At 46.7% G+C, this 288,358-nt stretch overlaps 4 protein-coding genes and 1 long non-coding RNA gene across 8 annotated transcripts; 2 read left to right on the top strand and 3 right to left on the bottom strand.

The window, feature by feature from the left end:
- The first annotated feature begins 19,671 nt into the window (after window positions 1–19,671).
- Window positions 19,672–21,333, top strand: LOC142290678 (uncharacterized). The gene is made up of 2 exons (XR_012750362.1): window positions 19,672–20,095; window positions 20,256–21,333. It is a non-coding gene; the product is annotated as an uncharacterized LOC142290678 (long non-coding RNA).
- Window positions 21,334–125,039: 103,706 nt separating this feature from the next.
- MSANTD4 (Myb/SANT DNA binding domain containing 4 with coiled-coils) lies at window positions 125,040–169,902 on the bottom strand. 2 transcript variants are annotated; one of them, XM_075337443.1, is made up of 4 exons: window positions 169,772–169,902; window positions 149,153–149,760; window positions 141,477–141,578; window positions 125,040–133,574 (listed from the first exon to the last, which is right to left on the bottom strand). In XM_075337443.1, the coding sequence occupies exons 2-4, from the start codon at window positions 149,630–149,632 to the stop codon at window positions 133,002–133,004; spliced, it is 1,155 nt and encodes a 384-aa protein (XP_075193558.1). In that variant the 5' UTR covers window positions 149,633–149,760; window positions 169,772–169,902; the 3' UTR covers window positions 125,040–133,001. The 2 variants fall into 2 exon arrangements, with proteins under 2 accessions (XP_075193558.1, XP_075193559.1); XM_075337444.1 differs by lacking the exon at window positions 141,477–141,578.
- A 25,254-nt stretch (window positions 169,903–195,156) lies between these two features.
- On the bottom strand, window positions 195,157–204,661 carry KBTBD3 (kelch repeat and BTB domain containing 3). Of its 2 annotated transcripts, none has more exons than XM_075337440.1 (3): window positions 204,584–204,661; window positions 198,906–199,124; window positions 195,157–197,841 (listed from the first exon to the last, which is right to left on the bottom strand). In XM_075337440.1, the coding sequence occupies exons 2-3, from the start codon at window positions 199,115–199,117 to the stop codon at window positions 196,239–196,241; spliced, it is 1,815 nt and encodes a 604-aa protein (XP_075193555.1). In that variant the 5' UTR covers window positions 199,118–199,124; window positions 204,584–204,661; the 3' UTR covers window positions 195,157–196,238. The 2 variants fall into 2 exon arrangements, with proteins under 2 accessions (XP_075193555.1, XP_075193556.1); XM_075337441.1 differs by lacking the exon at window positions 204,584–204,661 and adding an exon at window positions 200,065–200,138.
- An 8,203-nt stretch (window positions 204,662–212,864) lies between these two features.
- LOC142290676 (L-aminoadipate-semialdehyde dehydrogenase-phosphopantetheinyl transferase-like) lies at window positions 212,865–234,003 on the top strand. Of its 2 annotated transcripts, XM_075334663.1 has the most exons (6): window positions 212,865–213,060; window positions 215,938–216,163; window positions 222,636–222,757; window positions 224,507–224,665; window positions 232,150–232,227; window positions 233,003–234,003. In XM_075334663.1, the coding sequence occupies exons 1-6, from the start codon at window positions 212,899–212,901 to the stop codon at window positions 233,156–233,158; spliced, it is 903 nt and encodes a 300-aa protein (XP_075190778.1). In that variant the 5' UTR covers window positions 212,865–212,898; the 3' UTR covers window positions 233,159–234,003. The 2 variants fall into 2 exon arrangements, with proteins under 2 accessions (XP_075190778.1, XP_075190779.1); XM_075334664.1 differs by lacking the exon at window positions 232,150–232,227.
- Window positions 234,004–278,481: 44,478 nt separating this feature from the next.
- LOC142290003 (uncharacterized) lies at window positions 278,482–288,120 on the bottom strand. The gene is made up of 10 exons (XM_075333954.1): window positions 287,987–288,120; window positions 284,092–284,308; window positions 282,878–282,939; window positions 282,391–282,519; window positions 281,958–282,089; window positions 281,502–281,633; window positions 281,046–281,177; window positions 280,603–280,725; window positions 279,958–280,081; window positions 278,482–278,821 (listed from the first exon to the last, which is right to left on the bottom strand). Exons 1-9 carry the CDS (start codon window positions 288,117–288,119, stop codon window positions 279,960–279,962), a joined length of 1,182 nt encoding a protein of 393 aa, XP_075190069.1. The 5' UTR covers window position 288,120; the 3' UTR covers window positions 278,482–278,821; window positions 279,958–279,959.
- Window positions 288,121–288,358: the final 238 nt, after the last annotated feature.

Raw genomic sequence — 288,358 nt, 5'->3', positions numbered from 1 at the left:
AAGTAGCAAAACAGCAGAATCCCCCCTCCAGTGACCCCATTTTGGAAATTTTGCCCCCTTGGGAATTTATCTACAGGTGTAGTGAAGATTTTGACTCCATGGGTTATTTCCAGAAACAAGCTGCAATGGATGTTACAGAGTGAAAATTGCAAATCTGTCATTGCAGTGGGCCCATACATAATAGTGCCCAGTACGTTGTAGTGCCCATAGATTGTGCCCAGCTCGAGTTTCTGGAGACATGTATCTCGTAAATTAAGTGGGTTCTCATCGCTACAGAAATGTCAAACATGTATACACTAAATGTGCTTTAAAGGCCTCTGCCACACACGTGAAATTCACGCACGTGCCGAGAGACACGTATTTCCCCTGCGTGTTGCATGCAGGTAAGTACGTGTCTTTGGTACGTGCGGGCCACGTGTATTCTACGTGTGCTATCCGCGCTAGCACACGTAGAACCGGTAATTAACATACTCATCTGGTCCTTCCTGCTGTCCGCGCTGCTGTCCGTGGTGCTGATCCTCGGTCTCCAGCCCTCCCGTCTCCCCGCTGCTGCTGCTGCCAGGCAGTGAAGTGAATATTAAATGAGAATAATGAGCGGCGGTCGGCAGCAAGAGGCAGCAGCGGCAGAGACAGGAGGGCTGGAGAAGGTGAGTTAATGTTTTGGGTTTTTTTCACTGACACGTGTGTTTTCTCCGGTGCATGTCACACGGGACCGCATCCACACTACACCCGTGTGGTACGGGTGCGGGCCGTGTGACACCCATGCTGCCGGAGAAAACACTGACATGTCAGCGCTTTGAAAAACGCACACACGTACAAACGCACACGGACACACGTTCCGTGTGGTTTTACGTGTGTGTGCCTGCTACAATAGGGTAGCATTGCTTAACGTGTCTCCGTGCCGCCGGTACGTGTAAAAAATGACAAACACGTACTGGCAGCACGGATGTGTGCCGCAGGCCTTAAGGAAACTGTGAGGCTCAGTAGGAGGAAACATTTGGATTAGGGAGAACAGAATTCACTGGATTTCTTTTTGGGGAGTTATTTTGCTTTTCCAAAGCCATTGTGTTACCAGTTTTGTGGAAACCCCATAATGACTGACCTGAGTGGAGACTTGTCTTTTTTTATGGATTGAGCTGAAGCTTTTATTGGGAATAGTTTATCATTTTGGATCCCATTTATCCTGTGTTTTATGCTGAGCACTTACATTGGATTTCTATCTAAATGTCCAGAATTCTTGCTGGTTGGTAGGTGAAGAAATACTTATTTCATGCAATAAAATGTAAATTAATTATTTAAAAATCATACAATGTGATTTTCTTGATTTTTTTGTATTCTGTCTGTCACAGTTGAAGTTACCTATGATAACAAATTATAGCCCTTTCATTTTTTGTAGGTTGGAAAACTTGCAAAATTGACAGTGTATCAAATACTATTTTCCCACTTGTACAACCAGATTTATATAGTTTTTTTATGTTTTGCTAAAGTTGTTTTTTTTTTACAAAAATTTTTTGGGGCCTATGTCAAGGGCTATAATTTTCTACATTGCTGCCGAGAGATATGAGGGCATGTTCTTTTGTGGGAAAAGTTGAAATTTTAGGGGGTACCATTTTGGGCACATAAAATTTTTTCTTTGTTTCTATTCCGTTTTATGCCACTTTTTTTCGGCAGTAAGATGAAAAAGCACAGTTTTCTGCAATTTTTTTTTTATTTATTTATTTATTTATGATGTTCACTGAAGGAGTTAACACATGTGACAGTTTTATAGATCAGGTCATTTTAGACTAGTTTTTTTTTTCATTTTTTTATTTAGTGAATTTTTAAAAAATATTTTTACAATTTTTTTTTTCCAAGAATAGGACATAAACTTTCCCTGGTCTAATTACTGGACAAATGCCCTGCAATGTTTTAGGCCCCCTTGACACGTCAGTGATTCCGGTTAGGCCTCTTTCACACATACGTGCCTCTGGTACGTGTTTGGCAGTTTTCTCACGTACACACGTAGACCAATGGATTCCTATGGATTTGGACACACGTAAGTATTTTGGCACGGAACGTGTGTGCGTTCCGTACTTATGTGTGTCCGTGTGATCCACACGCCGACATGTCTGTTTTCCCTCCGGCATCACGGGTGTCACACGGCCCGTGCCACACGGATGTAGTGTGGATGCGGTCCCATGTGACATGCGCCGGAGAAACACGTGTCATTATTTTAAAATAAAAAAAACACTTACTCACCTCCACCAGCCCTGCAGAATCTTCCGCTGCAAACAGTTGCTGCCGACCGCCGCACATTATGAGCGTGTTTAGGAGGTGGGCGTGATTTCATGGACGCTGATCTCCGCCCCTCCGCTCGGCCGGAAGCAGCAACAGCGGGGAGTGGGTGGGCTGGAGCCGAAGATCAGTACCCTGGACAGCAGCAAGGACCACGTGAGTATTCAAATTACCGGTTCTCCATGTGTTATCACAGATAGCATGCGTAGAACACATGTGGCCCACACGTACCAGAGACACGTACTTGCCAAATGCAACATGCAAGGAAAATACGTGTCTCGCGGCACGTGCGTGATTTTCACGTAAGTGTGAGAGAGGCCTAAGAAGGACATCCGTTTTATTACATACCGGAGACATAGACATATGCAGACCCATTAAAATCAATGGGTCTGCGCACATATCAGTGATTTCTTACTGACCGTGAGTCTGTATGAAGCACCTGTATGTTTGTGTGCTCCGCATGGAGACAAGTCCGCTTTTCTATGGCAGTACTGATGTCAGACGGACCAAACACCGATGTGATCCGTGTGACATGTACCGGATCATTATGCTCATGAATATTCACTGCACTGCGGACCCGGAAGCAGCAGCACCAGAGACATCAGCATTGGGGACAAGTGAGTAAAAAGTTCCTGCACTCACGGATAGTACACGGAGAACACTACTGTGCTAAAATTATGGCACAAGGATGGGCCACTTGTACCGTCAACACAGTTGTGCAAAACACAAATGTTTTTCATTAACGTGTGAAAGAGATCTTACATTGTAATGCATTAGATCTCTGAATCAGACACATGCAGGAGTTGTATCAGTTCCTGTTCAAGGCAGAACCTCACAAGCCATCGTAGCTGGGTGACCTTGCAGCCATTATTTGTCCTAGGGTTACCATGCAGATCATTGGCAAGACACGATTGCAATCGTGTTGTGTCAATCGAAGCAGAGAGGGATGCCATTGTCACTATCAACAGCGGCATCAAAGTGGTTAAACACCCATGAACAGTTATAGCCCTGTATGGCTTTCATTTCGTGGGGAGCAGATTCACTCACCCCACGGCAATTGTGTGAACTTCTCCTTCCCACCGGAGGACCTGAAGATACAACTGCTCCCTTGCTCTCCTGCTGGAGAACTCTTCTAGACTGCCTGCCGGAGTTGACTGGCTCACTAGTTTTGTTAAGTGCTTTGTAACTCCAAACTCCCCCTACTTGCTGCACCTCCCCGCTCCCAGGTCCTCCTCCCAGCTAGTGGGACTGAGGACCCTGTATGAGGGCATCCTGTAAATGCCACTCTGTCGACGACCCCTTTATTACCCTACCCTAGCCCTGTCCCCAGTGGGAACAGGGCAACGTGATGTGTATTTGAGTGTGTACTGTAGTGAAACCGGGACTGACCTCTTCAGGAACCGGGTTTAGCATTACACCCAAATTTTGGTGCAATACTCTGTGGTGACTAAAGCCTCAGGGACGCCACATATTTGTTGTCATTTCTTGCTGTGAATTTATTGAGTTAATATATATATATATATATATATATATATATTTGTATGTAGAATATAAGTTCACATAGTATAAGGTACCAGCATCTCTTTCATCTTCTCCTTACATTGCTTTAGCACATCAGTGAATGTGGTGTTGGTTACAATATAATTGACTTCCAAATGTTCTGCAGATTTTCATGCAAATCTATCTGTCACTTTATGGGCACATCATACTGTGTTTACTGCCGGAGAGAGTCTCTTATCATCCAATTCTTCTTGTTTGTCCATTCTCATTGCTCACATAACATCAAATACAAGGTTGAAGAACAACAAGGCCAGATTATTTCTCCAGGCAATCAGATCTGAAAAACATACAAGGTCCTGAACCCTAATGAATTGAATGTAATACAACCAATAGGATAACATGTTGGAAAATGTAGACTATATTGTTTTCCATCTTTTCCTCCCTGCAAACTTTTTTGAAGGAGTAATTACGGCAGTCTCTGACCTAGATTGTGTGTATGAAGAAAGCTCTATTGGCAAAATAACCAATAAGAATTCTTGTCAATGAATTGCAATTGTGTGCAAGTGATTGATGATGTCAGAGAATTAATAAAACCTTAATTTAGCTACTTAAAGGGGTGTCTACTTTTAGGAATCTAGACCCCAAACTCTGTAAATTCCTAAAATAACAAAATCAGCTGCTACTCACCCTCCTTGGGCCCAGCACCAGCTCTCTGCCACTGCTCTGATCTCAGCATTTTGGCTACAGATGTGATGTCACGTCAAAAGCATGAGCTACCATTTTAGCCAATCACTGAGCTCAGTGACTGGTGCACTAAGTTTAGCGTATTTTAGCAACTTTGGTTCAGCTGCTGAGCTCAGTGATTAACTAGAGCAAAGACTCCTTGTCACGGGGTCCTTCTCCCATATCACACAATCAACAGAGCAAGAGATGGCGGTACAATCCAAAGAGCATTTATTCAAAGCAAATCAAATGGTCCATAAAATAATCCAAAAAACAGAGGGTAAAATTAGTCCAGTAACACAATATAGTCTGGTAACCTATAAATATCAAGGTCTCTCTCAGAAGCCAGTTTGTCCCAAAGGTTCAATCTTCCTGCTTCACTCTTGAATTTCTCCAAACAGACTGCTTAATTCCTCAGATAGAGTCTGTGCCTAGATAGCCAGATATTCCTCCGGGAAGGACCTATCCAAGGAGTGGCTCTTTTTAGGAGACCACCATAACCACCATATTAAGTGGCCCTTTTAGTCAATATCCAACTCTTTGACAAGTTTAAAGATATGACAAGGGAAATATCAAGGCCAGGTATCCATCCACAGACAGCTGTTTCAGGATATTGCCCCTCACCAGTGTGGAGTAGGATTCTGGCCAGGTGGGAGCAATGCCTAGTAGACCAACAAGACAAAACAATCACTGATCTCGGGGAGACCAGCCAGAGAAAACACTGCCGGCAGCCAACGGGGGCGCTCAAGACAGTGAAATCCTAGGTGCATTGCCCCCTGGGAAATATGCAAATCAAAAGAGTCTGTGGAGCCTCCGTTAGGAGTCTCGACACAGAAACTAGCCAGATATCCCTCCGGGATATAATTGATTTGCATACTTCCCAGAGGGCAATGCACCTAGGATTTCACTGTCTTGAGCGCCCTTGTTGGCTGCCGGCAGTGTTTTCTCTGGCTGGTCTCCCCAAGATCAGTGATTGTTTTGTCTTGTTGGTCTACTAGGCATTGCTTCCACCTGGCCAGAATCCTACTCCACACTGATGAGGGGCAATACCCCGAAACAGCTGTCTGTGGATGGATACCTGGCCTTGGTATTTCCCTTGTCATATCTTTAAACTTGTCAAAGAGTTGGATATTGACTAAAAGGGCCACTTAATATGGTGGTTATGGTGGTCTCCTAAAAATAGCCACTCCTTGGCTAGGTCCTTCCCGGAGGGGAGGGATATCTGGCTAGTTTCTGTGTCGAGACTCCTAACGGAGGCTCCACAGACTCTTTTGATTTGCATATTTCCCAGGGGGCAATGCCCCTAGGGTTTCACTGTCTTGAGCGCCCTCGTTGGCTGCCGGCAGTGTTTTCTCTGGCTGGTCTCCCTGAGATCAGTGGTTGTTTTTTATTGTTGGTCTACTAAGAATTGCTCCCACCTGACCAGAATCCTACTACACACTGATGAGGGGCAATACCCCAAAACAGCTGTCTGTGGATGGATACCTGGCCTTGGTATTTCCCTTGTCATATCTTTAAACTAGTCAAAGAGTTGGATATTGACTAAAAGGGTCACTTAATTTGGTGGTTATTGTGGTCTCCTAAAAAGAGCCACTCCTTGGCTAGGTCCTTCCCGGAGGGATATCTGACTAGTTTCTGTGTCGAGACTCCTAACGGAGGCTCCACAGACTCTTTTGATTTGCATATTTCCCAGGGGGCAATGCACCTAGGATTTCACTGTCTTGAGCGCCCTCGTTGACTGCCAGCAGTGTTTTCTCTGGCTGGTCTCCTGGAGATCAGTGATTGTTTGGTCTTGTAATTCTTCAGGTAAGCAGAGAGTTTAGGTGGATCTCACGCCTCCTCCCCCGACTTAGGAACAAAAGCCTGGCAGGGGAGGAATTAAACCTGCAAATGGGACAATGTACACACAAGGAACACAGAATGGACAGTGAACCACTCCCAAACATTAACTCACACAAAATGGTACACAATCCACAATATTCCACCATCACAACCTCTCCCTCATTCTGAATAAGTGAGTATGCCATGAGGTCTACACAGACCTCTGGCCATCTCACTTAAGTCCATGTTGCTCAGCTGTGGATAGTCTATGGTTCTTCTTGTCGGGACAGTCCATCAGCGTTCTGGTGTTGGCTTCCACGCTTGTATTGGATGAAGAAGCTGTAGATAGTCCCTTGTACAGCAGTAGGGTTGAAAGGACAAGCTTCCCTTTGAGTCCTCCTTCACTCACACTGTGTTTCCTGCACCCACAAATCGACACTGTAGATCTCCCACATCATTTCCTAGGAGAATATCTGCAGGCAGGCCGCTCATCACCCCAACCACACATTGCTTGACTCCAAAGCCAAAGTCCAGATCTACAGTCACCTTTGGGATATTCCTCCTTTGTCCTCCAGCCAGTTCAATAACAATCCCTGGTCCATGATGTATTGCCTCTGGCCGAACCACTCGGGAATCAGCTATGAAATGCCCCAGAGTCACAAAATCCAATGACTCTCTGTCCATCCAGCACAACTTCCTGTAAGGGCTTACTTTGATGGTGAGAGGAACTCGGGGCTGTGGCTCGCACCCCATAAACCCCTAGTGGCTGACCACAAGTGTCTGAGTCATTAGGCAAGTCAACTTGAAGGGGTGAGAACTCTTCCCACCTTGTATTCAGTAGTAGAGAACCAACAGGTCGATTTGGTGCAAAGTCATTCCTCAATGACCAGCAGGGCAAGTGTTTTGCAAATGCCCAGGCTGCCCACATCGATAACATCTCCTCTGCGTCGGACTCCTTCTAATGTGCATTCTGGAGAAGGCAGTAGGAGAACCTGGTGACAAAGGCTGGAGGCCATACACTCCAACATGGGTATCTATGGTGCAAGGGTCAGCGGTACACTCCAGTAGAGGTAGTGGTAACTCTTCCTCTGGCGGGATGGAATGCACAAAATGCACCGGACGAGATGTAGGTGCGTGTCGGTCCCTCTGAGTCCTTGTGTGACAACTGGATTGCAGGTGCCCAGGTTGCCCGCACCCATAACATTTCCTCTCTTTGATTCCCCCAGGGCGTGGTCAGAACTGTTGGGGCCCAGGATTGTGAGCCGTGGTTGTCATCGGCCTGTGGCTGGTTGGAGGGGCAGATATAACTTTAGAGGGCCGGGGAGCAGGAGCAGGTTGTGTCTTATTGTCCAGAAGCCCCCTTCATTGCGGTCAGATAGTAAGGGCCTCATCAGCCAGGGCAGCAGCTCTATCCAAGGTGTGCGGCATGCGCTCTCTGAGCCACTCCCATATTTCTGAGGGACACTTGTAAAGAAATTGTTCTATAAGAAATACCTGCATAACGTCTTCCACAGTGAAGGCATCTTCCGCTTCCAGCCATCTCCGACATGCCTGGGACATCTGATGGGCATACATCCTAAATGATCGCCCCGTGGTGCATGGGAGGTCTCGGAACTCTGCCCTATGTAAGTCTGGGGTGATGGCATGGTAATCCAGGATAGTCCGTTTCACAAAGTTGTAATCCCGGTTCTGCTGTGAGTCAGTGGTGCGATAAGCCTCTGCCAGACTTCCATTCAGGACTTCCACTAATAAACGCATCCAGCCAGAGTGGGGAACCTCCATCATGACACACTACTGCTCAAAGTCCTTGAAGAACCCTTCCACATCTCCGGAAGCCTCATCAAATGGCTTGAAGTCCGCCCGGGTGATCCGCACAGGCTCCTGGATCGCTGGGTTTACACTCCAACTCACATTACTCCCTCTATCGGACTCCATTGCTTCTTGTCTTCTCTGTGCCTGGCGAGCAGCCTACTCCTTATATTCCTGAGATACACCAGGGCCAAGAGCTGCCATCTCTTCTTCGAACCACACCACCCACTGGCTTTTTGGGGCAGCGATCCCCGTCCCCAGTGTTTGCCCGTCAGACATCTGGAAGGAGGTGGACTGGCTCTCACCCACAAGTAGATCAATTAACTTTACTCAGTCCCTGGTAGCTCAGGCCCAGATCTTTGGCTCTCTCCTTTCCTTTAGACTGGAAGCAGTCCAGTGTCTGTATTCACTCTGTTTGTGGATCTCCATTAGGCTGCGCTCTGTTGATCCCACTGCTGCCACCAGTTGTCACGGGGTCTTTCTCCCATATCATACAATCAACAGAGCGAGAGATGGCGGTACAATCCAAAGAGCAGTTATTCCAAGCAAATCGAATGGTCCATAAAATAATCCACAAAGCAGAGGGTAAAATTAGTCCAGTAACACAAATATAGTCCGGTAACCGATAAATATCCAGGTCTCTCTCAGAAGCCAGTTTCTCCCAGAGGTTCAATCTTCCTGCTTCACTCTTGATGTTCTCCAAACAGACTGCCTAATTCTTCAGGTAAGCAGAGTGTTTAGGTGAATCTCACGCCCTCTCCCCCGACTTAGGAACAAAAGCCTGGCAGGGGAGGAATTAAACCTGCAAATGGGACAATGTACACACAAGGAACACAGAATGGACAGTGAACCACGTCAAACATTAACCCAAACAAAATGGTACACAATCCACAATATTCCACCATCACACTCCTCAACCCTGTAGCCAAAATACTGAGATAACTAAAGTAGCAGTGGGAAACTGCTGCTGAATCCAAGGATGGTGCAACCAAAACACTGTGACCTGAGCAGGAGTTAGGAGCTCGTGCTGGACTCAAGGAAGTCCAGCCACAATACAAAGACTGGAGCAGCAGTTGGTAATTGGTGCTGGACCCAAGGAAGTGCAGCAAAAACACTGAGACTGCAGCAAAGGTGGGGAGCCAGCATTGGATCTAAGGAAGAACAGCCAAAGTACTGAGACTGGAGCAGCGGTGGGAAACTGGTGCTGGACCCAAGGAAGTGCAGTGAAAACATTGAGACTGGAGCAGTGGTGTGGAGCCGGTGCTGGACCCAAGAAAGTGCAGCCAACGCACTGAAAACAGAGCAGAGGTGGGGAGCCGGTGCTGGACCCAAGATAGTGCAGCCAATGCACTGAAAACAGAGCAGAGGTGGGGAGCAGGTGCTGGACCCAAGGAAGTGCAAACAAAACACTGAGAATGGGGCAAAGGTGGGGAGCCAGCGATAGACCTAAAGGTCCAGTCACACTAAGCAACTTACCAGCGATCCCAACAACGATAGGGATCGCTGGTAAGTTGCTAGGAGGTTGCTGGTGAGATGTCACACTGCGACGCTCCAGCGATCCCACCAGCAACCTGACCTGGTAGGGATCGCTGGAGCGTCGCTACACGAGTTGCTGGTGAGCTCACCAGCAACCAGTGACCAGCCCCCAGCGCCGCGTGGAAGATGCTGCGCTTGGTAACTAAGGTAAATATCGGGTAACCAACCCGATATTTACCTTGGTTACCAGTGCACGGAGCTACACGTGCAGAGAGCAAGGAGCAGCGCACACTGAGCGCTGGCTCCCTGCTCTCCTAGTTACAGCACACATCGGGTTAATTACCCGATGTGTGCTGCAGCTAAATGTGCACAGAGCAGGGAGCAGCGCACACCGCTTAGCGCTGGCTCCCTGTCTCCTAGCTACAGCACACATCGGGTTAATTAACCCGATGTGTCCTGCAGCTACATGTGCACAGAGCAGGAGCCGGCACTGACAGTGAGAGCGGCGGAGGCTGGTAACAAAGGTAAATATCGGGTAACCAAGGACAGGGCTTCTTGGTTACCCGATGTTTACATTGGTTACCAGCCTCCGCAAAAGCCGGCTCCTGCTGCCTGCACATTTAGTTGTTGCTGTCTCGCTGTCACACACAGCGATTTGTGCTTCACAGCGGGACAGCAACAACTAAAAAATGGCCCAGGACATTCAGCAACAACCAACGACCTCACAGCAGGGGCCAGGTTGTTGCTGGATGTCACACACAGCAACATCGCTAGCAACGTCACAAAAGTTGTTCGTTAGCAGCGATGTTGCTAGCGATGTTGCTTAGTGTGACGGGGCCTTAAGGAAGAGCAACCAAAACACACACTGGAGCGGAGATGGGAAACCGTTGCTGGATCCAAGGAAGGGGAGTGAAAACACTAAGACCAGAGCAGGGGTGGGGAGACAGCGCTGGACCCAAGAAAGTGGAGCCAAAACACTGAACCCAGAGCAAATGTGGAGAGCCAGCATTGGATGAATGAAGAGCAACCAAAGCACAGACTGGAGCAGCGGTGGGAAACCAGTACTGGATCCAATGAAGGGCAGTGGAAACAATGAGACTAGAGCAGCGATGGGGAGCCAGTGCTGGACCCAAAGATGTGCAGTCAAAACACTGAACCCGGATCAGAGGTAGGGAGCAGGTGCTGGACCCAAGAAAGGGCAGCCAAAACATCGAGAGCAGAGTAACAGTGGAAAGCTGAAGCAGGGCTCAGGGAAGTGCAAACAAAACACTGAGAATGGAGTAGTGATGGGGATCCACTGCTGGACCCAAGAATGTGCAGTCAAAACACTGATCCGTAGCAGAGGTGGAGAGCAGGTGCTGGACCCAAGAAAGGGTAGCTAAAACACCGAGACCAGAGCAGTGGTGGAAAGCCAATGCTGGGCTCAAGGAAGTACAAACAAAACACTGAGAACAGAGTAGCAATGAGGAGCCAGTGCTGGGCTTAAGGAAGGTCAGTAGGTGCTGAAATATATGTAGTTCAGTCTTGAGAAAGAGTTCAGTACGACTTTGAAACATGCAAATAAAAGAACATCTATCTCCCGTGTCTCCTAGTCTACATGCAGAGGAAGATCTTCTTGTTTCTGCAGATGTGTCTGCAGCAGCGGAATAATCGATGGGCATTTATTGGAGTTGTGACATACTTCAACCCAATCATGTGAACTACCCCCTTACCCCATTTCACTTTTAAAATACAATATTACCAATATGTGTGTTTGTCTCCCTTTTTTCTTTTCTAGCTGCTGAGATTGTTATTTTAGATATTTTACAGTTTGAATCCCATTTTTCTGAGAGTGGACAACCCCTCTAAGGATGAAGCCATTTTTCATTTTTCTACTTCAATATTTTTCTTGCTTTGTTTTCCTTTAAGTCATAACTTATTTTATTTTCTATATGCTGTAGGGAATCAGCTCTGGTTGGCAATGGCAGGGACACAGTAAAGAGGTACACAAAGGTTTTCGAGGTGTGGGGGGGAGGTAACTTATAACAATAAACAATACTGGCTTAGTGTAGAAAAATTTGGTCAGAACGACTTGTTACATGACTAGCAGTCCAACATATGGAGCAAATTGTTACAGTTTTGGAGGGGGAGAGGCCAGGGTGAGGCTGACCAAATTGCCCAATGTTTTCGAATTTTTGAGGCCAGGGAAGCACTGCTCCTTAACCAGTACCTCAGGAGATTTCCACCTGACCGCTATACACTGTCTGGCTGAGATTAGGATATGAGAAATGCACTGAGCAATGAGGGCTGGAAAGGCATCCAAACCCATATGTAGAATTCCCATTTGAGGCGAGGGAGGAAGTCTAGTCTCGCAAACTTCTGCTATTAGGTCAAAGACTTGATTCCAGAAGCTGAGAAGCTCAGGGCAAGTCCACCAGAGATGCCCTAGGGTCCCCACTATGCCACAACCCTTCCAACAAAGGGGAGAGTAGTCTGGCGCAAATCTAGCTATCTGAGCTGGGCACCTGTACTAACCCATGTGGACTTTTTTAATCTGCTCTAAGTGGTTGAGGCATGCGGAGGACCCAAGCACCAACCGGGAAGCCGCGTGCCATTGATGGGGTGGCAATGAGAGGTATAATTCTCTTTCCCCCTTTATCATGTATGTTAGGGTCTGCCTTTCCGACTGGGAGGTGAAGTGATGATATAATAAAGACAGGCCCTTGGCCGATTTCGATCCCTTTAGAATGAAAGTCTGCCAAGAACTGATTCCTTGATGCTGACGAACCCCATGGTCATTTTTAATATATGAAAGCTTGATATTTCCATGTCAAATTTGATCTTTTATTGATACCATTTTGGGGTGCAGAAAACACTTTCATTGCTTTGTATTGCATTTTGTTTTTTGGGTGGGGTGGGAGTTGACTAAAAAAATGGTATATGAGGCACTTGAATTAAATGAATATATATATATATATATATTTTTTTAATATATATATATATATATATATATATATATATAAATAAAAAGGAATAAATGTTTAGATGATTGACCCTGAGATCGTGTGATTGTACTGGATACTGCAATACTTTTTCTTTTATATACCATATTTTTCGGATTATAAGACGCACTTTTCCTCCCAAAAATTTGGGAGCAAAATGAGGGTCTTATGAGCCGAATGTAGCTTACTGGGGGGTGCTGGAAAGTGGTCACAGGAGGCAGGGGTGATACTGCGGGCTGTGCTGTGCACTGGGCTGGGCTGCAGGCAGTGCGATGTGGGCTCTGCTGCGCTGTGGGCGGTGAGGCAGGGGCCACCATCCTGAAAGTTGGTGGTGCGAGCTTCAAATAATGGCACCCGGAGTCAGCGCATGCGCAGATGGAGCGTTCGGCTCAAGATGTCATCTGCACACATGACGCCTCCATCCCATTGATCTCCCAACAGCAAACGTAAGGAAAATGGCGCCTGGAGGTGGCGCGTGTGCAGATGAGATCTCGGCTTGTGATTGAGCCGATAGCTCAGTCTGCGCATTCGCCGACTCTGGGCATCATTTCTTTGAAGCCTGTACTGCCCACAGTTCCTGGATGTTCCTCTTGCGTTACAGCACCACGATCTGCAGCGAGCATCTGGGACACCTGCTTCACCGATGGCACATTGCCCTACTCCATCACCGCCCCTGACTCCTCCGACCCTGCTCTTCCACCACTGCATCCCTCCCTCCAGTAAAACACCACTGGATTATAAGACAGACCCCATTTTTTTATTATTTTTTTTCTCTAAATTTGGGGTGCGTCTTATAATCTGGTGTATCTTATAAAACAAAAATATGGTATATAGTAAAAATCACAGACTCCTTGTTGTGTCCCATGAATGGGAACAACGTGTTGTATATAATTCTTGCATTGCATATTTTTCCTCCTATCAGGAAATTTCTTTATTGTTACTAGGTAGATTAGACTGTATGAAGTTTGTCCCTATGTACCTCCCTTAGTTGGCTTCTGTATAGAAAGCTCCTCCCTTCTCCTTCAGTTTAGTCTAGAGGAACCATTGCTGAAGAGACATGTCTAAAACCCTGTACAGATTATTCCTTTTCACCTGCCTTTACTTTGTACTTAATACAAGATTCTAGAAGAAAACTACAGCGTTTCTCCTTGTCTTTCTACAAGTCATCGTTGGGCTGAGTTGAACTATCTGTGGAAGCTGGTAGAGTGAGTAAAACCATACAGTTATCTAAGGGACTGATAATTAAAGCGGTTGGATTCATTGCTACCAGGAAGAGACAAAACAGTGAAAAGGACTAGCTGTGACCGGGATTAGTATACATATATCAGTAAAGAACCTGTTTCCAGGAGTGCTATACAGCATACAATCCAGAGAAAGGATTACCCCAAGGGGCTGATAACAAGCCACAGCATAAAACTTTATAGCAGCTGCAGATAGAAAGTGCCCTGTAAAGTATTAACCTGTTATCAGAACTGCGTGCAGCTATAAACCAAGAATCACCCATAAGCTAATTGTAAATTGCAGCCAGAGACTCTGCAAATACATTCTGCAAAACACAGACTGCTGGCTGCAGAGATTGCAACATTGTATTGGTTTCCATGACAACCAGTGCAGAGCAGCATTCACCCTTCCTGATGGAGTCAAAGCGAGCTCTCTCACTACCTGCTTTAAAGCAACAAGAGGAAGACAGGGACTCACACTTACATTACAGTGAAAGATCTAAGCGGTTGATCAAACCAACATGGAAGGTTAAAGAGAACCTAGAAATAGCCAGAAGTGAACTGTTTACCCAGACAGCATTATTGTGGCAAAGAGTGCAAAAACAAGTGACTGTTTTATCTGCGCCTGGTGCTCATGAGCTACCACCAGAGGGAGCCCTGGAACAACTGTACTCAGCATACCGGTCTTACAAAGAGATTTGTAAAAAATATTCCTCTACCCTGCTGAGATCAAATACGTCTGAGTCTCAAAAAGAACTACAGGACTTTCAACAGCTTAATGCTGAACGAGACCGCACCGTGCGCGACATTGTGAGCGAGACTGAAGCAAAAATGGCGCAAATGTCAGGAGCGGCATCTTACAAATCCAGGTCCATTAAGAGCTCAAGGCACTCACTCAAATCAAGCTCATCAAGGTACTCAACCCTCAGCGACCAGCTCATAAAGGCGCGCGCCGAAGCAGAAACAACGAAAGTACAAGCCATCTTCGCCCAGAGAGAAGCAGAGATGAAAGCAGAATCTGCACGCAGAGAAGCAGAGATTAAAGCAGAATCTGCACGCAAGGAAGCAGAAATTGAAGCCCTACAGAAGGAATGTGAACACGTGGCGGCCATGGCAAGGCTAAAAGTCTTTGAGCAAGCTCTGGGTGGGAGCCAAATAGGCAGCGCCAGTTTGTGTGATCTCGACACAGAAGACTCACTTAAGCGTACAAGAGATTACGTGCTGAGCCAAGTCGACGAACTGCCAACTGTGGAGGTCACCTGAGCTGTAGTATGTTTATTTAAACGTAATAAGAATATCTGTGTATATAACTAAATCAAAATGTAGATGTAGATGCAAAATTATCTGTCTGTCTGTGTAGCAATTGCACAGACCTATAGTATAATTCAAAGTTGTATAATCATGAAGGAGTTAACTAAAGATGATGAAGCCAGATGTGAAGCTATAAACTCTTATCAGTAATGTTCACACAAAAGGAATGTACGGGAGGGCAGGAGTGATGTGAGAAATTGGGGAGTGAATGCACTCCTTCGTTAGTTTCAAGGTTATTTAGGCTTACTTACTGTATAATTGGATCTATCTCATTAAAACCAAGTCAGTTGGTGATGCTGGCTGAAAAGAGAGCATGTCTGTGTTCTTTGTCTTATATACATTGATATATATCGGCACTGGTATACAGCATTAATGGGGCACCGTCTCTGGATCCTAAACGAAGACTCCATTAGCAGTCTTGACCCAAAATTCCTCCCTTGACAGTTTGGCGCACTCAACGTGGAGCTCCTTCAAGGACGCAATACCGACCTGCAAATACCGATCGTTTGGATGTCACGGACTGAGACCTCCCTCCGCTCCAACCAGGCTGATCACCTCCGACCCCACGGGTAAGTGTTACATACTGTGTATTCACTACCGTTGTGGTTGGTTTTGGAGAGGAGGGAGTGACGGGCTGTGTGTCCATATCGGTGTTAAAAGGTACCTGATTGTGACTCAGGGGTAGTGCCCGCTGGAGCTCAGAGCACGATCCCAGCCCTGAGGTGTGGATCGAGTGTCACATGGGATCCAGAGGACGGTTGTTAGGGCAGGAAAGACGGTGGTGGCTGGATATAGCTAGTTAGACTGACCCGGTCTGTAATTAAAGACGCGGGGGGGTTCCCGTGGCTGAAGATAGGGATTAGGATATTAATTTTGATACAGTTGACCAAGTCCGGAGGGAATACCTTTTGTACCCCTCCTCCATATCACGAGATACCCTTATTAGGGGGTTCCCGTGGCTGAAGATAGGGATTAGGACATTAATTTTGGTGCAGCTGATCAAGTCCGGAGGGAATACATTTTGTACCCCTCCTCCATATCACGGGATACCCTTATTACTATATAGCTGAGGAGTTGCCAGCTAGTATAGAGGTGTAGCCTTAGGTGCCGGCCGGACTCTAACGTTCACCGCATAGTTATATTAGTGTAATCCAGACACCACCAAGATAGCAAAAATAGACAGAGGAGACAGAAAGTTGAGAGGCCTGAAGGTTCACAGACTGTGTTAGCGCTAGTTGCAGAGAGAAGGGAAGAAAGCTGTATGTCGTGCCTTGGAGATTTTTAAAATGTTAGAATTACCAAAAGGAGGTCGGTTACAACCGTCACTATGGGCAACAGCATTGAAAGCAAAAAAGGGCAAGTTACAAGACAGGAGATTGTTGAATGATGCAGAATTGTTTGGCAGAATATCGCAGGCATTGCTATCAGAAAGATATATTGAGATTGAAGATGAAGATGAGCAAGGGGATGTTGTGTTTTACTATATGTTACCCGAGTCTGAGGACAGATCTGAGGGTCCTCCGATAGGTTGTTTTGTTGCTGCCCCACAACCTGATCCCCATTCTATTCCCCCGTCCCGGAGATATTCACAGATGCTGCAGTCACTAGACAGCATCCCTTAACTCTTTCCACACCCATACCCCTTTTCCCTTCCATACCTGCAATGCCGTCTCTCCCCATACCGGCCAGTCTGCCGTCACACTCCCCAATTATCAATTCCCTCCCCTTGGATCCCCCTTTTTTTCCTTAGGACACATAGTGAGCCTTACCCCGAACCTGACGAGGAACAGCCCTCATTTAAATATGTCCCTTTCAACCCCACCCAGTCAGCGGCATTAATCCCCTGTCTGCCAGATCCCAGCATTAACCCTATGCGATTTTATAGGAAGATGCTACAGGTCCATCAGTTATACTCAGCTGCCCGGAAGGACCTTGTTAATCTCACCAAAGTAAAAGCAGGAGACAGTTTTTGGCTCTTAGTGGAGCCCCATCTCCCAATGCACCCAGGCACTGATGACACTATTTTTTTTAAAGTGGACAACAGTATTGTGCCGCTTTAAAAAGATGGGCTCAAGATCAATTTGTGTATACAAATGTGCCGGTGCAGCCCCCGCCACAGCCCATGCCCCAACAAAGTCCAAACCCCGTATACGTAGCTCCCAATCAACAAAACCAGCAGAGCCAGCAACAGAATTGTTGGCGTTGTGGTCAGTTTAGTCACTATCAAAGAAAGTGTCACACCTCCAAATCTCAGTGTTTGGCCAGGTACCCTCAAAACCGTAACCAAAACCTGCAACACATAAATTTACAATAAAGGTGTTCCCTGTAGATTCAGTAATGATCTACCTGAAGCCAGGTGTGCCTTTTCCCAGAGTATCATAGTATCCCTTTAAATCAGTTTTAGGAGATTTTCCAAGATACTGCCCACAGTCCGGCTGCACCCAGGAGTCTGCCCCAACCTTCCCTAATGACACAGGGGGGAGCCCCGGACTGCTTGTTTTTGTTGCAGTGATTTCCAATCACAAGCTACCCGCTTTAATGATGTTCTCCATTCCACTCCATCAATCTTAAGATCTTAAGGTTTCTATAATATATGTTTCTGTAGTACCTTTGTTTCTGCTGGCTGACACGGTACAGAAATATATTTTATATATTTCTATAGTGAAAGTTCTGCCCATGGTTTTTTTTCTTGTATCTGTTTTTCCCACCAGCTGTTCTAACATCGCGCATCCTGAAGGAGTCAGGGGGGGCATAAGTCAGTGCAGGGATGTGTGGGAGTATTATCAGTAAGCTGCTGCTAGTCACAAGTTGTAGAGAGCAGAAAAAAAAATAAAAAAAATAAGGAAGTAGAGAAAAGTAAAAAAAAAAAAAAAAAAAAAAAAAAAAAAGGAAAAAGGTAGCTTCAGCAGATTTACAAAGCTGTTTCTGTCTTATGTACTAACCAGTGCTTTTTCCGGCTGGTGGAGTGGATTTTGTTTAATCTTTAGAGTTCAAAATTTCATAGGAGATTATCAATAGTATTCTGCTGCTATTTAAATAATTAAATTAATTTTGCAGGGAAAAGTATATTTTTAAAATATACAAATTAGGTTTTCGTTTTTATGGTTACGTTTTTGTTTTTTATTATTTTTGCATACAAACTGCCAATATTGATTGTTTTCCTTTTTTTTTTTGTAGATATAGAATATCTATGAACCCTGTTGTAAGGTTTCAAAATTTCCCAGTAGAGTATAAGTTATATTTATTTGTTGGTTAATCTTATTGTTTACTGTTATAGATCTATATATTTTGCCAAAGTAGTATATAAAAAGGGAGGAAGTAGATATCTATTGTATTTTTCCAGCAGTAGACATATTGGATAGGCTTTAAAGCAGGCTTTAAAGCTGGCCTTTTTTTTGCAACAGTTATGTCATGTTTATTAGATTATTATGAATGTAGGAATATATGTCTGTTATAGGAATGATCTAATCTATATTTCTTTTAGTCTTTGTTTTTATAGATGGAACAAGATGGTGGTCGATTCTGCACTGGATATGCTACAGTTCACACAACATGAGGTAATCTAAATTTAGGCCACTCCCTCCCCTCCTATCGGTACAGAAGGAAGTGACGTAAGTGCCTCTCTAGATGGGTGGAGCAGAGGTAGGTAAGATAGTCAAAATGTATGTAGGATGTAGATCTTTCCTGTTGTCAAATAAGCTAGGTACGCCGAAAAGAAAGTCTAGATCTGAGCTGATGGAATCGGATGGAGATCCCCGTATAGGTGCAGCTGACCAAGAAGCAGTGAACGGGCCTAGAGTTGAGGAGTCCTTTACCATGCATAAAGACCATGCCTCGGTGACACCGGTCACGTCAGTGACTTCTGTCACTCCTTGTGTTCTTAAATCCCTACAGGATCAAGTGAACCAATAAGGAGTGGAGTGCGAGACGCAGGGAGCCGGCTGACTGAGGAAGGTCTGTGGATGAAGGGTGGTAAGCTTTCTCTGCCATGAGATCTCTTCTTAATGATGGCCCAAGTAACATGGACTAACATCTGTGAAAGTTAGATATCAGTGTGCGCTTTGGTGACGCCAGGGTTCAGTACCCAGGTAGATAAACTCACCCAGTCTTGTGAAGCACGTTTTTAAAACAATGAGGAAAAACTGTAAAGAGTCCGTAGAAACACCCTGCACCTGCTCTACCCATTCTTAGAGACTGCAAACTGATTATAGATGTTTATCATGAGCACGTTGTATGCAAGTCTGTGCGTGTTGTGTAGATTTCTTTCCAGGTCTGGTCAGAGGCTTTCCAGTGCAGAAAACGACGTCATTGCTGAAAATCCACATAATGCAAGTGGTATGTAAACAAACAAACTGATAAGTTGTAAATCAATGCGTGTTGTATTTCTCTTTAGTGTGTGTTGTGTTTCTCTTTAGTAATAAACAGGTTCCAATGTAAAATGTTTTTCTTTGGTCTAGCGCAAACCACGTATAACTGTCATATGATTGACTAATTAGAGAAATAAACAAGTGTATTTTCTAATTCCAGATCCTAAATCAGAGTTAGTAGTTTATGGTTTTCGGTCCGGAGACTGATTAATCCTAAAAGGACACAGAAATTTCGATAAAGCTCAACGGCAGGACAACATAGATTCACGCCCCGCATTGCAGAAGGGTCGATCCACAGAAGCTGCACTGACCGTCCTGCTTATATTTATCCTTTACAAAAAACCTGTACAGTCCCAAACCATCATTGCCGAAACAGAAGAGAGGACTTAGAGAAACTTGAGACATGGGAAAGTCCAACTACAAAGGGTGAGGACTCGCCTAGGGGTCCTTGGTCTCAAACCGGTGAAGAAATCCCATTCCCCTCTCCACCCATGCCTCAACGTTCAGTCAGGCAGGATTTCCCAACAGATCTTTCTTCCTCTTTTCCTAAGGGAACACGGTACCCTTAGTATTTGGAAATGGCAGAAATAAGTCAAGGGGAGGACTGTTGAAGGTACGAATTGAGTAGTCGAAAATACTTAATTCAGCCATTTCATAGACCCAAAAATGTGGTTTGGTTAATGTAATCTAACCATTACAAATGTTTTTGTTTCCTACTAATTTCAGTAATTTTCCTTAATACAAAATGCTAGATATGGAAAATCTAATTTCAGGAAAAGTTTTGGAAGAGCCTATCCCATCAGGCTGATGTCTCTCCGGCCTAGTCTGCGGAGCACTGGCAGTGACACGCGACTTGACGTCACATCTCAAAAACCAATGGACCCAACACAACCGAAGCAGAAAGCGGCTGCTATTCAACCCATTATTCCAGAAGGTTTTTCCAAGTCTGGGCCACAAACTGTTCACATGAAGCCTCATCATGTTTTGTTGTTTTTTTATCAAGAGCAGATTATCCAGGTTCACAAAGTGGCCCTAAGTGGACTAGCACTGACTAAGCATCCTCCTTTTTGTTTAATATCCAGAAAGAAGAACCATGGACAATTTCCAAATGTCCTTTTGTTTTTTGTTTTTTTAATTATGTGCTAATTTTTAAATAAGGTTTAGATTCAATTTTTCCTAATCAGGATAATGTGCCCTAATAAGAGTAATAACGCCAATTCTAATAGCCCCTATAAATCATAGAGTTATATTTAATAAATAAAAATAAGTACTTAAGGGGGGGAGCAAAAAAAAGCCTATAGTGTTAAATTAAACAACCGATTTCATGAAAAGCCCGCATATATAGATATAGATATAATTAAAGTCCCAAGGGCAATAGGTCACAAATAAGTCCCAAATAATAAAATATATCTAAATGGGGAAAATTTTTAAATTTAAGGTTAATAATATTCACAGATATTTTATTAAAGGGGGGACTGTGGAGGTCACCTGAGCTGTAGTATGTTTATTTAAACGTAATAAGAATATCTGTGTATATAACTAAATCAAAATGTAGATGTAGATGCAAAATTATCTGTCTGTCTGTGTAGCAATTGCACAGACCTATAGTATAATTCAAAGTTGTATAATCATGAAGGAGTTAACTAAAGATGATGAAGCCAGATGTGAAGCTATAAACTCTTATCAGTAATGTTCACACAAAAGGAATGTACGGGAGGGCAGGAGTGATGTGAGAAATTGGGGAGTGAATGCACTCCTTCGTTAGTTTCAAGGTTATTTAGGCTTACTTACTGTATAATTGGATCTATCTCATTAAAACCAAGTCAGTTGGTGATGCTGGCTGAAAAGAGAGCATGTCTGTGTTCTTTGTCTTATATACATTGATATATATCGGCACTGGTATACAGCATTAATGGGGCACCGTCTCTGGATCCTAAACGAAGACTCCATTAGCAGTCTTGACCCAAAATTCCTCCCTTGACACAACTACCACCAACATTCCCGTCAGTGCTAACACTTCTCCAGAGCCTCAAGACACTGATCCACCTACAGCTTCCAGCCTTCCAGGTCAGTCCAATGCACCTCAGACTTTCAAGCCTGAACCAGCTTCATATTCCAATAGACAGCCACACCCTGCGCATCAGCACCCTCCGTATGCCCATGTCTACATGCAACCTAACATGCCGGCAAGGCGCTACACTCCCAACAACTATGTAGTTCCAGCCCCGTATACAGCAGAGATTGTACACACCAAACCGATCACTGGTCTAAACGCCTACGCCACTCCATACTTTCCCATGTTCCCGAACCAAGAAGCTACGAATCACGCAACCAGCACCACGCAGTCAGCAAATGTGCCCCCAACATCGGAAAGATCAGACATGTCCGACTTTGCGAGGTACATGATCCGCCGAGAACTCACCAACACCGGTCTCACAAAGTTTGACGACCAGCCCGAAAACTACAGAGGGTGGAAGTGTGCCTTCAAAACCGCAACGCGTGACCTCGGCATTACAGCTGCTGAAGAGCTGGACTTGCTAATCAGGTGGCTAGGGCCACGGTCTACTGAGAGAATCAAGAGACTCAGATCCGTCTACATCAGCGACCCAACAACTGGTCTCGCAACCGCATGGGACAGACTAGAGAAAGGCTTCGGCAGTCCTGAAGCAATTGAAGATGCATTGCTGAAACAACTATACGACCTTCCCAAAATATCTGGCAAGGATGCTTCAAAGTACCAGGAACTCAGTGACCTGCTGTCCGAGCTCCAGCTGGCCAAAACAGACACACACCTACCTGGCCTCAGCTACCTGGACACCGCTCGTGGGGTGAAACCCATAGTCGCCAAGTTACCTTACAACGTGCAGGAAAGGTGGACCACGGTAGGAACAAACTATAAAAAAAAGCACCAAGTGTCCTTCCCTCCATTCTCCTACTTCTGCGAGTTCATCAACGGCATCGCGGAACGTAAGGCAGACCCAAGCTTCACCTGTGGAGAACCCACCGGCTCCACTTCACCAGCTCCCAGATATGAGAGCCCTCATCAAAATGACAGAAAATGTAGGGGCCCAGTATCAGTCAAAAAGACCGACGTTCTACCACCTACACCAACGTCAGCACCAGACAAGGGCAATGAAGGCGGGAAGGCAGAAAATCCAAACCGCCAATGTCCTATTCACAAACTGCCACACCCCCTGGAGAAGTGCATTGGCTTCAGGAAGAAACCCCTTCAAGAACGAAAGGAACTCTTGAAAAGGTTTGGGGTATGTTTCAGGTGTTGTGCCTCTACAGAACACCTTGCCAAGGACTGTAAGGTTACAATTAAGTGCATGGAGTGTGACAGCACAGATCACGTACAAGCGCTGCACCCATCTCAGCCTGATCCTGCACCTACACCTTCTCCTACCACAAGTCATGGCAGGGAGAGTACAGGCCAAGCTGCAAACCACCTCACAGTATCCTCCTCGTGCACCGCAGTCTGCGGAGAAGATCTCTGGGACAAGTCTTGTGCGAAAATATGCCTAGTAAGGGTATATCCCAAAGGTCACCCAGAAAGGGTCGTGAAGGTGTACAGCATCCTGGACGACCAGAGTAACAGGTCACTTGCCAGGTCTGAACTCTTTGACTTATTCGGCTTAAAAGGAAATGCCTACCCTTACACACTAGGTACTTGCAGCGGCATCTCAGAAGCTTGCGGAAGAAGAGCCAGTGGTCTCGTGGTAACATCTCTTGAAAATACCGTAGAGATACATCTACTGACACTCGTCGAGTGCAACCAGATACCAGCTAACCGGGAAGAGATTCCAACACCAGAGGCAGCTCTTCATCACCCTCACCTGAGAACTATCGCCAGCAAGATCCCACCTTTTGATCATAGTGCAAAAATCCTGATTCTGACTGGAAGGGACATCCTCCGGCTACACAAAGTACGCCAACACATCAATGGGCCACACGATGCGCCATTCGCTCAGCGCTACGACTTAGGCTGGGTGATCATAGGAAACGTCTGCGTAGGCAAAATGAAGAGTCCCGACGCGATCTCCTCCTACAAGACGCACATCCTCCCAAACGGTCGCGGCACTCACTTTCAACCATGTCCGCATCACTACGGGGTGAAAGAGAGGCTGAGTGACACCAGGTGGAGACAGCAGCCTCCCGACTGCGCGGACGCATATCATCTCTGGGATGATGACTTCGGGTCAACAGCGTTCGAGTCTACAAACGAAGACAACAAATTGGCTCCGATGAGAGAAGACAAAGAATTCATAAAGATTATGGATAAAGAGTTCTCTCAAAATGACTCTAACAGTTGGGTAGCCAGCCCCATTACCCTTTCGGTCTCTAAGGCCAAGGTTGCCAAACAACTCCCAGCAAGCAACCGCAAGGTCCTCCTCTCTAAAACGCACTTTGGAAAGACAACCAGAGATGGAGAAATGCTTTGTTGAGATTACACAAAATATCCTCAACAGAGATCATGCTGAACAGTGGCACCACATTCCCACCGAACAAAACCCAGCCGACCGAGGAACGAGACTCACTGCTGCATCCAAACTCGGCGACAACATGTGGCTGACACCTCCAAGTATCTTATACGAGGAGACCTGCGATAACTACGCCGACAACATGTACGAGCTGGTGGAACCAGAATCCGACAAGGAAATTAGACCGGTCGTCTCCGCTCGCTACACTTCAGTGACATCAAAACAGAAGTTGAGACCTCATCGCTTCGAGCGCTTCTCAAGTTGGTCATCTGAGGTACGAGCCGTAGCTTGTCTTATTCACATTGCTCACTGTTTCACCGACTACAAGATTTCAACGTGCCACGGCTGGCACATGTGTGTGATTCGTCCAGTCACCGAACTCATGCTACTTTTACCAAAGGAGGACGTTACATGAACTAACTTTGTCGTTGGACACTGCCACGGCGGGGAGCGTACCTTTCCTTTCCCCTGCTGTACGGAGACACAACTGTCCATGTCCAATTGAACCTTGAACTTTTCCATTGGATTATTGGGTTGGAGGAAGAGTTGGCATGTTTGCGGCTTCCCCAATCTGAAGATGGGTTTGTTGAACTTGGATTCTTTTTTTTACATTTTTCTACTTTTACATTTTTACGCAAGGACAATGCGTCATCAACAAAGAATGGACCTGAATTCAGTGCATTACTGTTGCGTTTTTTGTGTTTGTCTCTTTTCTCGTTACAGGTTTCATGACATCGAGGGACAGGATCGACTCCTTACGTCGTAGAAGGACTTGTGAAATCATATGATTTCAGACGGGGAGTGTTGTGTCCCATGAATGGGAACAACGTGTTGTATATAATTCTTGCATTGCATATTTTTCCTCCTATCAGGAAATAATTCCTTTATTGTTACTAGGTAGATTAGACTGTATGAAGTTTGTCCCTATGTACCTCCCTTAGTTGGCTTCTGTATAGAAAGCTCCTCCCTTCTCCTTCAGTTTAGTCTAGAGGAACCATTGCTGAAGAGACATGTCTAAAACCCTGTACAGATTATTCCTTTTCACCTGCCTTTACTTTGTACTTAATACAAGATTCTAGAAGAAAACTACAGCGTTTCTCCTTGTCTTTCTACAAGTCATCGTTGGGCTGAGTTGAACTATCTGTGGAAGCCGGTAGAGTGAGTAAAACCATACAGTTATCTAAGGGACTGATAATTAGAGCGGTTGGATTCATTGCTACCAGGAAGAGACAGAATACTCCTATTGATCACAGCCCAAGGGATGCATTGAACATGTATCCATGGGTCCTATGATTTTTGTCGCCACCACAGTCAACATTCAACTACTTAGCAAAACTGAGCGATATCTTTCAAATGTTCATGAATAACCTATATCAGGATAACACATGGCAGTGAGAATATGATCAGCCTAATATTAGTTCTGGGTATAAGGCAGATAGATCAGCTCGTGGGTATTAATATAATACAAATAACTAATGGAAAACAATATCTTTAGCGTAGAAAAGTCTGGACGGGCATAAAGCAATAATGGAAATCTGTAGTACACAATGACCTAAAAAAGAAACATTCTCCCCTTGATAGCAGATTTGATTTATGAATATATTTCCCAACGAATCTCCAAAGTACAAGTAACTTTTACATTGCACCTTGTGGCTATTTGACTTTCAATGAACCGTACAGCTTAATTAATAAGGACAGCTTGAATTGTAGCGGTATTGATTTGGTTTGCAAATAGAAACTCCCTCAGGATTTGGATTTCTGAAAGTTTGCAAGGTAGTACAACATTCAGACGATGCTCTCAGCACTTTGGAAGGAAGGAAGAATTTTCAATGAGGGAGAACAGTATAAGAGCAAATTCATCCATTTCCAGAAGAATATAAAATATGTGTCTATGTATATATCAATGTAACCTGCAGAAGGCTCTGTTCATCAGCGTTTTTTCAATACAGTTGCTCTTTTCTAACTATACCCTACATTCTGCCCAATAAAACACTATAATAGGGTCTGTCAGGTTTCTGCTGGGTTTGTCTTATTTAATATTTTGCAAGATTTGTCACAGCGACGCCATATCAGATGTGGACACAGCATTAAATGCAATCAACCTCTTTGGAGAGGACAAGTACAGAAAGTCTATGACCATAAATTGGAAGTAGCAATCCTAAAAGTCAATATTTATGTCATGTACAGACTCGAGGAAGGTCCAGGGCATGGTGAGACACACAACAAATAAAGAGTTCACCAGAATAAACAAGGGGTACACCGGGGAGACTTTAACAATGGTGGGCCCTGGCGCTAGGGAGGCGGATGATGGGACACCTCCTGCACTTACCTACAGCTGCACCCTGTACTCCTCTGCAGTCCCTAAACAGGTTCCGCACCTGTCGCCGAGCAGGATACCTGAAACCCTAGGAAGCCCTGTGATAAGCCTGGCTAGTGAGCTGGCAGGTGAGTATCGCTAGTTCCACCCCTGCACTAAAACAACATGAAGGGAAGGTACGACAGATAGGGGAAACTACACAGGATAAGGGCCAACTTCACAGCTGCAGTCAGACACCAGGACTGCAACCTACATTCAACAGCAAAGGGCTCAGTAGCTCCTTCCACCTCCAGGCCTAGCTTCTGAATGTATCAGAATAACCGGCCTCCTCTACTAAGACATGTGACCATATATAGAGGGAAAGGGAGTGGTCACCAACGGGAAGCACCTTAGGCCAGGAGTCAGAAGCTGCTGGAAAGTGAAACTGAGATTAACCCTTTCAGCACCAAAGAAAAGAAACACATTTAATATTAACAGTCTCCCATAGCAATGTGAGACTCTGGTCCAGATCCTGTCACAAGTCTCTAAATGCAGAGAAATGGCAGCGACAATTTATCCCTTAAATCGCCCTTACAGAGAATGAAAAGCCAAGCTAGACGGCACATGTATCAGAGTAGTGGCCCCTCATCAGTGCAAAGCAGGAAGAGAACTGATTAAGCTGGATGAGAGGCCTCTGACCAAGGGTCTATGAAAGGATTGATACTGACTTTTAGGATTGCTACCTTCAATAGAGGTCCTGTCCTCTTTCTCTCTAAAGGGACTACTTGCATATTTAAATTCCAAGGGTAGCATTGCATGGCCTGCAAGTCTCTCTGTGCCAGCTTGGAGCTCTCCTCAGCATAAAACATAGAAGACAAAGGGCCACATACCAAAGATTAAATTGGTCTCCACAGGGGTGTACTAACATGCTAATGGGGCTGACTAGCAAGGGAAGCAACAACCTTGAGACTAGTCCCTGTGCTCATTAGCATACGATAAAAGATCTTTAGAAATAATTTTTCTAAAGATCCCTTTATCTATGCTAGTGTATACAGGGACGGTTAGGCAGGGATTAGGAATATGCATCCAGAACTGCTCGTGGTCCTGGGTGCATATTACACCTGACAGGTTCCCTTTAAACTGTCTGCATTTCAAATCATAAGTCAAATGTCAGGCATGCATGCAATATATCTCCAGAGACCAGAGAGGACTATGGGTCTGAGTAGAAAGTATGACTGCTTTATTTTAAGGAAGTACAGAATAATATAGAAGACAATTGGCTAGGAGCCAAGAATACGTACACTTCTTCTATGGGGTAAAAGGCAAAAAGAGCTTATTCTGAGATATACAGTATTTGTAGGACCCACGGGGCAAGGGGTTAACTCTACTCGCCGCCGGGCCGGTGATATTGGGTCTGGGATGTCACGGGTGGCCCTTGCCTGGTTTCGTGGCCCCGAGGTGTACAATAAAAGGAAGAAGGATAGAGGATGGGATGATGATGAGGAAGATAGGAATTGTCTCGTGACACCACCTGCGGTATGCGATCAGGGATTAGCCGCCGCTGCGGTCACAGTCCTCTGGGGCGGATGGTGTTGCCGCCAAGGTGGTTCAGCTTCCTGCAGGCGAAGCTAGGCCCCAGGGAGAATGATGGTGGTAGTAGTGGCCGTTGGCTCCGAAGCACGGGGCGACGGCAAAGAAGGACGGACACGGCAGTTGCAGTTCCAGGTCTTTACTCACTGTCCTTTGGTTGCCTGGGGGTACTAATCTCCGCTGTGATGGGCTCCAGCCGATCCCGGATAAGTTAGAGGTAGCCACCAGTATTTGAAAGTGTCCTTTCCCAAGAGATGCCCCTTCAGAAGTGAGGAACCCGGGCTGAGCTTCCCGCTTGAGGCCTTAGGCTCCGTAAAGAAAAAGAAGGAAGAAAGTTGTGTCGTGCTGCCAGAACTGGAGTCCCGACTAGACTGAAGTTTGTATAAGAGTTGCTCCTACTTCTACCTCAAGTGGTGCCCGCCCGCCAGGTGGTTGTCCTAGTGACTGGGAAAGTCCCATGCATCATGATGGCCACCCCCCAGCCTACCCTAGTCCAGTTCCCGATGGAAGGGTACCTAAGCTGTATGTAAAGTGAAATGTGGAAACACCGGTGGTTAACCCCTTACTTATCCGAGATGAATACTGCACTTTAAGTGAGGTGCAGTACCCTGTGGCGACTGAAGCCCTAGAGGCGCCACATATATATATGTATTTAATAATTTTATATTAAGCTAAGTCAGCATGAATCACGAAAGTATTATGATCAGAAAGTAATATGTCTAAGTACAGTTCAAACGTCATTTTGAGGCTTGGTTTTGGATATCTTCATATAATACTGAATACTGTCTATAACACCAGGACTACAGAACCTAGTGTTTGTTTGCACATCTACAACCTTTTCTTGACCATTAAACCAATTATTAACCTTCTTGCACAACACTTCTATAGTGGATAAGATGACCCAGCATTGAGCCCCCACTCACCAAGTGTTTCATTACAATCGCAAGTTCAGTCTTGTATTACGTTCTGGTAGATCATCTTCCAGCGACACCAGACCCTGACAAACATAATCTCATTTTTCACATTTTCAAGTTTGTACTTCTAATGTATGCACAGGAAAAGTTCCTGTAGTGCACGTTAGATAAAGTCAGCAGACAGAGGCCATATATTATGTCATATGGGATAGAAATAATAACCTAATATATTTTATTGATGATCTGGCCTGTCAATTTAATGATAATATTGGAGTTTAAATGGGTTATCCTCTAAACTGATATTGATTACCAACCATTGGGATAAGTATCAGAAAGGTTGGCACCCTCCTGATCAGTTGTTATCAGTACTTATCTCATCCTTTGTTCTATACAGCTAATTCAGATCTCATACTTTGCACTGACGAGGGGCAGCACCCTGAAACACATTTCTGCAAATTGAGATTCGAGGTTGATTTTTGTCTTAATTCATATGGCAAAGCTCATGAAAGAGTTGACATTGACTTTTAGGATTGCTACTTCCAATTTGTGGCAGTAGAATTGAAGTCCTCTTCTTCTCTGAAAGCATATTGCATGCTTACTCTATCAGCATTTGTAGGGAGGTCCGTGGGATAGGACATTAACATCTCTTGTTACCCACTAAGATGTCTGTAAGTAAGAAATGCAATGCTTTTTTTGGGTGGGGAGGGAAAATTGAAATCATGAATTGTATAAAACAGGTCTTTCCAAAACTTTCAACTAGAACTTGCAAAAATTACATATAGTTTTGTCACGCACATGACTAGCAGGGCTTACCTCGTACCTGGTAAACCCCCAGAAGATGTTACAACACACAGGGAACACAGGGGTCACGATACAACAGAGATTCCTGCCACTAGGGAGAGGGGTGAGGGGGCACTTCCTAATCTCACCTCAAGCTGACTTCTGAGCCCCCTAGCATCCCTATACAGGTTCTTGCAATCTGTCGCTGAGTCAGATACCTTAGATCCTCAGCCAGCCCTAGACTTGCCCTGGCTAGTGAGCAGGTCGACAACATCACTAGACTCGGCACTACAACACAGAAACACAAAGGAAAAAATACAAACAGGGGAAATAGACATGCAAGGAAAAGACACTCCAGGCGGCTTCAATGCAGCAAACACCACAGCTACACACAACACGACAGATTTCTTCCAGAGCAGGCTCCTTCTAAGTGGACCACATAGAAATGAAGAACTCAGTTTGTATTATTATTATTATTATTATTATTATTATTATTATTATTATTATTATTATTTATAGAGTACCATTGATTCCATGCTGCTGTACATGAGGTATGACAGGTATCATGTGATCAGATCTCATAACTTAAGTAGGGAAGGGAAGTGATAGCAAAGAGCCACACCTGAGATTGGCAGCTACAGCCAGCAGCCAGGTAGGAAAGAGTGCTTAACCCTTTCAGTACCAAAAGCAAGGCAAAGTTACCAAATAGCCAACAGCAAGGCGCTGTGACTTTCTGACATCAGATTCACTCGAGGTCTCCCCCGCGCGAGATACACTCATGACAGGTTCAGTAACAATCTAAAATTAATTTCCATTTGTTGCGAGCCAGAAATGTATTTGATATATTTTTATAGTTTAGCATTATTCACTTGATTCCCCTCTAACAAAGCTAGATTTATGCAGCTTCATATATCTGACTACAAGAGAAGCCGCTTTATGTTCTTGCCTATAAACAATTCGTTTGTGAAATTACCCGTGTTAACATTAATTAATGGAGATCAGAAAATGACGCTGCTTGAAGAATGCATGAAATTATTATCTGAATGGTTCAGTGCTATAGGGCACATTCATCTAAATGGAAAATGCAGAAGATCACAGATTAAACTTTAGAAGCAGAAGTTCACATAAATAACAATTCTTAAAGGAATTCTTTGAGAAGAGAAGAAAATAATATAACCAAAACAAATTTCCTAATAAATAAATTCCTTAATTAAAAGTATCTTTTAATTAGTAAATAACACTCTTTTTTCATATGGAGGTAATCAATTTAGAAGATTAAAGAGGTTGTCCACTACTTTAATATTGATGTCCTATCTTTAGAGTAGGTCATCAATGTCTGATCACCCCCACCGATCATGTGTTCTTGGTGCCGGTGGCGGCATGAGGTGGCCGGAAATGCTTAGTTTCAGAGCTGCCCCGTCTTCTGCTAGCGGCCTTGTCCAGATACTGCACATCCACCTCCCATTCAATCAATAGCAGGTGGATGTGCAGGACCTGGCTACGGTCTCAATCGGAAGTTGGAGCTGCTATAAAACTGAGCAATTTTAGCAGCCTACTGCTGCTGACACAGAGAACAGCTGATTAGCAGAAGTCCCGGGTGTCAAACCCCAGCCTAAGGCTAGGCTATCAATGTTAAAGTAGTGAACAACCTCTTTAAAATGATCACTGGCTTGCTACACTAACAGAGACCTGTCCAAGAATATTGTTAGGACAGCTGCATGAGAGCACGTGCTGTGCAACACGCAGTGGACAGCAGTGTGAGCAGCCTCTTCCTACCTTAGCACTACTGGTGTCTCCAGTACTTGATCAAATAGGGTTGACAGCAGTGTGAGAAGCCTCTTCTTACCTCAGCACCATTGGGATCTTCACTGTTTAATCAGATAGACAGGTGGAGAGCAGAATAATATGCTTCTTCTTACCTCAGCAATCTTCCAACTCCAGTTTTAGATCAGAAACACAGGGTGCCCAGAAGTGTGAGCAGCTTATTCTTCCCCTAGCACTCCTGGTAACTACAGTATTATATCAGATAGACAGGGCGAAGAGCAGTGTAAGTAACCATTTCTTACTTCAGCACCCCTGGTATCTTCAGTATTAGATAAGATAGAAAAGGTGGACAGCAGTGTGAGCAGCCTCTTCTTACCTTAGAACTACTGGTGTCTCCAGTACTTGATCAAATAGGGTTGACAGCAGTGTGAGAAGCCTCTTCTTACGTCTGCAGCTTTGGTATCACTAGTATTCAATCAGATAGTGTGGAGGGCAGAGTGAGTAGCATCTTCTTACCTCAGCAATTCTGAAACCGCCATTGCAGGTTGCCAAGCGAAAGGGACAGTGAGACACCAAACAGTTAATAGCTGTGGGAAGTCCCACAGAAGAAGGCAAGTATTGTATCCACAGTAATGAAGTGAATGAAATACTGTGCATAACTATTAGTAAAAGACTGGTGAATGAGAGCAATGCATCTGTGTCCATTAAAGGGAACCTGTCACCAGATTTGGGGCCTATAAGCTGCGGCCACCACTAGTGGGCTCTTATATACAGCATTCTAACATGCTGTATATAAGAGCCCAGGCCGCTGTGTAGAACATAAAAATCACTTTATAATACTCACCTAAACAGTCAGTACGGTGCAGATGGGTCAGATGGGTGTCTCTGCTCTCCAGGTGTGGTGCCTCCCAGTGCCCGCCTGTGTTCATGACTTAGGACGCATCATGCACCCATGTTTCAGAAGAAGAAGGACAAAGATGGTCGAAAGAGGAAGCGCCGCATCCGGAGAACGGAGACACCCATGTGATCCAACTGCACCACACTGACCATTTAGGTGAGTATTATAAAGTGATTTTTACGTTCTACACAGTGGCCTGGTCTCTTATATACAGTTAGGTCCAGAAATATTTGGACAGTGACACAAGTTTTGTTATTTTAGCTGTTTACAAAAACATGTTCAGAAATACAATTATATATATAATATAGGCTGAAAGTGCACACTCCCAGCTGCAATATGAGAGTTTTCACATCCAAATCGGAGAAAGGGTTTAGGAATCATAGCTCTGTATGCATAGCCTCCTCTTTTTCAAGGGACCAAAAGTAATTGGACAAGGGACTCTAAGGGCTGCAATTAACTCTGAAGGCATCTCCCTCATTAACCTGTAATCAATGAAGTAGTTAAAAGGTCTGGGGTTGATTACAGGTGTGTGGTTTTGCATTTGGAAGCTGTTGCTTTGACCAGACAACATGCGGTCTAAGGAACTCTCAATTGAGGTGAAGCAGAACATCCTGAGGCTGAAAAAAAAGAAAATATCCATCAGAGAGATAGCAGACATGCTTGGAGTAGCAAAATCAACAGTCGCGTACATTCTGAGAAAAAATGAATTGACTGGTGAGCTTGGGAACTCAAAAAGGCCTGGGCGTCCACGGATGACAACAGTGGTGGATGATCGCCGCATACTTTCTTTGGTGAAGAAGATCCCGTTCACAACATCAACTGAAGTCCAGAACACTCTCAGTGAAGTAGGTGTATCTGTCTCTAAGTCAACTGTAAAGAGAAGACTCCATGAAAGTAAATACAAAGGGTTCACATCTAGATGCAAACCATTCATCAATTCCAAAAATAGACAGGCCAGAGTTAAATTTGCTGAAAAACACCTCATGAAGCCAGCTCAGTTCTGGAAAAGTATTCTATGGACAGAAGAGACAAAGATCAACCTGTACCAGAATGATGGGAAGAAAAAAGTTTGGAGAAGAAAGGGAACGGCACATGATCCAAGGCACACCACATCCTCTGTAAAACATGGTGGAGGCAACGTGATGGCATGGGCATGGGCATGCATGGCTTTCAATGGCACTGGGTCACTTGTGTTTATTGATGACATAACAGCAGACAAGAGTAGCCGGATGAATTCTGAAGTGTACCGGGATATACTTTCAGCCCAGATTCAGCCAAATGCCGCAAAGTTGATCGGACGGCGCTTCATACTACAGATGGACAATGACCCCAAGCATACAGCCAAAGCTACCCAGGAGTTCATGAGTGCTAAAAAGTGGAACATTCTGCAATGGCCAAGTCAATCACCAGATCTTAACCCAATTGAGCATGCATTTCACTTGCTCAAATCCAGACTTAAGACGGAAAGACCCACAAACAAGCAAGACCTGAAGGCTGCGGCTGTAAAGGCCTGGCAAAGCATTAAGAAGGAGGAAACCCAGCGTTTGGTGATGTCCATGGGTTCCAGACTTAAGGCAGTGATTGCCTCCAAAGGATTCGCAACAAAATATTGAAAATAAAAATATTTTGTTTGGGTTTGGTTTATTTGTCCAATTACTTTTGACCTCCTAAAATGTGGAGTGTTTGTAAAGAAATGTGTACAATTCCTACAATTTCTATCAGATATTTTTGTTCAAACCTTCAAATTAAACGTTACAATCTGCACTTGAATTCTGTTGTAGAGGTTTCATTTCAAATCCAATGTGGTGGCATGCAGAGCCCAACTCGCGAAAATTGTGTCACTGTCCAAATATTTCTGAACCTAACTGTACAGCATGTTAGAATACTGTATATAAGAGCCCACTGTTGGTGGCCGCAGCTTATAGTCACCAAATCTGGTGACAGGTTCCCTTTACTCCCCTACTGGTGACTCCTGGTTTGAACTAGGGCCTGAACAGACTATGGCTTGCATACACGAAGTCTGCACACCCCTCCAGAAACCCTGCCACCAACCATTCGTTTCCCCTTGCTCTGTGGAGTGGACCGAGGCATGAGCCAAGGAGACGTAGCGGTTGAGCCAAAGCAGAGGGAGACCCTCACACACGACCATGTCGAAGACCGGCCCATGTCCCTGGCCGCCCCTCTTCATTGGATTACATTGATGCATATGCCATGGGCATTTGATGCATTATAATTTATGAAACAAAAAATCTAGAGAACACTCCGGACTGTTGAGCAGGTAGAATCCTATATCAGACAAGAATGGGACAACATTCATCTCCAAAAACTCCAGCAATTGGTCTCCTCACTTCCCAGATGTTTACAGACTGTTGTAAATATAAAGGGTGATGTTACACAAGAATATACATTGCCCTGCCCCAACAATTTTGAGATGTGTTGTTCCTATAAATTTGTAAATAAGTAAATTTTGTCTTCAAATAAAATGGAAAAATGTCCAACGTTCAACTTCTTATCTGTTCTGTTTTGAATAAAACATGACTGAGATTTCCAAATCATTAGATTCTTATTTGTTTTTTTGTTTTGTTTTATAACACATCACGTTTTTTAGAATTGGGATTGAACCTAAATGCATTCAATTTAGGCTGAAACAATTTCTGCACTTGAGATTTTAACAAATTGCACCATTTCCCTTCTGTACCCTTTGTGTTGCATGTTTATCTTCTCTCTTTAGTGCTATAACTGACACCCAGTGATTACACTGCATTGACATATTAGAATGTCAGTGCAGAGTAAAGTGTGGACTGCCCAGAATAATAAAGTCTATGAGCAGTTCAGAAGTAGTTAACAGGGCTTCCACGGACACATTTGGCACAAGCCGTTCCAAAAATGCTCTGTATCCAGATCTGACCTTTGCTGAAGAGGTGTTGCATCTACTTTTGTTTGTTCTCTCTATGCTTGTATCTGTTGTAGGGTTGCCCTGCCCTTTTTTATGGCATTGTTGGGTGACAGTGCAGCAGTTTAGGTTGTTATTCTAAAACTATTGATACTAGCCAGACATGGAGTAAATCAACTGAGTTATGTAAATAACTCTCTTGTGTAAATTGTCTCTTGAAGGAGGAACTTGAACTCTAGTGCCACCTATTGGCAGTCGCAATCCTAAAAGTCAAAAGTGGCTCTTTAACAAGCCTTTTCATATGACCTAGGATTTATGCCAGATGAGAACCACAATTTGCAGACACGGTGTTTTGAGATGATTGTCCCTCATCAGTGCAAAGTATGAGATCTCATCGGCTTTATGAGAAGCTAAAGTGGGGTCTAAGGGAAAACGTTTCTCCTTGCAGAGACTGACAAACCAATCTGGCTGTCAGTGGTGAGGAGTCTTATAACTGCAATGTATATCCCAGAGGAACATTGAAGCTTTAAGACTACTCATTACTGACAGCCAGATTGGTTTGTCAGTCTCCGCAAGGAGAAAAGTTCTCCCCTCAGACCTCTCTTGTGTAAGACCTGGTTGGAGAATACACTACATAATGCCCTGATTTTTTTTACCTCTTGTTGCCAGTTATAAGTTTTACTTGGACTGGTTCACACCCTTGATCTCAACTTCTGTTTCGAAAGTGCCTTCTCCTGCTACAATCCTTGCCTTTGTATTCTGTTCTATTCCCTCCTGCCTGACATTTTTTCCCTGTTCTACATCTCTCATTTTAATGTGAATTCCTGTCCATTATCTGCCAGCCCACTACAATGGCCAGTAGCTCCTGTGAGGACCAAATACAGGGGCCCAAGCAAATGTACAAATCCCTGTTCAAGGATTAAAGGGTTTAGTCCAGAGTAACCCCTGGTAAAAGTCTGATTGAGTGGCTAGCCTACGTCTGTCCTTTGAAGCCCTATTAAGAGCTGCCAGGTCATCATGCACAGAGCCCCTATAACAAGAGGCTTCTGAGTTGTGTTCATGGAGTAGCTGCTAGCCAATAGAGTGAGTTGGCAGGGGAAAGGTTAAACTCGGTCAAAACCAAGTAACAAAATTTAGGATAAAACCCATTAATCATCTACAAACAGCATATAAATTAGTGAGTTGGGTTATGTGTGGTAGTGTCGCGGGCAGAGGGGCCGCGCTCGCTACGCTCGGGTCCACGGCTGCTGTTGCTACTCGGTGGCTCGAGCGGTGGGCCGGACCCGGGGACTCAGCGCAGCGCTTGTCTCTGAAAGGGGGTTAGTGGGAACACATAAAGTCCCCACGGGGACAACTTCCTTCTTTTACGGACGGCAATCAGGTGAGGTATTCGGATGATTAGTGTTCATTTCTATAAAAACTTGAAACAGGAACAAGGTGCTGATGGTCCCAACGAGGACAACTGTGTTGCAACGGAGGACCGCTGCCTTACTTGAGGTCGCCTTCCTCATCTTTAAACAGCAATCCCGTGGCACAGCTGTCGTCGCTGCCGCTCCCGGTGTGGAGCACCTTCTGCTTGCTCCGGTTCAGGCAGTGTGGGGGATGGGTCAAAAACCATGAAAAAAATTCCTATATTAAAAATATCAATCTTTATTAGTCAATATCTAAAAAACTGTCAGTGCAGTCACAAAAAGAAAAGAATAGCCAAGAAAGTGGTTGGGCGGGTAAAACGGGGGAGACAAGTGCGCCAGATGACGATATTGAGGATGTAGGCAGGGGAGGGGGGGGGCCTATCCTAGCCCTATGAATTTCCCCTACCTACCAGCGGAGTGAAAACACCCTACTTTACTCGGTGCCCCCGCTCCTCGGCGGCTGTCCCTTAATGTCCCTCCAACCATAAAACCACCATCACCAAAAGTGTACGTGAAAAAGTGCAAGTCAAAACACTAAAAAGTCTGGTATGCAGTTCAGTTAATACACATGCAATCAGGTAGTTCCCAATCAGGGTAAAACAATGATCACACTATTTCCCTTAGGGATGACCAACGGTGCTCTTGTTTCAGAGGACACAGGCCTAAATAGTCTGAGTAACCACCCTAATGTTCATACACATCAGGTCAACTGCACACCCATCTCAGTTGAAAAAATATATTTTTGACATTCTAGAATGAAGTACTCATCAGGTCATATCATAATATCAAAGATGATTAAAGCACTTAACATGTCAGGCTGTATACTCCCTCAGCATCTCTCTCAAGTCTGGTGTGCAGTTCCATTCATGCAATTGCAATAAGGTAGTTCCCCTATCAGGGTAAAAAAACGACAATATTTCCCCTAAGGGTGACCGACAGTGTTCTTATTCCAGAGGATACAGGCATAAATAGTCTGGGTAGCCACTCTGTTGTTAATACACGTCGGGTCAACTACATACCAATCCCAGATGAAAAATTTGATAATTTAAAATGAAGTACTTATTATCAGGTTATATATCATACTCTCACAATAATAAAAGTACTTATCCATGTCATGTTGCATATCATCTCAGCATATCTCTCAGCATATCTCTCTCAACGCGTTTCTCCCTCAGGATGTCTGGGGGTTCATCAGGAGATTTTCAATCAGTAAAGCCGATCTCACAATGGAGCGGTTGCTATGCCTAATAACGCCACTCAGGACCGCAAAAATATGGGTCCTGGCTCATTAGTGGTATCAGAGGTAATGCATTACCGCTCCATTGTGAGATCGGCTTTACTGATTGAAAATCTCCTGATGAACCCCCAGACATCCTGAGGGAGAAACGCGTTGAGAGAGATATGCTGAGAGATATGCTGAGATGATATGCAACATGACATGGATAAGTACTTTTATTATTGTGAGAGTATGATATATAACCTGATAATAAGTACTTCATTTTAAATTATCAAATTTTTCATCTGCGATTGGTATGTAGTTGACCCGACGTGTATTAACAACAGAGTGGCTACCCAGACTATTTATGCCTGTATCCTCTGGAATAAGAACACTGTCGGTCACCCTTAGGGGAAATATTGTCGTTTTTTTACCCTGATAGGGGAACTACCTTATTGCAATTGCATGAATGGAACTGCACACCAGACTTGAGAGAGATGCTGAGGGAGTATACAGCCTGACATGTTAAGTGCTTTAATCATCTTTGATATTATGATATGACCTGATGAGTACTTCATTCTAGAATGTCAAAAATATATTTTTTCAACTGAGATGGGTGTGCAGTTGACCTGATGTGTATGAACATTAGGGTGGTTACTCAGACTATTTAGGCCTGTGTCCTCTGAAACAAGAGCACCGTTGGTCATCCCTAAGGGAAATAGTGTGATCATTGTTTTACCCTGATTGGGAACTACCTGATTGCATGTGTATTAACTGAACTGCATACCAGACTTTTTAGTGTTTTGACTTGCACTTTTTCACGTACACTTTTGGTGATGGTGGTTTTATGGTTGGAGGGACATTAAGGGACAGCCGCCGAGGAGCGGGGGCACCGAGTAAAGTAGGGTGTTTTCACTCCGCTGGTAGGTAGGGGAAATTCATAGGGCTAGGATAGGCCCCCCCCCTCCCCTGCCTACATCCTCAATATCGTCATCTGGCGCACTTGTCTCCCCCGTTTTACCCGCCCAACCACTTTCTTGGCTATTCTTTTCTTTTTGTGACTGCACTGACAGTTTTTTAGATATTGACTAATAAAGATTGATATTTTTAATATAGGAATTTTTTTCATGGTTTTTGATAAATTGGGTTCCTCCCTATAATTTGATTTTGAGGTATTAAGTGTGGGGGATGGGCCCAGACAGAGTCCCTCCGTGCCGGCTACGACTGGTACCTTCGGTAATGAGGGACCCCGCTGTGACGTGGCCTGCTCTGCCTCCTGGCAGCTGCATCCCCGCCGTGCCTCAGCCGAGGCCCGGGGTCTGGGAGAGGTCGATGGGACTTGCGGTGCTGGCATCTGGTCGAGGATCGCCTCCGCTGTGGCCGGGCCGGGGCCGTTGTCATCTCCGTCGCAGCCGGGATGGAAGCCGAGACGGGTGCCAGGGCGGTGACAAAGGTAAGGCCCGGGGGTCGCAGGTCTGGGCCCTTTCCCTCAGACGCTGCGGGCTCCGCTACCGGTGACAGGGGTAACGGGTCAGTCGGGGCGGTGGCCGTGGGCATGGGCAGTGAGGGAGGTGGCGTGGTGGATGGCAGCAGGCCGGGCCCTTCAGCCGCAGCGGCCGTTCCCTCGGGGACATAGGGGACGTGGGTCGCTTACCTGCTCCTCTGAGAACACCTCCACTTCGGATGCCCGCACGATTACGACCAGGCCCTTCTTCTCCGACGTCCACTCCGCCATCATGGAGTGGACCTTGGCCTGGAGCTCCTGGCACATCTTGCTGCTGGATCCAGGAACGTGTTTTTCGGCAGAGTCCTGGCATCCCTGCACGCTGCAGCGCTAGTTACATGCCACCATCCTCACCCGCTTCCCCCTTGGTTCTTTCTAGCAATTCCTTCTTCTGGGGGCAGGGCCTCACTTTCGCGCCTTCCCTGCTCGGGGAAGACGCTCGAGCGGGAAATCTACGTGCCAAAGATGGCGGAACTTCAAATTTTTCGACCGGACGCCGCCGGTGGGGACTGCAAGGCGCACTTCTACCAGTAGGTAGATTGGTTCTATCCTGTTCGTAGACGCCAAGTTGTCGTGGGCGGAGGGGCCGCGCTCGCTATGCTCGGGTCCGCGGCTGCTGCTGCTACTCGGTGCCTCGAGCGGTGGGCCGGACCCGGGGACTCGAGCAGCGCTCCTCGCCCACAAGTGAAAAGGGGGTGGTTTGTTTTGGGAGATAGTTCGTGACGCCACCCACAGGTCGTGGTGATAAAGGGCACCACCGCTGCTGGTGACGGGGATCCCGGAAGCGATGGTAGGGAGCAGCTAGGATGTTGTCCCCTCCGTGGGTAGGGGTTGGTGATCCCGGGGCCCGGTGGTGGTATGGTGAGGCAGGTTAGCTGGGGTGCAAGATTGCAGGGGCAGCGCGGCGCGGTGCCGGATGGCACTGTGGTTCTCACTCAGGCACAAATTCACAGAGTCTCTGGTAAACCAAACGGCTGGATGGACGGGTCCCACGGGCTGCAGTGCCTTTGCTCTCCCTGGACAGGTTGATGGTGGCTGTCTTTCCCTGTACCTGTGTAGAATGTATTGACTCCGATGGTTTCCCAACAGTAGTCCGCTCCCCGGCGTGTATGTACCGAAGGAGCCCGTTTTGCCCGCAGGCGCTGGCCCTTGGATCTCTAGCCTATGGCAGTGACTGTTTATCCTCACGGTGTGGACTGTTGCCTTCTGTCGGATCTTGGGTGTTAGGAAACCCCTGGGGTTCCGGTCACTCTCGGATTTGACCGTTGTCGGCAGCTCCCAGCCTAGTCGGGGTCCGATGGCCCTGCCTTTGTGCTTGATGCAAATCTGCTCCCCGGCTCGGTACCGGCGGGTCATCGCCCGTCCCCGGTCCTACGGTGTTGCTGACTTGCACCACCTCCTGCAGACGGCCACCACTGTCTGCCGACCTTGCTGACAGTGCCTGGGCTCCTACCTAGACACTAGCAGTTTCTCCACTCCAAACTCAACTTCTCACTCCACTTCCACTGAACTCCAAACTCTAACTAAACTGACTGTTTTTTCCCGCCTCCAGGCCTGTGAACTCCTCGGTGGGTGGGGCCAACCGCCTGGCTCCACCCCACCTGGTGTGGACATCAGACCCTGGAGGGAGGCAACAAGGATTTTGTTTGACTGGTGTAGACTATCCAGGGGAGGGTGTGTGTGTGATGTTATGTCTGTGACTACCTGGCTAGTCCAGGGCATCACAGCAGCACGGAGGCTCAATGGTTAGCACTGCAGTCTTGCAGTGCTGGGTTCATGAGTTCAAACCCCACCAAGGACAACATCTACAAGTGTAGCGCCCCTGAGACCATCAGGGTGCTACAAGGTTCTGCATCCCCACAAGGATGCAGGGCCTACCCCCTTAGGGACCCAGAACCCCAGTGCCGGTAACACCAAAAACCCAGGTAATCCCAGTTTTTCCCAACAATCCCCCATACAATGGTACCCAGCTAGGGTGGGACCATGGATGGCCGCCTAGAGGTGGAGCCACTCCAGTCCACTAGTTGATCAGGTGAGAGGGGCAGACTGTGGAGAGTAGTCAGAAGTCAGTCTAAGTCAAGTGAAGGTGTGACTGAGCAACGTCCTGGCTTCCTACACTTAGCCGCAATACCGCAAGTGGCGTCACGAATAACTTTATTCATAAATCCCCTGTAAATATACCCTATTACAAAAAGGGCCAAGGGCACGGAACCGGGTAACGGCCACCACTGTGACATTGCCAATAGAGACACTGCCCGGAACCGAGTACCCCATATCCCTGGATGCTACACAAGGAGTTTGTATGTTCTCCCTGTGTTTGCATGGGTTTACTCCAGGTTCTCCAGTTTCCTCCCACACTCGGAAGACATAATTATAGAGGATTTAGATTGTGAGCCCCAATGGGGACAGTGATGATCACATCTGTAAAACGCTGTGGAATTAATAGTGCATGTAGTTATTGGTGTATATACAAAAAACTGAATACTTTATGGGATAGTTGTGAGCTCCTGTTACACCCTGTGCATTGGGCTTAGGAGCTTCAATCTGTGGTGACATTCCCCCATGCACTTCCAGCCCAATTAATCTTTACAGGCTTCATTTGTTTTTCAGAGTTGTCATAACGAATTATTACAAAACATTATCAATTTTTATTGTTGCACTATGACTTTAAAGCCGCACCATTAGTTTCAGCAGTAGAATTATCCTGACAGATTTCCTTTATGTGGTCACTGGCATTTCAACAAACTTTACATAAATCAATGCTACGTCTTAGCAACTTTGTAGTATGTATTGCCTGAAAAAAATCTGCTGTTTCTCCACTTATAAGCCATTTCACCTGCACTCTGCCTCCTGGACTTATCATCCACACTGATAAGAAGCTGTCATGCTAGGCATGCGGACGTACCAAGCGAAAAGAAAGGGAAATCCTGTGTCTAGGGAAAGGGGAAAAGTTGACCCCTGACCAAATCTACCGCTGAGCCCTGGGTTCCCTCTCCACCCTAGATAGGTTCTGCACCTATACGTCGAGCCGGATACCTGACCCCTTCTGACCCTGAAATAGGCCCTATGTAGGGAACAGATGGGATGAGCGCTTAGCCAACCCCACTAAGCTCTAAAGAAAACACAGGAAAATACACACGGGGAAAATAAACCTATAACTTATCTCCAGATGATTCTGGGAGAGGATCTGGAACAGCAACAGAGGTTCTCCAGATGAATACTAGCCGACTGATGGCAGTAAAGACTTGTATTAGACCTATCACCAGCACAGAGTAAACAGGAATGAGGGTATATAAAAACACCAAGGGAAGTGCTGATGAAAAACAGCTGAAAAGGAGAGGAAATCCGCAGGGTCCTAAAGGCAAAGGGATAAACCTCAAGCAGGAAAAAAGGCAAAGTCAGAGAATAGTTTGTGTAGTCAAATGCGGTGACCTTCTACAGCCGGAAACCACAGGACTGTCAGATATGCGTGACACACCCGTGACAGAAGCTGCTCAAATATGTCTTGGTCAAAGGAAGAGTTCCAGCATAGTGAAGTATCAGATTACAGCTTCTATAATACTTCATGGGGAGGAGAGGGTGGAATAGGAATCAGGAGAACTCAGCGCATTGACTGACGGGACACACACAAGCAGATAATGCTGCAGGCTCTAGTAGATGTACTTTACTTCAGTGCTGCATTTACAGCGATACTGCTCAGTGCTGCTGTATAATTTCCTCCATATTGATTCTGCCTCCAAATATTTGCTACATAGAAAGATCAGCAGGAATCGTCCATCTTTATGTGTGATTTTCTCTGTAAAAAAGACATCATAGCACCTATTCTCCACCCACTAGCTAAGAGACAACTGAAAAGTAGATATAGAGTCTGCAGATGGGAAAACTCTTGTAACAAAATGCAGGATATATGCCATATAATGACTAGCAATAGTGTTGTTCCTCATGAACACGACTAAATCCAAATAAATCAGTAACACAATGACAGGAAGAAAAGACATGTGCCAAAGTAATTTGCCAAGGAAGTGTCATCCATAAAATTTCTTGCTATTGAAGGGATGAAAAAGAATTGAAATAGGGGGTGTGAGGCAAATCCCGGGATATGAAGATGAATTATGACTTCCAGTCATAATCGCTCATCACTCCCTGGCAGTGCCCCCCTCCCTTCTTGTTCTCAATGTCCAGCATCTGTGAAGGTGTTACACCTCCATGGCCATCTCCTGTGATATGGAGATGAGATGATGTGGGAACAATGGACACAGGAGGACTCCCTGCCGTGACCCTGTGGTAGGAGCTGCTATCTAATTAGCAAGCTTGGAAGTATCCAGACAGAACGACTCCAGTAAAAAATGGTTCATATCTCGCAAGCCATATTTCCGATAAATATGGCAACCATAAAAATGGTGTCTCCGCATGCGGACGATGCTGGCACACCCTTTTTATGGGAGCGGGAGCTTGGGAAATACCCCAGGCGTGATATCAGCCAATGTGGAACTAGTAGACGAGTCATGAGTCCTCTCATTCTGTAGCTAAATTCATAACTGTCACAATGAGAGCATTGGCGTCCGCCTACGACGCTCCCAGGCAAAGTTATGGCCCATATTCCATGTTGTGGATTGTCCATAACTCCAGCCAGGGGTGGAGCAGTGCTCCCTCTGAGGTCACTAAGGTAGGAGGGGACCTGGATTTGCCCAGGTTGATAACCCTACTTCGGCCATTTTCCAGGGTTCTTTTGCTCGGGGGCCTGGTTGGGAAAGACCTGTGAGGGAGTTCCTGGAAACCTGGTCTACAGCGCCCCCCTGTGGCCAGACGCACAAGGTAACTGCTGGAACTGTGTATGCCTGTTTGTAACCCATGCTTTGATTGTAACTGTACTCTGACCTATGTATATTCTGTAGATCTCCTATTGTATATATTGTAGTTTCTAGTGTGCTTTAGGCTGATTAAATTATATAATTAATCTTGGCTCTTCTGTTATCTCGATCTTGAATCCCACGTCCGTGTGTTCGGCTAATAGTTACCGTGAAGCGGTTGGTGGCAGCGAGTTGTGCCAAGGATTATTGTGGGGAGGCCAGTGAGATTCGGGGAGGTTTTATATATTCCGCCCGCGGAGGTCGGGGGAATATATACCCTACTCTCACCGGGGACCCTTCAATAATCGGCATAAGTAGTATAGCGGCCTCCTTGCTTATTGTCGGGCAATTCCATAATTGGCCTGACTATAAGAGGGGCGCTAGAGAGCGCGTCACGTGCTCTGTCTGTCAGTCGGGAGGTATAAAGGAGGGGTGACCCCCACTTGTTACCCCCCGATTGTGACGTACTGGTAGCCAGCGCGGGGGATTTCTGAGTGATCCCCCCGGTGGTTCGTGACATATTGGTGGCATAGCGGTGGGATCGAGATAATAGTGTGTGTGAGTGTGAGACCCATACTCCCAGACACTAAAGACTGCCTGCAGCAGCTGTGGCTGCTGGGGTCTTCAGACTAGCTCAACACTAGAGTGTCAGAGTGCAGATACTGTAAGGTGTGTGGAGGCATCAGGTGTCAGTTCTGTGTCAGTGACCAAAAGTCTGCAAGAATGGCTGAGAGCACCAGGAGCAAAGCCAAAGGAATGGCCGATGCTAAGGCCAGAGACGATGAGGAGGTTGTCCACGAGTCCTCCAGGAGCCAGACGCCAGAGAACAGCTCTGCAGAGGACATCGCACAACCTGGCACTGCTGGACAAAATGAGGAGGAGCTCGCCCAAGGGTCCTCAACGAGCCAGATGCCAGCCCTCCGCTCTGAAATGGACAGTGAATCACCTGGCTCTGCAGCGTGCCGCAGATCACCACTTGCCAATCCCTCCGGCCTGAGAGGTGCAGAGGCCCTCCTTCAAGCTGCCTTGGCCAGGCTTATGGCTGGAGACCGGGATACCTACGAGATACTCATGGCCGAGCGTGGGCGACAGGCAGCGCGTGACGCTGAGGCTGCGGAGCGGCAAGCAGCGCGTGACGCTGAGGCTGCGGAACGGCAAGCAGCGCGTGAGGCTGCGGAGCGGCAGGCAGCGCGTGAAGAGCGAGAGCGAGAGCGACAGGCAGACCGTGACTACCAGCTGCAGCTAGCTCAGCTCCGGCCCTCATCAGCCACATGTGACCTTCAAAACACCAAACTTCCAAAGGTCCGTGTTGAGGACTTCCCAGTGCTGGAGAAGGATGGAGACTTGGACTCTTTCCTGACTGCTTTTGAACGGACTTGCTTGCAGCACCATCTGGACAAGGATCAGTGGGCCAAATACCTGACCCCCCGTCTAAGGGGTAAGGCCCTGGATATCCTTGGGGACTTGCCTGCTGAGGCAGATCAGGGCTACGACACCATCAAGCGGGCCCTGATCCAACAGTACAACCTCACTCCAGAGTCCTACCGCAAGAAGTTCCGGACCCTGCAAAAGGGACCAAAGGACTCCTGGGCTGACCACCGGCGGGCACTTGCCCGAGCTGCCGACCACTGGACCCAAGGCCTGCAGCTTTCCACCGGACCGGAGATCCTGGACTTGTTCATCACGGAGCAACTCTTGTGGAACTGCCCTGAGGATCTCCGCCAGTTCATCCGAGACCAGAAGCCAAAGGGGTCCACGGCTACAGCTGCCCTGGCCGATGACTACACCAACAATCGGGCTCCTGAGGCCAGGAGAGCAGCCACCAGCAGCACCTGGAGAGGGGGTAAGATGAACTCTGCGACTGCCCCACCTGCCCCTAGACTGCAGGGGGTGTCCCCCTCAACTCCCCTCTCCAGGCCCGTGGCAGAACCAAGACGGTGCCACCAGTGCAACTTACCTGGACACTTCAAGGCCATGTGCCCTCAGCGTCCCAAGGCACCGTCCCCGTCCCAAGGGCCGCCCAAGGTGTATTGTGTGGGTGGGGGTGGTGGTAGGTCCCTGGACAGCTTCCAACCTGTCACCGTCGGCCGGTCTGTGACCATAGGACTGCGAGACAGCGCCTCGGAGGTGACTCTGGTGCGGCCTGACATGGTGTCCCCCCAAGACTTGATCCCTGGAAAAACCCTCGCTGTCTCCGGGATTGGAGGCACTGACCCGGCGCTGCCTGTTGCTGACATTTATGTGGACTGGGGCGCAGGGCGAGGGGTGAGGGAGGTGGGGGTAACTGATCGGATCCCCGCAAACGTGCTACTTGGGACAGATTTGGGGCAGATAACCTCCCAGTTTGGGCCCCCACCAAGGGCTGAACCTTCAGCCAGTACGGACATGACTCCTGACAATGTTAATGTGTTATCTATGAATGATGTGAGAGAGGGGGGAGTGAACTCTGATATTTCTGCTTGCACAGACACCATAGACACACACACAGCTGCAGCTGTGACAGGGGAGGGGGTCAGAGAAAGGTGTGACAATGCCTCTACAAGTAATCAGCCTGTGAGCTGGGATCTGCTGCCCTCTGCAGGGATAAGCAGAGAGCAGGGTGCTGCAGGGGGAGGACCAGTGTGTGGGGTGGGGGCTACCACAGCAAATGTGGGGTCCCCAGAGATTTCACAGCGGGGTTCTGTTGCTGCAGGAGGGGAACAGGCAGGTGAGATTGGGGCCGGTCCAGGAGCGGAAGTGCTCCCAGGTAAGATCTCGGTGCATGGTTCCCCCACAACCGGGGTGTCAGGAAGCCAGGTCGGTCTGCCTGAACCGGCGACTTGGTCAGGAACGGAGGAGGAGCAGGCACGACCCACGGTCGCAGCGGCTGTGGCCGCTGTCACCCGCAGTGGGAGTGCTGGAAGCCAAGGGGCCTCCCGGAGGTCCGATAGCTCTTCCCCTTCTGACCAAGTGGCAGCCGAGTCAGGTGGAGGCCAGGACACAGGTCCCGGGGTACTGACCGAAGATGTGACAGTCTCGTCGATTCTGGCCACATCTAGTCAGGGGTTTCAGGCAGCGTTAGAAGCTGACGACAGCCTGAAAGCTCTTAAGGAGCAGGCGGCACAGCCTCCCTCGGACTCGGACCCGGAGCGAGTGGTCTGGGACCAAGGACGGCTGTACCGGGCCACGGTCCAGCAGGGTTCACCGGAGGCGTGGCCCAGGGACCGACAGTTGGTGGTACCCTATCCGTTCCGGACGGAGTTGTTGCGGATCGCACATGAGATTCCGATGGCCGGACACCTAGGGATCGCTAAGACCAAGGCCAGGTTAAACCAGCATTTCTACTGGCCAAAAATGGGGGCCGATGTGGCTGCCTACTGCCGTTCGTGTGAAACCTGTCAGAGAGTGGGGAAGGCGGGGCCACACCCCAAAGCCCCACTAGTATCTCTGCCAATCATCGATGAGCCTTTCAGGAGGGTGGCTGTGGATCTGGTCGGCCCGCTGGCCATCCCCAGCAGCTCCGGGAAACGCTTCATACTGACGGTAGTGGACTATGCCACCCGGTACCCAGAAGCAGTGGCCTTGTCGTCCATTCGGGCTGACAAGGTGGCCACCGCATTGCTGGAGATTTTCTCCCGAGTGGGTTTTCCCCAGGAAATGCTCACTGACCGGGGGACCCAATTCATGTCCCAGCTGATGGAGGCCCTCTGTAAGCAAGTCCAGGTGCGACATCTGGTGGCCAGCCCGTACCATCCACAGACTAATGGCCTGTGCGAGCGGTTTAATGGCACCTTAAAGCAGATGCTTAAGATGTTGGTCGACTCCCATGGGCGTGACTGGGAGCGGTATCTCCCACACCTGTTATTTGCTTACCGGGAGGTTCCACAGGCCTCAACAGGATTCTCACCGTTTGAGCTCCTGTACGGGCGACGTGTGCGGGGCCCCCTGGCTCTGGTGAAAGAGGCTTGGGAAGGGGATTTGGCCACCCCTGGAGTGTCGGTTATCGAGTATGTCATGCGCTTCCGGGACAAAATGCAGGCCTTGACGCAACTGGTACACGACAATATGGCTCAAGCCCAGGCCGATCAGAAGCGTTGGTACGACCAGAACGCTTGTGAGAGGACCTACCAAGTGGGTCAAAAGGTGTGGGTACTGGTCCCCGTACCACAGGACAAGCTTCAGGCAGCCTGGGAAGGCCCATACCTCGTGTACCAGCAGCTCAACCCTGTGACGTACCTGGTCACCCTGGACCCTGCCCGTGGAAGGCGGAAGCCCGTCCATGTGAACATGATGAAGGCACATCATGAGCGGGAGGCATGTGCGCTCCCCGTGTGCAACCTGCCCGAGGAGGGAGAAGCGGAAACCCTCTTGGATATGCTAGCCCAGGTTAGGGCAGGCGGATCCATTGAGGATGTGGAGGTTGGCCACCAGCTCTTGGAGGACCAACGGTCCCAGCTGTGGGCCACCCTACTCCCCTTCCGGGGGTTGTTTACCAACCAGCCCGGAAGGACTGACTTGGCTGTCCATCACGTGGACACTGGGGATCATCCCCCGATCCGGCGTTCAGCATATCGGGTCTCCCTGGAGGTGCAGCAACACATGCGCCAGGAGATTGACGAGATGCTGAAGCTGGGGGTGATCCAGGCATCCAACAGCGCTTGGGCCTCGCCTGTAGTCCTCGTCCCTAAGAAGGACCGAACCACTCGGTTCTGCGTGGACTACAGGGGGCTCAATGCTGTCACGGTCGCCGATGCGTACCCAATGCCCCGCATCGATGACCTGCTCGATCAGTTGGCCGGGGCTCAGTACCTGACCATCATGGACCTGAGCCGGGGATATTGGCAGATCCCCCTGACTCGCAAGGCCAGGGAACGCTCTGCCTTTATTACCCCATTTGGACTATACGAGTCCACGGTGATGCCATTCGGGATGAGGAATGCCCCTGCCACTTTCCAGCGGATGGTCAACACCCTGCTCAAGGGACTTGAAGGGTACGCGGCCGCGTACCTGGATGACATTGCCGTCTTCAGTCCCACCTGGGAGGACCACCTAGAGCATCTAGCACAGGTGCTCAGGCGGATCCACCAGGCAGGTTTGACCATCAAGCCGGGAAAGTGTCAGCTGGCCATGAGCGAGGTCCAGTACCTCGGTCACCGGGTAGGCGGGAGAACACTGAAGCCCGAGCCTGAGAAAGTGGAAGCCATCGCATCCTGGCCCACCCCCAGGACCAAGAAGCAGGTGATGTCCTTCTTGGGGACCGCTGGGTACTATAGGAGGTTTGTTCCATGCTATAGTAGCCTGGCAAAGCCCTTGACGGACCTCACCAAGAAGAAGCTGCCCTCTGCAGTCGATTGGACAATGGACTGCGAGACAGCCTTCCAGGCCCTAAAGGACGCCCTGTCCAGCCCGCCCGTGCTACAGGCAGCCGACTTCACGCGGCCGTTTGTAGTACAGACCGACGCCAGTGACTTCGGCCTCGGTGCGGTGCTCAGCCAGGTGGACTCTGCGAGCCAAGAGCACCTAGTCTTGTACCTGAGCAGGAAGCTGTTACCAAGGGAAGTGGCCTATTCCACGATGGAGAAGGAGTGCCTGGCCATAGTGTGGGCCCTGCAGCGTCTGCAACCCTATCTATACGGGCGCCACTTCATCGTGGAGACGGACCACAATCCCCTCAGCTGGTTGCACACCGTCTCTGGGACGAATGGGCGATTGTTGCGATGGAGCCTTGCGCTCCAGCAATACAACTTCACCATTCGCCACAAAAGGGGCCGTGACCACGGTAACGCAGACGGGCTGTCCCGACAAGGAGAGGTCGCGGACGGGCGCACGGGGGAACACCGGAGTGTGCTGCCCCCTAGCGCCCTCAAAAGGGGGGAGGTGTGAGGCAAATCCCGGGATATGAAGATGAATTATGACTTCCAGTCATAATCGCTCATCACTCCCTGGCAGTGCCCCCCTCCCTTCTTGTTCTCAATGTCCAGCATCTGTGAAGGTGTTACACCTCCATGGCCATCTCCTGTGATATGGAGATGAGATGATGTGGGAACAATGGACACAGGAGGACTCCCTGCCGTGACCCTGTGGTAGGAGCTGCTATCTAATTAGCAAGCTTGGAAGTATCCAGACAGAACGACTCCAGTAAAAAATGGTTCATATCTCGCAAGCCATATTTCCGATAAATATGGCAACCATAAAAATGGTGTCTCCGCATGCGGACGATGCTGGCACACCCTTTTTATGGGAGCGGGAGCTTGGGAAATACCCCAGGCGTGATATCAGCCAATGTGGAACTAGTAGACGAGTCATGAGTCCTCTCATTCTGTAGCTAAATTCATAACTGTCACAATGAGAGCATTGGCGTCCGCCTACGACGCTCCCAGGCAAAGTTATGGCCCATATTCCATGTTGTGGATTGTCCATAACTCCAGCCAGGGGTGGAGCAGTGCTCCCTCTGAGGTCACTAAGGTAGGAGGGGACCTGGATTTGCCCAGGTTGATAACCCTACTTCGGCCATTTTCCAGGGTTCTTTTGCTCGGGGGCCTGGTTGGGAAAGACCTGTGAGGGAGTTCCTGGAAACCTGGTCTACAGCGCCCCCCTGTGGCCAGACGCACAAGGTAACTGCTGGAACTGTGTATGCCTGTTTGTAACCCATGCTTTGATTGTAACTGTACTCTGACCTATGTATATTCTGTAGATCTCCTATTGTATATATTGTAGTTTCTAGTGTGCTTTAGGCTGATTAAATTATATAATTAATCTTGGCTCTTCTGTTATCTCGATCTTGAATCCCACGTCCGTGTGTTCGGCTAATAGTTACCGTGAAGCGGTTGGTGGCAGCGAGTTGTGCCAAGGATTATTGTGGGGAGGCCAGTGAGATTCGGGGAGGTTTTATATATTCCGCCCGCGGAGGTCGGGGGAATATATACCCTACTCTCACCGGGGACCCTTCAATAATCGGCATAAGTAGTATAGCGGCCTCCTTGCTTATTGTCGGGCAATTCCATAATTGGCCTGACTATAAGAGGGGCGCTAGAGAGCGCGTCACGTGCTCTGTCTGTCGGTCGGGAGGTATAAAGGAGGGGTGACCCCCACTTGTTACCCCCCGATTGTGACGTACTGGTAGCCAGCGCGGGGGATTTCTGAGTGATCCCCCCGGTGGTTCGTGACAGGGGGCATGATACATTTTCTAGATTATCACATTCACAATAGTGAGTAAATCTGGTAAGTGTGGGATTCCTGTTCTAGTTATAAAAGATGATGAGCCGTGGGGGCGAAACAAGAAAACGTGGGGCAATTACGTCTTGTGAGGACCAAAAATCAATAATAAAAATTCAGTGTCTAGGTGGTAGGTTTGTGTAGCGCCCCTGAGGCTTCAGTCGCCACAGAGGTACTGCACATCATCCAGAGGTGGTCACCACTGGTTCACTCAAAGCAAAACACCCTCACTCAGCAACACCTCATCAAACATGGCAAGGGCGTGATTATACCCGAAGCCAGGCCGGGGGTTGAATCTTTAGAGTGGGAACATTCAGACAGAGTGGAGTGTGGAGACAGAAGGAAAGGAGTGGAGGAGTGAAGACCCGTGGCCTTAAGCTGGTACCGCTCGACCCGGGCACAAACAGAAAGGTTCCTAGAGACCACGGGAGTGCCATAATCTCTCGTGGCCATGTTCCACATATAATCTACAGGTGGAAGGACTTGGCCGCAACTCGGGGACTGGTCCCTAGGCTAGAGGAGAAGAACCTACCTACTCCACTAGTAAAAAGAGTTGCAGGCACCAAAGCCACATCCGCACACAAATTTGCTGGAAGGTGCCCCTAAAGGACGAAGGGATAGAGCTTCACGCAACACAAGAGGGTCCATAGGCACTGGCACAGGTTCAGTGAGCAAGGGCACAAGGCAAGAGGGCATGGTTAGCGCAGGAAGACGACTAGGGAAGGTACACATAAGAAAGGTGCACCGGACTCAACCTCCAAACTACCCGGGATCGGCTGGAGCCCAGCACAGTAAAACCCCAGCACTTAAAAGGCAGTCACTGGCATGTCATGTTACCTTGGAACCTGCTACAGTGAGTAAAAACCTTGAGACTACATTCCTGTGTCGCTCTGTTGTTTGCCTGCACCCGCCATCATAGACTACTACGACCCCCATCTGCCCTGGGGCGCAGTTCTACCTGTGGTGGGCTGCACTATCTAAGCTGCATCACCATCTGCCCCAGAGGTTCCCATCCCGCAACAGCGGCACCTAACTTGCCGCATACCACAGGTGGCGTCACGAATAAACTGTCATCATCCCCTTCATATTTACTAAACGACACTGCAGGGGTCATGGAACAAAAAGGTCGACTTGCCGTTGGCTGTTGGGCTCACGTAAAACTGGCCATTTTTGTGTGCTAAGTATCTTAATTTTTGCATGTTTTTCATAGCAGTAATGCATGTCTATATTCCCATATCCATTGTTACACATATCTAAGCGCTAGAGAGTTCAACTGTCTCCTTTTTGTTACTATATTTCATCAGTCTTTTTCTTAGATTACAGGGTCATGCCTTCTGATTGAGTCCTCCTGCTCATCAACTATAGGCGATTTTAATTCTTCATCTGCAGATTCCTATCCGCTTATAAATTTTAGGGTTTTTTTAGCCCAAAAAGGCATTAGTTTGGTAGGGACCCAACAAAAGAGGTCACCTTGCCGTTGGCTGTTGGGCTCACATAAAACTGGACATTTTTGTGTGGTAAGTATCTCAACTTTTGCATGTTTTTCATAGCAGTAATGCATGTCCATATTCACATTCATTGTTCCGTATATCTTAGCACTACAGAGTGCAAGTTTCTCTTTTGTTACTAAGTTTCATGTTCAGTTTGCACCTGTTCACATTAGAAAAGTAGGAAGTGCCATCAGTCTTTTTCTTATTCTACAAATATCTTTTTTTTTTTTTCAAATAAATATACTTTTTATCTCTAAATATAGTAGATGGCTGAGGTGGACCTGTCCGTTACCATTTTTTGGCTCATCGGAAATCATCAGATTAAGTCTCTTTCTGCAGTGTCCGGTACTTTATAACGTTTTCAGGACACTAATCCAAGATAACGGTTTAAAGCGCGTCCTTCAGTTTTCACATCCTTATGATCTAAACTAAGACATGAAAGTACGGTATACAATGAATCCAGCGCATCATTAGGAAGCTCCAGTCCCCAACTCTATGACAGGCTGATGTGATCAATACTTTTTGATTCATGGTTCTCATTAAATATTTCCAGGACCTAATTTTAAGAAGATAATATTGAGGTTTATCACTATCATCTGTCGGGTTATTTGCCATCATTTGAAATGATCTCAAAATAACAAATCGATAATGTAAAATGAATGGACGATATGTCTTTACCTTCCAGCGAGCGTCTCTGTAGGGGATTATAGCTCAGCTTACCGCATAGAGCATCAAAGCAGAATATAAATAGGAAACAAGGCAGTATGGATGGCGGGAAGATATCAGTCTGCACAAGAGAAACCGGTAACAAACTCGTGTCTGCTATATCTCTCATATCTATCTCTATTATCTATCCATCTAGCTCATATCTATATATTGGTCTATATATTTGTCTATTGATCTCATTATATCTATGTCACATCCATCTACAACATCTATTTCTTCTATAAAATATATCTATGTAATATATAAAATATTTATCTCTCTCTCTCATATCTATTTAGTGCAAAATGTTAGATTTCCTTTATGAATTATCAATATATTAACAATGCAAAGGAGATGCAGGGTGTGAGGGGCTTTATTTAAAGGGTCAAATATATTTTTTTTGGGTCAAATTGGAAAAATAACTCTGCAATGAACTCTTATTAAAGAAGTTGTCCCCTTGTCCCCTACTGTTACTATGAAATTAGGCAATTGATTATTTTGATCTGGTCAGTACTCCAGTCTGCTGTCTGCCTGTTGTCTTAGTTGTTGAACCCATCTTGCCTCTCTGTATTCCCAAAGCTGTCCTACCTGTCTCCTGATCCAGAAGTTGTCCTGCCAGTCCATCTCCAGTACCTGTACCTGTCCTGCCTGTCTCCGTTTACCGATCCTGTCCTGCCTGTCTACAGTTCCTGATGCCATCCTCCCTGTCTCCAGTACCTGTACCCATCCTGCCTGTCTCCAGTTCCCGATCCTGTCCTGCATGTCTCCAGTTCCCAATCCCGTCCTGCCTGTTTCCAGTTCCCGATCCTGTCCTGCCTGTCTCCAGTTCCCAATCCCGTCCTGCCTGTCTCCAGTTCCCAATGCCATCCTGCCTGTCTCCAGTTCCCGATTCCATCCTGCCTGTCCGTGTACCCAAACCCGATCTTCCTGTACCTAGTACCTTCCTGTCCAGCTTGTCTCCTGAACATACTACATCAACCTCCACTGCCTACAATGTCCTGCCTGCCCTCTGTACCTGCATCCCTTTGGTCAGCTGCTGCAGTACCTTTGACTGCTCTGGAGTGGAACCTGGTGTCTTCCACCAGCTAAGTCCATCCTCACCATCAGAGGCTCTGATGAAAATCCGGTAGGTTAGTCACGCTACTCCAGGGTAAACCTGGACCTAGCAGCAGTGGGGCCCTCAGACTTGGGTGTTTTCTTTGTTTGCACAAGACACAGAATGGCTTTCTGTCGACACCTTCTTTGATGCAATAGGGTTAATTTATGATGAACCTAACAGGACCCAGATCCCTGAGGCAAGGATCAGGAACCTGACGCAGGGGAGGTGCACCACTAAGGACTATAGTACCAAGTTCCAGCAATGGTCCACTGAAGTTCAGTGGAATGATGCTTCTCTCACATGTCAATTACGTAGAGGCCTTTCCAAAGCTCTCAAAGGGAACCCGTCACCAGATTTGGGGCCTATAAGCTGCGGCCACCACCTGTGGGCTCTTATATACAGCATTCTAACATGCTGTATATAAGAGCCCAGGCCGCTGTGTAGAATGTAAAAATGACTTTATAATACATACCTAGGAGGTCGCTCCAGTACAGACTGGTCAAATTGTAGTGCGCCTGCGCAGGCCCTCAATACCAGCCTGTGTGCATGACGTAGAATGCATCATGCACGCCGACTTCAGAAGAAGGAAGACAAAGATGGCCAAAAGAGTAGGCGCCTCTCCCGGAGAACGGCGCCACCAATTTGACCAGTCTGCACCGGAGCAACATCCTAGGTGAGTTTTATAAAGTGTTTTTAATGTTCAACAGAGCAGCCTGGGCTCTTATATACAGAATGTTAGAATGCTGTATATAAGTGCCCACTGGTGGTGGCCACAGCTAATAGGCCCAAAATCTGGTGACAGGTTTTAAGGACGCTCTGGCTCTTAATTTTCTAACTTGTTCTTTCAAGGAGATCATGACCCAGGCTATACGGATAGATCGCAGAATTCATAAGAGGCAGGGTTCTTCTTATATTCTCCCTGAGCATGTCCATTTACCTGATGTGGAGTAGATCTGAGTTGGAGCTGCCAGTTCTTGTGATGTAGCGAAGAAGCGTCGACACAATCTCGCACCAACTCTACTGTGGTCTCCCTGAATATTATTGAAGCAACAAATTTGGGCCAATGTAAAATGCATATTTTTTCACCGGTATTGATCCCATTTATATGCTTTGTGATCAGGTGACGAATCTGACTCAAATGATTCAGAATCTGGCTAAAGAACACCAGAATCTCAGAGTCCCAGTTGCAGGGTCAGTTGTTTAGTTTGATGAATGCTCCCCATAGCCCTTCACTGCTTCACCCTTCAATGGGTGCAATGTTGCAATGTCATCAATTTCTGACGTGCCATTTGTCTCTTCCAAACGCATAGTGTCCCTTCCTGATAAATTTTCGGCAGAGAAAAAACAGCTTAGGGTGTTAAGGGACAGCTGTAAGCTATTTTTTATTTTGAGACCTTGGTCTTCAGGGGATGAGTTCCAGCAGGTGGGAATAATCATATCCCTACTGCGAGGGGGCCCCCAAACCTGGGTGTTTTCTTTGTCCTCACAAGCCCCAGAACGGCTTTCTTTTGATGCCTTCTTTGAACCAATAGGGTTAATTTATGATGAACCTGACAGGACCCAGATCGCTGAGTCAAGGATCATAAACCTGACAAAGGGGAGGTGCACCTCTAAGGACTATAGTACTGAGCTCCAGAAATGGTCCACTGAAGTTCAGTGGAATGATGTCGCTCTGAAGTGTCAATTCCGTAGAGGTCTTTCCAAAGCTCTTAAGGACGCTCTGGCTCTTCATATTCTACCTTGTACTTTCGAGGAGATCATGACCCAGGCCATGCAGATGAATTGCAGAATTCATGAGAGGCAAGGTTCTTGTTATATTCCCCCTGAGCATGTCCATTTACCTGAAGTGGAGTCGATGAAAGTTGGAGCTGCCAGTTCTCGTGATGTCGAGAGGAAACGTCGACACAATCTCAGACTTTGTCTTTACTGTGCTCTCACTGAACATTTCCTTAAAGACTATCCATCTCGCCCTCAAACAAGCAAGCCATTGGGAAAACACCTAAGTCTGAGTGATTGTCGTGGAGATCACTCCTACTTCCAGATATCCTTTTTCCTCTCTGACAGTATTGCTTAACGTTGATCTACTTTTCAAGAAGCAGGTGCTACCAGCATTGGCTTTCATTGATTATGGGTCTGCAGCTAACATGGGCTGGTTCTGAAATTAGGATTAAGGACAATTATTTGGAAAGACCCCTTCAAATTTCTGCCATTGACAAGACACATTTACTTCAGAATCTTGTCAAGCTGGAAATGATGGAATTGACACTCCAAGTGGGAGCACTTCATTCCATTTCCTGTTTTGTTGTAGAGAATTTCCTTGTATGGTTTCCTGGGCTTTCCATGACTGTGTATTCACGATCCTGTTATCAATTGGTGTCTAAAGAAGATTGTTAAGTGGAGCTGCAACTATCATAAGAGATGTCTGGGTTCTGTACAAACATTCTCTGTTAGTCTGCCAGGGTATCTGAAAGACTTTGGGGATAGGGTTTCGGAAAAAGAAGCAGAGAAGCTACCTCCACATTGTCCCTATAATTGTGCAGTTAATTTTGTCCCTAATACTAAAGTACCTATAGCTCGCATTTATAATTTGTATGGGCCTGAACGTGCATGAAAAAGTATGTGAACAAAAGTTTACGTAACAGTCATAGCCGTCCTTTCTCCTCCTCTGTAGCTGTTGGATTTCTTTTATAAATAAAAAGGATGGTGTCTTCATCTTTGAATTAATTTCCGAGAACTGAACAAAATCAGAGTTAAGAATATTAGGACTCTCCAAAAACGGATGGCCACCGCTGCAATGGAGAGTACCCGGTGGCAATGGTGCAGGCAGCCAGATGTTTAACCCCTCCACGGGTAGGGGGGAATGCCCCGGGACTCGGTTTGGTGATGGGAAGGTTCTGTAGGGACGGTCAGGGATCACTTTAGTACTCACTCAGTCCAATAACGCTGACACCGACAACCGTGGTAAACCGAAGTTCTTGATATCGCTGCAGCAGGGAGGGAGCACGCCTGAATCCCGTGCCCGTTGGTGTCACTTGTTAGCCTGTGACCTTTTCCGTGGCACCTTTCTTCTAACTGGTCACTCTAGCACAGAACTATCGGGTCCCGCTCACCAGTGTGGCTAACTGGATGAGCTTACTCTCAGGGTTCACGCTTGGGATTTTCTGGACTATGTACTGGGAAAGTCCTATCCCCCTCGTTGCGCTAGTACCCCGATTTTGGAGCAGGTGGAGAATGTATCTTGAAGGCTCCGTCCTTGTCGGGTAAATTGTCAAGACGCCTGAAGCTCCATCCTGACCTAGGGTCTACGTACCTCGTCGTGCCCTGGCCCCTGACCGGTGATGGCACAAGGCCGCCGGCTGTCCTCCTTGACAGTCCATGCCCCTTGTCACGATCCCCCTGCGACCGGTGTCCAGCTCCTACCAGGCCCAGAACAACGTCTGCAACCTAGTAACTCAAAGAGCCCAGCTCCTGACCTCCTCTCACTTTCACCTCCAACACTACACTCCCTGTGACCTCTCCTCTTGAGAGTCACTCTTCAACTGACTGTGTCCTGACACTCCTGACCTCCCCTTAACCAACCCCCCAAGTGGGCGACCCTATTGCCTTCAGGTCAGCCACTGGTGTGTCTGGTGGGTGTGGTGCAGACTGTTCCTAGGATTTTGATAGGCTTGTTCTTAGCAACACCAAAGTCCAGGGATTCGTAACCAAGGAGGAGGTGCACATTGTACAGGAGGGTAGATTGCACAATACCCTGTGACGACCTGATAGGCCAGGGCGTCATAGTCTTTGATTTAAGGTTTCCTAGGAAATCTGGGGGTCTGATGTCCCCTCTAGAAGAGGGAGTACTGTCACAAAGCCGCCGCTCACTGTGTCGTATGGATTTCAGTATGTGACAGCTCAGCCACCCAATAGATTGAAGGGAGGGACATACTGAGCGGTCAGTATTGTTTAGCCATCAAAATATATAGGCTGGACCTGCTGGGTTTTCTCACAGTGTCACCGTTCAGAGTGACTGCCTGAGTAGTTAGACAATGGCAATGGCCAGACCATTGTAAGTTGTAGCTTTTTTCTATGATATATATGCCCTGTATTTGCTGTTCTAATCTTTTGCTGCCTCATCTTGGACCTTGCCTTTTGAATATTCGTTTTCCTAGCCCCTTTGTCTCTATACGTACTGTTTGCATCTGACCACAGACTGTAACCTGTTTACTCTTTTGTCTTGCCCCTCTGCCTTTGACGTACAATCTTGGTATTTGAACCCATACTTCTTGACTTCCCTTTCTCATGGCTTGCCATGAGAAGTGGTGATAGCCAGTGTCACAATATTCTTGAGTTCGCTCCGACTTACTCATAAAATTAGTCCAGGCAAAGTTTCCTTAACTTCTAGACATCTTGGTTCAATTTCCGAACCAAGAGCATCTGGAAACGAGAAAATGCAGCTGCAGTTTTATTATCAACACCAAAAACTTGTAAATGTGATATTAAAGCTCATACAATTTAGGAACAACCTTTGTAATAACACCTGCACTCTCAAAGAACCTGATGACAAAGAATTAATCACCTGGATGACTGCCATATTATCTGTCTAAAAGCAAATCTGCTTAATGGCCATTTCCAAATCCCATAGGAACTATAACGGAACAATTCATTTTTTCATAAACAACTCACTCCTGGTCACTAGCCATGCTGCACTACACTAATGAAGACCCAAAGTGGCCCCAAAACCTGTACTGCTTTCTGTGCCTTCAAACACTTCTAAAAGCAAGCTACTCCACTATTAAAGAATCACTCTTCGAAACAAGTAAATCTAATTTCATACTCTTGGTAAGTCAAATAAAATGTTCAGTGTGCTAAATTCCCATCGTCACCAAAGGTAGGTGCCAAGAGAAGATCCACCTAATCAGAATTGCCCTATAAGCTAATACTAGTAACCTGTAGTTATAAGCAAGCATTAAAATGCTTGAATGCTCGGTATGTGACCGGGACAGGTGAGTAAACCGAGATCCTTGCTTGGGAGGGGAGCACGAGAGTGTGAGGATGCTGGCATGGGTATTACACTGGACACATCTCTGATTCCTAAGTCACTGCTGGGAACTAAATAAATGAATCATTTAAAAAAACAGTGTGGGTTCCCCCCTATTTTTGCTAATCAGCCAAGGTAAAGCTGGGGGCTGATATAATCAGGCTGGGAAGATCCATGGTTATTTAGCCCTTTCCATCCTAAAAATATCAATCATCCCACAGCCTCCCGAGAATTGGTACATCACTTTGGATATGCCAGTTCTAGTGCTTTGCCAGCTCTTCTTGATTGCCCTGTTGCAGTGGAACCTGGGTAATATTTTGGGCGGTTGATGTCAGCTATGTAATGTCCCTTGGCATCAAGCCTTGAGGTTAGTAATGGAGAGGCATCTATCAGACACCTCCATTACTAATCCTGTAATGAGAAAGAAAAAAAACCCACATTTAAAAAAATATTTTATTTGAATAACGAATCCCCCTTATTATCCCTCGTTCACCAACTAATAATAATAAATGTTACCACAAAGCTTTTCCATTCTAGTCCACATTCCCAGAATGCAGCTCCAGTGACTTTGAATAGTAGTAAAGCACAGCTATTCACAAGCTCCAGGTATTGACTACAAGTCTCATCAGAGCTGCTGGCTCAACGCTGCACTCATCGACACCAGGTAATGCTGGCGAGAGTTGTCATCATAAATTGATGAATGAGGAATAATGTGGGGGAGTCTCTATTCAAATAAACTATTTTTTTCCTGTTCGTGTCTGAGAGACACCACTCTATAACTAACATCAGGGCTTCATGCCAGCTAACATTACACAGCTGACATCAACCCCCCCAAAATATTACCCAGATTGCCATCGCACCAGGGCAATCAGGAAGAGCCGGGTGAAGCCCTAGAATTGGAGCACCTAATGTGATGAGACACTTTTGAGGTGGCTGCAGGCTGATATTTTTAGGCTGGGAAAAGCACAATAACCATGGACCTTCCCAGCCTGATAACATCAGCCCCTAGTGGTCTGCTTTACCTTAGCTGGTTAACAAAAATAGGGATGAAGAGACGTTTTTTTAAATTATTGATTTATTTGTTTAAACAAGGCTAAAAGCACTCTTTAGTGCCACGTCAAAGGCACTAATGGGTGCAAGTGTACAAAACCTTCTCTAATATAAGCTCTCCCTCCTAGATGAGCTCTTTCTGAACTGCTTCCAGAGGACAGTGTGCCAAGCATCTCACCCCAGGGTCTTATATAAGACCTGATGATGTGATACAGCCGGCCAATTACAGTAATGCCAGTAGCCAACATGGCTACGGCAGTACTGTGTGTGATATGCAACCCTTGAATGTTTATTGGCTAACAGCTGCAAGACATGCGGGGCGGGGACTCGAGCATGTTACTCAAACATCTGCAATACTCACCCAAGTAACAAGCGTGCCAGAGCTTCCCAATGTCTGATCGAGTATTATTACTAGTAAACTGATCAATCATTGTCAATGATTACTTTTTTAGATCCAATGATTTGATCTATATCACACATCAAACAGACAAACTTGTTTTCTGGTAAGTGGAAAAGCATTTAATCAATAGCAATCTATATTCTTAAAAATAATTGGTTACCAGGCTTTCAGTTGTATTTTCAGCGATTAGTACGCCAACACGCACCATCTAGAACCCAATCAAAGTAAGCAAATACACACATACCCCAGAATTTTTGAAGCCCACAAACAAAAAACTATACAAGACATTCCAGTTTCATACCTCATCATCCACACAAGAAAGGAACCAAACAGTCCAAAGTAGCTACATAAGATAGAACATCCTATAGGAGGCAAGAGTATACTAAAAAAGTCCAAACACCCTAACAACTAAAAAAACAACTGTCGTGCATTGACTGAAGGCAAAAAGCAGATTCAATGTCAGACTTGTGTAACCATGCCCCTTTTCCAGCCTTATGGCACATCCATAGATGTGTATACAGTATACCAGATTTTATTTATTTATTTTTTTATTTTAAATCACGATATTGATTAATTCCACTTTAGGAAAAATAGGATATGTATCAACCTAATTTTCCTATTTTCCTTTCCTGAGATCAATGCAAGGTGTAGAACTTTCAAAATCAGATATAGCAATTCAGAAAAGGGCCTGGACAGCCAAATTCATCGTCTTTTTGCAACCTCTCTTATGTCCCTTAAAAATTCTCCCTCACACACTGAAGATTATTTAAAAGTGAAAATACTGCCAACATCTCTTAAGGAATGTAAAAGTAGTCTCTAAAACCACTTCCTAGAAAAATCAGATGAATCATGGCTCCGTCACATGGACAATCATCGGCGTTCTACACTGCGATAGAAGTAATCAGTTTGACCAGAAACAATGAAATGTTGACTGAGCACTTCTGTAAAGTAGAGCACTTGTGCCAAAATTAACAATTTGTGAAAAATTGAAAATGCCATTGACTGTGGAGCCAACAGACTCCTGTAGGCCATTAAGCTGAAGGTCAAGATACTTTGTCTCAAGACTGTGGTTGCTGGAGGCGAGTGTTTTTCTGATGTTCTAAATTAGTGCCAAACTTACGTCAGTTAACTTTGATGACCAAAGATGACAAAGCCAAGAAAAGGACAAAATTCCTCAGTATAAATCCACCAATCCATACTGTCATATAGTATGTGTGCAAAGAATATCATGTCTAAGTAATTCTGCCCCTTTTTCTGGAAAATATTGGCAAATTACATGTGTCAGGGTACAAAAACCTTGTATCTATTGCCAAAAGTTTTTGCATTCTGTGAGACTGTGACCGGGGTTATCTATGACGGCCGGTATGTCTCGCCCCGGTTGTGCTCACTCCATGATAGAAAGTAACTCCACTCCAGGGTTAATGCTGTTTCCCTACAGGCTTAAGGAAGGGTTAAAAGGAAACAGGAACGAGGGCAGATGTGCCGGGTGTGGAGAAGTGAACAGAACTCCCTGAGCTCTCTGCTGGAGAGGCACATGTATATTGTTGTGGACTTTCGTTTGGATTAAAACCGTGTGCTGTGAACCTTAATGCCTGGATCCCGTGTCTTCTGCTGCGCAGCCGACCGTGCTACCTCACATATGGTGGAGAATGCGGGCATGACAGCCGGTGAGGTGTAGCATCCATCCCTGGTGACCCAGTAGCACATGTCCTGGATTCGAGCGGCTATACTACAGCCCAAACCCGGCGACGCCATGGAGGACATACTAAGGCAGCAGCAACAGACTAATGCACAGCTACAAGAGGCTAATGCACAGCAGCAACAGACCAATGCACACCTGCTCCGGGCGTTGGAACGTCAGCAGCAATCCTTGCAAATGCAGGAAAAAAGGCACCAAGAACAGATGGTTCTCCTGGCCAAGTCGATCCGTGCCGGACCGGCAGCAACAACCCCGGGACCGGGTGACGACGGCAGCATCCGGAAAGCGGTGAGACAAGCGTTGCAAAAGATGACCCCGGGGGATGATGTGGAAGCGTTCCTGGCGGTGTTTGAGCGGGTGGCCGAGCGGGAAAAGCTGCCGACCCCCCAGTGGGCTGAGGTATTGTCGCCCTATCTGACGGGGGAACCCCAAAAAGCATACCTGGACCCCTGTACCGAGGACGCCATTGACTATGTGACCCTGAAAGCCGAAATACTGGCTCGGTTGGGGGTGAATACCTATGTGCGGGCTCAGCGGGTAAATCAGTGGTTCTATGAGGAAGCCAAACCCATACGCTCCCAGGCCTATGACTTGTTGCATCTTGTAAAAAAGTGGTTGCAGCCTGACACTCTGAGCCCGGCGCAAATGGTGGAAAGGGTAGTAGTGGATCGTTTTGTGCGCACTTTACCCGTCACCGTTCAACGGTGGGTAGGACAGGGTGACCTGAGTACCCTGGACCAATTAGTGTCCCTGGTAGAGCGGCATGTGGCTACGCAGGACTTGATACGGGACACTGAGACTTTGCGTACCGCCCGTCGGTCCGGCCCCTCCAAGCCTAGGGCCAAGGACCCACCGCTGACAACGGTGCAGGAGTCCCCTACCATCCCGTCTGAGGCCGCGGCCGCCATTCCTGAGGTCCGGAAGGTTCTGTACCCTAAACGACAACCCGTCAAGGGGGTTTCCGTCCCCATTAGATGTTGGCGGTGCCAGCGGGTGGGACATATGGAAGCCCAGTGTCCACTCACCACGGAGCCCATGGATTGTGGGGTTACTCGGCGGGGTTCAATGTATGCTCAGGTGGTGTGTACCGCTGACCTGGTCTCCCCAGAGACGGAGCCCCACTTGTGCCAAATACAGGTGAATGGATGTCCGGTTACAGGATTGTTGGATTCCGGAAGCTTAGTGACCCTTGTGCGATCCACCTTGAGGGCTAAAGTAAAGGCCACAGGACGTACCGTGGGGGTGGTTTGCATACATGGGGACCGCCGAGACTATCCCACGGGGATTGTCACCATCACAGCACCTTGCGGTCAGGTACAACATGAGGTGGGACTTTTTAACACTCTTCCTTATGACGTGATCCCAGGAAGGGATCTGCCCTATTTTTGGACTTTATGGAGGGGACCCCCTAAGACCCCTCAGATATTGGTCAGTCCGGGACCTGAGCCCTACAATCCTGAATCCGGGACGCCTGCCGTAGGGGTTACCATGATAGGGACAGAGTGTGAACCCGATAGGTCACCCCTAGAGGTATTGGCAGGAGAGGCTGAGATGGTCGAGCCCATCCCGGAGTTGGAGGCGTCCCCGGATACGTTTGGGACAGCCCAACTCCAGGACCCTACATTAATACATGCCCGGAGTCGGGTGACAGTAGTTGACGGGGTGGCACAGCTGCCTGGTGCCCAGGTAAGGTACCCCCATTTCGCTCTTAAGCAAGATTTACTCTACCGGGTAGATGAAATACGGGGCGTGGGGGTAGAACAGTTGGTGGTGCCCCAGCCGCATCGCCGGCGGGTCCTCGACTTGGCTCATAAACACCTGATGAGTGGCCACCTAGGGGTCAAGAAAACGCAGGAGCGAATATTGCAAAGGTTCTATTGGCCCGGGGTCTTTGGGGAGGTAAAACGGTTCTGCAAAACCTGCCCGGAGTGTCAGCTTACCGCACCCCTGACCCGTTTTCGCAGTCCGTTGGTACCGTTACCCATTATAGAAGTCCCTTTTGAACGGATAGGGATGGATCTGGTGGGGCCCCTCGTAAAGTCCCCTCGAGGGCACCAACACATCCTAGTGATCGTTGACTATGCCACCCGGTATCCCGAGGCGATACCTCTCAGACATACTGCAGCAAAGCTTATAGCTCAGGAGTTGTTTGCTGTGTTCTGCCGGGTGGGGTTGCCCAAGGAGATCCTTACGGATCAGGGGACCCCGTTCATGTCTAAAGTGACCAAAGAGCTATGCCGGCTACTCCAGATCAAGCAGTTGCGTACGTCTGTGTATCATCCTCAAACGGACGGTTTAGTCGAGCTTTTCAATAAAACCCTGAAAACCATGCTCAAAAGGGTGATTTCAAAAGACGGGAAAGACTGGGATATGATGCTTCCCTATTTGATGTTTGCCATCCGTGAGGTGCCACAGGCATCCACGGGGTTTTCGCCTTTTGAATTGTTATACGGGCGACATCCCCGGGGATTGTTGGACCTGGCAAAGGAAACATGGGAGCAAGAGCCCACCCCCCATAAAAGTGTGATTGAACACATTTTGGGTATGCAGAACCGCATAAGCGCGGTCATGCCAATTGTGAAGGAGCATTTACAGGAGGCTCAAGCCGCGCAAAGCGGCCGCTACAATAGACAAGCCACCGTGCGGACCTTTAAACCCGGGGATCGGGTGTTGGTATTAATCCCCACGGCGGAGAGTAAATTCCTGGCTCAGTGGCAAGGCCCCTACGAGATAAAGGAAAGAGTCGGGGTGGTTAACTATAAAGTATTGCAGCCCGGTAGGCGGAAACCTGAACAAATATACCATGTCAACCTATTAAAACCTTGGCAGGAACGGGAAAGCCTGATGGCTGTTTTTTCCCCACCTCCCTCCTCTTCGGGTCGTTCACATCCGGCTCCAGCGACCTCCGGAGAGGACGAACCGGAAGTAAGGATTGAAGAAGCCCTCACCAAGACTCAGAGGCGAGAGGCCAGACGGTTGGTTCAGCAGAACCCCGATGTCTTCTCCGAGCTGCCCGGTAGGACCAGTCTGATACGACATGATATTGTCACCGAGCCCCACTTGAAGGTACGCCTGAAGTCATACCGGGTACCGGAGGCTCAACGACAAGCCATATCGGAGGAAGTAAAGATAATGTTACGCCTGGGGGTCATCGAAAAATCCCGGAGTGAATGGGCTAGTCCGATTGTCCTAATACCAAAACCCGATGGCTCCTTAAGGTTCTGCAATGACTTTAGGAGATTGAACGAAATATCCAAGTTCGATCTCTACCCCATGCCCCGGGTGGATGAGCTGATTGATAGGCTGGGACAGGCGCGATATTTTACCACGCTCGACCTGACCAAGGGGTACTGGCAGGTGCCACTGACGGAGTCCGCCAAGGAGAAAACCGCTTTTGTTACGCCGGAGGGTCTCTTCCACTATGTTGTCTTGCCTTTTGGGTTACATGGCGCTCCGGCCACGTTCCAGAGGTTGATGGACTTAGTGCTGGAACCCCACCAGGCGTATGCATCAGCGTACCTTGATGACATCATTATTTACAGCTCCGATTGGCAGACCCACTTGGAACAGGTACAAGCGGTGGTGGACGCGCTTCGAACAGCCGGATTGACAGCCAATCCCAAGAAATGTGCGTTGGGACTCACGGAAGCCCGCTACTTGGGCTACGTGATAGGCCAAGGAGTGATTAAGCCCCAAATTAACAAGGTTGAGGCGATCCAGAAGTGGCCTAGACCCCTGACCACGAAGCAGGTTAGGGCCTTCCTGGGTATCGTGGGGTACTACAGGAGGTTTGTAAAGGATTTTGCGGAACTATCAGCCCCCTTGACGGACCTTCTCAAAGGCAAGAAGTCCGTCATGGTGCGCTGGACTCCGCAGGCCGAGGAGTCCTTCCGGGCCCTGAAGGGGGTCCTGTGCGGACAGCCCGTTCTTGTACACCCTGATTTCCGGAAGGAGTTCATAGTACAGACTGACGCCTCAGAGGTCGGCCTGGGGGCAGTGTTGTCTCAGGTGGTTCAGGGGGTGGAACACCCCGTCACCTTCTTAAGTAGGAAGCTCACCCCTCCCGAGCGGAATTATAGCGTAGTGGAGAAGGAGTGCCTGGCGATCAAGTGGGCCTTGGAGTCCCTACGCTATTACCTGCTGGGACGGCAGTTTCGCTTGGTGACGGATCACTCTCCACTGGTCTGGATGAGGTCCGCCAAGGAACGGAATGCCCGGGTTACCCGGTGGTTCCTTTCTCTGCAGAACTTCCGGTTTACGGTTGAACACCGGGCCGGTAGGTTGCAGGGCAACGCCGATGCCTTCTCCCGCGGCCAGTGTTTGATGGCAGGAGTTCAACCCCGCTCGCTTGAACTGAGGGGGGGGTATGTGAGACTGTGACCGGGGTTATCTATGACGGCCGGTATGTCTCGCCCCGGTTGTGCTCACTCCATGATAGAAAGTAACTCCACTCCAGGGTTAATGCTGTTTCCCTACAGGCTTAAGGAAGGGTTAAAAGGAAACAGGAACGAGGGCAGGTGTGCCGGGTGTGGGGAAGTGAAGAGAACTCCCTGAGCTCTCTGCTGGAGAGGCACATGTATATTGTTGTGGACTTTCGTTTGGATTAAAACCGTGTGCTGTGAACCTTAATGCCTGGATCCCGTGTCTTCTGCTGCGCAACCGACCGTGCTACCTCACAATTCCTAATCATTCTCTTTGATTTGCATTCAAAACTCCACTCTTTATCTACACTCATGTGATTCACTGAAACGAAGGACCAGACATGAAAAGGCTCCTATTTCCATATTTTCTATTTATTTACCCTTATAAGTGGTTACTCCACAAATTAAGGAATCTCAAAACCCCAAACCAGTAGTACTAACCGACTTCTCAGGTGTAACTTGTCCCCCTAGACCTAGAGAAATATGTAGATTTTACCATTTTTACCATTAAGAGCACCAAAAGTCTTTCTGAACACTGCAAATATGTGCCCAAAACTTGAGACACCATTAACAATACAAGCATTTGTGCAAGGTAAGTCACTAGAGAGGGTATCCTCATGACTGCCCATGGTGCCTCCGGATTTGCAGCTTCTGCCATAGCCATGGACTGTTCTCAAGGTGGTGAAATTTCTGCAGGAACATCCTATATTGTCCGGTGAGGTGAAGATGATTGAACCCATCTTGACTGCATCTCAGCTATATTTTGCCTTAACAGGATTGTACTGCCCCTACGAGGAAGACAAAGAAGATGCTGAAAATGTCATCATTAATGAAGAAGGGGAACTCTTGTGCCTTGACTGAAGCGCCGGTGTCATTTCCTGGAGTGTCCGTGACTCGGCAATAGGAATCTCTACTAAATTTTTCTTTCCTCCACTGGTGGTGTATGATCTTTCTCTGAAAGTAGGAGGCTTGTGTTAAAGGCCAATTTGTTTTTCCTCAGATTTCTCCCATCTTATTCTGCTAGGATCTGTTTAAGCCAGGCTGTCATTTTCATTACCCCATGCTGTGCCCCCTGCCTCAGAATGTCTACAGCCATGTTCTTGATGTACCAGACACTTCACCTTTACAGATGCACCATATGGTGACTAACTCCTCCTCAAAGCCTCCAATTTGAAATTTCTACCCAAACTCTCTTCTTAAAGCCTTAAATCAATCCAGCTCATTTATTTTCCTCTTAAGTGTTTTCACCTTACTCTTATCTCTTCTTGTCCCCTTCCAGTCAGGAAGTCTCTGTTCAATATCTATGTCATGTCAAGTTATGTGGCCTGAGTGATAGTTAGTTTGAGTCTGTTCGTAGGACTTGATTCATGGGCCAAGTCGGTAAGCTGTGGCCACTGGACAGGAGCCAAGAGAAACGCCTCTTATGTGACAGCGTCTTCTTTTGATTAGCTGACCTAGCTGCAGAAGCCGGCTCTTGAGGGACAGTTTGAAGAGCTCCTCTCCAACAGCCACAGATCCTTAACATTGCTGATGGGCCGGATCCTCCAGATTAATTTGCACCAACTCTACTATGGGGCCAATAAATGACATCACTATGGAAAATAGAAAACAGCACATACAACAATAGTATTGCTGACATCACACAAACGAGACTAGGGAAGAGGGCAGCAACCTTTTATGCATACACCTGCACTTAGTTGTCTTCTAGTTCCATTTATATATATTACCATACTGTACTAAAGTTTTACAAAGTTCTACACAGGTGTTGGAAACATTCTGCAAAGTAAGTATGCTTTTATAAATAGAGGTGCTAATAGTTTATTTTTAGAAATTAGCAAAATGCAACGCAAATGAACAAAAGAGATAAATAAAAGCATAGTGCATATAAACATAGGGTACTTAGTAAACACTGTTTTTGATCAAAAAAAAGCATAAAGCTATCCCACCAACGCCAAGGTGTACCCTGGGTACACCTTGGTGTTGGTGGGATAGCTTTATGCTTTTTTTGATCAATTATTTAGTTACAGCAGGGTATGTTTTCACAATTTTTCCCTTGGTTTCTCTTTGTCTAATGGCCAGTGTGAACATGAGCTCACAAGCTCCATGTATACCATCTCATACTCCGGCTCACTATTTTGTTTTTATGTAGTTTTTTTGTATTCAGTACAAATGGGGTGTGGCCCTCCCTCTTGGTGAGCTGGACACTTCATTCTGTGAATCCCCCTGACTGTGTGTGTCCTGTTGGGACCCGGTCGCTCTCAGCCCTTAGCCACATTGAGGCCTATTTTAGACCCATGGTAAGGTTTTAATATTAGAGAGTGTAGGTACTATCCCAACTGGGTACACCTTGGCGTTGGTGGGATAGCTTTATGCTTTTTTTGATCAAAAACAGTGTTTACTAAGTACCCTATGTTTATATGCACTATGCTTTTATTTAGTTACAGCAGGGTATGTTTTCACAATTTTTCCCTTGGTTTCTCTTTGTCTAATGGCCAGTGTGAACATGAGCTCACAAGCTCCATGCATACCATCTCATACTCCGGCTCATTTTTTTGTTTTTATGTAGTTTTTTTGTATTCAGTACAAATGGGGTGTGGCCCTCCCTCTTGGTGAGCTGGACATTTCATTCTGTGAATCCCCCTGACTGTGTGTGTCCTGTTGGGACCCGGTCACTCTCAGCCCTTAGCCACATTGAGGCCTATTTTAGACCCATGGTAAGGTTTTAATATTAGAGAGTGTAGGTACTATCCCAACTGGGTACACCTTGGCGTTGGTGGGATAGCTTTATGCTTTTTTTGATCAAAAACAGTGTTTACTAAGTACCCTATGTTTATATGCACTATGCTTTTATTTAGTTACAGCAGGGTATGTTTTCACAATTTTTCCCTTGGTTTTTCTTTATGTTGACTGTGTAGTGTCACACTTGCGAGGGACTCACTGTAGTCTCGCATCGCATTACCCGGCACGGTCTGATGTTCTCTGGACACGAGCCTGCAGCTGCATAGAAATACATGCAGCCGACCTGTCAAGAGAGTGTGTGGCCGTGCCGGGTGATGTGATGCGAGACTCGTATGAGTCCCTCGCAAGTGTGATACTGGTCTTAGAGGAACCGCATGCTGCTTTATTTAAAATTATTTAAATAAATAATTTTAAAAAAACGTTGTGCGGTTCCCCCTAATTTTGATGCCCAGTCTAGATAAAACCTGACCGCTGGGGGCTGGTATTCTCAGGCTGGAGAGACCCAGCCTAAAAATATCAGCCTCTAGCTTCTGGAATTATCACATCCATTTGATGTGACAATCCCAGTGCTTTATCTGGCTCTTCTGTTGCCCTAGTGTGGTGGCAATTGGGGTAATAAGGGGTTAATAATAGCGCACAGCTGCTACTAAACCCTAGATTAGTGATGGCACAGGCGTCTATGAGACACCCGCATTACTAATCTGTAAGTGAAAGTAAATAAACAAAAACACCGAAAAAATCCTTTATTTGAAGTAAAATACAAAAAAGCACCCTCTTTCACCACTTTATTAACTCAAGCACACCCCTGCAGGTCTGACGTAATCCACACGAGGTCCCACGGCAATTCCAACTCTGTTACATCTTAGTCACAGCGAGCCGCCATAGAACATGACTGCTGGCTGTGAGCTCCAGAGAATGAATGAGCCACGATGAGTGATGACTGCAGGCAGACGTCATCACACAGACTGGGGGCGCATCTGACTACAACCAATCATAGAGGCCAGGCCAGCCAGTGGGCAGGGGAAGCAGTGCATATGAAATGAGTGATAATGAGAGGCCCAGGGAGGTGGCAGGAGAAGCGTACAGCAGGGCCGGAACCTCAGTAAGTATGAAGTGCTCGCTTCCTTCTAATTTTCTATATTTTTCCTTTATTTTTTTTCATTTCTCGAGTGCCAAATCCGGATCAAACACCCGGAATCCCGGGCCCAGGACAGGCACCCGGGCAACTTTGAAACCGTGCCGATCCGAACTTTTACAGTCTGGGTCCGCCCAGCCCAAGTAGTTAGCTCTCCAAGAGATTTGGAACAACTTCTGCCAAGCTCCTTCAAAAACTGTTTGCAGGAGACTTCCGGGAGGCGGAGCTACGAGGTAGCTGCTTTTATCATGAGCTCCTGCAGCAGCCTAGGCCAAAAACGTTATCCAGGCCCATCCTAACATCTCAAGGCTGCGGGGATAAGGCCAGGACATGGGGCGCACATCGGGCCCGGCTCTCCTGATACTCCGGAGGTGAAAGGTGTATGCTGCACCACAAAGAAAGGAGTGCTCTAACACCAAGCACCAGGCTGTGGGCTGTGCTGCACATAGGAACGCTGCCCATCCTCCCTGCTCCCCCTGCAGCTGTGCCACTGCAAACGGAAAGCACCCGGAACCTGGTAAGAGAGGGGAGAAAAACCGGGCACTAACGTCCAGAAGGAGAATCACAGAAGGAGAAAGGGAGGGGGACTGGGAGTGCTTCCAGCGGCAGCCATAGTTTTCAGTGAACTCTCACACACTCCCCGCCCCCCCCCTCCCTGCCACAGAAGGAACACTGAAAGTCTGTAGTTACAGGAAAGAGCAGAGGGGCTGGAGGTAGCTGACAGGGGGAGTGGTTGTGGGGGCAGAGCTGCCTGAGAGAACTGGGGGCAGATACCCTGAAGTCTTTCTAATATAAGGTGCATTCAAGCATATAAACCACCTCTGAACCAAAGCCCCAGCAAACAGCCTCTCTCCAGAGCAGCTGGGCTATAAAGGGTCATCTTCAGAGCCCACAGACTGTAGTGCCAAAAAACTTTTACTCCTATTAAAAATAAAAGAAGTATTAAGAATAAGGGAGGAGGGGAGTTACAGTGCAGGGAAGCTTGACTCTTGCTAGAATCCCCTGGGAGAAAGAACTTCTCATAGCTCTGCAGCCTGATCGACAACCAGGACCAGGGCTCAGCATACTAATTATCTTTCCTATACAAATGTAAAAACATTGTAAAGTGCAGTCACCAATTTCTGCAAAGAAGCTGCCTGGAGCTCCACACAGCATGGACAAATTTGTAGGTAAAAATATTCCCACATCTGCTAAAAAAGGAGGGAGGACTCGGAGTCAGGAGTCGCCCCCTCTGGCAAAGGCTGCAGCATAGGCCAACATGCCGACATCCGATTCCCAATCCACTGCCAAAGCCATAATGGACTTGCTGATGCCGGTCATTGATAGTAGGCTGGCAACATTCCAATCCTCTCTGGACATTATTGTTACCCAGGTTAACACACAAGGAACCAGGCTGACGGAGGTGGAACAGAGAGTTTCGGACCTAGAAGACTCTTTACAGGACCTCACTGGGAAGCTGGAAGCCAAGGAGAAAGATGTAGCCTCCCTGTTGGAAAAGATGGATGATCTGGAGAACAGGTCGAGGCGGAACAACCTCAGGCTGGTAGGTCTCCCTAAATCGGTTCACCCAAAGGACTTACAAAAATTTACAGCAGAATGGCTACCTAAGGCCCTAAAAGTAAAAACAACATCAGGATCGATAGCCATCGAAAGAGCACACAGAATTGGTCCCCCTCGCAGGGATGGAAGTTCCAGACCCCGTCCGGTCATCTTTAGAGTGCTGGACTTTCAAGACAAACAAAAAATCTTGGCAGCTTTCCGGAATGAGAAGGGTCTCTCATACAACAACAATAAACTCTTAATGTTTCAAGACTATTCAGCAATTGTGGCAGCAAAACGTAAAGCATTCAGCCCGGTATGCCGACTATTAGTGGAAAGAGACATTCGATTCAGCCTACAATATCCAGCGACCCTTCGCTTCACAGTGGAGGGGAAAAATTGGGAGTTCAGGGATCCGGAGAAGGCCCTGAACCACCTAAACTCAGGAGCATCACCTTCACCATCTAACAATGATACTTGACATGGTGACTTCAAGCACGATTTGTTTGACGTGATGTTTTAAATTTTACGGTTATTCATTGGTTTGTTGATATTGAAGGCAGGAAGCCTTGCTGTTGGGATGGGGGGTTTAATGGGGTGTTGATGGGGTAGGGTGGGAGGAACCTCTGTGTGTGTATCTCCAAAGGTGCCCTTTTGTGGGGGTCTCTACTCACTGGCTGGGATAGGTGGAGCACCTCAAATGAGACAAGATTAGGCTTTGAAAAAATTCCTAAGGCAGGTATTGGGTAATGGCTAATGAAACAAACTTAGGAGTGTCCATGCTGCAGGAGCTGATATGGTGTTCGTGGAATGTGAACGGGCTCAATTCACCAGTTAAAAGGAGAAAAGTTCTTAACTATCTGAATCGCTCAAATTTTCACATCATATTTTTGCAGGAGACACACTGGCTAAAAGGTAACCACCCTTCTCTTCTGAGTAGGAAGTACATCATGTGTGCTGAGGCATCCTTTACCAAGAAACAGAGAGGGGTCGCCATTCTCATCAATAAGAACCTCAATCATGAGGTATTAGATGTGATGGAGGACCCTTCTGGGAGAGTACTCTTGGTCAAAATTAACATTGAAGGTAAGGTTTATGGATTAGCTAACAAATATGCACCTAACACTCCTGACACAAGATTTGACTCCGTACTCCTGGAAAACATAACAGGGTGGAACACTTCTAATCTGATAGTGGGAGGTGATTTTAACGAGGCTTATGACCCAGTCCTGGATAGATCGAACCCTCAAAAACCACATCTGGCCACACATAAGGGAGGTATAAAATTATTAATGGACCATCTGGGCTTGGTTGACGTCTGGCAGTTACAGCATCCAATTGATAAAGACTATTCACACTACTCTCATGTTCATAATTCTCATGCGAGATTAGATTATTGGCTGGTGAGTTCATCAGTGTTACCCTAACTTATGTCATCAAACATCCTAGACATTTATCTATCAGACCATGCACCAGTCACATTCAAATCCAGTTTGGGCGGGGCGGTAATTAGAGAGCGGAAATGGAGATTCCCATCGTATCTTTATCAGTCAGAGGACTTTAAGAAGTCTTTACAAACCTTTTGGAACACATACAAAATAGACAACCAGGAACATAGCGAGGACGTTCATCTATTCTGGGCGGCCTCTAAAGCAGTGGTAAGGGGGAAAATACTTGCATATGTTAGCTACAGAAAGAAAAAGCTAATGAAGCGTACTCTGGAAGCCCAGAAACATTTAACCCAGACATACAAGGCGTTTAAACTTTCTAATACACCCGCGGCAAAACAAAAATTCCTAGAAGCCAAAGAGGCTGCAGACATGTTGGCTCACGAAGCAGCATTGAACAATATTGATTACTTGAAACACAAATACTTTAAATGGGGCAACAAACCGGGAAGACTTTTGGCTTCCATGACAAAACCATTCAAACAGGCCACTAGAATCCAAAAGATTAAAAAAATGACGGGACAATCACATCCAGAGACGATGAGATCACAGAGGAGTTTAGGGCCTTTTTTGGGTCACTTTACTCAGCTGAGACTGGAAATACTGCTGATGGGGCTGGTTTTCTTCGGCCTGAGGTAACTCCACCCCTGTCTGAGGAACAGAAAGCCATACTGGATGCACCCCTTGGTACGGCGGAAGTTATGCAAACTATTAACACCCTCAAGGTGGCTAAAGATTCGAAGAGATACATTATCTGTAATTTTGTAGTTTAACATAATCATAATGTATGTATTATATGATTATTGATTATATGTTTTTGTTATTAAAATCTAATAAAAAGGTTAAAAGAAACAAAAACTGTTTGCAGGTAGAGTGCCTTGTGAAAGTACAAACGTATTCACCCCCCCACACTCACCCCTTTAATTTCACTGGGGATTTTTTGAGGTTTGCATCAGTTCATGTAAAGAACATGCCTACGACTATGAATATTTGATTTTCATTTTATTGTTTTATTGTGAAGCAAACAACAAATAGGACAAAATAACTGAAAACTTCAGTGTGCATAACTATTCCCCCCCACAAATCAATATTTTGTAGAGTCTCCTTTTGCAGCAATTACAGCTACAATCAGTTTGGATAAGTCTCTATGAGTTTTCCGCATCTTGCCACAGGGTGTTTAGCCCATTCCTCAAGGCAAAACTGCTCCAGCTCCTTCAAGTTAGATGGTTTCCTCTGGTGAATCATCTTCAAGTTTGACCACAGATTCAAAATTGGATTAAGGTCTGGGCAGTAACTAGGCCACTCCCGTACATGTACATTTTCCCTTAAACCACTCGAGTGTTGGCTTAGCAGTAGTTTTGGGTCAATGTCTTGTTAGGAGGTGAACCTCCATCCTAGTCTCAAATCATTGACAGACTGGAACAGGTGTTGCTTAAGAAAACCCCAGTATTTTGCACCATCCATCATTTCCTCGACTCAGACCATTTTTCATGTCCCTACTGCCGAAAAACGTGGGGATGGTGTTCTTGTGGTGATGAGCTGTGCTGGTTTGGCGCCAGGTATAGTGTTTGCCTTGGTGCTCAAAAAGTTAAATGTTGGTCTCATTTGAACACAGCACTGTCCTCCATACATTTGGGGAGTCTTCCACATATGTTTTGGCAAAATCAATATGGGCCTGACAATTTTTGGCTGTAAGCAAAGGCTTTTTTCTGGCCACTCTTCCATAAAGGCAACTCTATGGAGTGTACGACTTTGCGGTCATATGGAAAGATACTTCAGTCTTTGCTTGGGAACTCTGCAGCTCCTTCAGGATTACCTTTAGTCTCTGTGCTGCCTCTCTGATTAATGCCATCCTTGCCCGGGCTGAGAGTTTTGGTATGCGGCCCTATCTTGGCAGGTTTGTTGTGGTTACATGTTCTTTCAATTTGATTATAATGGGTTTGATGGTGCTCCGGGGATCATCGGAGATGGGGATATTTTTTTTAGAACCCAACCCTGACTTGTACTTCTCACCACTTTGTCTCTGACTTGTTTGGAGATCTTCTTGGTCTTAATGGTGTTAGTTAGAGGTCTCTTTGGTCTTCATGGTGTTATTTGGAGATTTTCTTGGTATTCATGGTGTTGTTTGGTTAGTGGTGCCTCTTGCTTAATGGTGCTGCAGCCTTCGTGGACTTTCAGAAAATGTGTGTATATACTGACAGTCCCTGGGACACTTAGATTGCACACAGGTGGGCTTCCTTTAACTAAGCATGCAAGTTAAGTTAAAAAAAATAGCCCTTCACTCTCAGGGTATGTTCAGACAAGCATATAAAAATTGTTTAGAGTTTCATCCAGAAAAAAATAAGACAATTTTTTTTTCACTTCACATCCATATGCGTTGCATTTTTACACTAACCGCAATTAATAATTTACAAAATGTTATGGTCACCGAGGGGCAGCGAGCATCTGGAAGAGGACCCAGTGAGCCGTACACTGGACTTCCATGGAGGGGCTAATCTCGAGCTAACCCCTATACAGGGATTGTCAGGCGTAGCCCCAGAAGGCCTAAATGCACGTCAACCAGGACCAGTGGGGCCTGCTCAAACGGACTAAAGAGTCTCTAAAGTCTGGTAAGGATGTTCTTAGACGTAACAGCATAAAGGTGGCAACTCAGACATGGTAACACAGTAGTGGTGATTCAGATGTTGCTGCACGGAAATGGTGACTCAAACGTGGCAGCATGTAGGTGGTAATAGTAGCAGGCTCTGGAAAGAGACAAAGATTAGCAGGTACAAGTAACTGATACTAGGACATGAGTATGCGGGACAAGACACAGAAACGGGTCCGGAACCTGAGAACTAGCAATGCACTACGGATAGGCAACATTGCTCAGGCATCTCCCCTAAGAAGAGAATGCCTTAAATACTTGCAGGGAGATTGCTGACCTCAGAGGTCACTTCTGGGTAATAGGACGTCAGCCCTTTAAGAAAGGGGTCGTGGCCGCACTCACACCCTTTGGGCACTCTCAAAAGACCTGCATGTGGCTGAAAACAGGAAGGGGCCCCAGGACAGGAACGAGATGCTTGGGACCACCGGACTGGTGAAGAGAATGGTGCTCCCGCCAAGGCACGGTGCCGCGCTGGGATCTGGACCGCTACACAAAACCATCACAGTTTCCTATGTCACAGTATTACAATGTATCCGTAAAAGTCAGATGCTATACTATGGCTCTAGATGGCATTCGATTTTTTTTTTACTAAGCCATAGACTTGAATTTGTGAGTCCCATCCAATTTCCGGAGGAAAATCATGCATGCAGAGAATATATTCATGCACAAATTCAGTCACTGAAAAAAAATGGCTCACCTACCTCAATGGCCTTATTGAATAGCCTTGGGCAGAATGTTGTCTGTTTTTATTCATGGTCAGCACTCGAACCAAAAATACGGCCATGCGAATGAACCCTCACATTGATCTCTTCAGATCTTGTGCCCCCAAGTTGAACTTCCGCTCAGTCCGGCAGTCACAGACACTGCTTTCCGGTTGTTGGCTTTTAATGAATCAAACACATTTATTTCCACATGAGGCTTCTTGGTTATGATGATAAGATGTGGAATGAAGTATGGTAGTGACCTTCCCACCCCGGCTCAGTCACTCACAAATACTGGACTCAAACTCCAGTTAAGTAAACTAATTCAGTGACATATTATCACTTGCTATAACATTCTTCTAGAGTTTTCACCTTCTTCCAGGACTTACACCTTCTTCCAGGAATTACACCTTCTTCCGGGGCTTATATCTTCTTCTAAGACTTACATCTTCTTCCAGGATTACATCTTCATCCAAAACTTACACCTTCTTCTGGGACTTACACTTTCTTCCAGGACTTACACCTTCTTCCAAGACTTACACCTTCTTCCGGGGTTTATACCTTTTTCTGGGACTTACACCTTCTTCCAAGACTAAAGGCCCCATCACACTAAGCAGCATCGCTAGCAACATCGCTGCTAACGAACAACTTTTGTGACGTAACAGCGATGTTGCTAGTGATGGTGCTATGTGTGACATCCAGCAACAACCTGGCCCCTGCTGTGAGGTCGTTGGTTGTTGCTGAATGGCCTGGGCCATTTTTTAGTTGTTGCTGTCCTGCTGTGAAGCGCAGATCGCTGTGTGTGACAGCGAGACAGCAACAACTAAATGTGCAGGAAGCAGGAGCCGGCTTCTGCGGACACTGGTAACCACAGTAAACATCGGGTAACCAAGAAGCCCTGTCCTTGGTTACCCGATATTTACCTTCGTTACCAGCCTCCTCCGCTCTCACTGTCAGTGCCGGCTCCTGCTCCTTGCACGTGTAGCAGAGTACACATCGGGTAATTAACCCCATATGTACTGTAGCTAGGAGACCAGGGAGCCAGCACTAAGCAGTGTGAGTGGCTCCCTGCTCTCTGCACATGTAACTACAGCACACATCGGGTAATTAACCCGATGTGTGCTGTAACTAGGAGAGCAGGGAGCCAGCGCTAAGCATTGTGCGCTGCTCCCTGCTCTGTGCACATTTAGCTGCAGTACACATCGGGTAATTAACCCGATGTGTGCTGTAACTAGGAGAGCAGGGAGCCACCGCTAAGCGGTGTGCGCTGCTCCCTGCTCTCTGCACGTGTAGCTGCGTGCGCTGGTAACCAAGGTAAATATCGGGTTGGTTACCCGATATTTACCTTAGTTACCAAGCGCAGCATCTTCCATGCGGCGCTGCTGGATGGGGGCTGGTCACTGGTTGCTGGTGACCTCACCAGCAACTCGTGTAGCGACGCTCCAGCGATCCCTGACAGGTCAGGTTGCTGGTGGGATCGCTGGAGCGTCGCAGTGTGACATCTCACCAGCAACCTCCTAGCAACTTACCAGCGATCCCTATCAGGTTGGATCGTTGTTAGGATCGCTAGTAAGTTGTTTAGTGTGACTGGGCCTTTACTCGAAGCCTTACGGACACATATCTGACATCCATCATCTTATCTCCTGATTCTTTACATTATATCAAGATCATACACAGAAAGACGAAAGAGTGCCCTTGTACAAGAAGGATACATGGGCTCCTGCTTTGGAGGTGGGTTCCCTCACCTCTTGGCCCCTGTGCAGCTTCTTAGGTTGCACCAATGGAATGTCCACCTGTAACATAAACTCCAAGGCACGAGGGCCTGATGTCCTGTAGTGGGATCTGTTTTCACAGCAAAACACCATCCAGCTTGATTGACATTGACTAGAGAAGACCAAAATCACAGGTTTGCTTTTGGTGCCAAGTTCTCTATACAGTTAAAAGCATGTTCACACTGAACACATGTCCCTAGTATAGACACCATGATGCAAGTTATGCTGCCAGCAATTGTATCTAGCAAGTACTGGTCTTGCGGTATGGGGAATGTGTATCATTATTGGGCTGTAGAAACCTCCACATGGCTGCAGTTAGATCCCAGGTTGAAATCCTCCGGGCCATTGTTAGACCTTATTTTTGTGCATTTCCTGGGTTCCTCATGTGAACAGCAGCTCCTGGATTATTAATGTACTTAACTGGCACTCATGTTCCCAAGACCTGAATCTAATTGATGGCCATTGAGATATTATGGATCAATGACCTCTAACTCTGGCAAGTAGCCCCACAGTCACTTATGCACTCCCTCAGGTCTGGGAGAAGATGCTCCAGGACAATATCCACTGTCTGATCAGAAGCATGGCCAGAAGTTGTCAGGAGCGCACACAGGCATGTGGGAGCCTACATACTACTAATTGAGTGGTCATGAAATTTAAGTAAACTGGAACTACCTGTGATTTCAAATTTTTAGATTGATTTTCTTGGTGATTTGGAATCCAATCATCTATAGTTTGATGATTATTTTAGATTTCATTGAGCACCAATACTTAACTTTGTTCTTAACCATAGAACGCGCAACCATAGAAATCTACCATAAAAAACAAGTAACCTAGCAGGCCTGCGAGGCCCCAGGTATGCGTTCTAGGGTTAATGAATTACACAATTTATATCAATAATGATTCTTACCTTGAAACTTTTGTTTACTGAGCTCTGATATTAAAACGCTAGGTATGGGAGAATACAGGGTAAACAGCGTAAAGGGTGGTGAGGAAAGAGGGGAACCCTGTCTCCGGGGAGAAGGAAGACGGTGACCCCTGATAAAACCTTCCACTGGCTCCTGGCTCCACTGACATCCCTAGATAGGTTCCACACCTAGGTGCCAAGCAGGATATCTAGACCCTAGCTGACCCTGAAATGAACCCTAGAAAGTAACCGGACAGGATGAGCACTAGTCAAATCCACTGAGTGCTAAAGAACACACAGGGAAAACAAACAAATGGCAACTTATCTCCAAGATGACTTTGGGAGAAGTACATCAACATGCGACAACATGTCTCCACAGGTGATTCAAACCGATTGCTTGCAATCTGGACAACCTAAGAGTTAAGCCGGCGTAACACGGTACAATATATCAGGTGATATGTCGGTGGGATCACGTCGTAAGTGACGCACATCCGGCATCGTTTGATATATCGTAGAGTGTGACATCTACGAGCGACTGTTAACGAGCAAAAATACTCACCTTATCATTGCTCGTTGACACATCGCTCATTTTCAAAAAGTCCTTTCTTCTTCTCTGCGCCGGTTGTTCATCGTACCCGGGGCAGCACACGTCGCTCCGTGTAAAACCCCGGGAACGATGAAAACAGCTTACCTGTGTCCCGCCGGCAATGCAGAAGGAAGGAGGTAGGCGGGATGTTTACGACCCACTCATCTCTGGCCCTCCGCTTCTATTGGCCGGCCGCTGTGTGACGTCGCTGTGACGCCGAACGTCCCTCCCCTTTCAGGAAGAGGATGTTCGCCGCCCACAGCGAGGTCGTGCAGGAGGTAAGTGTGTGACAGGGGGTTAGCGACTTTGTGCGACACGGGCAACTAATTGCCCGTAGCGTACAAACGACGGGGGTGGGTACGATCGCTTGTGCAATCGATAGATCGTACCGTGTGATGCTGTAACTCTATCGCCAGCAACTAACCAAGGGAAAATGCAGGTATATATGGATATGTTGCGGGCAGGGGCCGCTGCCGCTCCAGGGGCTGCTCGGATCCGGGTTCGTTACTGCGGCTCGAGTGGTGACCGGACTCGGGCTTCGGGCGGCCGTCCGCCCTCACAACCATAGGAAGGGAGTATTTACAGAGGATTGTTGTGTCGGTGACACCACCCGTGGGTTGCAGTAAGGTTTGGTAGCACCCGGGGTGGATGGAGCAGGGCAGCAAGGTGGGATCCCCTCCATGGGTAGGGGCGATGTTCCCCCGGGGCCCAGGTACACGGGAGTAATGACTGCTGGAGGTAATGGGCCCGGTTGGACCAGAGATCGGTGGTGTACTCACAGTTCAAAGAATTGCACACAAAGTCCAGTAGTAAACCAACTTGCCAGTGACCGGTCGACTCCGGCGGGTGTATTCGGGTTCCCACACCAGGTGTAGCAAACAGGGGTCCCTTCCACCTGCACTCACTGTCTCTTTCTCTGGGACGACTCCGTATAGAATGGGGAAGTCCACTCCCGGTACTGTGTGTGTTTGGGAGCAGTGCCCACGAAATCTGACCCTTGGGATTTCTGTGGGGTCTGACGGACATCCTATCCCCCGCGTTGGGCTTCCGTTTCGCTCTCTGGGATTCTCTGGAACAAGGCCTGAAACCTTGTCCCCGGCTGGTCAATTAACAAGGGGGCTTGCAACCGTCCTCGTCCTAGGGTCTAGGTACCCTAACTGTGCACGGCCTCAGGACCGCATTCCCGCTGTCGGCACCGGTGGGCCACTACCATGCCCCGGTCCACTTTAGGTTTCCCGCGACTGGATTTCCATCGCCTTCGGTCCTGTTTGCCATCTTGCGGTCTAGTCCAGTAGTCCAGGGGCCCCAACCCCTGACTCACTTCACTTGACTACTGTCAGAACTAGCCTAGACTCCTCTCCTCGACTGTCAGAAGTTAACTACTGTGTTTCCGCCCCTGACACCTCAGGACCCCTAAGTGGGCGCTACCATCCGCCTGGTCCCGCCCACTGGTGTGTCCCTATTGTCATGAGTGGGTGGCTAGGCTTTAATGGCTGTGTGTTGTACCTACGTGTGGGTCTTGTGTGTTTTCTCAAGGAGGGAGGACTTTTGTGATTACCTGGTTTTTGCCATGGAGTCACAGATACAGGGAGTGGGGATAAGAATTAGCAGCTCAATTGTCAAGGTGTCCACAAGGTCCTAAAGGGGAAAGAGTTAACCCTAATGGAAGTCAATTCACACCAGAGAAGAAAGAATGAAATATCATGGAGCAATTTGTGCAGCCAAACGCAGTGACCTTCTGCAGCCGGACACCACTGGGTAGTCTGTCAGCCGTGACATACCCGTGACAGATGTGTGATTTAAGTTTCCCCGTAATCTTCTTTTTTGAGCAGTAATTACATAGTTAACTATATACCATTGGTTGTATAAAAATGTGCTTCATTTATGAAACCTCGTTATAACAGCCCATGTATTGGACACATAACGTGAGACTGCATTCCTGTAAACTTAAAGGACGTTTGAAGGTCATTGGAATTTATATTTGTCGAGAGACTGCAAGCTAAAGAAACATTTTACAACTAATATACAACAGTGATAAGGAGACACATAATCTATGTCTGTAAATATTAACATTGGCTTTTCTTTTCCTTGAGCAAGCGCAAGTTCATAGATATTTTTGATCTTCCATGTAAACAGATCTAATAATGTTTATTACTTCTGATATAATAATGCCGCTTGACTCGTTTTGGCAATAACATAATTCATGGGAACAATGGTGCAAAAGTTACGGTTTGGCCTCGAAAGACCGGTCAGCGCTATCAAACAATTAAATTATAACAGATATGTAAATTGTAGGTAGACGCCGCGCGCCTCCTCGGCACAGTGTGATGCTACTGCCACCAAGTGGCTTCATGTATAACTACAGTGGCAGTGCATGTTTCTGACGAGGCTAAACAAGTAAGCCATCATTGAGAATATATAGTATGAGAAAAAAATGAGCCATTTTTCATCAGTGTGTTGGATCCAGATTTCATCAGTTTTTACCATTCATTTTCGTCTTGTGAAAAAAAATAATAATTCCATGTTTCTTCCTCTACTTAAACTTGGATGGCACACAGGTGGCATCCATGTGATCTCCAAATTTTTCACAGATCCATTGATCCGCGACATGGATCACGTATGTGCCATTGCTAAGATAACAGGGACAGGACCATAAACTATAATGGGTATGTACTAAAAGCAAAAGTTTGCATCCCATTGTAGCTGCAACATGTGAGCATAGGCTACTAGTGGAGTAACAATAAGGAGTGAAGAGGGAGCATTTTTAACTGATTTATCAGGGGTTTCAAATGGCAATCTGCCACATAATAAGGCACCAGTAAAATAAAAGGTTAGGGCGGACATTTTGCATTGGGGCTTCAAATTACACCTCTATCCTTTAATATGCAGATAGCATCTCAAAGAGGAAGAGGACACAATATCTGGTGCCACTTATTGGATGTAGTCATTCTAATAATAAATATCAACCCTTTAACGAGCCTTGCTGCCACATAACTTAGGATAAGAAGCCAAACCAAAAACTCTATTTGCAGACACGTGTTTCAGAATGTTTACCCCTACTCAGAGCAAAGCAGGAGATCAGATTTGGTAAGGTAAGAGGTCACTGACAAGGAGTCTAAGTGGGAGAAACATGTTTTGGGGTGTTTAACCCTCATCAGTGCAAAGCAGGAGATCAGATATGATAAGGTAAAAGGCCACTAACAAGGAGTCTAAGGGGGAGAAAAGTCTATTAAGTGCAAAGCAGGAGATTGGATTTGGTAAGGTGAGAGGCCACTGACAAGGAGTCTAAGGAGGAGAAATGTGTTTTGAGGTGTTTACCCCTATTAAGTGCAAAGCAGGAGATCGAATTTGGTAAAGTGAGAGGCTACTGTCAAGGAGTCTAAGAGGGAGAAACATGTTTGGGGGTGTTTACCCCTCCTCAGTGCAAAGCAGGAAATCGGATTTAAAAAGGTCAGAGGCCACTGACAAGAAGTCTAAGGGGCAGAAACGTGTTTTTAGTGTGTTTACCCCTCCTTAGTGCAAAGCAGGAGATCGGATTTTGTAACGTAAGAGGACACTGACAAGGAGTCTAAGGGGGATAAATGTGCTTCATGGTGTTTACTCCTCCTCAGTGCAAAGCACGAGATCGGATTTGCTACGGTAAGAAGTCACTGACAAGGAGTCTAAGGGGTAGAAACGTGTTTTGAGGTGTTTACTCCTTCTCAGTGCAAAGCAGGAGATCAGATTTGGTAAGGTGAGAGGCCACTGTAATGGAAAAATAATGACATGATACGGAAGGATGGACCATATGGTATTACACCAGTTGAGTACACCCCGCTCAGGTCACTTTCTTATTTGTTGTGATGTACAACTGCAATTTATAAAATTGATGGGACCAATTATCGAATTGAATTGGCCAAAAGTTCAGGAATGTGCCAAGCACACACATATAAATTCCCAGTATCTGCAGCCTGGAGGAAGGAGGTGCTGGAAAAGTATATTTTAGATTATACTGCAATGTACAGAGTTGAACATTAATTCTAAAGTGTTTCTGATTTAAAAAGCTCCAGTTTTCCCCACTTCATCAGAAGAAACAGACTAAAATCTTCATGCATTAAAACCATGCCTCAAAAATGTTTTGGGGGTTTATAAGGTTTATAAAAGTTAATTATTTTGACAGAGAGAGTGCAGATAGTTAGAATAAGGATGAAGCTGTGCAGTACAGCAGAACGGCCTGTGTCTTAGCTAGGACTTGATATTAAGATGCAATAACCCCGGAGCTTTAGAGCAGACCTCGGAGGAACATGTAAAGAACTTCATCCTAAATCTATGAGTTTGTGTTGTGCTGCATAACAAGAAACATGGAGACTTTGTTAAAGAGTGAAGGAGTTGCAGCTGAAGAGATTGCCAGCAAAAGGATAAAGGTGCAACTAGAGTGTCACAATTGTCAGCAAATGTATGCCAATTGTCTAATTCATTGTCCAATGTGAGCTTTTGTAACCACCAAGCATATTGCCTTATGAAAAACTTTGTAACCGTTAGGCATGTTGCCTCCCTGTAAGTAACATTGTTGAAATTTCGCCTGGGTGCATCTAGATTCCTTCTGCCATCACAGAGTAGAGAAGCAATCTCATCTGTTATAAGAGGTTCACCCTGCGTTCCACCACACAACAGATTCCAAGCTTTTAATAAGATCTCACCTACTAGTATAGATGATTGTCAAGAACTTACTAGTCTATGTTCGAGAAAAGTCTGTCCTCGCCATCACTACTCCATACTCTGTCGCAGAGGCATTGTGATGCTGAGCAGCAAATATTCAGTACAGAGAGCCAAACATAGAAGAAAGCAGTGTATTTACGTCTGATTCCGGTCTGCTGCTGGTGCCAGGTATAGTGGCTTTATCCTGTAACTTGCTGATATCATGTTATTACCTGCTCATCATATAATGTGAGTGTTTATCTTCTCAATTTCCACACCTCCAATTTGACTGTTTATTAGTTTGGTTTGTTAACAACGGTACTGTCATTGATTACTAAAACTTTCCTTTTTCACCCTAATTAATTCTTTAGAGGGTTTATCCAACATCAGACAACCCCTTTCCAAGTTCTAGCACTAATATATTAGCCTCCACTGTACAACGCCGCTACAGAATGGTTTCAGCAGTTCTACATTGCGGTACAACTCTGCTACACCACATTAACATTCTGCTATAGAATGCTCCATTGTGGTGACAACTCTGGTACATCACTGCCTCAAGTCTGCTACATCATATTATAAACTGTGTTACATCACTATCCCAACTCTGCAACATCATGGTACGATCTCTGCTACAATGTTCCATCAACTCTGCTTCTTTGTGGTAATGTCTCTGCTTCACTTGTCATGGCAGATCCTTTTCACTTTACCAGTCCTCACTAATTCAGCGCTGCTTTACCAGGCACCACTGTTTGAGCCCTGCTATATCATTTATCACCAGTCCTGTTCTGCATCACCAGTCATTATTGTTCCAGCTCTTTTAGAATCAGCTCGGCATCTCCTGAAAAGTCCACTCATCTGTCCTGCTGCTCCAGTGCTGCTTAAACTGCTCTTCTTGAACTATGGCTTCCAGGATCCACCGCAACACTGCACCAACGGTCCAGTAATACAGTACAGAGGTCTTAAGTTCATCATACACATTAGATGAAAACTGTCAGAGACTGATGACCAATTTATAGGATTGGCAGTGAGAACCTTGACCGGGAAGCCTGACGCAGCTCATTAGTCACACGACAAGCAGCATAATTTGGCATATGCTGCAAAGAAAATATAACAGCAAACTATAAGTAAATTTGCACTATAACCCCCCAATTTGTGTGCATGCTGAAATATCCCTGTGGGCTACAAAACGTTGGGGTAATGGTACAAATGTTTGAATTGATAGTGAGACTCCCGAAGTTATCTCTAATTATAAGCATTTAACTCCATATATTCTTCGGTCAAGGTTGACTGTGGCACCTAAACAGTTTGACTTCGGTGTCCTGAAAATGTGATCACCCAATGCAGCTCTGTTGTACTTGCAGCCAGAGCATTAAGCAATGGCCTCTAGTCCTACAGTGACTGTCTGTAGGGATGCACTGGGGTGATACGGGCACACCAGTAACATTGACATTGAAGGCCCACTATTCCGGACCTTGGTGTCCTGCCAATCTGATCACCCAATGCAGCTCTGTTGTAATTGCAGCCAGAGCATTTGTAATGGCTTCTAGTCCTACAGTGGTTGTATGTAGGGTTGGACTGGAGTGATACAGGCCCACCAGTAACATTGACATTGAGAGTCTACTGTTCCGGACCTTGGTGTCCTGCAAATCTGATGATCCAATGCAGCTCTGTTGTAATCATAGCCAAAGCACTAGCAATGGTCTCTAGTCCTGTGGTGGCTATATGCAGGGTTGGGCTGGGGTGATACAGCCCACCAGTAACATTGACGTTGAGAGCCCACTGTTCAGCTACATGCAAATATTACATTATCCTCATCCATAAACTTACCTCTGCTTATATACACTAGGAAGTTTGTTAATTGACTGATGAGATGCCGTCTTTGTCTATACATAGCGAATCAAATATATGGTGCCAATTACCGCTCATCTAAGTTAGCGGACGGTCCACTCCTGCACAGGAGCCCACCGGGGAATTCTCCTGTTCATCTGTTGGCCAGTACAAGCCTGGCTACATACAGTAGCTATTTTTCCATTTAAAGTCCATGCCACTGAAATAGACAGTCAAGCACTGTTCTCAGCTACTTATAGTGACAGATTAAGCAATTAACTTCTACTAGCCACAGTCTAGTAGCTGATTGGAAATGAAGGACCCCCATCTATACCATCCCAGTGGTCCGGCACACACCAATCTGAGAATCATGACCAATCCAGTAGACAGATGATCATTTGTTGAAACCCAAACACCCCTTTAGGGCTCGTTTTTAAAAACAGATTTAACACAATTGTTTGACGCTCAGTTAAAATTTGCAATTAAACCCTTTAGGAAATTATAACAATCGATTGCCCAACAGATAAGCAGACGACAGGCTAAATGCAGCGGTTGCTCTCGGCTTCCTCGTGCATTTAAATGGAAGCAAATTATTAAAATCTTCAGTTCAGTAAAGCAAATAACATGAAAATTGCTGTTGCTCAGTAAACAGATTAATGATTTTTATGCTAATCCTGGTGTTAATTAGCCTTTAACAGCCACAACATTGTTTAGGAAAAACAACTTTATTTTTTCTTGTGTCATTTCACCACAATTAGTATTCTCCTAGCAGCAAATAATTAATGAAATGATTGCAGTCATCTATCAGGCTGATTCAAGCATTCTGTTATTCTGTCTATACGGGGGTTAAAATTGTAAAAAAAATCTACTAGTGCTATTGAGATCAGTGGGTGTGTTGTGCTACAAGCCTGCCCTGGTCCACTGAAGGTCTCACGCGACCAGATCGCCGTCGCCTGTGGCTCTATTTACTGTCTGCCACCTAGGCAAGTAGTCCAGGGGCCCCTACCCCTGACTCCACTGCTGTCAACGGTCTTCACTTGACTACTGTCCAAAACTCAACTCAACTCCACTGTCAACTGTCGGGTTCCCGCCCCTGACACCTCAGGACCCCTAGGTGGGCATTCTCATCCACCTGATCCTGCCCACTGGTGTGTCCTTATTGTCATGAGGGGGTGGCTAGGCTTTAATGGCTGTGTGTTGTACCTGGGTGTGGGTTTTTGGTGGTAACAAGGAGGGTGGACTTTTGTGACTACCTGGTTTTGCCAGGGCGTCACACTTACACTTAATTTTTCCGGCTGACTGCTTCTCTGGTACTCGGGTTCTAGGACAGCCCCTGAGCCCCTCATCTTCTCCCACAGTTTCATTTTACAAAGCATAATCAAAAAGTCCTTTACGGTCACCCCTTTTCCCACTCACAGGGAACATGAAATTATTGAAGGGGCCCTCTGTGACAGTGTGATGCCCTGACAAATTCAGGGTGTCACAGATGACTGCACCCCTCTTCCAGGTGCAGGAATCTCTCCTCCTTGACCCTCCAACACAAACCCTACATCTAGGTGTGGCGCCCCTGACCTGGTCAGGCACCACTGAGTACTGCACCCATGCTGGGAACAGTACAACACAGGTAATCCGGAAGGCTGACCGGGGTGTGGTACACAGGCGCATAGTGATCAGGTCTCACACATGTACCCATGAGAGGACCCCTGGGGATCCCAGGAGGGGGAAAAGCCTTCACCTCCACTGGAATAGTGGAGGGGGCCAAAAGCCTCCATCTCCTCTCAAGGGGTGTGGTAAGAGAGTCTGGTTGCTAGGTGGCGTAGGCAAGAACAGGAGAGGAGGGGCAGTGAGCCAGAGCAGTGTAGAGTCCAGGGAGCTCGAGTGAGGAGCAGATCCCTGGGGCTGTGCAGTCTGACAGCGCCCGCGCAGTGGCTACTGACGGGGGAGAACGGTCAACTAGGAGGGCTACCCGAAATCCATCTTCAGCTAAAGAGAGAGCACGGAGTGGGAAGTAAGGAGACTGCTAGAGAGTACCAGGCCCAAACGGGCGGCAGATCCCGAAGCGGAGATAGATCCAGCTTTCTTTTGCTAAACCTGCCGGTGTGGGGCTCTCAAAGCCCACGCCACAACACTACAAAAGCCGCAGCCACGTAGCCACAGTTAGGGCCCATAGGTCACAGGAGGCAAGCAGCTGGAGTGGCCTGGTCCAAGCGACAAGCAAACGGCAACCGAAGGGGAGAGAGGCTGCAGCATCTTCCCTGGGTGACCCCCATAGGGACTCAAAGTCGGGGTTACCCCAAACCACCAAGGGCTAAGGAAGGCGAGTTAGTAGTCACCCTCACAAGTCAGCCTGAAGGACACCTGGTTCCCACTTGGTTCATCCCAGCTACGCCCGGGTCACTCACCCTGCCATCAACTGTGAGTAAAAACCCTGAAAGACATCCTGCCTGTGTTGAGTCATTCTGCGCCTTGTAGTTCTACACATCTACACAGGGCCCTGGGGCTTGCCTCACTCTCAGGGGGCTATTCCAACTAACTGCACTCACCATCAGCCCCAGGCGTCCCTCAACCTGCAGTGGCGGTCCCCCTCACTGACCGCAATACTGAGAGTGGCGTCACGAAAAGAAGAAGATCTCCTACCTGTGACAGATCCAGCCGAGTGGAGTCCCTGAAGGTAATGCACCGACACAACACCTGTGGGGCTTCACATCTGGCGTCACGAACAGGATAAGGACTAGACCTGTTCAGACAGGTGACCATGTGCCTGGGCGGTCCGCTTGAAAAATTGGAAGCGCCGCCATATTGCCACCATGAAAAGCGCGCTGAAAAACAACAGCAGCCCGCGCTGGGAGAAGTTACCGCCCACGAAGAGGTGTGGCTACCCAGAGATCCCCTGCAGAGTTCTGACCTCGCTTGTGAAGAAAGCGGAAGCGTCCAGAGACGGCGGGAAGGAAAGAGAGCCACAAGCCTGCTGCTGCAGAGAGAAGAAATGGAGTCCGGACGTGGATACCCAGAACCAGGCTCTGCTGCCTGGTGGTGCCGGGAGCTTGCTATCTTCTGCGATCAGCTGGAGGCCAGGATTATGCGACAGCTCAGAGAGGAACGCATGGAGCTTCTGGAGATGGCTGCGGCGGTTCGGACCTACGAGGAGGGAGCCGCGCGACGCCTGCCAGATCGAGCGGCGACGACTCAGATCCCGATGGTGCCACCGATGGGTGAGTCCAGAGTTGCCCCGGCCAGCGCAAGTGCTCCGACCCCTGCTGCTACGACCGCGGTCCCAGAAGAGGCGCCTGGCGCGGCGACGCTGAGCGAGGCCGCAGCCACGCTAGGTGCGGCCCGCCAAATCCAGGCCGCCGCAGCGACACCCCGCCTGGCCCGCAAAGGTCCGACTGCCACGGCGATACTCATCCGTGCCGCAGGTGTGACGCTGACCCAGGCTGCCACCCTGCTGAGCCCAGTCCGCCAAGACCCCACCGCAGCAGCGACGCTCGTCCGAGCCGCAAGTGAGATGCTGAACCAGGCCGCAGCCCCGCCAGGTGCGGCCCGTCAAGCCCCGATCACTGCAGCGATGCCCAGCTCCACCTGCACGGACCCCATCGAGGATGCGATGCCAATTCAGACCGCGGCTGCAATGCCCAGTCCGGCCCGCCAAGAACTGGCCGCAACAGCGACGCAGATCCAGGCCGCCGCCACGCCAGGCTCGGCCCGCCAAGACCAGGCCGCCGCCATACAGGGCGCGGCCCGCCAAGACCAGGCCGCCGCCATGCCGGGCGCGGCCCGCCAAGACCAGGCCGCCGCCATACAGGGCGCGGCCCGCCAAGAGATTGCATCACCATTTACCCCGGCCTGCAAGGCCAGAGCAGACACCGCTCCCCAGCCTAAGGAAGTCCCTACTAGGAAATCCCTGATAGGTGAAGACTCCGCATACTGGCAGCTGAAGGCTGACCTGGAGGCCAAGTTCCCACAGGAGATGGTGGACCGATACATGCTCCCTCCGCACACCCCTAAGGCAACCCTTGCAGCAACCACGGTGAAGAGTCCACCGCCTGGGCCAGCTGAGGAACACTCATCCCCGGCGCTGCCACGACCAGAGTGCAGCGAAGAACTAAGGGGGAGAGGAGGGCAAGAAGCTGAGGAGTTGCCCCCGGAGCCAGCAGCAGTGCTAGTCCCAGAGCCGGAGATGCTGCCATATTCCCGCTGGGACGAGGAAGACCTGACACCTCCTGCTGACGAAGAAGACCTGCCCAACCGCCCTACCTGGGAGCTTGTAAGCTGCACTTCGCAGAATCCAGCCCGCAAGACACAGCGCCGCAGCAAAACTCAGTTTTCCCCTGCACCGCCATCCCCAGAGCAGAGAGATGACATCACGGCCAGAGACCTACAAGAAAAAAGGTTCCTGAGAAGAGCCAAAGCACAGGTCCGAGGACCCCTTTGCAGAGGAGTAGTGGAGGACTTCAGCCTCAAGTCAGGATACGGGTTCATCGTAGCACCTGGTATCAAAGAAGGCATTTTTGTCAATAGGAGAGACGTCAGAGCTAATCTGCCCAGAGGACACCCTGGCAGAAACTTAAAGATGGGAGACTCCGTACAGTTCACCATGCACCAAGGAGAAAGAGGGTGGTATGCGCTAGATGTAGTGCCATGTCCCAAAGAAGAAGAAAGAAAAGACAAAGGACCTACTGACGAGACAACTACAGATGAGGAAAAAGGTCAAGAAAGCAACAGGTGCCGCAGCCCTACAGGCCCAAGCCCTGGTGAAGAGGAGTCTGCATAAGTTCAAGTAAAGTACAGCAAGTTTTGACCAGTTTGGAAAGTTTGTTTTGCAACGTTTTAAAGTTCAAGAATGTGCCCACATAAACTATTGTGAGAAATAAACCTTAAGGCTATGAACTGGCTATAGCCACAAACTCTCGCAGTGTAAATAGTTACACCAAAAGGGCACCACCACCACCAGAGTCAGCCTGTTTAGGGGCTTGGCTCGTCTGCAACCAGGAGGAGCCCGTCCGTATATAGGGCCTTGGCTCGCCTGCGACCAGAGAGCATGCCTGTTTATGGGGCCTGGCTCTCCACCACAAAGAGGGTACCTGGTCAGCACCAACTGTGGAGGCCGCCTCTACATCCTGCCAGAAGTGGCTGAAGGCGCGGATCCACCAGGCCAGGTATACCCTGAAACCACCAGCCCATGAAAGCCGCCTCTACATCCTGCCAGAAGTGGCTGAAGGCGCGGCCGACGTGAGAGGGTTTTGGGTGGGTTAACGGACTTGTGGGTGGAGGGTGGTGATGTATGGGACCTGGTGCTTTTAAAAATGTTTTACATGTTTTAATGTTTTATGCATTTTAAAATGTTGTCTTGCAGCCCGAGGACGTGCTGGTGATAACTAGGGGGGAATGTGGCGCCCCTGACCTGGTCAGGCACCACTGAGTACTGCACCCATGCTGGGAACAGTACAACACAGGTAATCCGGAAGGCTGACCGGGGTGTGGTACACAGGCGCATAGTGATCAGGTCTCACACATGTACCCATGAGAGGACCCCTGGGGATCCCAGGAGGGGGAAAAGCCTTCACCTCCACTGGAATAGTGGAGGGGGCCAAAAGCCTCCATCTCCTCTCAAGGGGTGTGGTAAGAGAGTCTGGTTGCTAGGTGGCGTAGGCAAGAACAGGAGAGGAGGGGCAGTGAGCCAGAGCAGTGTAGAGTCCAGGGAGCTCGAGTGAGGAGCAGATCCCTGGGGCTGTGCAGTCTGACAGCGCCCGCGCAGTGGCTACTGACGGGGGAGAACGGTCAACTAGGAGGGCTACCCGAAATCCATCTTCAGCTAAAGAGAGAGCACGGAGTGGGAAGTAAGGAGACTGCTAGAGAGTACCAGGCCCAAACGGGCGGCAGATCCCGAAGCGGAGATAGATCCAGCTTTCTTTTGCTAAACCTGCCGGTGTGGGGCTCTCAAAGCCCACGCCACAACACTACAAAAGCCGCAGCCACGTAGCCACAGTTAGGGCCCATAGGTCACAGGAGGCAAGCAGCTGGAGTGGCCTGGTCCAGGCGACAAGCAAACGGCAACCGAAGGGGAGAGAGGCTGCAGCATCTTCCCTGGGTGACCCCCATAGGGACTCAAAGTCGGGGTTACCCCAAACCACCAAGGGCTAAGGAAGGCGAGTTAGTAGTCACCCTCACAAGTCAGCCTGAAGGACACCTGGTTCCCACTTGGTTCATCCCAGCTACGCCCGGGTCACTCACCCTGCCATCAACTGTGAGTAAAAACCCTGAAAGACATCCTGCCTGTGTTGAGTCATTCTGCGCCTTGTAGTTCTACACATCTACACAGGGCCCTGGGGCTTGCCTCACTCTCAGGGGGCTATTCCAACTAACTGCACTCACCATCAGCCCCAGGCGTCCCTCAACCTGCAGTGGCGGTCCCCCCCACTGACCGCAATACTGAGAGTGGCGTCACGACAAGAAGAAGATCTCCTACCTGTGACAGATCCAGCCGAGTGGAGTCCCTGAAGGTAATGCACCGACACAACACCTGTGGGGCTTCACATAGGTACACAACATTAGCCAGCAAAGCCTAGTCACCCCCCATAACCATAGAGATACACTGCACACTCAGTTATATATAAATGATGTGTAAATTTATATTTATTTTATAAATTTACACATCATTTATATATAACTGAGTGTGCAGTGTATCTCTATGGTTATATTTGTGGGGTTCCCCCATTCACTAGCACCTCACCCCTCAAAAAGTGTGCACGCCCCATTTTTCTATAGTCACCCCCAATGACAATAGGGACACACCAGTGGGCGAGGCCAAGCGGATGATGACGCCCACCTAGGGGTCCTGAGGTGTGATGGGAGGGGCTGAGACAGTTAGCCAGACGGAAAGAAAGTGAGAGGAGTGTGAAGTGACAGGGTAGTCAGGGGTTGGAGCCTCTGGACTACAGGACTACTGACTAGGTGGTAGTCGGCAGACAGGTCCACAGGCGATGGAGATCCGGTCGCGAAAGAACTTAAGTGGACCGGGGCAGGGTTGTAGCCCGCCGCTACCGACAGCGGGAATCCGGTCCGGAGGCCGTGCACGACAGGGGGGTACCTAGACCCTAGAGCCAGGACAGCTTCATGCACCTTACTAATTGACCAGCCGGGGACAAGATTCCAAGTCTTGTCCCACAGGAGGCCCAGATAGAGCGAGACAGAAGCCCAACGAGGGGGATAGGGCTCCGCAATTGCCTGTTAAGATCCCAAGGGTCAGCTCTCGTGGAAAAATCACCGGGAGTGGACTTCCCCGTTTCAAGCGGAGTAGTAAAAATTAAGGACACAAACACTAAGTGCAGGAGGAAGGGACCCCTGTTTACTGTATCAGGGTGTGGGACCCGAATACACCCACCGGAGGGCACCGGTCACTGGCAATTTGGTTTACCATTTGGACTCTGTGTGAATTCATTCAAGAACTGTGAGTACAAAAATACCACCCGGTCCAAATCCTGCAGATTGCGCTCCGCAGCACTGTCCCACCGGTAACGGGGCCCCCGGGACAACACCTCCCCTACCTGTGGAGGGGATACCACCCAGCTACCCCACTTCACCGGTCCCGGGCATTGCTTCAGCGGCAGTGGCGGTGTCACCAATCATCACCGCACACCACGGGTAGCGTCACTGACAAAACCCTTCCCATATAATAAACCCCCTTTTTCAGTTGTGGGCGGGTGCTCTGGCCTGGATCCAGCTTCCCCTCGAGCCACCGCCACGACCCCGGGACCAAACATCCCGAGCTGCCCCCTTGCTGTGGTCTGTCCCCTGCCCCCAACAACAGCACTCCTCTGCCCGGTTGATCGGTTCCTGCACTCGCTTTAGAGCCCACTGACCTTCAGCAGACTGAGGGGGTTCTTTGGGTATACGCCAGGGAATGGATACCATCCAGGCCACATGGACTCAACTTAGACCTTAGACACAGTTCAACCAGTCCTCTCCTCCCTAGGACCCTATGTGCCAGGACCCTATGTGCCAGGACCCAGATTCAACCCAAATGTACTACGATTATCACAGACGCAGCTTGTTATTCCTCACTTGGGACTCTCCTGCTCTTTCCTGGGTCCCTGACCTTTTATTGACTAAACTCTTCCCTGCAATTACTCTCCCTAACCCAAGAGTACCTGGAAACAGTTATTGCATTATGGCCATCTAGTGGCTGAATAAACACATTACACCTTCACATCAATTTCAAACATTAAAAAGTTACATCAGCAAATGGCGGATTGCAGGACAGGGACGGCCGAGTCTTACACCCCCTTACAGGTGTGAGAGTGGAATCAATTCTTTCAATTCTCCTTTTTATTTTTTATATTCTCATCCTGTTTTTTCTTCCTTTCTGACTTGTGTGAGTTTTGGATTATTTTTTTCATGTTCTCATAATTATTATTATTTTATTTTTTCTTAGCAATGATTATAAGTGTAATTATGGAATTTTATATGTAAATATTACTCAAAAGATAATATCTTAGAAGTATATTGAGAACAGTGAGGCTGTGTTCATATTGCCTCTTTATCTGACATTTTGTTTGCTCATATATGGTGGGGAAAAAAAATAAAAATAAAATAAAAAATATATGTTCAGGCTTTTACACTTCTTTTAAGTTCTTCAGGATTTCAAAAGATGTCAAGCATTTAAAAAAAAAAAGTAACATGCATTCTTCAGGCATGTTACGCTAGGAAAACGCTCAATTTTTAGCATGGAAGTCGATGGGAAAGTTAAGTAGTTGTTCAGAAGACATTTTTGCACATTTGTGTAGTGTCCCCGCTGCAAAAAAATTCCTCCTTGTTTACTAAAGTTTCCATAAGATACGAAAAACGCTCAAAAACGCTTCATATTTACAAAACACCAGAAAAAAATGAGTTTCTTCAAGAGTCTTATCCTTCAAAACCTTTTGGTTTTGAACAATAAAAATATGCAGTGTGAATGTGCTTTAGGGGTACTTTGCACACTACGACATTGCTGGTGCGATGTCGGTGGGGTCAAATCGAAAGTGACGCACATCCAGCGTCGCTGTCGACATCGCAGTGTGTGAATCCTTTCACATACGATTAACGAGCGCAAAAACATCGTTATCGTATGATCGGTGTAGGGTCCGATATTTCCATAATTTAGCAGCAGCGACGGTACGATGTAGTTCCTCGTTCCTGCGGCAGCACACATCGCTGTGTGTGAAGCCGCAGGAGCGAGGAACATCTCCTACCTGCGTCCCGGCTGCTATGCGGAAGGAAGGAGGTGGGCGGGATGTTTATGTCCCGTTCATCTCCGCCCCTCCGCTCCTATTGGCCGCCTGCCGTGTGACGTCGCTGTGACGCCGCACGACCCGCCCCCTTAGGAAGGAGGCGGTTCGCCGGCCAGAGCGACGTCGCAGGGCAGGTAAGTGCATGTGAAGCTGGCGTAGCGATAATGTTTGCTACGGCAGCAATCACAAGATATCGCTGCTGCGACGGGGGCGGGGACTATCGCGCTCGGCATCGCAGCATCGGCTTGAGATGTCGTAGTGTGCAAAGTACCCCTTAAGGCTTTGTTCACACAGATTTTATTTTTATTTTGAGGCATTCAAAAACAATGAGTGCTCTATACTTTCAAGTATACAGGAAGAATGATCATGTCAGGGTATGTGCACACAATGGCTTTTTCAGGAGGGTTCTACATCAAATCAGCAAAAAAAATGACACAAAAAATAAACAATGCCCAACAATGTAAAAATGACACACGTTTCCTGTCTTACCACCTCTTTTAACCACTTCTGAGTTTAGATCCTTGAAGCGATTAATAAAAATAGCGCTAATTCCTTGGGCGGCTTCATTCGGAAGTCGCCTGTTCTATACACTTGACAGTACAGAGCAAAGATGCCATAAAAAACAACTGAAAAAACACCAGAAAACATGCGTAAGGAAACTTTATGGTTCCACCAGCATCATAAAACAGGTCTCGGAAAATGGCGAATAAGGCGCTATTTTTTTGGGACAAATGTCTGAATTTTATTTCACCACTTATATAAAAGTAAAACTATACATGTCTGGTATCTACGAACTCGTACTGACCTGGTGAATCATAATGCCAGGTCCGTTTTACCACATAGTGATCATGGTAACTAAAAGACCCCAAAAACAATTGTGGAATTGCATTTTTTTGCAATATCACCGCACTTGGATCTTTTTTTTCCTGTTTTCCAGTACACTATGGACAGAAAGAATGGTGTCATTGAAAAGTACAACTCATCCTGCAAATAAAACAAGCCCTCATATGGCTATATTGACGGAAAAATAAAAAAGTTATGGCTCTTCGAGGAGAAAACGATAAAAGAAAAATCGCCCAGGGGTGAATGGGTTAAAATGTAAAAGATAAAAATATTTTTTTTTGTGCCTAAAATACAAAAGAAGTGTGTCATCTTTGCCTTTATGCCTTTTAGAGATAGTTTCATCTTCAATTTGTTTAACTGTTCACAATAACAGTAATTTTGACCAGGGGTGCACAAACATCTGCAAGCCACTGTATGTGCAATTACATGAGTTTTTGATGAGTTTCCAAAATGGAAATTCACTAAAAACGTAAGTGTGGATTTTGATGCCTGAGATAGTCAACTTTTTTTAGGTCAGTTTTTGTGCATATTCTGCCCTTATTTTTCCCCCATTAGCTCTAGTTAATGAGATGTGATATACCCTATGTATATTCATACGACTGATCGAACACTAGGACTGATGTCTACTAAACATTGTTATTTTTGCTTTCTTGGTTATTAAAACAAATTTACACATGTAGATTTATTTATTAATTTATTAAGAATTTATGTAGCACCCCTGAGGAACCAGGTGTCACAAATGGCACAAATGTAACCCGTTGAAACCCAAACCCCGGAATACCCGTGCCAGCAAACACACCTTCAGGCCATATACACAACCTCAACACCAAACTGGGAGGCTACCTAGTAACAGATAAAAGAGGAGGGCACTGATTGGACGGTAGCCACCCAACCTGAGGGAGAGACCCAGTGAGAGGTAGGGGCCAATGATCAGTTGGAAAAGGTTCTGTGCAGTCTGTTAGAAAGTCAGTCAGAGGAGAGAGAGAGAGAGGAGGAAGTGAAGGAGAGGAGGAGAGGAGTAGCAGTAGAAAGTGGAAAGTACTGAAGCTGACCTGAAGAACCACCGGAGTGTTGTAAAAGGAGTGAGGGACTGTGGAGTACGGAACCAGGACTCCAGGCACCATGGGTTACCTGTGGAAGCGTCAGACTCCAGGAACCACGGGAGGCCTGTGGAAGTCTGGAACCAAGGCTCACAGTACTCAGCACAAGGCGGGGTGCAGACCCTAGGACAGTGGGACACTTTATGGTCAGCTGTTAATTCTGCCGGGCGAGAAAAACTCCAGGGTCCATCGCCAACCGAAAAAGTCCAAAGCACAAGTAGCAAAGAGGGGACTGGGGACTGAACCCCTTATATAGTCCAGGCTGCCTGTGTGAAGCCCCGTTACCTTCAGGTTGCCAAAGGGTCTTCACGTGTTGGGAATCTTCTGGCCACAGGTAGGTCAGGTTAACTTCAATGGGATTCGTGACGCCACTCTCGGTTTTGCGGTCAGGGGGTGACCGCCACTGCAGTTTAGGGACCATCTGGGGCTGATGGTAAATGCAGTCTGGTGTTATGGCCTCCCGAGATTGAGGCTGGCCCCAGGGGCTCAGGTGTAAGTGTGTAGTACCACAGGTCGCAGAAAAACTCACTCACAAACAGCAATGTCTTTCAGGGTTTTTACTCACTTTTCTGGTGGTAACGTGAGATAACCCGGGCGATGCTATGGTGAACCAGGTGGAACCTGGTATCCTTCAGGCTGATCCAGGGGTGACTGCTGACTCGCCTTCCTAGCCCTTCTTGTTTGGAGTGACCCCTGACTTTGTAGTACTACGGGAATCACCCAGGGAAGTCGCAACTGCCGTTCTCCCCTTTCTGGCCCGTTTGCTGACAGCGTGGACCAAGTAATGCTGGCTGCTTGCCTTCTTTTACTTATGGGCCCCCTCATTGCTGTTGATGCTGCAGACTCTTTGTGGTTCGGTTCGGTGAGGTACATCCAGCACCCTCACCAGCAGGTTTAACAGGCCGAGTAGATGGGTTCCTGCTCTAGGGACCTGTTTCCCCGTGCTGGCCTGGCCTACCAGTAGTCCCCTTACTCAGCCACCTCTACACTAGGTGGTTTTCAGGCATCCCTACTAGGTAGCCGCTCTACCCCGTCAACAGCCACTACAGGTGCAGGGTCTGAGCATGTCCTGCTCCTCTGCTCTACACCTCAAACGCGGCTACTCCACTCCTCTCCTCTTACTGCCACTGCACACTCTGTAGCTTCTTGTCTCACTACCCAACACTAGCTGGGATGCGAGGGCTACGCCTCCTCCCTGGGTCTGCCCAGGGGTCCCCTATAAGCTGTGTGTGTGTCCTGGTTACTAAGTGTCTGTGTGTGTGTCCACACCCTAGTCAGCCTTTGGGATTACCTGCTTGTACTCACTCAGTCTGAGTGCAGTACTCAGTGGTGCCTGACCAGGTCAGGGGCACCACACCTGCAATAGGACCAAGACAGAAACAGAGGGGTTCCCAAGTAGCTTTAGGCCACGGGAGCCCATCAACAACAAGTGTGCATGGAGGACAGCCAACCCAGTTCACAGCTCGCACGGAGAACAAGGGGAGCGGATACACCTGGGACCGGCACCCGCGGGTTCAGGTACCACCACAGCAAAGTAAAGGCAAGTGGAAACTGCAATACTGGTGTGGACTGTGTTCTTGATCACCCCATGCACTCACACTTACTATTTCTCACTACAATCCCCATCATCCACTGCTGAGGTCCAGCCCTGCTTGTGGAGGGCCCAAAACACCTAAGCTGCACAACTCCATCAGTCCCAGCAGAACCCTGCAGCAGCGGCTTCAAATAACCTAGCCGCACACCACAAGTAACGTAGTCGACAAAAACTATTTTATTTTATTTTATTTAAACCCCTTTTTATTTCAGACCGACCCCCGGGGTCACGGAACTGGGCATCGGCCACGACCACGACTCCCCTGAGTGTCACACACGCCCGGGACCAAGTAACCCACAGCCCTGTTGCGTCACATTTGCATCATAGAATAAAAATGAAACATGCATAAAAAATTATCATTGATACACTGTTCATTTACTGAGATACCTTCCAAAAGGGGCAGTTTAAAGATTTCTTGCGGTGAGTTGCACCAGGGCAATCACTTTGAGGCCAGCAGTAATCCACCATCATGTGTGTATCCCAGTATCCTCAGTATCCTATGGTTCTTAAATCTTGGTGGAATCATTCACTCTTTTCTTCACTTAGGTCACCAAGGTTTTCTGGGAAATGATCCAAGTAGCTGTGGAGATAATGCACCCTGATACTCATACAGTCAAGGTCACAGAGAGAGGATAGCATTCTTTCAACAAGTTCAGTGTAATTAACTGCTTTATAGTTTCAAAGAAAACTCTGTACAACCATAGTGAAAGAAGACCATGCATCTGCCTCATGTACCACAATGGTGAAAGACCATGCATCTGCCTCCACATCATTCAATGAGTCTTTGAAGTGTGGATCTTTCATGAGTCCTCTCATTTGAGGACAGTCAAAAATACCTGCTTTAGCTTCTTCATAGTCAGCGATGGAAATTTTCTGCAGATGAAGTCGTATTACAGACATGATCTTTCTCTTTTCTACAGACGCTGCCATGGAGTGAGGAGGAAGTTGGTTTATCTGCATCATACCGATACACAACTACACAGCTTCATGTGTTTCGCTGTGCGTATAATGCCTCTGGCACTTCTATGCTACTTTTCATAAAGCTTACCCGGTATGAGTCCCCCTTTGGTCAGTCCACCTCTAGAGGGTTACATCTGTATCCCGAGCCTAGTCTACTGTTCCACCTTCTTAACTACATCTTCTCTCTCTTCCACTACACAACAACCACCCAACCAACAAACCAGAAACTACTTATTCCATATATCCCCTTACTCACCTTACTGTGGGGCAGTTCTGCAGTTAACCCTGACATAACTGGCTCTTTCCCTACTGTATGTTGTTTAACATACCTAAACCCTCACCACTCAGTACTATATAGGAGTAAACAGGAGCACTGTGACCTCTTGTGACCATTGGCAGTACTGCTGCTATAAAGAATCAATGCAGGTTACTAGATATGAGTGGACCCGTAGATGTTTGGCTTCACGTAGTTCAGCTGGATTTTAGTTAAAGTTTGAATCAGGACCCGGATTTGACACTGGACCCAAAACCTATAAGTCAATGGAGACCAGTACTTGTGTACTTTAAAATGGCTGTAAAATGGTCTTAGTAATGACTAGCGGGTTGCAAAAGGAAGTAAAATGGGAAAAATTGCCCTGCAAACACATATGGAATAAATAAAAAAAATGATGTGGGTGCCTAATTAGGTAAAACGGGAAACTGTAGATTACAACCCTCAAATGTCTGCTTTGCTTTGGGTAGTTATCGAAAATAGACAGAATCTCACACCAATTTTTAAATTATTTAGATAAATAATAATAAAAAAAATGATGTGGGCTCTGCCCTATGTTTGATAACTAGCCCAGGTAAGGCAGACAGCTGGGGGCTGGTATTATCAGGCTGGGAAGGCCCATGGTTATTTGGCCCTTCCCAGCCTAAAAATAGCAGCCCTCAGCTTCCCCAGAAGTGGAACATCCATTAGATGCGCCAATTCTGGTACTTTACCCAGCTCTTCATGATTGTCCTCGTGTGGTGGTAATCGGGGTAATAATTTGGGGTTGATGCCAGCTGTCAATTGACAGCTGGCATCAAGGTCAGGGGTTAGTAATGGAGAGTCGTTTCCCAGTGAAATCTGCACAGAAAACTCAGCGTATCCGCAGAAGAAATTGACATTGTTGCAAATTTTAAACACACACCGCATGTCCTTTTAAAGTAAAAAAGAAGCGCAGTGGGCAGGAAATTTCAATAAACCCTACCCACTTTGTTGGAGCTGTTAGGCTGTGTTCCCAAGAAGTGCTTAAAAAATCTCTGTGTGTATTTATCTTTACATAAAACAAAGGAAAAGTTTGCTCCAGAAAAACTATTACACAACATCACAAAAATAGCAATTCTTCAAAGTGTTTTTTAAATTTCAAATTTTAAAAAATTCTACATATTGTTTGACAATAGTATTTTCACTAGTTGTTAGTATTTTGTCAGTATTTTGTCAGTATTTTGGCTGGGTAATAACTTTTATGAAATAATTATAGTTTGTGTGACCTAACAGAAAAATGTAATAATAATTGTGGGACAACTTTTATTGATTTACATATATGAGGTTCGAGGTTGTGTAGTTTTGGGAGTCATTGGCATATTTTTCTAATACAGAAATATAAAATAGCATAAAATATCTTGTAAAGAAAATATAAAACAGTTAGTAAAAAAACCCTTTTATTTATGGTGGTTTTTTTTCGAACTTTCGAGAATGCTAAAAAAAAGTGTTTTTAATTTATGGGTGAAAATTGGAAAAAGCCTCTTCTTTCTTTCTTTCTTTCTTTCTTTCTTTCTTTCTTTCTCTTTCATTCTTTCTTTCTTCTTTCTTTCTTTCTTTCTTGTTTTCCTCTCTATTCCTTTCTTTCTATCTCCTTCTTTCTCTTTTTCTTTCTTTTTTTTCTTCCTTCCTTTCTTTCTTCCTTTCTTTCTTGCTTTTTCTCTCTTTCTTTTTTTCTCTTTTTCTTCCGTTCTCTATTTCACTTCCTTTCTTTTTTTTATTACCCTTTCTTTTTCTTTCTTTATTTCTTTCTTTCCTTCTCTCTCTTTCTTTTTTCTTCTTTTTTTTCTCTCTCTCTTTTTTCTTTCTTTCTTTTTTCTTTCTCTTTTTTTCTTTCTCTTTTTCTTTTCTTTCTATCTTTCTCTATTTTTTTCTTTTCTTTCTTTCTTTTTTCTTTCTCGCTTTTTCTTTCTTTTTCTTTCTTTCTTTGTTTCTCTCTCTTTCTCTATTTCTCTTTCTTTTTTTATGTCTCTCTTTCTTTATCTTTCCTTTTCTTTCTTTCTTTCTTTATTTCCCTCTTTCTTTCTCTCTTTTTCTGCCTTTCTCTTTCTCTTTCTTTTTCACTCTTTATTTTTTCTTCTTTCTTTCTCTTTCTTATTTCTTTATTTCTTTCTCTTTTTTTCTTTCTCTTTTTCTTTTCTTTCTTTCTCTTTTTTATTTTCTTTCTTTTTTTCTTTCTTTTTTTTCTTTCTCTCTTTTTCTTTCTTTCTTTCTCTATTTTTCTTTCTTTCTTTCTTTCTTTCTTTCTTTCTCTCTTTTTTTTCTTTCTTTCCTGCATTGATCTTTCACTTTCAATTCACTTATAAAATTGAATTCAATAAAAGATTTTCCCATTACAAAAATAGATGACAGTTTCTGCTTTTAAATTCTATGGAGGGGGAGGAGGTAGAGGTGGCAGGCATTCTACTGCAAGTTCTCCATAGATGTTTATGAGCACCAACTGTCATCTCGTATCTCAATAAAAAATCTGGTGTTACTGAATTCAGATTTTACCCATGAATTGAGAATTTTGAGAATAAATGATCCATTTAGGAGGAGAAAGAAGCAGATTTGTCTGATAAGATATAATACAAAACTTCTTATTTTCATGCATATTGATTAATGGAAAAAAATAAAATAAAATCAAACAGTCGCAACAATTAGAGTGAAAGATGCAGAAATCTTGACCCATCCAACATCCATACTGCAGCCATCAAGGACAGTGTGACCACAGCACTAAGCAGCGGCAGCCAACCGTCATTATCTCTCCTCTCTCTGTTCTTTACCCTCCTCTTTTTTTCTTTTTCCTGCTCCCTGACAATGGATAGTGGACAAACCAAGGGTGAAGTTAATCACTTAAAGGGGTATTTCCATCTCCAAGATCCTATCCCAATATTTTGTAGGTGTCATAATAATAAGAATAGTAAATACCGCCAATTAGAAATGTAGCATAGTTCTCCTGATTAGCTATTTCGCTTACCTCATGTGCAGAGCATTGCAGTAATTTAGGTATCCATGGTTATGACTAGGGATGATCAAATAATTCGATTATTCGGTGTCGCGAATATTTTCCGAATACCTCGCCGCTATTCGGCTTTTCGATGCGCAATGTAAGTCTATGGGAAGCCCGAATAGTTCTGAATAGTTGTTATTCGAGTTTTCCATAGACTTACATTGCGCATCGATTATTCGTGAATAGTCGAATAGCGGCGAGGTATTCGGAAAATATTCGCGAAGCCGAATAATCGAAGTATGCTATCATCCCTAGTTATGACCACAAACAAATGACTAAAGGGGGCTTTACACGCTACGATATCGCTAATGCGAAGTCGTTGGGGTCACGGAATTTGTGACGCACATCCGGCCGCATTAGCAATGCCGTTGCGTGTGACACCTATGAGTGATTTTGCATCATCGCAAAAACGTGCAAAATCATTGATCGGTGACATGGGGGTCCATTCTCAAATATCGTTGCTGCAGCAGTAACGAAGTTGTTCCTCGTTCCTGCGGCAGCACACATCGCTCCATGTGACGCCGCAGGAACGAGGAACCTCTCCTTACCTGCCTCCCGGCCGCAATGCGAAGGAAGGAGGTGGGCGGGATGTTACGTCCCGCTCATCTCCACCTCTCCGCTTCTATTGGGCGTCGGTTCAGTGACGCGGCTGTGACGTCGCTGTGACGCTAATCGAACCGCCCCCTTAGAAAGGAGGCGGTTCGCCGGTCACAGCGACGTTGCCGAGCGGGTAAGTATGTGTGACAGGTCTGGGCGATGTTGTGCGGCACGGGCAGCGATTTGCCCGTGTCGCACAACAGATGGGGGCAGGTACCCACGCTAGCGATATCGGTACCGATATCGCAGCGTGTAAAGCGGCCTTAACTGCTGCTATATGCGTGGTTGTAACCATGGACACTTAAGCTACTGCAATGCCCTGCACATGAGGTAAGTGACATAGCTAATCAGAACAACTATAATACTTTCTAATTGTAGGTATTTGCTGATATTGTGATTATTACATCTACTACATATTGAGATGGGATCTTAGAGATGGGAATACCCCTTTAAGTTCCTGTATCTAGGAAAAGCTTTACAAACTGCACAAACCCTGTGGCTATAGTTCACATGGAGGGAGAGTTATAGTGACGTCAATAGGCTTTAGGATCTCCAGAAGACTTTTTCGGGAATAGAACTGAGGGACGGGTAGCCTACTGCTGAGACCTGTAGTGCCACGATCGACAGCCACCTTCTAGCTCAATGTATGTGATGATGGCCACATTGAGCTGAACATCTGCAACATACAGGCTATTCCATTATTATATACAAGACAAAACCCCTTCTCCCTTTGCTGATCACCACCTGTAATATTTTATTCTCTCAGATTCTGCTTAATTTGCGGGGTCTGTCCGCTATATCCAGACATCGCAGCATGGCGTGACTCCCCCTTGCTACAGTGTCACCATCTAAATGGAGAACGTTGCTGCCATCCAGTGGACTCTACTTATAATTACATCTATCTATTTAAACCGGTCTAATACTCTTGGTTAATTAACTACCTGGTGCCATTCCTCCAACACTTCTTTATTCATACTCTTGTAATTCTGATGGACTTTTTATTGAAATTTACTACAAAGTACAGGGGTGTATATTAATTCCGCAGTTCTATTGTTGCAACAAAGTGCACCGCCGTCATTTATACTGGATTTGTAGTCTACCATGGAGCGCTAAGCTGTTTTGGGGGTTGGTTTTGCCATGTTGCTTTGGTCTGCCCCTACCCAGCTCCAGTCCTGACTGCTATAGTTCTGGTATACTGATGTCTGTCTTGGACCTGTCCTGTTCATGTGTTCCCTTGGTACCAGTATGTGTCCTGTTCCTGAATTCCTGCTGTTTTCTGTGCCTGAAACCCTGCTGTGTCCTGTTCCTGTAACACTTCTGTGAATAAAGTCCTGTTTGTGTTTTAAGCATGAAGCCCGGAGTTTCTGCTGTGTCTGCACCACCCTGTATCATTCTAAGCCCACTGTGCCTGCATCACCCTGTATCATTCTAAGCCCACCGTGCCTGCACCACCCTGTATCACCCTGCATCCCCCTGCACAACTCTTTAGGGGTCTAAGCCCGCTGTGCCTGCATCACCCTCTATCATTCTAAGCCCATTGTGGCTGCACCACCCTGTATCACCCTCCATCCCCCTGCACAACTCTTTAGGGGTCTAAGCCCGCTGTGCCTGCACCGTTTTGCTGCAGTCTGTGCTTATTGTGCCTGTGCACTCTGCTGTGGTCTATGCCTGCTGTGCCTGATGTCCGGTGTCTGATGACTTCTGCCCGATTTCTGCAACCTTACCCAATGTCCGGTGTCTGATCACCTCTGCCCAATGTGTGAAGACTTACCCAATGTCCGGTGTCGGATGACTTCTGCCCGATGTCTGGGGCCCTCCCCGATGTCCGGTGTCTGATCACCTCTGCCCGATGCCTGGAGCCTTACCCGATGTCCAGTGTCTGATGACTTCTGCCCGATGCCTGGAGACTTGCCTGATGACTTTCTATGTCTGTCCTTTTCCTGAGTCGGTTGTCTTGTGTTCCTATCCATCTTTGTGGCCGGGACTAGCCAGTATCCCCTATCCGTCCTGCATGTATTCCTGTGTCCTGAGACCAGCCTGAATTCCTGATCTGTCTTGCCTGAGTTACTAGTCCATTCCTGGGTTCTGGGACCATCCTGATCCTAACCGATTTCTGAACTGTACTGTGTTCCCGTGCCAGTCCTGTCTGACCCTGCCTGTCCCCTGTCCTGCGGTTGTGGCACCCCTGAGGCTTCAGTCACCACCGGGTACTGTACCTGACTTAAGGTGCAGTGCTCAACCCGGGTCCAGAGGAGGTCGGTGCCGGTTTCACTTACACAACTCATACACATTAACAGGTTGCTCTTCCTTTACCGTGGACCTGGCTAGGTTTGGGTCAAAACGGGTCACCAGTGTGGTTGGGTCTTTAGGACATCACCAAAGTTAGATAATAGTATAATGCTATAAGCATACCGAAAAACATTGAAGCATACAACATAGAGATATACCTTGACGAGGTTTTGAGGCTCAGTTACATTGATCAATGCCATTGCTAAATATCTCCTTTTTCCTAATATTCATGGCAGGTATGCATTTCATTATTCACAATTTCAAGTTAGCAAGTGGCATTTTTCATTGTATGCTTCACTGTTTTTCGGTATGCTTATAGCATTATACTATTATCTAACTTTGATGTGCAGCCTTATCCTTATGTAATATGTATTTTTTTGGCTTGCACTCAGAATATATATTAGTGCTCACTTCAGTTATCCTATTTAGTTTTAGGACATCACCACACTTGGGATCCCCAATCCACTAGTGGCGGGAACCTGGGACGGGAAGAGCAACCACCTGGGGAAGTTAGGAAGCGACACAACAGTTAGAGAGTTTACCAGCAGGAGAAGAAGAGAGCAGTCAGGTTTATATTTAAAATGTTCCATACGGCCTCACATATGAAAAAGTAGAACTGCTTAAAGCAGCACTTACCTGGTGCTTTTCAATCCCGTACCCATGACTGAATCATGGCAGTGGGTGGGACAGGCCCAAGCAAATGCTGAACGAATTAAATAGCCTGTGGACAGGGCTTGATGGCTGAATGTGAACAGCCACCAATTGCCAAAATCAAGACAGTGGCTCTGGTAGGACACAGGAGTTCATATGGTCGCCGAAGGGAGAGCTTGATTGCTCCCTCGGGACCGGCGCTGACAGGGTGCATAATCCTAGGGTGGATTATACTTCAGGTTGTCCACCAAAATCTGCAGGCTTGGGGGATTGCATGTCCCTCCGGTCCCCACAGTTCCTGGAGCACAGTACCAAATAGGATCCGGGGTCATTTTCCCAGGCAGGCCCCACACCGGACCTGCTGCACCTGCATACGGGCAGGGAGTAAACACACTTTTCAAGAACCAGGGATCCTCAAGAGCTTCAAGCCACGGGGATCCATACCAAGGGCAGGAGGAAGGTCCCACCATCCAATGCACCGGCATTGACCTCTAAAGGATTCGTGTTCGACGGAGCTCATCACAGCGGGTGACCGGTACTTCCCGGGTGAGCAGCATAAACTGTGAGTAAAACACCTGGAACCCGCAAAGACTGTGTCTGCCTGTCATTCCCGATGCCACTGCCCCACGCTTTGGCGCCCGCCATTACTACTCCCCTCATCATACTCCCCGGGGCCCGTTCCATCTGTGGGGAGCAGAAACACCTCGGCTGCTACTACTACCACCCCGGAGGACAGCGACAGCAGCAGCGGCTAATTTCCTAGCCACATACCGCAGGTGGTGTCATGAAAGCAACCTCCACCATCATCCTTATTCCCCCTCTCCCTCTGTGTACACCTTGGGGTCACGAAACCGGTCAGGGCCACCCGTGACATCCCCTGACCCTCACCGTCTCGGTGACGAGTATTTTCCCCCGACCCCCTGGGGTGCTACACGGTCACCTAGCCCCCGCTCAGCTGCCATAGTGCTTGGATGCTGCCCTTCTCTTCCCTTGCCTGGGTGGGTCTGGGTCCCCCCTGTGGTCTGGTGGGTCCACCTCACTCTTGGGATGCACCATCTCTCGCGCTTGCCGCCTCATCCCATCCCTGGCGGTCAGCGTGACAGAAATCAACCAATAGTCCTACCTGACCTCCCTAAAAGAGGTGCCCGGTCCACTGTTTGTTTTTTCACCTGTCTTGATTTTGGCAATAGGTTGCTGTTCACATTCAGCAATCAAGCCCTGTCCACAGGCTATTTAATTTGTGCAGCATTTGCTTGGGCCTGTCCCACCCACAGCCATGATTCAGCCATGGGTACGGGATTGAAAAGCACCAGGTACAGTAAGTGCTGCTTTAAGCAGTCCTACTTTTTTATATGTGAGGCCGCATGGCACATTGTAAATATAAAATATTTTAGAGTAGGACTGCCCCAAAGAGATTTGCCGTGACGTGGCGGGGTAGCTCAAAAAATTGGGGTTTTTTTGCCAAACATCTCAAATTTTAAAATAGTACAGTTTGGAATTTTAGTGCAGTGCACATCTTATAATACATGACATTTTTGAGTTGAGCTGGCTTTTTTGTTTTTTCTTCATTGGCCCAGTCCACTGTGCCTACAGTAACATCATCTAAGTCCACGAAAAGCGCACCTAATTCCGGGACTACTACAACCCCCTGAATAACTTGACTTGTCGTATCCATTCTGAACCTTATCTCCAATTTAGAAATCTTCAACAGTTGCAGTGGGATGCAAAAGATTTTGCATTCCCTGTCAAAATTACTGTTAGGCGGGCCTTACACGTTGCGACATCGCTAGCATCGGCTAGCGATGTCCAGCGCGATAGCACACGCCCCCATCGTACATGCGATATATGGTGTTTGCTGCCGTAGCAAACATTATTGCTATGGCAACTTGACACGCACATACCTGGTCGGCAACGACGCTGTGACTGCCGAACAATCCCTCCTTCAAGGGGGAGGTGCGTTCGGCGTCACAGCGACGTCACCGCGATGTCACCAAACGGTCGGCCAATAGCACTGGAGGTGCGGAGATGAGCGAGACATAACATCCCACTCACCTCCTTCCTTCCGCTTAGCTGGTGTAAGGAGATGTTTGTCGTTCCTGCGGCTTCACACACAGCGATGTGTGGTGCTGCAGGAATGACAAACAACATCGTATCTGCAGCAGGAGCGACATTATGAAAATGAACGACGTGACACAAATCAGCGAATTTTGTCACTTTTGCGCTCGTTCATCGTCGCGCCTAGGCTTTACACATTGCGATGTCGCTACCAGCGCCGGATGTGCATCACTAACGATGTGACCCTGACGATATATCAGTAGCAATGTCGCAACGTGTAAAGGCCCCCTTAGGCTTTTTGAGTACAGTTTTGTCACAAAACTGCATGCCTATCCTTTTGCTAGCAAAGTCAATGAGAATTCTGAAGTGTTATTGTGTCGCCCAGGGATAGGGGGTACTCAGATCCGGGCCAAGGGGTCGCTTCTGTAGGTATCACGGTGGCGTGACCCGGTCTGTGATCCCAGGCTCCACAACCAAAGAGGGAGATTATGTACAGAGGAATTTGTAAGTCTATAATCCGTGACGCCACCCGTGGTGTGCAGTGAGATAATGGAGCACCGCCGCTGCCTGTCAAAGGATCCCGGGGATGGTGATGGGCAGCAAGGTGATGATTTTCCCTCCACGGGTAGGGTGTTGATGTCCCGGGACCCCGGTGTAGTGGATTGGGGAGTGACGGGTGCAGTCCACGGCTTGGACCGGGTGGTGCAGGAGTACTCACAGTATAAAGCAATAACTGACACGAGTCCAGGAATTAACCAAGTTGCTGGTAACTGGTGCCCACGGATGCTGTGAGGACGGGTCCCACACCCGTGTGTGTAATTCAGGTGCTCTTCTCCTGCCTGAGGTCTGTGTCTGCTTCGTACACAGGTCCGGACTGGGTCCCGACAGTCGGCACCGGGTTGGCCACTACCCTCTCCTGGTCCACTTCGGGTCCCACAAGCGGCTGGCCTATTCCTGAGTCCCTTACTGCCACTTTTCCTATCTCCACACAGGAGCTGCTTTCAGACTTCTCCCCCCCCGCAGACTGACTACAGCTCAAACTCTGCTCTGCCCTTTCTAAGCTCCTCTCGCCCTCCTCCCTTTTTCCTGGGGAGAGGGTGAGCAGGGCCTGATTGGCTGGTGTGTATCTGTGTGGGAAACTTCCTAAGGGAGAGTAAGATCTGCACCAAAAAGATGGATGCAGACCTCTGTGACACCCTGGTTTTCCCAGGGCGGCACACACCCCATTTGGTTACATACAGACTGTCCGCGGGCTGTCCAGCTATCAGCATTTATTACTTACCGGAAAAAGAAAAGTTAAACATTACAAACATGCATCTTCCCACATCGGGAGGTATGTTTGCTCAAACTGTAAAGTGTTAACATTACGGCGCCCACAGCGCACCTCCCACCAGTCCACAGCAACAAGCAGGTCACCGGTCCTCATGGTGACTGGACCTCGGCCACCTTCATCACAGGCCTCTCCTCGGACAGTCCACTCCATGTTGTGCTACAGTCCTGGTGGGGCATAACAGGGCAAAAGGGGTAGCCGGGTTTCGCTACCAAAACAGTTAACTGCCCATCGTCCTCCACCTAGGGTTCCCAGTGACACCGACATGTCACACACCATTCACGACCCTGATGGCCCCATCTGGTTCCCACCAGAGGGGTTCAACAAGAACGACAGGCCTCTACCACCTTCCATCTGGGGCTCCGACCCCCGATGGCCTCTCCCGGGGAACGTGGGGAGGTTCAACAAAGGTAGTAGGCAGTCACTTTTAACTTAAAACGTTTAAACTGTCAACTTGCGGGTAGCCGTCCATGTTCCGCTACTGCTACTGCCGCCACTCCCAGTACGGGACACGGGTTCCGTGCGCTGCCTCCTGCTCAGGAGCCAGGCCCACTCAGATGCCCTCGGCGCCGGCTACAACCGGCCTCGCTAACTGCCGAGGGCCCCATCGCTCAGTGGCCTACTCTTCCTCTCTGCAGGTGCACTCCCGCTGTTCCACAGCCAGGATGGGGTACCTGGGAGCGGCTGGTGCCGCATCTGGGGTGTGTGTGTAATTCAGGTGCTCTTCTCCTGCCTGAGGTCTTTGTCTGCTTCGTACACAGGTCTGGACTGGGTCGCGACAGTCGGCACCGGGGGGGCCACTACCCTCTCCCGGTCCAGTTTGGGTCCCACAAACGGCTGGCCTATTCCTGAGGCCCTTACTGCCAGTTTTCCTAGCTCCACACAGGGGCTGCTTCCAGACTTCTTCCCCCTGCAGACTGACTACAGCTCAAACTCTGCTCTGCCCTTTCTAAGCTCCTCTCGCCCCCTCCCTTTTTCCTGGGTGAGTAGGGCCTGATTGGCTGGTGTGTATGTGTGTGGGAAACTCCCCAAGGGAGAGTGAGATCTGCACCAAAAAGATGGATGCAGATGTCTGTGACACCCTGGTTTTGTCAGGGCGGCACATTATGCACATGTTGCTTTTTTTCCCCTTGTAGATTTCCAGCAGAAAATAAACTGCAGTATGTCAATTCTTTCAGCGGTTTTAGACGCCAAGTGTGTAAAAAACGCATTGGAAAAAAAGCATGAAAAACGCACTGGAAACGAGGCAAATATAAATGTGACGCCCCTGGACTAGTCAGGTCGTCACAGGGTACTGCACGCCCTTTATCTTCAGTGCAGGACTCAAACCTCCATGGTTCTGGGTTCCCAACCTGCAGTACTGCCTCCACTCGCATACACAAATCCTAATCACACCTCGCACCACACCCTGTTAGCCACACCAGTGGGCTGCTAAGCTGGAATAATGCCGCCCACCTAGGGGTCAGGCAGGGAGGTGGGAGATGACAAGGGAGTCGGCTCCAGGGGAGCAAAGAGAGAGGAAGTGAGTGGAAACCCTCGAGCTGTGAAGAGCTCAAGGAAGCTGGGAGTTGGAGCTCCCAGGGTAGAAGTGGGTTAGGTTGCAGACAGTGGTCTGGACCAGGAGGAGTCGGAGAGATTGGGACTGGGTGCCTGGCTTAGTCGAGGAGGACGGTCAGCAACCGCAGTACAATAGCCGAGCTGGGGCCGAAGCACGTCGGGGTACATGGACCCTAGGCCGAGGAGAGGCTTCAAGCAACCCGGCAATTAACCTGTGGAGAACAGGGCCTTTACGGACTGTTCCCACGAAGCTCAGAGGTCGGGGACACTAGTGCAACGAGGGGGATAGGGCTTTCCAAGCAAAGCAGCCCACTGAAATCTCAAGCGTGAGCCCCTGAGAGCAAGCTCCTCTGCTACCCATAGCAGGGAGCAGGGCCTGGACAGCTCCAAACTTACGGGCCACAACGAACACTAAAATTCTGTGCACGGAGGTAGGATCCGGATTATCAGGCAGTGCTGCAGTGGACGGGACCTGGACGAGCTCCCCAAGAGGGCAGCGGCACCCAGAGACTTGGTTTACAAGGTTGTCAGCGTCTGCTTTCTTTCTGAGTGAGTACCTGATCAGCCCCTGCTACCAGCGAGCCTGCGCTCCCCCTGCAATTCATCCCACCATCCAGACTCCCAGGGCCTTCCCTACTCATGGGGGGGTAACGTCATTTGGCTGCCACACTCCATCACCCTGGGTACTCCCAACGGCAGCGGCGGAACTCCCTATTACTGCACACCACGGGTGGTATCACAAACTGTATCTCCCCTGTAAATAATCCCCCTTCTACAACTAAGAGTAACCCCGAGCCCCCCAGGCCTGGAGACCCTCGAGCCACAAGTAGTGAAACCCGGATCCGAGCGGTTCGACCACTGCTGGGGGCGGTACATATATATACAGTATATATATTTATTGGGTAATTCATGGATCAAACACCCGTTGTGAATTTTTGCCATTAATCTCCTTGTTAGAGAACAGCAAGTTGTGCAAAAAATCCTGAGACATTGAACAGTTGGACATGAGTGTACCACCCCGGTGTTGGTTGGGCTGCTCGGATCCGGGATCGTGGTGGCTCGAGAGGCCTGAACCTGTGTTGGCAGACACTTTGATCCGTGAAAGGGGGGTATTTACAGGGGATAAGTTCGTGACGCCACCTGTGGCTTGCGGTAATTGGAGTACCGCCGCTGCTGTGAGGAGTACCGGGACAGATGGAGTTAGGCAGCCAGATGTTAGTCCCTCCACAGGTAGGGAAAGCTCTGGGCTCAGGGTGTTTGGTGGTTGTTTGGGAGAGCGGAATGCAGGGGGATCAGAGTACTCACTGTGGGTAGTCATGGTGCATGATGAGGATTACAAAGAAGACACACATGCTGCAAGTAAACCAAATTCTCTGTGCATCACAGTTACTGCGGGGAGCCTGTCCAGGTGTCCGCTCCCACCGGTGTCACTTGGTAATTCGGAGCCCACCTCCGTGCATAATTTAGTTGTCTGTTTGTGGTCCCTTGGCTTGAAGCTGTTGGGGCCTCGCTCCTTATATGTAGTGTAGCTGTACTCTTGATGGCTGGCACTTGGGATTTCAGTGGGCTGCTTTACTGGAAAACCCTATCCCCCGCGGTGTGCTGATGCCTTCAATCTCTGAGCTCTTAGGGAAGTTTGTGAAGATATTCTCCCTTCCAGGTTAATTATCAGGACGTTGAATCGATTCCTGACCTAGGGTCCTGTACCCCGTCGTGCTCGGTACCGATCAGTTTCTTGTGGGCTTGCTGGTGCAGACATGTCCGTCGCACCCTCTTCCATTGTCACTAAGACCAGTGCCCGACTCCACTGGTCCCGGACTACCGTCTGCGACCCAACCTCGATCTAGCTCCTCAGGAGCTCACTCTCCCCAGCTCCTCACTCTCTGAGGGCTCTCACTCGACTCTTGTCTCCTACTAGACTGACTCACTTCCCTCCCACAAGTCTGCCTGACCCCTAGGTGGGTGGCCCTTTTCCAGCTAGACCAACCCACTGGTGTGTCTGACAGGTCATGATGTGAGGTGTTGATTGGGATTTGTGGTGCTGATGGAGGTGACACCAGTTTCTTAGGAACCATGGGGGTAGGCCCTGCAACCTGGGTGACAGGATGCAGTTCTCTGTGGCACGCTGATATATTCAGGGGCGCCACATGAGCATCCAAAAGGTTAGAGAAGGTCACATTAAAGGGAACCTGAAAATGTCAGAGGGGATTATAGGCGCATCCTGAAATTTCACCTAAAAGCCAAATATATGTCATGCGATGTTCAGTTCCAAACTCATTGGTGCCATGGCAGCGTCAGACTTTGTTCACACTGCAGAGCCTGACAGGCAACCTGATGTCTCCTACTTGTTCATCCAGATCTGGGTGTCAGCTGTTTAATGTGCACTGTTTCTCAGCCCTGCAGGAGTTACTCCTGCTGACCTGGGGAACTCTGCTAGGAGCTCAAGTTGCTAATTTCCAATCACAGCCGCCTCCTTCCTATATAACAGAGGTTGGAACCTTTTTGGCTGAGAGAACCATGAACGCCACATATTTTAAAATGTAATTCTGAGAGGCTCAGTGTGCAGCGGGTCGGCGATACTGTTGCGGGCTCGTGGGGTGTCACAGCGGCGAGCGCCATTGATCTGCCGGCGGGCTCGAAAGAGGGGGGTGTCGTGGCTCAGTGTGCGGCAGCAAAGGGTCAGCGATACTGTGGGCTTGTGGGGTGTCGAGGCGGCGAGGACCTTTGATCTGCCAGCTGGCTGCTTTAAATCTCCTGCAGTTGACAAAATCGTCTTCAAGAAAATGGCAGTGAAATCCTATCTGCGCACACGCCACCTCTATGACCATTTTCTTGAAGTTGGTCTCGTCAACTGTGGGAGATTCAAAGCAGCCCGCAGTACACCGGTAGATCAATGGTGCTCACCACGACACCCTGGGGTTTGTAAGACCCACCCCCATTTTTCAGTTTTGGGAGGATAAAAGTGCGTCTTAAAAAACGGAAAATAGGGTATTTTTTTATTAAACATTTGTCTGCGAGCCATATGCAACCATCAAAAGAGCCACATCTGGCTCGCGAGCCACAGGTTCCCGGACCCTGCTATATAAGGTACTGGATCCTGGTGTTTAGTGCCGATAATATCTCCAGCTTGTGCAGTGGTTCTGGTCTCATAGTGGTGATCTAATCTTTGTTGATCTCTGGTGTGATTATATTGCAGTGTGGTAGTTTCCCAGATGTCTGAGTTACTTCCTCCCTTTTATGTTATTTTTCCCTGTGCACGTATTGTCACTCCTTTGTGTTTGGTTGCTGTGTGTATGAGTACTGGTTTTTCCCCTGTCTGTGTTTAGTTCTGGGGTTTGTGACTATGTTCCCATCCTATGCCTGTATAACTGTAGTTGGACCAGGACTGTGGATATGTGTATATGTGTGTATATATAATATATAGTATATATGTGTGTGTGCGTGCGTGCGTGCGTGCGTGCGTGCGTGTGTGTGTGTATAAAGTACAGAGTATATAGGCAGGAAGGATAATTGTTTAAACTTGTAATTTTATCAGTAGTAAAATCAGTTCCCCCCCACATACTTCCTTAGACAGAGTAGAGAAATCCATACAAACAAGGAAATGGGGTGGGTCATACACAATCACCACACCACTTCAGAGCTACTCTTAGAGCACATCAAAACCAGGAGCACAGAGTAAATTAGCTTCAAAAATATCACATAGTTTATTGATATAAATATTAAACAAGCAGAGTCAAATTTAGATAAAACAGGCACAAGAGAGAAAGATGGTATAAAAGGCAATAACACCTGGGAGCTGCACGACCATCACTAAGGGGGAATCAGATCTCCATCCACCAGGCCACATGTATCCAAAAGGACAATAAAAAGCTCAAGTGGGCTAATTTATCAAAGGCAAGCCGAAGTTAAGATAGATACCCTGGCCAAAAGAGCGAAGGATATACAACAGGCAAGCAGTAGTCATGTCATGGGAACACATGCATCGGGCAGCCCCTATTATGTGGGTAGACCCGTGAGGGTTCAGTGTAGAAAAAAGGAAGGGGAAAGACCGGGACAAGCCAAATGCATTTGGACTCAAAACACAAGTACCCCAAACCTGTAAGAAGGGGTGGAAGTACCAATAGGACGTGCAGCCAACCAGAGGTGACAGGGAGGGTGAGCCCCCAGTACAGACTCCAACATACGTTTCACTTCGAAGTGCTTCCTTTCCTCTACCCAGAGACCCACAACCCTGCCACTGTACCCTCCTGCCCTTTGCACACTCAAACTCATTGTTACTAAGCCATTATACTAGCAAACACTGAGTGAACTTAGTGGCATCCTAAACGTGGCTGTTGGACTGCTGTATTGCCCCACTAGTGCAAAGATATTTGCAGCACGTCTGCCTGCATTGCACACTCAAACTCATTGTTACTAAGCCATTATATTAGCAAACACTGAGTGAATTTAGTGGCATCCTAAACGTGGCTGTTGGACTTCTGTATCGTCCCACAAGTGCAAAGATATTTGCAGCACCTCTGCCTGCATTGCACACTCAAACTCATTGTTATTAAGCCATTATACTAGCAAACACTGAGTGAACTTAGTGGCATTCTAAACGTGGCTGTTGGACTTCTGTATCGTCACACAAGTGCAAAGATATTTGCAGCACGTCTGCCTGCATTGCACACTCCAACTCATTGTTACTAAGCCATTATACTAGCAATTTATGCTGCCAGTTTAAGGGCCGTAGTTGCATTGTCAGGGATATTTATTCTTTATTATTCTGCTGTTAATAAAGCTAGACCACCGCTGCAATCTACACCACCTCTCAATTTTTACTACCAGATTTTCAGTGCACAATCTTGTCGCAATCAACATGAGTGGCAAAATGACAGATGCTGGTGGAAAGGGGAAGAGGCGTGTTGGAAAAGGAAAAAAAAGGGTTTGTCCTTGGGGAAGGTGGCAAAGCTCCATTAACATCTGCTGAAGATAGACCATCTACCAGCAAAAGTAAGATGTCTACTACTTACCGTGGACAATCCGATGTGCTCCCTTTTTTACGGACACGAACAACAGGAACAAAGATGATGGCCAAAAAAGGAAAATGCTTGAATGGATCTCAAGTGGTCCAACAAGTGCCCTCTCAGCCACCTCAACTACCGCATCCAAAAAACACCAGTCCTCTGAGTTGTCATCCCAATCAAACTTGCTTTCTCCCAGCTCTGAAGTCTCCATCAGCCCTGCACAGTATGGTGGAACTGAGATGGCTGAGTCTGTAGAGCTGTTCAGTCACACTATAGCCTGGGAATCAGAGGTCTTCTCCCAAGCTACAGTGAGTACAGACCAGGAAATGGTCTGCAGTGATGTCCAGAACCTTTGTGACTCTGATTCAGGCCGTGAGGACCAAGTTTCTGAGCATAATGTTGACCCTTTGTCACAAACTGTAACACCTGTGGTTATAGACAATGAGGAACATACGGATGACGATGAGACGCAGATACCAGATTGGGATGACAACTTAAATATTCGGTCAGGGCAAGAAGAGGCTCAGTCTGAGGGTGAGGGGAGTGCAAACACAACAATTGATGAGGAAGTTCTAGATCCCACCTACTGTCAACCCACAGTCAGGCACTCGAGGAGGTCAACAGAGGCGGTGGAGGAGGATGCAACCGACGACGAAGTTACCTTGCGCCTTCCTGGACAGAGTCGGAGCACTGGTAGCACGTCAACTGCATCATCAGCCACCACTCTGCCTCTGAGCACTAGTCGGGGGGGCTCAGCAGGTCGCATGCCCTCTAAGCCTTGCCTAGCCTGGTCCTTTTTTGACATAGAAAAAGATCGCCCAAATTATGTGATGTGTAAAATTTGTCGTGATTCTGTTAGCAGAGGTCAAAACCTCAGCAGTTTGACAACTTCTTCCATGAATCGTCACATGAATAAATATCATAGGTCCCAGTGGGAAGCTCACCGTGCTGCAATGCGGCCTAGCGGAGCGAACCATCCACGGCCTGCCCCTTCCAGTGCATCCGCGCGCTCTTCATCTTCTAGGACTGTGGGGACAGCTGTCACACCTGGTTTTCCACGCACAACTTCCACCACTGTAACCGCAACAGGCAGTTTGCTTGGTAGGTCGTCAGTTGGTTTGGAAGGGGAAACAAGTGCGTGTGTACAGCTCTCTCAGACATCGATAGCACCAACGTTGGATGAAGGCAACATCATGTCTCCGACTGCACTTTCCTCACAAACCTGCATTTTTCCAGGGACACCCTACTCAACACTGTCTACACACAGCAGCCAGATCTCTGTCCCTCAGATGTGGACAAATAAAAGGCCATTTCCTGCGACCCATGACAAAGCTAAGAGGTTGACTTTATCCCTCTGTAAGCTCTTGGCTACCGAAATGCTGCCTTTCCGCCTGGTGGACACACAGGATTTTAGAGACCTTATGTCTGTCACTGTGCCCCAGTACCAGATGCCCAGTCGCCACTACTTCTCTAAGAAAGGTGTGCCCGCGCTACACCAGCATGTCGCACACAACATCACCGCTTCCTTGAGAAACTCTGTGTGTGAACGGGTGCATTTTACCACCGATACTTGGACCAGTAAGCATGGACAGGGACGTTACATGTCGCTGACTGGGCACTGGGTAACTATGGTGATAGATGGTGAAGGGTCTGCTGCACAAGTCTTGCCGTCCCCACGACTTGTGTGTCAATCCTCTGTCTGTCCAAGTTCCGCCACTGCTTCTGCCTCCTCCACCTCATCTGTGTCCTCCACCTCCGCCCCAAGCCTGCCTGGTCAGGCCACCAGCGTTCTCACTGCGCAGAAGGAATCACGCACCCCTCATTACTATGCTGGCAGCAGAGCGCAACGTCATCAGGCGGTCTTTAGCTTGACATGTCTTGGGAATAGGAGTCACACAGCTGAGGAGTTGTGGTCAGCTCTGCGGTCCGAGTTTAATAAATGGTTGTCTCCACTCAACCTGCAGCCTGGCCGTGTGCGACAATGCTGCAAACCTGGGTGCGGCCCTTTGCCTGGGCAAGGTGACACACGTACCTTGTATGGCTCACGTGTTGAACCTTGTTGTCCAGCAATTTTTAACACACTATCCCGGCCTAGATGGCCTTCTGACCAGGGCACGAAAACTGTCTGCTCACTTCCGCCATTCAAGCGCCGCAGCTGAGCGACTTGCATCGCTCCAGAAGTCTTTCGGCCTGCCGGTTCATCGCCTGAAATGCGATGTGCCGACACGCTGGAATTCGACTCTCCACATGTTACAGCGAATGTGGCAGCACCGCCGAGCCCTGGTGCAATACGTCATGACGTATAGCCTGGGCCAACGAGATGCAGAGGTGGGGCAGATCACCCTGATGGAGTGGTCTCAGATCAAGGACCTATGCACCCTTCTGCACAGTTTCGACATGGCGACGAATATGTTTAGCGCTGACAATGCCATTATCAGCATGACAATTCCAGTCATTTACATGCTGGAGCACACGCTAAACACTATTCGGAGTCAGGGGGTGGGACAACAGGAAGGGGAGGAACTACAGGAGGATTCATATGCGCAAGACATAACAACATCTCCAAGGTCCAGACGTTCATCATCACCAACGCGGCAGGCATGGGACCATGGGGGACAGGGATCAACAAGGGCGCATGGTAGCAGGCGAAATGTTGAGGAAGGTGCAGGAGAACATGAAGAAATGGAGGACGAACTGTCCATGGACATGGAAGACTCAGCGGATGAGGGAGACCTTGGTCAAATTTCAGTTGAAAGAGGTTGGGGGGAGATGTCAGAGGAAGAAAGAACGGTTAGCACCTCTATGCCACAAACACAGCGTGGACTTGGTCCGCATGGCTGCGCAAGACACATGAGTGCTTTCTTGCTGCACAACCTCCAACATGACCCTCGTATTGTCAAAATTAGAAGTGATGATGATTACTGGCTTGCCACACTATTAGATCCCCGGTACAAATCCAAATTGTGTGACATAATTCCAGCCATAGAAAGGGATGCACGTATGCAGGAGTATCAGCAGAAGCTGTTACTCGATCTTAGCTCGGCTTTTCCACCAAACAACCGTGCAGGTGCAGGGAGTGAATCTCCCAGTTGTATCTTGACAAACATAGGACGGTCTCGTCATCTTCAACAGTCTACCCGTACCAGTAGGACTGTATCTGGTGCTGGTAACAGCAATTTTATGGAATCTTTTCATAATTTTTTTAGACCCTCCTTTGCAAGGCCACCAGAGACAACAAGTCTGACACATAGTCAACGGCTGGAGAGGATGATACAGGAGTATCTCCAAATGAACATCGATGCCATGACTTTGCAAATGGAGCCTTGCTCATTTTGGGCTTCAAATCTTGAAAAATGGCCAGAGCTCTCCACTTACGCCTTGGAGATTTTGTCGTGTCCAGCTGCCAGCGTTGTCTCTGAACGTGTCTTCAGTGCTGCTGGGTGTGTGCTGACAGATAAGCGCACGCGTCTGTCCAGTGACAATGTGGACAGACTGACGTTCATCAAAATGAACAAGTCATGGATCCAAAAGGAATTTACTACCCCTGTGTCATCCTGGGGAGAGTAAATGCTTGTGGATTTGGAATGTGCTTGATGCAAATCAAAACATCCTGTTTGCAACTAGGGCACAAGTGCTGCCACTGAAGGGGTGGGTGTGTGTGGGGCACAATTTTTGGAAAAAAAGGGAGACTCCGCTTGGAGTAACCCTTGCTTGCTGTGTTTTTTAAAAATGATCCAAGATGAACAGAGCTGGGATCAGGAAAGACTTTGCTACCTACCCCGGAGTCATCCTGGGGACGGTTAAGTATGGCGTATTTTTGAATGTACTTGATGCAAATCTAGCTGTGAAGTGTACAACTAGGGCACAAGTGCTGCCACTGAATGGGTGGGTGTGTGTGGGGCCCAATTTTTGGAAAAAAGGGAGACTCCGCTTGGAGTCACCTTGCGGTGTTTTACATGATTTTAGAAGGGCGTGCCATGCCTATATCTGTGTCTCGTCCTCTTTTTCCTCGTTACGCTCTTTTGTTTTCGCATGAGAATTTGTTCTTGCCACTTTTCCATGTGTTTGTGTTGTGTTGTGAGTTGTTTGTCACCTTTTGGACACCTTTGAGGGTGTTTTCTAGGTGTTTTTATGTGTTTGTGAATGCCTGCCATTGTTTCCTATGCGGTTCGAGTTCGGTTCGTCGAACGTTCGACGAACCGAACTCGAACGGGACCTCCGTTCGGCGAACCGACCTCGAGCCGAACCGCGACCGGTTCGCTCATCTCTACTCAGTACCCAGGTGGCCAGACACATCCAGTCTTGTAAGACCTGTGCTTAATACAAGGTAGAGAAACTAAAAAGACCTCATAGAAACACACCCCTCATCCGCGCTACTGCTCCGGTGATTGCAGATTAGTCATATAAACCTACATGTGGTTTGTATGAGTTTTGTGCATGTTGTGTGAATTTCTTTTCAGGCTTGCTCTGAAACATATCCAGAAAACGTTACAGCTGAAAAACAAATGATGGTAGTGGTATGTAAAACTTGAGTTCCTAAAAGCGGAAAAAGTACATATTCTATAGCAGAGATCATTACCGAGATCTAACAGTATCTGGGGACTAGCGGCTTTCCACACTCCTCACCGTCCACAGAGCCGAGAGAATGTGAAAAGGTTGAATGGAACATCAAAATGTAACAATGCACAAGATAATGGTGGACGCTGGAAAATCATGTAACAAATGCTTGTTTTCCTTTTTCTTAATAATTAGATCTTTACATAAGATATTTTTTGGTTTAGCACCTAGAATATGATATTTCCCACAGATACAGCATGATATCCTGACCAGTGGATGTGCGAGCCTTATACAACTGCCTATACAGTATGAGAGACATGTGTATTCTCCAATTCCAGATCCTAAATCAGTGTCAGGAGCACGTGATCTCAAGCCAGGAGAATGGTGATCCTAAAAAGACAAGTGAGAAACAGCCATGAATCGAAATCAGATGGGCCGAGTCAGCTTTTCCCGACCACAACAACTTCCATGAAGCTTGAGGGAAAACCCATGTGGAGACAACAACCGCTGTAAAGAGTCATCGAACCAGCAGAATGAGGGTCACAACACACATAGTGCTGGATTATCTCACAGAAGACCTTATGGAGCGTGATGGTGGGATATGGGGGGAGGTGTGTCTTGCTGTACAGATTCCTATTTTAAACTTAGTTCACTGTCCATTATTTGTACTGCCTTTGTGTACATTGTATTGTTTGTAAGTAATCACCCCCTACAGTGCAAGGTTATAGCCTCTTGAGGCGCTTCCGTCCCTTGGTGTGAGGGGAGGTGGGCCTAGAGTCCACCTACTGTAAACTCTCTGCTTACCTGGGAGATTCAGGCAGTCTGTTTGGAGAACTTGAAGTGAGAAGGATTGAACCTCTGGGAGAAGCTGGGACTTCTCAGAGAGACCTGGACATTTATCGCTTATTGGATAATAACCCTTATTGGATAATACAGTCATATGAAAAAGTTTGGGCACCCCTATTAATGTTAACCTTTTTTCTTTATAACAATTTGGGTTTTTGCAACAGTTATTTCTGTTTCTTATATCTAATAACTGATGGACTGAGTAATATTTCTGGATTGAAATGAGGTTTATTGTACTAACAGAAAATGTGCAATCCGCATTTAAACAAAATTTGACTGGTGCTAAAGTATGGGCATCCTTATCAATTTCTTGATTTGAAGACTCCTAACTACTTTTTACTGACTTACTAAAGCACTAAATTGGTTTTGTAACCTCATTGAGCTTTGAACTTCATAGGCAGGTGTATCCAATCATGAGAAAAGGTATTTAAGGTGGCCACTTGCAAGTTGTTCTCCTATTTGAATCTCCTATGAAGAGTGGCATCATGGGCTCCTCAAAACAACTCTCAAATGATCTGAAAACAAAGATTATTCAACATAGTTGTTCAGGGGAAGGATACAAAAAATTGTCTCAGAGATTTAAACTGTCAGTTTCCACTGTGAGGAATATAGTAAGGAAATGGAAGAACACAGGTACAGTTCTTGTTAAGCCCAGAAGTGGCAGGCCAAGAAAAATATAGGAGTGTCCAAATCAAGAAATTGATAAGGGTGCCCATACTTTTGCGCCGGTCAAATTTTGTTTAAATGCGGATTGCACATTTTCTGTTAGTACAATAAACCTCATTTCAATCCAGAAATATTACTCAGCCCATCAGTTATTAGATATATGAAACTGAAATAGCTGTTGCAAAAACCCAAATTGTTATAAAGAAAAAAGGTTAACATTAATAGGGGTGCCCAAACTTTTTCATATGACTGTAATTCTAATAATAATAATAATAATAATAAAAAATTATTATCTTATTGGATAATAATTATAAATATAAGACATATAAGACAAGAGCTGTGAGTTAGAGGCTGCATATCATTGATTGTACCATGAATTCACAGATGTACCACTCTATATAGAGAAGATGCGCACATCTCTCTGTGCGCTTGGTAGATGTGCACTTTTCCAACATCACAATGATCCAAACACAGTGGATGTTATCAGACAGCAATACACTGCTATCCACTCTTAAGCGGGCTTTACACGCTACGATATATCAAACGATATGTCGTCAGGGTCACGTCATAAGTGACGCACATCCGGCATCGTTTGACATATCGTAGCGTGTGACAGCTATGAGCGAGTGTGAATGAGCAAAAATACTCACCTTATCGTTGCTTGTTTACACGTCGCTCATTTTCTAAAAATCGAACGTCCAGTTGTTCATTGTTCCCGAGGCAGCACACATCGCTCCGTGTGACACCCCCGGAACGATGAACACAGCTTACCTGCGTCCCGCCAGCAATGCGGAAGGAAGGAGGTGGGCGGGATGTTACGTCCAGCTCATCTCCGCCCCTCCGCTTCTATTGGCCAGCTGCTATGTGATGTCGCTGTGACGCCGAACGTCCGTCCCCCTTCAGGAAGAGGATGTTCGCCGCCCACAGAGAGGTCGTTTGGAAGGTAAGTGCATGTGACGGGGGGTTACGACTTAGTGCGACACAGGCAAGAAATTGCCCGTGCCGCACAAACGATGGGGGCGGGTGCGATCGCAAATACGATCGCACGAGAAATTGCAGCATGTAAAGCAGGCTTTAGGGATAACACCCACTTGGACTTAACCAAATTTAACTCAATAGGTGCCAAATAGTTCGATTGCCATTATTTCTGCAATGGAGAAGCAAAATTAAGAGAAAACAAAAAAAGGCTTCATTCTTTTCTGCAGCCACAATTACATTGTAGGTACATTTTAAGACCTTTTGCCAAATTTTTCGATATTGAACTAGACAAGAAATCTGTACACATAGACTCACATAATGAACACGTAAGAGGATGACAACTTTATTGGTCTTCATAGAGATTCACAGACAGTACTGTTCGGACATGTGCGTTTTTTTCATGTTTCATTTCTAAGTAGGAAAGGTACACACGGATACGGGACACCCCATGTTACCACGAGTGGATATGCTTCTCTGCATGTGATTCTACAGATAAGGATACATTCACAGCTTGGAAAGGTAGAAGAATACCTACAAAATCACAATTTGAAAGGTGTATTGTCTCTCGTGACTTATATATACTGCATATATATATAAATTTAATTGACCACATGGAATACCGCACCCTAAACAGCTGATTATTACTGAATGCAAAACACTTAACATGACTTCATATTTCGGCTAAAATGCTGATCTATTGAGCAACAGACAAAGCACATGGTATCATATTGTGTTAGCCGGTTAAGTTATTCACTAATGTAAAAGCTAATCTATCTAGCTTCCCAATTAGTCTTATGTTATTAACAAAAATACTCTAATAAAAACTAAAAATTAAATTAAAATTCAGGCCATCTGTTTGGTGAGGTCGCACACCAATATCTTATGTACAGGTACCTGTAACTTTACAACATTTCTATAAGAAACCATAATACTAGAACAAGTCCCTACACAAAGGACGTAATGAAGCGATCCCAAGTTTTCCATTTGTCTACATGTCGTGTAGACAGATCAAGAAATATCTGGTGCACCTATCGAAGCGTTCCCCATCGCCTCCAAGGCCCCATTCACACATCAGTGATTCTGGTACGTATGTTACTGTTTTTATACGTACCAGAATCACAGACCCATTATAATCAATGAGTCTGCGCACACATAAGTGATTTCTCACTGACATGTTTCCGTGCGGCGCACAAGGAGACAAGTCCGTTTTTTTCTGGCATCACTGAAGTCCCTTGGACCACACAGTGGTGTGATCCGTGTAACATGTACCAGAAAGATCACGTACATTTAAAATAAAAACCTTTTTAAACACACCAGTCTCCAGCGATGCTGTCTTCAGCCGCTGCTGTCTCCTGCTTCCAGGCCAGCTAATTATGCTCATACATATCCACTGCACAGCCAACCCGGAAGTAACAGCAGCGATGAGACAGCAGTGGCCGGAGACAGCATCATGGGAGACTTCAGCACCATGGACAGCAGGAGCGTGGACAGGTGAGTATACAGTAAGTGCCTGATCTCCGTGTATTGTCACTGATAGCACATGGAGATCACATGTGTGCCAAAATGATGGCACACGTAGGGACATACGCACCTTTATCACATCAGTGAAAAATGTGTGTGTTTTTCACTGACATGTGAAAGAGGCCTTACACGGATGAAAAGTATGAAAATCCAGTGTTATCCTTAAAGGTGATTGTACAGGTTTGCTAAAAAAAAAAAATGTTTGCTTTCTTGTTAGAATCAGTGCCCCATCTGCCCTTGGGTTGTGTCCATTATTGCAACCCATTGAAGAAGAATAAGACTATGTGCGCACGTTGCGTTTTTTCATGCGTTTATGCAGCCTTTTAAACTGCAGCGTAAATGCATGCGATCTGCGTCCCCAGCAAAGTCTATGAGAATTTATCAAATTCCATGCGCACGTTGCGTTTTAAAACGCTGCGTTTTAGATGCCAGATTTTTTTACAAAATCGATGCGTTCCAAAAAGCAACACGTCACTTCTTTTGTGCGTTTTGAATGCTTTTCCCTCACTGTCTATGGTAGAGCAAGTATCCAGAACGCATGAATTCTGCATCTATTCTGCATTTACAATGCATCCAAATGCATCTTTGTCCTCCTTCTTCTGAAGCCTGGGTGCATGACATGTCCTACATCATCCACACTAGCCGGCATTGAGGTCCTGCGTAGGCGCACTTTGATCAAAAGTAGATCAAAGTATTGTAGTGCGTCTGTGCAGGACCTCAATACCGGCTAGTGTAGATGATGTAGGACACGTCATGCACCCAGGCTTCAGAAGAAGGAGGACAAAGATGGCCGAAAGAGGAGGCGTTGCACCCGGAGAACGGAGACACCCATCCGACCAGTCTGAACCACACCGACCGTTTAGGTGAGTATTATAAAATCATTTTTATGTTCTACACAACGGCCTGGGCTCTTATATACAGCATGTTAAAATGGTCGTGGCAGCAGCTTATAGTTACCAAATCTGGTAACAGGTTCCCTTTAAGACAAATGGAGGAAATACGTCCTTTCTTTACACATAGATTTAAGGTAATGATGTTATACAGAGCTGGCTAGGAAAGGAAATTTGACGTGTGACTGTCAATGCTGTTGGCATAAGAGACCTGACAGGTTCCTTTTAAGATTTAAGTTCACACAATGAGTTTTTGGCAAGTTTTTGATGCTGCTTATTATTCGACTGCCAAATCTTAAAGTCCAGCAAAGTGGATGGGATGTATAGAAATCTCCTGTCCACTGGACGCTGCATAAACTAGGTAACCTAATAAGTGCAGAAATGTGGCAAAAATCTGCAAAATCAAAAACTTACCAAACACATAGCCGAAAAGATTCACAATGCACAAAATATTAAAGGGAACCTGTCACCAGATTTGGGGACTATAAGCTTCGGCCACCACCAGTGAGATCTTACATACATTGTTCTAGAATACAGTATATAAGAGCCCAGATTGCTCTACAGAATGTAAAAAACAGTTATATTATACTCATTTAGAGGGCAGTCCGGTCCGATGGGTGTCGCTGCTCTCCGGTCCGGCGCCTTTTCTCTTCAGTCCGGTGCCTCCTATCTGCGGCAATCACCGTCCTCTTTCTACCCAGCCCAGTGTGGGTGACGTGTCTACGTCATCCACGCAGGCATTGTGGTCCTGCGCAGGAGCACTTTGGTCTACCCTGCTTGGGGCAGATCAAAGTACTGTAATGCGCAGGCATGAGAAAAAGTTAAAGATCGCCCGCGCATGCGCACTACAATACTTTGATCTGCCCTCAGCAGGACAGATCAAAGTGCATCTGCAAAGGATCTCAATGCTTGCTAGTGTGGATGACGTAGGACACATCATGCACATGGGCCTCAGAAGGAGGACGGTGATCGCTGCAGAGAGGAGGCGCCAGACCAGAGAGCAGTGACACCCATCCGACTGGACCGTCCCACAAGTGAGTATAATAAAAGTGATTTTTTTTTTCCGTTTTCGCACTCCTGGGCTCTTATATACAGTATTCTGGAATGGCGTATATAAGGGTTCACTGGTGGTGGCCGCAGCTTATAGTCGCCAAATTTGGTGACAGGTTCCTTTAAGGAACTGAAAGGCAATTATGTAGAACACATGGGATATTTGGCTAAATTATACGTTATACTGAATTTTTCTACGTCTAAACAATATAAAACCAGCTATGGAAGCCCAGTCATCTCACGGGACTTGGCATCCTCAATAATAAAATCCTGTTATGAACTACTTGAACATTTACAACCATCTGGAGAACCTTCCTTGGTCTTCGAGGAAATAGATAATTTCTCTGATATTGGGATTGCTTGTTAATGGGAAGCACATTCATTTAATTTTTTTTTTCATTAAAAGCACCAAAGAACAAAAGATATTTTTTTTACGGACATAAAAAATATGTGATACTGATATAAAAATACTGTACAGAAGAACACAAATCTAGTAAATCAATGCCATTCGATGATAAACATGTAAACCTGGCAGTTTTGAGGTCGAAGTCGTGCGCGGTGTGATAGATTTGGTGCATTTTGCAAAGAGTTAAGACACTTGAAGGCTATGTACATCTTCGCACCGAATTTTAGAATTTGTTAACTTGCTTCCTAAATGCAAAGTTAAGCAGTGTTTTAAATAGTTTTCAATAAAAAATATTGTAGGATTTTCCTTATGTAGCTTGGTGCATTTGCAAAAAACGTACAAATCCTTCAGAGCTTCAGCTCCTTGTTCTGAAAGATCTCTGCTTCCCTTCCCTTCTCTCATGGTTAGAAATAGCAGGAGAGATGTCCACACAGATATTCACAATGTGGATTGGGGAGAAAGGATATACAGCTTCAGGGAGGGCAGAGAAAACACACTGATCTAAAAGTAGGAAAACACACGTAGGGGAAAAAAGTGAAATATAGGAGCTGATCCATGAGCAAGTAAAGACAGCACACTGTATAGGGATGAGCGGACCTGTAGATATTCGCGGTTCCATCAAACCTTAGTTAAAATTTTGGTTCGGTACCCTAGACCCCATAGAAGTCAATGGGGCCCCTAACTTTTGTGCTCTAAATGGTCATAGTAATGGCTAGGGAGCTGCAAATAGAAGCAATATGGGGGTAATAGCAGGTCAATTGCCCTGCAAAAAAAATGTGGATAAAATCACGACGTGAGGACCCCCTATTTTTGATAACCAGCCAAGGTAAAGCAGACAGCTGCAAGTTGACTTTTATGAGGTTGGGAAGGTCCATGGTTATTTAGTCCTTCCCAGCCTACAAATATCAGCCCACAGCCACCCCAGAAGTGGCGCTTCCATTAGATGTTCCAATTCTGGCGCTTTGCCCGGCTCCTCCGATTGCCCTGGTGCAGTAGCAATCGGGATAATATTTTTGGGGTTGATGTCAACTGTGAATTGACAACTGGCATCAAGCAGAGAGGTTAGTAATGGAGAGGCATATATGAGACACTACCATTACTAACCTCCCCCACACTCCTTCGTTCGTCAATTTATTGATTTAAAAAAATCCTCAATGTTCCAACATAATCCATCGAATCCTATGGAGCCTCCATAGGTCACTCGCGGTCACAAAATTTCTCACCATTGGATTACATCAAGGATATTTTTAAATTGATAAAGAACGAGGAAGTGTGGGTGAGTCTTTATTTAAATAAACTGTTTTTTTTTCTTTTATGTGTGTTTTTTTACTTTATACTTACCATGTTAGTAATGAGGATGTCTGATAGATGCCTCTCCATTAATGAAAGTTGTCAATTCACAGCTGACATCAAGCCCAAAAAATATTACCCCAATTGCCATTGTATCAGGGCAATCCAAAAGAGTCGGGATGCATCTTATGGATGCACCATTTCTAGGGTGGCTGTGGGCTGCTATTTTTAGGCTAGGAAGTGCCAAATAATCATGGGCGTTCACAGCCTGATAATACCCGTTGCTAAAGCATTCAAGTGTACAATATGTAGGAGGGGACTTACTTTGCTTTTGTCGACTTCCAGAGGACAGTGTGTACCGAGCATCGAGTCAATGGGTCCTATATAGACCCCATGATGCAATGCGGTTTGTCAATCACAGCTGTGCCAGTATTCAGTATGATTGTGATGGCTGGGGAAGTGCCCATAGCCAAAAGGCATGTTGATTTGCTGCACTGCAGCCTTTCAAGAAACCTTGTTCACCATACAAACAGCATCCAAACTCCGAACTTCACCACGGACGTCCATGAGAAGTCCGTGTTCGAGTTCGAGCACTGGGCAGGTATGGGCTCCCAACATTACAATTCGAGTTAGCTCATCCTTAACCCTGGATACACAGAGCACACATCCAGCCTATATTACTGGGAGAGACACTCCCACAATGAAATTTGGATCAGGCTGCAAACTGCATATCAAGGTGTCTGAAAATGTCTGAACGAATGAAGATTGCAGACTGAAACTTAGTGCAATTTTATTAATTTTAAGGGAAACTGTCATGTCCCCAAATACTATTAACTTTCAGATATGGGATTAATCGCAGCTTAACAGTGCTCCAAAGCTGTGCAGTCATGGCACAGGAAGCACAGCTACTGGGAGGAAATTAGCTTTATTCCTCCTGGCAGCCACCGCCTTTGAGTCATAAAAACGTGTCCGGTGTGGCTTCAGTCACTGCTCAGAACACAGTGAGTGGTGGCTGTGACCACACATGGGCACTAACTGACTGTTGTCTCTGCATTGATTCACTGCATAGATCGCCGTCAGTCAGTGCCAGGCTGTGCGTACACAAGCTGCTCACTGTATACTGAGCGGTGACTGAAGCTGCGCTGGGCGCCGGAGGTTGCTGGAGGAATAAAGTTCATATCCTCCTGGTACCCAGGCTTTAAAACGCTATTAATGTCCAGATTAACCCCATATCTAAAAGTTCCCTTTAAGATAATCACTAACATGTAAAAAATATTTTCCATGTCAAAGGTGTCAAAATCCTTATAGTCAACTCTAAATTGGACACTAAATTTGTGCCTAAAAATGAATGAGTCGAAATTTTAAAATCTGGAGCATTTGTTCACTCAAAAAGCACGTCTAGTGGGTGCTGTTCTTTTTGCTGAATACTAGTGATGAGCAAGCACTACCATACTCGGGGGCTAAATACTCGTAACTAGAGATGAGGGGGCACTACCATGCTCGGGTGCTCAGTACTTGTAACGAGCAGTCGGATATTCGGATGGCTCAATCAATGGGGAATTTGAGCATTTTTCCGGAAAATCTTCCAGAAGAATCGTTGAGTTCCCATTGACTTCCATTACAATCGGTAAACAAATTGAGCCCTTCCAAACGTCCGACTGCTCGTTACAAGTATCGAACACCTGAGCATGATAGTGCTCACTCATCACTAATTACGAGTACCGAGCCCCTCAGCATGGTAGTGCCTGCTCATCACTAGTTATGAATACTGAGCACCCGAGCATGGTAGTGCCCACTCATCACTAGTTACGAGTACTGAGCAACAGAGCATGGTAGTGCCCGCTCATCACTAGTTATGAGTACTGAGCACCTGAGCATGGTAGTGCTCGCTCATCACTAGTTACGAGTACTGAGCAACAGAGCATGGTAGTGCTCGCTCATCACTAGTTACGAGTACTGAGCACCCGAGCATGGTAGTGCTCGCTCATCACTAGTTACGAGTACTGAGCACTTGAGCATAGTAGTGCCTGCTCATCACTAGTTACGAGTACTGAGCAACAGAGCATGGTAGTGCCCGCTCATCACTAGTTACGAGTACTGAGCAACAGAGCATGGTAGTGCCCGCTCATCACTAGTTACGAGTACTGAGCAGCCGAGCATGGTAGTGCCTGCTCATCACTAGTTACGAGTACTGAGCAGCCGAGCATGGTAGTGCCTGCTCATCACTAGTTACGAGTACTGAGCAACAGAGCATGGTAGTGCCCGCTCATCACTAGTTACGAGTACTGAGCACACGAGCATGGTAGTGCTCGCTCATCACTAGTTACAAGTACTGAGCACTTGAGCATGGTAGTGCTCGCTCATCACTAGTTATGAGCACTGAGCACCCGAGCATGGTTGAGCTTGCTTATAAATAGTTACGAGTACAAATCACCCGAGCATGCTAGTGCCCGCTCATCACTAGTTACGAGCACCCAAGCACCCTTGCTCCCGCTCATCACTAGTTACGAGTATCGAGCACCCGAGCATGGTAGTACTCTCTCATCACTAGTGCATACCAATAATATATTTGACTAAATTGATTTCCTCCAAAAAGAAGGAGCACCTTATGACAAATTTTTAGTGCAAGCACATTAATACATGTCGTCCAAGGCTCTTCCATGCCCAGACTATAAATTGGATAAATCATCTTCCCTTCAGTGAAATCCATGAAAATCTTCTTATTAGTACCTGTGACTTTTAGCCATTTATTTTTCTTCCATGATGATGGACAGGAAAGCTATACCGTTCAAGTAAAAATAATGGATACAGTTAGACGCAAAGCTCTAATTTTTTGAAAACTAGATCATATTTAGGATTCTAAGTCATGGATTTTACTAGCACTAAAATACTAGCGTGGTTTTACTTGTTCACAATCTGACATATTTCCATCCATGGAGGCACATCAAAATGTAGGGGCTCACTATTTGGCTGCACGCTGACCTCTCTGCCAAAAACAGCAGAGGAACATACCTGCATAAGGCCCTGTTGGTAGACAGAACACAGATCAAAGTCTACGGACAAAGCAACAAAGACAATGGCGGACCAAAGTCACTGTAAAACTAATGTAATGTACTATTGCGGTGCACACTTTCATTGTAAGTGCCCTTCTCGTTGAATTCGTAGACGTTCTTTCTCAACCTGCAGACGTTCCTTCTCTATGTGAAGCTTCTCAGACTCAAACTTTAGGAGCTGTAACCTCTCCTTTTCTAGCTGAAGATGTTCCCTTTCCAGTTTTAATTTTTCAGCTTCTATGTCCAAGGGTTGCAATACTGTCTTTTCCGATGGCACAAAATCATTCTCCAGGTTGGCTTTCTCGGCGTGCATGACTTGTAGCCTGAGCTTCTCTCGTTCAATTTGCAAACGCTCTTTCTCAAGCTGAAGTCTCTCGTGCTCCATGTCTAAATGCCGCAATCGCTCTCTTTCAATTTGCAGCCTCTCTTTTTCCACTTGCAGTCTCTCGGCTTCAATGCTTAAACGTTGTCTTTCCATCTCCAACTTCTGCTTCTCTAGACTTATAAGTAGGTGGGAATCTTTATACGGGATTCTGGCTATAGAGCTCAGGGTGCCAAACTCCTCGATTCTGGGAAACTCTTCGGGGAGGTCACTTTCTTCTCTAGAGTCAGGCAATACAGTTGATAACATTTCATCTTCTTCCATTTCGAACTAGGAAAAAAGGAAATAAGAAAAGTTTTTGAAATTTGAAATTTAAAAGACAAATACCATCTAAAGGCCGCTTTACACGTGACCGATATCGCTAGCGTGGGTACCCGCCCCCATCGGTTGTGCGACACGGGCAAATCTCTGCCCGTGTCGCACAACATCGCCCGGACCCGTCACACTACTTACCTTCCCTGCGACGTCGCTGTGACCGGCGAACCGCCTCCTTTCTAAGGGGGCGGTTCGTTCAGCGTCACAGCAGCGTCACTGAACTGCCGCCCAATAGAAGCGGAGGGGCGGAGATGAGCAGGATGAACATCCCGCCCACCTCCTTCCTTCCGCATTGTGGCCGGGAGGCAGGTAAGGAGAGGTTCCTCGTTCCTGCGGTGTCACACGGAGCGATGTGTGCTGCCGCAGGAACGAGGAACAACTTTGTTACTGCTGCAGTAACGATATTTGAGAATGGACCCCCTTGTCACCGATGAGCGATTTTGCACGTTTTTGCGACGATGCAAAATCGCTCATAGGTGTCACACGCAACGGCATCGCTACAGCGGCCGGATGTGCGTCACAAAATCCGTGACCCCAACGAGATCGCTGTAGCGATCTCGTAGTGTGTAAAGCCCGCCTTAGGCACAACTTCCTTGAAGAGATCTGCTTACTGCAGTGTTTCTCAACTCCAGTCCTCCAGACCCACCAACAGATCATGTTTTCAGGTTTTCCTCAATATTAGAAAGGGAATAATTCCATCACCTTAACATTAAGGAAAACCTGATGAGGAAAACCTGAAAACATGATCTGTTGGTGGGTCTTGAGGACTGGAGTTGAGAAACACTGCCTTATTGCCTCTTCAATGCTCTTCTAGTGGTCTCATGCTTGCCATGATTTACACCTTCTGGATAGGAAATCATAAGCCATATATGCAAATTTACGTATAAGTGGTCACTTTGAGTCTTTGATATTTTTAAAGGGTAATCCAGGAGCTAAAAATGTATTCTACCAGCAGGGAATGTGCAAAAATATGCAATTCTCATTTCTTAATCCCCCTGCTGCTCTTCTGCAGCCATTCAGGAGGTCCCCACCAGTCTCTGTTTACTTTGCTGCAGTGATCGTGTGCATATACATTTATATGACCACTGCAGCCAATCACTAGACTCTCAGTTTTTGCCTGCATGTATGGCCCTTACAAGAATGATGAGGGCAGTCATTTGAATATACAGCACAAGTGCTGCAGCCTAAGGCCTCCTTCACACATCCGTGATTCTGGTACATATGACATCTGTTCCCAAACGTACCGGAGACACGGCCATATGCAGACCCATTAAAATCAATGGTCTGTGTACACATCCATGTTTTTTCACGGACGTGTGTCCGTGTGGCGTTTCCACACATGTGTCCATGTGTTCCGCACAGAGACAAGTCCGTTTTTCTCCAGCAGCACTGATGTCACAAGGACCATACACTGATGTGACCTGTGTGACATTAGTGTGACACGTGCCAGAGAAATCACATGTCTTTGAAATAAAATGACTTTCTATACTTACCTGTCTCCAGTGCTGCTGTCTTCAGCGCTGCTGTCACTTGCTTCCAGGCCTGCTCATTATGATCATAAATATTCACTGCACACTGGACCTGGAAGCAGCAGCAGGACCAGAGACATCAGCACCGGGGACAGGTGAGTAAAAAGTTCCTGCTCTCCGTGTGCTATTACGGGTAGCATACGGTGAACACTACTGTGCCAAAATCACAGCACACAGATGGGCCACTCACACCTTCAACACGGTTGTGCAAAACACAAACGTTTTTCATTGACATGTGAAGGGGCCTAAGGAAGAGAGCGGTAGGGACTGCCAGATCGAGAGTACTTAAGCAGCAAGAGGTGAGTATTGGTTGTTTATTCTATATTCTTACATCCATTACTGTAGATTTTTTTATACCCCTTAAAGAATACAAACCATTATCATAAAAGGTAGGGCTGCTGAGTGATGCCTCATTCTATTAGGCAAGAGAGAAGACTGTTTCATTGGTGCAAAAAAGAGCCGTATGGTCAACCCAGATTTCAGATGTGACATTGCCGTGTGCCTCAGGCTTTACGGTAAGGTTAGTTTCACAAGTCCGTGAACTACGGACCGTGCTCAGATCACAATACCAAGCTCGACCGCTGGCCCCCCTGACCTGAGCTAACTGCCTAGCAAAAGTACAAGTGGTTAATAAATTATCAATAATTTCTCATTAGGGTTACTACATATTTTTGGAGCTTAAATGGGGATGAAAAAAATACTGTAGCTGCATTCATAGAATATAATAACAGATTTTGAGACCGTATGTTCCGATCCATCCCGTGATTCCTTCTGTAGTACCAAGTTGCATTTCCCTTTTTTAGATAAGTTATACATCTCTGTACATCCATTATTACATTTACCACAATAGAATGATATTTGCTTGTTTTTTTTGGACAAATGGAAAAATGATAAATGAAGAATCACTGCTGTTTCTTACTGACTTGATGGAGTCTATTTCATTCACTTTTCTAAAATTCTCCCCTGGTGTCTTCCAATTTCCTTCCACTGAGAAACAATACCCGCCAAGGAGATCGGGATTCTTATACATTAAGGCCCCTGATTCATGAAGACTGCTGTTTTGTTGGGACGTGGTACACTGTACAAAAGCACAGCGGACAAGGGGACCTGACAACTAGCTGGCTAGGGCAAAACACTGACTAACTAAACACATTGATCAGGCACCTCCCCTAGTGGGAGAGTGCCTTATGTACCCAATACCTTTCAGCAATAGGCTGAGAGGCACTTCCTAGGAGCGACAAGGTGACCCTTTAAGAAAAAGGCAGCGGCGCGCACCAAGAACCCTCTTGGGAGACCTGCGACGTGTACACAGGCCCCAGAAGAAGGAAGCAGGGAGCGCACACGTGGAGAACTGAGAAGATGCTGGAACACATGGTGAGAGATGACCGCGGCAGTGAGTAAGCGTGCATCCCTGTGGAGGGGAGAGCAGGGAGTGCAGGGACGCAAGCACTACATTGTCTTGATACATCCCAGAATTTTGTTGGCCTTTTTAGCTGTAGCTCCGCACTGTTGGCTCATGTTGAATCCGGGATCTACTATTATGCCCAAGTCCTTTTCCCCACTGCTATCACCTAGGTCTATTCCTCAGATACTATATCTGCTTTCTACATTTCTTCATTGTTCGAGTGTGTCTAGATCCTTTTGAATACGCTCTCATTCCTCTCTAGTGTTGGCTGCTCCTCCTATCTTAGTATCATCTGCGAATTTTATGAGTTCCCCAATAAATCCATTGTCCAGATAATTTATAAATATATTAAACAACACTGGCCTCAGGACAGAGCCTTGCGGTACCCCGCTTTTAACTTTCCTCCAGTTTGATGTGCAGCCATTTAGTATTACTCGTTGTGCCCGATCAGTAAGCCAGTTGTGAATCTAAATGATTTTTTTATCAATTACGTACTTGATCATTTTTTCAGTGAGGATGTCATGTGATACTTTATCAAATGCCTTACTGAAGTCTAGATATACTATATCCACAGCATTCCCCTGGTCCAACCATTCAGTGACTTTGTTGTAGAAGAAAATCAGGTTGGTCTCACATAAAGCCGAGCTGGCTCTGGTTAATTAATGCCTTCCCATCCAGGTATCTAAGTAAATGTTCCCTGACAATATGCTTGAATATTTTTCCTGCTATGAAGGTCCGACTTACTGGCCTGTAATTCCCTAGATCCTCCTTTTTCCTCTTTTTCTAGATAGGAACCACATTTGCCCTTTTCCAATCTAGAGGGACCTCTCCTGTTTCCCAAGACTTATTGAAGATTATGGCACGCTTTTCTATTATTTCCTCAGCTACCTCTTCAAGACTCTAGGGTGTAAACCGCCTGGACCTGGGAACTTGGCTTGGTTTAACTTGGCTAAGTGTTCTAATATCAATCTTTTGGTTATTGTCAACGTGGACTCCTCCTGACCATCATTTCTATCATAATTATTGTTGATGCTTCCGTTAGTTTTTTGAGAGAAGACAGATACAAAATATGAATTTAGTATCTCCACCTGCTGTTCCCCCTTGTTGACTGTTTCACCTTTTTCATTCTGCAGGACTCCAATGGTCTCCATCACTTTTCTTTTACTGTTAACATACCCCTAAAATCCTTTTGCCTTAAGGCTACTTTACACACTGCGATATCGGTCCCGATATCGTTAGTGTGGGTACCCGCCCCCATCTGTTGCGCGACACGGGCATATCACTGCCCGTGCCGCACAACATCGCCCAGAGCCGTCACACATACTTACCTGTCCGGCGTCGTCGCTGTGACCGGCGAACTGCCTCCTTTCTAAGGGGGCGGTCCGTGCGGCGTCACAGCGACGTCACTGAAACGTCACTGAACCGCCGCCCAATAGCAGCGGAGGGGCGGAGATGAGCGGGACGTAACATCCCGCCCACCTCCTTCCTTCCACATAGCGGCCGGGAGGCAGGTAAGGAGAGCTTCCTCGTTCCTGCGGCGTCACACGCAGCGATGTGTGCTGCCGCAGGAACGAGGAACAACTTCGTTACTGCTGCAGTAACGATTTTTAAGAATGGACCCCCATGTCGCCGATTAGCGATTTTGCACGTTTTTGCAACGATGCAAAATCGCTTATCGGTGTCACACGCAACGGCATCGCTAATGCGGCCGGATGTGCGTCACAAATTCCGTGACCCCAACGACTCCGCATTAGCGATGTCGCAGCGTGTAAAGCCCGCTTTACTCTTGGCCTATTTTGCATGCCTCAATTTGTATTTTGCATTAGCTCCTTTGACGCTTGTCTTGCAGAGTCTTCAAACTATTATTCTATGTATTCTTCCTTAGGTATAATCCCCATCTTCCACTTGTTGTATGCTTTCTTTTTAAGCAGGTGATGTAATTTTTTGGTCATCTAACCTGGTTTATTTAGGTCTTTCTTATTTTTTCTTCCTTTTAGATTTTGTTATTTTTGGTGCATTAAGGATTTCCTTACGGAAGAACTCCCATCCTTCTTGTACAACCCTTACCTTTAGGCCCTTGAAGTCTGCTCTGCTACATTTAAACCTTGAAGTCTGTGTCTTCTCAGATCTTCCCCCTTTTGAAACCCCAAATTCAATATATATTTCCTCTAATATCTAGTTGTAAACGAGGTTCTGAGAGACAATTTGACTTATCATTTGGGCATTGGGGTAGTATCTAAGACCTCTACACTTTAGGTTTGTTGGACAATTATGGTTCTAAGTGCTCCTCAGGTACATTTTATTAACCCAAGTGATGGTTATTGGAGTAATAGTGGACAGTTGGGGTTCATCAACAAAAATGAAACTATTGTTTTAGCCTCTTGTTGTCTATAATCAGATTTGTTCAAATTGTTACACAATTTTCATACAAGAAATACAAGTGTTTCTCAATAAATTAGAATATCAACAAAAAGTTACTTTATTTCAGTAATTCATTACAAAAATGGAAACGCATATATTATATAGAGTCATTACACACAGAGTGATCTATTTCTATATATTATATAGAGTCATTACACACAGAGGGATCTATTCCTATATATTATATAGTCAGGACACACAGAGGGATCTATTCCTATATATTATATAGAGTCATTACACACAGAGTAATCTATTCCTATATATTATATAGAGTCATTACACACAGAGGGATCTATTTCATGTGTTTATTTCTGTTAATGTTGATGATTATGGCTTACAGCCAATGAAAACCCAAAACTCATTATCTCAGACAATTAGAATAATTACCACAAAACACCTACAAAGGCTTCCTAAGTGTTTAAAATGGTCCTGTAGGCTTGTTCAGTAGGCTACACAATCATGGGGAAGACTGCTGACTTGACAGAAGTCCAGAAGGCAGTCATTGACACACTCCATAAGGAGGGTAAGCCACAAAAGGTCAGTGCTAAAGAAGCTGGCTGTTCACAGAGTGCTGTATCCAAGCATATTAATGGAAAGTTGAGTGGAAGGAAAAAGTGTGGTAGAAAAAGGTGCACAAGCAACCGGGATAACCACAGCCTTGATAGGATTGTTAAGAAAAGGCCATTCAAAAATTTGGAGGAGATTCACAAGGAGTGGACTGTTGCTGGAGTCAGTGCTTCAAGAGCCACCACACAAGAGGTATCCAGGACATGAGCCACAACTGTCACATTCCTTGTGTCAAGCCACTCATGACCAATACACAACGCCAGAAGCGTCTTACTTGGGCCAAGGATAAAAAGAACTGGACTGTTGCTCAGTGGTCCAAGGTGTTGTTTTCAAATTAAAGTAATTTTGCATTTCATTTGGAAATCGCGGTCCCAGAGTCTGGAGGAAGAGTGGAGAGGCCACAATCCAAGCTGCTTGAGGTCTAGTGTGAAGTCTCCACAATCAGTGATGGTTTGGGGAGCCATGTCATCTGCTGGTGTAGGTCCACTGTGTTTTATCAAGACCAATGTCAGCGCAGCCGTCTACCAGGAAATATTAGAGCACTTCATGCTTCCCTCTGCCGACAAGCTTTTTGGTGATGGAAATTTTATTTTCCAGCAGGACTTGGCACCTGTCCACACTGCCAAAAGTACCAATACCTGGTTTACTAACCACAGTATCACTGTGCTTGATTGGCCAGGAAACTTGCCTGACCTAAACCCCATAAAGAATCTATGGGATATTGTCAAGAGGAAGATGAGAGACACCAGACCCAACAATCCAGGCGAGCTGAAGGCTGCTATCAAACCAACCTGGGCTTCCATAACACCTCAGTAGTGCTATAGGCTGATCGTCTCCATGCCACGCCGCATTGATGCAGTAATTCAAGCAAAAGTAGCCCGACCAAGTATTCAGGCATTTACTGTACAGACTTTTCAGTAGGCGTCAACATTTCTGAGCGCAAAAAAATTTTGTTTAGTTGGTCTTATATAATATTCTAATTTTCTGAGATAATGACTTTTGGGTTTTCATTGGCTGTAAGCCATAATCATCAACATTAACAGAAATAAACACTTGAAATAGATCCCTCTGTGTGTAATGACTCTATATAATATATAGAAATAGATCCCTGTGTGTAATAACTCTATAGGAATAGATCCCTCTGTGTGTAATGACTATATAAAATATATAGAAATAGATCCCTCTGTGTGTAATGACTCTATATAATATATAAAATTAGATCCCTCTGTGTGTAATAAATGTATAATATAGAGAAATAGATCCCTCTGTGTGTAATAACTGTATAATATATAGAAATAGATCCCTTTGTGTGTAATGACTCTATATAATATATAGAAATAGATCCTTCTGTGTGTAATGACTATATAATATATAGGAATAGATCCCTCTGTGTGTAATGACTTTATATAATATATAGAAATAGATCTCTCTGTGTGTAATAACTCTATAGGAATAGATCCCTCTGTGTGTAATGACTATATAATATATAGAAATAGATCCCTCTGTGTGTAATGACTCTATATAATATACAGAAATAGATCTTTCTGTGTGTAATGACTATATAATATATAGGAATAGATCCCTCTGTGTGTAATGAGTCTATTTAATATATAGGAATATAGGAATAGATCCCTCTGTGTTTAATGACTCTATATAATATATAGGAATAGATCCTTCTGTGTGTAATGACTCTATATAATATATAGGAATAGATCACTCTGTGTGTAATGACTCTATATAATTTATATATATATATATATATATACAGTATATATATGTGTGTGTGTGTGTGTTTCCCTTTGTGTATTGAATCACTGAAATAAATTAACTTGTTGATGATATTCTAATTTATTGAGATGCACTTGTAGGTCCAAGGTTAATGTCTTATTATGATGGTAGATGGCATTGATCTTTCTAACATTACGGGTCACATACCTTCTCTTCACTAGGCGTCTGATTATACACAATTCTATTTTGACGGGAGTTGAACTGGATTCCAAAGCAAGGATGTGATATTCTTTTTTTCCAGCTAGGACCCTGTAATGTCAGAAGAGGTCAATAGTATTTGCCTGTCTCTCAGGAGATCTACATATGGAAGGGTAACAGAGTTGTTGTGGATTTATGTATTTTCTCTAGTCTGGGTTTTTCTTAAGGTGGCTTTACACGCTACGACATCGCTAAAGCGATCTCGTTGGGGGTCACGGAATTTGTGACGCACATCCGGCCGCGTTAGCGATGTCATTGCATGTGACACCTATTAGCGATTTTGAATTGTCGCAAAAACGTTCAAAATCGCTAATCAGTGACATGCCCCCCTCTTCCCAAATATCGTTGCTGCTGCAGTAGCGATTTTGTTCCTCGTTCCTGCGGCAGCACATATCGCTACGTGTGACGCCGCAGGAACGAGGAACCTCTCCTTACCTGCGTCCCGCCAGCAATGAGGAAGGAAGGAGGTGGGCGGGATGTTACGTCCCGCTCATCTCCGCCCCTCCGCTTTGATTGGGCGTCCGCTTAGTGACGTCGCTGTGACGCTGAACGAACCGCCCCCTTAGAAAGGAGGCGGTACGCCGGTCACAGCGACGTCGCAGAGCAGGTAAGTACGTGTGACGCTGCCGTAGCGATAATGTTCTCTACGGCAGCGATCACCACATATCGGCCGTACCATGGGGGCGGGTACAATCACGCTCGACATCGCTAGCATCGGCTAGCGATGTCGCAGCGTGTAAAGCCCACTTTAGTTGTATCCTACAAAACTTACAAATTTGGTTGGTTCAGAATGACCACCATTCCATCGGTATTTTAGGATTGTTATATTATATATGGAGAGTTTCAATAAACTGATTTTTGCCGATTTTGTGTTACTGAGATGTTAAAAAATCTCTAAGAATAATTAAAAATTGATGACAAACTTCCATCTTCTTTACTCTTTCCCTATAAGCCCAAGTAGCAAAAGAGGTCAGTTGTGAGCAGTGGAAGTTTGATGTAATGGAAGACTCAACCCGTCCAGGATTTATTTTACAAGTACGGTGGAATGGATGCATGGTGTCATGGTAGGAAGTTGGAAGGGAATGAAGAAATGTACAAATTCTCTATAAAATACAATAAAGACCCAATATAATTAAAACATTTTTACACTGAGTGTCAACCCTTGCAAAATCATTATTAGGGTGATGGTGGAGTACGAATTACATAATGGTCTACAATCTAAAGAACAAAACAGCAAGTTTAAAGGAATTTGTCAGCAGGTTTTTGCTACCTCATCTGAGAGCAGCATGATGTAGGCAGAGATCCTGAATCCAACAATGTATCACTTAGATTACTGGCTGCAGCCATACTGACACAATTAAGGATTTTAGTTTTAGTATGTAGCAGAGTTGAGAGAGATGCCTCCACCAACACCAGGCTCTTCAGTGTACATTTCTATAGAAATAAAATGCTGATCACAGAGGGAGTCCGAGATGGACTTGAGCTCACAGGCTCCTCGGTCCAAATAATGATAAAGCTGTGGAAGCTTAAACCAACATTGCAGGTAACCAAAATCACACTTTGTGATAAGATACACACAGCTGAAATCTCTGAGTTAACCCTTACAGCATCTTGTCTTCAGATTATATAGCAAAATCCTGCTGACAGATTCCCTTTAACACTGATAGGTTGCAACTGATTTAAAGGGGTTTTTCACTTATAGAGATGTAAACCTTAAACAATTCCTGTAATGTAAAATAACACAGTGCTGTAATATCGTACTTATCCTCCACAGCTCTGGTGCCAGCTTCCTGATGTTGCTGTAGTCTCTGTGTTTTGGCTGCAGCGGTGCTATGATGATGACAGCCATTCATCACCACTGCAGCCAATCACTGAGCTCAGCATCTTGTGTCGTGTACATGTGCAGAGTCAATGGGCTCAGTGATTGGCTGAAGCACAGATGCGCAATGTCGATGTAACATCGACACTGCAGCCGGCGCTGGAGTGGACCAGGGTGAGTACTATCTGGCTTTATTAATTTACATTAATAAAAAGGGGAAAACAACTTAAATGGGGACTTGACAATTGGGCTACTGCTGGCTACACATGTCAGATAACTGCTGGCCACGCACTTATTCACCTGACCACCCCATACTCATCTAATCTTAGTTCATCAGAATGCACATGTCTTCTCAATGAGTAGAGTGAGTGCGCCTAAGCCGGACACCACAGGCGAGGTTTTATCTCAGCTGAGAATTAAAGGATCAGGCATGTTGAAATTTAACATGCCTAATCCCTTTCCCTAACATCTGCCATTTGTGAAGAGTCAGGAGACCCCCCAAATACATGAAATTGTTAACCTCTCAGTAAGTTCTGCGTTTTTTGCTAAAATTTCCCCATGTCTATAGAAACCAATAGCTACTTTTCAATGGTTTGACCTCTGTGAAGCCCACCGATCCTGAGAATAAAGAGGACATGGTGCTGGTGGAGGTATACACATCTTTCACTGATTTTTTTACTGTGCTGTAGACCCCAGCTGTCTGGTTGTTCAGGGAGTTTGGCAACTGAGTATCATTACCTGTAGGCTCTCACACATTCGGGTGTCCAGGAACACCGCAAAACTACAAGGGGACATAACACTGCACTAGTGCTGCATGTCCTTCTTTCTCTGAAGCATGGGGGTTTCAGAAGTTTTACATCCGCATTCATAAAGGCATGGTATATCCTATCTTATAAGATGGCAAAATGCCTTAAGAAGGACCTTTCACCATTTGTTTCCACAGGACTCACAATGCAATAGTAAAGAAAAAGAAAAAATGTGTTCAGCTCACTTTACCCCCATGAAGATCTATTGCTCGGATGCTACATTGCCAGACAGAGGTATCCTTTATTTATTAAGTTAAAAAATCACAGGAATGGTAGTACAAAAAATTTTTTCAGACAGCCATAATGTCACAAAACAGATGAGTTTCGGAAGAGTTTTAGTCCTTAATCATTGTTTGAAACAATGATTAAGGACTAAAACTCTTCCGAAACGCGTCTATTTTGTGACATTATGGCTGTCTGAAAAAATTTTTTGTACTACCATTCCTGTGATTTTTTAACTTCATAAATAAAGGATAAAAATTTTTAGAAGATCAGTTGCTGGAAATCCTTCTATTCCATCACAATGCAATAGGTGCTGCAAAGCATAATAAAACGTTTTGGTTTATTTGTTATTTTGCCTCACATTTGCTGAGATATTAGTTACCATAGTATTTGGCACGTAAACAGTACTTTTCTTTTGAAGTCCAAGTGGGCGTTACCAGAGATTTCACTGGGGGCGTGTACTTCTTCCTCTTTCTGACATTGACCAATCATAAGCAAGCAGCAACACACTGGGGAAAAGAAGAATGCGCCCCCACAATATCATCGACGAACAGTGTGCACACCTCACTGCTGACTGATGACATGTGCTGGAGAACAGCAGACATGAGTGTTAATACCTGACAGCTTTCCGCTATCACCTCCAGCAGTTAGTGTGGGGGGTGAATGATACTTTAGAAGTTGAGTCTCATTACAGACACTTCTCGTAACTCTCAACTCAAATGAGCTTGATTGGCAGGGTCAAATACACATTAGCACTGGCAAAGTAAGTTTAGTGTTGCCAACTCAGCCATACTGCCCCTCCCCCCACACTGACTTCAGGAGATGAAGGCTGTTATTCACACTCAGGTCTGCTGTTCTCATGCACATGTCATAACTCTGCATAAGGGGAACAGACTGGGTCGCTATGTCTCACACAGAACCTATTCGAAGCTACAGGAGCGTGTTCATTTTCCCCTTGTATGTGCATGCCTGAATATGTTTGGCAACGCTAGCCGCATTATCAGAGGAGAGCTACTAAAAGTGTTTATAATGAGACGCAACTCTGCAGCACTGCCCCTCCCCCCACGGTGACTGCTGGAGATGTAAGTTGAAAGCTGTTCGTTAATCACACTCATGTCTGCCGTGTACCAGCACATCTCACGCTGCAGTGAGGAGAGCAGGCTGATTGTCAATACATGTGTGTCGCCAGGGGTTAAGGGGATACGTGACACCAAAGTTGTGTCGCCAGGGGTTAAAGGGATACTCAGAATCGGGCCAAGGGGTCGCTTCTGTGGAGGGGATCACGGTGTCGTGACCCGGTCTGTGATCCCTGGTTCTACAATAAAAGGAGGGTTATGTACGTGACGCCACCCGTGGGATGTGATCAGAGATGACCACCGCTGCTGCAGAACCTCCGGGGGTGATGGATGGCAGCTTGAGATGGGACGACTCCCCACGGGTAGAGCCTTCTTCCCGGGGCAGTGTGATAGTCTATGGGGGAGTGCAAGACTCGAGCACAATAAACAAGCAGACTCACGATATTACAGTTTCTTTGGCCTATACTGATGATAGCATTCAGCAGAGTACTGTCCATGGAGTCTGTGCAGGGTTCAGGTTTTCTCCCACCCAGCCGGGCCGTTTTGGCTCCCTTATCTGCACTGTGTGTGTGGCCCTGCTGCTGTATAAACCAGGCAGCCGGCCCTGATCTCTTCCTGGGTACCGACCTGACAGGCAACTCGAGTGCTTACTTGTATGTCCCTGAACTCTGCTGTGTTGCTGTGTCTGTGGTACAGATGAAGAATGTGGAATCTTCACTTCTCCGGTGTTAGCTGTGCGGTGTGTGCGGTGCAGAGCCTCGGATCCAGCATCCGTTCTGTGCACTCCACTGGGGTGAGTTCAGCAATACTCTGTCTCCCAGGTATGTTACTCTGTTAAATCTGTCTCCTTTCCTCAGACCCTCGGCTTAGGCCTGGAATTGGTCAGCGGACCCTGTGGTGAGCTTGTCCCAGCTCCAACCTACAGATCCTTCTTCCTCAGTCCTCCCAGGAATTCAACTGCACTGACTGAACTGACCACTTCCTCTCCACACCAGAATATATAGGGAAGCAGCTTGGTCTCCCCCTTCTGGCCTGGAGGTGTTGGTGTTGTGTGGGGCGTTAACCCTTTGTGTGGTTACATGTGGCATATGAACCCTGGGGTGCTACACATGTCTCACAATGAGCTTGCTCTAAGCTATTTTGGCAGTGTGTTCTTCTTTCCCAAGTGTGTTGCTGTCTGCTTATGTTTGGTCAGTATTAGTGATGCACGAGCATTGCCATGCTCGGTACTCGTAATGAGCATTTTGGCACTCGGACTGGTGCGACTCATTTACCAAATATAATGGAACTCTGTGGGTAACTAATGAAGTTTTCTAAAAGATTTTTTGGAAAAATGCTCTAGTTTTCATAGACTTCCATTATACGTGAGTTGAGCCCATCTGTCACGGGACAGAATGGAGGTAATGGACATAAGAGCTCCTGGACTGACCCTCAGGCTAGGGGGGCCCTAGCTATCCCTAATCCCAGAATTACCTCTGAAGGTTAGGACGTCTGGGCCGCCACTTTGGCCCTGCTCCTAACCAGCCCTGATCTAGTGCCCCCTCTCCCACCACCCAAGGGGAGAACAGGGATCAGAGTGGTAGTCCCACAGAAAATAGACAAACAGGGGGGAAAACCAAAACTCAGTCACACAGCACCCAAACACAGAGGTATGAGACAACAAATGTTAAAGGGGAAAAAAACAAAGCAGGAAAGAAAATACAAGACAAGGGGTATCTCCACAACAACAGAAAGCATACAGGAAGACTTGCACCAGCAACTGCAAAACGACTCCCTCTCCCCATGGCAGAACTTAGTAGAATGGGATTCTATCAACTGCAAGGAAGAGGCCTTTTAAAGAGGAGGGGAGCGGCTACAAAAGGCTGAACGTGAGCTTCAAGTAAGCAACTTGCAGCAAGGGAAAACTCACATTAACCCTTGCTGCACAAACAGAAAGCAAAGTACATTTAATATTAACCTCCAGAGTAGGGAGAAAGCTCAAATAGTAAAACCGTCACAAATCACGCTATGCCGAGAGATAATCGTGACACTGACCGAGCGTCAAAATGCTCATTACAAGTACCAAGCACCCGAGCATGGTAGTGCTCACTCATCACTAGTCATCATTAGAGGAAGAAGTACCCTCCCATTATTGAGGAGAGCCATTGAATTAAATACTTAATTAACCTAGTGACATAGAGGATTGTGGGAAATGTGTTCAATGAAATCAATTCTCTATACATAAACTATGCACATATATAAAGATGGCTGCCATTTCCTGTTGCCCACACCTTGCCTGGAGTGCAAGGAATGTCCAGATGTAAGAAGACCACCATATAAGGAAAAGACCGGATAGCCAACCTAGAGGACAAACCCACAAATGATGACCCATTCAATCGGGATGCACCCGATGACACCCACCAATCAGCTTATGGACTAACACATTGTTCAATCCACTGACCAATGGACACATCCAAGTGTGCCCACTGTAGGGCTGACCATGCCCCTTTTCCTAGTTTTTATAAAGGCATTTTCTTGAATAAATCCAGCAGTCTGGGCCGACTTTGGTCGAGGAAAGATGAATATCCGACTGTGTGTCTGATCTCATTTTTCAAGCATGCACTCGATCCACACCAATTAGAATCAGGCAGTAGGCAACTTGTGGAACTTTGTAAGAGTTCACCCTAACACCATCAGTGAAATCTCTCTGGTAATGCCCACTTTGGCTTAAAGGGAACCTGTCAGGTGAAATATGCACCCAGAACTACGAGCAGTTCTGGGGGCATATTGCTAATCCCTGCCTAACAGTCCCAGCCTATAGTAGCATAAATAAGGACCTTTAGGAAAAGTATTTCTAAAGATCCTATGTGATATGCTAATGAGTCCAGTGACTAGTCGCAAGGGCATTAGTTCCCTTGGCTAGTCAGCCCTCTTAGCATGTAAGCACGCCCCTGAGTGTGTGCTAACACGCTAATTACTGTGCGGCGTCAGTGAGGATGGTCGTTCTCACCTCTCTGCTGATATCGCATCCAATTCCTGCATTTCCGCTCATTGCGCATGATCCTGGACTTTCAGTCATGCGCACTATGAAGCCGGGTCCTAGCTTCAAACTCGTATAGTTTACATGACCAAAAGTCCGGGATCATGAGCACTGAGCCAAAGTCCAGCGTCGGACACGATGGTCAGAGAGGTGAGTGCGACCATCCTCTGACGCTGTGTATTCATTAGCATGTTAGCATGCCCACAGGGGCGTGCTTACATGCTAAGGGGGCCGACTAGCCAAGGGAAGTAATGCCTTTGTGACTAGTCTCAGGCCTCATTAGCATATCATATGGATCTTTAGAAATACTTTTTCTAAAGATCTATTTATTTATGCTACTAGAAGCTGAGACAGGTATTCAGGGAATAGTAATATGCACCCAGAACTGCTCGTGATTCTGGGTGCAGGTTCACTTAAAAAAAAAACTGTTTAAATGCCAGATAAATTGATTTTTAATATATGTAGTCACTTTCTATTGAACTGCTCAAGATAGTTAAGTACAGTGCTTGGCTTTTTCCTTAAGTCTCATACACAGGACAGGTCGGGTACCAATAGCCTGTGGATAGGTGATAACTTTTAATATTGAGAATAACCCTTTATGTTTTCAACTTAAAAATTGAGAGGTCTCATATTATGACTGCTTACTCTTCAATCTTATGATATAAGTTAAAAAAATGTCTTACTTCAAAACTCTGATGTTCTTCTTCTTCTTCAACTTTGACCTCCGCCATAGACTCAGTTGCTTCTCGGACATCTGGCACATTTTTCCACTCCAAGCTAGAGTCATTCGTTAACCCACTTGGCTTGTCGTCCGAGTCATCAATAATGGAGTCTAGATCCGACAGCGGTAGGTGCATTCCAGAATTTCCCAGCTTAAGGTCTGAATTCAGACTCTTCCTTTTTATAAGGGACCTCCAATCAAGATATCTTCGTTTGACTTCAGTCCCCGTCCTCTGTTCTCCTTCTCCGAGTGCATTCACGCATTCCGCTATTTCTTCCCAGGCTTTGCGCTTCATTTCATTAATTGTGGTGTTGAGCTGCTTCGAAAAAATTACATCTCTTCTCTTTTTTATTTCCGTTAGTAACGTTTGCGTTTCTTGGACGCTGAAATTGCTTTTTCTCTTTCTTTTTAACTGTTTCATCATAGACGGCTGCAAGGTCATTTTTTTCACATCAGTAGAAACACCAATATGAGTCCGAGATGGAAAGATCTGCGGTAACTGCTTCTTTCTGCTGAATTTGGCCAGTTTTAATGATTAAGTAATCCCTTCTTTTAGAGAATTTTGAAATACTGAAAAAGAAATGTAAAAACAAAATGTAAATATTGGACTTTACTTATATATTATTGTGTGTGTATATATATATATATATATATATATATATATATACACAGCGGGTGAAATAAATATTGAACAAATCACCAATTTTTTAAGCAAATACATTTGAAGAGATGTTATTGACATGAATTTCTCACCAGGTGTTGGTAACAACCCATCCAATCCACACAGGCAGAGAAATCAAACCATAGGTGTCCATAAATTAGGTTATAGGTAATAATAAGAAATATTGAGAAATGACACAGTTAAAAAGTATTGAACACACTTACTGAAATTTATTTAATAGTTTGTACAAAAGCCTTTGTTGGTGATGACAGCTTCAAGATGCTTTCTGTATGGAGAAACTACTTGCATGCATTGCTCAGGTGTGATTTTTCCCATTCTTCCACACATACACAATTCAAATCTTAAAGGTCTCGTGGGCTCCTTGTATGAACTCTGAGCTTTCGCTCCTTCCATAAATTTTCTATTGGTTTCAGGTCAGGTGATTGGCTGGACATTCTAGCAGCTTTATTTTCTTTCTCTGAAACCAGTTGAGAGTTTCCTGGGCTATTTGTTTGGGATCATTGTCTTGCTGAAATGTCCATCCTTGTTTCATCTTCATCTTTCTGGTAGATGTTAGCAGATTTGTATCAAGAATGCATTGTCACATTTGTTCATTCATCCTTCCTTCAATGACATGAAGTTTGCCAGTGCCGTATGCTGAAAAACAGCTCCACACCATGATGTTCCCACCTCCAATCTTCACTGTTGGTTTGGTGTTTTGGGGGTGATTTGCCTTTTGGCCTCCAAACATGGTGCATATTATGGAATCCAAAGATTTCAATTTTGGTCTCATCTGACCAGACTATATTCTCCCAGTATTTCACAGGCTGGTCTAAATGTTGTTGAGCAAACTTTAAATGCGCTTGATCATGCTTTTGTTTAGCAATGGAGTCTTGCGTGCTGAGTATGCATGCAGGCCATGGAGGGTGAGTGCATTAATTATTGTTTTCTTTGAAACAATTGTACCTGCTGAGTACAGATCCTCTATTGGTTTCCATAGGTGGTCCTTGGCTCTTGGACAACTCTTCTGATAATTATTTTCACTCCTGTGTCTGAAATCTTCCTGGGAGCACTTGGTAAAGGCCGATTTATGGTGAAATGATGTTTGTTCCGCTTCCAGATTATGGCCACACCAGTGCTAACTGAAACCTTCAGTAGTTTAGAAATTCTTCTGTAACCAATGCCATCAGGATGTCTTGCACCAAAAAGGTTCTGAAGGTATTGAGACAGCTCACTGGTTTCACCCATCAAGAGATGTTTCTTGTGTGACACCTTTTTCTAGGATAACAGTTGAACCAACTGATATTATTTTTCACTAAGTGGCAGGATTGCTTTCTAAATACTGAGAGATTTCAGCTGGTGCCATAACTTTTCATGGCCTTTTGCATCTCTGTGTTCAATATTTTTTCCCTGTGTCATTACTCATTATGACACATAACTTAATTTATGGACACCTACGGTTTGACTTCCTTGCCTGTGTGGATTGGATGGAATGTCACCAACATCAGGTGAGAAATTCATGTAATAGCATCTGTAGAAAGATATTTACTGAGAAAATTGATGACGTGTTCAATACTTATTTAACCTGCTGCGTACACATATATATATATATATATATATATATATATATATTATATATATATATAAATATTTATATATGTTCATGCATTATCTAGAATGATAACAACAGTTTTGCTGCTTGAGAAAGGGCATTGATAATACAACCTACTACAATAAAACATTAAAGGTCTTACAAATTCATCTTTCTTATCTTTTCTCTTGGCTCATTATAAGTGGTGAGCGTTTACCATCTTTAAAAAAAAAAATTGCTATAGTCTGTGGTAAGATATTTATGCTATATGTGTCTATGTGTGGCCACCCACTGGTTATGATGTGGATTGCAGCCTGCCAAGTGTTTTGCTAGCTGGTCATGTATCTGTATTGAATTTTGTATTGAAGCCCTTAACCCCTTCATGACATAAGGTGCAATAGTTCACCCACAAATTGCCATACATGGTCAGTTTTGAGCAACCCACCAATCAGATTTCTTTGGAGGGAGTGATATGTGTTGGTCAACGCTCTGCACGCCTCCATTCCAGTCAGTAGCAGCATGCAGAGCGGTCACAGTGCTGTCTATGCGATCTGGCCTTGCTGGAACTTCTACTACCACTATCTTCAGTCCTGCTAATGCTATAGTGCAAAATGGGCAGTTATGAGACTGATGAGATGCTGAATTTGTCTGTATATAGTGAATCAAGTATATTATAAAATCTAATGCTCATATTGGGGTGTAGGGCCCACTGGGAGATTTACCAGTTCACCTGTAGACCAGTCCAAGAGATATATATATATATATATATAATATATATATATATATATATATATATATATATAAAGGAAGTGCTGGATCACTCTTCCTTTTCTACATTGTTCAGGACTCACTCCCGGTCTGGATCCCTGCAATATTCAGGATGACAGGAGGAACCATTAATTCGGAGCTGTCACAAGTGAGCTGGTCTTCATCTTCATTGCCTGTATATGTATATATATATATATATATATATATTATATATATAAAAAAAAGGAATATTTAATAGGTCAATAATAAACCTGGAAAGCTGTACGATGATACAAATCAGTTCTGAATAATTGCCAATTTCCCTTGGAGGATCTGGCACCCAAAGAGGCTGTGCCACTAATATTTGGGATTCTTTGTGGATATATGGTATTTCAACCAATAGTAATGACAAGGTTGTTTTATGCCTGATGGAGACTCCCGTTGCATGGACTTTACGCCTCTAACTTTGTACCTGTTTGTTGTTTCTTTATGGTTTTGTGTAACATTTTAACAATAAAATACCCACTGAATCTATATTCCGCTGCATCCACTTTGTATTCCATCTACACTTCCCCAACCAAAAGAACCCAAGGCACAGTATTTGTCTGGAATTCATGTGAAGTATTTTCGTGGAAGTTCACACTTTTGTTGTTTTGCATCAGTCACAATCCGTTGTGTGACTGATGCAATGGATGCGTTGCAGATAGTGGCACAACTGATGTGACTGATGCTGAAAAAAAACGATCCGTTGTGGTTTGTTTTTACTGTTTTACCGGCGGCCGGCTATTGTGAACGATCAGCTGAACGCCCGGCTATTGTGAACTTCAACTGATTGCCTGTCGGCCGGGTTTTGTGAACGATCAGCTGATAGCCCGGCGGCCGTCTTTTGTGAACGATCAGCTGATAGCTTGGCGGCCGGGTTTTGTGAACGATCAGCTGATAGCCCGGCGGCCGGCTTTTGTGAACGATCAGCTGATAGCTTGGCGGCCGGGTTTTGTGAACGATCAGCTGAACGCCCGGCTATTGTGAACATTCAGCTGATTGCCTGTCGGCCGGGTTTTGTGAACGATCAGCTGATAGCCCGGCGGCCGGCTTTTGTGAACGATCAGCTGATCGTTCACAAAACCCGGCCGCCAAGCTATCAGCTGATCATTCACAAAACCCGGCCGCCGGCTATCAGCTGATCGTTGACAAAACCCAGCCGCCGGGCTATCAGCTGATCATTCACAAAACCAGGCCCACAGGCAATCAGCTGATTGTTCACAATAGCCGGCCGATCAGCTGATCGTTCAGGCCGCTGGAACTGGAACTGAATTTACAGTCATCATGGTTTTTTACTGTGCGCATGCTCACAGTAAAAAAACGATCCGCCGCACACAAAAAACATTACATTCAACGTTGCTCCTGCTTGATGGTCCGTCAGTAAACGACTGATCCATCACGCGGCAGGTGCAACTCAGGGCCATCAGTCACAATCCGTCGCTAATAGAAGTTTATGGAGAAAAACGGATTCCTGCAAAATATTTTGCAGGATACCATAATTTTTCAAGGTGACGGATTGTGACTGATGCAAAACAACGGAAATGTGAACTTAGCCTATCACAGGGCTGCAGATGGCTCCTAGTGTACCTGGACCACACTTATACCATACACTGACCCCTAGTGTTGCATTTGCTCACTGCACAACTCTGTAAGGTGAGAGGCTGTGAAATGGGCTGGTTATAGTCTGGCGTTATAAACAAATTTTGCACTTATTACCCAAGGAGGTGACTTGTTCTTCTTTTTTCTCTTTCCATAAATCATTTGATATATAGTTATATAAATGTCATGCTAGGGATGAGGGAAGTTCCGGCGTGTAGAGCAACACAGAGGGAAAACCAGGGAAATGTAAAGGAGGGCCCTGGCAATAGGGAAAGGGAAGAGGAGTCACCACCTCACACTCACCTGTGCCTGATCCCTAGATGGATTCATCCCCCCATGTGCCATCACATGCCTAGGCCCTTGCTGAACTGAACTTACCCTGACTAGTGAGTAGGGCAGCGGGACATTATTCCCACTACTACAATAAGACAACACAAGGATGCAAAGGCAAACAGTTGGAGAAAGACACAACAAATAGAAATCCTAAGTTTCTCTAACAGGAAACTTCTCAGCTGCAACTAAAACAACATTTCAGCTTCTCCAGAGACTGGCTCCTTCAAAGTGGTCAATATAGATTTTATCACCAGCATGGAGTAAAGCCAGGAGTAGCTAAATATAGCAGAAGGGTGTGATGACAATATACAGCTGTGATAAGGCTAGATGTAATCTCAGCTAGAAGGGAAATAGTCTATAACCCTTTCAGCATCAACTGAAACTAAATCCACTCCAATATAAAGGCCCCGTCACACTAAGCAACATCGCTAGCAACATCGCTGCTAATGAACAACTTTTGTGACGTAGCAGCGATGTTGCTAGTGATGTCGCTGTGTGTGACATCCAGCAACAACCTGGCCCATGCTGTGAGGTCGTTGGTTGTTGCTGAATGTCCTGGGCCATTTTTTAGTTGTTGCTGTCCCGCTGGGAAGCACAGATCGCTGTGTGTGACAGCGAGACAGCAACATATAAAAGTGCAGGCAGCAGGAGCCGGCTTCTGCGGACACTGGTAACCACGGTAAACATCGGGTAACCAAGAAGCCCTGTCCTTGGTTACCCGATATTTACCTTGGTTACCAGCCTCCGCCGCTCTCACTGTCAGTGCCGGCTCCTGCTCTGTGCACATGTAGCTGCAGGATACATCGGGTTAATTAACCCGATGTGTGCTGTAGCTAGGAGAGCAGGGAGCCAGCGCTAAACATTGTGCGCTGCTCCCTGCTCTGTGCACATTTAGCTGCAGCACACATCGGGTAATTAACCCAATGTGTGCTGTAACTAGGAGAGCAGGGAGCCAGCGCTCAGTGTGCGCTGCTCCCTGCTCTCTGCACGTGTAGCTGCGTGCGCTGGTAACCAAGGTAAATATCGGGTTGGTTACCCGATATTTACCTTAGTTACCAAGCGCAGCATTTTCCACGCGGCGCTGGGGGCTGGTCACTGGTTGCTGGTGAGCTCACCAGCAACTCGTGTAGCGACGCTCCAGCGATCTCTGCCAGGTCAGGTTGCTGGTGGTGTAAGGGGTGGGCAGACCCCTTACAAGGAAGCACAGGTTTTCTCTGAAGTGGTTAATGCTGTCCCCATAGAAACTGTACAGGAGGGAGGAGGAGCCGGCAGCTTAGGGGGAAAGGAAGTGTGTGCTGAAGGCAGTTGTGTCCGGGACGGAAGAGAAGAAACAGCCAGGGGCAGAGTGTGGAGCTGAGTGGGCAGAAAGAAAGAAAGAAAGAAGGGAGCTGGAAGAACAGGGAAGCCGGAGAGAAAAGGAGCGGGCGGAACCTCATAGTGCGAAGCAGTCCCGGTGTGGGTCCGGGCTGTGGGTAGCCATAAGTGGGAGCCAGGTGAAGTAGAGTAGCCGGGCACATCCCCACTGGAGGAGACGTCAGGGCAGGCTTTCCCCAGCTAAGAAAAGAACCTGAAGTCATCTGTAACTGCCGGTTTTTGGAAAGAGTTGTGAAATAAAGAATGTCTTTTATTTGCATCGAACCATGCCTGGAGAGTGTTTATACGTCGGACGACATCTGCACCACCACACTCTGCCCCACCAAGACATCTCCCGTCCCGATAGTGACGGCGGAGCCAGGGGTAAGCCTGACAGAAGGGGTCACGGCTACAAGCCCAGAGGCGCCCCTGGCACCCCGTTACATGTGGCGTAGTCGGCAGGATCCGGATCATATGCAAGGGGTCCCGCTCCAAGAAGAAGGAGATCAAGTGATGCCGAGGACACCGGATCCAGAGTATTGGAAAAGAGTCCCGATCCCATGGTGGGAAGAGGAAGAAGTGCCTAAGGCGTTGGACCAGGCACAAGATGGCGGCAAGATGGCCGTTGTCTGTGAAGACACAGAAAGCGCGCGCAGAATTGGCGCCAAAAGAAGAGCCTGGGGCTGGCCGGTGCCGAAAAAGAAGTTCGGAGTACTCCGCCCAAAGAGGGGAGGTGCCGGTCCCAGGGCACGAAGGAAGATATGTGAAGTGGGCGGTGTTCCAGAGAAAAAGAAGAACCGCCGCGTAGGGGTCGACCTGATGTGTGAGACTGGGGGTGGAGTATACCCAAGAGCGGGAAAAGTAAGCCCGCCTCCACTTCCTCCAGCATCTCCACTGACCCCGACGCCATTACCAGAAACGCTGACTCCGAGCAAGATGGAGACTCCAGGAAGACAGCAAGCTGCGGTAGCCGCACTAGTAGCGACTAGCCTGGGCAGAGGACGCCCGAAGCAGACTGCGGCTGCGGAAGGACCCACCCTTAACCTACCGGCTGTGCCAGGAGGACCGGAGCGGCCCACTACACAAGAGGCCGCACAGTGGCAACAGGAAATCGAGTGGGAGGAATGCCAATACCGGCGGCGGTCGCAGCAAAGACCGGTGCTAGCTGAACTCTCCCACCCGAGACGTTGGAGCAACCCGCCAACTACGAGCCCTTCCGGAGGCTGCGCCGGTTGCCCGGACAGTCCCTGTCGGAGTACGTTCAGGCCCAACGAGCCGAATGGCAACGTGCATATCATCCGGAGTGACTTTTCAAGACCGGAAGATGGCGGGCCTGTTTTTGTTCAACACCGGCGTTGTTTTGAGCCGGAAGAAGGTGTGTTGTTTGTAACCCTTCAAGTTGCTGAGCCCGGAAGAGAGCCTGATGCTGGACTGAGCCAGGGGCTCCCTCCGCGTCGTTAAGAAGATTTTTGCCGAGTTGTGTTCCTGCCAGCTAACGTCTAAGACCGGGAGTGCTGCAAAAGCCTCCGGGCAGAAACTCGACTAAGACCGGGAGTGCCTGCCGACGGCCTCCGGGCACGACTAAGACCGGGAGCTTCCAGGAGGAACTCCGGGCGCTGGACTGGTGTGCCCTTGCGGGTGCCCTCAGGTGAACATGTTCGCAGTTTCATTAAAATGACTTTGTTTAGTTTTAAAATGTGATTTTAGATTTGTGCCTTGCCGGGAGGCTTAGGCTTAAAGAGGGGAGGTATGTAAGGGGTGGGCAGACCCCTTACAAGGAAGCACAGGTTTTCTCTGAAGTGGTTAATGCTGTCCCCATAGAAACTGTACAGGAGGGAGGAGGAGCCGGCAGCTTAGGGGGAAAGGAAGTGTGTGCTGAAGGCAGTTGTGTCCGGGACGGAAGAGAAGAAACAGCCAGGGGCAGAGTGTGGAGCTGAGTGGGCAGAAAGAAAGAAAGAAAGAAGGGAGCTGGAAGAACAGGGAAGCCGGAGAGAAAAGGAGCGGGCGGAACCTCATAGTGCGAAGCAGTCCCGGTGTGGGTCCGGGCTGTGGGTAGCCATAAGTGGGAGCCAGGTGAAGTAGAGTAGCCGGGCACATCCCCACTGGAGGAGACGTCAGGGCAGGCTTTCCCCAGCTAAGAAAAGAACCTGAAGTCATCTGTAACTGCCGGTTTTTGGAAAGAGTTGTGAAATAAAGAATGTCTTTTATTTGCATCGAACCATGCCTGGAGAGTGTTTATACGTCGGACGACATCTGCACCACCACACTCTGCCCCACCAAGACATCTCCCGTCCCGATAGTGACGGCGGAGCCAGGGGTAAGCCTGACAGAAGGGGTCACGACTACAAGCCCAGAGGCGCCCCTGGCACCCCGTTACAGTGGTATCGCTGGAGCGTCGCAGTGTGACATCTCACCAGCAACCTCCTAGCAACTTACCAGCGATCCCTATCGTTGTTGGGATCGCTGGTAAGTTGTTTAGTGTGACTGGACCTTAAGATGTAACCTGGTGACGTGACATACTTGTGACAATAAATCAACTATCAATGAAATTCACTTCCTAGTGTGGCCAATTGATAAAGCTTGTCATTGATGACCCCTCTAAAGGAAAATATCCTCAGTGAAAATATCTTATAATTACAGAATATATTTTTGCACATCCAGTTAATTAAAGAAAAATGTTCAGTCGAACACCATACATTGAATATGTGTACGGCCCTTTACTACAGGGCGGCATAACCTGAGTGTACAGTATTATACACATCCATCATCTATTATTAGCCAACAGGCCGATAAATATGTACAGCTCACATACCAGGGATCTGTTTCTCTCAGCCGTGCCTAAATTGGAAATCTGCTTTGCGCTAAATAAAGTGTTTAATAATTTTAATAATATAAAAATCAGTGACTAAAATCCTGCTTTGTGTATTCTCAGCAAATGTCCCTAAAGCGGGCTTTACACGCTACGACATCGCTAATGCGGAGTCGTTGGGGTCACGGAATTCGTGACGCACATCCGGCCGCATTAGCGATGCCGTTGCGTGTGACATCGATTAGCGATTTTGCATCGTTGCAAAACAGTGAAAAATCGCTAATCGGCGACACGGGGGTCCATTCCCAATTATCGTTACTTCAGCAGTAACGAGGTTGTTCCTCGTTCCTGCGGCATCACACATCGCTGCGTGTGACGCCGCAGGAGCGAGGAACGTCTCCCTACCTGCCTCCCGGCCGCTATGCGGAAGGAAGGAGGTGGGCGGGATGTTACGTCCCGCTCATCTCCGCCCCTCCGCTGCGATTGGGCGGCGGTTCAGTGACGTCGCTGTGACGCCGCACGGACCGCCCCCTTAGAAAGGAGGCGGTTCGCCGGTCACAGCGACGTCGCCGGACAGGTAAGTATGTGTGACGGCTCTGGGCGATGTTGTGCGCCACGGGCAGCGATATGCCCGTGTCGCGCAAAAGATGGGGGCGGGTACGCACACTAGCGATATCGGGACCGATATCGCAGTGTGTAAAGTAGCCTTAAGATTCTTGAATTCAGGGTCCAAAATATAAAGCAAAGTCCGAGCTCTTCAGGTATTTATTTCATTAAGGAATTTATGTTGTGTTTTCATTCAGGAGCGCACCACTCCTCTGCCTCCCGGCTTTCTTTTTGCGGAAGGACAGTGCGCACCTGATGACTGACAGTTCACACCAGCGGGAAGGTCGTGCTGATCCGATCCGATCTGTGCTCTCTGAATTCTGCAAACAAAGGCAATTTTGCCTCTGAAGCATTTGAGAGTGTTCACAGGGAACAAAAGCTATCCGGTCAACTTCAAAGCAACATCTACAAGCTCTTTTGCCTACAAGACCAGATATCTTTGACTGCAATATACAATAGCATAAAAGGTCCCTATGTTTTTGAGAAGGGACATACAGTGTGTCCACCCATATCCTGTCCAGCGCCATTAATTTGAGAACGGTGGCAGCTATGGGAATAGAAGTGGTGTCTAGGTATAGTAAAGTATCCATGTGCTACGCAATGAAACCACCTATAACGCCACCTGGTGGAAAACAACGGAGTTAGCATTTTTATCTTGAAAACGCAACGAGATAGAGAAAATAGTGAATTACAAAGTTGTAGGGCATCATCAATTCAATACGAATCGACACCTTGCATACAGAAATGCTATGATAAGACCATGTAAAACTCACAAGGCTGCGGACGTGAAGCGATACCTCATGGAGACCTTAAAACAAGTCATTGGGTATGGTGGCTGCATGGAGTGGCCTCCACGCTCATCTGACCTGACCCCATTGGACTTCTTTCTGTGAGGTCACATCAAACAGCAGGTGTATGCGACCCCTCCACCAACACTGCAGGACCTACGACGACGTATCACAGATGCTTGTGCAGACGTGTCCCCTACCATATTGCACAATGTGCAGCAAGATACAGTATGCTGTCCAGAGTCCAGATGTGCATTGCAGCTGACGGGGGCCACTTTGAGCATCAAAGTTAAATGAGCGCCATATGCGTGACCAGCATTCAATGTTTGGGGGGGTCATTGGTTTCATACCATAGCATTTCTGTATGCAAGGTGTCAATTCGTATTGAATTGATGTGGGACTGTGGAAAACAGATCACAGCATGCTTGGCATGGCAGCACATATAGGGTATATCCATAAACTTAAATCTTAATTCTCATGCTCTGCGACGAGCGGTGATGACGTCAGTAACGTTACCGCTCATCACTGCTCTCACCTGGTCACACAGAGGGCAATGCGAGACTAAAGGGGGCTTTACACGGTAGCGATATCGCTAGCAATTTGTAGCGATAGCGAGCGTGTAAGTACCCGCCCCCGTCGTGCATGCGATTGTTTGTGATCGCTGCCGTAGCGAACATTATCGCTACGGCAGCGTCACACATACTTACCTGGTCGGTGGCGTCGCTGTGACTGCCGAACAATCCCCTCCTTCAAGGGGGAGGGACGTTCGGCATCACAGCGACGTCACCGCAACGTCACTAAGCGGCCGGCCAAACAAAGCGGAGGGGCGGAGATGAGCAGGACGTAACATCCCGCCCACCTCCTTCCTTCCGCATTGTGGCCGGCGGCAGGTAAGGAGACGTTCCTCGCTCCTGCGGTGTCACACATAGCGATGTGTGCTGCCGCATGAGCGATGAACCACCTGGATAAACAACTCTTACCGATTTTTGAGTTTGGGACGACCTCTCCATGGTGAACGATTTTCACCATTTTTGAGGTCGCTTAAGGTCGCTGGTCAGTGTCACACGCTGCGGTATCGTTAATGACGCCGGATGTGCGTCACTAACAACTTGACCCCGACGACCAAACATTAACGATATCGTAGCGTGTAAAGCCCCCTTTAGAATGTCAGATGAAAGGTAATATCAGTAACGTCACAGCCGCCGGGTCTCACACAGCCCTCTCTGTGACCAGGCGAGAGCAGTGATGAGCGGTAACGTTACTGACGTCATCACCGCTCGCTCACGGAAGGCTGCTGGATTGGGAGGGGCTGCTGTGAAAACTTATGAAGCTTTCTTCTCAGATCGAGGCTCCATAGGTTTTGGCTTACAGTTTGGACGTTGTGAGAATGCCATGGATTTCACCGGGGCTGAGCTGTTTTATGTTTTCAAATGAATCGCTGAATGAGTGACAGTCTCTTCTCTCTTTTTGTGTCTTTCAAGTTTCCATTGGTGGACTATGTCAGATTGTCAACACTACTTTGGATCTGCATGAATTTTTTTGTTTTTGTTATAAATGAACTGGGGAAAGAGTTGGGGAGTGTTTTTTCAAATAAAGTATTTGTGCATGTTTTTTATTTTTACTTACTGGGTTAGTAAATGGGGTGTCTGATAGACACCACTCCATTACTACCCCCAGAGCTTAATGCGGGAATATGTGGGGTTTTGCGATCTATTTTGGGGTTGGTGTTGTGATGGGTCGGGTTTTAATATCTATTCCCTCCCCTGTTTGCCTTTTTGGCCTTGGTAGATGCTAGACTGTATGGGCTCCTTCCAGGTATGAGTAAGTTCTGTCACGTGATGGAGGCGTGTTCGAAATGCAACCCATACAGTCTAACATCTACCAAGGTCAGACAGCAGACGGGGTGGGAATAGATAGCAAAACCAGACCCACATATTCACTTCCTGTTGCACCTGTCAATCAAATAGCAGCGCATTGCTGGAACTTTACTTGCATATATTTCTGAAATAAAACATCCAATCTCAGAACTGAAGCTTACATTCAGCATCCTAGCACCAGTATAGCACTGATTTTACTTTATATATGAAAATCCCTTTAATGCCAGCTGACACTACACAGCTGACTTCAATCACAAAAACTATTAACCTTATTGCCATCACAATCAGGAAGAGCCGGGCAAAGCAGCAAAATTGATGCATCTAATGTGATGCGACATATCTAGGGCAGCTGCGGGCTGCTATTTTTAGGCTAAGAAGGGCCCAATGAACTTTATCAGCCTTATAACATCAGCCTCCAGTTGTCTCCTTTATTTTTGCTGGTTATCAAAAATAGAGGGGATGCCACATAGTTTTTTTGTATTATTTATTTCATTAAGCATAAAAAGCTGTCCAATAAGCTCTACACAGCTAATTCTACATCTATCTATCAAGCTCTTTTTTGGGTGGTACTTGCCTGCTTAAATTTTCGGCTTACTTGTAGATGTGTACGTTAAAGGGAACCTGTCAGCAGAAATTTTGCACTAAACCTAAAAGATTCCCCTTCTGCAGCTCCTGGGCTGCATTCTAGCAAGGTTCCTATTTTTATTGTGCCCCCTTTTAGACCAAAATAAATACTTTATAAAGTGGTATCTTTTCCTATGCAAATCTTGTTAATCGTACACGGGGGAGGGCTGTCTGGTGTCCGTTATTCTGCCTCCTGCTGCTTTACGCCATCCCCCATCGCTCAATTTCATACCTCAGGACGCCGCCCAGTGTGCCCGAGGTCTCGCGCATGCGCCGTGCCACTCTAGCGGGACTGTGCACTGTGCACAGTGTGGCCACTGGTGATGTGTTGCGCAGGCGTGAGATTATGGGTGGCGCTGTGATTTTAATCAGCAAGTACCCGCCCATAATCTTGTGCCCGCGCTTTCCCCTCTGCCTCCATCGTTCTGCGCAAGCGCTGGCCAGATGAATCCACGTCACCTCTTACCAAGATGGGAAAGAGGTGACGTGGGGTCATCTGGCCAGCGCTTGCGCAGAACGGTGGAGGCAGAGGGGAAAGCGCGAGCATGAGATTATGGGCGGGTATTTGCTGATGACAATCACAGCGCCACCCATAATCTCACGCTTGCGCAACACGTCACCAGCGGTCACACTGTGCTCAGTGCACAGTCCGCTAGAGTGGCACTGCGCATGCGCAAGACCTCAGGCGCACTGGGCGATGTCCTGAAGTATGAAATTGAGCGATGGGGGATGGCGTAAAGCAGCAGGAGGCAGAATAACGGACACCAGACAGCCCGCCCCCGTGTACGATTAACAAGATTTGCAGTGGAAAAGGTACCACTTTATGGCTATGTGTCCACGGTAGAATGTACCTGCGGATTTTTCTGCATGAAAATCCGCGACTTTCGCGGCAAATCCGCACCCGCGGATTTGCGGCGGATTTTGATGCGGATTTTTTTTTTTTCCCCATTCTATACCCAAACTCCGCACCAAAATCCGCAACAAATAATTGACATGCTGCAGATTTTTCCGCATCAAAATCCGCGGCAAATCCGCCGCGGAAAAATCCGCAGCATGGACACAGCATTTCCAAAATGCCATTAAAATGGCTTGGAAGTGCCGCTGCTGCAGATTTTCGGGAAATCCGCGGTAAATCCGCGGCAAATCCACGGCAAAATCCGCGGTAAATCCGCAGCGTGGGCACATAGCCTATAAAGTATTTATTTTGGTCTAAAAGGGGGCACAATAAAAATAGGAACCTTTCCAGAATGCAGCCCACGAGCTGCAGAAGGGGAATCTTTTAGGTTTAGTGCAAAATTTCTGCTGACAGGTTCCTTTTAATAAAACGGATGCAAGCCGAGAAATAAAATTGCACGCTCACATTAGAAAACACATGACAAAAGGTTACCCATATGGATTTCAGTAGTCTAAAATTTTAAAGGGAACCTGTCACCACTTTTTTGGCATATAAGCTGCGGCCGCCATCACCGGGCTCTTATATACAGCATTCTAACATGCTGTATATAAGAGCCCAGGCCACTGGGAGAACATAAAAAAACACTTTATAATACTTACCTAACGGTCGCGTGGTTGGCCATATGGGCGTCTTCGTTCTCCGGTCCCGGCGCCTCCTCTTTTGGCCATCTTCGTCCTCTTTCTGAAGCCTGTGTGCATGACGCGTCTACGTCATACACATTTGCCGGTCCTGAGCAGGCGCACTACAATACTTTGACCTGCCCTGTTCAGAGCAGATCAAAGTGCGCCTGCTCAGGACCTGAATGCCGGTGAGTGTGTATGACGTCGGACGCGTCATGCACCGCGGCTAGAGAAGAAGGAGAACAAAGATGGCCAAAAGACAACAGAGACGCCCATATGGCCAACCGTGCCACCGTTAGGTAAGTATTATAAAGTGTTTTTTATGTTCTACACAGCGGCCTGGGCTCTTATATACAGCATGTTAGAACGCTGTACATAAGAGCCCGGTGGTGGTGGCCGCAGCTTATACGCCAAAAAAGTGGTGACAGGTTCCCTTTAAGGAGAGGAATGGAACCACATTTTTTCATACCACTGAGAGTGTACCATAATATAATAATAAGCACCCCAACAAGTTCCAATATGCATGTTGTAGCGAGGTGTTGGGTTTCACATATTCACTATGCAACCAATAAAATCAGTAGTAAATTTAAGTACCTGTGGACAAATTAAAGGTGATGTCTGTGGGATGTTTATTGATCGGCGAGGTCCGACCACTGCGACTTGGAACAATCAGAAAAAACGTTGCACCATTATCCCTGTAAGGGCTCATTCAGACATCATATTTTTGACGTACAAGAAAAACGGACCAGGTTTCATCACAGATTTCGGTAAGAGGTTTTGGTACCAAAGTTTGGTCCAAGTTTCTTCAGTTTTTCTTGTACATGAAAATTGAAAAATAAGTTTCTTTATTCTTTTACTATCTTACATCTTAGTGACGTCAGAGTTTTTCAATGACCCATAAGCGGCCTTTACACGCTGCGACATCGCTCAAGCGATCTCGTTGGGGTCACGGAATTTGTGACGAACATCCGGCCGCTTTAGCGATGTCGATGCGTGTGACTCCTATGAGCGATTTTGAATCATCGCAAAAACGTTCAAAATCGCTCATCCGTGACATGCCACCCTATTCTCGAGTATCGCTGCTGCTCGGTGTATGAAGTAGTTTGTCGCTCCTGCGGAAGCACACATCGCTATGTGTGACACCGCAGGAACGAGGAACCTCACCTTACCTGCGGCCGACCGCAATGAGGAAGGAAGGAGGTGGGCGGGATGTTACGTCCCGCTTATCTCCGCTTCTATTGGGCGGCAGTTCGGTGACGCTGCTGTGACGTCGCTGTGACACTGAACGAACCGCCCCCTTAGAAAGGAGGCGGTTCGCCGGTCACAGCGACGTCGCTAGGCAGGTAAGTAGTGTGATGGGTCCGCGCGATGTTGGCAGGTACACACGCTAGCGATATCGGTCACGATATTGCAGCATGTAAAGCGGCCTATAGACTTGAATTACAGATTTTGATCTGACACTCGGATCAATACCGGACATGTCTCTCCAATTTTGCACGGAATGTTCAGTTCACAAAAATCCCGAACATGTGACTGACCCCGATCACTATTGTAGGGACGAGTGCTATCTGTGAAAACCACGGAGGGCAATTGTTCACAACAAATGGAGGTCTGAATGAGGCCTTTGCATATAGCAGCAGTGCCCGTTCTCGGCCACAGCACCATTCCTTCATAGGAGGCTGCTAAGCTCCTTCCTCAGCTTTTTCCAGCAGCCACATAGGGAATGAATGGAATGCTGGTTGGGCATCCAACCCACTGCACCATCTTGAAACTGGGATCAAAGTTCCCCAATGTGCCGATTGGATGGGTCCTAGCGATGGGACAGTATAACTTATATTTCCCGGTTTTTACAGAACAACCCCTCTAATGTGGGCGTCACACGGTACGATATATCGGGCGATATGTCGGCGGGGTCACGTCGTAAGTGATGCACATCCGGCATCGTTTGATATATCGTAGCGTGTGACAGCTACGAGCGTCGGTGAACGAGCAAAAATACTCACCTTATCGTTGCTCGTTGACACGTCGTTCATTTTCAAAAAGTCATTTCTTCTTCTCTGCGCCAGTTGTTCATCGTACCCGGGTTAGCACACGTCGCTTCGTGTGACACCCCGGGAACGATGAACACAGCTTACCTGAGTCCCACAGCTCCCGCCAGCAATGCGGAAGGAAGGAAGTGGGCGGGATGTTTACGTCCTGCTCATCTCCGCCCCTCCGCTTCTATTGGCCGGCCGCTGTGTGACGTCCCTCCCCCTTCAGGAAGTGGATGTTCGCCGCCCACAGCGACTTCGCTCAGCAGGTAAGTGCGTGTGACAGGGGGTTTAACGACTTTGTGCGCCACGAGCAACTAATTGCCCGTGACGCACAAACGACGGGGGCGGGTGCGATCGCACAATAGATCGTCTCGTGTGACGCCCGCATAAGTGTTTGATATTCAACAATTTTCACTGTGACATGATGTATGATAATGTATACAAAAAATGAGAACCCTCGTTAAATGGGAATATGTCAACCAACCTCAAGTCTATATAAGAATCTGTAGTCCTCTACTCATCCGCCACAACAAGGTAAAACAGCTTTTAGTGCAAATCGTAAACAAATATGTTGAGAAACTATCCTAATTCTCATGCTCTGCAACTTGCCATCCACTTTTTTTAGAGGTTCCTCTTCATCAGCATTCTGTCGGCACTATAGATGCTGGAGCTTCCTTTTACTCACTTCCTAGCGTGCTATTGCCTGGCATGACCTGAAAGCCACCTCTCTGTTATGCCTGTATGCAGTGTGACAGGAGATCGGGAGCAGAGAGACATAAACCAATCCCGGCTTCATGTAATCCATCACTATCTCTGCCGCCACAGATGGATTACACTTGACATTGGGCAGTCGACAGCAAGACAGACAGAAGGGAGACACCCAGTTGTTGGCATTTTGGGGTGATTTTTAACGGGGTAAAACAACATAATTTATAAAATAAAGTGATTTACAGATCATCTATCATGTTATCTATGTAATGAGATCAGGTTGTCAGAAAATTACATCACGAATTCTATACTGTGAGAAGGGCAAGAATCACTGTATGACAGCGAGCCGAGGAGAAAGTCATTACAGAGATTCTACACCTTGGGATTGATTTTTTAAAATGTATTTAAATCTATAAACTTGGGGCTAAAGATTATTTTTGTTATTTGGAATTTATAAAAAAAAAGTTGCTGTTTTGCTTTTGTTTCCATAAACAATGAACTTTGATGCGGTCATTGGTGATAAATCAGCTAAAAAGAGCTCAGAACAATACGTAAGAGTTTCAGACTCTCCTCTCAGACCCTCATTTTATCTATTTGGACTTTATTAAAAAAAAAAAAAAAGTTACTTTGTTTTGCTATTACAGATTCCTTGTTTGCATAAACATTCAACTTTGATGTGGTCATTGGTGATAAATCAGCTGAGAAGCGCTCTGAAAAAGACAGATAAGAGTTTCAGACTCTCCTATCAGCCTCTCCTATCAGACCCTCATTTTTGCTATTTGAACTTTATTAAAAAATGTTGCTTTTTTTGTTTTTATAGGCTCCTTGTTCCCATAAATATTCAACTTTGATGTGGTCAGTGGTGATATATCAGCTGAGAAGAGCTGAGAAAAAGACAGATAAGCCCGGTTTCACACATCCGGCTTTTCGCCGGTTTGGCGGATACGGCGCACGCCAGTACAGTGTATACAGTACAGTGGCAGCGCAACATGCTGTCATGTGACTGGAGCATGTGACCCGGAAGTTACAGCGCTGTCATTGTACTGTATACACTGTACGAGAGTTCGCCGCATTCGCCAAACTGCCGAAAAGAAGGATGTGTGAAACCTGGATAAGAGTTTGACTTTCCTGTCAGACCCTAATTTTTGCTTTTTGGACTTTATTAAAAAAAAATTGCTTTGTTTTGCTTTTAAAGGTACTTTGTTTACATAAGCATTCAACTTTGATGTGGTTGGTTGTGATAAGTCAGCTCAGAGGAGCTCATAAAAAGACAGATAGGTGTTTGAGTCTCCTGTCAGACCCTAACTTTTGCTATTTGGACTCTATTAAAAAAAACAACAAATCAAATGTTGTTTTGCTTTGCTTTTACAGATTCTTTGTTTATGGAAACATTCAACTTTGATGTGGTCATTGGTGATAAATCAGCTCAGAAGCGCTCAGAAAAAGACAGATAAAAGAGTTTCAGACTCTCCTGTCAGACAATCATTTTTGCTATTTGGATTTTATTTAAAAAATGTTGCTTTGTTTTGCTATTAAAGGTTCTTTGTTTACACAAAATTCAACTTTAATGTGGTCATTGGTGATAAATCAAGTGAGAAGAGTGGAGAAAAAGACAGATAAAAGAGTTTCAGACTCTCCTGTCAGACAATCATTTTTGCTATTTGGATTTTATTTAAAAAATGTTGCTTTGTTTTGCTATTAAAGGTTCTTTGTTTACATAAACATTCAACTTTGATGTGGTCATTGGTGATAAATCAAGTGAGAAGAGTGGAGAAAAAGACAGATAAAAGAGTTTCAGACTCACCTGTTAGACCGCAATTTTTGCTATTTGGATTTTATTTCAAAAACATTGGTTTGTTTTGCTTTTAAAGGTTCTTTGTTTACATAATCATTCAACTTTGATGTGTTCATCGGTGATAAATCAGCTAAGAAGAGCTGGGAACAATACAGATAAGAATTCCACTATGCTGTCAGAGTTTCATTTTTGCTATTTGGATTTTATTAAAAAAGCCATTGCTTTGTTTTGCTTTTACAGGTTCCTTGATTCTATAAACATTTAACTTTGATGTGGTCGGTGGTGATAAGTCAGCTAAGAAAAGCTGAGGATAAGACAGATAACAGTTTCACTCTCCTGTCAGACCCTAACTTTTGCTATTTGGACTTTATTTAAAGAAAAAAAAGTTCCTTAGCTTTTACAGGTTCCTTATTTACATAAACATTTAACTTTGATGCGGTCCGAGGTCGTAAATCAGCTCAGAAGCGCTCAGAAAAAGACAGATAAAACTAAAGCTCACTGATAGATTCTCAGTTGACTCATTCTACAGCCAGCAATAGGCAGTGCAGCACAGAGGCTATAAAAGGCAAACGGTGCTAACATGTTTAATGAAACCCAATTGCAAAAATGATTTTTAGTCCAAAATAGAAACATTTTTTTAAAAAATGAAAATTGTCCCCAAAAGTGGAAATAAAAAAAATAAAATAAAATAAAGTAAAAAAAATAAATAAATAAAATTTAAAAAATTGCACTTGTTAAATTTGTGATTGCTTTAAATTCTAGACTAAAGTGTTGTGTAGCACCGCAACATCGTGCACACGTAGTAGGATGTACGACAAGTGCAATAAAATAAAGTAAAAAAAAAATAAATAAAATTTAAAAAATTGCACTTGTTAAAGTCGTAATTGCTTTAAATTCTAAAGTGTTGTGTAGCACCGCAACATCGTGCACACGTAGTAGGATGTACGACAAGTGCAATGTAACTATCCGAAAAGCTCTCCCATCCCCTACATGCACAGCCTAGTATCAGAGATGTAGCACAGCTGGTTACTATAGGGCGGTGCAGTGTATGACTGACAGGTGTGAACAGACACTGAGCAGATTTAATGTCCCAAGTAGTAAATATGCCATTGTCCCCAAATCTAGTTCCCGTCCCCTTGATGTATGAATGTAGCAGAGTCGGGCTTGTCATTTACTACAGGTCAGTGTGATATTACTGCATGTAAACCTGCTACATCATCCACAAACCAGGCAGGTGCAAATGACAAATTGAGCTCTGCTACATCAGTATATAGATCACAGCCATGGTCCACTTTACACAGCTGTGCTCTGCATAGCAGACAAGATGGCGATGTGGAGCACAAGGAAAGAGCAAGAGGAGGCCAAGCTGTGAGCAGAGCACTGCAGAGCCCCACAGGGACACACAGCTCTGCAGGTTGCAGACATGCAAGTTGCTCTTACCTGCAGACCCAGTGCGCTGAGTAGTGTGAATCCCCCCTGGGCACAGACACAGCAAGGGATGCCCAGCCCCAGATAATAATAGCAGAGGGGGGTTACTGCCAGGCACAGGAGCTGGCGGACACAGGGAGAAGGAGGGGGGATCCACACAGCCACTGGGAAGAGGGGAGGAGGACAGGCTGCGGAGGAGGAGGAGGAGGAAGGGCAAGCTACTACAAGGAGGATGAGAAGGGCGAGGGGGATCAACCAGGCTGTGGGCACCGCAGACACAAAGAGGCGGCTGAGAAACCCTAATGATACTGTGATATTACACCGATGGCAGCTACGTACAGGATACTACGCCGCCGTCTGCGCCAAGTGCAGCTGTGCGAGTCCTGAGGAAGAGCATGGCTGCTGGACATGACCGGACATCTCCGCGCTGCCTTACGCCGGCTTCACACTTCCGACATTCACGGCTCAAGTACGGACCGGTTCCCGTATGAGGCTGGAGGCTTCGAAGTGTGAAGCCGGGCTTGTCTATAGATATAGGAGTATATCACCTCAGTATTTGTAGCCAAAACCAGGAGTGGAACAATCAGAGGAAAAGTATAATAGAAACTCGGGCTCCACTGCTGTATTTTATATCCCCTATAATAGAAACACTTTGTTTTTGATCCCGTTTTTCATGAGCTGAAATCAAAGATCTACGACTTTTTCTCTCAAATATTGTTCACAATTTGTCTACATCTGTGTTCTTGATCTCCTTGATTGGTTCTACTTTGTCGAGATAATCCATCCACCTCACAGGTGCGGCATATCAGGATGCTGATTACACAGCATGATTATTGCACAGGTGCGCCTTAGGCTGGCCACAATAAAAGGCCACTCTAAAATGTGCAGTTTTATCACAGCACAATGCCACAGATGTCACTGGTTTTGAGGGAGCGTGTAGGTGGCATGCTGACTGTAGGAATGTCCACCTGAGATGTTGCCCATGAATTGCATGTTCATTTCTCTACCATAAGCCGTCTCAGAGAATTTGGCAGTTTATTCAATCGGCCTCACACCCGTAGACCACGTGTAACCGCACCAACCCAAGACCTCCACATCCAGCATCTTCACCTCCAAGATCATCTGAGACCGGCCACACGGACAGCGGCTGCAACAGTCAGTGCATAACCAAGGAATTTCTGCACAAACCGTCAGAAACATGTCAGGAGTCCTCATCTGCTGCTCGTCGTCCTCATCGGGGTCTCCACCTGACTGCAGGTCATCATTGTACCTGACTGGAGTGTGTAAATGCTCACATTTGATGGCGTCTGCCACATCGGAGACATGTTCTCTTCATGGTTGAATCCCGGTTTTCACTGTACAGGGCAGATAGACTGTGTTAATGGTGTCGTATGGGTGAGCGGTTTGCTGATGTCATCGTGGTGAATGCAGTGGGCCATGATGGCGGTGGGGTTATGGTGGGATAGGGATATGGTTATCCCTATGGTTATGGTATATTGTGACAAGATCCTGAGGCCATTGTTGTGCCTCATCAACGACCATCACACCTCATGTTACAGCTGATAATGCACGGCCCCACGTTACAAGGATCAGTACACAGGTCCTGGAAGCTGAAAACATCCCAGGTCTTGCATAGCAGCATACTCACCATACATGTCACCCATTGAGTATGTGTGTCGCCCAGGGATAAGGGGGTACTCAGATCCGGGCCAAGGGGTCACTTCTGAAGGTATCACGGTGACGTGACCCGGTCTGTGATCCCAGGCACCACAACAAAAGGGGCATTATATACAGGGGAGATTTGGTAGTCTATGTTCCGTGACGCCACCTGTGGTGTGCGGTGAGGTAATGGAGCACCGCCGCTGCCGGTCACAGGATCCCGGGGATGGTAATGGGCAGCAAGGTGGTGATTTTCCCTCCATGGGTAGGGTGTTGATGTCCTGGGACCCTGGTGTGATGGATTGGGGAGTAACGGGTGCTGTCCACGGCTTGGACTGGGTGGTGCAGGAGTACTCACAGTATAAGGCAATAACTGACACGAGTCCAAGAATTAACTAAATTGCTGGTAACTGATGCCCACGGCTGCTGTGAGGACGGGTCCCACACCCGTGTGTGTAATTCGGGTGTTTTTCTCCTGCCTGGTGTCTGTGTCTGCTCCGTACACAGGAAGCGGCTGGCCTATTCCTGAGGCCCTCACTGCCACTTCTCCTAGCCCCACGCACGGGCTGCTTCCAGACCCCTCTCCTCCTGCAGACTCAGACTGACTGAAACTACACTCCGCTCTCCCCAAGCTCCTCTCTCCCCCTCCCATTTTCCTGAGGAGGGGTCGAGTGGGGCCTGATTGGCTGGTGTGTATTGGTGTGGGAAACTCCCCAAGGGAGAGTGAGCTCTGCACCATAAAGATGTATGCAGACCTCGGTGATACCCTGGTTTTGCCAGGACGGCACATATGCTTTGAATGCTCTAGATCTGCGTATATGACAGCGTGTTCAAGTTCCTGCTATTTAGCAACTTCACAGCCACTGAAGAGGAGCGCACCAACATCCCACAGGCCACAATTAACATCCTGATCAACTCTATAAAGGAGTTGTGCTACACTGTGTGAGGCAAATGGTGGTCACACCAGATACTGACTGGTTTTCTGACCCCCCCAGACCTTCTCAATTCTGTGAAACTGCACATTTTAGAGTGGCCTTTATTACGGACAGCCTAAGGCACACCTGTGCAATAATCATGGTGTCTAATCAGCATCTTGAAATGCTGCACCTGTGAGATGGACGGATTATCTCGGCAAAGGAGAAGCGCTCACTGACACAAATTTAAACAAATTTGAGAACAATTTTTGAGAAAGAAAGGCCTTTTATGTCCATAGAAAAAGTCAGCGAATGAAAAATGGTAGCAAAAACAAAGGTGTTGCATTTATATGTTTTTTTCAGTGTGTATATATATATATATATATATATATATATATATAAAATTATGTTGAAGATGTATATATGTACAAGCTCTTCTTGGTTCATATGAGTGTATAAAAAATCATCAGTGTTTTCATGCAGAAAACTGCAATTATTGGGTCAATTTGCAGGTTAATAGTATCAGAAAGGTGCCAAGCTGCTGTACTGAAAGTGCGGAACCCAGGAGAAAATTAACTCTATTTCTCCCAGAAGCTGCCGGCTTTTAGTCAAACCATTGTGCTGGTGTAGATACAGTACTGTGAGCGGCAGCTATAATCACACCCCAGCACTGACTGACAGCCGACTATGCAGTGCATCAGAGCAGAGCTGGCTGTCAATCCAAGTTCAGTGACAATCTTCACTTTGCTGCACTGTGTTACTTCTGACCTCACTGCATGTGTGTAGTGTAATTTTGAGAGCTGACTGTCAGTCATATCATGTCTCACACTGGTAACGCCTGCTTTCATATAAAATATTCTATGGAGGCATTTACATGCAGCAGGTGAAATAAGTATTGAACAAGTCACCAATTTCCTATGTAAATATATTTCTAAAGGGGCAATTGACAAGAATTAGTCACCAGATAACAGTAACAACCCATCCAATAAATGCAGGCAAAGAAATCAAATCATAGATGTCTATAAATAATGTTATATGTAATAATGAGTAATGACATTTGTTGATGATGATAGCCTCAAGATGCCTTCTGTGTGGAAAAACTAGTATGCATTGCTCAAGTGTGATTTTGGCCCATTCTTTCACACATACACTCTTCAAATCCTGAAGGTCCCGTGAGCTCCTTCTTTGAATTCTGAGCTTTAGTTGCTTCAATAAATTTTCCATTGGATTTAGCTCCGGTGATCGGCTCGGCCATTCTAGAAGTTTTATTGTCTTTCTCAGAAACCAGTTGACATTTTCCTTGACTGTGTGTTTGGGATCATTGTCTTGCTGAAATGTCCAAACTCATTTCATCTTCATCTTGGTAGATGGCAGAAAATTATTATCAAGTGAATCTCTCACCGGCACTAGAGGTTCCACATATTGAGGCCTCTGTCACACATCCGTGCCTCCGGTCCGAGTTTGCCATTTTTTGCACGTACCGGAGACACGTGCTTACGTTGAATCATTTATTTTCATGTTAAAAGCCGCACGTCAGTATTTTTGCACGGAGCGTGTGTACGTTCCGTGCATACGTGTGTCTGTTTAGAAAAAGCGTTGACATGTCCGTGTTGCTCCGGGATCACGTACTCACGGACCCATTACATCCTATGGGTCCGTGTTGACACGTACGTGATATGGATGATGTCCGTGTGCTATCCGTGCGGTCCGTGTCCGTGTGGCTCAAATCAAGTTTGTTACAATTTTAAATATTTGCAGGTGGCCAAGGTACCCTACAAAATCCAACATAAAAAAACTAAGGCCTCCGTGGATAATGGCATGGTTGTCGTATATATCCAAACACATTGGACATCCAAGTAAAAAGACCAACAGGTTAATTTATTGAGGATAATTATAAGAATGTGCTAATCAAATCCACCTGTGTGTCATTATTCCCAACAAATAATCATTAACTTAATTTGATGAAGATGTGAAAAACGGACAAGATACGGAAAGCATACGGAACACACACGCACAGAAAAACGCACACACGTACACACGTAACACACACGTAATGCACATGGACACTACACGGAGAGGAAAAACGAACTCCAAAAACGGAACACGGACTACAAAAACGGACATCGTCACACATACGTTTTTTTCACGTGAGTGTGGCAGAGGCCTGAGACAGTGTTGACCGACTGGGATAGCGTGTCTATCACAGCTTATGTATTGGTTTCAATAAAGGATAAGCACTCTACGTTGGTACCGAATGCCGCTAGTTTCTATTTTTGGACTATAGATTTTTAATAAAAATCTCTCTGTAGATTTGTCCATTCATCCTTCCTTCAATTACATGAAGTTTGCCAGTGCTGTATGTAGAACAGCCCCACACCTTGATGTTCCCACCTCCAAATCTCCCTGTTGTTGGAGTTTAAGGCCATGTGCCCACGGGAGCTGGTTTGTGTGGATTTTGCCATGGAAAACCTGCGGATTTTTCTGGATTTTCCAGATAAATCCGCAGGTTTTAGCATGTACAGTCACTCCCCATGTTATCCTATGGGGCATGGGGAGTGCTGTGTCCACGCTGCGGAAAGTGCGGCTGCCGAACATGCTGCGGATGTCTGCATCCGCAGGTATAATTGCATGTCAATTATTCATGCGGAATTGCCTGCGGATGTCCCGGCCCTCCGCTATGGAGATAGAGGCCGGGACGTCCGCAGGTAAGCCGCATGAATGTCCGCATGTTTCACGCAGCTATTCCGCTGTAATCTCGCAGCTAAAAATAGCTGCGGACGCCGGCGGGCAGCTGCGGGAAACATGCGCTCGTACCTGCGAATACATCCGCAGGTACGAGCGCCCGTGGGCACATAGCCTTAGGGGTGATTTGCATTTTTGGCCTCCAAACATGATGTGTATTATGGTATTCAAAGAGTTAAATTTTGGTCTCATCTGACCAGACTATATTCTCCCAGTATTTCACAGGCTTGTCTAAATGTTGTTGAGCAGACTTTAAATGCTCTTGAACCTGCTTTTTGTTCAGCAATGGAGTCTCGTGTGATGAGCATGCATACATGCCATGGAAGGGGAGTGCATTACGTATTATTTTCCTTGAAACAATTGTGGCTGCTGATTCCAGGTCTTTCTGTGGGACAACTCTTCTGATAATTCTTTTCAATCCACTATCTGAAATCTTTCTGGGAGCATCGGGTCGTGAACGATATATGTTGAAATTATGTTCTTTCCACTTTAAAATTATGGCCCCCAACAGTGCTCACTGGAACCTTCAGTTTAGAAATTCCTCTGTAACCAATGCCATCAGTATGTATTGCAAATGAGGTTGTGACGATCTTGAGACAGCTCACTGATTTTACCCATCATGAGATGTTTCTTGTGTGGCATCTTGGTAATGAGACACCTTTTTATAGGTCATCAGTTGAGCTAGCTGGTATAATGTTTCACTAAGTGGTAGGATTACTTTCTAATTACTAAAAGTAGGATTACTTTCTAATTACTAATAGATTTCATCTGGTGTCATGGCTTTCCACATCTTTGTGCGCCTCTCTTTCTTCAGGTATTTAATACTTTTTCCCTGTGTCATTTCTCATTACTACACATCACTAGATTTGTGGACATGTATGGTTAGATTGTTTTTGTCTGCATGGATTGGATGGTTTGTTATGGGAAACTATATGCGACTGGGTAAGGAATTGGCTAAAAGATAGGAAACAAAGAGTAGTTTTAAATGGTACATTCTCTAAATGGGCTGCAGTTAGCAGTGGGGGCCGCAGGGATCTGTGCTTGGACCGATTCTTTTTAATCTCTTTATTAATGACCTTGTGGATGGGATTGATAGTAAAGTGTCAGTCTTTGCTGATGACACCAAACTATGTAGGATATTAAAAACTGACCTGGATAGTACAATATTACAAAAAGATCTGGATAAGATGTCAGAATGGGCAGATACTTGGCAAATGAGATTTAATGTTGATAAATGTAAAGTAATGCACCTAGGACAGAGTAAATCCTATAGCTGCATATACATTAAATGGAAGTAAACTCGGGACTACAGAACAGGAGAAGGACTTGGGTATTCTCATTACAAATAAGCTGAGCAGCAGCACTCAATGTTTTTATAAAGATTTTAGTTACCCGGTGGCCGCGGGTAACCTCAGTGACAGCTCAGCTGATCGCGCTACTCACCTCAGTTGCTGCGTGGAGGTGATAGGAGCGGCGGTGAGTAGCGCGATCAGCTGAGCTGTCACTGAGGTTACCCGCGGCCACCGCTGGATCCAGTGACAGCGGGTAACCTCAGTGACAGCAGCTGATCGCGCGGCTGTCTTCATTACCTGCGTGGAGGTGACCGGAGCGGCGGTGTATTCTGCAGCTCCGGTCACCTCCATGCAGCAGCGCTGGAAGCGACGCTGGATCATCCTGGATTACGCCGGACAAGGAGGGCTTTTTGGGGCTGATTAAAGTGGTGAACCAGGGTATATGTTTGTGTTTTTATTTCTAATAAAGGATTTTTTCGGGTGTGTGTGTTTATTTACTGTAATTTACAGATTAATCATGGAGGGTGTCTCATAGACGCCTGACATGATTAATCTAGGACTTATTGGCAGCTATGGGCTGCCAATAACTCCTTATTACCCCGATTTGCCAACGCAACAGGGTAAATCGGGAAGAGCCGGGTACAGTCCCAGAACTGTCGCATATAATGTATGCGGCAATTCTGGGCGGCTGTTGGCTGATATTGTTAGGCTGGGGGGCTCCCCATAACGTGGAGCTCCCCATCCTGAGAATACCAGCCTTCAGCCGTATGGCTTTATCTGGCTGGTATTAAAATTGGGGGGAACCGCACGCCGTTTTTTTTAATTATTTAATTATTTATTTCACTACACAGTATAGACACACCCACCGGCTGCTGTGATTGGGTGCAGTGTGACACCTGTCACTCAGCGTGGGGGCGTGTCTCACTGTAACCAATCACAGGCGCCGGTGGGCGTGGAAAGCAGGGAATACGAGATTGTTTAATGGGCGGCCGGCTTTTTCAAAACAGTAAAAGCCGCCGGAGCAGTGTGAACGCCGTGCAGCGCCGGGGATCGGGGATCGGTGAGTATGAGAGAGGGCTGCTAACTTCAGTAACTTAGGAGATTAGCGGTCACCGGTGAGTCCTTCACTGTTGACCGCTAATCAGGGCGCGACACAGACAGAGCCGCAGCATGACCATGAAGTCGGGTGAAGTTCACCCGAGTTCATTCTGACAGTGCGGCTCTGTCTGTGTCTGCTGTCATCTGCCATTCAGCTCTGCTACATGGCTGTCTGTGTCTGCTGTTAGCGGCCATGTAGCAGAGCTGAACGGCAGATGACATAGTAAAAATGCATCCCTACACATTACACACGCTTGGCAAGTCAATGAATAAAAAAAAAAAAAAAAAGGTGTCCAATGCATACGTCACAGAACACATGATCTAAAGGATCGCACACAAAATTGACCAATTTAACATAGACTACTAACGCATGTGTGACAGCAAATGAATGACCTACGTGAAATCTCATAAGATCCCATATGCAACCTGGGCGTGTCACATCGCAAATGCGATTGTACAACTAATTGCAACGTGTAAAGTGGGCTTAAGGGACCAAATGTAGACCTGGTGGAGGAAGGTTGAACTAGATGGACCTAGGTCTTTTTTCAACCTAAGTAACTATGTAACTATGTTATCGAGATCTGGTGAGAAATTAATGTCAATAGCACCTTTAGAAATATTTTGGTTAGAAAATTGTGACAAGTTCAATATTTATTTCGCCTGTTGTATTAAGGAAAATTTCTCTGGCATAAGACATCGAATCGCAGATATCACGGTATAATTTTATTCAGCTTTCTATGACCTACATGCCCAAATAGATGGCTTAGGAAAGTTTATTCTACTGACAGATATCTTTTAAAGAAACATTCCCTACAAAACTTTTATTCCCTAAACCTTTCTAAATATATTGTAGATCCAAAGAGGACTGGAACAGCACTGGAAATCGAGGAAGATGGCGATGCATAATTATTTTAACACAAATATACTACACATATTTAAAAACCTAAATTTTAAACCAGAGATATGGTCAGCACCAGAGACCATGGTCCTACAGTAAATTGGGGAGCTCCCAATGGAGTATGTAAATAATTAATTAGAGACACACCTGTGGATGTATTTTAATGCACACCTGAAACACATTGCATCTTTGTGTAGTATCATGAGAAAGTTAGGAGAAATCAGCCAAGATCTCAGGAAGAGAATTGTGGACTTGCACAAGTCTGGTTCATCCTCGGGTGCAATTTCCAGATACCTGCAGGTGCTTCATTCATCTGTACAAATATTTATTCGCAAGTACAAACAAGATGGGACTGTCCAGCCATCATACTGCTCAGGAAGGAGACGGGTTTTGTGTATCAGAAATGAACGTGGTTTGGTCAGACATGTGCATATCAAGCAAAAGACCTTGTGAAGATGCTGGCGGAAGCTGGTAAGATTGGGTCATTAGCCACAGTGAAACAACTACTGTATCAACATGGGCTGAAAGGCCACTCTGCCAGGAAGAAACCATTACTCCAAAAGAAACATAAAAAATGTGTCCCGATGTGTATCAGTAGACCCGACGCACATTTCAAGTGGGCTTCTTTGGGGGGCTAAACACAAAATGCACATGGGGTCTACTGACATATTGGGTCACACTGAGGCACTATACCCTATGGATAAGCACTTGTCACTTTATCATGATGATGCCTTCTTTCACTTTTACTATCTTTAAACTATATGTCATATTGATAACATTACTATACTCATGCTTTGGATCCTGTTATTATCATCATTGTTATTATTATCGGCCCTTTTTTCTAGATGCGAATATTACAGTCTTACCTATTGGCGTCACCTAGTGGCCATATTCTAGTACTACCTTTGATCATTTGAACTGAATAGTACTGTGTATATTTTGATATGCAATCATCTATTGATTGAGAGAGAGAGAGAGATAGAGAGAGAGAGGCTCAGTGGTTAGCACTGCAGTGTTGGAGGGCTGGGGTTCTGGGTTCAAATCCCATCGAGGACAACATCTGCAAAGAGTTTGTATATTCTCCCCGTGTTTGCGTGGGTTTCCTCCGGGTTGTCTGGTTTCCACCCACACTCCATAGACATACAGATAGGGAATTTAGATTGTGAGCCCCAATGGGGACGGTGTTGCTGATGTATAAAAAGCGCTGTGGAATTAATAGCGCTATGTATGTGAATAAATATTATTATAGATAGACTTTTTCTGGGTTTATCCACTTCATTTTTTTTCTTATATACATATTTCAAAAGATTTATGGAATACAAATGTTGTTGTGAATGTAGAAGTTACACTAAATAGCAACACACCTCGCTATATTCTCACATGTGATCAATTTTTTTTTTTAGTGAGGTTGTTTTAGTAGAAAGTTTGTAAACTTTCAATCTGCACTTTGTGAAAGCCATTTTCCACTTTATGAAAAGTTGGCTGCATGCCCATGATCAGGGTTCACAGCGTTTTGGACTATGGCAATGTATTTTTGCCGCTTCGAAAACACTGCATTGTACAGTGCAAGCACAGTGGATGGGGTTTATAGAAATCTCATGCACACTCTGCTTCTTTTCTCCGCAGTATAAACTGACATTTGTCCTGGCTTCCCGAGCATGTCAATTTATGCTTGCGGACACCCGAGTGTTCTCAGCGGGAGAACACAGTGTAAATCCACTGTGCACAGAATACTGATAGTGGGCACGGACGCTGCGTTCTACCTCAGAGAAGACTAGAACGTAATGTAGTGCCCCTGAGCCACTCAGGGCACTACAAGGAACTGCATCCTCTTGGGGATGCAGGACCTACCCCCTGGGACCTGGAGTACCAGTGTCAATCCCACCAAAGCATAACCAAAATCCTAGTTCTCCTCTCCACACCAGGCATAGAGGGTTAGCTATGAAAGGGGATAGTCGCCTAGAGGTAGGAACGAGTCCCGGGATTAGCCAGCCTGGTGGGAGGGGACAGAGAGTCGGTGGCACACAGTGAGGTGTGCGGACGTGCCTGATCTGGGTCTGTGCAACAGTGACCCGGGGGCACGGGAGAGAGGTCGCCAGGGCAGGTACGGATAGATACCACTGGGAGCGGAGCACGCATGGGGCACAGGGCCCTACATCAGGTGCCAGTTTCACACGACTTGATAATCACCTGCACGGTGAGGACACCTTCATGGACTTCACCGAACCAAATAATCCGGGGGCATCAGCAGTAAATTAGGATTGGGGTTCGGACACTCAGCTCCCCACAGGGTCCGCACTGCCCGCCGTACGGAGAAGGAGACTGTAACTCCCAAAAGGGACTGTCGGGCCCCAAACTCTCCACGCTACGGGGACCCAACCAACAGAGAGTGCCGGGGACAGAGCAACCTGGGTCACTACATTGGCACTGATACTCCACGGGACCTGAACCAGTAATCCAAGGGCCTGAGTGAGTAGAGACTGTTCAAGACAACCTGGCATGGTCTCCGTTATTATTCCTCATCATCTCCCAGGCACGGCCCTACATTGCTGCTACCACCACCAGCTCTGGGAGTACCCACATTCAGCAGTGGTGGTTCTACACCTTTAACCGCAACTAGCAGGTGGCGTCACGTACACTAACTTTCACCCCTACTGTAAATACCCCCTTTTTACAAAAGAAGCCCCAGGGCACCGGACCGGGCAACGGCCACCGGAGTGACATTCCCATTTGCAACCGCCCGGGACCGAGTACCCCCTTCCCTGGGTGCGAGATTAGCATCTCCTGATCATTGGGAACGTACCCTTAAGGGGGATTTACACGCTACGATATCGTTAATGTTTTATCGTCGGGGTCACGTTGTTAGTGACGCACATCCGGCGTCATTAACGATATCGCAGCGTGTGACACTTTTGTGCGACCTAAAACGATTGCAAAAGCGGCCAAAATCGTTTGCCGCGGAGAGGTTGTCCTAAAACAAAAAATCGTTTACCTCTCATTAGCGATGTTGTTTGTCGTTCCTACGGCAGCACACATGGCTGTGTGTCACACCACAGGAGCAAGGAACATATCCTTACCTGCCTCCACCGGCTATGCGGAAGGAAGGAGGTGGGTGGGATGTTACGTCCCGCTCATCTCCGCCCCTCCACTTCTATTGGACGCCTGCCATGTGACGTCGCTGTGACGCCGCACGACCTGCCCCCTTAGAAAGGAGGCGGATCGCTGGCCAGAGTGACGTCGCAGATCAGGTAAGTCCGTGTGACGGAGGTGCGCGATTTTGTGCTCGACGAGCAGCGATATGCCCATGTCGCACAAACGATTGGGGCGGGTACGCACGCTAGTGATATCGGCACTGATACCGTAGCGTGTAAAGCCCCCTTTATACTTGCAAAATAACTAAAAGATGAGCACTGACCTCTCTCTTGACCAGCGGGTGCAGGTCTGGGTGCATATTTACGCTTATAACTGAGGTGGGATTATATAAATTACACATAGTACTAACTCATTAGTAATATTATGGGAAAATATGCTTTATTAAAGGGATCCTGTCAGATGTAATATGTACCCAGAACCATAAGCAGTTCTGGGTGCATATTGCTAATCCCTGCCTAACTGTCCCTGTATATGTACCGCCCCGGTGTTGGTCGGGCTGCTCGGATCTGGGATCGTGGTGGCTCGAGAGGGCCTGGACCCGGGTTGGCGGACACTTTGATATTTAAAAAGGGGGTATTTACAGGGGAGAAGTTTGTGACGCCACCTGTGGGTTGCAGTAATGGGAGTACCGCCGCTGCTGTAAGGAGTACCGGGGCAAATGGAGTTAAGCAGCCTGATGTTAGTCCCTCCACAGGTAGGGATGACCCTGGGCTCAGGGGTGTTGGTGTTTATTCGGGAGCGCAGGGTGCAGGGAAGCAGGGTACTCACCGTTGGTAGTGGTGGTACAGGATGAGGATTATAAAGTAGACTCACACGCTGCAATTAAACCAAGTCCTCTGTGTGCCACAGTCACTGCGGGGAACCCGTCTAGGTTTCTGCTCCCACTGGTGTCACTTGATAGTCCGGAACCCACCTCCGTGCATAATTTAGTTGTCTGTTTGTGGCCCCTAAGCTTGAAGCTGTTAGGGCCCCGCTACCCTGGTGAGGTGTAGCTGTGCTCTTAGAAGCTGGCACTTGGGACTTTAGTGGGCTGCTTTTGGCTGGAAAACCCTTTCCTCCACGTTGTGCTGATGCCCCCAATCTCTGAGCTCTGTGGAATGGTCGCTGAAGGTCTCCTTTCTCTGCAGGTTAATTGCCAAGACGTTGAATCGGCTCCTAACTTAGGGTCCTGTACCCCGTCGTGCTCGGTACCGGTCAGTTTCTTTTGGGTTTACTGGTGCTGACAGTCCTCCTAGACTATGTCCGTCGCACCTTTTCCAATGTCACTGTCACTGATCCCCGACTCCTCTGGTCCCGGACCACCGCCTGCGACCCAACCATGGTCTAGATCCCCGGGAGCACACACTCCCCAACTCCTCACTGTTTGAGGGCTCTCACTCCTCAACTGAACTGAACTCAAACTCTCTCCACTTCCCTCCCACCAGTCTGCCTGACCCCTAGGTGGGTGGCAATATTCTAGCTAGACCAACTCACTGGTGTGTCTGACAGGTCGTGATGTGAGGTGTTGATTGGGATTTGTGGTGCTGTTAGCAGTGACACCGGTTTCTTAGGAACCTGGAACCATGAGGGGTAGGCCCTGCACCCTGGGTAAGGATGCAGTACTCTGTGGCACCCTGATGTACTCTGGGGCGCCACATATATACTAGCATAGATAAAGAGATCTTTAGAAAAAGTATTTCTAAAGATCCTTTATGATATGCTAATGAGTGCAGGGACTAGTCGCAAGGGCATTAGTTCTTGTGCTCATTCCGCCCTCAGCATGGCAGCACACCCACAGGGGTGTACTAACATGCTATTCAATGCAGCATGACCAGCGGTGACACACGTACCTGTGTATGCTGTCACCGCTGATCCAAAGTCTTGACACTTCCGGTCATGTACACCACACCTCTCTGAAACCGAGACGCGTACACCCGGCTTCAAACTGTGCATGACCGCAAGTGCCGGGACTTCACATCAGCGACACAGCGACACCGGTATGCACGTCACCGCTTGTGATGCTTCCTTGAATAGCATGTTAACACTCCTCTGTGGGTGTGCTAACATGCTAAGAGGGTGGAATCAGCGCAGTAACTAACGCCGTTGCGACTAGTCTCTGAGCTCATTAGCATATCATAAAGGATCTTTGGAAATACTTTTTCTAAAGATCTCTTTATCTATGTTACTAGATACAGGGACGGTTAGGCAGGGATTAGCAATATACACCCAGAACTGCTCGTGGTACTGGGTGCACATTGCACCTGACAGGTTCCCTTTAATAAAACATATTTTCCCACAATATTGCTGATGAGTTAGTACTATGTGTAATATATATAATCCCACCTCAGCTATAAGTGTAAAAGAGCAAAATGATATCCCTCTTAAATGAAAACTTTTTTTTCCCCAATAAATCAATAGTACAAAGATAAGAAACTTTGTAAAATGTCTTATTAAAGTGCCTCTTTCCCCACCTCTGTATTTTGTGCCTACCTGCACTGATCATTCACTCACTGACAAAGCCATACACATTTACACCATGTTGCCCATTATAGTTGTTCAACCTGGCCGTACATGATGAGACACTGGGAAACAAAAGAATAATCTTTCCAGGAATTTTCTTTTAACTTCAGTTTCTTCATGGACAACACATCTTTGAAAAACAGCTCTGTAGTTCCACTTTCAGTCAATGAAACCAAATACTGTGTACTTAATTTCAAACAATGGAAGTCTGTGATCTAAAACAATGGTTCTGTAGGCTGGAGCCAATTTGCCTGTGGAATGCTGAGCATTGGGGGCCTTGAGGTCTAAGCACTAATGTGCAAGGACAAGGAGGTCTGTTGTGACAATGGCATGGCTTGGGTACCTTCAGTCCGAATGGAGTCAGGTGCGTGCCTGCTATGCTGAGCTGTCAGAGCGGCAGAACAGTGGACACGCTGAGGAGACTGTAGCAGCCTGGGAACGAGGAGAAGTGAATATGTATTTATCACGATGGCCAGAGGACTATGGGGGTTGCATAAAAGTATATGGGGGCTGCATATTACTATATGTTGGTGCACAATACTATATGGGGGCACACAATATGGGGTTGCACTATATGGGGCTGCATACTTCTATATGGTGGTTGCATAAAAGTATATGGGGGCTGCATCTTACTATATGTTGGCCCACAATACTATATGGGAGCGCACAATATGGGGGTGCACTATATGAGGGCTGCATATTTGTATATGGAGGAATATAAGGGGTACATACTACTACATGAAGGAATATAAGGGGTGTATACTACTATATAGAGAAATATCAGGGGTGTATAATAATATATGGAGGAATGTCAGGGGTGAATGCTACTATATGGAGAAATATAAGGGGTGCATAATAGTATATGGAGGAATATAAGGGGTGTATACTACTATATGGAGAAATATAAGGGGTGCACAATACTATATGGTGGAAAATAAGGGGTGTGTACTACTATATGGAGAAATATAAGGGGTGCATAATACTATACGGAGGAATATAAGTGGTGCATAATACTATAGGAATATAAGTGGTGCATAATACTATTTTGAGGAATATAAGAGCTGCATAACACTATATGGGGGCTGCATACTACTATATTGGGGTTGCATACTACTATATGGGGGCTGCATATTACTATAAGGGGGCTGCATAATGCTATATGGTGGCTGCATAATACTATATGGTGGAATATGGGGCTGCATACTGCCATATGGAGGAATTTAAGGGGTGCATAATAATATATAGAGGAATATAAGGGGTGCATAATACTATATGGAGGAAAATAAGGGGTGCATGATATCGGGAATATGGAGGAATATGGGGACTGCATAACACTATATGGGGGCTGCATACTACTATATTGGGGTTGCATACTACTATATGGGGGCTGCATAATGCTATATGGTGGCTGCATAATACTATATGGGGAAATATGGGGCTGCATACTATATGGAGGAATATAGGATCTGCATAATACTATATGGAGGAATATTAGGCCTGCATAATACTATATGAAGGAATATGTGGGCTGAATTATATTATATGGTGGAATATGGGGTGCATTATAATACATGAAGGACTATGAGGATTGCATTAATATGAAGGACTATGGGGTACATTATAATAAATGTATAATATGGGGAGTGCATTATAATATATGGAGGACTATGAGGTGTGCATTATAATATATGGATAACTATGGGGAGTGCATTATAATATATGAACGACTATGGGGTGTGCATTATAATATATGAATAACTATGAGCAGTGCATTATAATGTATGAAGTACTAGGGGGTGCATTAAACTATATGAAGGACTATAGAGGAGCATTATAATACATGGAGAACTATGAGATGCATTGGACGATATGGAGGACTATGTGGGACCCATTATACTTTATGGAGGACTATGGGCGAGCACGTTATACTATATGGAGGACTATGTGGGGCCCATTATACTATATGGATGGCTTTGTGGGGCCCATTATATTATTTGTAGGGCTATGAGGGAGCCTTAATAACTTTATCTACAGTTATTTGAGGGCCATTATACTGTATGCAAGCACAGATACAGTGTGAATGTTTGTGTGGGGTCCGTCATACTGCGTGGAGGGCTGTGTGTGGGCCATTATACTATTTGGAGGGATAGTAGGGGCCATAATACTATATGTAAGCCCATTACAATGCATGGAGAGCTGTGTGGGGGTCACAGTTGGGGATCTTACTGTGTCAGGGTCACCATTTATTGCCAGGGTAGTTGAAGTGGGTACAGTAGGGTCATCATACCCTGCTTGTGGAGGGTACTGTGGGGGTATCATACAGTGTTTGTGGGGAAGTTTTGTTGCCATCATAGTTTATGGGTGCAATGAAAGGGGAATCTAGGGGCTTCAATAGGAGAAAAATTACTTTGTAATAAGGGCTGTAAAGTTGTGAAGTATGCTTCTGTGACTCAGGCGAATATCATTATCTTTTTTTTCGGGGGGAGGGGTACATTTAGAAATTTTGCTATAGGGCCCAATGATTACTTTGTACGCCCCTGTATATTAGACAGCCTTAGGGCTCGTGCAGACGACCGTATTTTTAGTCCAAGTGCAGCAATCCAACAAAACGTCAAATCGCACTCAAACCAAGGTTATTCAATGAGGTGGTGAAGGTGTGTGATTTTTTTTCCTTGGACCAGGTGGTCTGAGAAAAGAGATTGCGAAATGTAAAATTTGTCTCCGTAGGTCGGATCGCATTCATCCATTCAAGACTATGGGTCCATTAAAAAAAATCGGATCACCCTCAAATAACATCCAAGTGCGGTCTGATTTTCACAGACTGACAATGTAGAATATGGAGGGTTTTTTATTTTATCTTCTCCATCTTCGAGAAAAACTGATCCCGTTCTGATCAAATGCTGAGTCTGATTAGCATAATCTCGGATGGAATAAATACGATTGTGTGACTCAAGCCTAACGCCGCCCCTTGTATGTCCTAGGGCGAACACTATAAACTATTATCCTCTTCTAGAATCGTCAGGTACAAAGCGTAGGCTTCAATCAGATGTCTGTATTTTTTCTTTTCTTTGTGTTGGATCCAATTTCATTCCATTTTTGGTCCGTGCGTGCATTGTTATAATCAATATCATACTCGTTCTTCTCATATACAAAAGTAAAAAACAAACATTTTCCATTATTCTTCTACTGATTAAACACTGAACAATGCATCTGACTGCTCTCCATTTTTTTGGTGACTTATTAAAAAAAACACAGAACACATATATGAAACGCAGGTGAAAGTATTCGGCTTTAAAGGGAATTTGTCACCAGATTTTTGATACACTCTCTGAGAGCAGAATAATGTAGGGACAGAGACCCTGATTCCAGCGATGTGTCACTTATTGGACTACTTGCTGTAGTTTTTATAAAATCACTGTTTTAACTGATGTAGATCTACCAGTTCTTTGAATGCTATAACCACATCCACACCAATGATTTGCAGCTTTGCGTGTACACTGTGTATAGGTAGAAAGCTGCCAATCAGAGAAGGGGGCAAGATTACACAGAGCTCATGAATATTGAGGACTCCCTGGCAGCAGATTTACTAGTCCTGTAGTGATAATCTCCTGCTGAAAAAACTGTGATTTTATCAAAACTACAGCAGTCAGCTCAGTAAGTGACACATCAGTGGAGTGAGGGTCTCTGTATCTACATTATGCTGCTCTCAGATTAGGTGATAGATTATCTTTAAGCAGCCAGGATCAGAGTTTTCATGCCTCCTGAACATTAGTGGTGGCGGGTATCTGTCAATCACAGCTATTATCCAGCATCATATGGACAAAGCATCAGGTGTGTATGTGTGTGTGTGTGTGTGTCTGTGTGTTTCTGTGTGTGTGTGTGTGTGTGTCTGTGTGTTTCTGTGTGTGTGTGTGTGTATGTGTGCGTGTGTATGTATGTACATGTGTGTGTGTCTGTGTGTTTCTGTGTGTGTATGTGTGCGTGTGTATGTATATGTGTGTGTGTGTGTGTGTGTGTGTCTGTGTGTTTCTGTGTGTGTGTCTGTGCGCATGTGTGTGTGTCTTTATGTCTGTGTGTGTGTGTGTGTGTGTGTGTGTCTGTGTGTGTGTGTCTGTGTGCCTGTGTGTGTGTGTGTGTGTCTGTGTGTGTGTCTGTGTGTGTGTGTGTGCAGGAAAGGGGTTAAAATGCAAATTGTGTTTCTTATTTTCGATCTATACAGAACTTTAGAAAATGGGAAAGTTTTCCAGCTATTTCCTTTACATACTTAATAAGGATAATCAAATATTAGTGGAGAGGGAATAAAATATGAACATCAATATAATACAACAACCACAGAACAATTAGACATTAGACCTTAGCGGCCCAGTTCTTATTTTTTTATTGTACATTTTATATATAAAGCATACAGTAAAGCATAATATACTTAAAGCATAATAATAGAAAAGCATACCATAATAGTATATAAATTCAATACATTTCTCAAAATATACAGCTTATTTTACTAAATATAGTTAATGGCTGGTAAAAGGAAAAGATGCATGGAGGTGAAGGGTACAAACGCATATTTTTTAAATTCACCATAGAGTTCCAGGGATGTGGGCTTCTTCTTTAATGCTAATTTTCATGTTTTTTACGAAGGGAGGGGTGCTTGCAGAGTAATTATGCAGAGCTGCCTAAAGACACGCCCCAGAGGAGCCTGTGAGCCATTCCCCTTTGTAAAGATCATAAAAATTAGCAATAAGAAAAACATATCTCTGGAACCATAGGGTAGGTTTAGAAAAAATGAATACTCAGGAGAGCAGTGGGAATAAAATTAGAGTAAAAACCGGTCTACAGAGTAAGATGCAAAGCAGCCTAAAGACACGCCCCAGAGGAGCCTGTGAGCCACTCCCCTTTAGTAAAGATCATAACAATTAGCACTAAAAAAATCCATATCTCTGGAACCGTATGATAGGATTAGAAAAAAATTAAAACTCAGGAGCAGCAGGAATACAATTAGAGTAAAAATCTGTCACTTTTGACCTGGTGACATGTCCTCCTTAACTGTAATTCAAGGAAATGGTGAAAACAGGGTTAAAGGTTGTTCTCTCTTTGCAAAAAAAATATATTCTTGCTCCAGTGCATAAGTCCATAGCATAAAAACTTTTCAAATAGCCTTAAACATGTCCTACCATTATGTATTTACACTTCCTATGTCTTTTTATGTGTCTCCATGGATACAGACTACAAACAAACTCTGTGCAGCCTGATACTGCAGGCAGGTAAAATTTTCTTACATTAGGCCCCACTTTGGAAGGTCAGCAAGACATGACTGCAGGATCAGACTGTTCAGACTGGGTACATTTTGAGAAGAAATAAGTTTATTGGAAAGAATAAATAAATATATAAATATATATATACATATATATATATATATATATATATATATATATATATATATATAGCAGCATTTTTTGCTGCTCATTGAAATCGGGTGAGACTGATTGGAAGGACTTTGCACCACAACAGGTTAAGTGCTGCTCCTATTTTTTGCATTATATATATATATATATATATATATATATATATATATACCAGCTGTAGTATACGGGCGTTGCCCGGGATAGTAACTGCCTTTCTGTCTCTCTACCAGTCTCTGTCTGTGTGTTGCTGTCTAGTAATAAAGATGACAGCGCTCCTCCGGGTGAAAAAACATACAATTTCTTTATTCCATCAGTTGTGTAACAGCAAACGTTGCTGTTACACAACTGATGGAATAAAGAAATTGTATGTTTTTTCACCCGGAGGAGCGCTGTCATCTTTATTATTGGTATGTTATTTAAAGTGATCCCTTGATCATGGACGTGCACTCCTGAGGTGCTGATTGTGCTGTTGCACAGGCACTTAAGTTTTTAACCAAGGTGCTGTGGACTTTTCTTTTTTGGATATGTGTGTCGCTGTCTGTCTGTGCCTTTTTTTGTGTCTGTGTCTCGGTCTGTCTGTTTCTATGTCTCTGTCTGTATTTGTATCAGTCTATCTGTCGCCATCTCTGTGTCTGTCTGTCTCTCTCTATCTCTCTGTCTGTCTCTATGTGTATGTCTGTTTGTCTCTCTCTTTCCCCACCTGTCTTTGTCTGTCTCTTTCCCCGTCTGTCTCTTTCCAGGTCTGTCTCTTTCCAGATCTTTCTCTTTCCAGATCTTTCTCTTTCCAGGGCTGTCTCTTTCCAGATCTGTCTCTTTGCTCGTCTGTCTCTTTGCCCATCTGTCTCTTTCCAGGGCTGTCTCTTTCCAGGGTTGTCTCTGTCAAGGGCTGTCTTTTTGCCCATCTGTCTCTTTGCTCATCTGTCTCTTTACCCGTCTGTCTCTTTGTCTGGCTGTCTTTTTACCCGGCTGTCTCTTTCCAGGGCTGTCTCTTTCCCCGTCTGTCTCTTTCCCCGTCTGTCTCTTTCCCCGTCTGTCTCTTTCCCTGTCTGTCTCTTTCCCCGTCTGCCTCTTTCCCCGGTCTGTCTCTTTCCCCAGTCTGTCTCTTTGCCCAGCTGTCTCTTTGTCTTTCCAGGGCTGTCTCTTTGCCCGGCTGTCTCTTTCCAGGTCTGTGTATTTCCAAGTCGGTCTCTTTGCCCGTCTGTCTCTATCCAGAGCTGTCTCTTTCCAGGTCTGTCTCTTTCCAGGTCTGTCTGTTTGCCCGTCTGTCTCTTTGCCCGTCTGTCTCTTTGCCCGTCTGTCCCTTTGCCCGTCTGTCTCTTTCCAGGTCTGTCTCTTTCCAGGTCTGTCTCTTTCCAGGTCTGTCTGTCTCTCTTTATCTGTCTCACCACCAACATCTTATTACCTCACACATAAGCTTCTTATATATATATTCCCTGCTCCAACCTATTTGTAGGTGTTTAGCTGTGGGATGGGAGAAAGAGCAACAGGGATAGAAATCTGAGTTGTCATTATTCATAGCACAGTTCTGTGCAGAAGGAAGAGCCCACCTGCTAAGAGAAAATAAAAGAGCCCACCTACCATAAGAGAATATAGAAGACCTCACCTACTATGAGAGAAAATAAAAGAGCCCACCTACCATGAGAGAAAATAGAAGAGCCCACCTACTATGAGAGAAAATAAAATACCTCACCTACCATGAGAGAAAATAGAAGAGCCGACCTATTATGAGAGAAAATAGAAGAGCCCACCTACTATGAGAGAAAATAGAAGACCTCACCTACTATGAAAGAAAATAGAAGAGCCCACCTACTATGAAAGAAAATAGAAGACCTCACCTACCATGAGAGAAAATAGAAGAGCCCACCTACTATGAAAGAAAATAGAAGACCTCACCTACCATGAGAGAAAATAGAAGAGCCCACCTACTATGAGAGAAAATAGAACAGCCGACCTACTATGAGAGAAAATAGAAGAGCCCACCTACTATGAAAGAAAATTGAAGATCTCACCTACTGTTAAAAAACAATAGAAGAGCCCACCTACTATGAGAGAAAATAGAAGACCTCACCTACTATGAGAGAAAATAGAAGACCCCCACCTACTATGAAAGAAAATAGACGACCTCACCTACCATGAGAGAAAATAGAACAGCCGACCTATTATGAGAGAAAATAGAAGAGCCCACCTACTATGAGAGAAAATAGAAGAACCCACCTACTGTGAAAGAAAAATAGAAGAGCCCACCTACTATGAGAGAAAATAGAAGAACCCACCTACTGTGAAAGAAAAATAGAAGAGCCCACCTACTATGAGAGAAAATAGAAGAGCCCACCTACTTTGAGAGAAAGATCTCATCTGCACACGCACCGCCTCCGGCCCACTGATCTCCCTGCAGCGGACTTAAGGAAAATGGCGCCTGGAGGTGGCGCATGCGTAAATGAGATCTTGGCTTGTCAGTGAGCCAAGAGCTCCATCTGTGCACGCGCCGATTCTGGGTGTCAATTCTTTGAAGCCCACACCGCCGACAGTTTCTGGATGCTCATCCTGCTTCACAGCGCATGCAGGCACCTGGGACACCTGCTGCACCGCCCGCAGTATCACCCTACTCCACCACCGCCCTTGTATCGTGTGACCCCGCTCCACCACCACTACCGCCCCCCTCTGGTATGACAGCACAGGATTATAAGGCGGACCCCATATTATTTTTTTTTGCTTTCTTGGTCTCTAAATTTGGGGTGCGTCTTATAATCCGGTGTGTCTTATAGGACGAAAAGTACGGTACTTAGAAAATTGATGACATGTTCAATACATATTTCACCCACTGTATAGGGACTCACTACCATCATAGGCATAGAAAAATATATTGTTACTGTTATGCACCTATGGTAGATAATATTGGCTAGAGATCAGCAAATGTATTCAAGTGGAATTGAATTCTACTAGAATTTTACACTACTCAGCATTTACCAAAATGCAGAATTCAGTTTCGCAGAAATTCAGAACCATAAAGGGCTATAAAAAGGTAAAATTCTTATACTCACTGTACCGCTCACCTTACTGGCTACTCTGCTCATTACCTTCATCCAACTGGTCATTGCATCTTATGATTGCTGCCATGAGTGCTAAAATTAATGAGCTGTTCATGCAGAGAACTTTTGGCTGTGATGAGACCTGGGATGGTTCTGTTCATGAATTTGCAAAGTTCACCGCTCAAAACTTGCCGAGTGTCATGGCGGCGTCAAACGCTGTTAATATTAAAAATTCTGACACTCCATACTATTTTTTCTCCGGTGTTTCTGAGTTTCACAGGTAGGCTCGGGCGTCAACCAGCTGGGTGCTTATGAATGGTCAGGCTATCAAGAGTTAAACTCTGCTAGCCTGCTGGTTACCTCTGGGATCACATGCTGTTGGTAACCTATCACAGTTACTTCTCACCTTTTTAAGATAGTGGAGTCTGCCTTCCCACGCCAACTATAGTCTTATGCAATGTTGGTCTGTGTGCTGTTGTGTCCCACTCGTGCTGGTGATTGTGTTGCTCTGCGCTTGGTGTTGTTGTGGAGAAACCCGTTTTCTTGTGTCCTCCCTGCTCTTATTTGTCTTCTTATCTTCTTGTTGTCTAATACTTCTGTGTGAGCGTGCTGTGTAATCGAGTTTTAGTTTCCCCTGGTTTTTCTTATCTGTTATTTCTGTCCCGGCCCTCCCCTGGGGTTGAGGAGAGGGGGTATTAGATCAGGGCTGTAAAAGATCAGGGCAAGAAAGGTGCCCCAGACATCGTCACCATCAAAAGTATCTCTGGGATCAGGAACAGCTAGGGTCTCCTTAATCTGAGGGCCAGATTAGGAGCACCAGTCCACGGTTATGCCATCACACTCTGTGATAGCCAGTGACCCAGTCTACTGCTGTGTATGTGCATGTGGCTATGTGCCGCCCAGGGCTATCGGGTACTCGGTCCCGGGCAGTGTACTACTGGGATGTGTCACTGGGTGGCCGTTGCCTGGTTCCGTGATCCTGGGGGTCACTTTAAAAGGAGTTATATACAGAGGAGTGTTAATAAAGTTTAGGTCGTGATGCCACTTGCGGGTTGCGGTTATGGTAATAGAACCGCCGCTGCACAGCTTTTCCGCTGGGGCTGATGTGATGGCAGCCTGGATGTTGGGCCCTCAACAAGTAGAGCCAGGACCCCAGGGTGTTAGGTGATGGAGTTAAGCGCGGAAAGAAAGGTAGGCCTACGAGTATAACTGGTTCTCTTTACTCACAGTAGATGGTAACTGGTACCCGGAGAAAGGCTGGTATTCACCTCTGGTTCCCTTAGTCCCAGTGCTGGTTGGTGACCTGGTGGCTTCTTTCCCCTGCACCTTTCTCTAGTTGGTGAGTCCCCATGGCTTGGAGCATCTTGGGGTCCCCTCCTGTTTGTCTCTCAGTCTTCGGTCCGTACGGCGGGCAGTGTGAACACGTTACTGCTGGTGTCCCTGGATTTCTAAGGTCAGTGAGGTCCTGGATGGTCCCCTCACTGTGCAGATTTTTATCAGGTCTGCCTGGAGCATTTGCCTGACCTAGGGCTAGGTGACCCGTCGGTGCTATGGTTCCGGGAGTACTTCGCCGTACTCCTCCGGCAACCACACGCCTGGGCCCTCAGGTCTCCGATACAACTCCCATGTCAGAGCAGTTACGTCCGTCTCCTCTCACTTCCACTTACTAACTCTAACTGTCTGCCCCCTCCCACCTGGTCGTTGTCTAGTGGACTGGATCGGCTCCACCCCTGGGTGGCCATCCATTGGGTCCATTTCTAGCTTGCCACCAGTCTGTGGGGATGGGGGAAAACTGGGATTATAATGTGTTTTGCTGTTACCGGCACTGGTCTTCCACGTCCCTGGGGGTAAGTCCTGCATCTTTGGCGGGATGCAGTACCTTGTAGTGCCCTGATGGGTTCAGGGGCACTACAGCTAATGAAAAGAAGAGGAAATATGAGTTTAGTATTAGTCTTAGTGGTCAGTATACAAACTGGAAGATTTCTATTTTTGAATATAGACAATGAGGTGGAAAACTTGAAAATAAAAAAAAAAAAATAGCAAAAAATTAAAAATATACAGTACACAATATAATAACCTGAATTAAACAATAGGTAATTTTCTGATCACACATTCCCTTTAAAAATCTCCCAGTTGTTTCAACAAATGTCGCATAAAACATGAACTGAGCATTCACTTAAGCACAGCTAAAATCCCTCTCGCTCAAGACAAAATGGACTGTAAGCTCACTGAGGGTCAGATTACAGCTGCCAATGGAAGTCTATAGAGATTGAGAGGGGAGGAGGACAGAAATAAGCATAGACTATGTAGTAAGTGTTTATCTCATCCCAGAGCTGGATTTCTAGAAACACTGCTCAGTGTTGTTATATGATGTTGTCCATGCTGCTGCTTCTTCTGAAAATGTACTATATATTGAAAAAATTGATAATAAATCATATATTGAAAGAACAGCAGGAAACACCCGTTCACATCAATTTTTATGGTTGCTTGGAGGCAAGCTCATTATGACTGATTGTTTTACATTTTTTAGACATGATCCACAGAATATTCCTAAAGGGGTTGTCCACTACTTTTACATTGATGGCCTGTCCTTACGATAGGCCATCAATGGTTGATCGGCCGGGGTCCAACACCCTGCACCCCCGACGATCAGCTGTTCTTGGTCCTGGCAGCAGCAGCAGGTAGATGGAAATGCTCAGTTCTGGAGCTGCTCCGTCTTCTGATAGCAGCTGTGGCTAGGTACTGCACATCTGCCTCCCATTCTATTCAATAGGAGGCGGATGTGCAGTACAGCAGTACCCGACCTTTTTCCGCTATCATAAGATGGAGCAGCGCCGGAATTGGGCATTTCCGGCTGCCTGCTGCCACCACCAGGACGGGAAATAGCTGATCTGCAGCGGTGCCGTGTGTCGGACACTAGCCGATCAGACATTGATAGCCTATCCTAAGGATAGGCCATTAATGTAAAAGTAGTAGACAACCCCTTTCACACTAGAAGTCACAGAAATTTCGAGCTCCCCCCTGAAGACCCGAAAGAGGGTCAAATGACCCTTAGTCCAAACTGAATAGAACTAACTAGAAACTAAATGGCTAAACTCAATGGAAAACAACAGCCTCCTGTGGTGCGACAGTAATGGCCATAATTACAGAACAAAAGACGGTGATTATAGGATGTTAGCTAAAATCCTTCAGGTCATTCGACCCGTCTCTGGGTTCCAAAGGTAGAAATGTTAAATGACCCCTCTCTGGGACTTCTAGTGTTAAATCAATCAGCTCATCATTATCCTATCTGTTTATTGGAAGGCCAAATACAAATGTAGAAGGAACGTCAATGATATACCAGAATCAAGCTGCATCTTCCTAAATACATCTCAACGCCCATCTAAATTAATGTTCTCTAATCGCATCTACATATGTAGGGGATATAGTGCAAATGCATAAAAATGCTTACTAACTGCTGACTTTTCCGGTTTGTAGCCCTTCTTTGGTCAAATTCTGGCACAAAAGCTTTCAATTATCACAAAATTTTGCGACATGGAGCTTTTACACCAGTTTCGGAAAAGGGGTGGAGCTGTGGTGCGATGGGATGCCAAAACTCAACTAACTGATGACGAGCTGTGGTGTTCGGGTACACCAGAAAGCTCACTTGACTACCTGAGTAGAGTGAGATTTTGGCGCACCACACGGAGGCGCACACCATTCATCAAGCGCTCCAGATGTGTGAAGAGACGTGCCCCAATGCCAGTCCTGGTGAATCGGGACCTTTCTCTTTACTGTTCACAAATGACACAGCTTACAAATGGCTACCACCCCAAGGATCCCTGCACTTATTAAACTGAATGACTTCACAGTAAAATTCTGTTAAAGCCCTGGGCATAGGAGACACTTCCTCCCATTCTGATCGGTTGCTGTGGTAGACTTGAACTTCATCAGTGATTTCATCAGGGGCATAATCGCCACCCAAGATATATATTTTGTCTTCGATACCCACTGCCCCTGCATTAAAACCAGCACACTCAAAGGATCCTTCACCCTTCCACACGCAAGTCTCGGGGCAGAAACTGTAAACTTTGTATGTTGAAAGGTCACAGATGTACAAGGTGCTGTTAACGGGAACGGCTTTGATTAAAGTGGCATGAAAAAATTGTCCAAACTCTGCCACAAGTTCACACCATTGATCCGTGTCTGCGTTATACTTGAAAAAACAGTCAAGCGAAGGGTTAAAAGCATCTGTGATCTCAACTTCGGAACCCAGTACGTAAATGAAGGACTTGCATGCGCTTGCCTCGGGATAGTAGATCCCTCTTGGCAATGGACCAACCGACTTCCATTCCTTAGTTAAAGGATTATAAGCTTCAACATCTAGAAGACTACGTATGTCTTGTGCTCCTTTGGTTTTCCCACCAATCACAAATAACTGATTGAGGGCCATGACTGACGTATGCATGGTTCTTGGCTTTTTCATGGCTGGTACTAAAAAAGAGTTATTGCTTGAAGGACAATAGCACCAGGTTCGGTCAGTAGCTTCATGGTGGAGCTCCGCAATATGAAGCCGAATGGCACGACAGCAGCTACCGGTACACCCTCCTGTGATAAAGAGGTTTTCTCCAAAACTAGACAAGCTGGAACCAGGGAGGTCAACGATTTGGACCTGAGGAAGCTCCAACCATTTGTCGGTTTTGATATTATAGCAGAATGTGTACTGGGTTTCTCCATCTTCTGCTGTTTTATGGACAAAGATATATTTTTCCGTAGTGGAAATTCTTGCATCTGGGTATAACCCTCCATAACTTTCAATGCAGCGTATGGCATTACTGACCTGTGATAAACAGTCCGTGCTTGCTAATAATTGCTCCTCAGAATCCAGTACATTTTGAAGAAAAGATTGTGACAATTGATGTAATCTAACCTTACTTATCAATTGAGGGAAAAAACATTCTCTCTTTTCCAAACTATGCTTCGTCCAAGCAAGAATGGCCATGAGCACAAATTCTTCATCTGGAACATTCAGGTTATCGTCCTTCAGGCATTTCTCTAACACTCCGACATTCAACTCCAAGAAGTCTGCAGATTGTGTAAGCAAAGAAAAATGGCGAAGAGCAAAGTGTAAGGCACATTCGAAGAGACGGGTGGAGCCATAGCTATCTGACAACGACAGCAGCTGTAGACAGTTACTTATGTCAATGGTCTTAATTAAAAAATCACTGCACGCCTTTGATAGTAGTGGCACCTGGAGAAAGGAGGACATCTGAAACAGCATATCCACATTTCCTTCCGTGATCTCGGCTTTGCCTGTGTAGGCGTAATCCAGAAATGCTTTTATAGCTTTTGGAGACAGATTGCTGATGATGACACTTCCTCCATCTCTTTCTTTCATATTTACTTCAAACATAGCCCTGTAAGGCAATAGAACTCAATTAGTCAAGTCAATGATCATATCATGAACCCTACAAAGGTGATCAGATTACCAAAAAAACCGAACTTGTCCACATCCCACACATTGCGTCTTGAAGGAACAAATTTAACACCCATCACCAGGATAGATAATAAATGTGTGATCAGTGAGGATCCAGCTACTGAGGCCTCCTCTAATCCTGTTAACAGGGGACCCAAAGATTACTGTGGGAATGAAATGATAGTGAGCATGTATGACCACCAGTGAAAGCTGTGAATGAAAATGCTCACTGCTGCTCCATTTACACTGTAGTCATGATTGGTGATGGTTATCAATTCTCAAGATTGAAAGTTATCCCCTATGTCATGCTAGTTATGGGAAAGTACTACATGTATAGCGACAGGGAAGGGAAACCCTGTATCTAGGGAAGAGGGAAATGGTGACCCCTGACCAAAACACCCTAGATAGGTTCCACACCTATGCGCCGAGCAGGATACCTGGCCCTGCCTGACCCTGAATTGGTCCCTACTAAGGAACAGATGGGATGAGAGCTTAGTCAACCCCACCAGGCTCTAAAGAAGACAAAGAGAGCACAAACGAATAACTTATCTCCAAGAAGATTCAGGGAGAGGAACAGCAACAAATAATGTATCTTCACATGAATACAAGCTAACTGCTTACATTTAAGGCCTATATAGGGTTATAATTCTATCACCAGCAAACAATTTATTTTTTTGGGGTGAACACTACATCTGATCACGCTGTTGTTACCCCCAGTGGGAGCCAATCAAACACTGCAAGCGGCTCGCACTGGGCCGAGCACCGAGTGTAACCGAGCACAGCGATACTCGCACCAGTGGTGTTCAAATGTACAGAACCAAACTCCGAATCCAAACTCTGGTTTTTTTTGTTTATGATTTGTACAAACACTGAACCTCGGGTTCGCTCATCTTTAGTTACCAACAGATCAGAGCACCAGGGCTAATACTAATTAAATTATATTTAGCTATATATTTTTTCCCTGTAAAAACTTAATAACGGAAAAATAGACCAACAAGATCCTACCTGAAGAAGTCGCTGCTGGCTGCCAGTACACAACGATGGCATGGAATGGATTCATCTTTCATCGTTATGTTGAAGTCAAAGAATATGTTTTGTTCTCTGAAGTTCTGCAGCACGGTTAATATCTGCTGTCCGTGACTTTCCACCACCAAGGAGACTGATTTCTTTTCAGTAGATAAGAATCCATTGCACACTGCTCTCCCAAATGGGTCCATACTGAGCCTGGAAATATAGAAAAGCTTAGGGTAGGAATGGAAACGTAAGTCAAATATTCATGTATAGATTCGGAGTAAAATTGATCAAATGGTTGTAAACTAAATTAAGTATAATGTTTAACAAGATAAGGATCAATAACACAATTGGATGTAGGATAATTCTTACCTACAACCTGTACATTTTTAACTTAGCATTGCAAGAAAAGTCTATGTGAAAATTCCACGAGAATTGTAGTGTGGGATCCAATTCTATTCAGAGAGACTGTGTAGTCTCTCACCCCTCCACCACTTTGGATATCCATATTGTCTGACAGATTTCATAATTATGAGCTATTCAGCATATAGCAGTGTCATTGTGGCACCCTAGTGTCCGGGAGCCACAGTAGTGTTGCCCTCTTCACCGGGGTGATGCTATGCCTGGAAGCAAGGAGGGGGTCTCCCATGTTAGGTATACCAACATTCAACATTTCGTAACTCTAGGCCAGTAGGGAGAGCTCAAGGACCCATTTGGAGGGAAGCTTCCCTAAGCATACTGGCCTGGAGGAGGGGTTACTTATACTCACACAGGAACAGAAAGTGAAACACTTCAGACCATCAGAGGAGAGCAGTACAGACGGTCGCTGAAAGAGAGCTGCCTCACTTAGCTCTCACAGGACCAGGCGCAGCAAGCAAGACGTCGGGGTCCTAGACTGTTGGGTGCTAATGCCCCATCAGTGAAGCCCAGAGGGCAGGAGATTTCAAGTCCACTGGCCCACTAGAACACCCAAAGGTGAAGCAGCAAGATAGAGCCTGGGGCTGCAGCTACACAGGCGGTACACATGACTGGCTTGCGCTGCCAGCCATAAGGGAAAAGACAAAAAAAACATCAACTAGGAAGAGTGTCACTGTACGGCACCAAGATACAGAGACCCACACACTCAGTGCAATAAGGAAGGCCTCCAACCCACCTGGCAAGGTTAATCCCCTCATTGATTCCAGGCTGACCGGACCCTCATTATCTTCTGGACCAGACTCCCGGGCCTGTAATAACAACTGCCAAGTAAAGGTAAAGGAAACTACAGCCCCTGTGTTGTCCAGTTATTACCGGCGTCCTCAGTCCTGCACCCCAACGTTAAATCACCAAGACTACCACTCCCATTATCCCTGGGGCCTAAGCTCTGCTTGTGGAGAGCTGTACCAACCGAGCTGCACCACCATCTGCCCCAGCGGACACCCCACGCAGCGGTGGCCCCTAATTGGCCGCATACCACAGGTGGTGTCACGAATACAAACTCTCTCCCCTGTAAATATTCCCTTCCCTCCATCTTTTATTAGCACTGCCGGGGTCACGGAACCGGGCCTGGCCGCTGTGACATCCATCTCCTACACCGGTGAGGTAAAGAGTAACCCCCCAGACCCTGTGGGCGCCTCATCATTCCAAGATGTTTGGAGTTGTTCCGCTGTCCCGGCAGGTCTGTGGCATATTCTGATTTCAAATATCCCTGCATCCTCAAAATGCAGACGCAGTTGTATAAAGTGATGTAGCAGTCAGATCTATTCTGCCGTGAAGCATGAGTTGGTCACACAAGGCGTAATAATGACTAGAAACAAATGGATCATTTAATCCTTGTCTTCACCCCACAGCCTATTCTTCCTTCCTGACCAGTTCAATTTTTTAAATTCTGACTAGTGTTGAGCGAGTAGTTAACTATTCGTACTCACTATGCTGTTAGTAAGTACTGTCCGCTATTCGCATATTCATTATGTGTAGCGGGCATAATGTAAGTCAATGGGAAGTACTCGCTAAGTAGCGAGTAACCCGAAAGTCGTACTATTTGCTACTAGCACGAAAAGCTCAGCTTTCGAGTTACTCGCTACTTAGTAAGTATTTCCCTATGACTTACATTACGCCCAATACTCGAACGAATATGCGAGTAGCCGACAGTAGTCACTAACAGCATAGCGAGTACGAATAGGTAACTACCCGCTCAACACTAGTTCTGACCAGCATCACTTTTTGCAGTAATAACCCTGAAATGCTTCAACGGATCCCAATGATTTTGCAAATGTTTTTTCATGACATATTGTACGTCAGGTTTATGGTAAACATAAACACCAAATTTGTGAAAAGATCGGAACGTTGGCGAAAACGTTCAAAATTTCGCAATTTTTAAAATTTTAATTTTATGTCCTTAAACCAAGAAGTTATGTTACACAAAATAATTAATAAATAACATTTCCCACATGTCTACTTTACATCAGCAGCATTATTTATTTATTTATTTACTTATTTATTTTTTTTAGGAAGTTAGAAGGGTTAAATGTTTATAAGCAATTTCTATTTTTTTTTCCAACAAAATCAATTTTTTTAGGGATCACATCACAACTGAAGTGACTTTGAAAGGCCTATGTGACAGACAATACCCAAAAGTGACATTATTCTAAAAACTGCACCCCTCTAAGTGATCAAAACCACATTCAATAAGTTAAAGGGATAGTTCACTGCTCAGCATAGTGGCCACACATCGATGTAAAGCTCATAAAGAAAGCTTTTCTCAAATACCTTGTGTTGGCAATTGTGCCTCTGAGCGGCGCTATTGCAGTCTGCTCATCCCCATTACATGACCCCAGGCTCCTTGACATCTGAGATCCAGTGTTGTCACGTCAACTTCCAGTTGACCTGGCATCATCGAGTCAGGCCCCAGACTCTCTGAGTGATTGGGCTGTGGGCAGAATTTCATAGCACATCACAGCCCAACATGTCATGTGCTCTCTCCTTTGCTGAAGAGCGCTGCAAGCAGGAGCGATGCTGGGCTGTGATGTGCGGGAAACTCTACCCACAGCCCAGTCACTCAAGGACACTGGGGTCGGCCTCGGTAATGTCAAGACAACTGGAAGTTGACAACCAAATTAAACTTTTACCCTTTCCTGACTTTTTCCATACATGAACAGTGGAAACACTACGTAAGGCTTAAAATAATTTTATTGAGATAGATAAAAAACAAGAAAAAGTATTTTTAAAGATCTTTTATGATATGCTAATGATGCCAGGGACGAATCGCAAGGGCGTCACTTCCTGCTTCCTGAAGTTTTCCTATGAAACGTACGTTGGAGCTATAGGAGTGGATGCAGGTGATTGCATATCTATCTTGTAAGTAATGTAATTCTTAAAGCACCAGACTGCATAATATATGCTTTCATTACATTAAATTAAGATCTCCAGGGATTTGTTGTTACATCTTGCTTTTTGCACTAATATATGAAGGGAATGGTTTTGCACTTTGCACTTTGATCTTGGATAAATCCCTAGTGCAATGAATAATATTTATTTAGCCTTTTAAAAAATAATTATATAACAACATATGCAATAGTTTTTCATCTTGTGTACTTTAGCACCTGACACTTTACTCCACTGTGACAATTTAGTTTGTTTAAATAATATTTCCTCGTGTAAGAAATATATTTATGCACTAGCACATTGTAATATTTTGAGTGTATATTTTACTTGATATATATTTTTACGTAAATAAATTATATCTTTTTTACATTATAAGTTATTTTTCTATTGCATTTGAAGATCTCTAAAATTGTATTTATATATATATATATATATATATATATATACAGTATATATATATATATATACAGTATATATATATATATATATTTACAGTATATACACACACACATATTATAGAACCACATACTGTCTATATATATGTATATATACACACACATACTGTAAAAACATACTGTATAAATATCTATATATATATATATATATATATCTATATCTAATATATAAAGCTGAATGTGTGTATGTGTGTGTGTATGTATGTCCGGGATTGGCATCTGCACCGTCGCAGCTACAGCCCCAAAATTTTGCACACTCACACTTCTGGACCCCGAGAGCGTCATAGGCTATGTTTTGAGGGGAAATTGTAACCCCGCGCTTTACAGTTATTCACCAAAAAACCTGCCTCCATTAAAGCGAATGGAGCTGGGAGCCACAGTGCAGCCAGAACTTCAGAAGAATGCGCAGCCATGCCCTTATATGGAATGTTGGCGTATCACAATGCAGCCAGGGAAAGAGACAGACACAGACAGGGAAAGAGGCAGACACAGACAGGGTAAGAAACAGACATAGACAGAGTAAGAGACAGACACAAGAGACAGACACAGACAAAGTGACAGACTGACAGGGAAAGAGAGGAAAAGAGAGAGACAGGTTAAGAGACAGACACAGACAGGTAAAGAGACAGACACAGACAAAGAGACAGACAGACAGGGAAAGAGAGAAAGCGACAGACAGGGTAAGAGACAGACAAAGACAGGTAAAGAGACAGAGAAAGAGACAGACACAGGGAAAGAGAGGGAAAGAGGGAAAGAGACAGACAGGGAAAGAGAGGGAAAGAGACAGACAGGGAAAGAGACAGACAGAGAAAGAGATAGATAGACAGACAGGGAAAGATTGAGGCAGATGGAGAAAGAGATAGATAGACAGACAGGGAAAGAGATTGAGACAGACTGGGAAAGAGACAGACACAGTCAGAGATAGACAGGGAAAGAGACAGACAGACAAAGAGTTAGAGAGAGAGACAGAGAGATATATACAGAGGGGGAGACAGACAGAGAATCGGAGAGAAACAGAGAGACAGTTACTGTCCCGGGCAGCGCCGGGTGCTATGTTGTGAGGCAAAATTTTAACCCCGCGCCTTCAAATTTACCAATCAATTTTGCCCCTATCTACATAATGGGGAAAAAGTTAAACGAAAAGTGTTGGGGGCAAATTGACAGCTGCCAGATGTGAACAAGGGGGACTTAAAGAAAGAGAGCGATGGCGCCAAAGAGTATATACCGTACAGTTGCTAAGGTGGGGCCCAGACATGGGATACTCACCACACTCGGGGATATGAACACACACACAAAATGCACCACACACTACCACATACATGAACACATATACCACCCTCAGCACACATCTCACCAAGTGAAACTATTTAATAATTACATTTCTATCTATTTGTTTTGTGGTTTTTGTGTGCAGAATACATTTTTGTTAATACATTCTATTTTGTTAACAGCAGTTATTAACCCGGGCGAAGCCGGGTAGTACAGCTAGTATATATATATATAAACACCGTATAGGCACACATACTGTAAATAAACTAACACACATACTGTACACAGACCCACATGCATATACTGTATACTTGCAGCACACATATTATAAACAGTGATACACTTATATGCAAACCGTAAATACAAGTATACACTGTAAATACACATTCTGTACATACACACATACACTACATGCACATATATAGTGTACAGAGTCTTATTTACATATGTACATATCATATCGCATATATTACACACGTACAGTATAAAAACATGTACATTTCTACACATGTAGTCACATATGTACAGACATATGCACATCCCTACATCATTTATAGATGCATAACAGAGGGGTTAGTGCTGTACCTGTGTGGATGGTGGGCAGGCAGGCAGTGTCAGGCAGGCAGTGTCAGGCAGGCAGATCCTCAGCACAGAGCTGCATCTGTTACATTTAAGTGGCCACACAAATAGCTGACATTGTTACATTGTATCATCAGCAGCATCACAGGAGCCGCAGCCTACCAGGGGGCCTGTTACATGTCTCCCATCGTTATCCTGCCCCTCACTGGCGTCTATTCCAGCTTTTCCCATTGGAGGATGATGTATTGGAAAGTAGTGGAAGGAGGGGGCAGCGTACACAGCCTGCAGCCCTGCCTGGTGCTGGTGTGAGAGCTGAGGACAGGGATAACAGGCGGCTGTTACTATGGAGGTGATGATGAATAATGGATTATTGCCTGGTATTGTGCTGGAGGAGAAATGTGACTGACAGAGGGAATATGACACAAAATAATCTCACCAAGTTGCTAGTAAGGTTGAGTTGCCAGCATAGTAGAGCTGAGCTTTATTTCAGCAGGACTCGTTCTGATCTACCGAGCTATTGACGCGCCCATGGGGTCTGGGGAGGTTATTCGTTAGCAGGCCGGTGTAGGGGGTGGGATGTCACAGCGGTTCCGTGACCCCAGCGGTGTCCATAAAGATAGAGGGGTTATTTACAGAGGAGTAGAGAGTTTGTATTTGTGACGCCACCTGTGGTTTGTGGCTAACATAGGAGCCGCCGCTGCGGGAGGTATCCTCTGGGGCAGATGGTAGCGCAGCTCGGTTGATGTAGATCTCCACAGACAGAACTCAAGCCCCAGGGATGTTGGGAGTAGTAGTCTCTTGCTGCTGTGTAGCTATGGCGCGGGAAGGATTGGACTACACAGAGGTTGCAGTCAAAGTTCTTTACTCACTGAAGTATCACCACCTCTGGATTGCCGGGTCCCGCCATCATGGGCTTCAACCGATCCCGGATAGTTCGGAGGTCAGAGCCGGTGCTTCTCTCTGTGAGTCCTTCCTACTTACGCTGTGATGTATGGGTCCTTGCAACTTGAAGCTATGCTGGGACCCTCTGCCTTGTATTGGCTCCGGTCCTGTCCCGTATGGCAGGCAGCGTGAGTCCTTTACTGGTTCCACTCTTGTATCACGACTCCTGGCTCTAGAATGCTGCTGTACCCCAGGCACTTTGTGTGGGCCAGGAGACTTGAAATCTTCTACCCTGTGGATTCTGCTGGTGGGACTTGCTGTACCCACCCAGCCTAGGGTTCTGCACCCTGTTCTATGCGCTTGGTCCTGAGGGAGCTAGGGCGCAGCTCTCTCCTCAGCGACCATATTCTCCCCACACCTCACTTGTTCCCTTTTTCTGTCTAACTGTCTGTATATGTCTGTGTCGCCTTGCTCCCCAGTGTCTGGCCCCACCCCCCGGGTTGCTGAACTAGTGGGCAGGAGGTCCTATACCTAATGAGGGCCACTCCCAGTACCCTACGCTAACCCAGTCCCAGTGGGAGGGCAACTAACTGTGTGTTGTGTGGATTGTGGTGATGACCTCCTCCGTACCCAGGATGAATACTGAACCTCTGGTGAGGTGCAGTACCCTGTCGCGACTGAAGCCTCAGGGGCGCCACACTATCATCCAGGTGTACACACACAGCAGATCTACAGATGGGGGGTGCAAAACCTTTTTTTGCCTGAGGGCCACACTGTCAAACTGAAGCAATCCTAAGAGCGACAATAGAAGGTATTAAAGGTATATTCCCAATTCACCAGTAGATAGAGGAAAACTTGCTGATCACTGAGGATCTGACCACTAGGATCCAGGGTTGTAATTATACCGTAGTAGGTGGTGGGGTTGAAATCACACCTGAGCCCTGGAGCTTAAGGGGCACAAAAGATCCCTTTGGCCCATATAAAAAAAAACTTTATTTTTTAAGAACCTAAGATAGTTGGGACCCTGTTGGAGATTTTGCATTTAGATTCACAAGCTTGAAAGGGGTTGTCCACTACTTTTACATTGATAACCTATCCTTAGGATAGGTCATCAATGTCTGATCGGCCACAGTCTGACACCCTGCACCCCCGCCGATCAGCTGTTTTCATTACCGGCAGCAGCAGGACTCTGGAAATGCTAAGTTCTGGAGCTGCCCCATCTTCTGATTGTGGCTGCAGTTGGGTACTCTACATCTGCTTCCTATTGATCTCAATGGGAGGAGGATGTGCAGTACCCAGCTGTGACCACTATCAGAAGATGGAGCAGCTTCAGAACTGAGCATTTCTTCCGCCAGGACCAAGAACAGCTGATCGTGCGGGGTGTCGGACCCCGGACAATCAGAAATTGATGACCTATACTAAGGATAGGCCATTAATGTAAAAGTAGGGGGCAACCTCTTTAAGTTATACCACTGTTGGGACCCCTCTTTCTTTAGATCAGTGCTCTGGATCCCCAAGGGTGGGTTTCACAGCCCCATCTTGAATAAAGGTTTCATATCCTTGGCCTCTGCATCATTCAATGACAATGGGGTTACTAGAAATAGTGGAGTAGATAGAGCGCTTCGCTTTTTCTGCCGGTCCCACAAACAATAAATGGAGTGAAGGTTAAGCATGGCCACATTAGCTTCATCCAAGATGGGGCCCCGATTTTAGGGTTCTATGCAGTGAGACCCCCAGCAATCAGGTCACATTTTTAATTTTATTGAAGCTTTAGCTGAAAATGAAATTTATTTATTGTGCAAAAACTTCTCTGTAAACTCCATTTTGGGAGGAAACTCTGTGATCTTTCTTTAAGTTGCCTTGTTGGTGTGGGACTTTGTGGGTCGAGCCTTTTTTCTCTTTTCCTCCCCTGGCTGCTTTCCTCCTCTTTATTTAAATTTTGTGCCGCGGTCACCGCCATTATCCCTATGGCCGGCGCATATGGAGCGCTATGTTCATTTTGTAGTGAATCATTCACTGAAACGGCGGCAGAATAATCGCGTGCACATATCGCGATCTCCAGCGCCATTTTATTGAAGACACTGTATGCGAATATCATCTGAAACAAACTGCTGACTTATGATATTTGCAGAGACAGTGTCTTCAATAAAATGGTGCCGAATATCGCGGCATGCGCTGACTCCGATGTTATTTTATTGAAGAATTCAACTATAACATGAACTTAGCATGGCACAAATATCGGCCATCCCGGCTTCGGACAGAAGGACGTGTTCAGCATTATATTATTATAGAAGATTATAGATTATTGGTTACGCTTGATAAGAGTCTACTTATCCATAGCAACCAATCAGAGGTCAGCTTTCACTTTACCTCAGCAGCTTCAGTGCTGAAAGCTGCACTCTGGTTGTCATAGGCAACCAGAACGATGTTCGATGTTACTGGGAGGCAATACTCATAAATGAGACCCCAGTTACGTCTGCAGTAGCTATAGGCAACCAGAACAATCTTACTGGGAAGCAATACTCATAAATGAGACCCCAGTTACTTCTGCGGTGGCTATAGGCAACCAGAACAATCTTCCTGGGAGGCAATACTCATAAATGGGGCCCCAGTTACTTCTGCAGTGGCTATAGGCAACCAGAACAATCTTCCTTGGAGGCAATACTCTTAAATGGGGCCCCAGTTACTTCTGCGGTGGCTATAGGCAACCAGAACAATCTTACTGGTAAGCAATACTCATCAATGGGGCCCCAGTTACTTCTGCAGTGGCTATAGGCAACCAGAACAATCTTACTGGGAGGTAATACTCATAACTGAGGCCACAGTTACTTCTGCAGTGGCTATATGCAACCAGAACAATCTTACTGGGAGGTAATACTCATAACTGAGGCCACAGTTACTTCTGCAGTGGCTATATGCAACCAGAACAATCTTACTGGGAGGTAATATACATAAATGAGACCCCAGTTACTTCTCCAGTGGCTATATGCAACCAGAACAATCTTACTGGGAAGCAATACTCATAAATGGGGCCCCAGTTACTTCTGCAGTGGCTATAGGCAACCAGAACAACCTTACTGGGAGGCAATACTCATAACTGAGGCCATAGTTACTTCTGCAGTGGCTATATGCAACCAGAACAATCTTACTGGGAAGCAATACTCATAAATGGGGCCCCAGTTACTTCTGCGGTGGCTATAGGCAAAAGCCAGTGGCCGGGAGATCAGCTGATCGCTCTCATTAGCTGGCCGCCGGGAGTTCAGCTGATCGCTCTCATTAGCTGGCCGCCGGGTGATCAGCTGATCGCTCTCATTAGCTGGCCGCCGGGTGACCAGCTGATCGCTCTCATTAGCTGGCCACCGGGAGTTCAGCTGATCGCTCACAGAAGCTGGCCGCCGAGTGATCAGCTGATCGCTCTCATTAGCTGGCTGCCGGGAGATCAGCTGATCGCTCACAGAAGCTGGCCGCCGAGTGATCAGCTGATCGCTCTCATTAGCTGGCCGCCGGGTGATCAGCTGATCGCTCTCATTAGCTGGCCGCCGGGAGTTCAGCTGATCGCTCACAGAAGCCGGCCGCCGGGTGATAAGCTGATCACTCACAGAAGGCGACCGCCGGGCGAACAGCTGATCGTTCGTCCGCCGAGAGAGCGCATGCGCAGCGAAATCAAAAGTTTTTTACTGCTTTTCTTTCAAGAGCCATAACTTTTCTATTTTTCTGTCCACAGAGCCGTATCAGGGATTGTTTTTCTAGAGACAAGTTGTAGTTTAATAACACCATTAATTTTACAAACTAATCATGGTGAAATTGTGAAAAAAATCTGTCATTATTTTTAGAATGTTATATGTAACATGACTCTTCGGCTCAGTCCAATTACAGCAATACCATACTTGTATAGTTGTTTTATATTGAAAATTTGAAAAAATTCTGAAATTTGTAAGAATTTTTTGTTTTAGTTGCCAATTTCTACAACCCGTAATTTTTGTACGTTTCTGTTGCTGGTGCTGTGTGAAGACTAGCGGGGTCAAGGGGGTCACTGGTGAGAGTGTACACTGGACGTTTGTGCTATTTAAATGCTACGGTCAGTGATTCAAAGTGGTATTTAGATAGTTAAACAGTTAAAGAGGTTGTGCACTACTTCGGATAAGTCATCAATTTCTGATTGGCCGGAGTCCAACACCCAGCATCCCAACCGATCACCTATTCTCGGTGCCAGCAGTGGCAGAAGGCGGCCGAAAATGCTCAGGTCCAGAGCTGCCCCGTCTTCTGATAGCGGCCAGGAACTGCACATCCATCGCCTATTGATTTGAATGGGAGGCGGATGTGCAATACCCGGCCACTTTCAGTTGATGGGGCAGCTCCGGAACTGAGCATTTACGGCTGCCTGCTTCCACCGCCGGCACCAACGACAGCTGCTCGGTGGGGGTGAGGGGTGTCGGACCCAGGCCGATTGACATTGATTACCTATCCAAAGCAAAGGCCATCAATGTATAAGTAGTGCACAACCTCTTTAAGGCCAGATACGGGGTTTGTATTACAGTCGGCATCTGGCTTGTGTGAAGCAGGCGCAGCTTCTGAGCCCGCTCTATGACGCATACACAGGCTGCAATGTACATGTATAGTGTGGAAGGGTGAACAAAGGGGTTAAACAATTTGTTTTATCAGAAAAACTAGAATTTTGCGGAACGCGTTTTTACTTTTTTTTTTGCAATATTTATTAGTGCACATGTGAAACTAGTGTGACGCCCTGGACCCCAGGGGTCACAGAATAACACCACATACACACAACCCCCCTCCCCTGGTCAGGAACACCAGTCAAACAAAACCCTTGTTGCCTCCCTCCAGGGTCTGATGTCCACACCAGGTGGGGCGGAGCCAGGCAGTTGGCCCCACCCACCGAGGAGTTCACAGGCCTGGAGGCGGGAAAAGTAGTTAGTGAAGTTCAGGAGTTGAAGTGGAGAGGTGGAAGTGAGAGGAGAAAAGACTGTGTGTGTCTGGGTCGGAGCCCAGGCACAATCAGCAAGGTCGGCAGACGGTGGTGGCCGTCTGCAGGAGTTGGTGGAGGTCAGCGGAACCGTAGGACCGGGGTCGGACGGTGGCCCGCTGGTACCGAACCGGAGAGCGGATTGAAGCCAAGCACCAAGGCAGGGTACTCAGACCCCGACTAGGCTCGGAAGCCGCCGTAAAGGTCAAATTCTCTGATTGCGGTCTGGACCTCAGGGGTTCATTCCCAACCAAGTCCCGTCAGAAGGCAACAGCCCAACCCGTCCGGATAAGAGCCACCGCCAAGGGCCAGAGATCCAAGGGCCAGCGCCTGCGGGCAAAACGGGCTCTCCCGACACGTACACGCCGGGGAGCGGACTACCCGTGGGAAGCCATAGGAGTCAAACACTTACACATAGGTGCAGGGAACGACAGCCACCATCAACCCGTCCGGGGAGAGTGAAGACACCGTAGCCGACTGCAGGCCCCGTCCATCCAGCCGTTTGGTTTACCAGAGACTCTGTCCTTGTCTACCTGAGTGAGTACACTAGTGCCATCCGGCACCGCGCTGTACCGCAACGTTGCACCCGCGTCCACGCTGCCTCCCCGCATTGGCACCTGCACCTATCCCTCCTCCCCTCTCCCCAACCGGGGCCCCGGGACCCACCGCCCCTACCCATGGAGGGGTCAACACCTTAGCTGCTCTCCGCCATCGCTCCCGGGATCCCCCATCACCAGCAGCGGTGGTGTCCACCATCACCACAACCCGTGGGTGGCGTCACAACCGACATCCCACCACCAAACCTCCCCTTTTCACTCGTGGGCAAGGAGGCGCTGCTCGAGCCCCCGGGTCCGGCCCCGTGCTCGAGCCACCGAGGAGCAGAAGCACCGGACCCGAGCGCCAGCGATTCCCAGGCGAGCGGCGTTCCCAACCCCTCCGCCCGCGACACTATGATTCCAGGTAATACACAGCACTACTTATGTCTTAAAGATGAGACGACAATACAATTGTATGCTAAAAGCAGAGAACTGGGTTGGTGTGGGCATCCTGCGTCCTCCTGAGGTGCCGAACAGGCCGTCATTATAACAACTGATTCAGGTGAATTGCTGAGAACCGGCTGAATCTTCATTCCTGCTGCTCTGGAATATGTTGGTGCTATATCTACAAATGTTCATTATTAAATATTCAAGAGGCACCAAAAAAATTTGCGCTTCAAAAACAAGGCATCAAAAAAAGTTGGCCAGCAAATTCTGCAGCGCCGAGACGAGTCTTAGGCTATGTGCCCACGACACTATGTACCAGCGGATATATCCGCAGGTTTCCTGCAGCAGCTTCCCGGAATCCGCAGATATCCATTGCTGCGGGATTCCAGTGAAATATCTGCGGTAAACCTGCAGACATTCGTGTGACATACCTGCAGAAGTCCCGGCCTCTATCTCCATAGTGGAGGGCCGGGATTTCTGCAGGTAATTCCGCAGGAATAATTGACATGCAGTTACATGCGGCTGCGGGACATCCGCACCATGTTCCGCAGCTGCACATACTGCAGCATGGACATAGTACTCCACATGTCCCATAGGATAATATGGGGAGTGTCTGTAATATTCTACAACCTGCGGAATTATCTAGAAAAATCCAGATGAATCCGCAGGTTTTCCATGGCAAAATCCGCGGGTACATAGTCCCTTGTGCACATAGCCTAAAGTAGTTGGGAGAAATGGTTACAATGGTCTGGACCAGAAAGAGAAGATAGAGGAACCATAACAACCAGAGATGTTTCCAGTGCTGTACGCTGACATTCAGTGCTTTTCTCTGGTGTGGTATATAGGTATTTATGGAGTAGTAAACCAAAAATTCTAGGGAACAAATGTCTATGTTATGTTTAGGAAATGACGGTGCTGGAGCTGCCCACTACGGCAACAGCAGGACATTAGCCGAGTCCCCCCGAAACCTCGCGCCGTGGCGTTGCTATGGAAATATTTGCACCAGTGTGCGCTATTCTCCGCTGTCTCTGCCTCTCATTGAGTTTCAGTAGAGCAGATACACAAATACACAGCCATATGTGAGCTGAGGGCAGAAGTGACTGCAGGCCCGGGATGTAGGGATTGTTGGTCAAACACTTCTCATCTATTATATGTTTGGTGAAAAAATCCGTTTAAATTACATTTTTCATTACAAATCTGTGACACCAATGCAGATAAATGGCCATATTTTCACTACATAAACCATTGTGTTCATTGTTCTTGTTAATAAAGTTGATTGAAATATAAAAACACAAACTGCAATTCTGTGGCGTCGCTGCAGGTGGCCATCTTGTCGAAGACCAAGCCGGCTTCTGTATTATTATGATCTCCGACAACATGGCTGCCACATGATGCGGACACATCCTGGGAGGAGATTCGTTTCTTTCACTTTCGGTTTCGCACGGAGAGTGCAGCCGGTGCCCGGGGTGAGATCTATGCGGCGGGCCGTGCTCATGGAGGCGGTGAGGTGGGCCTTCCCGTGTGCTCGCTGGGCCCCGGGCCGGGAAGACTGGTCTCTGTGTGCCCGCTGTGTGCAGCCCGAGGAGGCGCAGCGCATCGCCCACTTCATGTTCACCCGCGATGCCAAAGCCGCCATGGTACAGTCAGTGTGCACAGGGGCCGAGGGGCGGGTTAACCCTTCCGACACGGGACGTTTTGTCCTCCCCTCCCGTCCCCTGATAGTGTCTTATCTCCCCTAATAACAAGAGAATCAGACATGTTGAAACCCATCTGTCCGATCCCTCACTCCACCAACATCTGCCACCTGTGCACTATCTGTAATAAAAGCTGGAGAAGCGCAAATGGGGTCTTACCTGGGTGATGAATGAGGATCAACTCAGAGAGGCTCTCAAATTGTTGAGTTGTGACAGTCGCAACCGCTGCACTGGCGTATAACACAGCTGCTGCACTGGCGTATAACACAGCTGCTGCACTGACGTATAACACAGCTGCTGCACTGGCGTATAACACAGCTGCTGCACTGACGTATAACACAGCTGCTGCACTGGCGTATAACACAGCTGCTGCACTGGCGTATAACACAGCTGCTGCACTGTCGTATAACACAGCTGCTGCACTGTCGTATAACACAGCTGCTGCACTGTCGTATAACACAGCTACTGCACTGTCGTATAACAGCTGCTGCACTGGCGTATAACACAGCTGCTGCACTGGCGTATAACACAGCTGCTGCACTGGCGTATAACACAGCTGCTGCACTGGCGTATAACACAGCTGCTGCACTGGCGTATAACACAGCTGCTGCACTGGCGTATAACACAGCTGCTGCACTGGCGTATAACACAGCTGCTGCACTGGCGTATAACACAGCTGCTGCACTGGCGTATAACACAGCTGCTGCACTGTCGTATAACACAGCTGCTGCACTGACGTATAACACAGCTGCTGCACTGGCGTATAACACAGCTGCTGCACTGGCGTATAACACAGCTGCTGCACTGGCGTATAACACAGCTGCTGCACTGGCGTATAACACAGCTGCTGCACTGGCGTATAACACAGCTGCTGCACTGACGTATAACACAGCTGCTGCACTGGCGTATAACACAGCTGCTGCACTGGCGTATAACACAGCTGCTGCACTGTCGTATAACACAGCTGCTGCACTGTCGTATAACACAGCTGCTGCACTGTCGTATAACACAGCTGCTGCACTGACGTATAACACAGCTGCTGCACTGGCGTATAACACAGCTGCTGCACTGACGTATAACACAGCTGCTGCACTGGCGTATAACACAGCTGCTGCACTGGCGTATAACACAGCTGCTGCACTGGCGTATAACACAGCTGCTGCACTGGCGTATAACACAGCTGCTGCACTGGCGTATAACACAGCTGCTGCACTGGCGTATAACACAGCTGCTGCACTGACGTATAACACAGCTGCTGCACTGGCGTATAACACAGCTGCTGCACTGGCGTATAACACAGCTGCTGCACTGGCGTATAACACAGCTGCTGCACTGGCGTATAACACAGCTGCTGCACTGGCGTATAACACAGCTGCTGCACTGACGTATAACACAGCTGCTGCACTGGCGTATAACAGCTGCTGTACTGGCGTATAACACAGCTGCTGCACTGGCGTATAACACAGCTGCTGTACTGGCGTATAACACAGCTGCTGCACTGGCGTATAACACAGCTGCTGCAGCCCCTCGTGTAAGAAGGTTTGGAATGGTGCAGGAAGGGTTAATTCTGAGCTGCCATGAATCACGTGATTTTGACCTGATGGAGAAAGAACTCTCCGAAACGCGTTGTTAAAGAAAATCATCATTAATTTGTCTTGGAGTTTTCTTCTATTCATGGCAGTGCGGCATTAACCCTTTCTGCACTATTCAAAATCTACCTGGGCAGTATCGGGAGGCCTAAAATCAACTTTAGATAATTGGGAGCGCTGGTGACCTTTAATGGGATCCTGTCGGGGGATTGGTGCTGGCTGTATGAATCTGATCCTGGATGCACGATGCCAGTCGGGTATATATATATTTTCTCTGAATACTCCGGTATTTCTGAGAACATATAGGTAGAAGATCTGACCCACAAGAAGACACGTGACTAGTCCAACACCGCCCCATACGGCTATTTCCAGAAGATTGACAGGTCCATCACTATGTGAACACTTGTCCCGTCAGTCACCTACAGGAGTATTGGGACAAGCCGGCCGGTGTGTGGAGTCGGGGGAAGATTTCAGAGAATATATACCTGTGTGTAGTCGTGCGTCTCTGATTCATAACCTAAAGGTTCCCGCTCTAAAGGCCGCTTTACACGCTGCGATATCGGTCCCGATATCGCTAGCGTGGGTGTCCGCCCCCATCTGTTGTGCGACACTGGCAAATCGCTGCCCGTGCCGCACAACATCGCCCAGACCTGTCACACTACTTACCTGCCCTGCGATGTCGCTGTGACCGGCGAACCGCCTCCTTTCTAAGGGGGTGGTTCGTTCAGCGTCACAGCGACGTCACAGCTGCGTCACTGAACCGCCACCCAATAGAAGCGGAGGGGCGGAGATGAGCGGGACGAACATTCCGCCCACCTCCTCCCTTCGCATTGCGGCCGGGAGGCAGGTAAGGAGAGGTTCCTCGTTCCTGCGGTGTCACGCGGAGCGATGTGTGCTGCCGCAGGAACGAGGAACAACTTCGTTACTGCTGCAGTAACGATATTTGAGAATGGACCCCCATGTCACCGATGAGCGATTTGATATGAAATCGCTCATAGGTGTCACACGCAACGGCATCCCTAATGCGGCGTCACAAATTCCGTGACCCCAACAACTTTGCATTAGCGATGTCGTAGCGTGTAAAGCCCCCTTTAGTGCTGATGTCTCCTGTTCCGTACCCTCGGGCCGGAGCTGATGATTTCTTCCCATCTTAGGAGGCTTCACGCTATCTTCTGCTCACTAACATTACAAGTTCTCGGTACAGAACGCGGTCTTCTTTTCTGTTTTTCAGGCCGGACGTCTTCTGATCAGAAAGTTGATTGCAGAGAAGCTTCAGATACCCTGGGATAAGATAGTGCTGGACAGGACGGCGAAAGGAAAGCCATTCCTGGTCAGCGGGGCTCCTCCGCACCTCACAAACTTTAGCTTCAATGTCTCCCATCAGGGCGATTATGCCGTTCTGGCCGCTGAGTCCGAGCTCCAGGTTGGAGTTGACATCATGAAAACTGACCGACCAGGTACGGATGTTGTCTTCATAACGCAGCGCCGGGAAACACTTTGGGATATGTGATGACTTATAGATTGTGGAGTCCGAGTGATCGGCACAACAGGGCACCGCTATCCCCATTAGGATGGAGGGCAGACGCACGCCCCATTCAGTCTCTGGAGCTGTGTACAGCCAAAGAGAAGAACTGGAGCCGCTGTTCAGCTTGTGCCCTGCACTTTATCTTAGGCCGGAGTTTCACTTGCGTATGACTCACGCGAGTTTCTTATCGCATCGCCCGGTCCGGCCGCGCACTCTCCTGACAGGAGCAGATCGGCTGCATGTATTTCCAAGCAGCTGAGGTGCTCGTGTCCAGAGTTTGTCAGGCCGTGCAGGGTGATGCGATGCCAGACTCACACGAGTCATACCCAAGTGAAACCGTACCCTGAGGAAGAAAAAGGCCCAATTCTGAATACTGAAAACCAGTGTAGATATGAGATTACATATACAGTGATATAATACAATTGTGCGCCTCTGCCGCCATCACAATGTGCACAGCTTTGACGTTGACATTTCACGATTCCGAAAACATTTTTGCACAAGTATCTGCGTATTCATTTCTTGTAATGAATCTGATGTAACTTTGCAAATCATTATTATTATTATTATTATTATAATTATTATTATTATTCGCTGTTCTCATTGTCCGAAATATTCCTGATTCTATCGGCAGAAATGACTGTAGGTAAATACTGGGGTCTGAATCATGGATTGTGCCAGTGGATATTCCTGCATTAAAGTGTCTTTTGAATTATGATGTTGGAATTTATGTGCTGTTGCCTTACCTCAGATGACCACTGGGTGGCGCTGTTGCCTTACCTCAGATGACCACTGGGTGGCGCTGTTGCCTTACCTCAGAGGACCACTGGGTGGCGCTGTTGCCTTACCTCAGAGGACCACTGGGTGGCGCTGTTGCCTTACCTCAGATGACCACTGGGTGGCGCTGTTGCCTTACCTCAGATGACCACTGGGTGGCGCTGTTGCCTTACCTCAGATGACCACTGGGTGGCGCTGTTGCCTTACCTCAGATGACCACTGGGTGGCGCTGTTGCCTTACCTCAAATGACCACTGGGTGGCGCTGTTGCCTTACCTCAGAGGACCACTGGGTGGCGCTGTTGCCTTACCTCAGATGACCACTGGGTGGCGCTGTTGCCTTACCTCAGATGACCACTGGGTGGCGCTGTTGCCTTACCTCAGATGACCACTGGGTGGCGCGGTTGCTTTACCTCAGATGACCACTGGGTGGCGCGGTTGCCTTACCTCAGATGACCACTGGGTGGCGCTGTTGCCTTACCTCAGATGACCACTGGGTGGCGCTGTTGCCTTACCTCAGATGACCACTGGGTGGCGCTGTTGCCTTACCTCAGATGACCACTGGGTGGCGCGGTTGCTTTACCTCAAATGACCACTGGGTGGCGCAGTTGCCTTACCTCAGATGACCACTGGGTGGTGCTGTTGCCTTACCTCAGAGGACCACCGGGTGGCGCTGTTGCCTTACCTCAGATGACCACTGGGTGGCGCTGTTGCCTTACCTCAGATGACCACTGGGTGGCGCTGTTGCCTTACCTCAGATGACCACTGGGTGGCGCGGTTGCTTTACCTCAAATGACCACTGGGTGGCGCAGTTGCCTTACCTCAGATGACCACTGGGTGGCGCTGTTGCCTTACCTCAGATGACCACTGGGTGGCGCGGTTGCCTTACCTCAGATGACCACTGGGTGGCGCTGTTGCCTTACCTCAGAGGACCACTGGGTGGCGCTGTTGCCTTACCTCAGATGACCACTGGGTGGCGCTGTTGCCTTACCTCAGATGACCACTGGGTGGTGCGGTTGCTTTACCTCAAATGACCACTGGGTGGCGCAGTTGCCTTACCTCAGATGACCACTGGGTGGCGCTGTTGCCTTACCTCAGAGGACCACTGGGTGGCGCGGCTGCCTTACCTCAGATGACCACTGGGTGGCGCTGTTGCCTTACCTCAGATGACCACTGGGTGGCGCGGTTGCTTTACCTCAGATGACCACTGGGTGGCGCGGTTGCTTTACCTCAGATGACCACTGGGTGGCGCGGTTGCTTTACCTCAGATGACCACTGGGTGGCGCGGTTGCCTTACCTCAGATGACCACTGGGTGGCGCTGTTGCCTTACCTCAGATGACCACTGGGTGGCGCGGTTGCTTTACCTCAGATGACCACTGGGTGGCGCTGTTGCCTTACCTCAGAAGACCACTGGGTGGCGCTGTTGATCCTTCTCTGGAGCAGTTTTATTTATTTTTTGCTGCAAATGAGATTTTAGCAAATTGAGAAAAAAATCTTCATTAGTGATGCTACAATCTGAGCAGACGAGGGACTCAAACAGGGAAAACTACATCTCGTACATAGATATAATACAGTATATATGTATAGAGCGGAGACTAATCCCATTTCCAGTTGGTATTTCTAGGCATGTGGAAAGTATCAATGGTAATGTATCTATTAATATTTGTTTGTCTTGGTGACACAGGGGATCTAGTGTTATTTTACTGGCATGGTTATTGTAGCTGCCTCAGTGCGTGTTTATTTCCGGAGGGGTTTGGCCATTGTTATGCTATCACTACTTTCCATAGTCCTGGTGCTGTCAGTCGCAGATGTGAGCCCCGTGCGTGGGACTGAGCTATAACACACGCCAGGTTTTTGTGCTTGAGTTCTGTCTGGTTTTCACGGCTACAATTCATACCTATTATATGGGGCCGTTCACAAGTCCATATAATTTTCCAGACCAAGTGGTCCATCTCCTTACAGAGTCACAAAGACAATGTCTTACTTTGACCCGCAGCAAGCAGAGATATGTGCAGCCCCTTTGGTAGAGTCCTCTCACAGGGAGGGGGCGGCAGATCAATCCAAGGGCTTCACTTGGCACAAAATATCCAGAAAAATGGACAGAATGTCGGGGGTATTTTCCATAGATTTTATTCCATCAAATCCGTGTGCAACGTTTCGCCCTACAGATGGGCTTTATCAAGCAGGTAAAGGTTATCTGTATCTGTAGGGGTAAACGTTGCTGACAGGTTCCCTTTTGAAAAGCCAATGGGGACTAGTCCAGGAGGCCGGTCCTTAGCTGCTCCTGCCCGTCCCCACTATCTTAGACTGTCAGGTCTCTTCCCATCTGTGTGTATAAGTAGAGGAAGAGTCCGGACAGTCTGGGGGAGAGAGCTGAGAAGGTGCCGGGGACCAACCTCCATCGGGTTCTCCAGACTCCCTTCCTTGTCTCGACGTTTCAAAATATATTTTCTCAAACAGCGCAGCATTTCAGAGCAGGGCGAGGATCACATTAAGGCCCTGTGCGCACTTGCCGGTTTTTCCTGCGGATTTCCTGCGGTTTTGCTGCATGTTTCACTGCAGAAAATGTTCATAACATCTCTGCAGTGATTCACCAGCAAAACTTATGGGAAAAAAAAATCCTGTGCGCACTGGGCGGATTTTGACAGCTGCATGTTTTACTGTGGGATTCCCGCAGCAAAAATAAGTGCATGTCAATTCTTTTCCGCACGTCGCTGCGGGATTTCACTCCATTGACTGCAATGTAATCGTGATATCCCGTAGGGAATAACGCAGGCTGCAAATTCTGTGCTGTTCCCTGCGGTATTTCGCGGTTTACCTGCGGTAATGTACATCGCTGCCTGCGGTTTGCAGGGAAGTGATGTCATTACAGGAAGAGAAAGCCGTGCAGAGAGTAAACACAAACACAGATCACACACACAGACATAGAACACACACACATCGCACTCACACACAGATCACAGGCATATAGAATACACATAGAAATCAAACGGAAATATAGAAAAAAAAAACACGTGGGCCCCGCTGTATTTTTACCGTCCAGCCGAGGTAAGCACACAGCGGTGGCCCGGTATTCTCAGGCTGGGGTGGGCGAGGGACACGGTTAATGCCCCCCCCCTCCTCCCGCAGCCGAGAATATCAGCCCGCAGTTGCCCCAGGACTGTCGCATCCATTATGCGGCAGTACCGGAGTGTCCCGGCTCTTCCTGTTGCCGTGATGCGGTGGCAGACAGGGTAATAAGGAGTTAGTGGCGGTGGATCGCCGCCACTAAGTCCAGGCTTGATCATGGCAGCGTCTATGTGACAGCTGACATGATCAACCCGTAAGTAAAGTGAAAAAACACACACCGAAAAATCCTTTATTTTAAATAAAACACAAATAAGGCCCCTCATTCACCCGTTTATTAACCCCTCCTGAAACACACAGCTCCAACGTAATCCATGTCCTCCGATGCTTGCATCCAGCTGCGACTGACACTGTACTGAATGCAGCCTCGTAACGAGACAGCAGAGGTAACCACAGGCCATTTCCCACGGCCGGTAATGTGAACTCACTACCGCTCGGGAGAAATGCAGCGATCTGTCCTCTATCTGTCTATCCCTCTATCTGTTCTTCTATCTATTTGTCTATTTATCTATCTACTTTCTATCTCAGAAGGAAATGATTTTTTTCTTTCTTTTCAATGTGCTTTATTGCATTGAATGCAATAAAACACATGTACCAACCCGCACGCGGCAATACCGCAAACAATACCGCGGTAAAACCGCGGCAAACCGCATGCGGTTTTCGGGTGCGGTTTGCCGCGGTTTTTTATCGCGGGTGCGGTAATCTTTCAGACCCTGCGGAATTTTCTTAAGAAAATTCCGTTTTCCAGTGCGCACAGGGCCTAATACAGTAAATTCTGAGCTCTGTTGGAATAACTGAAAAATAGTATTCCAGACAAAATCCCATAGATCCTTGTTGGAGCCATTCATTTAAAAGGAAACAATGGAATCCACTGTGGGCACCGTGTGGAAGCCACACATCCAAGCCCTCGTCACCTCCTGCCGCCTCCAACGCAAAAATATTTCCTGGATCCGTGCATTCCTTTCCCAAGAAGCTGCAAAAACCTTAGATGATGCCCTTACTATCTCCCGCCTGGATTATTACAACCTCCTGCTCTGTGGCCTCCCTTCTAACAGTCTCGCACCCCTACAATCTATTCTAAACTATGCTACCCGGCTAATCCACTGTCCCCCCGCTACTCCCCGACCTCTCCTCTCTACCAGTCCCTTCACTGGCTTCCCATCGCCCAATGACTACAGTTCACAACCCTAACCATGACCTACAAAGCCATCCACAACCTGTCTCCTCCCTAAATCTGTGACCTAGTCTCCCGGTACTTACCTGCACGTAACCTCCGATCCTCACAAGATCTCCTTCTCTACTCCCCTCTCATCTCCTCTTCCCACCACCGCATCCAAGATTTCTCCCGCGCCTCCCCCATACTCTGGAATGCTCTGCCACAACATATCAGACTCTCACCTACCTTGAGAAGCTTCAAAAGGAACCTGAACCTAAAACAATAATGCCGCTGCCAGTGTCTGGTCCACGCTGCTCGTGGTTCAGGCGGCAGGAGTTTGCGCTACTTCACTCCCTTGGAGACAGTCACATTTTTTGCTTATTGGGCACAGTATGTGAAATCTCTGTCTGTATTGCAACTGACCATTTCTTTTGAGACTTCTCATGCCCGCGACTTTTACCTCTCCCTCCTGACACTGACTAATACAACCCAGCATCTGATCTAGCAGTCTGATGCTGCCGAGCCGTCACATTGATCTGCGAGCAGAGATTTCACATACTGTGCTCCGAAAGCAACAAATGTGGATATCTCTACAATGAAGTGACCCAGCACAAAACAGAAAAGAGCAGCAGAACTCAAGGATGTTTTTTGTTTTTGTTTGTCCAGCAAGTCACAGGTTTTCTTTAAAGGGAATCTGTCACCGATCTTTGGCTGTTTAATCAGCATAATGTGCAGGCAGAGACCCTGATTACTGCGATGTATCACGTATTAGGCTATGTGCTGTAGTTCAATACAGTCAATGTTTTATCAGCAAGAGATTATTATTGCCTGACTCCATTTCTCATTTACACCAGTCTGGCTAATATGTGAAACCCCACCACCACCACTGATTAGCAGCTTTCTGACAAATCACAGTGTACACATGATGCAGCCAATCAGGTATTGGCATTCTAGGTGGCTCAGAAGTCTTAGCTCTGCTACGTCTGCAACCCAGTAAGTGATACAGCGCTGGAATTGGGATCTTTTGCCATATCAAAAACCTGCACTAGGCTTTTGCAACCCCATCTGAGAGCAGCATGATGTGCGGGCGGAGACCTTGATTCCACCGATGTGTGATTTATTGGGCTGCTTGCTGCTGTTTTGATTAAAACTTGTTTTCTGTGCTGCAGATATACTAGTTCTCTGAATGCTGAGCTCTCTATAACCCCGCCCACACCACTGATTGGCAGCTTTCTGTGTACATTATGTTTTCCGCTCCCAAGTAGTTGATTACGACAAGGTCTCATTTACTTGTTAAAAGTGAGACATATAATACTTAGTCACCACCATTTACACTTATATTTTTTCAGGCAGCGGCTCCACAGAAGAGTTCTTTCGTATCATGCACCGCCAGTTCACGGAAAGAGAGTGGCGCTCCATCAACAGTATGGGAAGTGATTGGGCGCAGCTCGACATGTTCTACCGCCACTGGGTAAATCATAACTGCACGATATACAAAATGCCAAAGTGATCGGCGGTGCTCCACTGTATCCGTGGTGCATGGTGGGGTAAATAGTGCAAGATCGGAGAAGTCCCCGCACTCACGGAAGGTGAATCCTTACAGCTCACTCTCATCAGCCTATACATCCAATAATAAAAGGGACTCACGCGGACCAATGTCATTCACTGAGGCAGAACAGATCTGTGGTTATTTTTTACGTTTACAACTGATTGATAGGACACCGGTCATGGAGTTCCCCTCTAAATTCCAATTATTTATATAATGCCAATATATTATTTATCACTGGACATAGATTATAGTCAGGGGCGCACAGTCTGCAGATTTCCGAGAGGTCAAGGTTTAGAATACAAAAGATGCTGACTAATAAAATGTCTTCACACTCAGCAGCATACGGCAAAATATATGTGTGTATGTGTATATGTGTGTGTGTGTGTGTATATATATATGTGTATATATAATTTATATATGTGTGTGTGTATGTATATGTGTGTGTGTGTGTATATATATGTGTATATATAATTTATATATATGTGTGTGTGTGTGTGTGTGTACATAATTTATATATGTGTGTGTGTGTATATAATTTATATATATATGTGTGTGTGTGTGTGTATATAACTTATATATGTGTGTGTATGTATGTATATACACACACGTAGACCCACACACGTACACCCACACACACACACGTGTACACGTACACCCACACACGTACACACACACACACGTACACCCACACACATACACACACACACACACGTACACCCACACACGTACACACACACGTACACCCACACACACCCCCACACGTACACACACACGTACACCCCCACACGTACACACACACACACACACACGTACACCCACACACGTACACACACACGTACACCCACACACGTACACCCACACATGTACACACACACGTACACACACACGTACACCCCCACACGTACACACACACCCCCACACGTACACACACACGTACACCCCCACACGTACAGACACGTACACCCACACACACACGTACACACACACGTACACACACACACGTACACACACACACATACACACACACACGTACACACACCCACACACGTACACACACCCACACACGTACACCCACACACGTACACCCACACACACACGTACACCCACACACGTACACACACACCCCCACACGTACACACACGTACACCCACACACACACACACGCACACTTACACATACACACGTACACACACACACACGTACACCCACACACGTACACACACACACGTACACCCACACACGTACACACACCCACACACGTACACCCACACACACACATGTACACACGTGCAGGGGATGTAAAGAGCTGGTCCCCTCCTGTACAGACTTCTAACACTCACCTGTAACTACAGTGATAATGTCTGGATCCAGTGAGGTCTAACCCCCTTAAATGCCGCAGTCTGTGGGATCAGTGCAGCTAGAGGGGAAATCGGGCAATCACAGCTGTAGATCCTTATTAGGAGTAATAAAATAATAATAATGTAAGATATCAATCTGCTTTTTATATTTTGCTGATACAACTACATGCTTTATTAATGTCAGGAAAATGTATAAGGCTGAATGCACATAATGGAGGGATCCTGATCTGATTAGGACTATGGTGAATAATACATAGATCTCTACGGTTATACCACAGTTAGTCATGGCTTATGTGGGTGTTTGTGATTTCAGGCACTGAAGGAAAGCTTTATAAAAGCCATCGGGGTCGGCCTCGGCTTTAACCTGCAAAGAATTGAATTTAAGGTGTCGCCCGTCCATATGGAGCCGGGAAAGGTTTATACAGAGACCAAGATGTGGCTCGATGATGAGGATGAAAATTGGGTCTTCGAGGTATGATTGCATTTTATTAATTAGCATATTTTCTTTATCGTTCCTTATGGGAGACCCAAACCATGCGGTGTATAGCTTCTGCCTCCGGAGGACACACAAAGTACTACACTCAAACGTGTAGCTCCTCCCTCCGGGCTATATACACCCCCTGGATGACAATCTACCCAGTTCAATGCTTTGTGTTTCAGGAGGATCACACACTTGCATTCTCTGATATTTTTTTATTTTATTTTTAAAGATTTGGAAGAAAAGCGGGTCCAGTCTGGACTCCCGGCATGTCCCTTCACACCCCACTCTGTCGGGTGCTGTTAAGGTTGACTTTATAAGGCTGGAGCCTTCACATGCCGCGCTCCTTCGCATCCTCTGTCGAGGCTCTGTTTGAAGTGGGAGCCTCCACGGTCCTCTCTGCTTGCAGAAGGCCGGTCTCCATCCGCAGCCCTGTCTGGTCCCTGCTGGAAGGAGCGTTAACCCCCACTCAGGGACATGGCCCTGCGTCTCAAAAGCTAAGTATTGAGACGTTTTTTCAGGGGTCCCGGGTACTTTTATTGGGGGGACAGTATGTGTTTTAGCGTTACTGTAAATTCCGGCCGGTTCTGGGGGTTTTCCCTGAGAACCGCGCCGAAGGTGCCTGCTCGTCGGCCGCATTTTAAAATCTAGGCCCCGGCTTCAGTTTGGGCCTAGTTTCGGTTTCAGCTTCTCTGCATGTTTTGCATACAGCGCCGCCCACCGCCCGACCAGCAGAGGGGAGGGCACTCCTCTCTGGGGAGATGTTCCCTCCCCTGTATCTCTCCCTGTATCTCTCTGCCCTCCGTTTTTCCCGCTCTTGGGCTTATACACGCCCCCCCTCCTTCTCCCAGCGCCATTTTCTCAGCGTTCTTACACTGGAAGGCGCTGGATGCTGCATACTGTCAAGAAGTCTGACGCTTCACAGGGTCTTTGAGCGGTGGAATCCGGAGGGCACACAGAGAGCGGGCTGGTAAGCCACAACCTTCGGTTGTGGACTTTTATTACACTCTCAGGGCATTCTACAGGAGTGTATTCTTGCTGCAGAGCTTCCACCTCAGCAGCATGTCTGTCACCCGAAGCAAGGCTGCTAACATGTACGCTATATGCACTGCATGTAAGCTCATTCTGCCAGAGCCAAGCACATACCCACATTGTGATGCCTGTGCTAACATGTTTGTGTCTCAGCCTGGAGCTTCCTCAGGGGTCCCTCCGGCTGCTCTGGCCCCGGTGGCTGAACCCCCGGCTTGGGTAGCTTCCTTTTCACAAGCTATTTCCCAGTCTTTTGCCGACTCCATGGGGCAGCTGTCCCGGACACTGCTGTCCATGTATCAGCCCCCTTCTCAGGGTGCCTCTGCGGCTCCGAGCTCTGCAGAGCACTCAGAGCATGTCCTAGGACCCCGTCCCCCTAAACGGAGACGCAGGGAACTTTCTCCTTCCTCGTCCCACGGCTCTGATTCACAAGCCGAGGTGCAGGGCGAGGAGGATTCGTTTACTGTGGGCTCAGACGCTGCCTCTATGTACCCCATTGACTTGTCTGAGGGTGATGCGGATGTTAGTGACTTGATTGCGTCCATTAACTCCGTACTGAACCTCAATCCACCAGAGTCAGAGGAACAAGCCTCTCTGGTAGAGGTACACCAGTTTACCTCTCCTAAGAAACCTAGGAGTATGTTTTTTAACCACTCCAGCTTTCACACCACTGTCAACAAGCCCAGGGCCTGTCCTGACAAACGTTTTCCGAAGCGTAGTTCAGATGACCGTTTTCCTTTTCCACCAGAGGTTGTTAAGGACTGGGCCCAGTCCCCAAAGGTAGACCCTCCGGTGTCCAGAATCTCAGCCCGCACAGTCGTAGCTGTGGCTGATGGCACTTCTCTTAAGGATCCCACTGACCGCCAGGTTGACCTTCTGGCCAAGTCTGTATATGAGGCGGCAGGAGCCTCGTTCTCCCCGTCTTTTGCGGCAGTGTGGGCTCTTAAGGCAGTCTCTGCCTCTCTGGCGGAGATTCATTCCCTCTCCAGGGACTCTATTCCTGAGACGGATGCCTTAACTTCTCAAGCTTCGGCTTTTGCATCCTACGCCATGTCTGCCATCCTGGAGGCTTCTCACCGCACGGCGGTGGCCTCCGCTAACTCCCTCGCGATCCGCAGGATCTTGTGGCTTCGAGAGTGGAAAGCAGACGCTTCCTCTAAGAAGTACCTTGCGAGTCTCCCCTTTGCTGGGTCCCGGCTGTTCGGGGAACAGCTGGATGACATAATTAAGGAAGCTACTGGCGGGAAGAGTACTTCCTTGCCACAAACTAAAGCCAAGAAACCTGTCCAGGGCAGGAACCAATCGAGGTTTCGTTCCTTTCGTTCCTCTAACTGGTCATCCTCTAAGCCCTCGGCCTCGTCCACTACCGCAGCCAAGGATCGTAAATCCAACTGGCGCGCAAAGCCGCGTCCTCAAAAGACCGGAGGAGCCGCTGCCACTAAGGCAGCCTCCTCGTGACTATCTGGCCGCGCCAGCAACGTCCTTGGTCGGTGGCAGGCTCTCCCACTTTGGCGACGTGTGGTTGCAACACGTGTCCGATCAGTGGGTGCGGGATATCATCTCCCACGGCTACAGGATAGAATTTTCTTCCAGCCCGCCAAACAGATTTTTTCTGTCCACCCCCCCCTGCTCCAAAGCCGCCGCCTTCTCTCAGGCCGTGGCATCCCTGCAGGCCAACGGGGTAATTCTTCCGGTTCCCGCCCGGGAACGGTTCAGAGGTTTCTACTCAAACCTCTTTCTAGTTCCCAAGAAGGACGGTTCCTTCCGGCCCATCCTGGATCTCAAGCTTCTCAACAAGCATGTTCAGGTGCGGCATTTTCACATGGAATCTCTGAGATCGGTCATTGCCTCAATGACCCAAGGAGATTTTCTGGCATCCATCGACATCAGAGATGCCTATCTGCATGTGCCTATTGCGGTTTCACACCAGCGTTGGCTACGCTTTGCGATCGGAGAGGAACATTTCCAATTCATGGCTCTCCCCTTCGGCTTAGCCACGGCCCCTCGAGTATTCACCAAGGTCATGGCAGCAGTGGTTGCGGTCCTGCACCTCCAGGGGTTGGCAGTGATTCCTTACCTGGACGACCTTCTAGTCAAGGCCTCATCCAGTGCAGACTGCCAGCGGAGTGTCTCTCTCACTCTCGCCACGCTAGTTCAGTTCGGGTGGCTTGTCAACCTGCCCAAGTCCACTCTGACCCCGACCCAGGTGCTTTTGTACCTAGGGATGCAATTCGAGACTCTGCCGGCACTTGTCAAGTTGCCCTTAGTCAAACAGCAGTCCCTTCGTCTGGCGGTGCGCTCTCTGCTGAGGCACCGCCGTCATTCCATCAGACACCTCATGCAGGTGCTGGGTCAGATGGTGGCGTCCATGGAAGCGGTCCCCTTTGCTCAGTTCCATCTGCGTCCCCTGCAGCTGGACATTCTCCGCTGTTGGGACAAGCGGATCTCTTCCTTGCACAGGCAGGTGGCTCTGTCGTCACAGACTAGGAGCTCCCTTCAGTGGTGGCTTCGGCCCCTCTCTCTGTCTCAGGGACGCTCCTTCCTGACTCCGTCCTGGGTGATCCTCACCACGGATGCCAGCCTCTCCGGTTGGGGAGCAGTATTTCTCCATCACCGAGCACAGGGCACTTGGACTCCGTCCGAATCGGCCCTCTCGATCAATGTGCTGGAGATCAGAGCGGTGTTTCTAGCTCTCCTAGCCTTTCACCATCTGTTGGCGGGCAGGCACATTCGAGTTCAGTCGGACAACGCGACAGCGGTTGCCTACATCAATCACCAGGGCGGGACTCACAGCCGTCTGGCGATGTTGGAGGTTCAACGAATCCTCCAGTGGACGGAGGACTCCAAGTCCACCATATCTGCAGTCCACATCCCAGGCGTGGAAAACTGGGAGGCCGATTACCTCAGCCGTCAAACCGTAGACAGCGGCGAGTGGGCCCTGCATCCGTCAGTGTTCAGATCAATCTGCCGCAAGTGGGGCACTCCGGAAGTGGATCTAATGGCATCCCGGCACAACAACAAGGTTCCGGTTTACGTGGCTCGCTCCCACGATCCTCAAGCCTTCGCAGCAGACGCACTGGTTCAAGATTGGTCTCAGTTCCGTCTGGCCTATGTGTTTCCCCCTCTAGCGCTCTTGCCCAGGGTTCTGCGCAAGATCAGAATGGAGGGCCGTCGAGTCATACTCATTGCTCCGGACTGGCCCAGGCGAGCTTGGTACCCAGACCTGCTCCGTCTGTCCGTAGAGGTGCCGTGGCATCTCCCGGTCCGCCCAGACCTTCTCTCTCAAGGTCCGTTCTTCCGCCAGAATTCTGCGGCTCTCAGATTGACGGCGTGGCTCTTGAGTCCTGGATCCTGACGGCTTCAGGCATTCCCTCTGAGGTCATCTCCACCATGACTCAGGCTCGGAAGTCTTCCTCGGCCAAGATTTACCACAGGACTTGGAGGATTTTCCTGTCCTGGTGTCGCTCTTCCGACCATGCTCCTTGGCCGTTCTCCTTGCCGACCATCCTGTCTTTTCTACAGTCCGGTCTACAGCTGGGACTGTCCCTCAATTCCCTCAAGGGACAGGTGTCGGCTCTGTCGGTATTGTTCCAGCGGCGTATCGCCCGACTGGCTCAGGTGCGCACCTTCATGCAGGGCGCATCTCACATCATTCCTTCTTACCGGCGGCCCTTGGATCCCTGGGACATTAATCTGGTCCTCACGGCCTTACAGAAACCCCCCTTTGAGCCTCTCAGGGAGGTTCCCTTGTTTAGACTTTCACAGAAAGTTGTTTTTCTAGTAGCCATAACTTCTCTCAGGAGAGTTTCTGATTTGGCTGCGCTATCTTCGGAATCCCCCTTTTTGGTGTTTCACCAAGACAAGGTGGTTCTTCGTCCGTCTCCGGACTTTCTCCCTAAGGTGGTGTCTCCTTTCCACCTTAACCAGGACATTTCATTGCCTTCTCTTTGTCCGGCCCCTGTGCATCGCTTGAAAAGGCGTTGCATACCTTGGATTTGGTGCGGGCGCTCCGAATCTATGTGTCACGCACCGCCGTTTTTAGGCGGTGCACCTCACTTTTTGTGCTAACCACTGGTCAGCGCAAGGGTCTCGCTGCTTCTAAACCGACCCTAGCTCGTTGGATCAGGTCGGCTATCACCGATGCCTACCAGTGTTCTCAGGTGCCTCCCCCGCCAGGGATTAAGGCGCACTCGACCAGAGCTGTCGGTGCCTCCTGGGCTTTCAGGCACCAGGCTACGGCTCAGCAGGTTTGTCAGGCTGCCACGTGGTCCAGTCTGCACACTTTTTCGAAGCACTACCAAGTGCATGCTCATGCTTCGGCAGATGCGAGCTTGGGCAGACGCATTCTTCAGGCGGCTGTCGCCCATTTGTGAAGTTAGGTTTTGCCTACTTCTCAGTTTGGTTTATTCCCACCCATGGACTGCTTTGGAACGTCCCATGGTTTGGGTCTCCCATAAGGAACGATAAAGAAAAAGAGAATTTTGTTTACTTACCGTAAATTCTTTTTCTTATAGTTCCGACATGGGAGACCCAGCACCCTCCCTGTTGCCTGTTGGCAGTTTTTTTGTTCCGTGTGTTTCACCGGCTGTTGTTAGTAGTCAGAGTTCCGGTTATTCCGAGTTTTACTCTATCTCTACTTATGGGTGGATGTCCTCCTTCAGCTTTTGCACTGAACTGGGTAGATTGTCATCCAGGGGGTGTATATAGCCCGGAGGGAGGAGCTACACGTTTGAGTGTAGTACTTTGTGTGTCCTCCGGAGGCAGAAGCTATACACCCATGGTCTGGGTCTCCCATGTCGGAACTATAAGAAAAAGAATTTACGGTAAGTAAACAAAATTCTCTTTTTTTTTTTTTTATAAGACGCACCCCAAATTTTGAGAAAAAAAGATAAAAAGAAAAAATATGGGGTCCGTCTTATAATCCGGTAGTGTCTCCCAGGGGGGAAATGGCAGTGATGGTGAAGCGGGGTCACAGGAGGCAGGGGCAGTTGTGTAGTAGGGCAATGCTGCAGGTGGTGCGGCAGGTGTCCCGGATGTTCGCTGCGGGCGCTGTGAGAAAGGAACATCCAGAAACTGTCAGCAGCGCGGGCTTCACAGAAATGGCGCCTGGAATTGGCCTGTGTGCAGATTGAGCTATTGGCTCAATGACAAGCTGAGATCTCATCTGTGCACGCACCATGTTCGGGCACCAGCTTCCTTTAAGTCCGCTACTGGGAGATGATTGGGCCTGAGGCAGCGCATGCGCAGATGAGATCCTGAGCCGAGAGCACAATCTGCGCACGCACCGACTCCGGACGCCATTTTTTGAAGCCTGCATCGTTGACATTTTCAGGATGGCCCCTGCCTCACAGCCGGCAGCATCGCCCCTGCCTCCTGTGACCCCTCTCCACCACCCACCTGGTGAGCTACAGTCAGCTTATAAGACGCACCCCTCCCAAATTTTTATGCAAAACAGGACTGCCGCGGAAACACCAATTTTTATATTTATGGTATATATTTTATACCTTATTATAATCTGAAAAATACGGTATATTTTTAATTTTGGGTTGATATGTAGTCATGAAAAATCAGATGTATAGCATTGCTTATACAGGCGCTTCATACCCGGAGTGTGCTTGTGAATTAGCTGTATGGCGCATTAGTGACATAATTAGTTTCCTGCAACTTTTCTACTAATAAAGAGCAAAACCACAAACCTTTATTTAGAAAAATATAGTGAAAGGGTAATTGTGATGTGACTCATGCCGCCTGAACACCGGGCTGCAAGAATAAGACACCGGCTGCATTATTGCTGCTGTATAGGTATCACTGTAACACTGCACCAATTCAGGAAACAATATACATAGATTTGCCGGCCGGGTATTGTGCCCCTGAAGACGAATCATCACCAGGGGGTGACACGTGTCACTTACCTGCCTCTATCACCACACCCTGATTAGGTCTCGTATCAAGGAAAGAGGCGACGGTGTCAGAAGCAGGGGCTATGGTAGGGGCCACTGAAGAAGTGAATGGTGAGGACAGAAGTGCGGTGGCAGCTCCTGAAGCCGCGGTCACTTCTCCATCATCCCCCTGTAACAAGACATCATCAGGCGACAGCAGTGACAGCAGATAAGTGACCGCAGCGCTGCCCCCTGATGAGATCCTGTTCCAGGGGGCGATGGACGCTGTACAGAAGAGTCAGCGGGGTCATCCTCCTGTGACCTCATGTCTGTAATATAGGAAATGTCTGTATAGGGAGCAGTGTAGGGAATTGTATTATAAATCATATTGCAAAAGTGGTTATTGATTACAGATAGATATTTATTAAGGACATTACAGGTATCGGACCCTTCCTTTTATGATCTGGAGTGTCCATAAGTCTGGACCTCTAATGACAAGTTGTGACTGATTTATATGACAGCCAATATAATTGTATTTGAGCTTCGGGGGGTTTTTTTCATGTTTTGCAGGAAACGCTCCTGGATGAAAAGCATCATGTGTCTGTAGCTTTGGGGGGAAAAGACACAAATAAACTCCCCAAATCACAGGTGCAGTAATAACCTTTACCGTTATAATTTTATTGTCCCAAGACAACACAGTACATAATTTCAGTAGACTTTGTCTACTACGCAGCTTCCAAATGTTTAGCCTGGAGCCCCCCTATAACACCAGTCTGGATGTGTAGTCTGGAGCCCCCTATAACAGCAGTCTGAAAGTATAGTCTGGAGCCCCCTATAACAGCAGTCTAGAGCCCCCCTATAACAGCAGTCTGGATGTGTAGTCTGTAGCCCCCCTATAACAGTAGTCTGCAGTGTGGTCTGGATTTACTTTCTATTGCCGTTGCCTGTGATGTTGTAGCTCGTATACCCCACTTACACTTACCTGTCTCGGGCCGTACACCAGTGAGGACAGTAATTGGCATCTGGCGTCATGTGTGGTAAATGGGCTGTGACATCTGCAGTCAGTGTAACCAGGAGGTGAGGGGCATTATGGACATGGGCTGGGACTGCAGGGAGGATAAGTGCGAGCACGCGTTCATTGATCCCCATGTATTGCTGCCTGCAGCTTTATTATCTTGGACTGTTGCTTTTTCTTCACTTGCCACAATCCGTTTAGTAACTTTATAGAAATTAAACTCTGTATTGAGGCCTAATCCCAGCAGAGGGGATGATGGATTTACTGCTTAAGGCAGATTTTACTAGTTCTTTTAGTGATTCAGTAAATCACCAGCCTTTCTGCTCGGTCCGCCATTCTCTACACAAGTCTCCAGCCTGCAGATGACAATCCTGTATATATCATTGAATGCCTCTGTTTAATCTGCAGGAGGGAACATTATTCACCGTTCTCACCTATGAAGATCTCATGGCATCTGCTCTTCCATGTGCTCCCGAGGACCCGGATTATTGGGATAACTTTAATTCCAAACAGGAATTTCCCCGTCGACAGAACTCTACAGCCAAAGTGGAAACGGTCACCTGAGCCCACACCGGACCCGAGACTCAGGATTAGCCAAACATTGCTAGAAGAGCTAACAAGTGTTCGGGGTCTACATATCACCACTGGCGTGTCTGCATCCAGCACAGAAGATCTGGCGCAGGGGAAATGTATTTTGAACACTGCCCTCCTCCCAACAGGATAATGTTATAGGTTAATAAGGTTGAAAAAAGACAAATGTCCATGAAGTGTTGAGGGGAGACACTAGGGGCCCCTCAAGGTCTGACTGCTCTTTCAGATTATAATGTCCTGTGTGCACGCGAGAAGAAATAACAGACTTACATTGGTTATGAGCTTCCTTCCATGACGGACGCCAAAGGAATTCTGCCCGTTTATTGTTCACAAAACGTTTATAGTTCTAGATAAGAAAAGGGTGTAGACAATATATAGTCCAATCAAGTATCGCAGGTCGGGCTCGGGGCGTGTAGCAATTTGCATCATCTCTACTGGATTGGTTGTTCCAAACTTTGGGTGTTTTCAATCTCCCTATCACCTTAGGCGTTGTCCACGATGCATGTGCCATCTTTGAGTTACATGTGCTGGCACGGTGGCTCAGTGGGTAGCACTGCAGTCTTGCAGCGCTGGAGTCCTGGGTTCAAATCCCACCAAGGACACCATCTGCAAGGAGTTTGTATGTTCTCCCCGTGTTTGCGTGGGTTTCCTCCGGGTACTCCGGTTTCCTCCCACATTCCAAAGACATACAGATAGGGACTCTAGATTGTGAGCCCCAATGGGGACAGTGTTGCCAATGTATGTGAAGCGCTGTGGAATTAATAGCGCTATATAAATGAATAAAATTATTATAATTATTATTATTTTGTATTATAGAAAGTCACTGAATATATTTATAAGTGTGTCCACCGCCATTAACTTGAGAACGGCGGTAGCTATAGGCATAGAAGTGGTGTCTAGGTATAGTAAAGTAGCCATGTGCTACGTAATGAAACCACCTATAGCGTCACCTGGTGGAAAACAACGGAGTTAGCATTTTTATCTCGAAAACGGAACAAGATAGAGGAAAAAAGTGAATTACAAAGTTGTACGGCATCATCAATTCAATACGAATCGACACCTTGCATACAGAAATGCTATGATATGAAACCCATGACCCCCCCCCAAATTGAATACTGGTCACGCATATTGTGCTCATTTAACCTTGATGCTCAAAGTGGCCCCCGTCATCTGCAATGCACATCTGGACTCTGGACAGCATACTGTATCTTGCTGCACATTGTGCAATATGGTAGGTGACACGTTTGCACAAGCATCTGTGATACGTCGTCGTAGGTCCTGCAATGTTGGTGGAGGGGTCGCATACACCTGCTGTTTGCTGTGACCTCACAGAAAGAAGTCCAGTGGGGTCAGGTCAGGTGAGCGTGGAGGCCACGCCACACAGCCACCATACCCAATGACTTGTAGGAAGGTCTCCATAAGGTATCGCTTTACGTACGCAGCCTTGTGAGTTCTACACGTTCTAATCATAGCATTTCTGTATGCAAGGTGTTGATTCGTATTGAATTGATGATGCACTACAATTTTTTAATTCACTTTTTTTCCTCTATTTCGTTCTGGTTTCGAGATAAAAATGCTAACTCCGTTGTTTTCCACCAGGTATCGCAATAGGTGGTTTCATTGCGTAGCGCATGGCTACTTTACTATATCTAGACACCACTTCTATGCCTATAGCTGCTGCCGTTCTTAAGTTAATGGCGGTGGACACACTGTATATGTGTTAGTAGAAAAAAAAGCACTCATATATGTATGTTAGGCTACATCAACTAAACTATGTATCTGGGTCTGTGAAATGGCTGAATTAAGTATTTCTTATTACTTATTTACTTAATTCTTACCTCCAACAGAAGTGGGAAAGGCACATACACAACCATGATGCATGATCCATTCAACCCCAATATCTAGGAATTCACCTGTCTCGTACCCTCCACTGACTCGGACATTAAAGCCGCCCCACTATTTGCATTTTTTTTTCCCTAAACATGAGTGCTTCCAGCCATCAGAATAACCGCGTTTTCTCAAGCAAAGCTGGGTAGGTAAATGTAGCACCCCAAGGGGCAAGGGGTTAATCTTACTTGTCGCCGGGCTGATGAGGGTCAGGTCTGCCCGGTTCCGTAGTCCCGAGGTGTACAATAAAGGGAAGGTGAGGATGGGATGGATGGGGGAAGTAGTAGGAGGTAAAAGTTTGTCGTGACGCAACCTGCGGTATGCATCCAGGGATTTAGCTACCACTGCTGTTGCTGTCCTCAGGGGCTGATGGTAATAGCAGCTGAGCTGTTTCTGCTCCCCACAGGTGGAGTGGGTCCTGGGGAGGATGATGAGGGCAGTAGTCTACGGGAGCGCCGGCAAAGTCGGGGATGACACAGGGGGCTGCGGTTCAAAGTTCTTTTTACTCAGTTTGTAAGATGCTCTGGAGGTGCCGCTCGCCGCCGCGATGGGCTCCAGCCGATCCCGGGTAAATCAGAGGCAACCACCGGTGTCTATAGAGTGTGAGACCTCCCTTCCTTGCGCTTGGTTGTGGATCCCTGTGGCTTGAAGCAGGTTGGGGACCTCGGGGACTCTGTTAAGTGTCCTGTCCAGGCCGTGGGGCCCGACCATGACCTTGACCCCGGACCCTATGTGTCACTGTGCGGGAAAATGTGTGGTGGGCAATGGGACTTGAAATCCCAATCCCCTTCACATTATGATGCCGTAACGTGGAGTACACGCCACCCGAGGGCTCTGCACCCTGTCAGCGCTGGCACTGTGGGAGCGGTTATGCTCAACCTCCAGCTACCATGTTCTCTGTCTCACGATCTCCAAAAGTTGTTTCTCGCCATTTTCCAGTCTGCCCGATTTTAGCTAGAAGAGCTCTGAAGCACTCCTTCTAGTGACCGTGTTCCGAGTCTCAGACTATTCTCAAGTCAAAAATGTGTGTGTGTTCCTACTCCCTCAGTGCAGCCCCCACCTTTCTGATGACTCATTAGTGGTTGTCCCAGCAACAAGGAATTTCCCAGTCTGGCTGGCTTCCTGTGTTGTGTAACTAGCTGCCTCTAACTGACTGACTGGATGTTGTGTAAGGGAAAAACTCCAGTGGTTAACTCCTTCATCACCAGGGATAAGTACTGCACCTTAAATGAGATGCAGTACCCTCTGGCGACTGGAGCCTCAGGGGTGCCACATAAAGACAGCGATAAGCAGAGCTGCGGCTTCTTCATTCTCAGGATCAGTAATGGACCTTCTAGTCTGAGGCCACCGAGCAGAATGCCTTGCTAACCTACTCATACCTGCCGGTCTTCACAGCTTCCACTTGTGATTTCCAGACCCAGTGCTACAGCATTGTTGTGTGACGCACTCGTGACATTGTACCCGGCCTACTTATCACAAGACACATCAGTGATGCCGGCTGGTGGGAGAACATTTGCAGGGTTTTCACCCGGCAGCCATAGATTACTAACGTGGCCACTGGATCAGGGTCCTGAAAATTCGTCCTCTCTTTTCTAGTCTTAATTGAAACTCTCTTGATACTTTGCGCATACATCCCCTCTGAAGACCGATGTGTCTCCATAGTAACAGACTGCAAATAAATCTCTTTGTAGTCTGATCCTGTAGTTGTGTGCTCTTCTTTCTCCTTACTAATATACGTTTTGCTAGTTAGGCAAAATTAAGGGGACCGACACAAGTATTTTATTTGTTACAAGGTGTTTCTACTATGTATACCCCTTTTCACAAGTAAAGCGTCATGGAATACATGACTCTAAAATAATAATGTAGAAGCCCATTGTACTAGATTTTCAATAACACCTTGTGTCCATTGTTCTGCAGGGGGCAACACTTGTATAGCAACTCAGACAAACACATTGCTAACGTTAGGATGGGATAAATGGTCAATTTGAAACAATGGCTTGGTTTTTTGATAAGTCGTCTATGTAGGGTTTTTCATATATGTGCACAGATATTACATGGAGATTTGTCTCCCCAGTGGGTGAGCTCTGTCATATCGTTACACAGGTTGAAAAAAAGACCTCGGTCCATCTAGTTCAACCTTCCTTCACGATTTATACATTTTGTCACTAAAGCACTTATAAGATTCAAAAAAACGGTTCAATTGAATTGAGTTTTGAAACTAGAAACCGAGAAACCTCAATCATCAGTATAAAATAATAAACTTTATTGTATAATCGATATTAGAAAAACACACCCAGTGATTGTGAACACACACAGGGGTATATTAAGAGATTGTGGGAGCAACCTAAATGGGACCCTTTTATTCTCTTTAAGAGGTCAAGCTCCTATATAACCTACGGGGTAATATGTACCAATATATATATACAAAGCGCCATATTTTTCTCTGGGCGCCCCCGTTCAGATTCAATTTTTCTCTCAATGCACCCTCAATAAAAGGTATCAGCCACTAACGGGGCAGGGAGATGGAGGAGAGGGGAGAAAACATTCTCTATGGGGTCACCCTATGAATCTCACTCCTACCTACCAACGGAGGGTGTGACGCCGTAACTGTTTTGGGCGCCCCCGTTCCACGTCGGCTTGCCCTTGATACGCCCTGACTACAAGTGGGTAATTTACTAAAAAATGGCACAACACTCGTACGTGATTCAAGATGATAGAGTAATGAACCCACAACCTGTGTTTTAAGTCCGTACGTTTGTAACCATTATGCATGGAAACACACAAAACCTCAAAATATGCAGGTATATCAAAATGCACTTAGATAGTCAAAAAAAGATAACAGATTCCTCAATCATGCATTTTTGTTTTGGAATAATCCTACATGTTAAGAGGCAAAACAACACATAAAAAAATGCAACAATTTAAACCTCAAAGGGGGAATTGTTAAATTCCAACTACTTCCCTTTAGATGAATGTTTTCATACCGCCTCGACGCGTTTCCCCTTCATTTTAGATTCAAGGATCATCAGGATTCAAAAAGAATCCTAGCTGTCAGATGTGGTGATCCATGGCCGTGTGCCCTGACCACAGAGTGTGCAGGGTTTAAAAGCCAGCGCCATTAAGTCACATGGAAATGTCGGCCAATCAAAATCACTGGCTAATTTGTCTCTGCTGATTCACTGCACACGCCACCCAGATGCACGCAGGCGCTGTGCAGTTATATGCAGTTTCAGACAGGTGCGGCAGGTAAACAAATACCGCCCTTCTTCCCTTAAAAGACTCCAGATGAAATCCACCCCCAGACTAACACAAACACCATCCCCCATAAATGGTGATAGAATCGAGCGATGCTTATATATCACATACGCTCTGTTTAATCGAGCTACTATATACTGTAAGATATCAATTCTGATATCTATATTTAACAACATGACACCCTAAATCCTGGGTGATATAACACAATCGTGCCTGTACGCTGAACATCCAGCATAACATATCTCCAAAAGCCTCCACTCGCAGCACCCAATCAGATGCTGCGATTCGGAAAACCCTCCAATTATAAGGGCAACCGCATCTAGCCCAATCTGCAGCGTCCACGTCACCAGCAAGGGCGTCTCACAGCCGTCCAATCAGGATATGCATATAGATTGACGTCACCGCGCATGCGCGTCAGGGCGCCAGCATCGCCGACATATGAAAAGACTCCATCGCGCATGCGCGATGGATCCCGGCTTCGCATAAGTGTCCCACTCCTGCGTCCGATCTGATGCCAGCAGCACAGCTGCGCACGCGCGGAGACACAAAGACTTCTGTGAAGTACAAGACACAATACTTAACCCTTACAGGGTTTAAAGGTGATTAAATGAAATTTTAGAGAAGTATAAGCATACTGTCTAATAACAGCGCATTTTAAAGGGATATCACATACTATCTAATAGCAGCACCATTAAAAAGAGGAGGAGGGGAGGGGGGGGGGGGAGGAGAGGGGAAAGAAAAAACCCCAATTATGATAGGATGAAAACAGGGCCTTAATTTTTAAAGGCAGCAAACAAAACCAACTTGTCAACGCCAGTGATTTTGAACACCTAAAGATTATAAAGGTGTATAGAACTAATGCCCGTAAATCCCCTTTCTCGGGGCAATGACGGGTTGGGTATATAATATTCGGGACAAGATATAATATTTTTATTCTTCATCAATATGAGACCAATTGGAATAAATGAGAAAGGAGGAAAGTTATATTGTATATGAAAACATTTTATATATATATTTATTTTTTATTTTTTTTATAGAAATGGGGAATAAGTTAGCCTATCATTTAGACCATTCGGCACTTGTGTTTTTAGAAAATAAATCCATCTACATTCTCTCTGTAGAATCCTCTTATCCAGATCGCCACCCCTAGGGCTTGGTTTAACCACTTCAATAATAACAAACGAGATGGACTTACTAACACCCTGATGATGTCCCCAGACGTGACGGGCCAGGGGGGTGTCCCTCTTGTGTCTAACGTCCCCTAAATGCTCTCCGATACGTCTGCGTAGCTCCCTTGTCGTCTTACCTACATAATTTAGGGGACAGCTACAAGTAGCCATATAGACCACCCCACTTGTCTTGCAATTGCGAAAATCATTGATAACATATTTTTTACCGGTACTGGCACTGCAAAAACTTTTTGATTTGACAACCCAATTACAATATTTGCAGTCCCCACACCGGAAACATCCTAAAGGTTTCCTATCAAGCCAAGTGCCTGGGGGAACTGGTCTCTGATAGTGGCTATGGACTAGTTGGTCCCTAAGCGAAGTTCCACGTCTGTAAGTAATGGGTGGACGGGGAGCAATATTGTTACAAATATCTGGATCTGCACGAAGAATTCCCCAGTGTTTTCGGAGTATGCCATAGATTCTTTCTGACTGGCAGTCGAATGTTCCTATAACTCTAATGATCTCTTCATCGTTTGCCCTTACCCGAGGTTGTAGAAGGGATTCCCTATCTCTATTAAGGGCATGCTTAAAAGCTCCTCTCAAAACATCATCCGGATAACCTCTTTGTCTAAAACGCTCTTGTAGGTCTCTAGACTGCTCAAAAAAATCATTTCTCTTAGAACAATTTCTCCTCAAACGGAGATATTGCCCTTTAGGTATTCCACGTTTTAGAGGGATCGGATGGAAACTATCCCATCTTAAGAGATTGTTTGTCGACATTGGTTTCCTATAAGTTCGAGAGGAAAGGTGTCCCTGGTTATCCACTGAAAAAACAATATCCAGGAAGGCTAGTGATGATGACTCTATTTCGCTTGTGAACGACAAACCAAATTCATTAGTGTTAATCTCCTTGATGAATCTATGGAAGTCTACCTTGCTACCTGACCAAATCAAAAAAATATCATCGATGAACCTCCCCCAAAAGTGGATCAATTTGACCCACCAGGGGGAGTCATCGGAAAAAATGACGGTTTCCTCCCACCAGCCCAGGAGCAAGTTGGCGTACGATGGGGCACAAGAACTCCCCATCGCGGTGCCCCTGCGCTGGTGGAAGTACTTACCGTCAAAAACAAAATAATTGTGCGTCAAGGTATATGTCAGGAGCTCCAAAACAAAGTTATTATGGGGTTGCAAGTACACTGCTCTAGACCGGAGATAATGACGTACTGCTTCAATACCCCTAGCATGTGGTATGGAGCTATAAAGGGCTTCCACATCAATTGATGCAAGGAACATTTCTGATTCGATCAAGACCCCGTCTGTTTTCAAAAGGAGATCAGAGGTATCCCGGATATAGGATGGTAGAGCAAGGACGAAGGGTTTGAGGATTACATCAATATAGATGCCAACATTTTGGGTAATTGACCCCACTCCCGATACTATTGGGCGTCCCTTAAGTGGGGGATACCCCTTGTGAATTTTCGGGAGTGTGTAGAAAGTGGCCACTGCCGGTTTAGTTGGTAACATAAATTCATATTCTTTCTTGGTAATTAAATGTGTCTCCAGGGCCTGATCCAAGATCCCTGTAAGCTCCACCAAATACACACTCGTGGGGTCGGTCTCAAGGACCCCATAGGTTGTTTTATCCTCCAAGAGACGCTTGCATATACCCCCATAAACATCATGGTCCATGACAACAAGGTTTCCACCTTTATCTGATGGTTTCACTATAATCATCTGATTATTTTTAAGTAGTCCAAGGGCCTCCCTTTCACCCTCAGTAAGATTCCTAGAATTTGGACCACCCTGTAATCTTGCAATATCATCCTCTACCAACTTTAGGAATATATCAATACTTGATAACTCACTCAATGGAGGTAACCTCTGACTCTTGTTGCTAAGCTCTGTGAAAGGACCATGACTTCTGTCTCGTTCCCTTTCCTCTAGTAGTTCCGTCAGGATGTTTACTCCCTCTAAATCTGAGACCTCAATCCCCAGTTGTTTACATCTCTCACTATCGTTGTTTTTAAAAAAAAATTTCCATTTGAGTTTCCTACAAAACAAATTAATGTCTTTAGTCCAAGAGAACCTGTCAAATGACTGTGTCGGCACAAAAGACAGACCCTTTCTCAGGACAGATAACATATCATTTGTGAGTGTGAGTGGGGACAGGTTTATTATTTGGGTATCATTTAGGTTTTTATGCCTGTTTGATCCCGACTCCTCAAATTGTAGGAGTTGGGGATTCCCTTCTCTAAAAAAGAGGGAGCAGCAGACGAGGAGGGAAAATGAGGCAAGACAGAACCAGAGGCAGGTTGTGTCGGACCCCGGAACGATCTTGTTTCTGCGTTTGAACCATGAGAAAAATAATTTCCTCTCTGATTGCGCCATCGTTGTCTGCGAGGCGGTCTATTGATGTGACCCCTTCCTCTATAATAATCCCCTGAATAAGAGGGACCCCCTCTCTCTGAATCCGAATACTCCTGATCCGACGATGATATGTCTGTATATACTTTTGGCTCACTAGATGTTGTAAAATTATAGGCCCTCTTATCCTTAAAATCGTTGTAATCACGTAAAAATTGTTTATGTTTTCGCTTTTTTAAGGTTGCTTGATACTTTTCTATATTGTTCTGCAAGGATATTTCTTTCCTCCCAAATTCAGGCTCACTTTTCAACTCTAGTGCCCTCTTCCTCAGTATGTCCAATTTGGTCAGAGATTCGTTATAATTTGTTTTTTCTTTTTCAAGGAGCAATTGCATAAATCTTATCGAGGACCCCACTGACTCTTTCTCCCAATTAGACAAAAACTCAGGATCCTGCAGTCTTGGGGCTGGATTTATATTAATCCGCAAACCCCTAGGGACAATACTTTGTTTGATATAATTTTCTAGGGCTTTGACTTCCCACCAGGCCCTCAGGTTCTCAGAATAGAGGTCCTGCAAATCCCTAAAAGTAGTTTTTAAAGATGAAGAATTGGATCCTGAGTTAGTGTCCTCTGTGGAGAAGGCCTGAACTGCGTCCTCCAGCCAATCATCTGCCCCAACAGGTCCCGATAAAAAACCCGCCATAGAAACCTTTTCATATGTCGGCGATGCTGGCGCCCTGACGCGCATGCGCGGTGACGTCAATCTATATGCATATCCTGATTGGACGGCTGTGAGACGCCCTTGCTGGTGACGTGGACGCTGCAGATTGGGCTAGATGCGGTTGCCCTTATGATTGGAGGGTTTTCCGAATCGCAGCATCTGATTGGGTGCTGCGAGTGGAGGCTTTTGGAGATATGTTATGCTGGATGTTCAGCGTACAGGCACGATTGTGTTATATCACCCAGGATTTAGGGTGTCATGTTGTTAAATATAGATATCAGAATTGATATCTTACAGTATATAGTAGCTCGATTAAACAGAGCGTATGTGATATATAAGCATCGCTCGATTCTATCACCATTTATGGGGGATGGTGTTTGTGTTAGTCTGGGGGTGGATTTCATCTGGAGTCTTTTAAGGGAATAAGGGCGGTATTTGTTTACCTGCCGCACCTGTCTGAAACTGCATATAACTGCACAGCGCCTGCGTGCATCTGGGTGGCGTGTGCAGTGAATCAGCAGAGACAAATTAGCCAGTGATTTTGATTGGCCGACATTTCCATGTGACTTAATGGCGCCGGCTTTTAAACCCTGCACACTCTGTGGTCAGGGCACACGGCCATGGATCACCACATCTGACAGCTAGGATTCTTTTTGCCTCCTGATGATCCTTGAATCTAAAATGAAGGGGAAACGCGTCGAGGCGGTATGAAAACATTCATCTAAAGGGAAGTAGTTGGAATTTAACAATTCCCCCTTTGAGGTTTAAATTGTTGCATTTTTTTATGTGTTGTTTTGCCTCTTAACATGTAGGATTATTCCAAAACAAAAATGCATGATTGAGGAATCTGTTATCTTTTTTTGACTATCTAAGTGCATTTTGATATACCTGCATATTTTGAGGTTTTGTGTGTTTCCATGCATAATGGTTACAAACGTACGGACTTAAAACACAGGTTGTGGGTTCATTACTCTATCATCTTGAATCACGTACGAGTGTTGTGCCATTTTTTAGTAAATTACCCACTTGTAGTCAGGGCGTATCAAGGGCAAGCCGACGTGGAACGGGGGCGCCCAAAACAGTTACAGCGTCACACCCTCCGTTGGTAGGTAGGAGTGAGATTCATAGGGTGAGATAGGGACCCCATAGAGAATGTTTTCTCCCCTCTCCTCCATCTCCCTGCCCCGTTAGTGGCTAATACCTTTTATTGAGGGTGCATTGAGAGAAAAATTGAATCTGAACGGGGGCGCCCAGAGAAAAATATGGCGCTTTGTATATATATATTGGTACATATTACCCCGTAGGTTATATAGGAGCTTGACCTCTTAAAGAGAATAAAAGGGTCCCATTTAGGTTACTAAAGCACTTATAACCAACAATGTTGTGTGTACTGAGGAAATCATCCAGCCCTGACATAAAATCCATTATAGTATCTGCCATTACTACCTCTTGTGGTCGGCATTCCACAGTCTGACTGCTCTAACTGTAAAGAACCCTTTCCTATTTAGCTGCCGGAATCGCTTTTCTTCCACTCGCAGTGAGTGCCCCCTGGTCCTTAGTATTGTCTTTGGAAGGAATAAGTCATGTGCCAGTCCTTTATATTGACCACACTTGTATTTATACATATAAATGAGATCGCCTTCTGAGACTCGGCAGTCATGCGCACTATGAAGTCGGGTGTACGAGTCCTGGCTTCAAACCCATGATGTGCGCATGACCAAATGTCCGGGATTGTGCGCACTGAGCTGAAATCCAGGACTTGGACATGATGGCAGCAGAGAGGTGAGTGAGATCCTCCTCTGACGCTGTGCGTTCATTAGCATGTTAGTACACCCCTGTGGGCGTGCTTACATTCTAAGCCCGAAACAAGAAAGCCAGAAGAGGAAGCTCTGCTACACTGGTGTATAGGTGCTCAGAGGTAAAAAATAGTAAAATTAGAGAATAACCCCGGCACACTAAATCTCCCAATAAGAGTAAAAAGTCACACTGGATAGTAATGCAAAATGATTCTTTATTAGTCCTTTTTTTTGAAAAAGTTGCGTATATGGTTTGTGTCCAAATCAAATACAAGTGACGTTTCGGCCTGAGCCTTCGTCAGATTGGACTTATCTAAATACAATGAAAAAAATAACAATAATCAATATCACACAAGGAGTGAGAGGACAGTAACATACAATGTATTGGTACAGTTGGGATGAAACAATGATACAAATTAGAAACAAACAATGCTGATACCATAATACAGGATATGATAAATACAATGTCATCATGTATAACGGGTCAGAGAAAGTTGATGAATAAAAATCCGACATTAATGAAAACTAAAGTGCAAAGGTGAAACTGCACTATAATTGGCAGAGCTGATGGGTAAACCGACCAAAGAAGAAAGGAGAAAAAGGAAAGGATATAAAGAAAGAGGAGAAAAAGGAGAAAACAACGGCTATGAAAAAAGGGGAGTAGGTGGTGTGTATGACTCACCAGATACATATAGTAGCAAGAAATGCGTCAATCAAAAGAGCTGAGTAGTGCAAAACAGCTTATTCTGTAGGATACATTGCTATGAGAGAGAACATATATGTTAAGCAAGGAACCACAGGGACCAAGTAAAAACTGATAATCATACGTCCGTGACAAATAACATAGAATACCTGTTGTAGGATGGCCCACTAAGGTAATTTAATACTGTTGGTTACTGGTCAAGTGCTAAAAATGTCACAGCCTAGGGGTACTGGAAGAGAGCGTCAATAATGAATCACGCTAAAATGAAAAAACAAATGATAATAGTCACTTAAGCCTTAATAAAGTAGAACTCTGTCAATAGGCATAATGTATGTACTAACATAGTGTACCTGAGTCGTATCCTTGCTGGGTATAGCACTGTCACACGTGCTGTATAAGAGTTACTAGGACGTTCTCTACAGTACGCACCTATGGGTAGTGTGCTGTGGAATACAGATGATACTATAAGCTGTGCAGACTAAATAGTAAATAACAAGTAATAGAAGCAATATTACCCGTCTAAACGGCAATTGGTGAAACAGCTGATAACATGGCTAAACAATGCACAACAGCTTATACCATTATGTATCTCACTCAGGGGTAAACATATAAGTAAACTGAGGGACCACCATGACCAGTTTAACAACCAAGAGACATATAGCAGTGTACAAATGAAATAGAATACCTGCTGCTAGAAATCTGTAGAGATAATATTGCAATGGCAACACTGACCAGGTGCCGTTAGGTCACAGCCAAGGAGTACTGAGGAGAATGTATAGGAAGCGTCTAGTATAATGAAAATAATGTTAGCAATTTTTCTTTGTCGCTCTATTGGGAGACCCAGACAATTGGGTGTATAGCTACTGCCTCCGGAGGCCACACAAAGTATTACACTTAAAAGTGTAAGGCCCCTCCCCTACTGCCTATACACCCCCCGTGGGATCACGGGCTCCTCAGTTTTCATGCTTTGTGCGAAGGAGGCTAACATCCACGCATAGCTCCACTGTTTAGTCAGCAGCAGCTGCTGACTTTGTCGGATGGAAGAAAAGAGGGCCCATACTAGGGCCCCCAGCATGCTCCCTTCTCACCCCACTTTTGTCGGAGGTGTTTGTTAAGGTTGAGGTACCCATTGCGGGTACGGAGGCTGGAGCCCACATGCTGCTTTCCTTCCCCATCCCCTTAGGGCTCTGGGTGAAGTGGGATCCTATCGGTCTCCAGGCACAGGAGACCGTGCTCCGTCCACAACCATGGGAATCTGCTGGACATGGAGCTGAGTATCGTCAGGGACAGGGCCCTGCTACATTAAGGTACTCTGTGTCCCCGTGCAAATCGCGCACACACACACCAGCATTGCTGGGTGTGTTAGTGCGCCGGGGGCAGCAGCGCGGCGCGCTTGTGCTATACTCACTGCAGCTTGCTGAGTGAGTTTATGTGTTAGGAACTACCGCGCCGGCCGCTGATGGCGGTTTTTACGGCGACAGCGCTGCGGCGCGGCTGGGACTTGTGGTGCGCCGGGGACTTCCGCGCTGGCCGCGCTTATACGGCGGCCGCGCTTATAAATCGAGTCCCTGGCTTTTGCGGCCTAGTTCCGTTTCGTTCCCGCCCCCAGGCCTGCCAGTCAGGGGAAGGGCGGGACGCTGTTCAGAACGTCAGCGCCGAGGGCTGGAGTCTGCTTAGCATACTCCAACCCCCCTCACTGGGCACAGTGGGACGCCAGTTTCCCGCACTTTGTCTGGGGCACGCCCACGGCCCGCCCCTCTTCACAGGACGCCGGCAGCCATTCCTGTTTGCATGTCTCAGTGGAGAAGGGAGACAAGCTCTGGGAGACCCAGACACGGGATTCTGGCGACCACACACCCGCTTGGAGCGGGCGGTAAGCGGCACCTCAGGTGCTGACCCCACTTGTGCCGAAGTGTTCATTTGTACTTTATGCTTGTATTCTATACATTGCACTGTACGGTCGCTATTCTTGGCTATATACCCTCCTAGATTGCTAGACAACAGCATGTCGTCCGCAAAAAGCAAGGGGGCCAAGGCACAGGCTTTCTATGCTACCTGTACCGCATGTGAGGCTGTTCTACCGGCTGGTGCCACTGACCCCCATTGTGTGCAATGTTCGGCCCCTGTAGCACTTGCTCAGCCGGGGTCTCTGCTAGAGGTGGCCCAAGGAGAACCACCTGTGAACACTGTCCAGGTGACAGGGACGGAGTTTGCAGTTTTTGCTGATAGATTGTCTGTGACTATGACTAAAATCCTTGAGACTTTGCAGTCCAGACCGGTACCTCAGACCATGGGCACTGTTGATTCAATGCTCCCTGGCCCCCCTCATTTGGAACAAATCCGTGCTCCGGGGGGGTCCCATGCATCCCGGGGTGATGGCTCTGACACGGACGACAGTCCCAGACAGCCTAAGCGAGCTCGCTATGAGCGACCCTCGACTTCATCACACTGGTCAGGGTCCCAGCAAGAGGACTCTATATGATGAGGCAGAGATAGCTGATCAGGATTCTGATCCTGAGACCGCTCTCAATCTGGATACACCTGAGGGGGACGCAATAGTGAATGATCTCATAGCGTCCATCAATAAAATGTTGGATATTTCTCCCCTAGCTCCTCCAGTGGAGGAGTCAGCTTCACAGCAGGAGAAATTCCATTTCAGGTATCCCAAGCGTAAATTGAGTACTTTTCTGGACCACTCTGACTTTAGAGAATCAGTCCAGAAACACCACGCTTATCCGGATAAGCGTTTCTCCAAACGTCTTAAGGATACACGTTATCCCTTTCCCCCTGATGTGGTCAAGAGCTGGACCCAGTGTCCAAAGGTGGATCCCCCAATCTCCAGGCTTGCGGCTAGATCCATAGTTGCAGTGGAAGATGGGGCTTCACTTAAAGATGCCACTGACAGACAGATGGAACTCTGGTTGAAATCCATCTATGAAGCTATCGGCGCGTCGTTTGCTCCAGCATTCGCAGCTGTATGGGCACTCCAAGCTATTTCAGCTGGTCTTGCGCAGGTTGACACTGTCACACGTACATCTGTTCCGCAAGTAGCGTCCTTAACCTCTCAAATGTCTGCATTTGCGTCTTACGCTATTAATGCTGTCCTGGACTCTACGAGCCGTACGGCAGTGGCGTCCGCCAACTCCGTGGTTTTACGCAGAGCCTTGTGGTTAAGGGAATGGAAGGCAGATTCTGCTTCCAAGAAGTGCTTAACCAGTTTGCCATTTTCTGGTGACAGACTGTTTGGTGAGAGATTGGATGAAATCATTAAACAGTCCAAGGGTAAGGATTCATCCTTACCTCAGCCCAGACCAAATAAACCCCAACAGAGGAGGGGACAGTCGAGGATCCGGTCCTTTCGAGGCTCGGGCAGGTCCCAATTCTCCTCGTCCAAAAGGACTCAGAAGGATCAGAGGAGCTCAGATTCTTGGCGGGCTCAGTCACGCGGCTTCCTCATGACTTTCGGCCTCCTCTCTCCGCATCCTCGGTCGGTGGCAGGCTCTCCCGCTTTGGCGACATTTGGCTGCCACAGGTCAAAGACCGTTGGGTGAGAGACATTCTGTCTCACGGGTACAGGATAGAGTTCAGTTCTCGTCCTCCAACTCGATTCTTCAGAACTTCTCCGCCTCCCGACCGAGCCGATGCTCTTCTGCAGGCGGTGTGCTCTTTAAAGGCAGAAGGAGTGGTGATCCCTGTTCCTCTTCAGGAGCAAGGTCACGGTTTTTACTCCAATTTGTTTGTGGTGCCAAAAAAGGACGGGTCTTTCCGTCCTGTTCTGGACCTAAAACTGCTCAACAAGCATGTGAAAACCAGGCGGTTCCGAATGGAATCCCTCCGTTCCGTCATCGCCTCAATGTCTCAAGGAGATTTCCTAGCATCAATAGACATCAAAGATGCTTATCTCCACGTGCCGATTGCTCCAGAGCACCAGCGTTTTCTACGCTTCGTTATAGGAGACGAACACCTTCAGTTCGTAGCCCTGCCTTTCGGTCTGGCGACAGCCCCAAGGGTCTTCACCAAGGTCATGGCAGCAGTAGTAGCAGTCCTGCACTCTCAGGGTCACTCCGTGATCCCTTACTTGGACGATCTACTTGTCAAGGCACCCTCTCAAGAGGCATGCCAACACAGCCTGAATGTGGCGCTGGAGACACTCCAGAGTTTCGGGTGGATCATCAACTTTTCAAAGTCAAATCTCACCCCGACCCAATCGATAACATACCTTGGCATGGAGTTTCATACTCGCTCAGCGATAGTGATGCTTCCGCTGGACAAACAGCGTTCAATACAGATAGGGGTGCAATCTCTCCTTCAGGGCCAGTCGCACCCCTTGAGACGCCTCATGCACTTCTTGGGGAAGATGGTAGCAGCAATGGAGGCAGTCCCTTTCGCGCAGTTTCATCTGCGTCCACTACAATGGGATATTCTCCGCCAATGGGACAGGAAGTCGACGTCCCTAGACAGGAGCGTCTCCCTTTCTCAGACGGCCAAGGATTCTCTTCAGTGGTGGCTTCTTCCCACCTCATTGTCAATAGGAAAATCTTTCCTACCCCCATCCTGGGCGGTGGTCACAACGGACGCGAGTCTATCAGGGTGGGGAGCAGTTTTTCTCCACCACAGGGCTCAGGGTACGTGGACTCAGCAAGAGTCCACCCTTCAGATCAATGTTCTGGAAATCAGAGCAGTGTATCTTGCCCTACAAGCCTTCCAGCAGTGGCTGGAAGGCAAGCAGATCCGAATTCAGTCGGACAACTCCACAGCGGTGGCATACATCAACCACCAAGGAGGGACACGCAGTCGGCAAGCCTTCCAGGAGGTCCGGCGGATTCTGACGTGGGTGGAAGACACGGCATCCACCATATCCGCAGTTCACATCCCGGGCGTAGAAAACTGGGAAGCAGACTTCCTCAGTCGCCAGGGTATGGACGCAGGGGAATGGTCTCTTCACCCGGACGTGTTTCAGGAAATCTGTCGCCGCTGGGGGATGCCGGACGTCGACCTAATGGCGTCCCGGCACAACAACAAGGTCCCGGCCTTCATGGCACGGTCTCACGATCTCAGAGCTCTGGCGGCGGACGCCTTAGTTCAAGATTGGTCGCAGTTTCGGCTGCCTTATGTGTTCCCACCTCTGGCGCTGTTGCCCAGAGTGCTACGCAAGATCAGGTCCGACTGCCGCCGCGCAATCCTCGTCGCTCCAGACTGGCCAAGGAGGTCGTGGTACCCGGATCTGTGGCATCTCACGGTAGGACAACCGTGGGCACTACCAGACCGGCCAGACTTGCTGTCTCAAGGGCCGTTTTTCCATCAGAATTCTACGGCCCTGAGCCTGACTGTGTGGCCATTGAGTCCTGGATCCTAGCGTCTTCAGGTTTTTCTCATGAGGTCATTGCCACCATGAGACAGGCTAGGAAACCAACCTCTGCCAAGATCTACCACAGGACGTGGAAGATATTCTTAGCTTGGTGTTCTGTTCAGGAAGTTTCCCCCTGGCCATTTGCATTGCCTACTTTTCTTTCCTTCCTGCAATCCGGGTTGGAAAAAGGTCTGTCGCTCGGCTCCCTTAAGGGACAAGTTTCGGCGCTTTCTGTATTTTTTCAGAAGCGCCTAGCACGACTTCCTCAGGTACGCACGTTCCTGCAAGGAGTTTGTCATATTGTCCCTCCTTACAAGCGACCGTTAGAGCCCTGGGATCTGAACAGGGTTCTAATTGCTCTTCAGAAGCCGCCTTTCGAGCCTTTGAGGGATGTTTCCCTGTCTCGCCTTTCTCAGAAAGTGGCTTTTCTAGTAGCGGTCACGTCTCTTCGGAGAGTGTCCGAGCTAGCAGCGCTGTCATGCAAATCTCCCTTCCTGGTGTTTCACCAGGATAAGGTGGTTCTGCGCCCGATTCCGGAGTTTCTCCCTAAGGTGGTATCCCCCTTTCATCTCAATCAGGATATCTCCTTACCTTCTTTGTGTCCTCGTCCAGTTCATCAATGTGAAAAAGATTTGCATATGTTGGATCTGGTGAGAGCACTCAGAATCTACATTTCCCGCACGGCGCCCCTGCGCCGTTCGGATGCACTCTTTGTCCTTGTCGCTGGCCAGCGTAAAGGGTCGCAAGCTTCCAAATCCACCCTGGCTCGGTGGATCAAGGAACCAATTCTTGAAGCTTACCGTTCTGCGGGGCTTCCGGTTCCCTCAGGGCTGAGAGCCCATTCTACCAGAGCCGTGGGTGCGTCCTGGGCATTACGGCACCAGGCCACGGCTCAGCAGGTGTGCCAGGCGGCTACCTGGTCGAGTCTGCACACTTTTACCAAGCATTATCAGGTGCATACCTATGCTTCGGCGGACGCCAGCCTAGGTAGACAAGTCCTTCAGGCGGCGATTGCCCACCTGTAGAAAAGGGTCGTTTTTACGGCCCTATCATGAGGTATTATTTTACCCACCCAGGGATTGCTTTTGGACATCCCAATTGTCTGGGTCTCCCAATAGAGCGACAAAGAAGAAGGGAATTTTGTTTACTTACCGTAAATTCCTTTTCTTCTAGCTCTAATTGGGAGACCCAGCACCCGCCCCTGTTTTTTTGTATACACATGTTGTTCAGGTTGAATGGTTTCAGTTCTCCGATATTCCTTCGGATTGAATTTACTTAAACCAGTTTATTGGCTTTCCTCCTTCTTGCTTTTGCACTAAAACTGAGGAGCCCGTGATCCCACGGGGGGTGTATAGGCAGTAGGGGAGGGGCCTTACACTTTTAAGTGTAATACTTTGTGTGGCCTCCGGAGGCAGTAGCTATACACCCAATTGTCTGGGTCTCCCAATTAGAGCTAGAAGAAAAGGAATTTACGGTAAGTAAACAAAATTCCCTTCATTCAAACCATCACAGAGTGATTTTTCACATATAGGTATATTATATAAGCTGCCATGGTGTACCTGTGAAGCCGCCTCGCAGAATGACTCTGTCACTTGTACTGTGACGTATTCCAAAGTAATCCCTATAAGTAATGCGCTTGTGGAATGCGGATAGTCACATAAACCGTGTAGATTAGGAACAGGTTAGAAGCAACATTACCTATGTAGATGGCCCGGGTGTATACAGCCGGTAGCACCGGAGGGGTTAACAGGCCAGGGTCCTAATATGTTGAGAGGAAGAAAAAGATGTGGATAGTTAGAGCCAAAAGGTAGAGAAGGGACAGATGGTCGGTTGCCATTACTCACCTCGCTGCTGTGGACGTGCGTTCAGTGCTCGCGTGCTCCTGTGCAGTGAGCTCTGTCCAGCGTGCGAGGGCTCTTGTAGGAAGTGTGGGTGGGGTTATCAGATCACTTCCTGCGTGTGGAGCGCATGCGCAGTGTGCGTCACATCTCCAGGAGTGTATCTGGGCGTGACTAGAGTGGCGTCCACATGTTATGAATGGGCCAATGCGAAGTGAGGAAGGTATCCACTATATCAGTGCAGGGGAAGTCAGGAGGAGCCGCTGCCAGGTTTTCAAGTGCCATATACGTTTTTTAAGTAGTAGTGCAGTTAGTCTTAGTGGTGTTGGTGAGTGCACTATTTCAGTAGTGATTAACGTTTCTGTAAAGAGAAAGAGTCACATAAGTATATGAGATTATATCAGGCAAGTTCAATAGTAATCATATCACTGAAAACAGCATATGTAGCCAACCGAAGAGATAGACATATACATCAATATGCTTGTTATAATAATCCAACTTAATGCTAGTTGGTAAGAAGTGTACATTTATGGATACCATCAAATGGACATACGAGAGGAAATAATAAGTGTCGCAATGTAGAGTAACGCCCTATTTATCAAGACCAGCTGTCAAAAACTAAGAAAAACTGGGATTTAGGGGAAACTAATGGCAACCTAAAATGATGTCTCATATTTACGGTTAAGACCGTGGGGTTCAAGTGTGCCTAAGGAATGTATCCACCAGGCTTCCCTGTCAAGTAACCTTTTTACTCTATTTCCACCCCTCCGAACGCTATCAACCTGGTCAATCACCTGGAACTTGAGTTGTGAAATTTGATGTCCAGCATTGCGGAAGTGGTGGGGTATGGGCAGCAAGGTGTTGCCACATCTGATGTCAGACTTGTGTTGACTTATGCGGTCTAGGACATGCTGGGTGGTCTCTCCAACATATCCGAGACCGCACGGACACTTAATGTAGTACACCACAAAGGTACTATCACAAGTGTAAAAACCTTGTATCTGAAATTTCTTACCCGTCCCACCTCGAAACAAGAAAGCCAGCACATAATTCTAAACTGTACTTATTAATAAAATCAGATATTTTTGGCAAAAAATTTGCAATCTTTTGAGCTACCCCGCCACGTCACAGCAAATCTCATGGGGCAGTCCTACTCTAAAATAATTTATTTAAAAGGTGCCATATGGCTTCACACATTTAAAAAAGTAGAACTGTTTAAAGCAGCACTTACCTGAAGCTTTGCAATCCCGTACCCATGACTAAGTCATGGCTGTGGACGGGACAGGCCCAGGCAAGTGCTGCTTGACTTAGTCATCCAGTCCTGTCCGCAGGCTATTTGAGTGTGAACAGTCACCACTTGCCAAAACCATATAGAATAACCACATAAGGGTGCACGGCTAAGTCAACCACAAACCAAAAAAATCTGAAACAAGAAATTGGTCGGTGGCTGACCCCCACCTCGCTGTGCACCCCAATTTGGGTTGTATTCCACCTGTCTTGATTTTGGAAATTGGTGGCTGATCACATTCAGCCATCAAGCCCTGTCCACAGGCTATTTACTTCATGCAGCATTTGCTTGGGCCTGTCCCAACCACAGCCATGATTCAGTCATGGGTACGGGATTGAAAAGCACCAAGTAAGTGCTGCTAAGAACAGTTCTACTTTTCATATGTGAGGCCGTATGGCACATTTTATATAAAAATATTTTAGAGTAGGACTGCCTTAATGAGATTTGCCGTGATGTGGCGGGGTAGCTCAAGAAATTGCAATTTTTTGCCAAAAATCTCAAATTTTTATAATAAGTACAGTTTGGAATTTTTAGTGCTGGCTATCTTGTTTTTTTCCTTACATTCTTAGGCTACATGCGCACGCTGCTTCTTTTTCGTGTTCACAAACTGCAGCCAAAACTGCACCTTGTCAGAGAGAGCCTGGAAATGTCACAAAAAATGTAGGTGCTTTTTTGCTGCTTTTTTTGGTGCGTTTTTGGCTGCAGTTTTGTCAACAATTGTTTCATGTATTTTTCAGTTCAAACAAGCCCATAAAGCTTGTTGAATTGAAAAAAAAAATTAGAAATAAATAAATAATTAAAAGAAACTGGCGTGCGGTCCCGCCCAATTTTAATGCCAGCCAGATAAGCCACACGGCTGAAGGCTGGTATTCTCAGGATGGGGAGCTCCACGTTATGGGGAGCCCCCCAGCCTAACAATATCAGTCAGCAGCCGCCCAGAATGGCCGCATCCATTAGATGTGGGTGTTCTGGGACAGTACCCGGGTCTTCCCGATTTGCCCTGGTGCGTTGGCAAATCGGGGTAATAAGGAGTTATTGGCAGCCCATAGCTGCCAATAAGTCCTAGATTAATCATGTCAGGCGTCTCCCCGAGATTCCTTCCATGATTAATCTGTAAATTACAGTAAATAAACACACACACCTGAAAAATCCTTTATTAGAAATAAAAAACACTAACAAATTCCCTCATTACCAATTTATTAACCCCGACAAAGCTCTCCATGTCCGGCATAATCCAGGATGGTCCAGCGTCGCTTCCAGCTCTGCTGCATGGAGGTGACCGGAGAAGCAGCAGACACCGCCGCTCCGGTCAGCTCCACGCAGCAACTGAAGACAGCCGCGCGATCAGCTGAGCTGTCACTGAGGTTACCCGCGGCCACCGCTGAATCCAGCGGTGGCCGCGAGTAACCTCAGTGACAGCTTAGCTGATCGCGCTACTGCGTGGAGCTGACAGGAGCGTGGAGGACGGGACTATCAGCGGCGGCGGTGGCAGCGAGAGGGGTCCATCATCTCCCCTGTGCGTGCACGCTGGGGACAGCGGTATGTCGGGGAACACGTGGAGGACGGGACTATCAGCGGCGGCAGCGAGAGGGGGATGGACATTGGCAGCTGAAAACATTGATTTTTCCCTCTCGCTGCCGCCGCCGCTGATAGTCCCGTCCTCCACATCATCTCCCCTGTGCGTGCATGCTGGGGACAGCGGTACTTCGGGGAACACGTGAAGGACGGGACTATCAGCGGCGGCGGCAGCGAGAGGGAAAAATCAATGTTTTCAGCTGCCAATGTCCATCCCCCTCTCGCTGCCGCCGCTGATAGTCCCGTCCTCCACGTGTTCCCCGAAGTACCGCTGTCCCCAGCGTGCACGCACAGGGGAGATGATGTGGAGGACGGGACTATCAGCGGCGGCGGCGGCAGCGAGAGGGAGATGGACATTGGCAGCTGAAAACATTGATTTTTTCCCTCTCGCTGCCACCGCTGCTGATAGTCCCGTCCTCCACATCATCTCCCCTGGGGACAGCGGTACTTCGGGGAACACGTGGAGGACGGGACGGGACCACTTGCCTGACCTCACTTCCTGACAAATCACCTGCGTTTTTGGTACCAAAAACGCAGGTAAAAGGCAGGTAAAATGCACCACTTTTGATTAGCATGCATTTTTCCTGCGTTTTTGATGCCCTCATTGATTTCAATGGGTGACAAATGTTGACAAAAACGCAGGAAGAATGAACATGCTGCATTTTTTTTGTCACAAACTTTTGACAAAAAAAACGCTGACAAATAAACTGCAATGTGCGCATGACAAATCTGACTTCTCATAGACTTTGCTGGGAAGTCAGATGTCAGAAAGTTCAGCTGACAAAACTGCAGCCAAAAAAGCAGCAAAAAAAGCAGCGTGCGCATGTAGCCTTAGGCTACATGCGCACGCTGCTTTTTTTGCTGCTTTTTTGCTGCTTTTTTGGCTGCAGTTTTGTCAGCTGAACTTTCTGACATCTGACTTCCCAGCAAAGTCTATGAGAAGTCAGATTTGTCATGCGCACATTGCAGTTTCTTTGTCAGCGTTTTTTGTCAAAAGTTTGTGACAAAAAAAATGCAGCATGTTCATTCTTCCTGCGTTTTTGTCAACATTTGTCACCCATTGAAATCAATGAGGGCATCAAAAACGCAGGAAAAATGCATGCTAATCAAAAGTGGTGCATTTTACCTGCCTTTTACCTGCGTTTTTGGTACCAAAAACGCAGGTGATTTGTCAGGAAGTGAGGTCAGGCAAGTGGTCCCGTCCCGTCCCGTCCTCCACGTGTTCCCCGAAGTACCGCTGTCCCCAGCGTGCACGCACAGGGGAGATGATGTGGAGGACGGGACTATCAGCGGCGGCAGCGAGAGGGAGATGGACATTGGCAGCTGAAAACATTGATTTTTCCCTCTCGCTGCCACCGCTGCTGATAGTCCCGTCCTCCACATCATCAGCAGCGGTGGCAGCGAGAGGGAAAAATCAATGTTTTCAGCTGCCAATGTCCATCTCCCTCTCGCTGCCGCCGCTGATAGTCCCGTCCTCCACATCATCTCCCCTGTGCGTGCACGCTGGGGACAGCGGTACTTCGGGGAACACGTGGAGGACGGGACTATCAGCGGCGGCAGCGAGAGGGGGATGGACATTGGCAGCTGAAAACATTGATTTTTCCCTCTCGCTGCCGCCGCCGCTGATAGTCCCGTCCTTCACGTGTTCCCTGAAGTACCGCTGTCCCCAGCATGCACGCACAGGGGAGATGATGTGGAGGACGGGACTATCAGCGGCGGCGGCAGCGAGAGGGAAAAATCAATGTTTTCAGCTGCCAATGTCCATCCCCCTCTCGCTGCCGCCGCTGATAGTCCCGTCCTCCACGTGTTCCCCGACATACCGCTGTCCCCAGCGTGCACGCACAGGGGAGATGATGGACCCCTCTCGCTGCCACCGCCGCCGCTGATAGTCCCGTCCTCCACGCTCCTGTCAGCTCCACGCAGTAGCGCGATCAGCTGAGCTGTCACTGAGGTTACTCGCGGCCACCGCTGGATTCAGCGGTGGCCGCGGGTAACCTCAGTGACAGCTCAGCTGATCGCGCGGCTGTCTTCAGTTGCTGCGTGGAGCTGACCGGAGCGGCGGTGTCTGCTGCTTCTCCGGTCACCTCCATGCAGCAGAGCTGGAAGCGACGCTGGACCATCCTGGATTATGCCGGACATGGAGAGCTTTGTCGGGGTTAATAAATTGGTAATGAGGGAATTTGTTAGTGTTTTTTATTTCTAATAAAGGATTTTTCGGGTGTGTGTGTTTATTTACTGTAATTTACAGATTAATCATGGAAGGAATCTCGGGGAGACGCCTGACATGATTAATCTAGGACTTATTGGCAGCTATGGGCTGCCAATAACTCATTACCCCAATTTGCCAACGCACCAGGGCAAATCGGGAAGAGCCGGGTACTGTCCCAGAACACCCACATCTAATGGATGCGGCCATTCTGGGCGGCTGCTGACTGATATTGTTAGGCTGGGGGGCTCCCCATAACGTGGAGCTCCCCATCCTGAGAATACCAGCCTTCAGCCGTATGGCTTATCTGGCTGGCATTAAAATTGGGCGGGACCGCACGCCAGTTTCTTTTAATTATTTATTTATTTCTAATTTATTTTTTTTTTCAGTTCAACAAGCTTTATGGGCTTGTTTGAACTGGAAAATACATGAAACAATTGTTGACAAAACTGCAGCCAAAAACGCACCAAAAAAAGCAGCAAAAAAGCACCTACATTTTTTGTGACATTTCCAGGCTCTCTCTGACAAGGTGCAGTTTTGGCTTCAGTTTTAGCTGCAGTTTGTGAACACGAAAAAGCAGCGTGCGCATGTAGCCTAAAAGGGGACGACTAGCCAGGGGAAATCAAGCCCTTGCGACTAGTCGTTGGCCTCATCATATGATAAAAGATCTTTAGAAATACTCTTTCTAAAGATTTCTTTATCTATACTACTAGATCCAGGAGCAGTTAAGCAGGGATTGGCAATATGCACCCAGAACTGCTCGTGGTTCTGGGTGCATATTGGACCTGACAGGTTCCCTTTAAAGGTAAACAGCAACCACAGGTGATCAAAATAGCAATCATTACAGCCATAGACGTCAGGAGTGCGGCAATTAAGCCTTGCTAACCAAAGTATGTTATACTTCCAGGAGGAGCAGTGTTAGGGAGGAAAGTACAGCAAAAAGAAAGTTCCAAACCACTCACGCTCCCCCTTTGTCTGCCAGCAACATATCCAAAGCCCCCCAATTCTGCCATGCCATTAAGGATGCTGGCCCCATTTGTTCCGCAGTGCCTTTTACTGCATCTCATGTATAATTAACAAATCTTTGTTGGTTATAATAACTGTAATTTATCCAATCTACATTTTTTTTAACTTTGTTTTATTAACAGTAAAATCATGTGGTACAGATTAAATCACTTATTGTTACAAAAATGATTTCCAAGAAAATTTTCCAGTAACATGAACAATGTATATGATCATAAGAGTTCCATTGCACTATCTGTACATCTATCTACATTACGACTATATACTTCAGCCCTGCACCAGTCAGTGCATAGCATACAGTCAATTTTATTCAATACTGTCACGGCCAGGTGGACGGGCAGACCCAGGAGGTGGATCCACTGGGCCGAACTCCAAGATGGTAGTAAAGAGTCCGGTAGCTGGAACACTATAAACAGCAGAACAGTCCGTGCACACGAGTATAGCGGAGAAGTCCCTGGGACCACGGAGTCACGGGTGGTAGTCCGGGTGACGCAGCTCAGGTTCGGAAGCCGAGATGATGTCAGGCGGGGTCCGGAACCTTTGGAGCGAGATGACGGGTCACCGCAGGGATCCGAGATGGTGCGGACTGTCAGGATGGCAGATGGACAGCGTTCGGGGTTCAGGATACGGCAGGACTGGATGGCGAGGCAGGCACGGCTCTACAAGAGAGATAGGTGAGTATATGCACAGCGACACCAGGAGACCTGACTCCTAGCTTAGGAAACATGAAGATCAGGCCCCGCCCCCTTGGACAATAAACCCCTTTATACCCTGTACCTGTTTAGCCTCATTTCCTGTTAATGGACGCTGGCCCTTTAAGAAAGGGTCAGTGACCGCGCGCGCGCCCTAATGCACATGCGCGCGGCCCGGGTGCCAGAAGCCAGGGAAGGAAGCTGAGAGGAGGACGCAGGGGAGCCGGCCAGGGCCTGGGAAGCCGTCGGGCGCCGGGATCGGAGACCAGGGGGCCTGGGAAGGACGGGCACTGGAGGCTGGAGAGCGGGGAGCGTGGCAGGTGAGCCGGGGAGCGGGGCTGAGGACCCAGGGAGCGGAGCAGAGGACCCGGGGAGGGGAGCCGAGGACCCGGGGAGCGTGACAGTACCCCCCCCCCCCACGCCCCCCTCCCCGCAACCGGGACATGAAGGCACGGATCAGAGGAGTGCCCACGTTCTCCCTGGGCTCCCAGGACCTATCCTCAGGACCATACCCTTCCCAGTCCACCAGGAAGAACTGTCGACCACGTACGGTCTTCATGGCCACGATATCCCTTACCGCATAGATGTCGTCATCGGCAATAGGTGGAGGAGCCGGACTGGCAGCAGCGGAGAAGGGACCAAGGACTACCGGCTTGAGCAGGGAGACGTGGAATGAGTTGGGTATCCTCATCGTGGCCGGGAGCTGTAGCTTGTAGGAGACCTCATTGATCTTGTTGAGGACTTTAAACGGCCCAATGTAGTGAGGACCCAGCTTGTATGATGGTATCTTCAGGCGGACGTACTTGGAGGCAAGCCAGACGAGATCTCCAGGAGAGAAACACGGAGGGTCCAGACGTTTCTTGTCTGCGTGTCTTTTCATCCGCAGGGAAGCACGCCCAAGGGACGCTTTGACAGAGTCCCAAATGGTTGCAAAGTCACGGGCTACAGTATCTGCAGCAGGGACATCCGAAGAAGGGGATACAGGCAATGGGATGGAAGGCTGAAGTCCGTAAACGACATGGAAGGGAGAGCTGGAGGACGACTCACTGATGTGGTGGTTGTGGGAGAATTCAGCCCAAGGAAGAAGAGCGGACCAGTCGTCGTGATGGGCGTTAACATAGTGACGTAAGAAAGAGGTCAAGATTTGATTGACCCTCTCTACCTGGCCATTAGACTGAGGATGGTATGCAGATGAAAAGTCCAGAGTCACTCCCAGATGTTTACAGAGAGCCCTCCAGAAGCGGGAGGTGAACTGAGTTCCTCTGTCGGATACGATGTGTAATGGAAAGCCATGCAAGCGGAAGATGTGTTGTATATAGGCGTCCGCGAGTTCCTGAGCAGAGGGCAGTCCAGCCATAGGGACGAAATGAGCCATTTTAGAGAACCGGTCCACCACGACCCATATGACTGTGTGTCCGGAGGACAATGGCAAGTCCGTAATAAAGTCCATTGCTATGTGTTGCCACGGAACTGAGGGTATCGGCAGAGGCAGAAGACGGCCATATGGGAGGTGTTTGGGCGTCTTGTTCCTGGCACAAGAGGAGCAGGCGGATACAAAAGCAGCGACGTCCGTGCGAAGGGATGGCCACCAATAATGACGTACAATCGCACCCCATGTCTTTTTCTGACCAGCATGACCGGCTGTTTTCGAGGCATGACCCCAGTGTAACACTTTTTTCCTGTCTACCTCAGAGACATAGGTCTTCCCGGGCGGTATCTGGGCCAGGGTGACAGGGGCCACCGGAATGATTTTACTAGGACAAATGATGGGTTGGGTAGTCTCTTCCTCCTGCTCCATGGGCATGAAAGACCTGGACAAGGCATCAGCGCGTACATTCTTGTCTGCGGGTCGGAAGTGAAGCTGGAAATCAAACCTGGCAAAGAATAGGGACCACCTGGCTTGCCGTGGGTTCAGACGCTGAGCGGACCGTAGGTATTCCAAGTTCTTGTGGTCCGTGTAAATAATCACGGGGTACACTGCACCTTCCAGGAGGTAGCGCCATTCCTCCAAAGCCAGTTTGACTGCCAAGAGCTCTCGGTCACCGATGGTGTAGTTGCGTTCAGGCGCTGAGAAGCCCTTGGAGAAGAATCCGCAAGTCACCATCTTCCCGGAGGAGGACTTTTGCATGAGCACTGCTCCGGCTCCTGAGGAGGAGGCATCCACCTCCAAGGTGAACTGGCGGTTTAACTCCGGACGGTGGAGTACAGGAGAGGAAGCAAAAGCCCGCTTCAGAGAGCCAAACGCGGCGTCGGCCGCAGGTGACCAGTCCTTTGGATTAGCCTCCTTCTTAGTCAAAGCGGAGAGAGGAGCAGTCAAGGCAGAGAAGTGAGGGATAAACTGGCGGTAGTAGTTGGCGAATCCCAGGAAGCGTTGGATTGCCTTCAGTCCAGAAGGAGGAGGCCAGTTGAGAATGGCGGAGACCTTCTTGGGATCCATCTGCAGTCCAGTCTCAGAGATGATGTACCCCAGAAAGGGGAGAGAAGACTGCTCAAAGACACACTTCTCATACTTTGCGTACAGACGATTCTCCCTCAGTCTTTGTAGAACCAGCTGTACGTTTTCTCTGTGGGTTTGGAGGTCCGGAGAGAAGACAAGGATGTCATCTAGATACACTACCACACAGATGTAGAGAAGGTCCCGGAACACGTCGTTCACCAGTTCTTGAAAGACGGCAGGAGCGTTACACAGGCCGAAGGGCATCACGCAGTATTCATAATGTCCATCGCGCGTATTGAACGCGGTCTTCCATTCGTCACCAGAGCGGATGCGTACCAGATTGTAAGCACCCCGAAGATCCAGCTTGGTGAACACACGAGCTCCCCTAAGCCGGTCAAACAATTCGGGGATGAGCGGCAGAGGGTACTTGTTTTTTTCGGTGATTTGATTCAAACCCCGGTAGTCTATGCATGGGCGTAAGTCGCCCTCTTTCTTCTTGACAAAGAAGAAACCTGCTCCAGCAGGAGAGGAGGATCTCCGAATGAATCCCCTTGCCAGGCTCTCTGAGATGTAAGCAGACATGGCCCTTGTTTCGGCTGGAGATAAAGGATATATCCGTCCTCGTGGTGGTGTTGTTCCTGGGAGCAGGTCGATGGCACAATCGTATGGACGATGTGGCGGCAGTACCTCGGATTCCTTTTTATCAAAGACATCTGCAAAGGACCAATAGGCCGAGGGCAGCCCCGGTAGGTTCTCTGGAACCGGAGGTCGTCGGATGGGTTGTATGGACTTTAGGCACCTCTCATGACACGAAGAGCCCCATCGGGTGATTTCGCCAGTGCCCCAGCTGACTGATGGTTCGTGTGTCCGCAACCATGGAAGTCCCAGCAGGATCTGATGGGACATGTGTGGGAGGACGTAGAAAGCGATGTTCTCGGTGTGAAGGGCACCGATACGCAGTTCGACCGGCCTGGTGATCCAGGAGATGGTGTCAGAGAGGGGTCTCCCATCCACAGAGGCAATCACTAGGGGCTTGTCGAGTGGAATAACAGGCACCTGGTACTTGTCCACCGTGGCCTGCTGGATGAAATTGCCTGCTGCCCCGGAATCGAGGTAGGCATCAGCCGTGAACCGCGTCTCTCCCGTTGTCACTTGCACTGTCCATGTAACCGGGTCAGAGAGAGTCCCAGCACCTAGGGTGGCCTCTCCTACCAACCCTAGGCTTTGGAGTTTCCCGGCCTCTCTGGACAGGAGTGTAGCAGGTGTGTGTCCTCTCCGCAGTAAAAGCAGAGGCCCTTGGCGAGCCGCTCTGCTCGACGTTGTTCAGACTGCCGCACTCGGTCGATCTGCATGGGCTCGTGGACGGGGGCCCCAGCTGTCGATGACTGAAGTACGGAGGGTTTCTGCGGGGGAGAGGAATGCCGTACCGGACGTCTCTCACGGGACACTTCCTTGGATCGCTCCTGAAAGCGAATGTCCACTCGAGTCGCTAGGGCAATCAGGGCATCCAGGGTGGTCGGTACGTCACGACCCGCCAGCTCGTCTTTAATTCGCCCTGAGAGTCCTTCCCAGAAGGCGGCGGTTAGGGCCTCGTTGTTCCACCCGAGTTCTGAGGCCAGGGTGCGAAACCGGATCGCGTATTGACCCACCGTCAGAGTCCCCTGACGTAACCGGAGAAGAGACGAAGCAGACGCGGAGGCGCGTCCGGGCTCATCAAAGGTACCACGGAATGCCTGCAGGAACTCCTGGATGTTCGTGGTCACAGGATCCCCCTTCTCCCACAAGGGGTTCATCCACGCCAGTGCCTCACCCTCTAGATGGGACATGATGAAGGCGACCTTGGCTTGGTCGGAGGCAAACAAATGCGGCAGCTGCGTGAAATGGAGGGAGCATTGGTTTAAGAATCCCCTGCAGGTCTTGGGGTCTCCGGCGTACCGGGGTGGTGAAGCCAACCGAAGTCTGGTGGTATCTGAAGAAGTCGCCACAGGAGCTGGATCCGTGGATTGACTAGTGGAAGCCCGGGATGTTGAAGTCGTAACTGCCACTTGTAGCGTGTTCAGGCGGGCGTCTACAGAAGACATGAATTGCAGCATGCGGGTCTGGACTTCACGCTGGCGTTGGAGTTCCTCCTGTACGGCTGCTAGTGCTGCAGCGGGATCCATGGCCTGATCTTACTGTCACGGCCAGGTGGACGGGCAGACCCAGGAGGTGGATCCACTGGGCCGAACTCCAAGATGGTAGTAAAGAGTCCGGTAGCTGGAACACTATAAACAGCAGAACAGTCCGTGCACACGAGTATAGCGGAGAAGTCCCTGGGACCACGGAGTCACGGGTGGTAGTCCGGGTGACGCAGCTCAGGTTCGGAAGCCGAGATGATGTCAGGCGGGGTCCGGAACCTTTGGAGCGAGATGACGGGTCACCGCAGGGATCCGAGATGGTGCGGACTGTCAGGATGGCAGATGGACAGCGTTCGGGGTTCAGGATACGGCAGGACTGGATGGCGAGGCAGGCACGGCTCTACAAGAGAGATAGGTGAGTATATGCACAGCGACACCAGGAGACCTGACTCCTAGCTTAGGAAACACGAAGATCAGGCCCCGCCCCCTTGGACAATAAACCCCTTTATACCCTGTACCTGTTTAGCCTCATTTCCTGTTAATGGACGCTGGCCCTTTAAGAAAGGGTCAGTGACCGCGCGCGCGCCCTAATGCGCATGCGCGCGGCCCGGGTGCCAGAAGCCAGGGAAGGAAGCTGAGAGGAGGACGCAGGGGAGCCGGCCAGGGCCTGGGAAGCCGTCGGGCGCCGGGATCGGAGACCAGGGGGCCTGGGAAGGACGGGCACCGGAGGCTGGAGAGCGGGGAGCGTGGCAGGTGAGCTGGGGAGCGGGGCTGAGGACCCAGGGAGCGGAGCAGAGGACCCGGGGAGGGGAGCCGAGGACCCGGGGAGCGTGACAAATACAATATGATCTGAAGTCTCTAAACCTGAAAAATAAAAGTTATCAACAATACCTATCTGTATATACCTAATATATATATATATATATATATATATATATATATACATACCTGTATAACTAGGCCACCGGAATGTATTTCATCATCAAGTACCAAGTAGGAATCCGTTATTTTAACAGTAGTTAACCTTTGGCTTCTTTAATTGTGGCGGGGAAGGAGTTCCACAGATCCCAAACTCTACTGAATTTTTCGGTCGTCCTCTGTTGAAGTATACCACCCACTCATACGGTATTATCGAGTTAACCAACTTAATCCATGCCCGTACATTTGGAGTTAAGCTCCCCATCCATCTCAAAGCTATTAATTTCCTAGCCATGAACAGTGTCTCCCTTAGAAGTATTTTTATATAGTGATCTCCTACCCACTCCTCCATTACTCCAAATAGGCATAACATAGGTTCGCATGGAACAGGCATCAACACCATTGATGATAACAGGGAAGTCACTTCCTGCCAGTATGAGGATATAATCAGACAGTCCCACACGATATGTAGAAAGTTTGCATCTGTACAATGACCATTGCGGACACTCTGACGATCAGCGCCGACCCATACTAAATAAGCGGGTAGGTGTTAAATATGCCTGATGTATGAAATAACACTGTATCAATCTATTGTTGAGGTATGGAGATACCATAATTGGAGACTCCAGGGCCTCCTCCCACTCCTCTCCCTGTAGAGAGGGAACCAGAAGTCTCCATTTATACTGAGCCGGCAAAGGCACTGAATCCACTTTTACCGATAGCAGGTGAGTATAGATGGTCGATGTCATGCGCCTAGGCCCCTGTGATTTCAATATACCTATCAGAGAATGATATCATATCCCCTGCCAATTGCCTTCGCAGGTGAGATTGAATCGCTGTGCGGAGTTGCAAATACCTAAAGAATTTTGAGCGTGGAACATAATTGGATTGTACCTGTCCAAAAGATTTAAAGACAGCAGTGCCTGAAACAAAAAGATTCCCCAGCTCAAGGACCGTCTGAGCAATCCAGAACTGCGCTGACAAGTGATCTTTTAGGGTAGGGAAATAACTATTACCCCATAGCAGAAGCTCTGCCACCGTCCCCTCAAAATGCACTACCTTCTTGGCCTGTCGCCATACTGACCGTGCCAACCTTAGGATAGGCAACAGCTTCGGAAGACCTGATTCCGACTCTAAAAAGCCCAACAGACAGTCTGCCCCTACCGCACGTGCCAAATGATCCTCCGAGTTAGGCAACTGACAGTCCGGCATCCATGAACCCAGCATCTTGAGTTGTCCCGCCAGGTAGTATAAAAAGAACTCCGGCAAGGCCATCCCTCCTAGTGATTTAGACCTCTGTAGGATAGACATCCGGAGTTTGGGCCTAGCTTTCCCTCAAATAAAGGATGAGGTACGTGAATTATGTGTTGAAAAGAAGGATCTGGGCACCAACACCGCGCTGTGCTGCAAAGCATAGCTAAGTTTAGGGAGCAATATTTTTTTTTTTCCAAAACGTTTTTTATTGATTTTTCAAATTTGTAAAAACATAACAAGTATCATTGCAAAAGAAGAACATTCGTCTGACAAAATGTGACATAGAGGTGGGTGATACCCCAATTTGGAGTTCCATGTTGCTGTTCGATTTAAGATAGTATACAGTAACATTAAACCAAAACAGAGGTAATGAAATATAATATAACATATGCAATACAATTCGTTAAATCTCTGTGTCGTCCCTGAATGATTTCAATTTTGCTAGCGTGTCTTGGTATTCCCAACCGTCTCGTCTCCCCCTCCCGCCAGAGCCCCCTCCTAGGTGATTCTCAGTTTACCCAGGCTGTCCTGGATATCGCTCAGGATATACCACTCCGAGTGAACAAAAGGTGCCATCAGGTTAATTATTTCTCCCTGTGTGAATTGGCTTTCAATAAAATGTCTCCATCTCACAAAAAACTTGGCTGTCAACCCATCTTTATCCCTCTCCGCTTCTAGTTTTTCCCACTTCAGAAGGTTGTGTAGTTCGCCCACAACCTCCTTTATGGATGGGCCCTCCCTTTGAATCCAGTGTTTTAAGATGCAACACTTAGCTATCATGGCTATGTCATGCGTTATTGCGTATTTCCTCTTTTCCTGCGTGCTCGGTCCTCCTCCTACTCCTCCCTCAAAGGAGTGGAAAATCCACACCATTAAGTCTAGTTTGCTGAAAATTCCCCATGTTGACTGGGCAAATAGTCTGACTTGGTTCCAGAACCTAGCGATTGTCTCACATTCCCATAGCCCATGCAGCATATCCGTTTTTTCTTTTTGACACTTAGGACACCACCTATCCCTACCTGGTATGTTGAAACCTATAATGGCCCTATGTAGAATTCTGAATTGAGTGTCTCTCCATCTCTCATTGGTAATATGTTTCCGCACTTGTACCCATCCTCTCAGTATATCATCCACCACTTCTTCCCTTCCCAATTGTTTCCCCCACGCTTTTAAAGTCCGACTATCCTCCCGTGAGATAATGAGATAAGCACCCCCCTTAGCGATCGATAAATTTTAGAGACATTTATACTTGTTACATCACATTCCAGTAACTCATCAATCGAACTTCTGTTCAGCTCTCTTCCAACCACACCCAGGTCTCCTATTATTCCATGTTTCAATTGTTCATACTGGATGACATGTGAGCTATTAAGGTTGTACTTATCCAACACTTCCCGACCTGTCATCCACCTCCTGTCCTCCACATTCATAACATCTATCATTCTCCTGACTCCCCTCTCTTTCCATCTAGTAAATAGCTTGTTTTCTCGTCCCAGGGGAAAATTTGGGAATGCCCAGGGGTTCAAGTACTTGGACACTTTCCATGAGAGCCCCAGTTTTTTCCTTACCGACTTCCATGTTAGCATGGTGTCTCGGAATATAATTGAGTTCCTTATGTGCCCTTCAACCCTGGATAGTGGGGAGTGCAGAATGGACGTCAGATCCCACGGTGACGCATATTTAGTTTCCATCGCATGATCTGAGTGCCTACTCGTTCCTCTCACCCAATCAATTACATGCCTCATGATACATACAAGATTATACCCTTGGACATCTGGAAAGTTTAGACCTCCCTCCTCTGCTGACTTCATCAGCGTACGCAGCTTTATTCTGGGTTTCCTTCCCCTCCACAGAAATTCTGTATACGCGGAGTTGAGCTTATTCACATCCTTTAGTTTTAGCAATAGCGGGATTGTCTGGAAGGGATACAGCAGCCTAGGAAAGCTCATCATTTTTATCAGGTGACATCTTGCCAGTAATGGAAGTGGCAGACCTTTCCATCCCTTTAATTGAACTATAATTTTCCTGATTAGCGGTCCATAATTCAAGTTATAGATTGTTTCCACCGATCTTCCTATATGCACTCCCAGGTATTTAATTGAAGATTGTGCTATAGGAATTCCACATAGACAGCCATCCCTTATTTGTCCCCCCATTGTCCCATGATGCCCCTTTAGGAACATGATCTCGCATTTTTTTTTGTTCAGTTTGAAACCGGAGAATGAGCCAAATTTTTCAATCAAGGCAAGAGTCTGTGGCAAATCCGCACCGGGGTCCCCCATATAAAGTATGATGTCATCAGCAAAAAGCGCTGTCTTTACTTCTGAACCCCTTATCTTGATTCCTTTAAAGCTATTTTGTCCCTGTAGTATTCTTGACAACGGCTCGATTGCCAGTTTGAATAAAAGAGGAGATAATGGGCAGCCCTGTCTTGTTCCCTTCATCAAAGGGAACACGTCTGATAGAAAGCCCGGAGTGTGTACCCTAGCTCCCGAGTTGGCATAAAGGTTTCTAATGTAAAGTCTCATCTTGCCTACAATCCCTATGGCCTCCATTACCCTGTCTAACCACCCCCAATTTACATTATCAAACGCTTTTTCTGCGTCAAGTGTAACTAGGGCAGGTCTAGCCCCTCCCTCAGTGAGACCCAGTCTAACCGCGTCTACCACTAGAATTGTCTTTCGGATATTGGTAACGGCATTTCTCCCCTTAATAAACCCCACCTGGTGATTCGTAATGATCCTAGGTAAGATCTCGGCCAGTCTATTAGCCATGATCTTGGACATAATTTTTAAATCCTGATTTATGAGCGATATAGGTCTATAACTAGAGGGATCATCCAGGTCCTTGGTTCCCTTGGGGAGTAATTTAATATATGCTATGTTGGAATTTTTGGGTATTTCCGCCCCTCCCAGGAAAGCATTAAAGACTGAGGTTAGATCCGGCGAGATCAGATCCTTCAGAGCCTTATAGAATTCACTATTGAAACCGTCAGGTCCCGGTGCCTTGTTGGTGTTAAGCTCCCCAATTGTTCTCGTCACCTCCTCTACTGTGATATCTGCGTTTAAGGCACTCAAATCTTCCTCCGTCAAGCTAGGCATTTGGGCTTGTCTTAGCCACTCTGCCTCATCAGTCATGTCGTTATTCCCTGACCCATATAGTTTTCTATAGTAATCTCCCAACAGTTTATTAATGTCCTTAGGATCCGTAGTCACCTCTCCCCCCTTTGTTTTCAGTTTAGAGATCACTGTCATCTTTCTGCTGCCCCTTGCCAGATTGGCCAACATCCTTCCCGCCTTGTTGCCAAACCTATGTAAGTCAACCTCCTTGTGCGACCAGAATAGTTGTTCCTTTTTTTTGGCCCATTCGTCAAATCCCTCTTTTGCCTCCAGCCATCTGCCTTTTGTCATGGGAGATCTATTTGTCACATAATTTGTATATGCTACCCGTACTGCTTCACTATGGAAATTATAATTCTCATTGGTTTTCCGTTTGATCATGGCTGCGTACCCCACCAGACGGCCCCTTAGGACCGCTTTTGCCGTTTCCCAAAATATCACTGGGGACTCTCTATGTTCCTTATTGTCCTCTGCGAATTCTCCCCACCACTCCTGTAGCACCTTATGGAAATTATCTTGCCTGAGAAGGAACGATGGGAATCTCCATATGATATCTGTACCTCTCCTGAATTTCTCTCTAATGCCCAATCTCACCGGACTATGATCAGAGATCACCATATTCTCTATCACACAATCTTGCGTTCCACTCAGTAAGTCTTGCGAGATCCAGAACTGATCAATACGTGACCAGCTATCATGAGGGTGAGAGAAGTGTGTATACTCTCTGTCATGTGGGTGAGTTAGTCTCCAGATGTCTTTCAGTCCTACGTCTTCTAATGTTACATCCCTATTGTCTAAACTCCTGCCCACATTAGCTGTCCCCTCCTCGCCCCTCCTCCTATCTTCAGCTGAGTCTGGGACGGTGTTAAAATCGCCTCCCACTATAATGTTAGCCTCCCCATCTGCTAATATGGTGGCCTTTATGTCATCATGAAATGTGATTTGTTGTGAATTTGGGCCATAGACATTATAAATACTGAGTTTACCCGCTGGACTAACGATTGTTAAGTGCTGCCACCTTCCATGGTCGTCTGCCTCATGTGCCACTACCTCATGACTGAATTGTTTATTTATTAGGATCATAGTGCCCGCTTTTCTACCTTGTGCCGCTGCCCCGTAAACGGTGCCCACCCAATGTTTCTTCATGCGGAAAAAGTCCTCCCCCCCCAAGTGGGTTTCCTGTAATAAGGCAATGTCTGTCTTTAGTCTTTTCAGATGTCTCAATATCATTGCTCGTTTGTTAGGTGATCTCAGCCCTTTAACATTCCACGTAGTTATCTGTATCATGTTTACCTGTGTATTCTGCTTTTACTACTCCCTCCCCTATGGGCCCCTGCATCAAGGAAGACGAGATGTTCGACACTAGAATCACAGTTGGTACCACAAAATCGACACTCCCTTTCCCCACCTTGCAAATATAACAAATACAACAAAAAGCATGTAACTGTAAAACATATTTTCCCTTCCGAGAAATCCACGGCGCTTCCCGCCACGTTGGTGAGCTCCCCTATTCCTAGCCAAAATATGTAGCTCCCTAATCACCCCCCAAAAAATATATGTTCTATCCCCGGACTAACTTGAATAAGCCTTTGAAAATTATGCAAAAATTAGCACAGTATGTCAAAACCTCAGCAAGATTCTCCAGTCCTACTTATCTCTGACTCCAGGTAGCCATCAGTCCGCCCAGAACAGGCCCACTTCATTTGAATTTGGATGATGTTCCTGGACAAAGGAGAAAAAGAAAAAAAGACCAAGGGGAGAGAAGATGGAGAAAGAAAGAAGAAGAACAAAAAAAAAAAAAAAAAGAGAGGGGGGGGAAGAGGACCCAGACTTTGGGATGTTTTCCTCTCTTTTCTCCCTTCCCCCTCCTCCTCTCACCTCCCCAACCCTCTCTCCGTAATGCATCCTCCTCAACGCCTCTCCCTGTTTGGGAAGAGAAAAAAAAAAACAGGCAAAAAAAGGAAAAACAATGAGCGAGTTCCAGTTCAGGTATCATGGTTTCTCTCCAAGGGTTGGTTCCTGTATTCCAGGCGAGAATTATGCTGTCGACCCGGGCTTGGCCTCCTTTCCTCCCTGGTCTCGACTTGCTTTTGTCCCCCAAGACGTCCCACATCTCTTCCTGAGCTTGTGGGGGATCCTCTTCTATTATTCCCTTCTCCACTAGCTCCTTTTTCTTGCCTTTCTGACCTAGTCTTGTTGAGCTCTGCCATGAGAATGTTTTCTGCTTCTTTGTAGTCCTTGTAGTATACAAACGAGCCATTGGGATTTCTAACTTTCAGTGTAGCAGGGTATAATAGCTGGCACTTTACTTTTTTGTTGTACAGAAATGAGCAAATTTTGGTAAATTCTTTTCTCCTTCTGGATACTTCCGCTGAATAATCCCCAAAAATTAGCAGTCTGTTGCCTTGATATTGTAGTGGACGCTTTCGTTCTCTAAAGGCCCTCAATATTTCCTCCTTATGCTTATAATCAAGGTACTTGACAATCACCTGCCTGGCTCTTATCGGGGTATTCTTGTTTGAGTTTTGGCCCTCTCCCTTATTCGCCTCCTGGTGTCTCAGTGGACCCACTCTGTGGGCTCTTTCAACTCTGAATTTCGCCTTTATGCCCATGGCCTGCGGTAGCTCCAACTCGCATATATTATCCAACTGTCCAATCGACACAGACTCTGGCAACCCGACTATACGTAGGTTGTTTCGTCTCGACCTGTTTTCCAAATCGTCCGCTTTATCCTTCAAGTATTCATTAGATTTTGCTAGAGCTGCTATTTGTGCTTGCATAGCCAGTATTGTCTCCTCGGAGTCAGATATTCTCTGCTCTGATTCTGCCAGTCTAGAGGCATGGGCATTTATCTGTTTTTGCATATTAGCTAATGATGTTTGTATGGCTGCCTCAATAGCCACTTTAACCTCTTTTGACAAGTGTGATGTCACTTCTTCAGCCAGTTTTTTATAGTCCACATTAAGCTTTTGTGTGTACTTGTCTTGGCCTGCAGGTGGTGCTGTTTTCTTAGTTCTCTTTGTCTGGACTGGGCCACCACCTCCATCCCCCAATAACTTGCAGGCTTGTGATGTTGGTGTAGTAGGCTGCTTTTTGTTTCCTTTGGAAGGGGTACTATGAATTCTTGCATTTGACTTCCTGTGAGTCTGAGTGGGATTAATCTCCCTGTGCTGTTTGTCAGTTTCATCCTCCAACACTGCTGTGTCTCTGAGCTGCCCTGCTTTGTCTGCATCCTCTCTCCCCTCTGCCTCCATATCCCCTTCATCCTCCCATTGCGATCCACTGTCATCAGTCCCCTGCATCCACCTCTCTCCTGCTGTGTCCTCCTGTGACTCCTGGCTCATATCTTCCTTATCTCCTGTCTCCTCGCTCATATCTCCCTTATCTCTCCCCTTCCAGCTCTGTGTTTGCTTTTCTGTGTCTCGCACCATGCGTTCAGGCTCCTCCCCCATAAGGCTCGGCGCCATTATCTTATCTTCTCCCCTGTCCATATCAAAGCTTCTCCAGGCTGCCTCACCGCTCCCAGCACTTCTCAGGAGGTACCGTTCCATAGCTGTCTGCTTTAGGTAACCTCCTGTGCTGCTCTCTGTTTGGTGGCTCGTCCGGGGGGGTCTGTTTTTAGTCGGTTTCTGTGAGGGGTGGCAGGAGCTGCTCCTCTAAGCTTCCACCTCAGCCAGGACAGGAACCGGAAGTCTCCAGCAATATCATTTTAATTAAATTTATTTGGCCAGCCACCAAGAGTGGTAACTTTCCCCATAAATTATATTTCAGTTTTACATAATCTAAAAGTGGAAATATATTCATTTTAAGATCCAGTGTGTGGTCCTTCTGGATATGTATGCCTAAGTATTTGAAGCTGGATACAACAGGCAGGAACGACACATCGTCCGTCAGAACCCCTGACCCATGTGGTAACGGCATTAAGGCTGATTTATCCTAATTGATATAGAGGCTGTAGAATTCCCCCAATTTATAGTATCAATGACGACTGGCAAAGTCACACGCGCCTTATCAATGAAGATAACTATATCATCCGCCTATAGGCCTAAAGTGTCCGTATGATTATCAATAGTGATCCCCATGATAGATGAATGAGTGAATCCGAATTGCCAAGGCCTCGATTACTAACGCAAATAGGGCAGGGGACAAAGGGCACCCCTGTCGCGTACCCCGTCCCATGAAAAAGGTGCAGATGTCACGTTATTAACTATGATTCTATCTGTAGGGGATCTATATAGCATGTGAATCCAATTGCTGAACTTAGGGACGAAAGCAAACCTCTGAAGACAAGCTGCCAAGAAAGGCCATTCCACCGAGTCAAATGCCTTAGCTGTGTCCAACAAAGCCAGGCCCACTCGTTATCCGGTACCATCGCACTGTACTGCACTACGGACTGGACCTGTCTAATATTTATAGAGGTATTTTTCCCAGGCATAAAGCCTGTCTGATCTGGGTGTACTATATCCAGTATAACCGAATTTAGCCTGGATGCCAATATTTTGGTAAAGATCTTATAATCAACATTAACTAACGATATGGGTCTATAGGAACCACAATCTAAAGGCTCCTATCCTTCCTTCCTCAAGACAATAATATGCGCCTCATAAAATGAGGTAGGCAACGAGCCACCACTAGAGAAGTGCAAAAAAACATCCAGAAGGACCGTGGTCAAGGCTTCACAGTACTTTCCATAGAATTCCACAGTAAAGCCATCTGGGCCTGGAGCCTTCCCTCTTGCCAACTCTGATATGGCCGTAGTTATCTCTTCTATTGTAATATCTGCGTCCAAGAATTCACGCTGTGCCTGGCTCAATGTGGGGAACTCTAAATCTGCAAGATAGTCTAAGCAGTCCTGGGTTCCATGGATGCTTCTGGATCTGTAGAGTGCTTTATAGAAGGTGCTGAAACATTGTGAAATATCTGCTGGGGACGTGACAATCATTCCGTCAGCTTCTCATATACCCAATACTGTATTGGCAGCATTATGCTGTCTAACCATATATGCTAGCAGGTTACTTGACTGGTTCCCCAACTCAAAATATGACTGTAGAGTGAAAAACAATTTATCTCTGGACTTAGTTTCTGAGAGCTGCACGTACGACCTATAAGAGTGTAACCATGCCATCCTATTTCCCCCTGTCGGGTTAGAGATGTAACTCGCCTCCAGGGTCCTAAGTTGTCCCTCGATTTCCTCGTCTTCCTGTTTAGTCAGTCAATTTATATGTGTTATGGTGGAGGACAAGCACCCTCTGAGATGGGCCTTAAGGGCATCCCAGACCAGATTATCTTGGGGCTTAGGGTGGGCCGCTAAGAACTCCTCCAGTTGAAGCAGGGTTCTATTGCTTTAATCAATTAATTTGAGCCAAAACGGATTTAGTCGCCAAGAAGGTCTATTAATAATCTGGCCAAATTTAAGAGTTAGGGTCACTGGACAATGGTCTGAGATACCCCTTACCCCATGTACCACGGTGTCTACCCAGGGTACCACATTACCCAACCCAAAAATATAATCCAGACGGGACAAGGTGCGTTTCGTGGATGAATAGCAGGTGAACTCCCGCGTATTAGGATGTCGTAGCCTCCAGAGGTCCCCTCCCTCCATGCACTGTGGCAAATTAGTCGAGGTCGCAGGTCACCCCCTCCCATCCAGCCTAAACCTTTCCAATTCTTCGTCGACCACTAAATTGAAGTCCCCCATACATAGGATATACGCGTCTGGGTAATTTAGGGCAAAGCTCAGAGCTTGTTTAAGAACGGAAGTGCGAGCAGGTGGATGGTTATAAATACATAATAAGACATAGTCCCTGGAGTCTATAGATGCAAACACAAATACAGACCTCCCTTCTGGGTCCCTTCTAACAACTTTGGTCTCCCTCCGGACAGATCTATATACCATGAGGGACACACCCTTGGAATAACTGGTGTGAAATGTATTTGCCATTGTACCCATGGTTTCTTCACAAACTTGGCCGTGTCCCTTGTATGGTGAGTTTCCACCAATGTCACCAGCAGCTGAGCCCCACAGCGCCTAGTTTGAGAGAAGACCTTAATCCATTTTTTAGGTGAACTAAGACCCCGGACATTCCAAGTTGTGAAAATTAGTTCTGACCCCATGTTGTACATCTTGCCTGGAAATTATCAGGATCCTCGATATATGTATATGCGCCTTGTACATTGTATGTACTGTATTATTCCTCCCCCAGCATCCAGCGTCCTTTCCAGATCTCTCTCGGTTATATTCTATGCTGCAATAAAACATAGTTAGCACTCCAGTAGCATTATGTTCAACTCTATAAACAATCAGGGTTAATAACCCTATAACTGTCAACCAAAAAACCCAGCAACAAACTCCAGAATTTCTTTACGGAATCCTATTAAGCATCCCAATTTACCACCGGGGATCACAGAGTCACTGATCACAGTGTCCTAGTATAGATGGTGTGGGAGCGCAAGAGCCAGGGCTCCCATTTTATCGTCATCAGTCCCCAGCATATTTCTCTATCCCTGGAGATATATAAAAGTTCCAGATATCTTGAGGGAAATGACAACGAGGAGGAGTCACATTGATTGGGAAGACAAAACAGCCCGCCACTGAGGGCGCAATCTCGGCGCACCCGTTACCCCAACCCGGGGTGGAGCCGGAGCCCGTCCTCTGCCTCTGAGGGAGTGGAGAAGAACAGCGAGGATCCCTCATAGACTATGCAGAGCCGTGCAGGATACAGCATGGAGTACACGATGTTCCTATCTCTGAGCTTCCTTTTCACCTCCATAAAATGAGCTCTTTGTTTCTGGAGGTCTACAGAAAAGTCCAGAAAGATTGAGAGAGTGGCGTTGTTGAATTTCAGTGGGCCCTACTGCCTAGCCAGACTAAGAGCAGTGTGCCGGTCCCTGCAATTGAGAAGTCGTGCCAGGAATGGCCGCAGTGGTGCACCCGGAGGTAAGGGTCTGGTCGGGACCCTATGCGCCCTCTCCACTTCATATGTGGGTGAGAACTCATCTCCAAGATTAGATTTGAGCCACTCCTTCAAGAATCTATCTGGATGTTGCCCCTCAGATTTTTCGGGCAGTCAAATTATTCTAATGTTGTTTTGGCGCATGCGGTTCTCTAAGTCATCTGCTTTCTGGCGCCACAAATTTATAGATCTAGCCCCCAGCCGCCTTCGTCAGTTGAGTGGTCAGTAGTGTCATGTTATCCTCTAGCTCAGATATCCTTGTCTCGACCTCGGCAGTGCGCGCCTTCAGGGTCTGCAGATCCTGGTGCAACAGACCAACTTCTGAATATACCTCCTTTATCTTCCCCATAAGAGAAGTTTTACATGTAGATATCGCCTGTAGTAGTTGTTCATAAACTTGCCTTAAGGTGAAATCATTATGCATTATGAAGCAGTGATGATGACGGCCCCCAATCCAGACCCCTTTATCAGATGTGACAAGTAGTGAATAGCCGGTCTGCTTTTCAGAGGGGTGATGGGGAGAGGAGACTACTTAGAAGTGCAGGACTCCTGAACAGCCTTTGTGTCTGGGGAGGAACCGTGGGTCTCGTTTTTCAGGGCACACACCTCAGATCGCCAAGCACAGATGGGGTTAATGTCCCTTCACCGCCGCCGGTCCGTATGAAGCTGCCGCGTGCTGACTGCCAGCCACGCGGCCTGTGTCTGATATGCCCTCCAGTACTCACTGCGCCTCTGATCTTAAGTCCACCCGCTGCCTCCTCGTGGAGCCGCCGACCTCTTCTGCCTGAGCCTCTCACACCTCTCGAGCAAGCCGATCTCCAGTCGCCTGTGTCACGCAGCACAACACATGCTGCAAAGCTGGCAGCGTGTCTGTAAGATGGCCGCCGCGTCTCCCTCTCCAGATCCACTAAGCACCATCGCTGCCGCCAGGAGCCAAGGGAAAGCTCCGGTGGAACCACAGACCTCCAAAATGATGCCCCCCTTCAGATAGGGACAGTTTGCTGGGAAATAGGGACTGATTGCTCGGCGTATATGCAGGATTGTGATCCGGATCGCGGGAGCTCCAACCTGCGTTCGTTCTGCTTGGCTTCATAGCAACGCCCCAATCTACATTTTTATTTACAGTCGCCCACCACATCAGGAAAGACTCTTAAAGGCTGCAGCAATTAGATTTTTTGCGTTGAATTCATTAGGAACCTGTCTTGGAACTCCTGTGTCATCAATATAAATCCATAGGTCAAAGGTTCCACAAGGCAGTGTGTCGCGCCAGCCGCAGTGATCGATCACGTTTTCCAATGTGACCACGCACGGTGACCTCTAATGTAGCAGAGCCGGGATCATTAGGGGACGTCGTGGTGTGAATTATATTGGACCTGCAGGGGTGTTTTGGGGGGGTTAATAATTTGGAAAAATAGGGTGTTTCTGTTTTGTTTTTGTTTTTTTAAATAAATAATTTTTCTTTGTTTTTTGTGTTCATTTTTTTTACTTACACAATTAGTAATGGGGGGGTCTCATAGACCCAATTACTAACCTCAGACTTGATGACAGATGTGATTTTTTGACAAATCATAGCTGTCATTAACCCTTTATAGTACCACGATTGCCACCACTTCAGGGCAATTGGGATGAGCCAGGTAGGAGCCAGGATTGGCGCATATAATGTATACACCAATTCTGGGGTAGCTGCAAGCTGCTATTTTTGAGCTGGAGAGGGTCCAATAACCTTGGGCCTCCCCAGTCTGAGAATTCCAGCACCCAGCTGTCTGCTTTATCTTGGCTGTTTTTTTTTGTTTTTTTTTATTATTATTTATTTAAATAATTTAAAATAAGCTGCATGGGGTCCCTCATATTTTGATACACAGCCAAGATAATGCACACAGCTGGGGGGTTGCAGCATCCAGCAGGTATCAAAATACGGGGGACCCTACACCATTTTTTCCAATTATTTGTTTTTGCACTCCACTTCGGGGACCCAGACAACTAGTGTGAGGGCAACCAATCACAGAAGCCAGCATGCAGGCAGACAGTCTGACTACAACCAATTACAGATGATGTCACAGAGGGTGGATGGGGGAAGCAGTGAATATGCATGAGATTTAATGAGCAGACCTGTAAGCAGTGTGACAGTTGCGCGGAGACTTGGTAAATATAATTGTCTTGCTTAAATCATCATATTGCTTCCTTTTTTTTATTCTTATCCAGGTGGCTGAAACCGAACAATGACACGGACTTCCGTGAGAAGCCCATGTTCGGGGTCCTTGCATTGACACTAGATGTCCTGTACAAAACCCAAACTTCGTTAGTGATGGGCGAACTCGAACTGTAAACACATCAACATTGTGTACTTTACTCTCTACGTGGACTGAGGTCTCCAGGGGTGGGGTGTACAAGTACAGTAGCCTCTTATAACCCCACAGAGATTTTACAGAAATTAGCGGTGGATGCTACAGAGTGAAAAGCGTAAATTTGCCATTTTAGTGCCCAATACATTGCACCAATTTTGTTCTTCTAATAAATCACAAGAAACCACAGACACAAACACTAAGTAAACGGTATAAGGCACAATAATAATAATATTTATTCAGCGCTACTAATTCTACAGCGCTATATAATTTAGAGTCCCTATCAGTATGTCTTTGGAGTGTGGGAGGAAACCGGAGTACCCGGAGGAAACCCACGCAAACACGGGGAGAACATACAGACTCCTTGCAGATGTTGTCCTTGGTGGGATTTGGACCCCAGCCCTGCAAGACTGCAGTGCTAACCACTGAGCCACCGTGCTGCCCAAGGCATGATTGGAAAACTATTCAATTATTCCAATCTAGGCCAATAAATGGGATATCAATATACACAGTATGACTATGTACAGAATATGGATATGGGATATGGAAGCCGGCCATAATGGTGAAAAATCTTCCAGTGATGAAAGCCTCGATGACCGGGCGATGAACTGATGTTTTCAGCCTTATAGGAAGAAGAAAAAAAAAACAAATTAATAAAAACTGGTCACATGATGTTTATGTGATAGAGAGGGACAGATAGAAGAGTGTAAACATGTAAAACCTCCCCATGTACCTCCGTATAGCGTCATAGGCATCGGAAGGTGCAGTATCGGCCCATAGCAGTCTATGGACAACATTTTATGGATTTCTATAACATACACTGGAGCTGAGCAAAAACATTCCCAGAAAACTGGTTTAGCGGCCACATGTGTGGTCCATTGCCACCCGATCAGAGCCCCATGAAATTCCTCCCACTTCTTGGCATCCCCGCTGCATTGTTTTAATAGAAGGCCTGAGAGAAAGTCATCTTTACTGGCAGGAAGGAGGAGGTTTGCTCAGCAAGTTTATCAAAAATCAAAAACATTCATTACTATAATTGAGAAAAAAGGAACGTTTTGGTTATTTTATGCCGTCGTCTTCATTTAATGTTCCTTCTTTCCTAATAGAACATGACGTAGTTATTAGAAAGCTAAATACCAGTATTGTCACAAGAGATGAACAAGCATATTTACAGAACCCTGGTCAAGTACAACATGGTAATAGTTTCTGGCTGCCGGACCACGACCCTATGAACCTGCCCTACCTACCAGAATCCTGGCTGCTCTCTGGATTAGTGGACCTGGCACAATATCATCATTGCTGAACAATGAAGGCAAGACATGGTGCCCGTCATCTAATGAAAAGGGGCGCTAGGAGCAGGTTCACAGGGCTATGGTGGGGGCCACAGATTACCAACATGGTTACTGACTCTTTTTGATCATCTCTAATCCTCACAGACCTACTACTCCACTGCCTTATAATCCCACCCCTGAGGAGACACTACAGGATAGGGTTACACGCAGTATGGACACTAAATTGGTAGCAAATAACATAGGGGTTAATTAAACAGGGAGAGAGGGTGAGAGTAAAAGAGAGAAGAGAAAGAAATCCCAAATTTTACTACTGTAAGAAGGATAAGTAATGTGTGGTCTATGAATACATTATTACACTTTGCCTCCCCCGGCCCTACATCTCTCTCACTATTGAGGCAACTGCCCCTGATTAGAATAGGTTGGGATGGATTGGGAATATCATGAAAGAAGAACCTGGAGAACTTACTGTCATTCGTGGCTGGGATGGTAAAATCCACAAAAGCAGGTCTTGGTCCCTTTGTGGATTCCTTCTTTTACAGCCCAGCGTAGATGCATTTCATTCGTTGCATGATCTTGTTTGCTTTTGTGTTCTGCAAAAAAAACAGAGAAGAATGTATCAGGGCCTGACTTCTCTTTTACTTAGTTGACCTGGCACCATGCCATTGTTGCTGAACAAGGAAGGCAAGGCATTGTGCCAGGCTAACACAGGGAGTGGTGCGGTGGCCAAATAATAACCGACATGGCCACTAAATCTTTTTAATCATCTCTAATCCTCACAGATCACCTACTCCACCGCCTTATTATGCCACCCCTGAGGAGACACTACAGGATGGGGTGTGATGTAGTGTGGCCACTAAAGCAGAGACAAATAACATAGGGGTTCATTAAATAGGGAGCGAGGGAGTGAGGGAAAGAGAGGAGAGGAGAGGAAGAGATCCTAGACTTTCCTACTGCACGAAGGATAAGTGATGTGTGTTCTGTGAATACATTATTACACTTTGCCGCCACCGGCCCTACATCTCTTTCTCTCTTGAGGCAACTGCCCTTGATTAGAATGGATTGGGGGGTTTTGGTACTTTGAATCTCATAAATAAGAATCTGGAGAACTTACTGTCACTGGAGCTGGTTCGGTAAATACCACTAGAGTAGGTCTTGGTCCATTTGTGGCTTTGTTCTTTTACAGCCAAGGATTGATGTTCTGCATTGGTTGCATCATCTTCTTTGCTCTTGGCTCCTGCAAAAGAAACAGAGGAGAATGTATCAGGGCATTTGTGACTTTTTTTTTTGCCTTTAGAAAATATATGAATATGTTGAATGCTGTTACATGAGCAGAACATTGAATTTTTTGGCTATTTAGGTGTCTGCTATCCAGGTTTACGAAGATGAGTTTTAGCTGTGCACATAAAGATTAGCCCAGCTGTGTGACATAGGGCTTTCGAAAAAGTTGAAAACAGTAAAAATTCCTTCACCAGTTGATGGGGGGAGGTGACAGGATAGAGCGGGAAAAAGTTGTAGACAGAAGTGTTCATGGGGATATAACACTGGAGGACTTACCGTAAGCAGAGAGATCTGCGCTGATATCAATGGAGGTAGATGGACAGGTCACGGTGTCTTCAGCGCTGTCCACATCTCCAACTTGTTTTAATGGCTCCATATTGATAATCATATGGTCTCTGCTGGTATCCTCTGAAAAAGAAACATAGGGCACATTGTATCAGGGCATTTTAGACAAGTATTTTTTAGCCTTTAGAAATGTATATAAATATGATGCATGAGGCACTTGAGCAAACGAGTAAATTTTGGCTATTTTTCTTTTACTTTTAGAAACAGGTTGGAAAAAGTAACTGTTTTACCTCTGCAAATAAGCCAAATTTATAGACAGAAACGTTTTTAAAAAAAGAGTTAGAAAAAGTGACAATTCGAAAACACCAGTATTGCCGTGATAGGACTACAGGAAAGAGGAGAAAAAGACAGAAATGTACATGGGGTATAAAATACTGGGGTACTTACTGTCAGCAGAGAGATATGCGCTGATATCAATGGTGGCAGGCGGACAGGTCGCGGTGTCTTCAGCGCTGTCTACGTCTCCAGCCGGTTCTGATGGCTCCATCTTGATAACAGGATGGTCTTTACTGGTATCCTCTGTAACAGAAACATAGATGTATAAGGGCATTTTAGACAATTTTTTTTAGCCTTTAGAAAGATATATATATAAATATATTCCATGCTATACTTGAGCAAACGTGTACATTTTGGCTATTTTTCTGGCCCTATCCACTTTTAGAAACAGGTTGCAAAAAGTGGCTGTTTTACCTCTGCAAATAAGCCACATTTATAGACAGAAACCTTTTTAAAAAGTTTGAAAAAGGGAAAATTCTAAAACACCAGAATTGTTGTGATAGGACTACAGGAAAGAGGAGAGAAAGATAACAGTGTATATGGGATATAAAATACGGGAGGACTTACCATCAGCAAAGAGATCTGCGCTGATATCAATGGTGGCAGACGGACAGGTCGCGGTGTCTTCACCGCTGTCTACGTCTCCAGCCGGTTCTAGAGGCTCCATATCAATAACAATAGGGTCTCTTCTGGTATCTTCTGTAACATAAACATAGAAGAGATTGTATCAGGACATTTAACATTTTTTACTCTTTATAAATATGTATATAAATATTTTTGAGTTTTAACGATTTAGTCGCCCTATCCAGTAATAGAAAGAGGATGGAAACAATAGCTGGATTACCCGTGCAAATAAGTTTTAAGCCAAATTTATCAACTAGAAGTTTTTAAAAAGTTGGAAAAAGTGAAAATTCCAAAACACCAGTATTGTTGTGATAGGACTACAGGAAAGAGGAGAGAAAGAGAAGTGTGCGTGGGGATAAAAGACTGGAGGACTTACTGTCAGTACTTAGATCTGTGTTGATATCAATAGCGGCAGGCGGACAGGTCGCGGGGTCTTCAGCGATGTCTACGTCTCCAGCCGGTTCTAGGGGCTCCATATTGATAACAACATGGCTCCTGCAGTAATCTTTTTTAACAGAAACAAAGGACAGAACATTAGACAAACGGGAGGAGATTTATCAAAACCGGTGCAAAGAAAGAGTGGGAGGAATTTCTAATAATAACCAATCAGATTCCTCCTCTCATTTCCCAGTGACTCTATGAAGTCTCTAAGCCTAATCCTGATTGGTTGCTTGTCTGCTCCACTTTTTCTTTCCTCCGGTCTCAGATCACCTCCACAGTGTGTAATAGAAGTGAATGGAGGCTGCTCAGCCGTCCTCTACACATTGTATTGTTTTATGGCGGCTTCTTATACAATTTAATACATTTTTTGCCAACAGTGAAAAGTGTTTTATAGAATATGTAGTTTTTTCTCTTATACTTACCACATTTTCTGACTGTTCTCTGATCTTCATTGGTGTCCGGATCAGATTGTGTCTTAGACTTTCTAGATTATTGTAAAGAGAGAATAATATTTCAGATTAATATATAAAAATAAATGACTTTCCAGTCTCCTGAAGTCTTTATCAGTAACTATAGTTCCAAGAAACGTTTTAGAATAAGTTGTGATTTGTACATGAGGGGGGGGGGCACATTTCTGGCCATTACATGGACTTGTATCGCTGTGTTACATTTCTCTGCAGCTTCATCTATTAATTCGCAGTGTAATCTGGAGGGAGCCGCTGCTATAATTTCTCCCATGTTGTGCACAGCACACAGAGAGGGATTCCTGCTCTTCCCTCCTCACTTTCCCCATAGACTGAAGCAGCAGCAGCACGAAGGACACGATACAAGGAGGACAGCAATACTGAGGCGTGTGGATGTGACTCCAGCTCTGAATCAAAATAAAGGCTTGTTCTTGGCTTTTCTGTGTCTCCCTGGAGGAGTAACCTGACCCCTCACTGTAATGGCAGCTCCTCTTGTCTTGAGGAAACAGAGTTAAGATGGCTTTTTAGAGTGAATGATGAGTTCAGGCGGCAGAGGAAGGGGGAGAAGTGTCTTATAAGTGGAGACAGAAGGCTGGAGTCTCTGATATGTTCTACATTTTCCTACATTCGCCTGTACTATTGATTTATTCATTCGTTGCCAGTACAGTTCTGTTTTAAGAGAGACATCAGGTTTAGGAAAACTACTTTTCTATAGTGAGGTAATAATGAGGGGGCGCCACTTCCCATCCTCAGCTCTTCGCTATATGACAAACAGTAACACAGGGCATCTCTCTCTGGAGGTCCGGTCCTGTATTATACAGACACTGGTGTGAATGGACGCTGTGTAATGATTAATTTCTCCAGTGGTGGCGCTGCAGGGAAGGGGTCAGTTGCTTCCAGGACTCTACAAATACTGGGCGTCCATCCAGACATACTTTTTGCAAATATTGGTTGTCCAAAGTAGAGATCCCCTGTAATCCTACTTTATGGAAAATGACTCTACTACTCTATGGGCAATATGGACTCCCCAAACACCAAGAACCATTATTCTCTATAACAATGCAGAGATAGAAATAGAGCAATGAATGGACTGTGCTGTGATTGCTGTGTAGATGTAGGAACGTACAGTAACTCATCTTTTGATAATACATAAAATCATTATATACACTTACCTGTATCTGATGCAGAAATGGTAAATAAGTATCACCAGGAGGGATAAAATGCCGACAGATGCAGCCACAGGAATCACAATGGTGCTGTATTCAGGGCCTTTCTCATCGAGGCCTTTATAACTGGGTCCTTTAGCATCGAGGTCTTCAACCTCAGCGTTTGTATCAGTGGGTCTCGTATATTGGACGCCTTTTCCTGGGATCTTTGTAATATCAGGTTCTAGATTCAAGGACAGAGAGACAAAATATTTTGTTAGTATCACTTTAGTGTATTAAACTTGTACACTTCTCCTACACTGGTATTCTACAATTACTGGGGTTGGTGTGGCGATAGACACTGATATCTCATTATCAATACTACACTGGGGGGACGTAAAGAATTACCAATTTGGAATCTGCTATATGGCACTATAACGCTGAAGGGCTACAAACTATTATTTGGACACTATTTTCTCCTATGACCTCAGTAAATAAGGGAAACTTGTTGGAAGTATTGGTATGGTTGTATAGGTGATTGCCCCCCATAGACATCAAACCTTTTGTTTAGAGAAATAATGAGAAATCTAGTGTAAAGTCATATGTAAATCAGGCTGATGTGCACTGGGGCGTGTCACTGCACCTGAACTGCTTCTTCCCAGTGCATTCACCCCAGAGCACATCAGCCTGATTTACGTCAGTATATACAGTATATTTGTACACTGGATCTCTATACAATAGAGAACATTTTATACTGGGTGATTATCTCCTATACAGCCACACCACTGCTTCTATCAAAGTTGGGAATTTAAGGAAAACCACAAATGGGGTTTTTCAGGGTCACAGAGACGGAGTTCAAATTGATCTGCGCAGATATAAATGAATCAGACAATGAAACGTGTTTATCGTTTGAGCAGAAGCTCACTTCTGACCCGTGTATTAAAAAAACTTGTGATTATACAATACAACATTCGACTTTGACCTTGAAGCAAGAACAAGGAGTGAACATCCCACATCTCGCACCCCACATCCCAGCTGGTGAGAAAATCATGATTATAAATTCTCTCAGTATATCATGAATACCTCTTTGTTGTTCATTCTGGCTTCAGTATCTCCGTTAATGCCTTACTGTACACACATCTTAGGCTATGCGCGCACGTTGCGTACAGGCCCTGCAGAAATTTCTGCAGCGATTTGAACAGCACACGTGCACTTCAAATTGCTGCAGAAACAAAAGCCGATTTCATGCGCTCTGCATGTAGCCCCTCCCATAGACAGAGCAGGGACTTCATGCAGAGCGCACGAAAGAAGTGACATGTCACTTCTTAGAACGCGCGCTTCGGGCAGCAGCCGAAGCGCTGCGCTCTAATACGCCACGTGCGCACGGCTCTTGCATAATCTCCATAGATTATGCAGGGGACGTAGGACGCATGCAATTACGCAACGTGCGCACATAGACTTAGGGTTACTTTGCACACTACAACATCGCAAGCCGATGCTGCGATGCCGAGCGCGATAGTCCCCGCCCCCGTCGCAGCTGCGATATCTTTGTGATAGCTGCCGTAGCGAATATTATCGCTTTGGCAGCTTCACATGCACTCATCTGTCGTGCGACGTCGCTGTGGCCGGCGAACCGCCTCCTTATTAAGGGGGCTGGTTGTGCGGCGTCACTGCGACGTCACACGGCAGGCGGCCAATAGGAGCGGAGGGCGGAGATAAGCGGGATGTAAACATCTCGCCCATCTCCTTCCTTCCGCATAGCCGCCGGGATCCGCGGTGACGCAGGTAGGAGATGTTTCTCACTCCTGCGACTTCACACACAGCGATGTATGCTGCCGCAGGAGCGAGGAACAACATCGTACCGTCGCGTCAGCGTAATTATGGAATTCGCCGACGCTGCACCGATGATACGATTACGACGTTTTTGCGCTCGTTAATCGTATCATCTAGGATTTACACACTACGATGTCGAGAGCAACGCAGGAAGTGCGTCACCTTCAACATGACCCCTCCGATATCGCACCTGCGATGTTGTAGTGTGCTAAGTACCCCTTAGAATCATATTATGGCGTCTATGCGATTGTCATATAGACACACAGATAATTATGCAACGACATCTATACTTTGATTATTTACATACACAGATCATCTTATTACATCTGGACAAACGGCCTATAGCCCAGGCCTACCCTCACACTTCCATATATAAAACCTCACTGACAAGTTCCCTTTAACTGTATGTTACCTAATAAGAGATAACTTCTGCCAGGAGCGGGAATGTAACCAGAGTTGTCAATTTGATTTTTATTCCTGGATAACATATAAAAAAATCATGGACAGAGAACATTATGTGCTGACAACATTGGAAAACTAAAATAACAAAAATATGTACAATATATTCTGTCACCACCATGAATTACACTGGACTATTACCCTCCTGAACCCCATGTGTGGGACAAGCAGTGAGCCCACAAATCCTCCCAGAGACGCCACTTTGCATCATATTCATAGAAAATCTGCCGATCTGATCAAATAATCTTACAAGCAAATCTCCAAATAACCATGTAAACCATGAGTACAGATGAGTGCCAAAGTCAGATCACTCTACTGCAAACACAAACTCTATAACATAAATATAAGGACAGGAGGAAAAGGAGTTCATATGTGTTATAGCATAGCTATTATATAAGGCTGAGTGTATGTATGTATGTAAGTATGTCCGCTAAAGGAATTTGCACCGTCGCATGTACAATCACGAAATTTTGCACTGACACTCCATTTGACTCAGGGAACATCATACACTATCTTGTGAGGGGAAATGTTAACCCTGCGCTTTACAGTTATTCACCAAAAACCTGCCTCCATTAAAGTCAATGGAGCTGGGAGCCACAGTGCAGCCAGAACTTCAGAAGAATGCGCAGCTACGCCCTTAAATGGAATGTTGGCTTGTCACAATGCAGCCAAGGAAAGAGACAGACAGAGACCGACAGACAAATATGACATGGAAAGAGACAGGCAGAGACAGACAGGGAAAGAGACATACACAAAGAAATAGACACAGACAAAGAGACAGACTGACAAATACAGACAGGGAAAGAGATAGACAAGGAAAGAGACAGAAAAAGAGATAGAAACAGAGAGACCGTTACTATCCCGGGCTACGCCGGGTGCTACAGCTAGGTTTATATAAATAGGAAAGGTGATAACACACATAAAAGTAACAGCTTAAAAACATGCAGAAGGAACACTAAAACAGGCATGCTACATAATAATAGAGAGACAAGAAAATAGTAGGTACAACATGGAAATCACAGTATATATTGCTAAAAGAGGTGTCCTGTGTACAGTTGGCTCCTAAAGTGGGGGATAGAGATGAATGTATATACAGAGGGACAATTGTCTCCCATAACGGTAATCTCCAAAAGATCTCCCCCTATAGCAAAATGCCAAATGCATAAAGGAATCAGCACACAAAGAAAGTATCCCTAAATAGGGCCATGTACCTACCAGAAAACTGCTGAGGGCATATATAAGCTGCCAAAAATCTGTGTCCTAAGCCAGAAGTGTTCCCTCCAGGTGGGTTGGGGGATCCCTTCTGGTTTAGGACACATATATTTGGAAGCTTATATATGCACTCAGCACTTTTCTGGTAGGTGCATGGCCCTATTTAGGGATACTTTCTTTTTGACAACTCTTTTAGCAATATACACTGTGATTTCCATGTTGTCCCTACAATTTTCTTGCCTCTGTATTATGTAGCATGCCTGTTTTGTGTTTCTTTTGCATGTTTTTAAGCTGTTACTTTTATGTGTTATCACCTTTCTTATATAAATAAAATATGCTATAACACATACAGTATGACCTCCTTTTCCTCCTGTCCTAAAATTCTAATAAAATAATCTGTAGATTCTGATGTTCTTACCTCCAGACATGATGTCTTCCGATCCTGAGTGAAATCTCTTCCGAGTAGGTGCACTATTTACTGTTGCCAGTAGGAAACTGAGAATTATGACTTGCAAAATCCTCATGGTGAGCCTAGAGGTGGGTAGCTTCATGTACAACGACGATCAGCCTCTCTAGACAAAGCTCTCAACTGCCGCGTCGTTCCATATAACCACAGAGGCAATTATGACATCATAGAGACATTAGAACAAGATGACATCACAGATGTGGTCTAAGACCGGGAGAACAGATGGAATGCAGTGACATCACTGATCATGTGATCTCCCTCTGGCCTTGTCAGCCATATTTACATGGAACATCATCAGTGACTTAGACACGTGATTAATGAAAA

Source organism: Anomaloglossus baeobatrachus, chromosome 2, assembly GCF_048569485.1.
Source record: "Anomaloglossus baeobatrachus isolate aAnoBae1 chromosome 2, aAnoBae1.hap1, whole genome shotgun sequence".
Lineage (NCBI taxonomy): Eukaryota > Metazoa > Chordata > Amphibia > Anura > Aromobatidae > Anomaloglossus > Anomaloglossus baeobatrachus.
Note: the sequence above shows the minus strand (reverse complement) of the source record. Positions and strands in the feature narration are given on the sequence as shown.

Coding starts and splice junctions, on each gene's coding strand:
- MSANTD4 (XM_075337443.1), bottom strand. CDS start 149,632: ATGACCTTGCAGCCGTCTATGATGAAACAGTTAAAAAGAAAGAGAAAA. Junction 141,579..149,152: donor AAGAACATCAGAGTTTTGAA/GTAAGACATTTT, acceptor CTGACATTACAG/GGTCCTAGCTGGAAAAAAAG. Junction 133,575..141,476: donor AGACGCCTAGTGAAGAGAAG/GTATGTGACCCG, acceptor CTTTTTTCCTAG/TTCGAAATGGAAGAAGATGA.
- KBTBD3 (XM_075337440.1), bottom strand. CDS start 199,117: ATGGACCCATTTGGGAGAGCAGTGTGCAATGGATTCTTATCTACTGAA. Junction 197,842..198,905: donor GCCAGCAGCGACTTCTTCAG/GTAGGATCTTGT, acceptor ATTGCCTTACAG/GGCTATGTTTGAAGTAAATA.
- LOC142290676 (XM_075334663.1), top strand. CDS start 212,899: ATGCGGCGGGCCGTGCTCATGGAGGCGGTGAGGTGGGCCTTCCCGTGT. Junction 213,061..215,937: donor GCGATGCCAAAGCCGCCATG/GTACAGTCAGTG, acceptor TCTGTTTTTCAG/GCCGGACGTCTTCTGATCAG. Junction 222,758..224,506: donor ACATGTTCTACCGCCACTGG/GTAAATCATAAC, acceptor TTGTGATTTCAG/GCACTGAAGGAAAGCTTTAT.
- LOC142290003 (XM_075333954.1), bottom strand. CDS start 288,119: ATGAAGCTACCCACCTCTAGGCTCACCATGAGGATTTTGCAAGTCATA. Junction 282,520..282,877: donor GAGAACAGTCAGAAAATGTG/GTAAGTATAAGA, acceptor CTGTTAAAAAAG/ATTACTGCAGGAGCCATGTT. Junction 281,634..281,957: donor CGCAGATCTCTTTGCTGATG/GTAAGTCCTCCC, acceptor TTTCTGTTACAG/AGGATACCAGTAAAGACCAT.